At 47.3% G+C, this 243793-nt stretch overlaps 2 protein-coding genes across 5 annotated transcripts; one reads left to right on the top strand and one right to left on the bottom strand.

The window, feature by feature from the left end:
• The first annotated feature begins 21836 nt into the window (after nt 1-21836).
• IGFBP2 (insulin like growth factor binding protein 2) lies at nt 21837-122319 on the top strand. Of its 3 annotated transcripts, XM_005279732.5 has the most exons (5): nt 23911-23978; nt 103501-103715; nt 104113-104336; nt 111112-111252; nt 119419-122319. In XM_005279732.5, the coding sequence occupies exons 2-5, from the start codon at nt 103709-103711 to the stop codon at nt 119584-119586; spliced, it is 540 nt and encodes a 179-aa protein (XP_005279789.1). In that variant the 5' UTR covers nt 23911-23978; nt 103501-103708; the 3' UTR covers nt 119587-122319. The 3 variants fall into 3 exon arrangements, with proteins under 3 accessions (XP_065417473.1, XP_065417474.1, XP_005279789.1); XM_065561401.1 differs by lacking the exons at nt 23911-23978; nt 103501-103715 and adding an exon at nt 21837-22266; XM_065561402.1 differs by lacking the exon at nt 103501-103715 and having other exon boundaries at nt 23907-23978.
• A 9743-nt stretch (nt 122320-132062) lies between these two features.
• Nucleotides 132063-163928, bottom strand: IGFBP5 (insulin like growth factor binding protein 5). 2 transcript variants are annotated; one of them, XR_010591503.1, is made up of 5 exons: nt 162961-163928; nt 138910-139136; nt 138521-138640; nt 134257-137532; nt 132063-134200 (listed from the first exon to the last, which is right to left on the bottom strand). XR_010591503.1 is itself a non-coding variant. In XM_005279893.4 (4 exons), exons 1-4 carry the CDS (start codon nt 163289-163291, stop codon nt 137401-137403), a joined length of 810 nt encoding a protein of 269 aa, XP_005279950.1. In that variant the 5' UTR covers nt 163292-163928; the 3' UTR covers nt 132063-137400. The 2 variants fall into 2 exon arrangements, 1 of the variants encoding a protein (XP_005279950.1); XM_005279893.4 differs by having other exon boundaries at nt 132063-137532.
• Between the last annotated feature and the right edge of the window lie 79865 nt (nt 163929-243793).

Here is a 243793-nt window from a genome sequence, read left to right as displayed (position 1 = left end):
TGTTCACTGCCAGTCCTCATCTAGCCCCCGCACACTGGGGCGGACTGCAGTCCGTATCACTCATCATCGGCAAGGGGGTTTGAACCTGCTGCCTCCGCCTACCCCTGGGCTGCACCCCTGCAACCCCAGTACCTATTTGGCCTTAGACAAGGCCTGCAGCCTGGGAGTTTTCCAGGCAGGAGCTCCCCAGCTCCCTGGCCCTATTCCCCAGCACTGCTGTACTCCGGTACCTTTCAGTTCCCATGCAGCCAGGTCCTCCCCTCTCTACCGCTAGAGAGGGACTGCCTGAGCTCCTGGCTTGCAATCCTTTTATAGGGCCTGATGGGGGCGTGGCCCCAGCTGTGGCTGCTTCCCCAATCAGCTGAAGCTTGCTGCTTTGCCCCGCCACAGCCCTCTCCCAGGGCTGTTTTAAGCCCTTCAGGGCAGGAGCGGGTGTCCACCCCGCTACACAGACCCAAAGAGCTACTGTGACAGATTTCCCTGCTCTGTGTTACCTACAAGCTGATGGAGAGACTAATCCTGATGCAGACTAATGAGGTAGTCAATCCTCTGCTGCCTCCAACTGATGATGATGCACCCAAGATCAGGTACTTTGTCTCATTGCCGACATAGAAAACGCATCGGAGTCAGGAAAGAAAGTGGGTGAAGTCCTTATTGGTCTGACAGCAGCATACAACATTGTGGGGCATGTCAGGCTGATTGCCAAACTGCTGCAAGTCATTCCTTCTAGGCCAACGGTGCCGCTCATCCGAGAAATTATTAGTAACTGGAGCTTCATCTTGCAAGTTGGGGAGAAAATCAGTCACCTCAAACATCTCGGTAATAGCCTTCCTCAAGGGTCTGTTTTGGCTCCCCTTCTTGTTCAATACGTACACATACACAGCATCCACATACTTCCTGAAACGGAGGCTGAGAAGAAGGTGTATGCTGGTGACATCTATATTACTGACACTGGAAATCATAGAATCATAGAATATCAGGGTTGGAAGGGACCTCAGGAGGTCATCTAGTCCAACCCCCTGCTCAAAGCAGGACCAATCCCCAACTAAATCATCCCAGCCAGGGCTTTGTCAAGCCGGACCTTAAAAACCCGAAGGGAATCTCAGTCAAAGTATGGACATTTTGACCATTTTCTTCCAGAAATGGAGACTAATTCTTAGTGAAACAAGACAGTGGCAACTCTTTTCCAGCTAAACAATTGTCTTTCCAATTGACTCAGGACGATCCATGTACAAGGATTGTTACTGCCATTGGACAACCAGTGATCATGTATTTGGGAGTAAAACTTGGACTGTAGCCTGACATACTGGTCTCACATAGAACACCTGAAAATGAAGATATCTTCCTGCACCACCTGGATATGAAAACTATCGGGAACCTCTTAGGGAACAGAGCGTTGGTCCTTCAGAAATCTGTATTGTCCCTGGTGTTTGCTCTAGCGAAATACTGCTTTGTGGTCTGAGGGCACAATTGCCACACTCAGCTTGTTAACAAAGAGCTAAATTTGGCCACTTGTATTATTAGTGGCTGCTTGAATTATACACCAGCCCCCAGTCGGGATGTGCTAGTGGGCATAGCTTCACCAGACCGTCGATGAGATGCCATTCTGTGTTGTCTGCCCCGAGAGCTGTGACCGATGAAACCAATGTATTCCATCTCTGATTGACCGATGCCGCACTTTCAGACGGGAAACAATACATAGTGCCAACTCGAAGGTCTGCTTCTATTCAGGGGAGGAATCCCACTTCTGCAGACTAGGGCCTGATACTAAGGCTGACCTCTCGATATGCCTTTGCTACAGCAGCTCACATACTCCTGGACAAGAGCGTTACTGGCCCTTTACTATGCCCAGATGATCAGCGCCACCAGAGAGCTGAAAACTAGGTTCTTAAAGAGTGCAAGTAACGGTGGGAAACAGTCTAACACGCTAAGTACATTCAGAAGTCTTTCACTGCACCTGCCTCCTTGTCCACTTGATTGCAGATCCTGGACCCGGCTCAACAGAGTACTTGGTAGTTAGTCCAGAGGTGCCACAACTATGCATCGTCTTGGCCTGGTTCCTCTCCACAGTGACCGCGGAGCAGCATTGCAGACAATAACTCATGTGCAGGGCCGGATTTCCAATTAGCACGTGCCTATGGGCACCGGCATTCCAGGGGAGCCTAAAAAGGGAAAAGTGGATTAAAAGTTAAAAAGTTAATACATACACCTCCTCTGCAGGTGGGCAGGCTCCTGGCACGGGTTGGTGGCCGGCCAGCATGTGGGGCTGGAGCAGGGTGATCGAGTCAGCGCGCCTGGGGGCACTGTGAGCCACAGTCGGGCGGGGCAGCAGCTGAAGGTACTGGGAGCGTCCCAATCTTGGCCATGCCTCTGCCCCATGCCGGGCAGGGAGAGGGAGGGTTGTGGCCGACACCCCATTCACTTGCACCTGCTTGGGCAGAGCCGGAGCGCGGCTGCCGCGTGCCGGGCTGCGGGAGGGACGGACGACACCTGGGAACCCCTCACGCTGGGGAGAGGTACAGTCCCCTCCTTGCGTCTCGCCTGCGGGGGGTGGGCTGCGCCCCGGCTTGGGCTGGGAGCGCCATACGTGGCGAAGGGTCTTGTGCCTTCCCGGGGAGGCTGTGTTTATATTTCTTTTTGCTTCATTTTTTACGGAAAACACGAAAGTCAGCTGTAGGCAGAGGGGAGGCGCTGAAGCTGCTGGGCCTCGAGACGCGTAAGGTGTAAATCCGGCCCTGCTCATGTGGCGAGGGAGTGCCCAACTCAACATCTGGAGGGCAGTTAACAACGCCTTGATTTCCATCATACAGAAACCATGCTCTTGTTACAGAACCTGGAGATGGAGCTCAGCAGGGAGTAGCCAGGTCCCAGCGTTCTGTTGGTATTTGATTTCAAAATGTTATGGAAAGGAAAGGTGTATTTTCACTCAAGGAAATAAACGTATCCCTTTCCTCAAATTCATAGCAAGTGGCTTCTCTCTCCTCCCCCCACCCCCCGCCACCATGTGAGGCAATGCATTTATCAAGGGGGGGACAGATAGCTCAGTGGTTTGAGCATTGGCCTGTGTGAAAGTGAAATGAATTATATTAAAGAAATAGAATGAATTAAAGAATGCTGTATGTACCTTTTAGTAGAAATGAGAAATGCTGCAAGCCAGGGGGGCAGGAAAGCAGACATTAACTGCTTAACTTGCCACTTAAGGGCAATTGGTGAAGCATTAGTCTTAGATCGATAAGAGTTAACAAGGAAGCAGGATATGCATATTATGCTCCATGCATATTTTACAATTTTGCTCTCTCTGTCCCTTTGTTTAGTTCGCACCCTTTTATCTGTATAAATAAGACTGTTTGAATCTTGCATGGAGGCTCACATTATCAGAATGTATTAGCAGAGCGCTGTGCTAATAAAACAGAGTGGTCTGACAAACTATGAGTCCTGAGTCTAACTTTGACAATTTGGAGGTTCCACCGAGATGGCAACCGTCTTCACTGGGGCTGTGTGATTCCTGACCGTTTTTGTAGGACGACCGTGGTAGCCGGCACCTGGGCATTTGGCCCGAGCGGTCCTCCTCCTGAACGGAAGGGTGCACGACCACAGTGAGGTCTACGCCATCGAACCTGTTGGTTCCCACTCTGTTCTGGTAGGGATCCCGGGATCTGACATCAGGAATCTGGTCAGGTAATTATTTCTGTGTTTTGTCCGGACTGAGGACTGTTCTGTCTGTGTCTATCCGTCCTCCTGTGGAGTGTTTGAGTCTGGGTGCCATCTCCGTCCGGGGATCGGCCGACCAAGGGGTTCCTGTCCCCGCGGTCTGAGTGAGTGAAATCTGCACAATCGCAGCCGCACCGCACCTTGGGTAAAACCCTTGGTGTGAAAGCAAGGGCGACTGAGGCAGTAGCCTGTGGGCTCCTTTTGTGTGTTGCACCGGGCATCGCTCTGACGAACCCGAATTTCCTTCTTGTGTGATTGGTGTGTGTAAAGTCCTCCTGTATTGGTAACCAGACGTCTAAGTCGGGACAGTTCCCTAAAGGAACGCCGGCTCAGTTTTAGAAAGGGTCCGGACTCCTGTAAATGTCTGGAAAAATGGTCTAGGCTAACTCAGGGAGATCCCAAAACTCAGTGGCCACTGTTAAAACCTTGGAACAAGGACCGAGTGGACATCTTAAAAAAAAAACAAACTCGGTCAGCCTAAAACTAAATTGGCTAAAGGAGAGGTTAATTGTTTCATGCAGTGGTGGGAAGAGGCAAATCGTAGGTGGACAAAATCAAAACTCACCTCTCTCAAATATTCAAATAATAAATTAAAAGCTTTATTAAAAGCCTCCTCTCCCACCACCAGACTGAGCGCTCCCCTTCACCCTGTTCTCTGACAAAAAAAACAACAACCCCGGATCGATCCCAACTCCCTTCATACTCCCCTCTCATTGTAAAAAGGATAAAATGCCCCTTGTTCTGTTCCCCTTCGTTGTCTGCCTCAGAAACTGATTCTTTAGTGTTCCATTACCAATTCAGCAAGGAGGGCGGGCTCCTCAACTGGCCCCCACCCTTCCTGGGCCCTTTCCTTGAGCATTTCTTTCAAAATTGTGAAATGACCACAATATCACTCACAAAAGTGGTTCATTGGAAAAGGCAGGATTGGGCCCGGACAGGCAGGCAAGCAACAGATAAAGAAACTAAAAAAAACACAGGTTGGAAGCCCTAAGGGCATAGTGTCAGGAGTAAGTGCAAACATGAACCCCTGGAACAATACTTAAAATGGTGAAATCTGAGTTGATAAAGGTGTCATTTTGGGAAATAAACAAGTGATTTAAGGAAAGAGAGTGAAAAGTTAACTCTACAGAGACTGGAGAGAATTAAACAGTTAAACTTTGTGAAAATGTTTAAAAGGATCTTGTTAAAAGAATTCTTGGTTTCTTTGCAGCCATTCTAAAGGAAAAATGGGCCCTTTTCCAGAGGAATGTCTGTAAATAATCCAGGTAAAGAGACTATCTAATTAAAATCATTTGACTCTGGACAATTGAGTCAAATTTGCTAAAAGAACATAGGGGGGGTTCTATTGGAACTTAACTGCCCCAAATGTATAAAGGTAATGTAATCTATGTACAGCTATGTAAAAACAAAGCAGTGTAAGAGGGATGTTAAGGGAGAGAAAATGTGTATGTATCTGTCTGTCTGTGGGAATATGTGAGGTTTGTAAAACTCCTGTGTTGTAAGTTTAAGATAAATTGGTTTTGTTTTGTTTATAATGCCACTAAAAATCCATTTGACTCTTTAATTCAAAGCTGCAAAACTGACAGACCTTTTTGCCAGACACAGGTAATCAGTGTTGGTTGACTTTGAGATTTGGTATTTAACCCTTAAGGGGTAACTTGATTCTTTACAAAATTTAAATGTTCTCAAATAAAGACCAAGTCATGACTGCAGCAGGACAGTCAAAATCAGAAAAATAGGGAGAGATTCTGGATTCTGTTTTTGTAACAAAATAGCAAATGAAAGCTGTAGGAAAAGAATAAAATCAGTGGCCCTCTGAAGCAACAGCAGGGGTGAGGTGCACAAAACAAAAAGAAGAAATGTTAGAAACACTGAGCCTTAAAATGGCTCTGTGTAATCAGACTGTCACTTTGATAAGGGTAAATAAAACTCTGTAAGAACAAAAGAAACAGTTACACTTATGTAAAAATTAATATGGCTAATGTTTTAAAAGTTAAAGTATAGAAGGAATGTGCAGACATGTGCAGTGTATATTATAGAGGGGGTAAAAGAAATGCAAACGAAACATGCTACTTAATTAAAATCCTATTCGGGCTCCAAAGGAGCCACAATAGACTGTTCTTTTTCAGATCTATGTGTGTTTTGGAAGCAAGAGTTAAAAGTAATCAAAACTCTGGTAAAAGTTAATTGTGTTCCTTTTAAGACAGAGTCTCTGAGCTCTGCTAATGGTTTTGAATCCAAAAGCCAAGCCTGTGTGGATGCAAATTATCTAACTGATAAAGGAAGTGAGAGAACTGCCAGCACAAAGAAGTTGCAGATAAAGAACATACCTGGTCAGCAAACAAATTGTCTAAATAAAAGGCACGGTATAACAAGATACCTTTAATTAAAATAAATTTAATGTTACTACGTACCCCTGTAACAATGTATAGTGTGTATGATTTTTGAAGAAAAAAAAATCCTTTATGGTAATGATGCTTTTCAGCTGTTACCGGTGAACAAACTTAAAGCTTAACACAGCAGGAAAGATATTGTAACCTTGGTCTGCTGTAAAGGGAAAACTGAGGTACACCACCTCATGGATTTAATGACTGAACAGTGGGATAATTTCCCCATAACTCTTAAAAGATAGAAGCCATTAAAACCTGGCCTGCCTATAGAACAAAAACACAGGAAAATATGGAGGTAATTCCTCTTGTTTTGCCTGCAATCAGCAAGGGTATTTGTAAAAGAAAGGAATATTTTAAGCAATAATGAATGCCACCCCAAAAAGGGTAGAAAAAATATTATTTTTGTCTTTCAGGAAAAGCTAATATCAGCTACAGGACAACCTAATAAGAAACAAATAAAAGTGGGTATGCTTATCCATGCCTGTTGCTCCAAAGCCCTGTAGTAAAGACATCTCACTAGGATCCTGTATGTGGGATAAAATGAATAATGAGACCAAAGTACTGTATAATGGGCTATGTGTATGTGTTAATTCTTGGGGGGAAAAGTGTTTTAAAAGAATGGAAGTGTTAGCAACCTTCCAATAGACAAATGTAAATGTAATGTAAGTACTGTGTTTACAAAAGTTAAGGTAATATAGTTCCTAAAACAAACAAAAGGGCAATGTGGGAAACCAAACCATTCATATTATACATGCAAATGGCAGCATGTTAAGAATTGCCACTGCAGAAAGACATAACAGCTTACCATTGGTATAATGTATTTTCTGAATGGTCTCCCACAACTACTGGCGTACTAATGTTACTAACCCTAATTGGTTTTGATTTTAAATTGTATGTGTTTAATTGTAACGTTTAAAATGTGCTGTTGGATAAAACAAATGTATGCAAAGCTAGAGCCACAGGCCCAAATCACCTCCCAGTATTTTCTATTACATGGACTAAATAAGAAGTGACACTGGCGATTAATAATCTTGGTGTCAAAAGGGGGATATGTAGGAGCAGGATCTTATAATGTCCCATAGGAATTAATGTATGATTTGATTTCATCCCTGTCAGCCACCCTTTTTGAATAGCAGAAAGGAATGACAGACCAGAACAATCCTTATGACTGATTATGGTCACCCTTTTGTTTTAGAATAAGTTATAATGTCTACTATGGTTTCCTATTTGTATTACAAAGTAGGCCTCTAGTTAAATATACATATTGTGTCTATGTTAAGTAGATTAGAGGAACATTGAAGGCCTGGGTCTCAATGTAAATTGTCTTGGTTATTGATTGTAAAACTTAGCAAGGTTTAATTTGCAATGCCTTTTTGCTCCATATAAAATACTACTGTTTGTATTCTCAATCTGTGTGAATAAGGAATGTATGCATCAGGAAAAGATAAGGTGTGAAGGCCATTGTTATAGCCAGAGTCAAGGAAGAAGAAGTAAAGAGACTTAAAGGACATCAAAGAATCATCAGGTACTGCTTACTACCCAGATGGCTGTTAAACTGTCTGGCATCACAGCGTGCATACATGCTTCGCAGTGTAAGAAGGCACCCCCCAGCAAACCAATCACCTCAGGACCACGCAGAGTCAATTTTGACTCCAGAAAAAGACGTAGAGGAACAGCCTGCAATACCTTACCATCTACGCTCTCGTAAGGGTTGCCAGAAGCAGACGAGGACCTAAAGCAAGGCCCAAAAAGAAGCAGTAGTGAGCCTAGCGCCTGCTGCCTGGTGGATGTAAAACCGTGACTGCGGTTCCCTCAGTTGAGGTTGTCAGAACCAGAAGGGCCTTGCCTGCAACATGTGCCTCTGGTGGCGCCTGTTCCTCAGCTGCTGGTGTCTTAAGGTCTGGGGAGTCCACAATGACAATTCTTTTATCCAGCAGCAAGTGTGGATAGCTCAGACTCTTAATATTTCTAATTGCTGGGTCTGCAGCCACATCCCAGCCCACTCTCAAGCTGGTGTTCCTGTCCTGGCAATCCCACTCAATTCCCCAGACCTCACTGGAGGACCTCGTCCGTTTAACAGAACATGGAACAATAATGACACTTGGGAAGCAGTGGGAATAAATGTATCTAAATGGATAAGTGTGGTGGAGGGAAAAGGTCATTGGTGTTGGGTGTGTAATGGGACAGGGCTGGATCTGGGAAAAAGTCATTGCCTTCAGCATATTGTGGTCAATGGTGTATGGGATTATTCAAACAAAACTAAAGAGTGGTGGGCCGGGTATGGGGATATGAATTTTTTTCTCAACCTGGGATCAAACAGAAAAATCAAGCTCATGTTCCCCCTACAGTAACCTTAGTGAAAACAATACAATCTTTCAATGCCATGCAAATAACACCAGTCCTCGTAAGGAGAATTACCCTGTGCCCTTCGGAGGATATTACTCCTCCTTTGTAGGCACCTATGTGACAAATGGGTGCAACCGACCCTTCCCAGCCTTAATAGGCCATCATTGGGTTTGTGGAACCAAAGCTTATACTGTGTTACCAGCTAACTGGTCAGGTATCTGTTATCCCGCCTGACTCTTCCCACAATTCCGAGTGCTAGGGTCCTTCCCACGAGAACGCCTCCGTAATTTCAGGCGAAGAAGAAGGGACTTATCAGATGCCCAATGGTATGTAAATAACATAAGCCCCTTGACCTGGGAAGAGGCCATTGGCGGTTCCCTTATCCCACTTGGGGGAGTAATACACCATGCAAAAAGGCTCCTAAGGTTACAAACAGTAGTTGAAATAATGGCAAAAGAAACCGGAGAGAGTTTAAAGACCCTGGCCAAAGAAACAGGGGTGCTCCGACAGATGGCCCTCCAAAACCGTCAGGCATTGGACATAGTGCTGGCGGCCAAAGGAGGGACCTGTGCTCTCATTGGAAAGAATGTTGTGTGTTTATACCTGACGACACCAATGAGGTAATAGATCGTGCTAGTCACTTAGAACAAATTGCATATCTTCCCCATGAAGAGCCAAGTTCTTTATGGAAGTGGCTAAGTAACCTATTCAATTTCTCTGGCACAGGAAACTGGTTGTTTCAGGGAGCCCTGACTATCCTGTTTGGAATCCCAATGATTTTTGTATGTTTTCAGTTAATCTCCTGTTGTATCCAGAATTGTGTAAGGTATGCCACCCAGGTGACTACCCCAAAACAGAGTGCTAATATGATGATGTTAAATATCACTGATGAATGAAGAGATAAAGAACTATTAATATGTGGAACCCAGTAATTGTTGGTCTTTGCGTAAGCTTGACCAAAAGGAGGGATTGTGAAAGTGAAATGAATTATATTAAAGAAATAGAATGAATTAAAGAATGCTGTATGTACCTTTTAGTAGAAATGAGAAATGCTGCAAGCCAGGGGGGCAGGAAAGCAGACATTAACTGCTTAACTTGCCACTTAAGGGCAATTGGTGAAGCATTAGTCTTAGATCGATAAGAGTTAACAAGGAAGCAGGATATGCATATTATGCTCCATGCATATTTTACAATTTTGCTCTCTCTGTCCCTTTGTTTAGTTCGCACCCTTTTATCTGTATAAATAAGACTGTTTGAATCTTGCATGGAGGCTCACATTATCAGAATGTATTAGCAGAGCGCTGTGCTAATAAAACAGAGTGGTCTGACAAACTATGAGTCCTGAGTCTAACTTTGACACCTGCTAAACCCAGGGTTGTGAGTTCAATCCTTGAGAGGGCCACTTAGGGATCTAGGGCAAAAACAGTACTTGGTCCTGCTAGTGAAGGCTGGGGGCTGGACTTGATGACCTTTCAAGGTCCCTTCCAGTTCTAGGAGATAGGATATCTCCATTTATTTATTTATTTATTTTTAATGTTCAATTGCAACTTTATTTGAACCAGCCCCTTTGTGTCTTCATGGCGGGGCGGGGCAGGACTCTGTAATAGGATTTCAAGCCCATTTCTTTCCTTTTGTGAGAAAGCCTGGTCTAGTCAACTGAGCACGGACCTGGGAGCCTCCAATCATCTAATCCCAGCTCTGGCACTGATACTTTGTGACCTTGGGCAAGTCACTTCCAAGTAAGTCCGGAGGCAGAGAGGAGGGCAGGGGTAGAAAGCTTCCCAAAAGCAATGCGGTGCACGGATCCAAAATAACATTAGTACTTCTTTCAGTGCCTCCAGGAATTCATATTTGAGAGGCTTTCCTTGGGTTTCTACACGTCACCGTGTCCTGTGGAAGTGCCTGTCCCTCTTGATGTCATTTGAGTGCAGCATTAGTTATAAAGCCCTTTTCTCTCATGATTATAGCTTCTTTCTTTCTTTCTTTCTTTCGACAGCCTTGGGGTTAGGAGGTACTGAGCACTGTGTAGGATTGGGCCCCAAGTATATCCCACAACCTTTTTTCTTGTCACCTTTGTCCTTCCCATCCCTGCTACCCTTTGCATGTCATCCTTGATGTGCTTGTAAGCTCCACGTTGTCCGCAACATATCTTGTGCGCCTAGAATATGGATGTATAGAAATAACCCTTAATAAGAATTCCTCAAGTTCAGGAAAGATAAGAGGAATAAATACATTTCCTTTCCCGCAGCTGTGCAGAGTCCTTCTTATTCATTTTGACCAGGAGAACCTCAGTGTTTGGCCTCCACTTTTTGTCTGCTAGTTCATTTTTCTTAATTCATCATTGACAAACCACAGAGCCATAAAAGAATCAACTGACAACGTCTGTGGGAAAAAACGGCCTTGAAAAGGGTCCTAGAAATACTGTAGCATTCGCAAACAATTCCAGTGGCTAATGCCTCAGTGAGACGCAGTCTTAGTTATAAGTTTTCTTTCTAGGAACAAGCCTGCATCTGTTTGGCAATGCCATATTTTGTAGTGTAAAATAAACCCTTGAGAACAAACAGCCCAGCTTATATGGAGGGTAAACGCCTGGGAACAGAGCTCACTTGTTAATCCTAAAACTGTCAGCAAAGGCCCACTGGAGAAATTATAGCCAGCCACTGGCACTAATTCTGTCCCTCCCCGCTTCCTCTACCAAATCCGAACAGCTGTAAAATCTTCATTGTTCTTCTAGAGCCCAAGAGATTTAAAACGAGGTCTCCTATTTTAACTTTGCCTGACTGGATCAATGAACAGCAACATCAGCAGTACAAGAAACATCAGAATCTATTGTATTTGCACCATTATTCTTTGGCTGGAGCCAACGAAAACAACATAAATAAAAGAAGGACAGTGGCCCAAGCACCTACTAAAAGAGGCATATGAACAGGAAATTCTGGTTCATTCCCACATCTGATCTGTATACTGTTTTTTTTCCCTTTGGTATCATTATGTTTAATATCGTCCTGCAACACAAGCAGCTGTACCTACACTTTAGTTCCCCCCGCTCCTCCCAACAGATTTAAGAAGCACTCAGTGGAAAAATGATTTGTGCACTCTCTACCTAAACAATCGCTCTCCACAGGAATTTGTCACTGCCAGGGGTTATTAATGGCTTGCTCGTAAATACCCACGGCAAAATGAACTGTTGCAAAAATTAAGCGTGCGTTGAAAAATTGGTTTTAAATTGTCCCCTGGGTAATGACCTTTTGCCCACCAAAAAATGCAGGATTTGTTCGCTGTATAATTAAGTTCAGGCCATCTCTCTTACAGACACACAGAGACAGATGCTATCTAGTTACAAGTTAAAGGGCCATGCTGCCTCTAAAATACCTACCATATATCACCGCAGCATAACATTTGTAACTAAAGGGCTACCATCTTTGAAAACTTTGAAGCCTCAAAATACGGCTTCATTAGACAAGTGAAAATATTTCATTTGTCCCAAATGTCACTAATTAGTGAAACCAACTGTAGTTCATAAAAAATATACAAAAAGTCTCTTCCACCATTCCTGGGGAATTGTGTGTGTGCAGTTACATTGATTTGCTACATTTTCTATTGAACATCTGCTTAAATATGGACTTTAAATGGGGATTTTGAGTGGGTTGCATCTGAGTTTTCACCCCCCTCTATGATTTATGAGAGTCACAAAGCAAAATTTGTGATTTTTTTGTTTGTTTTTGTTTTTTCTTTTTTTCATTCTTAAATATCTTAGGCCCAGAATTTAGGTTTTGTAATTAAAAAGGGTTTCTGTAAAATGAAACTTAATAGAAATAATTTCATTATTTGTTTTTAATATCAGTGAAAACTTTTTTGTTGTTATTGTTGGCTTGGATTTTAGGAGAACCCGCAGCACTTTCTGCAAACCAGATGTTGCAATGCAGTGATAGTGCAAGAGAACTAGAAAATGAAATTGACTCTCCCAGGTGAAACTGAAAAGTCTGGATGAATTATCCATGTTGAGTGAAGTGGAAAAAGTAAATGAACTGCATAAATTTGGAAAAGCAAATTAGACCTTGAAAATTCTTTAATTTTTAATTATCCAAGGTGTTATTAGTAACAAGGGAATTTGATTTATATCACTATATACAATGCAACAAACACAGTTAAAATCACAGGAAGAATCATGAAAAACAAAAGTTAAGGTTCCAACAGGAATGCTCTCTTCATCGCTCTGCACACTGCATGTGTTTTATGGAATATGGCTAATGTCACAGGCCCAGATCTTGCAAACATTGCCCATGAGTAGTCCCATGTTTAATGTTGTGCAGGTGGGTAAGCATTTGGAGGACCAGACTCGTGAATAATAGAACACTGTATTAAGCTACCTATTTAATTTGAAAAAATAACAAATATTACATAAGTGCAACACAGCTCCTTAATGTTGCTGTTGGAACTAAAAATTCATTTCCTGACTTTAATTTTAACTGCATAACCTTAATATGAATGGGGGTAGGGGATGGGGGGTATTTGTTTACATTTAATTTCTTAGTGTTTTGTTAAGTAGAAAAAGTAAATCGCCTTTGCTTAATAATGTTGCTATTTAAAAGGTCCCATGTAAACCATGATGTTTATACATCACCGAGTGAGCGTAATGGGGATTTTTCTGCTGTTTTACATTTTTATGGCAGTATCTTCAAAATGGAAAAATTGTCCCAGCGGAAGCCCTGGTCCCTGCTTAAAGTCTTTCTGCCTGAGCCTGTTCCAACCTGTCATGTGAATATTTGTGACTCATGAGTAACACATGGCCAAACTGAAGAGCCATTTGTAATTCACACAAATGTTCATGAACACTGTTTTTTCAGCATCAAATCAGTTTTTATGACTGAAGTCCTGGACAAAATGTCTATGTTTGTCCTTCATATTTTAAACCAAGATGTACTGCTTTCTCTCTGTAAGGCCTGGAAAGCACGGCCTGCTTTGTTTGTTTGATTTGGGTTTTCAGACACTAGTGCAGACCGGCTGGATATGGAAAGGCCTTCGAGCAGGACAAGGAATTAACACCATGGGCACACTATACACCTCTACCCCGATATAACGCGACCGGATATAACACGAATTCGGATAGAACGCGGTAAAGCAGCGCTCCGGAGGGGAGGGGCAGGGCTGCGCACTCCAGTGGATCAAAGCAAGTTCGATATAACGCGGTTTCACCTATAACACGGTAAGATTTTTTGGCTCCCGAGGACAGCGTTATATCGGGGTAGAGGTGTACTTCATTTCTGACAGTTGGAGCACTGAGATCTCATTGACAGGAGCTTTGTTTTGTTTGTCCATGGGGAGCATGAGCTAATTAAAGATCTTGATTTAAACCCACCGGGGAAGCACCAGGGTCCTTAACTCAAAGGGGACAATGACACAGATGTCATCTTTGTTTTTGTCTTTTCCTCTGTTGTCAGAGAGACTCGAAAACACAAGACTCACTACGCTTTCATGCACCCGTGACAGTATCATACATGAAGAAAAGCAACAGCAGTGTCTGAATTTGCTAGAGCCGACTGAATTCTGTAGGAAGTCGGGTGACCAGATGTCAGGATTTTATGGGGACAGTCCCAATATTTGGGGCTTTTTCTTATATAGGCTTCTATTACCTGCCACCCCCTGTCCCGATTTTTCACACTTGCTGTCTGGTCACCCTAGTAGGAAGGGATCAGAGGTACAAGTGAAACTGTAACTCATTGGTCAGTGTAGGTTGTGTGTCCTTCTCTGTGCCTGGGCCACAGAAGACGTGAGTCTATTACAGCATTTAGCTTAAGACAAGGCTCTTTAGCTCAGGCTGCCGTGATTTATGCTTTCAGTTCCGGAGGTCCCTGATTTAGGTCTGGTCTACACGACAAAGTTAGGTCGACGTAAGCCACCTTGCACCGACCTACTTGTGCATGTATCTACACTTAGATTTGTCTCCCACTGATGTAAGTACACTGTTACTGTGACACGGTAACAACACCTCCCCAAACTGCATTGAGCCACAGTTGATGTACTGAGGTTGATACTGCATGAGTTAAGATGCTGCATTACTTATGTTAACCCTAACAGTCCTCCAGCAGCTGTCCCACAATGCCTGACACTGGCCACTCGGGTCACATCTGGGAACTCCACTGCCCAGAGGTCACGGAGACTGGAAGGGCCCCTACCCATGTAAAGCCTTGTGAATTTTTGAAATTCACAGCCTTTTTCTGATTGCCCAGTTTGGCTAGCACACCTGGCAGCTCTCCATTGTTGTGTGCAACTGCCCAGCTGACGACACCGACGACACATTTGAGACGCGTACTGGCTTGGAATAGTCAGAAGATAGTGGATCTCCTGGGCCTGTGGGAGAATAGGTTATGGACATAGAAATGTGGACACCTCTGAGCATTTTGCACAGGGGATGCAGGAGAAGGTGTATGGCAGGGATTAGTAGCAGAGTTGCAGGAAAGGGAAGGAACTGTGTCAGGCATATCAAAAGGACAGGGATCTGAACAGTTAATCCGGTGCTGAGCTGAAGACCAGCTGCTTTTACACAGAGCTACATGCCATACTTGGGGGAGACCCCACTACCACCCTATAGACTGCCATGGATACCTCCGAGAAGCCTGAGTCACAGGCCCCTAATGTGAACAGTCAGGAGGAGGACGGGGGACATGCAACGGAGGGGGAGGGGGGTCCAGCTATTCTGCAAGCCAGGATCTCATTGAGACTCCGCTGAAGTCCCGTCAGTCCCAGAATTCAAGTATGGAAGAGCCTGATGCAGGAGAAGGAACCTCGGGTAAGTGTGTAGTTGTATTTCCCATTACAATAATGTACTGATGGTACCTCCAACTTAACCAGACCCAGTATTGACTTTTCATGAATTTACTTGTGCTAGAAGAGGTAGCAGCACAACAAACAGAAGTAGCGTTGCTATCTGCTTTTTCTTCCTCTGTAAGTTGGGTGTGTGTGTGTGGGGGAGAGGGAACCATGCAGAGCAGTTTGTTTATGTTCACAGAGATGTTCCTTGAATCCTCCTGAGAGCTCACTGAAACTTTCATGGAGGTACTCTGCAATCTTCTCCCAAAGGTTTCTAGGGATGGCAGCCTTATTTCTTCCTCTGTGGTAGGCCACTTTCCCATGTCAGTCAGCAATAACTTTGGCAGGCACCATTGCAGTACACAGGCTAGACGCATACGGGCCTGGGTGGCTTCAGGACATGAGCAGCAATTGTGTTTTCTGTGCCTTTCTTACCCTCAGGAGTAAGATATCAGCTAAAATCACCACCGCCTATGGAAAATGGTGCCAGTATTTAGTTCCATTGCCAAATATTCATAGATTCATGCAACCAAGCAATTCTCTCCTCATTTTCCATACCCCTGGTGGGCAATATTCTCCATGGCTGGGGCTGTAAGTGGTACTATGCACAAGCTCCCCAAAGCAGAAGTGTCAATAAGCATGTCATGTTTAAAACTTTAGGGGACCAAGGGAAAGGAGTTCTGAATCTTAACTTTCACTTTCTGTTGTGCCTATACCAACAATGGTACCGCTGTGTGTTTTATCTGCAGCTGCCGCCATTGCAGCCTTGAGGGGTTCCCTGAATCCCTGAGTCAGACAAGGAGGAGAAAGAAGAGAACATGTTCAATGAAATCCTGCATGCCAGTGAGCAGATATTATGCAGGACACACCATAGGGATGTTTCCTTCACAGAGACCAGTCTTGTGGATAAACAACGTCAGCGTCCCTTCAGTCTACCAAAAGCTCATTCAACTGTAATTCTGCCCCTGCTGAGCCAGTAGTTGAATCATTCCTTAGTGCTGTCAAGCTGGCCAGGGTATAGGGTGACCAGATCACCCAAGTCAAATATCGGGACGCGGGGGGGGGGGGGGGGGGGGGGGGGGGAGTGGCGGGGGCAGGGCCAAAAAAAAAAAAAAAACTTCCTCCGCAAGCGCTGGAGGGAGGCCCGGGAGACTCAGGGGAAGCACGGGGCTGGGGTGAGTAAGAGTAACGCGGGATAGCACCAGCGGGGCAGCAGCCCAGACGCGACTGGCCAGGGGCTGGGCGCAGCGTGCGCGCTGCTGGGTCCCCGCAGCAGGCCCCGGCTCGGGGGGTTCGGAGGCGCCGCAGCCACGGAGCCCCATGGCCACTTCCTCCCCCACGGCAGTGGGAGCTGCAGCAGCGGCTGCTTCCGAGTCCCGCTGCCCGGGGGGGAGAACAGCCACCGCCTGGCCCCGCAGGCTGCCCCCCTCCTCTCCCTACCACCCAACTGAGTCCTGCCTGCTCGGGGCCAGGCCGGACTCTTACTCACCCCGGCCCCGTGCTTCCCCTGGGTCTCCCAGGCCTCCCTCCAGCGCTTGCGGAGGGAAGAGGAATGGTGAGCCCGGGGAAGAGGCGGGGATTCGGGGAGGGAGCCAATCGGGGGAGGAGGGGGTGGAGTCGGGGCGGGGGGGGGGGTGCGAGCACTTCCGGACTCCAGGCTCCGGCGCATTTCCTTGTTTTTCCAGTGTCCCGACCGCACGTCGGTCGGGACGCGGGACAAACAAGGAAATATCGGGACAGTCCCGATAAAATCGGGACGTCTGGTCACCCTACCAGGGTATGGCTTCATGAGCCAAGGGAGCAAGGGGTAGGCTGGGTCCCCAAGGATTGCGATTGGAATTTCAACATTGCCAGTGGTAATCCAGCAGTTGGGAAAGTGTAGCCTTTTATTTTATTTAAAGTGACTTTTGTAATGTGGTATTACACCCCTGTGGGTTCGGCTCTGGTGTCTACAGTTTCAAGATCAACAGAATGAAAGTCACCTCTGCTACTTGCTTCAGGTTGAGAGTCCCTACAAACAAATAAAGACCCAGGATAGTGGCCATACATACATTTCACAAGTACAAGGTCTAGTCTGTTTTACAAGTTTTATTAAAGTTACAGTTAAGTTATGATTACCCAAGCATGTAGAAATTCTATACAGACCTAGGCACAAGTTACAAATATCGTTATACTCACACCCTTAATGATATTCTTGAGGTCTGATGACTGCCTTGCCAATTGATCATCAGTAGAGGGATACTTCCTGCTGGAGTTTCACAAAGGGAGCTCACTTTTCCCAATCTGGGCACCCTCTTTTTAAAATGGGATTCTGACTATACCTCATTAGGATATATGCACATAATGCACCCTGCGGTTAGGGCATGTGTTAGAAAAATGTGACTACCACGTATCTTGTAATCAAAAAATTACTCTTACTGTTAATTTTTCGCACTATCACTTGTTGGCACATCTTTTCCCATAATCTTGTGGCATCAGGTCATTCTTTGGTCACTTACTTATGTCAAGCATTTCTTAAGCCTAAGGCCTAGTATGGCTTAGCCTGTAAGCCTTGCGTTTTAGCCCTAGTTTAGGGATTGGCAACCTTTGGCACGTGGCTCACCAGGGTAAGCACCCTGGCGGGCCGGGCCGGTTTGTTTACCTGCCATGTCCACAGATTCGGCCAATCGCGGCTCCCAATGGCCGCGGTTCACCTCTCCAGGCCAATGGGGGCTGCAGGAAGTAGTGTAGGCCGAGGGATGTGCTTCCCGCCGCCCCCATTGGCCTGGAACAGCAAACCGCGGCCAGTGGGAGCTGCGATCAGCCAAACCTGCAGATGCGGCAGGTAAACAAACCGGCCCGGCCCGCCGGTTTACCCTGGCGGGCCACATGCCAAAGGTTACCGATCCCTGCCCTAGTGACTTAGATACCTAATGCGTAATTATCCCTACTAACTACTGATCAATCTTATACTTCTGTAATCCTACGATTTAACTCTATTTAGCATACAATGATTATATGTGACTTAACATGTTAGTTAATCATAACATCTCACAATAAATGAACAATACACTGAAGTAACTGGCTACAAAAGAAAGTCCCTCTTGTAGCTTTCTGAACAATCCTGTGTTCTTAAAGATGTGAGCGTCAGGCACCTTATCTGACCAGCCAACAAGAATGAAGTGTCCCCAGTGATCCACCAGCTCTTCCATAGCCACAGAAAAGTAGCCCTTTTTGTTCTCTTTAGCAAGGTGGTGTGATGCCAAAATAGGGATGTGTGTGCCATCTATTGCTCCACCGCAGTTTGGGAATGCGCTGCTGCAATCCATCCACTATGTCCTGCACCTTGCAGAAGATCACAGTCCTGTGTAGCTGGAGACGATTAATGGCCCTGTACACTTGTATGACAGTGGCCCCCACAGTGGGTTTTCCAGTTCCAAGATGATTTCCCACTGACCAGTAGCAGTCCGGTGTTGCACGTTTCCTCAGTGTGTTGCAAGTTTCCCCAGCCTTCCCCATCTGAAAGTTCTGCAGCCTCTTCTCTTCATCCTAAACCTGCATTATGATGTAATCCCACCAATCAGTGGCCCAGAAATGGCGCTCACCATCTGCAGATGCTCCATGATTGCCACCAACAACCTTGAATTGGTTCTTGCTATGTCTCACAGCAATCTGTCCTTTCCTGCTGATTCGGTTCTTCTTATGACTCTGCAAATACAAGAGAATCATGCATCCTGTGCGCGCAATGCTCATCACAATAGCGCAGAGCTATGCAGGCTCCAATCTTCTGTAAGAAATGGCAGACAGCAAGGAGAGCCACGTGGGTTTGTGGGATTTTAAAAAAAGGTGTGAAAATTAGGGGATATAGATAACATTATGGGATGGAGACATAGGCGCCAACTTTTCCCGGCACTGGTGGGTGCTCGAGGCCCCTCCCCGGGCCCTGGCCTGACTCCACCTCTGCCCCGCCCCCATTCCAACCCCTTCCCCAAAGTCCCCACCCCAACTCTGCCCCTATTGGACTCCTTCCCCAAATCCGCACCCCGGCCCCACCTCTTTCCCGCCTCCTCCCCTGAACGCACCGCGTTCCTGCTCCTCCCCCCTCCCTCCCTCCCAGCGCTGTTTCTCAGCATCAAGCGCTGGGAGCTAGGGGGAGAAGCAGGACGTGGCGCGCTCAGGGGAGGCGGAGGTGAGCTGGGACAGGGAGGGGAGCTGCCGGTGGGTGCAGAGCACCCACCAATTTTTCCGCTTGGGTGCTCCACGGAGTTGGTGCCTATGGATGGAGGCTGTTGCATGCTGGCAAGTTGAACCCTTGCTGCCAGTCAACCCTGCACAACTCATTTCCGTCCTACTATGCGTTGTCAAAACTTCCCAAAAGACAGTGCCCTGGGCAGTGCGGGTTGCACACTGAGATACCTACCCATGGTGCACCGCACTGTGTATTGACACAAGTGCTCCTGGTGACTATGTGTAGTGCCGACGCAAGTATCCACCTGCATAAGTGATCTGCTAACTGCGGTGACTTTACGCCAATGTAACTTGCATCGACCAAAGTTTGTCGTGTAGTCATGGCCTTAGTCCCTGATATAGTGCCAGGATGGCATCCATCACACACCCACTCAGGCTATGTCTACAAGGCAACTAGACACCTGTGGCTGCCCTGTGCCAGCTGGAGTCCCAGGGTCCCAGCGCTCAGGCTCCAGCCCAAGCCTGGAAGTCCACACAGCAATGAAACAGCTCTGCATGGGCAAGGCGTAGGTTTTTCTTTATTGTGTAGACCTTAAGGGTACATCCCTAACGTAAGGTCCTGAGCTTGTTTGGAGCCTCTAGGTACAGTAACGCCTCACTTAAAGTCGTCCCGGTTAACGTTGTTTCGTTGCTGATCAATTCGAGAACATGCTCGTTTAAAGTTGCGCAATGCTCCCTTCTAATGTTGTTTGGCAGCCGCCTGCTTTGTCCACTGCTTGCAGAAAGAGCAGCCCGTTGGAGTGAGCTGGTGGGGGGTTTGGAACCAGGGTGAGCCGGCAGCCCCCCTATCAGCTCTACTAAGTTCCCTGTGCGGCAGCCGCCCATCAGGCTATCAATTGCCGGCAGTTCAGCTGTCCCTCCCCCCACTGCCATGTGCTGCTCCCGCCCTCTGCCTTGGAGCTGCTCCCGGGAGCCTCCTGCTTGCTGGGGGGTGGGGGGAAGAGGGGTGCTAATGTCAGGGTGTCCCCCTCCACACGCTCCTGTCCCCCGTACCTTATCTCCACAGAGAATGGGGGGCAGGGCTGGATTTAGGCCGATTCCCCCGATTCTCCAGAATCGGGTCCCACGCCTAAGAGGGCCCCACTCTGGGTCTTCTGCGGCAGGGGGTCCGCTCCGGGTCTTTGGCGGCACTTCGGCGGCGAGGGGTCCTTCAGTGCCACGGAAGACCTGGAGCCGAGTGAAGGACCCCCCACCGCTGAAGTGCCGCCGAAGACCGGGACCACCATCGGGTCTTCGAATCAGGCCCCGCAGTTCCTAAAGCCGGCCCTGGGGTGGGGGACAGGACAGGCTCAGGACCGAGGGAGCTTGCTGGCAGCAGCTGCTGTCTCAACTTGCTGATCTACTTAAAAAGGCAATGTACTTAGAGTGGTGTCAGCGTACTTAAAGGGGCAACGTGTGTCTCTGTCTCACACACACGGTGTGTGTGTCTGTCTCTCTCTGCCATGCTGTCTCCCCCCCCCTCCATTCCTGCTGCCTTGTAGAGTGTGAGGCTACATTAACAACAAGGTGTTAACCCTTGAGGGTCCAGCTAAGTGCTAGTTCATCATTTAGCAATATATATCCCACTCTCTTCCACCCTCTGACTTCACCACCTCAACTAAGCTTCACAATCATAGAATATCAGGGTTGGAAGGACCTCAGGAGGTCATCTAGTCCAACCCCCTGCTCAAAGCAGGACCAATTCCCAATGAAATCATCCTAGCCAGGGCTTTGTCAAGCTTGACCTTAAAAACCTCGAAGGAAGGAGATTCCACCACCTCCATAGGTAACCCATTCCAGTGCTTCACCACCCTCCTAGTGAAATAGTGTTTCCTAATATCCAACCTAGACCTCCCCCACTGCAACTTGAGACCATTACTCCTTGTTCTGTCATCTGCCACCACTGAGAACAGTCTAGATCCATCCTCTTTAGAACCCCCTTGCAGGTAGTTGAAAGCAGTTATCAAATCCCCCCTCATTCTTCTCTTCTGCAGACTAAACAATCCCAGTTCCCTCAGCCTTTCATCATTGCTGTGTACCGTATTAAATTGTTTAAAACTTATACTGTGTATACGTGTGTGTGTATGTATATATCTATATATATATAGCCTTTTGTCTGGGAAAAAAAAATTCCCTGGAACCTTACCCCCTCCTCCCCCCCCAGTTACATTAATTCTTATTGGGAAATTGGATTTGCTTAATATTGTTTTGCTTAAAGTAGCATTTTTCAGGAAATGGCTGGGCTGTAGGGGGGCAGCCCGCTCCCCGCGCTGAGGCAGAGGCGGGGGCGGGGGCGGGGGCCGGCCCGGCCGGGGGTGGGCGGAAGGGGCGGCTCTAGGACCCGGCGGCCGCCGGCTCCCCGGGGGGCCGGGAGGAGGCTTCCACCTGCCCGCCCGCCCGCCGCCCCGCACTCCCGCGACGATGCTGCCGCGGGTCGGTCGCTGCCGCCCGGCTCCGGCCGCCTGGCTCCGGCTGCTGCTGCTGGCGGCGGCGCTGGCCCGGCCGGCGCTGCCCGAGGTGCTGTTCCGCTGCCCGCCCTGCACCGCCGAGCGCCTGGCCGCCTGCGCCCCGGCCGCCGCCTGCCCCGAGCTGGTGCGGGAGCCCGGCTGCGGCTGCTGCCCGGTCTGCGCCCGCCTGGAGAACCAGTCGTGCGGGGTGTACACGCCGCGCTGCGCCGCCGGGCTCCGCTGCTACCCGCACCCCGGCGCCGAGCTGCCGCTGCAGGCGCTAGTGCAGGGCCAGGGCACCTGCGCCCGGAGACGGGACGCCGCCGAGTACGGGGCCAGCGCCGAGCCGGGCGCAGGTGAGGGGAGCCCGGGGGGGCGGGACAGCGGGGGGGTCCGCAGGTGAGGGGAGCCCGGGGGGGACAGCGGGGGGGGGGGTCCGCAGATGAGGGGAGTGTGGGGGGGTGGGACAGCGGGGGGGTCCGCAGGTGAGGGGAGCCCGGGGGGGACAGCGGGGGGGGGGGTCCGCAGGTGAGGGGAGTGTGGGGGGGTGGGACAGCGGGGGGGTCCGCAGGTGAGGGGAGTGTGGGGGGGTGGGACAACAGGGGGGACCCCAGTAGGTGAGGGGAGTTGGGCTGAGGAAGATATGGGGGGCTGGTGAGGGGAGCTGGGCTGCGGGAGGAGTGGGTGGGTGATGGGGATCTGGGTGGGGTGAGGTGAGGGGGGGGAATGTGAGCGGAGTTGAGGTGCGGGGGAATCTGGAGGGGCAGGTGAGGCGAGTGTGAGAGGACAGGGGCACCCCAGTGGGGGAGGGGAGACAGGCTGAGGGGCAACCTGGGGGGTGGGTGAGGAGAGCTGGGGGGGCGGGTGTTGAGGTGAGGGGGAGCTGGGGGGGTGAGCGAGGGGAGCTGGACTGTGGGAGAGCCAGGGGTGCAAGTGAGAGGGACCCCAGTGGGGAGAAGGGAGCTGAGGCAGGGGGATCCTGGGGAGGGGGCAGGTGAAGGACATCTCAGTGGGGTGAAGGGAGCTGGGCTGAGTGGGAGCTCAGGGGGTGGTGGCTGAGGGGAAGCCTGAGTGAGGGGAGCCGGGCTGATGGGGAGCGCGGGGGGGGGGAAGGGGGCTGATGGGAGCCAGAGGGATAGGCAGCTGAGGGGAGCAATGAAACAGCCCCGAGTTGGCTAGCATGGGCTAGCAGCGGGTTTTTCTTTGCTGTGTAGACATACCCTAAGGGTACATTGCTAACATAATGGCTGTGTCTACACTGCCACTTTCTGCGCTAAAACTTTAATTGTTCAGGGTGTGAAAAAACACTCCCCTGATTAAAAAAGTTTTAGCGCTGAAAAGCACCAGTATAGCCAGTGCTTAATTGCCAGGATAAAGCATCACCCCTTGTTGGGGGTGGTTATTTTTTATCGCTGGGAGAGCTCTCCCCTGGGGATTAAGCGTGTCTACACTGCCCACATCACAGTGCTGCCTGATTTTGTTTGGAGCTTCTAGGTAGCATAAAGTATGTAAAGATCTTTAGAGAGCCAAAACTCCTGAGAACAACTTGATGTGAAATTTTGCTCAGCTTACAGAAAACCAATGTTAAGGGTCTGATTTTACACTCTCCAGAAAATCGTGGACATTTAGGTTTGTCATCTCGAGTTGACTTTCCAGTTTTTACTTGTGCTGTTAGAAGGGGGCGGGGGGAAGCACAATAAATTTAAGTGTCAGCCTGGATTTCCTTACTGAATGCTGTTTTCTTGCATTTGTGGATTTATCTCAGAACTTTTGTTACTTCAGTGCGGTTTTTTGTCTGGTTTTAAGTTTCTTGTTTTCTTGCAGTTTGTGTAATTATATATATATATATATAACACACACACACAATAACAAATTTTAAAACACTTTAGTGCTCTGTATGTGTTACTCTGTAATGGCCATAGGGATGAATAATGAAAATAATGGCAAATCTTTAACCAGAGCAGTATAAAGCATGGTGTTTTAATACTCAGAGCTGAACATGTCTTTGCAAAAGGGGTTGGACATCTTCTCGCACCAAAGAGCGAAGGATTCAGTCATTTCGAGCTATGTAAGTTTTAACAGGTTGTTGCAACCATTGGGGGGAGGGGGAGGAAAGTTCCTAATAGCAGAAAATACTGTCAGCTTCCCCTGATGTTCTTTTGTTGAAATTCATATTGTACCTTCTAGCTCCAGCATGCACCCAAAATAAGGATGGGAGAGGTTTGTTTTTCCATTTCAAACAGGAACGGAGAACCATGAAATTCATTCTGTTCAGCTCTCACGTTTGAGGAGCAGGGGAAGAATCAAATTCACTTTCAGACGCTGGTGTCAAATAGTTTGAAACATGCTGTGCTGTAGGAGCGGTTTTCTCTTGCAAAAAGACAGGTGCTGATCCTTCCTTTTTATGCATTTCAAGGAATTCGCCCAGTTTTCACGCTTCCAGTTTGAAAAGTCTCCTTTTGCTGATCGGGGATTGGAATGGGAAACTCGTATGTTATTCTTTAAATTAGGGGGTTGGCAAGTTATTTTATCTCTGATGAGAGGCAGGAAGGTTGCCCAAGTGAAACAAGGAATAAGACTCTGAAAATTCTCCTGCTATGGGCTCCAGCATTGTTTAGTCTTCCACTTAGGTCTGCGATGCCAATCCAGAAACGGTTGTAGGCAGAAAGAAACATAAACCACCACGCAACTAGGAAACATGCAACACTGCTCATTGCACAAGGGGTTGGGGGTATTTTGAAGCTGTTGGGAATGTTGGAACAAAATAACAACAGTCTGTGAAAATCTGAGTGAGCATTTCTAGATGCACCCTTGGGGCCGGATGCCACAGGGTGCTGAGTGCTCTCAACTCCCACAGAAGTTGGAAGCTGAGATGCTCCACACCTCTCAGGATCTGGTCCTCAGCAATAGTTTTGATGCTATTGAAAATTGTACTCTTTTTTACAGTTTATTTTACATCATTTTATAGTAAATTTTACACTCTGCCCACAGAAACTGTATAAGCGCGGGACCAAATTTGTTGCCATCTATCTAAAGTGATTATATGGCTTCCACCATATCTGAGGACCTCAGAATCTTTAACACATATATCCTTATAACATCCCTGGGAGGTAGGAAAAATGCTGTTATCCCCATTTTACAGATGGGGAACCAAGGTACAGAGAGACGGAGTTGCCCAACGTCACTCAGGAAGACTATAGCAGAGAAGGAATTTGAACCAGGGTCTCCCAAAGGCCAATATAGCTGGACCATTCTTATTCTCTGATTGCTGTTCTAAAGACTATATGAAATGATTTTGTGTGTTGTTTTTATTGAAATGTCTTTAGCCTTCCAGATCTTTCAGAGTTTTCCAAAGGCTGTAGCAGCTAGTCTGATTCTTCTTATCATCTTCACAATTCTCATTCTTCAGTACTAGTCCTCCGAGGTACACCATTTTTTCCATTTGTTCTAGTTCTTTGTCTCCAAGTTTGACCTTTATCTCTTTCTTTTATCTTCCAATTGTCATAAGTTTTGTCTTCTCTGTGCTGATCTTCAAACCAGATTTTCTGATTCCCAGTCTACCTGGTCAGTTATTATCTGTAAATCTTCCTTGGTCAAAGCTGTGAGGTCAATATCATTTGTACAGGAGACAATTGTCATGCTGATACTGCTGCATGGGTTGGACTGTTGGAGTATGAGGAAAGCCGATGAACGAAAGATTTTGACTGCAGAAATAAGCTGACTTAGGGGCATACTGAGAGTTTCAAGACTGCAGGAAATAAAAATGAAGAGATAAGAAAACAGAGCAAGAAATAACACTGTTACAGGCGATTCAAGAAAGACGACTGCAGTGGTTTGGACACGTGTCAAGAATGGACCCAGAAAGGATACCATACATGGCGATACATTCCAGAGTGCAAAGAACTAGGAATAGAGGAAGACTGAGAAATAAAGGACGCCGTGAAGCCGGTACAAGATAGAAAATGGTGGAAAGACTTAATTTGGCCCCATTGTCACTGTTGAGCTGTTGAGTGAGAATCAAAGAGAAAGGAAAGAAGTGTTCAGAATACACACACAACCCCAGTCAAAATCATTGTCTTCCTCTTCTACAGTTTTAGAGAGGCCAAGAACTGAATGGGCTATGGAGATTCTGCTTTTGCCTTTTTGCCGTTAGAGGTGATCCCTCCAGGGCAAGGGTGAGGTTCACTGGTAGGAGGCCGTGTAAGAGACAGCTTGCTATAACAATTCAGTGCACAGGAATATGAGAATGAGAAATACTGGTTTTGCCATGTTGAATTTAAATTGTTACTGGGACATCTAGGCAGTGTCTTCACTAGGACAAAAGGTATGTTCCTAATTTGTGTTAGCTAACTCGAGGCAAAATCTTAGCTAGTTTGTATTTTTCACGTTAGCAGGTTGAAATAAAGACTGTAGGGGAGACTAATCTTTAACTTGACCAGCTATCTTGTGTGAAAACTACAAATTGCTTTGTCTTCTTCACAAGGATTTGATCTTGAGTTAGTTTGAGTTAGCTGACCCAAATCTTTTTTCCTTATTGCAGATTAGGCCATAGGGTTAAAACATGCTTCTAATTTTGAAAAGTGGCTTTAAAGATGGTACTGTGCATTGTGGGGTTCCTTGTTTGTGTCTCAATTATTCTAGCTCAAATTTAGCAAAAAGACTGTTTTTCTAACTGCCAGAGCAGCACAATCAGCTTGGGATCATGGGATGTAAAAGTCAACCTTTGTTTTTTCTGGCTCATGTATCATCACTAGTAATCAGGGCCTTGTGTACTTTGCAATTCCAAGTCCGTAGAAACTGTCACAGAATTCACCCTTTGCCACTGACTTATGCTCCAGAATATCAGCTTTCATTTAAAAAATAAGTTTCTAGGTCTTATGATTGCAAAGAAAACCTTCCAACATTAACTAAGCAGAGATCCTAAACAATAGCTCTCAGAGGTGGAAACTGGCCCATTTAGGGTGACCAGATGTCCCGATTTGATAGGGACAGTCCTGATTTTGGGGTCTTTTTCTTATATAAGGTCCTATTACCCCCCCCCCCCCCCCATCCCAATTTTTAACATTTGCTGTCTGGTCACCCTAGGCCCATTCACCGCAATAGGGTGTTAACTTTGAAAGCTACTAATACAAATGTCAGCATCAGAATAGTTAACTTTTTCACTGTGGATCATTGTAACATCCAGCTATAATGCTTATTTGACAAGCTCCAAATGCCTCACATCCTTCCTCAAGGGCCAAAGACCAAAAAGTAAAAAAATCTCCATCTTCAACCCAACAATTGCTTGAATACAGTTAAGCATTTTCAATCCAGATTTGTATCTCACATTAACACTTACAAATATTAGAGGCAACATAAAATAAATTGAATGCAATATCAATTCGAAAAACACTGGGGAATGTAGTGAGGGTGTTTTTCATTTCCATCTTTAATCCAGTGAAGACCTCTGTGTTTTAATTTCTCTCAAGATGCTGCAAAATCTCCAGTCTGTTGTGCTGAAGTACTGCAGAATGCAGGGCTCTTGCCACAGAAGTTAGGTTACACTTTGTGTGGACCACACATGAGTTTCCAGAAATTAAAATAACTTCAAATGGACTGTATTTAACAACTCTGATGATGCGTGAGCCAGAATAGAATACAGCTCATTCTCTCCTCATTGCTGTGTGGTGCTTGCAGTAGGTTGGTCGTCTTCTTTGTATGGCTGATGTAGAGCAACAACTATAATTTTACATTCAGATGGTTAAACCAGATAATTGTGTCAGGAGAAGCGGAGTGTATCACTGTATCCTTCATATTTGTGAATTGGGCATTGAGTAGTTATATGCTCCATGATCTGTTCAGGGTGACCATAGTTGCACACTGGAGCGTCTTTAATTTTCCATTTGTGCGGCAAGTATGCACATCGGCCATGATTTGTACTGATGCAGTTTAGGGTTGCCCATGAGCTTCGCAGGAGATCAAAGCCAGGGATCTACTGCATCGGGTCTTTCTCAAGGTATTTGTGACTTCTTGTGAAATCAATTCCGCTTCCCAAGCTTCATCAGAGGTGAAGTTGCATGGGCGAAGGTTAAATGCACGGGTCCAAAAAGGCTTACGTGACTTCAGGTGGTGGTGAGGGATGTTGTTAAGGTTCCGTTAGATTGGGAGAGGTTCAAGTTCCATGATCCCGAAGGGTTGTGGCATCGCGGCAAATGGATGGGGGAGCAATGGGCGACAGAAGCGGCAGCCAAGGTGTTGGAGTTGACTTGAGGGTTCCAGTGATTCACTGCCTCGCAATGTTCAGTTGGACATCAACAAGTAGAGTGTGGCTACTTCTGGTCCATACGGAGTATATAAGGACCGTCGCTGATCTCCATATCCCTGATGTCCCCAGCTTGTGCTTGCCAGTTTCTGGATCAGGTTGGTCCTTGTTTTCATCTCGGCGGCCACCTTCTTCAGATGGTCATGGAGGGTTAGTGTGCGATCCAGCTTCACTCGGAGACAGGAGTGGGTGGGTTAATCTATGTAAGTTCTTTTGGAGCAGGATGTGCCTGTACAGACGTAACACAATGGGACCCTAAACTGCCTGTGTAGTTGTAACAAATAATACATAATTACGAAGCAGCTCATTGACTATAACATAGCCATTCCTATCGCCACTTTCTCCTTACTGAGGTGACGGTGGTGGTTTGTAGGAAGGGGTGAAGATTTTGAAGACTTCAGGACACTTACTAAAGAAGTGTTTTATTTTTGTCCTGTCCGTTGGCAAATGTTCTGTTTCCTCCTTGTCCCGAGAGGCAATTGTTTCTTTTCCTCTTGGTTCCAGTTTGTTGCTAACTAAAAGCAGTATTTGCTGAGGGAATAGTTAGAAGTTCTGGCTGAGAGAAACTTCATGTAATTTGTTTTATCCACATCCAGGAATTGAGCTCAGATAAACAATGCAGAAAGGAGAACAGTGAAAAATGGAGCATAGGGGGTGTATTTATTTATGAAACTTTGCACTAGAACTTGTCAAATGACTATCTGTGCCTTATTTATCTGACTAGTTTAGCCATTGCATTTGCTCACATGTTATTCATGAACATAAGGTGATTTTTACAAATTTGTTTTTTATTCTAATTGTTTACAGACTCCTTTGTACAAACATTTTAGCTGATAGAACTTCTTGTTTATGAATATTCAGAGTATGTGCTGTTTGTGTCATATGCTAGCTCCTGTAAATCACATGATATTTTTTCTATTCTTGATTGGCTGATCTTAGCTTTATTAAGCAGAGGAAAGCTAAATAAACCATTGGCACTTTGCTTCTTTCAGAGAAATTATGTGAACACTTTAGGTAAAGAGAGAGACACACACAGATGGAAATAAAGTTTTAGGACATTGTAAAGCTTTTCTTTCATACTAGAAAGAGCATTGGATCCAGTTGTGTACCTAGATCCCAGATTTAAAAATACCTTGGTTTCTTTCTCTGACTGAGAAAGATATAAACTATATTTATAGGCTGTTTAGCAGACTTTACATGTGTGTGTTTGTTGTCCTAGTTGCACAAAGTAATTCTGTGTTTGTGTGTGGAGCTGTTTTCAAAGATGTTTTCACACACATTCACCTGTCCCATGCACAACAGTATTTAATGCATCTGCCAAGAGTATGAATTGAATCGGTTGGTCTCTTTCATTACACTTTATCACCAGCTGTTCACATCTGTTAATAGTTGTATATGTGTGCTCAGACTTGCAGTTGCCCATCGAGGCTTTAAATATATTGCTTTTTCTTGTTGGGTTAGCCGTATTAATGCCAGGTCTCTGGCCCAGGTCGTTTGGGAAAGCGCTCTATAAATTGTCCCACTCCTAAACAATAACATGCTGTTTCACATGTCTGCCAAATGCACTTCTTTGCTCTAGGACTCTCACACTCCTCTCAAAATTCACAACAATCATTTGTGTCAGGAAAACTTAATAGTTATTGTACGTGCATGGTCCAGTGTGAAAAGAGTGAAATCTCTGTCACAACTGGTGTGCAGCGGTTAGGGGGCAAACTCCTCCCCTTGTTGTATTGATAATATTAAGCAGTGTCTCATAGTAATTGCTTGAACTCAATAGCACACATAATGAGTAAACAGGGCAGTTCTAGCAAAACTGGAAGTAAAGTGAGGTCTGTTTGCTTTCAAAGATTAGTCCCTGAAAAGATACAAGGGGACAACCCTAAGGTGGTCAACTCCCGGGAAAGCTTCATCCTCGCACACTGTGATTTATGGTAGTGGCAGAGCACGGTGAACTGCTGCCCAGAAATACCAGTCTTATTTGCACAGGTTGATTGTGAAAAGCAGGAAGTCAGAGGCTAGGGGAGCCTTGTTTTGTGTATTTGTATACAGAGGATCTGGCAAATGTTCTTGTCTCAATACAGAAGGAGGCAGCAGAATGTATCTGCAGCTGAGTCTGGAGGGGGTTAAACTGCTGGGAGAGAAAAAGATAATGTTGTTACTACCACAGTGCCAGCTACTCCTAGCGACATGAGGGTCACCTGTAGAATGGCCCTGGGAATAAAAATTCTGGCACTTGACCCGCTCCCCTTTCCCCATGTGGAGGGTGAGAGCTTTGGGAAGTGGGTGACTGCTGCCTCTCCATTGCAACAGGTTATTTTGTTGTATTTATTATTTTATCAAATCCAGAGGCTAGCAAGTCCTTGTGTGGAGACCAGCAGAAAGCAAGGGCCTTCCTTTGTGAGACTGCAATGGAAGTTAGCTATTCTAAAAAGAAAAGAGTTAGCAATCAACGTACTTTCTTATGGAAAGAGATGGAATATTGGGCGAAATAACAATGATCCCAAATCGCTTTTGCAAATGGTGAAACAATGTTTCAGCATTTCAGCCATTATTCATAGCAAAGCTGAGTTGTGCCTCTTGGCTGGTAAAATTATATATTTACTGCCTAGTCTCCTGTCTAGTCAAAGATTCATGTGGCGTTCATTCTTTTCTGAGGAGCACTTCCTTTGTATTTGATTACAGAACCTATAACTGGAGTCTGGTCAGTAGTGACGCTTTTCGTAGATTGTGCATGTGGGACTTGGGCTATGTTGAAATTAGTACGGTTTAGTCTTGCATTTTCTGTTAATACAAAATCTCTGGAGAGATAACAGAAATATAATGTTTTTCCTAGAAATTAATAATGTGTCCACATCACATTTTTGTTCAAAGACAATTTTTCGAGACTTTGGTGTGAGATTTGTAGCGTATTCAGGTTGTCCAGTAGATATGGCACAGATAGCCCAGTTACATATTGTTGCAAATTGTTGGCCACCAGGTTTGTTAATATGTCGCAGATCTTGGCCACTCAGAAATTTCACAGTGGGATAGAACTCAGATCCTCCTGCTCCAAAGGCCTCTGCCACTTTAAATAAAGGAGAATCATCTTTAGCTACGAGAAGTATTGGATCTATGATGCACAGTTGAGCAGTTCTGGTTCCATCCATTAGAGAACAGTGGTCTCTCACAGACAGATTGAACCCTCCACACCCACAGGCTCTCTCCCAGACACACCAGTCCAACAGTATATTTACATATTTCTAAGTTCATCTTTGATTTAGGTAGCTGTAAAAACTGGCCATTATGAGCAGAATCACTGCAGTATTGGCAATGTTGGATGCAAAGTTTAACTTAATTCAGCTGGTAAGGAGTTAAACCATGGTGAGGTTTGTGGGGAGATTGCATGCCAGACATGTATATTATAGTCCTAGAGCTTAGCGAGAGAGAAATCTGCTAGGTCCTACCTAGTCCATCTCTCTGGGGTTAGTCTAGGATGTCCCTCTACAGTATAGTCTCAAGTGTTCTGTCCATTCTAGTTTTAATTGCCCCAGTGACAAAGCACCCCACTGCCCTTTTGCAACCAGACCATCCTAATAGATTCCTCTCACCTCAGTATTAGAAGAGTTTTCCTGATAACCATCCTAGGTTTTCCTTTGCCTTTTAATAGTAAGACAGGATGGGCACTTACGTTCCCAAAGCACAGACAATATGCTTGTCTCAACCTGGCGAGCACAATATGTAGTAGAGTGAACTATCAAACTAATTTTTGTTATTTTCTGGGTGTCCTTCAGACCCTTATCAGAACCTAAAAGGTGATGCGCACACCTCGACTCACCCGTTGTCTCTTCATCTTCAATCTAGTGACACTGCATCACAGCCACTCCGCCTGGAGGGGAGTTTCCAGATCCTGTCATTGCTGCTCCATGAAGTGTGATTATAACTCAGAATGTGACTCTAAAAATGGCATGGTGTGGCTCCATGTTTACTGGATCGATTTTTCCCAGTTTCCGAGTACAAATATTTCTTTTTTCTAATGGCCAGCCCTGCATCTTTCACCTAGGACATGAGTGTCAAGCTGGGGTTTTGCATGATCACCAGTAATAAAAGATTCAGAAATTGGAACTTGGACATTTCTGATGTAGAATCCAGCCCCTTCATGCAGAGCTCTGATTACCCTTTAGGGGCAACAGAGTAAAGGTAGTAGAAAATTATTTTTGTCAGTGAAATCAGCAGGTTTAACTCAGAATACACATAGGAAGAGTCTTACCGAGTAAGAAGATGCCATTCAGCATACTCACTTACCTGAAAATAACCACAGATTAATTATCTGAAGGGATCACGGCTGAGTAATGGGAGTTTCATAGATTCTAGGACTGGAAGGGACCTCGAGAGGTCACCGAGTCCAGTCCCCTGCCCTCATGGCAGGACCAAATACTGCCTAGAGCATCCCTGAGAGAAAGGGAGGCACTCCCTTTCTCTCCTTCCTCCTCTGCCCCATTAGTGAAGTTACTATAGATTTATGCCAATATAACTGAGATCAGGATCTGGTTCACTGGGCCTGATTCTCCTCTCACTGACTGAGTCACTGACTTCAGTGGAGATGCTCCTGATTTGCATTCGTGTCCGTGAGAGGAGAATCAAGCCCACTGTCTCTAAATAGGATTCCAGTTCAGTGTACCAGTTCCTTCAGAACACAGATATAGGGCTAGATTCTGATCTGAGTTATACTATAGAAACTGTAGAAGTCCTTGATTGTATCAGTGTAATAGAAAAACATTTGCTGCACAGTGTGCAGGGAATACCCTATATATTTTAAGACCTAAATGTAACTCCTGAGGCCAATGGAGCTACTATGGATTTACACCAGTGTAACAGACCAAAATTTGACCCTGTGCAGAGTTACTTAGGAGTTTCCCTCCATTTGAACTGAAGAAGGTGTCTTTTGAGTCCTATAGATACTGAGCTGGGAGGGCACAGAGCTGAATGGTGGTTCTGTGTGAAGTGTCTGAGGCAATGCATGCTAACTTAGGGAAAATGGAGATTGACAAATTTATCAGATGAATGTCAATTCTCCCACACATCCACTCCTCCATGGATGTGCCCACACCTCAATCCTTTTAGTTAGCTTTCCACTCTTCCTCTCCATCTGGTGCCTTTTACCTTAGACCTGGCACTGGACCATTTGAAAACAAACAAGTGAAAATTAAAAAGTATCTCCTAGTAACAAACAAGAAAAGTATGACAAATATCAACAGCTTATACTGTGGCCTTTCCTTGCAAAATAGGATGAAGCAACAGCGGAGTCCCTTCTTTTTGTTAGCTGCTCCTATTCCCTGTAGATTCTCCCCCAAATACTCCCTAGTGTATTCTTTCATTCTTTGCTAAATTATCTGTCCAGCTTTTACAGGGGTAGGCAACCTATGGCATGTGTGCCGAAGGCAGCACGCGAGCTGATTTTCAGTGGCACTCACACTGCCCGGGTCCTGGCCACCGGTCCGGGGGGGGGACGACTCTGCATTTTAATGTAATTTTAAGTGAAGCTTCTTAAACATTTAAAAAACCTTATTTACTTTACATACCACAATAGTTTAGTTATATATTATAGACTTATAGAAAGAGACCGTCTAAAAATGTTAAAATGTATTACTGGCACGCGAAACCTTAAACTAGAGTGAATAAATGAAGACTCGGCACACCACTTCTGAAAGGTTGCCGACGCCTGGATTAGAATTTCCTCGGAGAAGGGATAGTATGTTCTTACTTCTCTGTACAGTGCCATGAACTTTCATGGCACACTATATACATAAAGGAGTTGTTGGTCTCTGTTGAAACTGTTCGACTGCATGACTGGTCCCAGGCTTCCTCCAACCTAAATTTTAGCGGGTTAGACATGTTCAGCCAAGGCAATGTTATGCTTGTCTGAATATCCCTTTCTGCTTTTAATGAGATGTTCTGTGTCATCTCACTTGTAGGGACTAACCTGTCACCAAACTAGCCATTCATATGCCACTTTAGAGATACTTCGTTTCTTTGGATGTGCAATGAGAGCAGACAGGTGGAAATAAAAATAATACTGATCCTGTACTGAATAGTGTGAATTGATCACCATTGCCTTCTACTGGATGGAAACAGAATTACTTGTTTTTTGTCATTTGCCCTATACTGCTAATGGTGATTCCCCTTTTGCTCAAGTATCAGAGGGGTAGCCGTGTTAGTCTGAATCTGTAAAAAGCAACAGAGGGTCCTGTGGCACCTTTGAGACTAACAGAAGTATTGGGAGCATAAGCTTTCGTGGGTAAGAACCTCACTTCTTCAGATGCTCAAGTGTTATAGACCTCTTGCTTTGTAGAAGGAGGATCTTACTTCTCTCCCTACTATCACTGTTTTGTTCCAAGGGACGCATAGTGACAACTGTTGTTTCCTAGTTGGCCATGGGTTTGTTTCAATATTTGCCCCTTATATAGCACGTTCCATCTTCTAAGTGTCATATAAATGTTACAGAATTAACTAAATGGGGAGATCACTTCTCCCCACCTTGCTTTCAGGGATGGCATTAGTCCACCTTGTTGCCATAATGCTTTCATTGCAGTTTTAATTGGATAGTTATTAATCCACCATCCTCTGAGATCACACCTGCTGTGGGGCAAGGAGGGAGTAGCAAACGATGCTTAAAACAATTGACTAGCATTGTAGTTAAACACTTTTATTGACCTGAATGAACAATGTCTGCGTGGCTTGCACTGAGGTGTGTGGTTTTTGTTTTTTTTTTAGGAATTTAAGATAATACCTTTAATTCATTATACAGGGGTCTTCTCTGCAGTCTGTTGTCCTTAGAAAACCTACCTAGATTCCTTTTGCAGCTGGTTGTGTTAAGAAATACAATTATGTTTTCTTTGCGTTTATTTTTAGACTTCAAAATTGCAAGGGAAAGTAGTCACTGTTACAGGTGTCCATGTGGCTTTGTTGGTAGTACTCGCCTCTTTTGGGTCAAAAGGTCTTGGCTTCTAGTCCATACCAGGACAGGGTCATACCAACACTCGCAGAGGAGGATGGAGGTAGGTGCTTTAATGTTGGATCTTTAGGCTAACCCATTAAACTAACACTGTCCAAGTGGAAGTTAAAGTGCTGTTCATCTCAGAAAAGTGACAGTGTAAAATATTAGCAAGACAAGGTAGGTGAGGCAATATCTTTTATTGGACCAACTTCTGTTGGTGTGTGTGACAGAGAGAGAGAGAGAGACAAGATTTTGAGCTTACACAGAGCTCTTCTTCAAGTCCAATAAAATATATTACCTCACCCGCCTTGTCTCTCTAATATCCTGGGACCAACATGCTTACAAATACCCTGAATAGATCACGGGTAAAACATTACTTTCTTACTTAACAGACCTGCTCCCGGTGTGTGTTCAGAGCCATTTTTGCTGATTTTAGTAACTAAAATAAAGTGTTTACAGCATTTTACTCCTGTTAGTTCTGCAGAGTCTGCACAGCTAAGAGGGAGTAAGAGGGATTTTATTCCTTCTGGTGCACTATCAGGAGAATATGTCACATTCCAGCTCAAGGGCCAGTCATTTACACATGTTCAAATATATTGGTGGCAAGGAATTGTACAGGTGTCGTCGTCGTCATGATGTTCCCATTACACCTCTGGCGTTTAGGGCAGTGACAAAGTTCCTCCCCTCCTGTCTGTTTCTAGCAAGTCTTTCAATGGTTCCCCAGCTGTGCCCCAGGTTTTTCAGCTCATCTTCCACAGCTCTTCGCATTGTTGTTTTCGGGCGGCCTCGTTTTCGCTTGCCTTCAGGTGTCCATCTGATTGCTACTCTGGTCATGGAATCAGTTTCCATCTGAAGCACCTGGCCCATCCATCTCCCGCGTCTCCTGGCAATGATGGTGTCACTGAGAGGATAAACGGAAGACAATCAGATTGCACAGGCATTAGTGAAGGCACAATTTGGTCTGAAGAACCTTTAATGCCAGTGATGTTTTGTGCGGAAAAAAAAAAAAAAAAACCTCTGCTTGACTCCGGCTTAGTTGGTAGGACTGAGTCAGTGAAAAATATATTTTTTCTTTAAACTGAGCACATTTAATCTGGAATCAATGAGAGAACATGGATTAACATGGCGCTTCATGATGATATTTTCTAAAGAGTCATGATGGTGCCTCAGTGACACATTTGAAAACATGTAAGGCTTTGTTAATTGATGTTGAGCAAGTAATGGCACCTCTGATAGTCTGCACGGCCACTGCACATACAATCTATTTGGAGCCTGTTCTTGCACCACTGAAATCCGTGGGAAACTTGCTATTGACCCGAGCAAGATGAATGGTCAGTACTGGCAGTTTTTCACAGGTGGCGAAGCTTTAGCTACTTTGATAATACAGTTCTTATGAACTGCTTAATTTTTTTATGGTGAACATCCTTTCTGTTGCTCTAGTGTTGCCTGAAACAGTGAACAAATTACATAGAAAAATCCAAATGGTGTTAAAAATACTGATTGGTATCTAAATGGTTTGTAAAAGGAAATCCAGGGCACACAGACACATTAAACCAGAAGCTTTCCCTACTACTAACCTCGGATGTTAGTCAGGTTTTCAAATAAGACCTAAAACAAAAGTCCTGACCAGAAGGTGCTCTTAAAGATTCCATGGCATGTCCCACAGAGGTTTTAGTTCCCAGTGATCTGGCCAAATCCCAGGTCAAGCAATGCTGTCCTGCCTTCCTAAATTCCTCCTGCAGTTTCAGGTTGATATGGCATTCAGTTCCTTAGCTCCTTGTGCAGTATTGTTGTGTACTGTTAAAACATCTGCCACGTCCCAACCAGGAGATGGAGCATTTCTGTAACCCCTTGCCTATCTTCCAGGGGTGTTATGTGAGACCTCAGCAACGTTTGTAAAGTACTTTGAAATCCTCAGAAGAAAGGCTGGTAAGTGCTTAGTATATTAGTCTTAGTAAATTGAATGCAATAAAAACCGGAGCATGAGATTTTAGCCATTTGAAGTCCTAGCGTTAGGTTGAATAGTCATGGGCTACTAAGGCGATAATTTTACTATTATTCCATTGTAAGTCTGTGCACATCTAACCCTGTACGCTGTTGCTCAGCATTATGAACAGATGCTCTTTACATATTTAGTTTGATTAGATTTCAATCTCTTTTTAGAAATGGCAAAACTTTCTTTTATGCAGCGGAATTGTAGCCATGTCAGTCTCAGGACATTAGAAAGACAAGGGGGGGGGGTGAGGTAATATCCAGTAAAAGATATGATCTCACCTGCCTTGTCTCTCAAACACTTTCTTTTGGAATTTGCATTATATTAGGAGTATTATGCAAAATGCAGCTCGCTTGGCCCATCTATTTCAGTGTTTGCTATGCTAGTATTACTTCAGATACTTGTGTTTGAACAGGAGTTTTCTCCATTTGAGCCCAGCTTCCCCTTCTTTCTAATCCAGCAATGACGTTAAAACTTGTGTTTGTGATATGTCGGTTTGCTTTGGAAGTGAAGGTGATGCACCAAGGTCAGTATTATGGGCCTGAGCCAAGGAGGGGCGGAGCACTTGTAGCTCCTTTTGAGTTTAATGAATGTGGTGTGTTCTCAGCCCCTTTCAAAACTACGCTCCATGACCTCACTGTAAGATCTAGTAGGGAGACCTGCTGAGCTGAGGAAGGGGTGAAATGTAAATCTTCAATCATCAGCACAATGTGCCCAGAAAAATAATGAAAAATGAAAGTGAAATAATGGGTCTGTTCTAAGATGAATCCATTTGTAAATTTCTCCCAGAGTATGAAAGTCTCTTTTAGTCCCAATTAGTTTGATTTCCTTCACCTTCCTCTGGTTTTGTCTGCTCTGTCTCTCTTCAGGATGTTTAGAAGAATATATCACTTGCTCTCAGCTTTATCATTCCAGGGAATCTCCTTGGAAATACTTTACAAGGACTTTAGAACAACAAAAGAGACTGCCTTCCAGAGAATACATGACTTTACATGGAGCTCAGTGCATGCCGAGGCAGGATTTAGGGAATTTAGTCCATGTTGTGTGAATGCCCACACAGTGCAGATATGATCAATAAAAGACATAATTATGTATCTCACTATTGGGTCTCTGGGTTTCAATTCAGGGAGCTCCTACTAGCTGGAGACATAACAGAAGACTGTTCCTATAAGATTTCCAGTCGAGTTTTCCTGACCGCAGGGTGAGCACCCAAAAAGATTTGTGCGTAACCAAATCTCCTAACGCTTCTGAGGTGGCCCCACAGTAACCTAGCATACTAACTACCTTGACATTGGTCTCCTGGAAAGTCTGACCTTCTTCTTGTGCAGCAGCCTAGCTCTTTGTGTACGAGACAATCTCAACTCTTTCACCCCCACGACATGTGACTTTGTTCTAAGACTCCCAAACAAAACTGCGGTGCTCTCCTATCTTCCTGTTTGTGCTTTCGGTGCAGCAGGCGTGGCAAGAGAATGAGAATCTGATTAGCTGAGCTGTAACTGGAGCAAAATCGCACCAGTCCAGTCTGTTGTTCCCCGGTGTTATCAACTTGGATAGTTTTGAATTCTCAGCTCCAAGGTGTGTTTGTGTTGAACTATGGAATTCTTTCCTGTGAAACTAGTCTGTTCTAGCAGAGCTAAAATGTTCCAGCTGACCTCAAAAACAGCTCAGCGTTAAAATGCGAGGGAGCTCCTATAAATGTTTAACCAAGACTGTAATTTTTTTTATATCTTCACTTCTCTCTCTCTCTCTCTCTCATATCAGCTGTGCGTAACCCTTTTGTATTTTAATTATACACCTTCCTTGCTTCCTCTCAGCAAAATTATCCTTGTGTAGGACTGATACCATGCTAAGTGACCCCATTGTTCTGTGGTAGTGTTTGTGACCTATTGGTCCTTTCACTACTATCTAAATCACACCATAAGAGATGTGCAACACCAAACAGCTGGAATAAGCTATTGTAACGGTCTCGTTGAAATAGGCTCCTATTTTGGATTTAAAAACTCTTTAGATAAAGGATTCAGAAGTTTTGACAGTATCAAATGAGATTCAGTTGTGACTGCTCAATGCTGCTGTCTGCTGTTTGAGATGCAGAGTTCTGCATTATATTAACAGATGCAAGTGAGGTTTTTACTCACGAAAGCTTATGCCCAAATAAATCTGTTAGTCTTTAAGGTGCCACCAGACTCCTTGTTGTTTTTGTAGATACAGACTAACACGGCTACCCCCTGATACTTGACACCATGCATTATATTGTTTTTGTTGCACTGAAATAATGATTTTTTGTTATCAGTTATATTTTTCAATGTAGGTGCTGTTTTTAGTGCCCTCGCACAAGCCTGAGCCTATAGATCTGGGCTCTGAGACACACTGCTGTGGATTTTAAAATACAGTGTAAAGGTACCCTGTACAGTAGAACCTCAGAGTTATGAACACCAGAGTTACAAACTGACCCGTCAACCACACACCTCATTTGGAACCGGAAGTATGCAATCAAGCAGCAGTAGGAAGATATCTATATCTATATATACACACACCTCTACCCTGATATAACATGAATTTGGATATAACGCGGTTAAGCTCCGAGGGGGCGGGGCTGCGCACTCCGGCGGATCAAAGCAAGTTGGATATAATGCAGTAAGATTTTTTTGGCTCCCGAGGACAGCATTATATTGAGGTAGAAGGGTGTGTGTGTGTGTGTGTGTGTATATATATATATATATATCTATATCTTCCTATTGTATTTTCCACTGCATGCATCCGATGAAGTGGGTTTTAGCCCACAAAAGCTTTTGCTCAAATACATTTTAGTCTCTAAGGTGCCACAAGGACTCCTTGTTCTTTTTGCTGATACAGACTAACCCGGCTACCCCTCTGAAACACGCTGCCCTATGTACATGTTTCCAAACTGTGATGACCAAGTGGGGAGGAAGGGGACAGAACAGGTGTGGACGCGTGTTTCTCCTAAATCAGCTGATTTCCAGACACTTGCAGGGAGCAGGATTATTTGTGTGGAAGCTCAGTGCCTCTGTGTAGCTCATTGGGGTGCCTGGCCCCCATGGTGGCATGGCTCCCTGCTGTCAAGTACGTGTTTCTAGAACCCCCATTCAGACAGTGAGGGCAGAAGGTTTACAGACATGTAAGGAAGTTACTGGTGACCTGACCAACAGGAATCAAGCGGAGCATGCTGTCCAGAGCAGCTGCACCATTGTAGCCTCTCAGTTCCTCCCACCCGGAGAGTCTTTGCTGGGGGGCAGAGGGGCTTTCCCCCTCCTGCTGTGGGTTTGTCCAGGCTTGCCACAGTTTGCTCCCCTCCAAATTTGGTGGTAGTACAGGGTAGCCTTTGAACCCATGTCTTTATTTATGAATATCAGACACTACTAAACAAAGCCCTGCCATATAATTTTGCATGAGTTTGTCTGAACTTTTCCTGTGGTTTAGAGATGTAGGAGTTTGCACCCCTCAGAGATTGGGTTCAAACTCCCAAATTAATTCAGCACATTTAAGTTTCCCCCAGATTTCCAGGCAGTCCACACAGAAGCATGAATTTGGTGGTTCTGCATCAAAACCACATGGATCAGTTCAAGTTCTGAAACTTCTCCATGAACCGTCTGTTTGTACTGAAACCCAGAAGGCTTGACTAGTAATGGATTTTGAAGGGAAAGTTTCCAGAGCTGGCGAGTCAGCTAATTGCAAATGCACTTTGTATAGAGGGAAGAAGGAGGAGATGCTTTATCTTTAGGTTTGGAAGGATTAGATTTTTATTGGTATATGTCGGTAAACGTCAATTTCCATATGCACATACAAACAGCTGAAAAATATTTCCATTAATAATAAACAAAATTTACAGATGGGCCAAGTCAGAAAATGCTGCCCCCCAGTTTCTTACAACTGAAAATTTAAATAGATAAAAACGAAAAAATGCTTAAAACCCATAATTTCACGCAACTGCGAATATTTAAATCGATAAAAATCAAAACAATGTTTAAAAATAAACATCAGTATTATCAGTTGAAATGATAAAAATCCTCTTCTGCCAAGACTGTTTATCTTACACCCTCCTGGTAGTGTCTTTTCCTGCTACATTCTCCCCCCTTTCTATCTCCTCAGCATGTAAATTACACTTGTTTTGCATCTCAAAGAATTCAAGTTGGTGGAAATTAGGCTACAGCACTGCTCATGCTGGTTTCCTGACTTACCACTTATGCCACCACCGAGTTTGGCTCATGCACTTCCACGGGGCTGGCACCCACTTACACTGGCTCAGAATTTGGCCCTTTGTGTTCAAGCTATTTGCAGTAGCTTGTGAGTTTTTACTTCCTTGCTGTGAGTCTTTTTTGTTTCACTAATGTGAGCCTTTTTCTGGTGGCGAGAGATTTAGGGTTGAGGGGGAGGTGAGAACACTCCTTGTGCTTAGAGAAAAATGATGAATGACTCTCTTGTGCTCTGAACAAAACCAGGATATAGTTTACTGTTTCTCATTTCCCCCGCCAACCCCCTTTTTTTTAAAGAGGCCTCCCCACCTCCACATAAGCACTGGCTTTGCAACATCTGGAGCCCAGTTAAAGGGCTGTTCCCGAGAGAGCCCTCACTTGCCACTTATACAGATCCTCTTTCTTGAGAGCTATCAGGACTGCAAAGATACCCCACCCCCACCACCCTTAAGTGCTTTTCTGCCTGGGGAAATTGACAGGCATAGCTATAGCAGAATAGACTATTCCACTCTGTCTGTGGTGGATTAACTTCCTGGTGTGGACTCTCTATTCCAGAATTAAAGCCACCTTTATTCCAGAGGAATTATGCCACTTTTGAAGTAATTATCCCAGAATAAGAGCGTCTACGTGAGGAAATACAGACGCTCCCCGACTTATGCAAGCGTTCCGTTCTGGAATGCCTTGCGTAAGTCTCGAATGTATACCCGACAATTGCACGCCCTCTCCCTCGCCCCTCCCCCCCAAAGAAAAGCGTACGGAACTTTTTCCATAAATCCGGATTTGCATAAGTCGGGTCTGTGTAACCCGAGGAACATCTGTAGACTGGAATAGCTCCACAAATGGATGCTCTTATTCTGGAATAATTACTTCAAAAGTAACATAATTATTCTGGATAAAGTTATCTTTAATAAGAGCATCCACACAGGGAGCTACTCTGGTGGATTTCCCTGTGTAGACAAGTCCTATCAGCAGTTGAATCAATTCATAGATTCCAAGGTCAGAATGAACCATTGTGATCATGTATCTGATTTCTTGTATAACACAGGCCATAGGACTGCTCCAAAATATTTCCTAGAGCGTAACTTTTAGAATAACATCCAATGGTCAGTGATGGAGAATCCACCACAACCCTTGGTAAGTTATTCGAATGATTAATTACTGTCTGTTAAAAATTTAGTCCTTGTTTTCAGTCTGAATTTGTCAAGCCATTGGATCATGGTATGCTTTTCACTGCTAGGTTGAAGAGCCCATTTTCCTTTGAGTAGTGGCCCTGTGGGCGCTCCACTTCCAGTGCGCCTGTGCCTTTCATCGGGAATTTTTGGTAGCATTGCCCGTTCAGCCTGTGCATGTGACCGCACATCCTTGTGCCCAGTGCCAAGACTGCCCTCAGTTTTTTCTCAACCTCCTTGGGCCTGTTCTCTACAATTTAGCTTTTTCTCAGATAGTTAACATATAGGTGCTTACCTTATAATGCTATAGTTCTTGGAATAATTATTCCCTTTGTTTTTAATTTGTTTCTTAAAAAAAACCAAAACCTTTTTATTTGTAGAGAGAGTTATATAATTAACCCCTTCTAGGGTTAAAATTTCATTAGTTTTGCTTGGGAATGCTGGGTTCCCTAGGATTCAAAAGGTGCCTCTCCTGTCCTGAGGCTGTTCTCATGTTGAAGACCTCACCTTTGGCGGTCATAAGCTCTTTGCAGACTCGATGGATACATCTCTCCACACTTTAAAGGACTCAAGAGCCACGCTGTGATTCCTAGGATTTATACTTGTGTAAATGTGAGGAGATTTAGTAGGTCTCATATTGCACAAAGAGCATGCCCAGCCCCATATTTTACATATTGTAGATCCAAAAGACCAAGATACTCAAAAAAACAAACCTCCTTTAGCTACATTTTCTGAGCCATCCATGTCCTCCAAGTGACAGTTTTGATAGCTTGGTCAAGAGTCTCAACCATCCAACCAGCAAGGTCTTACAGCTGCAACATCTCACCTCTCTCCCTCCTTTCTGGTGCCGCCTCTGCCGTTTTCAGGATGCATGAGAGCATATAAAATTGGACAAAAGGGTTTTGGAAGCCATAACATCTGGTTATGCTATTCATTTCAAATCCAGCCCACCTACCTATTCCCCCTCCCTGTCCCTCCTCAGGAATCCCTCTAACAATTAATTGCTAAAGCAAGACAGTGATCTCTTTTCTACAACTTCTCTGCAACACAGGAGAAGGGGATTCTATTCAAATTGCTTCCTGATTCCCAAAGAGAATAGAGGTGGAGGCCAGTTTTAGACTTCAGATCTCTAAACAAATATGTAAAGCAACAAAAATTCATGATGGTGACCCTGGCAGCAATAATTCCTTCATTAGAAGTAGGAGATTAGCTTGTGACTCTTGACCTACAAGATGCGTATTTTTATGTCACTCTTCACACAAGAGGTTTCTTCATTTCCTGATAAACAACGAGCATTACCAATACAAGGTGCTCCCTTTTGGCCTATCTTTAGCACTGAGGGTATTTTCAAATACTCTGGCAGTAGTTTCCTCTCACCTATGTTGTTTGGATATAATTGTTTCCCCATAGCTAGACGATTGGTTGATCGGGGCCGATTGTATCAGGAAGTGCGGACATCCGTAAAGATCATATGTTCCCTGTTTCACAGCCTGGGCCATCAAATCAACCTCAGAAAGTTCATTTTGACTCCACTACAAAGTCTAGATTTCATAGGAATTTTCCTGGATACAGTGACTGACAGAGAATACCTCCCATCCAGCAGAATTCTCATACTAGTGAATCTCTTCTCAAAGATTCAGGACCGTCCTCAAGTTAACAGTAAGAGACTGTCATCAACTGCTGGGACACATGTCAGCTTGTGTCTTTGTAGTGCAGCATGCCAGATTGTACCTCCGAGGTTTACAAAGATGGCTTCGAACAATTTACAGATCAAGCAAACATAGTCTAAGCAGGTTACCGTCTGTTCACCAGTGGGTTTTCCAGTCTCTCAACTGGTGGAATCATAGAATATCAGGGTTGGAAGGGACCTCAGGAGGTCATCTAGTCCAACTCCCTGCTCAAAGCAGGACCAACCCCAACTAAATCATCCCAGCCAGGGCTTTGTCAAGCCTGACCTTAAAAACCTCTAAGGAAGGTGCTTCACCACCCTCCTAATGAAAAAGTTTTTCCTAATATCCAACCTAAACTTCCCCCACTGCAACTTGAGACCATTGCTCCTTGTTCTGTCATCTGGTACCACTGAGAACAGTCTAGATCCATCCTCTTTGGAACCACCTTTCAGATAGTAGAAAGCAGCTATCAAATCCCCCCTCATTCTTCTCTTCTGCAGACTAAACAATCCTAGTTCCCTCAGCTTCTCCTCATAAGTCATGTGCACCAGCCCCCTAATCATTTTTGTTGCCCTCCGCTGGACTCTTTCCAATTTTTCCACATCCTTCTTGTACTGTGGGGCCCAAAACTGGACACAGTACTCCAGATGAGGCCTCACCAATGTCAAATAGAGGGGAATGATCACGTCCCTCGATCTGCTGGCAATGCCCCTACTTATTCAGCCCAAAATGCCGTTAGCCTTCTTGGCGACAAGGGCACACTGTCGACTCATATCCATCTTCTCATCCACTGTGACCCCTAGGTCCTTTTCTGCAGGAAGGATCCAACCAAAACCTTCACAGCTGTTCTGTTCTTACAGATTCCCCCTATCATAGTGATAACATCAAATGCTTCACTTTGGGGTTGGGAGGCACATCTGTGACCTCGCAAGGTACAGGAAAACGCTCACTACAAGAGTAGCTTCTCCACATCAATCTTTTGGAATTGAGGACCATCAAAAATGCTTGCCTACACTCTTGACTGATAAACAAATTGAAGTCAGTTAAAATAATGACAGGCATGCATACATATATCAGTCGTCAGGGAGGCACACATTCCCCATCCGTCTGCGTCTAAGTGATAAAACTCTGAATTGGTGCACGGTCAATAGTCATCTCAGCTTTTTACCTCCCAGGTATTCAGAACACCATGGTGGATGACCTCAGCAGACATTTCTTTCTAAATTATGAATGGGAACTGAATTCCAGAGTCCTCTACAAGATATTCTTAGCCCGGGGGTGCCCAGTGGTTGATCCGTTTGCCATGGCAGCCAACGCAAATGCATCAGGCATATGCCTTTGATCAGAGATTTTTGGCACCAGTGCCCATTTGTCCCACGCATATGCCCCAGTATCCCTATGCCCTGCACCGAGGCTATATGGGGCTGCATGGGCAAACCACCCACAGTTCCTTCACCACCATAGAGACCCACAAGGGATATTCTGAAGCAGAGGAGAAGGGCATCAGGTATTGCTCCAGAGGGGTGCTTGATTCCCAATCTATAGGAGATGCATTCCTCATCTCACGGATGAAAAGAGTTCTCTATGTGTAGCCACTGACACCATTACTCTTAAAGGCTCCAAACAAGATATCCAGCCAGAATCATATTGATTGCACCAATGTGGCCCAGCACGTCTAGTGACTCACGCTTGCCCTTTGTGGAGGTTTCTGATTAGTCCTCATCTACTGACGCAGGATGCTGGTTGAACGCTTCATCCCAACCTGCAAATTCTGAGGCTTCAAGCATGGTTCTTTGATGGCTCTCAAAAGTAGAGAGATCCTGTTCGTCAGAGGTACAATGCGTTTTATTAAATAGTAGAAAAGAATCTATAAGAAATACTTACCTCCAGAAATGGAAATGGTATCTTTGGTGTAACAGTGGTCCAGTTTTGCTGACTCCTTTCCCCAGAGTATTGGATTACCTATCGGAACTAAGAACATTGGGTCTTTCTATGAATTCCATTAGGATTCACTTAGCAGCAATAGCAGTTTTTCACACACACATAGGTTTTTTTTTCATTCTTTGCTCACTCAAGTACGGCAAGATACTTAGGAGGTTTACAGAATATCTCTCTACAAATCAAAGATCCGTATCGGCGGGTAGCAAACGATTTATCCGGGATCGATATATCGTGTCTCGTTAAGACGCGATATATCGATCCCCGAACGCGCTCACCGTCGACTCCAGAACTCCACCAGAGCGAGCGGCGGTAGCGCAGTCGACGGGGGAGCCGCGGCCATCGATCCCGCGCGTGGACCCCAGGTAATTCGATCTAAGATACTTCGACTTCAGCTACTCTATTCGCGTAGCTGAAGTTGCGTAGCTTAGATTGATCCCCTCCCCCAGCGTAGACCAGCCCCTACTCTGAGCTGGGACTTGAACCTAGTACTTAATTGCCTTATGAAACACCTGTTTAAGCCACTAGCGACATGTTTTTTATTAGATATATCATTGAAGGCAGCCTTCCTGGTAGCAATCACTTCTGCCTGAAGGGTGGGAGAATTAGGGGCCTTAATGGCAGACCCTGCCCCCCCCCCCCAGATTAACGGTATTCACCAGAGGGCAAGTGTCGCTACAGGCATATCCAAGATTTTTACTTAAGGCGGCATCAGAATTTCATATTAAATCATCCATCTCCCAGCTTTTCCCCCAAAACTGCACCGGACTACTCAAGAAGCCCTATTACGTACCCTACATGTCAGGAAAGCATTATCCTTCTAATTAGATAGGACCGAACCATGGAGGACATCTCCTAGACTATGTGTATCCTTTGCAGACACAAACAAGAGTTTGGTAATTTCAAAACAGAGGTTCTCAAAATGGATCTCTGATTGTGTTAAGATTTGTTCGAGAACTCATGTTCTATCCCTTTTGCGAGCGATAACACATTTCACAAAAGCACTAGCTATGTCCATAGCCTTACTTAAGGATGTACCAATTGCAGACATCTGCAGATCGGCGACTTGCTCATCCGTTTATACCTTTTCTAAACATCATGCTTCGATACCTACAGCAAGATCAGATGCTGCTGTAGGAAATGCAGCTCAATCTTCTGTATTGGACTCTGCTCCAAACCTTCCACCTCCTTAATGGTGGTACTGCTAAGAAGTCACCTGAAGTAGAGCACCCTCAGGGACACTACTCAAAGAAGGAGAGGTTACTCACTTTGTTCAGTAACTGGAGTTCTTTAAGTGGGATAACCCTTGTGGGTCTCTGTGTTGGAGAAGGAACTGAGGGTTGTTTGCCCACGCAGCCCCATATAGCCTCGGTGCAGGGCATAGGGACGCTGGGGCATATGCGTGGGACACATGGGCCCTGGTGCCAAAAATCTCTGATCAAAGGCACATGTGTATCTGATGTGGAACACCCACAGGGAGGCACATCTCAGTGAACTCCAGTTACTACACAAGGTGAGTAACCTCTCCCTATTAAATATTTGTTCCCTATGTAGGTACTTACAGACTGTAATCAAGTCACCCTATAACCTTCTCTTTATTAAGCTAAATAGATTGAGCTCCTTGAGTCTATCAGTAGAAGGCAGATTTTCTAATCCTTTAATCATTCCCATGGCTCTTCTTTGAACCCTCTCCAATTTTTCAACCTTGTTGAATTGTGGACACCAGAACCGGACATATTATTCCAGCAGCGGTTGCACCAGTGCCAAATGCAGAAGTAAAATAACCTCTCTGCTCCTACTCAAGATTCCTGTTTATGCACTGAAGGAGCGTATTAGCCCTTTTGGCCACCGTGTTGCACTGGGAACTCTCATTCAGCTGATTGGTCACCAGGATCCCCAAATCTGTTTGAGTCACGTTTCCAGAATAGAGTCTCTTATTGTGTAAGTATGGCCTACATTCTTTGTTCCTAGATGTATAACATTGACCTTTAGGTTTCAGAGTGGCCTGTTAGTCTGTATCAGCAAAAAGAACAGGGAGTACTTGTGGCACCTTAGAGACTAACAAATGTATTTGGGCATAAGCATATGCCACGAAAGCTTATGCCCAAATACATTTGTTAGTCTCTAAGGTGCCACAAGTACTCCTCGTTCTTTTTATTGACATTTAGCTGTATTAAAATGTATTTTGTTTCCTTGAGCCCAGTTTATTTACCAAGTGATCCAGATGGCTGTATATCAGTGCCCTGTCATCTTCATTATTTAACACTCCCACAATTTTTGTGTCCCCTGCAAACTTTATCAGTGATGATTTTATGTTTTCTTCCAGGTCATTGATAAAAATGTTAAATAGCGAAGGGTCAACAACAGATCCGTGTAGGACCTCACTAGAAACATGCTCGCTCGATGATGAGATGTATATGTTAGCCAGTTTTTAAACCACGTAATGTGTGCCATGTTAATTTTATATAGTTCTAGTCTTTTAATTAAAATGTCATGTGGTACCAAGTCAAGTGCCTTAAAGAAGTCTCAGAGGGGTAGCCGTGTTAGTCTGAATCTGTAAAAAGCAACAGAGGGTCCTGTGGCACCTTTGAGACTAACAGAAGTACTGGGAGCATAAGCTTTCGTGGGTCAGAACCTCACTTCTTGCATCTGAAGAAGTGAGGTTCTGACCCACGAAAGCTTATGCTCCCAGTACTTCTGTTAGTCTCAAAGATGCCACAGGACCCTCTGTTGCTTTTTAAAGAAGTCTGTTATATCAACACTATTACCTTTATCAACCAAACTTGTAAAAAAGATCTATTTTCCATAAACCCAGCTTGATTGGCATTAATTATATTACCCTCCTTTATTTTTTTATTAATCAAGTCCTGTATCAGTTGATCCATTATCTTGCCCAGGGTCCTTGTTAGGCTGACAGGCCTTTAATTACCTGGGTCATAATGTGTACCCTTTTAAAATACTGACACAACATTAGCTTTCTTTTAGTCTTCTGGAATTTCCTGAGTGTTCCAAGACTTGATGAAAATCAGCATTAACAGTCCAGCAAGTTTCTCCACCAGATCTATTAAAACTTTTGGATGCAAGTTGTCTGGACCTGCTTGCTGATTGAAAAGTGTCTACCTTTAGTAGCTGCTGTTTAGTATCCTCCTGAGATACTAATGGAATGGAAAGAGTATTATCAGCATCATATGATGAGACATCATCTGTTTTTTTCCCCAAATACAAAATAGAAATATTTATTGAACACTTCTGCTTTTTCTGTGTTCTGTTTGATAATAATTGTGCACCCTCAAAACATGTACATTAAAGCAACCGCACAATCTTACTGTAACTCTTGTCCTCTCTCTCTCTCTCTCTCTCTCTCTCTCCAGTGTTTGTTACCATCTCCTATCAAGTCATGTCTTAATGTAGGTTGTGAACTCTCTGTGGCCAGGATGTTGGCTATATTTTGCTCTGTTATGCAGGTGTATCTCCAGAGTAATTTTATTGGCTTCATTGAATTACTCCGGATTTACACTGGCAACATGGAAAGCAGGGTTTGGCCTTTGGGCTTTTGTCTGTAAAGTGCTATGCCTGTTTATGGCACCGTAGAAAGAATTTCTAATAGTAAAATTTCAGGTTAGACAGGTATGAAGGACACTTCCTACCTTCCTAATGTTCTTCTGGCCATTTTAACTGGTTACACTATTCCCCTTCACTTTCTGTCCTGTAATTTTGTGTAGTTTTACTGTATGTTACTTACCAGCTGCCACCTGGGTTGTAAAGCTCGTTGGGATCATTCAGTATGAAAGGCACCATTGAAATGTAAGTTCTTATTATTAGGAATAGTCCAGGCATTGTGTACCCTTTGGGGGAAGGGGTATACTAGGTACCATTTTTATTATGTTCAGGGTTCATGCCTTTCTTCAAGTCATAAAATTCTACTCATAGTCCCTTATGTCCTGCTGGAATACTTGAATTTCCAGGGCTTTTGTTTTAACAAGCCCAGAGGGTTTTGTATGTGTATAAAATATATTGTCATTCACCTATAAGGAGATGGAGTTGTGAAAAAGGGATACAGTTTACATGGCTAACTCAGTTGTTTTCACTAATTATGCTTCGTAGCACCTTGTGAGGGATTGCTGAGTGAGACCTCCTCTAATTTGGTGACTGTTATGTTTTCATCATGTAGCTCTGCTTTCAATATTTCCATGCCGACTTTCACTAGAAGGCTTGTCGGGGTGTGTGTATTAATAGGTAGGGGAAGGAGGGCATGTTGAGGGTCGGCAGCATCTGCCTACTTGCTGAAGTTACACAAACTTCGCTATCTTGGGGAAAGATGGCAAACAGAATTATAGTAGATTGTTCCTTAGCAAAGCAGCATCTGTAGGCTTTTCTAACTGGTTAGTGACGGGGTCTTATAAAATCCTAGAAATTCAGACCTCTTGCCTGGTGTGTGTATTACACAAAAGCTTACTAGGTTCAAGGGCCATAGCAGTATTGCCTTTGGGTTTACAACAGTTCCTGGGATTGTGCAGTATTTAGATGAGGACACGATTGCACAATCTCAAGTTATTTTGTCTTTAACCCAGAAGACAATATTTTATTGCTATTTTTCTTGAGCCTGGTCAATATTTATTCAGTCAGCTCTTTGGATTTTTCTCAGAGCTGGCTGTGCACTTGAAAAATATTATGGGAAGCAAGGAAAATGCACACGGTCACCTCTAATGGATTGTTCTCTGAACGTGGACTAGTGACCCGTTGGGTCAGTTTGGGAGCAATCGGGTCAGTTGGTTTTGGTCAAGTAACAACTTTTGAGCCAATGATAACGCTTCAAACAGTCCAAAGAGTCTGTGGCTATGAGAGAAACCCAGCCCCCCTGTCTCTGAGGCCTGAACAGGCTAGACATGTGTTAATTAGTTATAAGGTAATGATTTGCATGTTGAATAACGGGTAACTATTTTTTCTTTTGTTTGTGCAAACTTGGGAAAGAGACATGAATACACAGGAGGGACAAATGATCCCTTCCTGTACCAATGATGCCCACTGCTGTCTGGTGAAGGGTGAGAGGCCTCTTTGGGAGAAGGCAGTGTTGTTTCATACCATATCCTCTCTTGGGTGTTCTACTGGGGAAAGTAATTCACTTTCCAAAAGGAAATCTGTAACTGGCCACTGAGGAGATGTGCTGAATTAGCAGCCATTGCTGCCCCCAAATCCGACATTAATGGGTGGGTGTGATGTTGCAGAATCCCAATACATCTCCCCTAATTGACTTTTCACTGTGGGAGACCTTACACCGTGATTACTGCTGTCAAAAGCTAGCCTAAACCGGGGTGATTTGAGCCCAATAGGCTTAATTTATAAAGTGGATTTATGTGGCAGTTCCTTAATCAGAAATCCAAGGATCATTGGTGAATGTTTGTACAGTTGGAGGTGGATTAAGGTCTCCTGGGCCAGAGCAAGAGGGGGGGGGGGGCATAGCCCCGCCCTCATTCCACCCCTTCTGCCCGTGGGCATGCTCACAACCCCATCCTGTTCCACCCGTTCCCCTGCGGCCCCACTCCCGTTCCCCCTGTGGCCCCATTCCACCTGCAGCCCCACCCTGTTCCGCCCCTTCCCCCCACAGCCCTGCCCCTCGCTTACTCCTTTCCTCTTCCCCCCGCTGCGGCACCGAGGCTGGAGAAGTTCTGAGCATGTGCCGGCTGCAGTGGGAAGTGAGAGTTCTTCCGGCTCCGTGGCCGTAGCACGAGGCCATGGTGAGGAGAGATTTTTCCAGGGGCCCCAAATTGGCCAGGGCCCATGTGGTAATCCACCACTGTGTACTGTGCTATGCAAATGTAAAAGGTGTATTAAGATAGTGATACAGAAATAGAAACATTAGCGCGCACCCTCCCTGGTGATAGTTTCTTACAGTAAATTTTACTAATCCTTTGCCATTTCCGTAGCAACAGATTGTTATGTATGTAAGTATCCTGGAGTTTTATTAACTTGGCGTTTGATGACTTTTGTGAGTTAGTTTTGTTAACGGCCAAATTGCATAATGATTAGGGCTATAAGAAAATTGTGCCTTTTTTTTTTTTGGTTGAAAAGTTGCAGCCCCGGTTGGTTAAAATCGCAGCTACAGTTTGTGAAAGTTGAGGTTCAAGGCATGCAACCTGTCTTCCAAAGCAGGGCAGAAGTGATGCCATGTGTCCTTCTTGGCTCCCGAAGGTAAGCATGACGCAGAGGTGGCTGGGCTATATTTGAGTGAGGGGCTTTGTGACTTGGCACAGGGGTTGCAATGCCACTCACATTTGTGGCAACTATGAAAGGTTGTGGTGGGTGTTAAAAGTTGTGGGTTTTGCAACAAAATTACAGCCCACGATTTTCTTACAGCCTTAATAACGATTAGGCCCTTTACTTAACTCCCTGAGAAGGGTAAGTTGATATGTTGTGAGGGGGCTGGGTGGCTCCAATAATGGAAGACTGAATTTGTCCCAGGTTGTATAGTGATCACATGTGACTACCTGCCTGGCCGTCTTGGGACAGTGAAATGAGTTGTTTTCTCCATTCCAGTTCCTTGCGGAAATGTGTCTGCATCTCTCACGTAAATCTACCATCACTGTTGCTCTCTTTGTAGACAGTCTCAGGAGGGAGGTAAAGGTTTAAATGAGTCATGGAGATAGAATTTCCCTGCCACCCCTAGGTTGATCCCGGTGGATGCAGAGGTGCATTTCAGGGAACACAGTGACACTTCAATAGTTTCATAGAGTTTAAGTCAGAAGGGACCATTAGCTCACCTCGTCGGACCTCCTGTATATCACTGGCCATTAAATTTCACTCAGTTACCCCTCTATTGAGCCTAAGGGAGCCTGAGAGTATGTTAGAACATAAGCAATGCCATACTGAAACAGGCCATGGTCCATTTTGCCTAGTATCCTGTCTCCGCGAGTGCCCTGTACCAGAGCCTCAGGGGGAGTGTACAGAACAGGGCAATTATGGAGTGATCCACCCCAGTCTTCCACTCCTGGCTTCTGGTAGTCAGAGATTTAGGGTCACCCCGAGCAGGGAATTGCATCTCTGACTGTCTTGGCTAATAGCTACTGATGGGCCTGTCCTCCATGAACTTATCCAGTTCTTTTTTGAACCCAGTTATACTTTTGGCTATCTCAGCATCCCATGGCCTTGAGTTCCACAGACTAGTTGTGTGTTGTGTGGAAAAAGTACTTCCTTTTGTTTATATTAAATCTGTTATCTATTGATTTCATAGGATGACCTCTGGTTTTTGTATTGTGTGAAAGGATAAATAACACTTCTGTATTCGCTTTCTCCACACCAGTCATGATTTTATAGACCTCTATCGTATCCCCCCTTCATTGTCTCTTTTCTAAGCTGAACAACCCTAACAACATAAGAATAGTCACACTGGGTCAGACCAAAGGTCCATCCAGTCCAGTATCCTCTCTACCAACAGTGGCCAATGCCAGGTGCCCCAGAGGGAGTGAACCTCACAGGTAATGATCAAGAGATCTCTCTCCTGCCATCCATCTCCACCCTCTGACAAACAGAGACTAGGGACACCATTCCTTTCACATCCTGGCTAATAGCCATTAATGGACTTAATCTCCATGAATTTATCTAGTTCTCTTTTAAACCCTGTTATAGTCCTAGCCTAATCTTTTTAGTGTTCCCTATATGGAAGCCATTCCATTTGCCTTTCTCCAAATCTTTTCCAGTTCCACGCCATTGAGATGGAGTGACCAGAACTGGACACGGTATTCAAGGTGTGGACGCACTGTGGATTCCATAGTGGCATTATGTTATTTTCTGTCTTATTTTCTCTGCTTTCCCTGCTAGTTCCTAACATACTGCAAGGTTTCACCCCTTACTGCATTTGTTGTGTGGATAAATAGAGCACTTTGGTCCTTTAGTTCTCAATCCGGGGCTTTTCACCAACACACACAATATTTTGCATTTCAGTAGTGCTTTTCACTTGATCTTAGAACTTATAATTGAGTCTACACCAGGACATAAGTAGGGGATATTGAAGGATTGGTTTAGCTACATCTGGGATGAAACTCAGCTATTGTTGAACAGCACACAGCAACAGTTGAGAGCTCATCACTCTGGAGCTCCATGTGTTAATTACAGACCATTGCCAATTTATTTTGTTTAGGGATTGGATCTCCCACAAAAGGTAAATGTTGCTGATCACCTAATTTCCTTTGCTGCAGCTGTAGTTGTTGTTTAGTTTAGTTGTTTAGCAGTTTAGGTACAGTATGTGTGCAACCATCGTCCAGGCTAATTTCAAGAGAAAAGTATCAAACTTCAGTGGCCAAGAAAAAAAATGCTGACCTATTTCAGCCACTTATTTATATTCAAGAAGCCTCTCTCTCTCTGTGTAAAAAGTTGTTGTTACTCTAATTTTTGATAGTTTGTTCTTCTATAGTTTAAATACTATACAGTACAATAAGTAGAAGGCTTGTATATCTATTTTACATTGCTCAGAATAAATCTAGGTTATTTTTTTATTTTATTTTTTGGTGAAATTTTTCTCAGAAGCTCATTTGCTATTAAAGTTGGCTTTTGGGTTATACTCCGAAATCTCTTTGGATGCACTGTGACAGAATTTTTATATATCCCTCCCTCTGTTTGTTTGTTTGTTTAAATGTCATTAGTACACAGTTTAGCTTGATAACCAAAATGCAAAAATGACTAAAAAGTGTCACCACTAACCTTGAGCCCTGTGCATTACAAAAAGGTCTTGCATTGTATTATCACAAAATGTATAAAGGAACTAGAGAGAGAGAGAGGAAAAGTACCGCTCCATGGTGTCATTTATTGACTATTTATCATAGTGCCAAGTACTGTGTGCTCTTGTAATGAAAGACAGGATTAATATGGTGCTTTCGTCCCATTTTACAACTGCCCATGCAGGCCTTTATATATACAGCCCTATAGATACTATGGTTATTTTATTATTTTTTTATTAAATGGAAACAATTTTGTGTTTAACGTTAAGATTGCACTGTTAAAATCCTAAAGCAAGAAAAGCAACGTTAAGGTATCTATGTCCAGTAACATTAACTAGCTACGTTCCCCATTCTGTATATTTTACGGCGGAGGTTTTCAAAGTGTGGGGTGTGCCCTTCTGGGAGTGTGTGATGAGGTTAGTAAGGGAGCGCGAGGACCTGATGGGGCCACAGTCAGTAGGGGGGGTCTGTCCTGCCGAAGAAACAGACAGGGCTGTGTGTGAGTAGTCTTGTCTGCCGGGACCAGGCTCCCTGCCCGTAATGTGGCCAGGTGTCCAGTTTTCGACCAGAAAGTCAGATTGAAAAGGGGACCTGACAGAATCCAGTCAGATCCCAAAGTCTGGTTACTGCAGGCGGGGAGGCACTGGGTCATCCCCTGTGCCAGGCGTTCCTCAGCCAGGGCCACTTCCTACCTGCATCGGGTGGCTGCAGCTCCGGGTCCGCAGGTGAGTCCCTCCAACCTGGGGAGGGTGCGGGGGAGAGGGGAAAAGCAGTGTGTAACGGGGGAAGACGAGAAAATGGGGGTGGGCCCTTGAGGGGAGGGGCAGGGCCTCGGGCATGGGGTCTGGGCGGGCCCTCTGGGGTAGAAGTGGGGCAAGGGTGGGGCCTTTGGAGGAAGGGCTGGAGACAGACCTCTGCAGGAAGGGGCAGGGTCTCTCGAGGAAGAGGAGGGGCAACGGCGGGGCCTCAGGGGGAAGAGGTGGGGCAGAGAAGGTCCGGCACTCCTGCTGGAGTGTCCAGTTTTTAAATATTACAAAGTTGGCCACTCTACCTGCCCGTTAGGGCGGTCACTGTCCCATCCCCAGAATACCAGCCATTCTGGGACTTCCGGGAACAGTGTGACCTCCGCCCTTGCTGGGGTGACCCCTCACTGACCAGCATGACCTCGCACACGCACTTTGTCCTCACTGGCGTGACTTTACACACACCATGCGTGTGAGGTCATGGGGGCAGGGCTCTCTTCAAAACGGAATCCCCTGTCTGATACTGGACAAGACACATCTGGTTTTGTCTCCGTACTGGGCAGGGAAGAAACCTTCCAAAGAGAAGAGTGTCCAGCTTAAAGCCGAACAAATGGCCTGACTACTGCCCATCTTGTTCCCTCACTGCTACTGGACAGAGCCCCCTTTTGACGCTGGTCGTTTAGCATGGCCTCAGGGCACAGAGCCCCATCCGCTTCCCCTGCCGGACAGAGCCTGCGCAGGGGAAGGGGATGGGGCTGTGCTGAAGGGCTGGGTTCAAGAGGGGGCTGTGTCTAGCCGGGTACTCACAAGGTGCAGCCTTCCTCTCACCTCTTCGCCCAAGTCCTTCATTGTGTCCCTGCTTGCTTCCTCTGTGCAGTGGAGGAGCGAGACAGGCAGGGAGCTGGGTCCCGGCAGCTGAGACACCCCCACCCCCACTCCTTGCTGCAGTGGAAGACTTCCGCATCTGCCACATGTACTGGGCACCCCTTCCCTCTGCAGCCCCTGTGAGGACAGGGCATATCTGGCCCCCATGAATGCAGGTCACCCCTTTCCCCATCCCCTGGCTCCCATGAATACAGGCCATCCTTCCCCCATGTTTCTTAAAAAGAGGGGGGTGGGATATGAATCTTCAAAGAGGGGCTCAGCCAAAAAAAGCCAGTGATGTTCTGATTTAGGGCATGCATTTTACAACATCATAATATCATAAGCTACACATTAAACTACAGAGGCTTGGCAAATATTGCACATGTGCAGGGCATCTGAATGAATCCTGTTATAACACTTAACTTTTGCATTTCCTGATTTTTTTAAATGTTACGTTATTGTAGAGGAGTTTTGTATTTCATTTCTTAGATTTTTTTTTTAAAAAGAACTAAGAGAGCAATGGAGAAAAAGAGGGAAAAAAAAGTCAGGAGCTACTTGATTTATGGGAATTACAAGCCCTCTGACCTCCTTAGCCACGCTTGCAAGTTCATTGAGCATACCAACATACCGCTAACATGCACCCACAGTGCATCTATAGTAGGGCCATATCCAACTCCCAGTGAAGTTAATGGGAGTCTTTCCATTGTCTTCAGTAGGAGTTGGATTACATTCAGAGGATTAGGGAAATTTTCTCCGTACATATGCTGGTATGCAATTTTCAAATATATCGTCTCTGTATTCTTATATGGCCCCCAATACTGTGGAAACTGAGTGTCTCCTCAAAGTAGAAAGAGGTGTCCCTGCAGTCATTATGTTGTATGGTTTTGATTTTGTTTAGTTGGGTTTAAGTGTGGTGCGATTGTGGTCAGGCTCGGTCAGAGAAGTGGGCTGTGTATTTGGCTCTGAAGACAGCTCTGTGCGTGCTTATCCTGTTCCCTTTGGGCAGTCAAGCTCCCTGTTGGGAGGCCAGTTTCCAAGACAGCCCAGTCTCCTGCACACTCTTGAGGCTGACAGCTCTGTTGTTCCAATAGAGTGTAGCTGTTCTGGGCGGTTGTATTCAAGGATAGAGAAAGACAGTCTAGTCTCTCTGTTAACTAGGGCCAGTCCCATGAAGGGCCTTGAAGATGACGACCGAAATCTTGAATTTGATCCGATACTCAATGTGGAGACGGGGGGATGAAGTGCTCTTAGCGACCTGTGTTGCTGAGCAGATGGGGGTGCTGTGTTCTGAGCAATCTATAGTTTTTCATAGTTGGTGGTTTTGTACCTTGGTACAGAGAATTGTGCCAACGAAGCCTGAAGGTCCTGAAAGCGTGAATTGCCATGGCTGAGTGTGGATCTGACAGGCTTTGGGGTACTCTTGACACACCTATGCACAAAAAAGGGCAATTTTCCGGGCTGCAGCTATTTGGGTTCCAGAAGCAGTGAGAAGTCCAGGGGACACTGAGGCTGCAGATTGTCCTAACGATTGGAGAGTAAAAGCTCCTAGGGGAGGGCACTGTGACAGAAGTGGCAAGTTCTTCTCCACACCAGCAACACCTCTGTTCTTCATTCAGCTGCTGATCTCAGCCACGCCATAGGAGAGCTCAGAGATGGTGCTGTTTGTCTGCCGTGAAGGTGATACAGAGCTGCGCATTGTCCGCATATAATATATAAAGCGAGTGGAATTTTTCAAATAGGAACAGTGCGCGAGATCGTTGTTTGGCTGCCCATATAGAGATTCTCGGTACTCTGACACATTGAGGAATGAGATCAAATCTGACACGGTGCTGCAAAGCCCAGGAAAATGACCTTTCTAGTGACATAGGACACAAGCTTGAGCTCCTTATATTGTAGATGTTCATTTCCTACCATTCAGATATTCAGAATCTCCAGTTATGAATGTTCATGTGTGTGTGCTGTTTTGTAACCTCCAATAGTGCGCTGGTAAATTGCAATTAGTTCTATGCACTCTGAAGTTGTAATTTCCAAACACAAGTGCTTAAATAATATGACAGACCCAGACCAGTGGGGTACAGGAGTCTGGTAGAGGGCAAATATACTGGTCACTGGATGAGTAGTTTTCTGATCCCTGAGTGACCAGAGAAGGGGCTGCACTAGAGTAATCAAGAACCTGCTAGAACCAGTTAAGGCAGGCAGGCTAATTAGGACACCTGGAGCCAATTAAGAAGAAGCTTCTAGAACCAATTAAGGCAGGCTAATCAGGGCACCTGGGTTTTAAAAAGGAGCTCACTTCAGTTTGTGGTGCGAGTGTGAGGAGCTGGGAGCAAGAGGTGAAAGGAGCTGAGAGTCAGAGGGTGTGCTGCTGGAGGACTGAGGAGCACAAGCGTTATCAGACACCAGGAGGAAGGTCCTGTGGTGAGAATAAGGAAGGTGTTTGGAGGAGGCCATGGGGAAGTAGCCCAGGGAGTTGTAGCTGTCATGCAGCTGTTACAGGAGGCACTATAGACAGCTGCAGTCCACAGGGCCCTGGGCTGGAACCCGGAGTAGAGGGCAGGCCTGGGTTCCCCCCAAACCTCCCAGTTGACCTGGACTGTGGGTTCTCCCAGAGGGGAAGGTCTCTGGGCTGTTCCCCAACCCACATGGTGAATCTCTGAGGCAAGAAAATCCGCCAATAAGCGCAGGACCCACCAAGATAGAGGAGGAACTTTGTCACAATAAGTTGTCTGATTTTTCAAAGAGTCATTGACTTAAGTGGGAGCTGTGGGTCCTTTACACCTTTGAAAATTAGGCTCTGTTAGAGTGTGTGTGTGTGTGTGTGTGTGTGTGTTTAATATGGAGTAGGTACTTAATTTTAAAAAACCAAGTTTCAAAATTTTGGGTTAACTTTTTGGTATTCTTGATTATGGGTCTTATTCAAAGGGTGGAGTCTGGAAGTTCAGAATGTGACTTGATGATTAGGGAGGCAGGATATTGGGAGTAGAAGAAACCTTTACTGGATTTGCTTTCTTCTTTGTGTGTATTGGACTTTTCATGACTTTTGGAAGAGGTGAAGTGGTTTCTATTACCTTGTGCCTCTGATCTGCCAGGCATAGGGGCTTCAGGAATCAATGGTGTATGAGTTTCAGTTTCCAGCGGTGGGAGTTGTGGCTTCTGAATGGCCTGATACTGGATTTTGTTCAGTGCTGTGTCTGTTCTTTCCCTGTGTCGCCACTTTGGTATCAAGGCAGCAGGGTTTTGCTTAAATTCCATTGCCACTTGATTAGTGCCTACATAAAGCAGCTCCATAAGCGTCTATTAGATTCTATTTTTCATATTTCATTTATTAGAGAGAGTTGTAATGATTATTTTTTGTAATTACAAGTAAATGACAATGATCTTCAGAGAGATGAAGAAGATGCATCTCTAGCCCCTGGATATCATCCTAAATAAGTACTGTATATCCTGTTCAAATTTTCCTCTGAAGGTTGTCTAATTTTCATTATATTTTAATGAATTGGCTAGTATGTATGTATGTCACTGCTCTCTATTGGACAGATTCAGAACTGCTTATGTGTTTCATAGATCCTGTATGACTATCAACTGATGGAGACACATGCTATACTGCAAAACAAAACTGCGTTTTATTTCTATGAGGCATTACTCATATGTTTTAATAAGAGATTTCCATTGTTTAGATGAGGCATTTGATTCCACACATTGCATGCAGGGGGATAAACTGGAAAGAAAATGCGAGGGACTAATTGGGAATACAGTTGCCTAGCTGAGAAATGACACGCCATAGATATTTAATATAACATTTCCTACATTGCGTTCCAAAGAACAATAAGTCGTGAGCAGACAGGGCACGTTAGAGTAGGTCACAAGGCACATGGCAACTGGTTACTAGGGGAGAGTTTTATTTTAACCAGTGATGAAACATTAATAAGGCTGGGATTTCGGCGAAAGACATGTATGATAATAGTTGTGTTTGCCACCTTGATATTTATCAGTTCAGTCTCCTTGGCCTTTTTTCCTCCCCCTCTCTGTTGGCCTGAGAGGACCCTCAGATGAATGGGTTTGTTTTGATTGCCTGTCTGATAGCTTATGGGTCAGTGCGAGAATTCCAGGAAGAGTGACATGTCTGCTAGGGAGCAGTGTACCAGAGAGTGCAGGGAGGGTGGCCACTTGCATGAGGATTTCTTTTTTTTTTAAATTAACCTTTGTTTTCTGTCAGGAAAGCTGTCCTGAGGCTTGACTTACTGAGGTAAACATGTCCAGACAATCAGAGCGCTGCTAAGCATGCGAACAGGGCAGATGGTTATACCTCTAATTAGTGTGTGTGTCTGTAATTTTCCCCCCTCTCTGCTGACTGACTGATGAGTCTTGAAAAGACTTGCGAGATGTGTTGTATGATTCATGGTGGCTGATCAGGTTCTCAGTGAAACCAGAGAGGAGAGGCATTTGGCTTGGATTTGGAGGCTGATGGTAGGGATTAGTCAGAAATATTTAGGTCCTGATTCAGCAAAGCACTTAAGTCAGTGGGGCTACTCATGTGCTTAACATTAAGCACTTGCTTAAGTTCTTTGCTTAATGGGGCAGGTGGGAGGGTAGAGGGAAGATGAGCAGTGCTTTTGTTATCATTTTACAGGGCCTTCTGCAGCAGCAGAAAACTGGTCGTGTGCCAGCTGCTGGGTTTTTGGAGTTTTCATGAGGAGGCTCCCAGATACCAAAGTGATGGGCAGAATATTGGCTCCTTACTCCTCTTTCCAGGCTCAGACTAGGCCACTAGGGATAGGAGGCTGCTGAAGGGCTGTGGGCTGGTTCTGGGGTCAGCCACCGGTCCCAGCACATGTGCCCCTGAATGTGCTGGCTTGGCTGGGAGCATATGGAGATAGGTTATGTGTAGTGGACTCGGCCTGCACCTAAGCAGAAAATGCACAACAGCACCACCTGGTGTATAGTGCTGCGTTGTACAGGCAGGACCCGTAGCCAGCTTCAGCTGCTGCCCGTGGGGTTCACTCGGATCCTTCCCAGTGTAGGGGAGATTCCAGTGCAAACAGGAAAAGAGGCCAGTCCGCTAATAGCTTTCTCTTGTCCCTCAACCCAGCAGCCAGGCGTGAGTTGGAGGATGGATGCTGGGCCCTCTCCCAACCCAACTGTAAGCATCCGCCCCAGCTTCCAAACTACCCACGCTACCATCCCACCCTTCCAGCTCTTCGTGACTCCTAGTCCCAGGAAGGGAAGCTTTGGGGTGAGCAACCAGAAGTGAAAAGGGTTTGGGGGTTTGCTGAGGGAGAGGGGGCTATATACATTAAATAAATGTGGGGAGTAAGCGATGAAAGAGTGGAGCGGGGTGCAGAGATGAAAATAGCGATCAGGGGGTTGTAGCAGTGGTGGGATTAAATTTTCGGGGTTGTGGCCAGACAGAAGAGAGCGGAGGGACGAGAGAAGGTATTGTCCAGCTGGAATGGGGTCAAGCGTTGACTTGGAACGGTTACTATGGCTTGGGCATGGAGGTGGTTTGAATGAGGGTGTAAGATGTGAGGCAGAATTTTGGAAGTGCTGAAATGCCTCGTGGGGGAAGCGATGGACATTGTGTGCGGGGAGAACCAGGGTCATAAAGATACTTCTGAAGAGAATATTTTTTTCCTTTGGGATGCACTGGATTAGCCCAAAATATTCTTCAGGGAGCGTTACCATGAGGTCTCCTATATGAATGCCCATGCAGTCCTTGTGCCCCCTTCTCCTTATGCTTACACATTATTCAGTGTAGAACCCGTTTGACCAACTGCTGAACACCCTCCGTTTGTTTAAAAAAAAGTGGTGGACATTGACCCTCCGTTGTCATTGATGTCAGTGTTGACTGAAAAAAGAACAGGAATACTTGTGGCACCTTAGAGACTAACGAATTTATTTGAGCATAAGCTTTCGTGAGCTACAGCCTACTTCATCGGATGCATAGAATGGAACACACAGAAAGAAGATATTTATACATACAGAGAACATGAAAAGGTGGGAGTAGCCATGCCAACTGTAAGAGGCCAGTCAATTGAGATGAGCTATCATCAGCAGGAGAGAGAAAAAAACCTTTGACGTGATAATCGAGATGATCCATAGAAGGTGTGAGGATATTTTAACATGAGGAAATAGATTCAATTAGTGTAATGACTCAACCATTCCCAGTCTCTGTTCAAACTTAAGTTTAATTGTATCTAATTTGCATATTAATTCAAGTTCAGCAGTCTCTCTTTGGAGTCTGTTTTTGAATTTTTTTTTGTTGCAAAATTCGTTAGTCTCTAAAGTGTCACAAGTCATCCTGTTCTTTTTGCGGATACAGACTAACACGGCTGCTACTCTGAAATCAGTGTTGACTGAGTGAAGGAGGCACTCAGCACCTCATAGGATTAGGTCATATTTAGTGGGCTGGTCAAATGATATTGTCTGGATGAGTTTGACCCGTTAGTTTGCACTGCTGCCACACGACCATATAAGCAGTGAGTGAGCAAGGCGTGCTGCATTAGCTTGGTGGAAGTGGGAGACCCCAATGCCTGAGTGTTCCGTGTCTTGTTAGGCAGCTAAAGATTTGTAGAAATATCTAGTGATCCACATTTAAACGTACCATCAGCAGCTGCCTGGCCCTGGTGAGATACTTAGCACTGGTCTTTCCTCTCACCTTCCCTGTCGCTCCCACTGCTGAGGGTTTCTCCAGGATGCTCTAGCAAGGTGATGGGCAGAATATTGGCTCCTCACTCCTCTTTCCAGGCTCAGACTAGGCCACTAGGGATAGGAGGCTGCTGAAGGGCTGTGGGCTGGTTCTGGGGTCAGCCATCGGTCCCCAGGATGCTACTTGCACCACATACTAGAGGCTGTCCCAGAACCATTCTCCCTTCCCTCCCATCTGCTTGGAAACTGCTGCACAACTCTGACTTCTTCCCCAAGCCGCCTTCTGCAACCCTGCCTCCCTAGGGGCGAGCCTTAGTCAAGTGGGCCAGCAGGAGTCCAGGATGTGCGTGAATTGGCCCTAGCTCCCAATAGAGGTTGTAGTCCTGAAGAGTCTTGGATGTCCTGGCTGGAAGGTGCTATATGAATATCCGGCCATTATTGCCTGGCAGCTCATTCTGTAAATTAAATTATTTTATAAATTAAAATAAATTGGTAAATGAAATGGTAGTATAGCATCGTCTAAATATGTATTTAATCCAGGTGTACTCGGCACAATAAGGTTTAGTACAAGGCAGATCAGAGAAAAGGGAATTGGAGAGCCTTCTGGAGATGCAAACTGTCCCCTTTCTGACAAGCCCAGGTGCTTCCCCAAGATTTCACAAAAGGATATGAGCAAGCTAACAAATTGGTCTCAATGGTCCCGCCAATACAGGCTAAAATTGGAAAGGTTTTACAAATAATCCTCAGAGAATTGTTTCTGGGTATCACTGGTGAGCATAAATATATGCCTGTGAGTTGGGGTCAGCACGCATGGAAAGGTACAAATCGAGATGTTCCTGACCCGTGGTTGTGGTGTTGTTATCCATAGGGTCACAATATGGAAATGACATGTACATCCCACCAAATGCAGAGTTCTTGCCTAGATTTCTAGAGCTTATCATATGTGCTTTTAAATGGCCTGAGAGGGAGACAGCTTCCATGACTTCCTTCTGGAAACTATTCCACAGCCTGCGTCTTACTGTTGGGACTTTTCTTTTCTTTTCTTTTTTTTTTTTTTTGCTATTCCACCTACATTTCCTATTGAGATTATCCCACATTCTTATAAATCTAATTTAACTATTTAAAGAAAATATTTATAATCCAATTTTCTCCCAGTGAATTTCTAATTTTTTTGTATTACAAAGAGGTAAAATTCACTTAAATAAAAGAAAATGGGCCTCTCAGCCATCTATAACTAATTCTTCCCTCTGCCTTGTTGAAGATATTTTTGTCTCTAGTGCCATTTGGTTGGCAGGGAAGCAGCAGTGGGAGGCAAATAATGGAACCTCAGTTGCATCTTGAAGGTTGCAACAGGGATAGAAGCAGTTTCTTTAAGAAAAAAATAATCTAGGAGCCCTTTCACTGACTAGCACTGAGGAATTGCAGCAAACCTCAGCTCTTTTGCAGGAATCCCTTTGGTTTGAAAAGAAGTATTCATGCAGTTACGCAATCCATGTTGAATTTTCAATTTGTCACAGGGTTCCCCCCCCCCTCCCCCTTTTGTTGACCAGCTCGACTAAGCGTCTAGTGAGTCACTTCATTGACTGACGTGGTTTAGAAACAGTAATAATCTTAAGAGCCTGCTCCTGCCGCCCTTCCTAGGACTACTCGTGTGAGTAATGGCTGCAATGCAGAAGCAGGCCTGAAGTCTTTCCGAAAGTTAATGTGAGACACACTAAGAGAGAGAAATAATTTTTCATGGTGAATTCTTTCCCTAAGGCAGGCAGTTGCCTGGTGTCTCGGTTTCTCTCTCTGGATCTGTGTGTGGAAGCCACTAGCATTTATAAGTGGGCCTTGCTCCTTTGAGAAGAAATTGCAGAAAATGAGAATCCTGCCATTCTCTAGGACCAAAATCAATCCTGCTCCAAGGAAAAAGGGCATTAGATAAAGCTTAGGAGTCTTCCCTTCCCTTCAGTAATAATGTTGGCTGTAACTGGCAATGCCTAGGTATGGTATTTTACTTTGCTCAGAGAACTTCATACCAGCTGTGGAGTTGCTCCCTAGTTACACCACTCTAAGTGAGGTCAGAATCTGGTCTAGTGGTTGGAAGTCCTCTGTCTATCTAGGCAAAGTGTTTACACTAGGAAACTTACCCACTGCTGGCAATGGGCGTTAGCAGTGGGTGCAGCTGAGTCAGTGAAGAAAATGGTTTCATTGCAAGTTTGGGCCAACTGGTTTTGGCATCGTTTTAGAAACCCCTGTTGAACCTTAAAGACCATGTCTGTGCAAGGAATCTTTATCAAAAGTTTCCTCGGGTGCTAACCTAATGGTTAGGAACCCTAGAGGGTTTCAGCATTGTTACCTAACACTACAGAGTGCTGAAAACCATGCTGGCACCTCAAATCTTGTCTACACTAGGGTTCCTAACACTGTCTGGTGATATCACTAAATTCTCTCCAGTGCTAAGATCCCCTAGTGTAGACAAGACTAACCTGTTTTCAGCAGTCAGCTGCCCCTTTGCCAGCAACATGTATATTTCCTACTGTAGGGAAGTCTCAGGGCATGCATCTGCCACATTAGATTCCAATATCAAGCCATTGCAGTGAATTTTAATCTGTCTATCTTGTGGCCTCCCTTCTCTGCTGGGCCCACAGAACAGAGGGCTCAGTATTTGGAAATGGAGGGCCTGATTAGTTGGAGTGCTGATATATATAATTTTTTTTTCTTAATTCCATTCAGCCTGTGTTGATCTGGGTTGGGAGTAGCATTTTCCTTGGCTCCTTTACTTTCTTTTTGACGTTAGAGGCTACATACTGTCCAAAAGCACAGATTCCTACCTAAGCTAAAGGATCTTTATTAGCTGTAATCGACATAAGATCTATGAGAAACAGTTCATAGAATATCAGGGTTGGAACGGACCTCAGGCGGTCATCTAGTCCCACCCCCTGCTCAAAGCAGGACCAATCCCCAACTAAATCATCCCAGACAGGGCTTTGTCAAGCCTGACCTTAAACACCTCTAAGGAAGGAGATTCCACCACCTCCCTAGGGAACCCATTCCAATGCTTCACCACCCTCCTAGTGAAAAAGTTTTTCCTAATATCCAACCTAGACCTCCCCCACTGCAACTTGAGACCATTACTCCTTGTTCTGTCATCTGGTACCACTGAGAACAGTCTAGATCCATCCTCTTTGGAAACCCCTTTCAGGTAGTAGAAAGCAGCTATCAAATCCCCCCTCATTCTTCTCTTCTGCAGACTAAACAATCCCAGTTCCCTCAGCATCTCCTCATAAGTCATGTGTTCCAGCCCCCTAATCATTTTTGTTGCCCTCCGCTGGACTCTTTCCAATTTTTCCACATCCTTCTTGTACTGTGGGGCCCAAAACTGGACACAGAACTCCAGATGAGGCCTCACCAGTGCCGAATAGAAGGGAATGATCACGTCCCTCGATCTGCTGGCAATGCCCCTACTTATACAATCAGTTGAGCTGATTCCGCCCCACAGACAGTAATGGTGATACATGCACACGAGCTAATTCATTGCAATATTAGACACACGTGATATGTAGGCTGAAGATTGAACATTCATGAGATAGTGTTTGTGCACATGCTCTTATTCATTCTAAACAATACAGTCAATGAAAAGCTTTGCAGCAGAAATGTGTTTTAGGGGGAGATTTGAATGCAGAGTCGGAGGTTAAATTGTTAAAAATATCAGTTGTCATTTGCTAAAGTGTTAGTTAAAAACACCCCAAAAATGTTCAACAGAGAAAAATCCACTTGCCCATTGCTGTTTCCAGGGTTCTCCTGCTTTGGTGATGCACAGAGGTTTTGTAACTTTAGGGTCTAATAACATGCAAGTGTTCATTCCTCCTATTCTATTGCAGTCAGGCTTTTGCAGCCAGGTGGAAAGAGCTGAATGTGAAATCATCTGGAAGGTGTAAAATCCAGCTCTGGTTTCATGTAATCTTGTGTAGCTTTCTGAATTAAAAAGAAAAATGCAACCTTTGTTGAGATCTCCTGGCATGGGAAGCAGCAGGCCCCAAATCTGACACCCCTCCCTCTACATAATGTTTTCTGTTCATAATTTTTTGGTGCCCCCCTAAACAGAAAGTTGAAATAAGTATTAAAATCCCAGCTGCTAGACAGCAGAGTTGGGCTGTGTTTCAATCCTGCTCCCCTTCACAGGGGCTGTAGACGTGCCTATGCTTGTCTTTTGTGCTTGCCCTCCATCCTGACACCGCTCTTTTCTTTTTTCTCTTTAAGGGTCAGGTTGGGGGCGTGACAAATTTTAGGCCCGTCAACCTTGACGGTGTCCCTTGGAAATTACCCTAGCACTAGAATGGAAAACTTGTTGGAGCGTTTGAATTGCCGACTGGTTTGATTGCCTCCTGGGTAAATGTGACAATGGCAAATACCGCTCCTTCCAGACAGGGCTTGATTGGAAACAGCAGGTCCTTTCACGTGGAAACTATCCCCAGAATACATGGTTTGCAATGCAGTGAACGAATGTGTCAGTCAGTCTGTGGGATCAGGCTGTATCTCGTTAGTGCTCCACTCACTCTGAATTAGATTTTACTTTTTTGTTAATAAAATCACTTAAAGTTTATTCAATCTTATTTCACTTCACATCATCTCCTTCCTTTCTCCCCCGTCTGGGTATGGATAGAGGTCTGGAAATGTGGACACCCCCTTGAGGGGGCAGGGGGTTCTGAGAGCAGTGGTTAGTGACACATACATTGGAGGATGTGTGGCGGAAGAGGGCTTCGATGGATGGTTCTGGTCTCAAGTGACTCTTTGGAGGAATCTGAGGGTTTTGGAGGCTGAACATCTTTCTTCTGGGGGTGGAAAAGGCAACCCCCCTGCCCCCAGGGGAGAATGTAGATCTCAGTGGAATTTCTTACCCCCTTGTGTAGGGTTTTCCCATGCAGCGGATGATCTGGACCAATGCTATTTCCTTTCCCTGACGCAGCTTTAAGGAGATATACATGCACAGACAATGCCTCCTTGTTTCACAGGCAAAGGCAACAGCTGGGGGCAGGTGGCAGACAGGCCTCCTGCTGTCGTTTTTGCACGACCTACCAGTCAGCTTTGATTCTAAACAGGCCTCTTCAGAATGCCCTAAACCTTCAGCTGCATATCTGCCTCTGCACATTCACATCCTGTGTGAGCTCTCGTGGCATTTATTCCCTTTGCTGCTCGAGGGCTTGACTCAGAATCACTGTGACGCTCTGGTGAGCACAGGCAAGTGTGTTTGCAGTATGTTTTGGGAGTCCAGCTTCACCAAGCCTATTTCACGCCCCCCCCCCCAATCCTCCCCACACCTTTAAAATCACTTAATTTCACATTTAGATCCTTTACTATGTGCCTCTTTCTCCCCCATCCCTCCCCCTCATACGCTTCATTTCTCAAAATGCTCTTGGCAGTGTTGGCCTGCAATTGAAGACAGAGTCCTTTACAAAAAGAACATTTTATTTTCCCAGAGGGGCTTGTTCATTCCACTGCCAGCATCTTGGGCACTTGCGCTCTTCAGTGTTTCCTTCTCCTCTAAAACCTCTACAATGGCCGCTAATCTCTGAGGCCTAGCGGTGCCATTAAAAAACAAACTTCCCCCAAAATATAAGGGGGAAGCAAATGCACACGGTAGAGGAGAAACAGAGATGTTATTATGGTGGCAGTCAGTAACGATTTGGATTTCAGGTGAAAAACGGAACAGGTGGTGGTTAAACTTTTTTTTTTTTTTAAGATTTAAAGTACATTTCAATATTCGCTGTATATCTGTACAAAACACTCATTAGCTACTTAGGTACTACGCTGAGAAGCACAGTCCAAAACCCTGGACAGAGGGAACCAGACCCAATTATTCACATATATTGGTGAACTATACCCCTTCCAAAGGCTCCACATTCTTCTGTAATTTAAAGGATGATTCTGAGGCTATAAGATTACTCAGTTAAGTTACCCATTTTACATGTGGGAGGGGAAGCGCTATGCGTTGTTGTTGTTAAAGCAGTAGTAGGTTTAAAGTAATGGCAGGTGTGCGTTGCCCCCAAACTTCAGTTAGCATGTTGGGTTTCAGCAGGATTTAGGAAGATACAGCAAATACTACTCCTTCGGCTTTCTCTAGCACCTTGTAGCTGAGGACTTTAAAGTGCTACATAAATAGTAATCGTTTCAGTCTCACAGCCCCTCTGTGAGACGTGCTCAGATTCCGTGGTGAGGAGTTCAGTGTAAATTCTTAGAGAGAGATCTATTGTAGGCACTTATACCCATTACTGTAGTATCTGAGTATTTGCCCTCACAACAACCCTGTGATGGAAGTCAGTGCGATTATCCCCTTTTTGTAGATGGGGACCTGGGGCACAGAGACACTAAGTGACTTGCCCAAGCTCAGGCAGGAAGTCTGTGGCAGAGCAGGGAACTGAACTACGGTCCAGGCTAGTGCCTTAACCGCTAGACGATCTTTTCTTTAGGTAGGTAGTATTATCCCCATTTCGCAGTTAGAGAAACTGAGGCAGAAAGTGGGGAAATGACTTGCTAAAGGGCACAGAGCAGATCAGTGAAAGAGACTGGAATAAGAACCCGCGTTTCTTGACTTCTGATTGGGTTACTTACCACAAGCCATCCCATGATAAGTTCCTATGGAAAGGATGACAGGCTTTATATCCGAGCAAAGTAGTATTAAGATTACCCAGTAAATTGTCCTTCTGCTCAGCGGCCGGATCTTCATTGAAAAACAGTGAGACTCGACCACTCCTTTTATAAGAACCAGCCGATCAGCTCCCTGAGCTGTCCAGCCTCTCTAGCCCACACTTACATTTCCTGTGGCGTCAGTGGGATGTAAACTGCTCTATTGTCACAGCATAACTGGGGGTATTTGTTAGTTTGAGGGGGGTGAATTTGGGGGATGGCAAATTGGGATAACTGACATAATAGTGAAAGGTTTCAGAGTAGCAGCCGCGTTAGTCTGTATCCGCAAAAAGAACAGGAGTACTTGTGGCACCTTAGACTAACACATTTATTTGAGCATAATAATGAAAGAAACAGCTGTAAGTGACGATATGGGCTGGTCTACATTGGGGGGGGGATTGATCTAAGATACCCAACTTCAGCTATGTGAATAGCGTAGCTGAAGTTGACGCATCTTAGATCGATTTACCTGGGGTCCACACGGCGCGGGATCGACGGCCGTGGCTCCCCCGTCGACTCCGCTACTGCTGCTCGCTCTGGTGGAGTTCCAGAGTAGACGGGGAGCGCGTTCGGGGATCGATATATCGCTTCTTAACGAGACGTGATATATCGATACCGGATAAATCGATTGCTACCCGCCGTATCGGCGGGTAGTCTGGACGTACCTTATCTCTCAGAAGAACATCAAGGCGAAAGCAGAGGGTTCTGTTCTTAGGCCTGGCAGTGCACATGGAATAGGGTTGCCACCTGCTACCTGTTGTCCTTTTACAGAATAGTCTGTGTTGAGAGGACTTCCCTGTGTCTTATAAATGTGTCTGCAGTTAGTTGGGGGTCAGCATGTCATCCTGTTGCCATGAGCTTGTCCTGCCAAACAGTCTGTTGAGAGTAGCCTCCTTAATGTTGGGGCCTCTTTGGCTGGTGACTTGGTGACTTTTCCCCTCTCAAGACCTGGATTCTATTAACTATGAATTTGTTGGTCTCTGCATGGGAGACTCCTGCAGTATTACACTGCATCTAGCCAGGATTTTTGGTTCCTCATTCACATGGACAAGAAATTTACAGAAAGTTTTTAATAATAATAATATATGGCGATATACCTATCTCAGAGAACTGGAAGGGACCTTGAAAGGTCATCGAGTCCAGTCCCCTGCCTTCACGAGCAGGACCAAGTACTGTACCTGACAGTTTTTTTGCCTCAGATCCCTAAATGGCCCCCTCAAGGATTGAACTCACAACCCTGGGTTTAGCAGATCAATGCTCAAACCACTGAGGAGCGCACTCATTTTGAAAATAAAATGATTGTTCTTTATGTAGGGGACAGGAAAGAGGTTTGTCCATCAGTGTCTTTACTGAAGAGTGGAGATGACCTGGTCTGATGTTCCTGCCGTAGCCCACTTCCACAGGTGGCAGGATCTCAGACTGGATGGTCTGATTTAGTAGGGCAGCTCCTAGAGTATAAGAACGGCCATACTGGGTCAGAGCAAAGGTCCATCTAGCCCAGGATTCTGTTCATTCCCACTGGGGCACCTGGCATTGGCCACAGTTGGAAGACAGAACAAGGAATCAAGTGATCCATCCCCTGTCACCCATTCCCAGTTTTTGGCAAACAGAGGCTAGGGACACCATCCCTGCCCATCCTGGCTAATAGCCATTGATGGACCTATCCCCCATGAACTTATCTAGTTCTTTTTTTAACCCTGTTATACTCCTGACCTTCACAACATCTTCTGGCAAGGAGTTCCACAGGTTGACTCTGCATTATTTGAAAAGATACTTCCTTTTGTTTGTTTTAAACCTGCTGCCTATTCTTTTAATTTGGTGACCCCTAGTTCTAATGAGAAGGAGTAAATAAGGAAGTGTTATTTACTTTCTGCACACCAGTCATGTTTTTATAGACCTCAATCGTATCCCTCCTTAGTCATCTCTTTTCCAATCTGAAAAGTCCCAATCTTATTAATCTCTCCTCCTATGGAGGCTGTTCCATACCCCTAATCATTTTTGTTGCCTTTACCTTTTCCAATTCCAATACATCTTTTCTGAGATGGGGTGACCATCTTCAAGATGTGGGTGTGCCATGGATTTATATAGAGGCATCATGATATTTTCTGTTTTATTTATCCTAATGAGTCCCAACATTCTGTTAGTTTTTTGTTTTTTTTTTGACTGCTGCTACACATTGAGTGGATGTTTTCAGAGAACTATCCACAGTGACTCCAAGATCTTTCTTGAGTGGTAACAGCTAATTTAGACCCCATCGTTTTATATGTATAGTTGGGATTATACATATAACATATAGTATGTTCTAGTCTAACTCCTACAATATACAGTTGTCCCTACTGAAGAATGTTTAAGGCCTGGGACTGGGAGGTCTGGAGTCCAGACCTGATTCTTCAACAGATTTCTCATGTAACCTTAGGCAAGTTGCTTCATCTGTAAACCTTAGCTCCCTTTCTGTGAAATGGGGATTCATAGATTCATAGATTATAGGACTGGAAGGGACCTCGAGAGGTCATCGAGTCCAGTCCCCTGCCCGCATGGCAGGACCAAATACTGTCTAGACCATCCCTGATAGACATTTATCTAACCTACTCTTAAATATCTCCAGAGACGGAGATTCCACAACCTCCCTAGGCAATTTGTTCCAGTGTTTAACCACCCTGACAGTTAGGAACTTTTTCCTAATGTCCAACCTAGACCTCCCTTGCTGCAGTTTAAACCCATTGTTTCTGGTTCTATCCTTAGAGGCTAAGGTGAACAAGTTCTCTCCCTCCTCCTTATGACACCCTTTTAGATATCTGAAAACTGCTATCATGTCCCCTCTCAGTCTTCTCTTTTCCAAACTAAACAAACCCAGTTCTTTCAGCCTTCCTTCATAGGTCATGTTCACTAGACCCTTAATCATTCTTGTTGCTCTTCTTTGGACCCTTTCCAATTTCTCCACATCTTTTTTAAAATGCGGCGCCCAGAACTGGACACAATACTCCAGCTGAGGCCTAACCAGAGCAGAGTAGAGCGGAAGAATGACTTCTCGTGTCTTGCTCACAACACACCTGTTAATGCATCCCAGAATCATGTTTGCTTTTTTTTGCAACAGCATCACACTGTTGACTCATATTTAGCTTGTGGGGGAAGGTGGGGCTAGTAAGAGAAGTGATGGAAAAGGAGGAGGAGCCTTGTGCCCAAAATGGGGGTTGTGGTTGCTTGTAGCTTGAGGTGACATAACACTAGATTTAACTGGTGGAGAGTGTCTATCTGCAGTAGATATGCATTGTCCTGGCTGAACCCAATAAGTGCAACTGGACTAGGAGCAACTCACCTAAATTTGAGATGCCCTTGAGCACATCTGGTCTTCATGCTCTGAGGAGGAACAGAGCTGCTCTCTGCTGTGGCTATTCAGTGAAGGAATGACAAGACCTTGAGACTGGTAACAACTGTCTGCTGTCCTTATAGAGGTGGGCTGTATTGTTAATTCTGCTTTGTCTCTTATATGTCTTTCAACCCTATTGTAGTCAAGGCCGGTAATCTGGACATAAGGTGAGAAAATTCCAGCTTCATGACAGGTGGAGTAACACACCAGATTGAGATCTGAGCTTGCATGAGACAAGTTGCCAAGGCCCAAAATCACACTTTTCATTATGGAAGAACACTCTTGTGGCTAAAGCTGGGAACAGGAGTAAGGAGCACTGGCTTCTAATCCCAATGCTGACACCAACTCCCTGCATGATGCTGGGCAAGTGAGTTCACCTTAATGCGCTTCAGTGTCTGCCCCATGGGGGCTCTGATATTTCTGTGATGACTGCAAAACACTTTGAGAACCTTGTTGGAAGGTGATATAATAAAAATTATTATTAATAATCCATTCTAGGAGTGTGTGGGGCTCTGTGTCTTTGGTGGCGCTAGAGGGCCACCCTGTGATACCGCCAGTCACTGCAAACGTTTAACGAGACACCGTTAGGGAGGTTCAGAAGGAAGAGTTGAAGTTGTGAGAGCTCAGCACTTTGAAAGTTTTGGCCTTCGGGCCTATACCTGCAAATTGCTATATCGAGTTGGATACCTAAAATTTGATATTTAAATCCATCCAATCAGAAGGCAGTGGGAGTTGGACATGTTCAACACCTCTGAAAATGAGGCCACTTTTTTTCTTTGTCTGCTCTTTGGTGCTGGGATCCTCTTCGAATATGTTTGCATAGCACCTAGTACATCCTGGTCAAGGCTTCTACAGCAAAGCTAAGTCCTAATGGCAACACTTTTATATAGCTGCCCAAATATGGATATAAGTACCGGAGTTGAGGCAGCAAAAGTTTAAAAATTAAAATTTTTGGTTCAAGTTCTCCGTTTCCTAAGTTATTTTTTCAGGGCCAAACCCTGGTCTTTCTCGAGTCCGTAGCAAAACTCTCACTAACTTAATTGGGACCAAGATTTATCCTTCTATGAATTAGCAACTCAATGCCCTGATCACTTTTTTTTTTTTTTTTTTTCCTTTTTGGGTATTCCAATTAGTGGGATGTTTGGTGACAGGCATCTTGTGTCATATTGATGCCTTTGACATGAAAAACGACAGTGTTAAAATGCAGATTGCTTGTGGTGAAATGTAGATTCTTGCCACTTAAATAAAATGGCCCCCAACATTCTGTTGACTCTCTTGAGCCAGGGAGCTTTTGCCCCACTTGTGTTCTGTAATTATGTGCCAGATGCTGAACAAACTGCAGAGCTTAGCGACACTTAACAAAGCGATCAGGTCTGTGGGATATGTGGCTCAGGTTACTGGCTGTAGCTGACTTTGCATTCTTCCAGTTATTGAAGGCTTATTGTCTTGAGTGAGGCAGGTGAGGTAATGACCACAATGCCTTTCCTGTCTAATTTGCTTATCAGCTCCAGTCATGGAAGGACCGAGATAAGAAACCTGCTCTTTTTGTCCATCTGTAGATTTCTTTGTCTTGCTGTCTTGGGGGGAATGCTCTGACCAGTTACCCTTTAGGCTTTACTGCAGGGATAGCAGCATGCATCACTGAAGTAAAATGGTATCATCTGTGTGTCACCAAAAGTGTGCTCAGTGCCTTAGGGGCAGATACAAAGACCAAGAGGGCTTGATCCTATCTATCTCTTTATATGGCCTCCATCACCATAGCAACCAACTGCCCTAAGTATTTATGGCTTTATTCTTACAATCACACTGTCAGGTAGGGAAATGTTCTTATCCTTGGTGGATTTACAGATGGGGGACTGAGGCATGGAGACATTAAATGATTGCCCAAGGACACAAGTGGCGTCTGGGGTAGAACTGGGAATTGAACTATCAACTCTCCTGAAGCCCTGTCCAGTGCCTCAGCTACAAGACTATTGTACTTCACCTTCTGATCTCAGTTTATACTACTATAAATCAGGAGTGATGTCCCTGAAGTTACACCAGTGTAAACCGGTTTAAGTAAGATCAATTTGAGGTCCAGGGTCCCTGCTTCGAAGATCTTACAATCTGAAATAGATAAACTACCCAGGAAAAGGGAGTGATAGCGTCGGATGAGGGAAAGGAAGCGACAAGAAGCAAAATATTTGAGCCATGAAGTTTGGCTCATGGTCTTAATAGTTCTTTGGGGTAGGGAGATTGGTACAGGTCATTCTTCAGGCTGCAAGGGCCCATCTTTCTCCTGGTGTAAATCTTGCCCATAGCCAGCTATTCCTCCACATTTTCCCATTTTTGATTATTAGGCTTTAATTTAAACGAAGGACTAAGGCATGTGTCTAACTTTAATTATGGGACTACAGTGAGACTGCTTAGATGTTTAAAGTTAGGCACATCCTTAAGTATCCTGCTGAATCCGAGGCTTCTTCCATTACCCTCTTTTTGTCTGCCCCCCACAGTAGCTGGGGCTGACGGTCACTGATTCATTTCAGTGGTTTCATTTCTAGACCTTTCCTTTGGGTCAATTCCTTTTTCAGTCTTGCCATTAAAGCTTCCCTTTCCCTTCAGTCTTGGAGTGATTTCACTGTGCTTTATTTTGTGATGCTACTTGTGAAGGGTATGTTTATTTCCCAAACCATAATAAAATGTTTCTGGAGTACCTTTTGTAGAAGTACATGGTTCTGTCAAGTAACAGAGACTCACTGACAGCAGAAGATCATTGTTGTTTCATTATTTTTAAAATATCTTGTTGAAAATAGCTTTTTGATATGGTTTTCCGTTAGCATTGTGATTATAGACATCAGCTCTGTACATAGTGCCGGCGAATCAGAAAACGAAATTCAGTAGTCTAGTATCCATATCATTAGGGTGTAATGCGGGAGAGTAATGAACAACACAAATGATGTTACCCATTAGTTATTAGCCACACAAATAAGGATTTTATAAATACTCTATCTATCTATATTAAATCTGTCTGTCTCTTTAAGATGTGTGTCTAACTCACTGGTGAATACATTGTGGGCCCTGTAATTCTTACATCATCTCGACTTTGCAATAATAAATTTTGGCTCATAAGATTGAAGTTCAGCGATTAATATTTGTCCATTGAATTAAACAAAAGATGTGCTCTGCGTTTGGAGACTAGTTCAAAGTGCAGTCTTCACATTTAAGCTGAAGCCATGTTTATGTTTTGCAATAGGTTACTGTACTGATTTTTAAAAAGAAAATACAGTTGCAGAAATATTCATTTGCTGCCTATATTGTTAATCCTTTTTTATAGTTATAGAATCCCATTCAACAATAGGATACTTCATCCCCCCCCATTTCTGATTGTTTAAAAGGCCTTTTTATTGCAACAAACCAAAGAATGACATACCTTTTCCTAAATCAATTTAAGATTTATTCTTGAGATTTGAGTACCCAGCTTTCAATGTTACACTGAAAAGCTCAATCAGTGTAATAGAAATGCCCTTCATTTTGTTGTTGTTGTTGTTGGAGCTAGAGTTTGCCCGAAAACAAAACCAAAGATTTGAACACTCTCATACTTCAGGGACATTTGAATTTTGAAATTTGAACTTTGTAGCCTTGAAGACTCTCTGGTGACAGGAGAACTAGTGAAATGGTGACGCCGCAAGAGCCAAGAGAGTGAAAGATGAGCTGTTGAACAAGGAAGTTGGTGTTTTTGTTTGGTGTTTTTTTTCTCAATCCCTGTGAAATTTCAGTGACTAACAGTTTGGAGAAAGGAAGTAATTGATAGATTCAGCACCCCGTCATTCAGCTTAGGTTTGGCAGCTATCCGTATACGTCTTATGTCCTCCCACGCAAAACCAAGGAAAGATTAGTGTTGACGTTCTTGATATTTCTAATTTAATCTAAAACAAAGCAGAAAAAACCCCACCTTTTAACAGAAAAAAAATCCTTTTCAGGCCGCCTCCTTACATCATCAAGGTTCACCCCAATTTTTAAAAAATTCTTTGCAGGCGACTTTAAAGTGACTTGATTATTATGACTTGGTAAGTCAGTGGCAGAGCTGGGATCAGATCTCCGGTATTGGTGTCTTCCACTCCCAAACTCAGTCTACAAGGGCATGTTGCCTTTGAGTTGAAGGAGTGAGGTGTGCTTCAAGTGGCATGTCTACGCTACAAATTTATGTCGACTTAAGTTAGGTTGCCATACAGCTGCTGCAGTTATTACATTGCTTGTGTGTGTGCATATTTGGCTCCTTGTGTCGGTGGTGCTTGTATTGATGCAGTGTGCAGTGCACCACAGGTAGGTATCCCACTGTGAAACTCTCCACCATCCAGCGAGGGGTATTTGGGGAAGTTTTCGCAATGCCTGATGGGGCTGAAATGAGTCACTCAGGGATGACTGGGAGCATGGAGTCAACTTCCCATAATGCAGCGTTCTACATCCTATAATTTCATATGCATCCCAGAATTTTCACGCCTTCTTTTCAAAATCCCACAAAACCACGCGTCCCTCCTCACTGTCTGTCTTCTCTGACAGAAGCATGAAGCCTGCACAGCTCTGCACTATTGTCACAAGTGTTGCAAGCCCAGGGCACGTGATCTTGCAGTATTTGCAGAGCCGCAGGAGGAGCTGTGGGGAACATGACCATTCCTTGGAGGCTAGGTTGCTGTGGGACATGGAAAGAAACAATTCAAGGTTGTTGGTGGCATTCATGGAGCAGCTGGAGATGGTGAAGCACTAGTTCTGGGTCCGAGAAACATGCACTGAGATCGCATTGTTATGCAGGTTTGGGATGATGAGGAGTGGTTGCAGAACTTTCGGATGGACAAGGCCACATTCCTGGGTCTGTGCTGAACTCACCCCAGACCTCCAGCACCGGAACACCAAAATGAGAACTGCTCTGACAGTTGAGAAGCAAGTCGCGATTGCATTGTGGAAACCTGCAAAGCCAGATTGCTATTGGTCAGTCGGGAATCAATTTGGAATCAGGAAATCCACTGTAGGGGCCGTTGTCATACAAGTGTGCAGGGCCACTGCTTGTCAATGTCCACATTTCTCCATCTGGGTCAGAGCTGCGCCTGCATAGCCTCTTCTCCCCACAGGCCCAGGAGATCCAATATCTCCTGTCCACTCCAGGCAGGAGCACGTCTGGAGCATGTAGCCGGCACGGTCAGCTGGGCAGTTACACTCAACAATGGAGAGCTGCTAGGTGTGCTCACCAAGCCGGGCAATCAGGAAAAGAAATTAAAAAAATGTGCAGGGCTTTAAAGGGGCGGGGAGGTTTCCTGTCTACCTGACCCCTGGGCAGCTGAGTTCAGAACTGTGACCAGAGCGATCAGTGTGGGGCATTCTGGGACAGCTGCAGGAGGCCAGTAACGGTTGACGTAAATAACGCAGTGTCTGCATTCTCACTGTGTGTACCGAACTGCATCGACTGTGACTCTACACCACTCGGGAAGGTGGTGTTATTGAGCGGGCATAGCGGGGCACTTGTGTCGGCAGGAGCCAAATTGAAATGAAGGAACATCCCACAGCTAGGTTGACATAAACTGCCTTGTGTTGACCTTACCGTGTCGTGTAGGCCATGCCAGACTGTTTACAGCTACAGCACATGCAAAAATTTCACTCTGGAAACATTTTTAGGGAGTTGATAGCGATTTTAGTATCATTTTTGGCCAAATATTCAGCAGCCTTCAATCATTTTCCAGCTAATTTGTCTGGGAGAGTTCTCAGATAATATGTTAAATCTTCCATAAGCTGGAATTTTGATAAGAGTTTATTTCACTGCCCTTTTCTTGGGATACTTCATAGTATCGGCACCGCAGGGTCTCTTGGCTCTTCTTTAAGAGTCTATATTGTCACCACGGCTTGAGACAGACACCTAACCAATCAGGCCACGTTTTGTATGAAATCGGCATCCTGAGGCTTCTGCCCCAGAGCTCGGAGCTCTGCGCTGGTAGGCCTGATTTGAATAAACTCTACCTATAATGTAGGTTTACTCAGTTTATAAATCAGTGCATGACATGTCAGCTCCTATCCTTTATGAACCTGCCTCAGACATTTTGAGGTTCATGTCTTTCTATTTATTGACTCCTCCAGTAAATCGTTCTCTTATTGAAAACAGTTATGCATTTACAAAGGTCATAAATTCCTTTGTCCAGTCTTACCAATTGGGCTATAGGAAAAGGAGAGTTTTTTTCCCTTGTTGCTTGTTTCCTTTTTATCGTATGTGACTTGTTTGTTGTAGTGCCTATCATAGTAGTATCTCAGCAATGAATAAGACGCACGTGGGAAACATGTCTGCATGCGGTAGGTGCTGCTTTTCATCACTGATCAACAGCTTACACTCTCCTCCATGTCATAGAATCCTAGAATATCAGGGTTGGAAGGGACCTCAGGAGATCATCTAGTCCAACCCCCTGCTCAAAGCAGGACCAATCTCCAGACAGATTTTTGCCCCAGATCCCTAAATGGGCCCTCTCAAGGATTGAACTCAAACCCTGGGTTTAGCAGGCCAATGCTCAAACCACTGAGCTATCCCTCCCCCCTCCTTTTCTTCTGCCCCCTTTATTAATAAACATTTATAAAGCACCCTCACTTTGCATGGTACTTTACGGGTATCCAAAGAGACGTCATGCCCCCAAGAATTTACAGTCTAAGTTTCCATCCCCCCAGGCCGTCATGGTGCCTTGGGAGGGAGCAGAAATGATAACTCCTTGCATTTCAGCCCAGTCCCATGAGGGGCTTGGCAGCCTTGGCTTCTGTAGACTTCAGCTGGTGTTGAGGGCACTCAGTACTTTGCAAGAGGCCCTCTGGCCAAGGTACGACAGGATCTGTTCCTGTGGCAACAAAGTGTTGACTTGCCAACTGTTGTTCCATACGGAAAGAGTAGAAATATTTTGATGATTCACTTGCTATTTGACATTTCAATAAGAAATGACCCATGCAATATATTATATCTGATTTTGTTTAATGCATGCGTTGAAACTAACACTTAAATTTAACACCATGCTAAGTTGTTCAATATATTTTATGCCGTTGCATGCAGAGAGACATCCAGTGAACTTTGTAAGGATAGTGTAGTTCATAATCCCACTGATTCTCTTCAACTGAAGGCAGGGTGGAGGACAGGACCTGTTTAGCATGGGGCATGAGCCCATCAGTTCTGCTCCTTCTCCTTGACCCATAGACTTTAAGGTCAGAAGGGACCATTGTGATCATCTAGTCTGACCTCCTGCAGATTGCAGGCCACAGAACCTCACCCACTCCCGAAATAGGCCCCTCACCTCTGGCTGAGTTACTGAAGTCCTCAAATCATGGTTTAAAGACTTCAAGTTACAGAGAATCCACCATTTACACTAGTTTAAAGGGGGGCATGGATCAGCATTCACATCGCACTCCCTGTCAGTACCTGGCTTGGGCCGGGGAAGCTAATGATCCAACCAGTGGACCACATTTGGTGATGAATCCTGGTCACATGCCACCTGAGGCATATTGCGCATACACTAAGAAGAAGACTAGTTTAAACCTGCAAGTGACCCATGCTACAGAGGAAGGCAAAAACCCCCAAGGGTCTCAGCCAATCTGATCTGGGGGAAAATTCCTTCCTGGCTCCAAATACGGCGATCAGTTAGACCCTGAGCATGTGGGCAAGACCCACCAGGCAGATACTTGGGAAAGAATTCTCTATGGTAACTCAAAGTCCTTCCTATCTAGTGTCCCGTCTCCGGCAGTTGTGGACTTTTGCTAGTGGCAGTTGCCAATCGGCCACATGCCATCATAGGCAGTCCCCTTGTACCATCCCTCCATAAACTTATCAAGCTCAGTCTTGAAGCCAGATGGGATTTTTGTCTGGATAGCCTATCTTTATATTTAAAACTCCCTGCGGCGTTTGTACTACAGCTACTGTAAGGTGCTAAATGTAATTAGCAGCCGTATATGTTGTTCACTATCTACAAGTGTGATGAGCCTTCAATGGCCACCAGTATGTGACTGCTGCAAGCATGCTCCCAGGCAGGAGTACATTCCCAAATTGGCCCATGGGAGGGTGTGAGGTTAGCAAAGAGATTCTTGTGTTCAGCTGCTGAACTATTTTTGCTGTGGACGACGTGTTGAATACATCGATGGCTTTAGCTGGTTGCAGACTCTCAGTGAAGTCAATGGAAGTGTTTTCTTATAAAAAAAAAAAAAATACGACCGTATTCTACAGCAGTTGTTCAAAACACAAGAAAGACTTACAACAATGCATTATTTGGGGCTATTCGTCTAGAACCTTGTAAATATTGTTTATAAAGATTCCAACTTGAAACCAATGGATATGGGCACCGTTTATTGGTATAAAGCAGTGGTCACCAACCGGTCTCTTGTGATCGACCAGTCGATCCTAGGGGATCTCCTAGTCGATCGCGACCTCTGGCGGTGTAGCGTGGCTGCCGCTAAGCCAGGCTCCCTGCCTACCCCAGCCCCACGCTGTGCCCGGAAGCAGCCAGTGCAGCCCCGGGAGCGGTGGGGCAGGGGTCTCCCTTGACGTGCTGCTTCTGCCTAGAAGCACCGCCCCCACTGCTCCCATTGGCTGCGGGGGCAGTGCTTGCAGAGAGGGACAGCATGCAGAGCCACATCCCGCCCCTCCCCAGGTGCCGCAGGGGCGCGTTGGCCCCTTCTGCGAGCGGTGTGGGGCTGGGGTAGGCAGAGAGCCTGCCTTCGCCTCAGCTTTGCTGCACCTGCCGCTGACCGGCAGCTGCCAGAGGTAAGTGCTGCCCGGCGGGAGGCCACACGCCAACCCTTATCCCTGAGCCCCCTCCCGGAGCCAGCACCCCTCACCCCCTCCACCCCAACACTCTCTTCACCAGCCCTGACCCCCCTCCTAGAGCCAGTACCCTGTATCTCCTCCTACACCCCAACACTCTGCCCCAGCCTGGAGCCCCCTCCTGCACCCTCTTATAGCTTGCACCCCTCACCTCCTCCTGCACCCACCCCCTACCCCAGGCTCAGCCCAGAGCCCCCTCCCACACTGTGAACCCCTCAGCGCCAGCCCAGAGCCCGAACCCCATCACCCTGCTCCAGCCCAGTGAAAGTGAGTGAGGGTGGGGGAGAGTGAGCAACGGATGGAGTGAGTGGGGCGGGGCTTTGGGGAAGGGGCGGAGTAGATCCTGGGTTGCCCTTAGATTCAAAAAAGTTGGAGACCACTGGTATAAAGTATTATCCCAGAAAAGGATATGCTAGAACAGGGCTTAGGCTGCAGGCAGGAGATGAGAGGTGGCATGGGGCGGGGGCGGGGGGGGAATAATTATGGAAAAGCAATAATTGTGCTGCTGGATTTCAGAGCAGGATTTGCAATGTTAACAGTAATAAATGGCCAATTAATAAATGCCAGATCATCTGTTGGGCGCCCTGTTAATTACTTCAGCCTGTGCCAGACAGTGGTATCATTGAAACCTGAAAAATCCCATTAGAATGTGCTTTCATTGGTGAGCCGCCAACAGGCTCTGTAGGCTTTTTAGAAACAACAGGCCATTAAAAGAAAGAGCCTGATAGGCTGGTGTTCGTAGAGCAATAAAGAGGGTTTTGGTGTCGGGGGAGTCTCAAGTCCCTTGTAGGGCATTTTGCATCGGTGGTTGGGCACTTCCATGTATCCCCTACAATATTTCTGATGGGTTTAAATTCCTAGCTTTTGAAGTAGGTGAGTAGTGATAAGGCTACACTTCTGCTGCGGCTGTTCTCCATGTGCTCTGGCATCTTTCCTGTGCCTGCTGATGGTTCCAAGGCCCTACCGTGTTTATGAAAGGTCTGGACACAGAAGAATTCCTTGCCTTAAAAGAAAAGGGGTCCTGGCTTAAAGCCCAGAAATAGGTTTGCAGTAATTTTCAGAGGTGTGATGGAGACGTGTGTAAAATGCATTTCACTGTAATCCTGAACTGCAGGTGCATACCACTCTCTAAACATTTGTTTCGGGTAATGCACGTACTGATCAAGGGAAAGGCCTTTAAACGTGTTTGAACAGAGTACCAAGATTTCACCTCTGGTATTCAGACCTCTACATGAACTTGTTCCAACCAGCTGCACATCCCAGCACTATGCTTTAGACCCCGCTCTCTTTCTCCCTCCCCCCGGGGGTGGGAGGGAATAAGAACAGCCATACAGGGTCAGACCAATGGTCCATCTAGCTCAGTATCCTGTCTTCTGACACTAGCCAATGCCAGGTGCCCCAGAGGGAATGAACAGACCAGGGAATCATCAAGTGATCCATCCCCTGTCGCCCATTCCCAGCTTCTGGCAAACAGAGGCTAGGGACATTTCAGAGCATGGTTTTACATCCCTGCCCATCTTGGCTAATACCCATTGATGGACCTGTCCTCCATGTGACACTACTGCACTGGTGATGCCCTTCTTTGCAGTGGAACGCCTTCCCTAAAAGTCATTGAAGCACTTTCTTCTCTTTAAACTGTATTTTAAAACCTTGTCGTTCACCTATGTTTGACACTAACAGTATTTTCATGAATCAGATGTGTGTATGAGTGTGTGTGTTATCAGTGCTCTCTACCGGGTTGAATCACAACTGTTCAACTGTGTGTCACAGGCCCTATACTGCTCACAGCTAATGGAGATTTCCCCATTCAAATATGTAAAAGGTTGTTATAAGGAGGAGGGAGAAAAATTGTTCTCCTTAACCTCTGAGGATAGGACAAGAAGCAATGGGCTTAAATTGCAGCAAGGGAGGTTTAGGTTGTACATTAGGAAAAACTTCCTAACTGTCAGGGAGGTTAAGCACTGGAAGAAATTGCCTAGGGAGGTTGTGGAATCTTTATCACTGGAGATTTTTAAGAGCAGGTTGGACAAACACCCGTCAGGGATGGTCTAGATAATACTTAGTCCTGCTATGAGTGCAGGGGACCGGACTATGTGACCTCTCGAGTTCCCTTCCAGTCCTATGATAAGTACTTGAGGCAGCAGGGTCTGGGTTCTGTTGCTGCAGTGGCGTTGTTGTGCACAGCCATGAAGTCCAATCGTAGGTGTCTGTGGTTTTGTTACAATCTGATATGGCTCTTCCTCTGCTGATGGCTTTGCACAAACCGAAATATACGGGAACCATGTCACCTACCCCTGGAATCCAGCCAATGTTTAACAGCATACAGCACAGGGCATGACCATTTAGCATAGGAAGGTAATGAGACGCCTGCGTCCAACTGAGACTTCAGGGGGATTTATATTCTAATAACCCTAACTAGAATCTGACCTGAGGATTAACACCCCTCCCCCTGGAAAAAGCCCTATGGGGTGTTATGAGTGTATGATCAGGGTCTCTATTTTATATTTATTCCAAAAGCAGCTTAAACCCGGTTTACTTTTTCCTTGGCCTCTCACCACTGCTCCCACTATCACAGCCATGGATAAATATCTGTTTGTACCTTTTGTCACTTTGTATTTCACTTTGACGACATATCTCCCTGCCCCCTCCTCATTTTGCCTTTAGGAGTCACTAGCCTTTTCTATACAGTGACTTTATCTCTCTCTCTGAAGCGACACTACAGGTAAATAAACTGAACTGAGTTCCCAGGGTCAGGACACTCATAGTTTGAGCAAAGGAGAGGAGACTGATTGCAGAGCTGTTGCTTTCACATTCTTGGTTTTGGCCTTTATTCAACAGAGTTTCTGAATTCTACTACGTGCAATGGAGCCCAACAAGACTCTGAAAGATACAATTGGATTTTACATGGTAAATGTGTCACCGATTAGTGTGAAAAAGCCAAGCTTGAAGGGCCAGGTAGTGAGAAGAGGTTTTGATATTGTTATTGCATGAATAAAACACTTGCATCCAAAAAGAACCCCAAATTGCTTTACACACTGTAGATCGAGGGCTTGCTTATCCACCGCTGAAATAAACACAGCACAGAAACACAGCGTGGCAGTTTAGAAGAGGAAGTGAAGGATCTTGAGTCCAGATGAGACCACGTGGAGAATATCAATATGTAGAATGTGATCACAGGAGTTCAAATTTGGCCACGTTTCAATCTGTCATTTAAATGTACCATTTACGCAATCTGAAAAACTTGTACTCTTTTGGAGTCAGGGCATCCACCCCAGTAAGTTTTTTGTTGTTGAGGTTATGAGTTGCTTTGGCTTTCCAGCTTGTGTGTCTGAGGGGGTGCTGCTGTGATGTTCAATGCACATATTTCAACAGCCACCTGAGAGAAGATGCTTGGCAGCAGGTGTAACAGATTGTCAAACCAAGCACCACCGCATGAAATCAAGTTGGAACATGGCACTGATCAAGCTGATGCCTTTTGAACATCTTGGTTTCCTGGCATAGGCTGTGGATGGAGCGATCTGCTTCAGCTTCCTAGTGGAAGAGTCAAAAGCCAGCAGCTTACGAGGGAGAACTCTCGCGTATGCCAGGCTAGCAGGATTCCCTTGTGTCCAGACAGTGTGCCCTCATGGGGAATGACTTATCGGGCTCAAAAATGCGCAGCCCAGAAAACGTCCATGCAGAAGAAGGTGTCTGAGAAGTGCGACCCCTTTCCCTGAGTGGCTCGGTCCCAAGTGTAGGGAATAGCTCTCTCTGCTGTGTAAGAGAAAGAACTGACCTACAGGTTACTGGCCGAGCCAGTGTTCTAGATAGGGTCTTCATAGGTGCTACTATTACTTGACTATTTGATGGTGAAAGGGGGTACGGATGAGCACTGTCATGGGCATAGCACGAGGTTTTCCAGCCTTCTCGGGCAGCAATCCTAGTTTACCAGACTAGAGCCTCAGCTGTAACTTCCAGGCCCAGCTTCCAGCAATGGGATTTGGGATGTTTGAAACCCCAGCCCCACAACTGAGAGTGGCCCAGGCTCCATGGCAAGTTAGCACACCTGGAGTTGAACAGGATGGGATGGTGGGCACACACCAAAGCCCAGCAGGCTGTTGTTGTAGGGTGGGGGAACCTAGATTGATCGCACTAGTATTCTCCATCCCAATGATGGGAACCCACTGGCATGGCTTGGGAATGGGAAGACAATACAGTTTCCTGCTGTTGGCTCTCCTCTCCACCCCGGGCTCACCCCTTCTTTGCCTGCTTGTGACCTTTAATATGAAGTGCACCAGCAGTTTCAGGTTTAAGGCAGTTGGGAACCTCATGTAAAGGCTTCTTAGGGCTGGAAATTGACAAAGAGATTTGCTGTTAACCCTTTCTCCGGCCACTGCATGAAGAACCTTTGCACTTACTGGAAGGGATTTAGAACGCCCCATGCAGCGGATGTAGACTTCCTGGGTTTTTGTTCTGACCACCTGGAAGGATGTGCCAGAGGAGACTCTCAATGTAATTGTTTGTGAGCAGTAGCTGGCATCAGCACAGAACTAAGTGGGCTGATGGCGGGGAGTGTGGGGGCTGTGTTTTGCTTTTGCTTTTCCTGTTTGTTGTAACTTGGCAAACTTGAAGTTTCAGACGCTGCAGGGGCAGCAAGTTTTTATTTTTTGTTTTTTTTTCCTGGCGTTGGCTGAGATGGCTTTAGCCAACAACTGATTTTTTTTCCAGGGGGATGGAGGGAGAGTGGGAGGCGGGGGAGTTAGCGTGTTAATGCTCTGCAGATTCAGAGCACGCACTGCCAGACCGCTTAGCCTCCCATCTCGTCTCTGAAGCCGATCCTTTCTTCATGGCCTGCTCAGCTCCCATGAGTGGGCTGTGGTGGGAGCTTTCATTCCTGGCGGGGGGTGGAGTCCCTGTGGAAAAAGAAAAAAACAAAACAAAACCCCCAGTCCAGGAGACGGAGATAAAGCAGCAGTAAAACCGAGAGTTCAATTGAACCAGACGTATCTGTTTTTAAAACACTAACAGATGTGATGGCGGCGGCAGCAGGAGCGTTAATGAAGTAGAGTTTTATTAACTGAGGGTAATGGAGGAATGTGCATGTGCTTTGTACCAGGGGTTGGAGCAAGGATTTATTTTTAGGAACTATGAAACTTAATATAGCAGGTGCTTGTCGTTCATCTTTTCTTCCATTCTCTGGAACAGTGTTTGCCAACCTTTTTGGTGGTGGGGGTCACAGTGGAGTTGAAGATAGGCTGTGTTTCAGCCCATGTGTCCATCTGTGGTCATGAAAGATCTCATGGTGCTGTTCAGAAGAATTAGGGGCATTAGTTACAATGCTCTAGTCCAGTTCCAATTTGGCTACTTACAGTCCGACATCCTAAATTCCCCCAGCAGGCTAAGCTGGATTCTTCTTCACTTCCTGTCCCAAACTATCGTACCGTGGTGTCATGTGCAGTTAAATAACTGCCCTGTTTCACCCTAGAAATGGCTGCACTTCAATGGTAGGTGAAATGACCTGCTGTATCTCTATCGTAAAGCGCTTTGAGATGCTTCAGGCTTGAAGGTACAGTATAAATGTCATGTAAGATCACATGTGCACCTGTACACAGTGCCAATCTGTTTATCTTCAGAATTTATAGACATTTAAGGCTAGCTTTCTTTCCTCTTATCTGTGGCAGCACATCCCCATCCAACAATCAGTCTGCCACGGTGGGTGGCTGTTTACCATGTGCATTGTACCTCGTGGCCCAATCTTTCTTTAAATAGCACCATAATCCTTCCATCTACAATTCTAGACCAATGGAGAATTGAGGGGACTCCCAGGGTAGGTCTACACTGCAAATGAAGGTGTGATTGTAGCACAGGTAGCCATACCCCCTGCTTGCTTTAATCTAACAATGTAGACATGGGGGCATGGGCTTTTGCATGGGCTAGCAACCCAAGTACATGCCATCCAAGAGATGCCTATACTGCAAGTAAAGGTATGATTGTAGCGTGGGCAGGCATACCCATGCGAGCTTCATTCTAGCTGTCATGGGTAACAGTAGCAGTATAGGCTTGGGGGCATGGGCTAGCAACCCAAGCACATGCCCAGGTTTCCTGAAGGGCTTGTGCTCTGGTTGCTAGCCTGTGATGCCTCCAAATCCACACTGCAGGTCTTGTTACCCATGCCAGCCAGATGAAAGCTAGAATGGGTATGCCTACCTGTGCTCCAATCACACCTTTCCCTCGAAGTGTAGATGTACTGGCTGTGTCATAATGCAAAGGAAAAGCTAGTTCTCGGGGTCTGTGTGAATACCAGGTATGTAAAGAGTGTGTCAGCTGGGAAAACTGGATGCCTGTGAAGTAGCTGCTCGTGTAGGATTTGTATATGACAGAGTGTTAGATAGTTGTGATAATAGCTGTGATGTGAATGCTGCTCACCTCAGGGGATTAAGCTGGAGCAGAGATCCCCAACTTCTTTCTTCTGGAGCCTTCTCTTATGTTGGCAGATGGACCATACACATCACGGCACCATCTTTTTTTTTTCTGTCCATTTTCTCAGTCTCTTTTTCTGCCTCTGTTTTTGCTCTCCCACTTTTCCCCTCATCTTTCCTTTTCCTTTCTGTTTTCCCTTTCCTCATCTTTCTGGTTTTGTGACTCTCCCTGCCTGTTCCCCACTCAGCAGGAGGATACATGCTACTTAACGTGGGGCCATTGGTGACGCCATGGGTGACCCAAAAAGCAGGAAAATTGCAAACAGTGTAACAAAGACATAGTGAAATCCAGCCTGTTTCTGTACAAATGCAAGAGACAAGTAAAAACACCTGTCTGAAATTGTAACTGCACACTGTCCTGAAGTCTGTCGTACACTGCTACCTGTTTGAGAAGAAATTTCCCTCCATGGAGGGTGAATGACGTTGACAATTCCAGGCTGCAGGACAGGTAGGATTTCAGAACTCCAGGACTGCAGCATGAAAGAAGCAACATGAAAGCTAATGTCTCAGGGAGAAGGCTCTCACGAAGGATATTAGCCACGATGGTCAGGAATGCAACCTCATGCTCCAGGTGTCACTACAGCCCCCGCTTCTGGCAGTTGGAGGTTGATGACAGGGGATGGATCACTCAAAATTGCCCTGTTTTGTTCATTCCCTCTGAAGCGTCGTCTCTGACAGCGGCCAGTGCCTAGGATGCTGAACTAGATGGACCATTGGTCTGACCCCGTATGGCTGTTCTTAAGGCTTTGAGGTGAATAACTTCTTCTGGCTGGTCAGTCTTTTCTTTCTAGCTGATACTTAATGAGTGCTTCCTCCTGTTAAATTACTTACACTTTGAACTGCTTGAGTGGGGATAAAGTAACCCTCAGATTTTAGCCAGATTGTCTGATAATATCTTCATTTATAGAGCACCTTTCATCTCAAAGGACTCCAAATAATTTTTCAGTCTTAGGCCTTGTCTGTAGGAGAGAATTGCACTAGCTTAATTTAAATAACTTAAACGGGTTAAAATTAGTGCAAACGGCATGTGGACACACTTATGTCAGTTTAAGAGTGGTTTATCTTAGTTCATCTTAAACCAATTCCTAACTGACTTAAGATAATTTGAAATAAACCTGGTTGTAACTAAAATAAGAGCCTTCACACAGGGGTTTGCATTGGTTTAATGAAACCAGTTGAAAATCAGTCCTTTAGTTAAACTAGTGAAACTCTGATGTAGACAAGCCCTTTAACTATGGGATGAATCTGGAAACCCTTACTCGGGCAAACTTCCTGTTTATTTCAGTGGCAGGTTAGCCTGAGTAAAGGGACCTTGGGCATCAGTCAGAATAGCCACCTCTAGGGTTGAACATGGCCATTGTTTAATAGCGCTAGTTGGAGAAGAAGTGAAGAAGAATGTCTGTAGCCATTTGAAACTGTCACAGGGTGTAGGTAGGTGGAATTAAGTTTCCAAAGTGAAATAAAACATTGATTACCTCCTTTCAGTAGTGCTGATAATGGAGATGTAAGTTAAGTTGTCAATTTGTTTTATTAAAAGAAACTGGTGGTGGGTCTGAGGGGGACGTGTGTTTCTGGGGAGAAAGCAGATAAGAGCTTAGTTTGAGGTCTGGTGCTCAGCCAGGAGAGACAAAGGATATTTTAGTTTCCAAGCTAATCCAGCCCTATAAATCACACAAGTGGTAATTGAAATTGGGGTCTGGAGTTGTTTCTGAGGAGAAGATAGAAAGGAATTAGAATAATATTGCATTTTTAAAAGGCAGACTTTGAGAAAATGCACAATGAGATTTGGGTGGGGACGGGGGGATAACCCTGGATTAAACCACTGTCTGGAAAGTTGACTGTGGAAAAGTGAGATGTTATTTTAAGACTAATAATACCAATGGCTGAAATCCATTCCATTTGCATGCAATAGTCATAACAACAATAGAAGCCAATATCGCTGAAAAGGGAAAATGGAGCAATCTGAAAGATGGATGACTAGACCGCTCTAAAAGGCAGGGTGAGGTGTTTCTCTGACCTTTTTTAAACTTTACTCATAGTATTTTCCTCCTATTTTTCAATCTTTATGCTTCTTTGCAGATCTTTGAGTGGAAGGTCAAACTTTTGGCAGGGCTACACAGCATCCTTTTCCAAATGCATGCAAAAATATTCGGTCATAGATTCTGAGGGTCAAATTCTGTCCTTAGGCACCTCTGTGCTCAGCCCTTGACTTCAGTGGGAGTTTGCTTGTTTGTCTAAGGGCAGAATCTGGCCTCTAGAAGCTAGAGATGGAGAAGACCTATTTGGTCAGCTACCCCATCCCTAATGAATCAGTGCAGGATTGATTAATGGACTCATGACCTTTAAGGCCAGAAGGGACCATTAGACCTTCATAACACAGGCCAGAAAATTTCACCCAGTTACCCCTGCAGTAAGCCCAATGACTGGATGTGACTAAAGCATCTCTTCCAGAAGGCATCCAGGCTTGATTTGAAGACCTCAAGAGATGGAGAGTCCACCACTTCCCTTTGTAGCTTGTTCCAGTGGTTCATCACCCTCACTGTTAAATATTTGTGCCGCCTTGCTCATTTAAATGTGTCTGGCTTTAGCTTCCAGCCATAGGTTCTTGTTTTGACCTTTTCTGCTAGATTAAAAAGCCCTTTAGTACCTGGTATTTTCTCCCCATGAAGGTACACAATCAAGTCATTTCTTAGTCTTTTTGATAAGCTAAACAGATTGAGCTCTTGAAGTCTCTCCCTGCAAGGCATTTTCTCCAGCCCTCAAATCATTTTTGTGCCTCTTCTCTGCACCCTCTTTTCTGTTTTTCAACATCTTTTTTAAAATGTGGACACCAGAACTGGAGGCAGTATTCCAGTATCAGTCTCACCAATGTCATATATAGAGGTAAAATCACTTCCCTACCTCATGCACAACTCCCCGCTGTATACATCCAAGGATTGCATTGGCCATTTTTGCCACAACATCACATTGGGACTTGCTTGTCCACTAGGACATCCTTTTCAGTGTCACTCCTTTCCAGGGTACAGTCACCCATTCTGTAGGTATGGCTTACATTAATGAACAGAAAATGGATGACCTTACCTTCTGTTTGGGCCCAACTTACCAAGTGACTGGTGATGGAGTCTCATCACATACTCATGGTGAAGCCTGTTAGACTCTGGAGTAGTCTCTCCACAGAAGATTTTTCTAATCTACAGCCTACATGGACTGAGGGCTGTTCGACTTTGCAGTTACAATATGGATTTCACATATGAGCCTGCAGATTCCTAGTCTTTGGGTGATGCTGGAAAACGGCACAAGTTTAAGAGTCACCAGAGAAAGTGATTCACCTGTCAAAGCATGAGAAAACATGTAACTCCTGTTTACAGGAATTAGGGGTTAGCTGTATGAGGCTCCGATTCATCAAGGCAGTTCACACGAGTAATCTCATTACCTTCAGTTGGATTACTCATGTGCATAAATATTTTGCTGAATTGGGCCCTTAATCCCTAGCAAGTTCACAAGGGAGAAGGAAAAATCAAGCCCCCTATTATGCAACTCTTCCCTTTGCACATGGTGTGCTACCAAGAAAAGGAAGCCTTCACCCGGGCCTTTCAAATCAGAGCTCTTCCTGTTATTAAGAAATACCTGAATTGTGTCTGAGCTGTCTGCTCTTCGTAAAGGTCTGGCTGCAAACAGCTTCAGATGCCACATAGAATTATACAAATGTAGGGCTGGAAGGGACCTTCAGAGATCATCAAGTCCATCCCCTGCACTGAGACAGGACCAAGTAAACCTAGACCATCCCTGACAGATGTGTGTCCAACCTGTTCTTAAAAACCTTCGATGACCGGGATTCCCCAACCTCCTTTGTAAGCCTATTCCAGAACTTACTACCCTTATAGTGAGAGAGTTTTTCCTAATATCTAACCTAAATCTACCTTGCCATAGATTAAGCCCATTACTTCTTGTCCTACCTTCAATGGACACAGGGCCGGCTCTGGCTTTTTTGCCGCCCCAAGCAAAAAAAAACGAACAACAAAAAAACCACAACCAGGTTGCAGGGAGGCCGGAGCGGTGAACCAAAAAAAAAATAGGGCAGCCATGCCACCCTACGATTGGACGGAATGCCGCCCCTTAGAATCTGCCGCCCCAAGCACCAGCTTGCTCGGCCGATGCCTGGAGCCGGCCCTGAGTGGACATGGAGAACAATTAATCACTGTTGTCTTTATAATAGCCCTTAGCATATTTGAAGACTGTTATGAGGTTCCCCCTCAGTCTTCTCTCAAGACTAAACATTCCCAGTTTTTTAACCTTTCCTCCCAGCCCAGGTTTTCTAAATCTTCTGTCATTTTTGTTGCTATCTTCTGAACTCTCTCCAATTTATCCACATCTTTCCTAAGTGTGGTGTCCAGTAGAGTGGGACAACTACCTCCCATGTCTTACATACAACACTCCTTGTAATGGGGTCAGCACCCACCTCTCGTGAGTGCCCCCTTTTCTCTGGCCGATAGTGCCTGCAAACACAGTTTTTTTATTCTTGGGGGGCACCCACCTCTCATGGATGGCCCCCTTTCTCTCGGATAGGTGTGAGCCTGCTTTTCTTTTTTGGTCTTACATCAGGGTGACACCTGCCTCTCACAAGCTCCTTTCCCGGCCGCTGTTTCTCTTCGCTGGTCTTTGGCAGCTCAGCCCTCCAGCCAAGCCGTGCACACTGTCCCCCATTCCGGGGTATACAGTCCAAGTTCTTTCTCGGCCCTGGTATGGGGCTGTAGCTCTAAGGCTTCTTCCCTGAGGCACTGCCTTCTTCAACCATCCAGCCGGGGCCCATCTCGGTACCCTCAGCTGGTCTGGCCAGGTCCTGGACTCGGTCCCCTGGGCTCAGCCTGCCCGCACTGACCTTTTCATGGTCCTGCTGCTACGCCAGCCAGCCAGCAGCTGGTTTTTGGCAGCCTTCCCTGGTATCAGTTCTGCCTGGTGAGCTCTCTTCAGTGAGCGGACCGTGGCTTGCTGTTTGTCTAGCCAGCCGGCACCCGGTCCTCCCTTGTCAAGCTCCACACAGCAACTGACCTCTCTTCTCTGCTGCTTGTCTTATATAGGGTCCTTCTGGCCATGGATTGGCCGCTCCTCTGCAGCCACTCCAGGCTGTCTGGAGGACTTCTCTCTGCGCTCTTCTGGGGCAGGGTGATGCAGGGTCACGAGGCCTACCGCAGGGGCCTCTGGACCTAGTCCACCCTGCCACACTCCTATTAATATATCCAGAGTGATATTAGCCTTTTTCGCAACTGCATCATATTATTGACTCTGATTCAATTTATGATCTACTATGAGGTCCCGCTGCGTTTCAGCAGTACTACCACCTACAGTCATTCCCCGTTTTGTAGTGGTGCCTTTGAGTTTTCATTCCTAAGTGCAGTACTCTGCACTTGTCTTTATTGAATTTCTTCTTGTTGATTTCAGACCAGTTCTCCAATTTTCCAACATCATTTTGAATTCTAATCCTGGCCTCCAAAGTGCCTGCAACCCCTCCCAGCTTCGTGTCTGTGACGTTGTGCAGTCTATATGGTTTTATAAAAACTTGATAATAAGTCAATATAATGTAACTGGGATAGTTTTAGAGAAAATACGGTAACAAGTGAACGTAACGTAACTGGGATATGCTTCATGCAAAAGGTCTCTTGTAAGGTATCATTACAAAGCTTATAATCTACTGAGTATGAGTGGTACATTTATACAAATCAGATGATCATACTCAGTAGATTATAAGCTTTGTAATGATACCTTACAAGAGACCTTTTGCATGAAGCATATCCCAGTTACGTTACGTTCACTTGTTACCGTATTTTCTCTAAAACTATCCCAGTTACATTATATTGACTTATTATCAAGTTTTTATAAAACCATATAGACTGCACAACATCACAGTGTCCTCGACAAATTTTATAAGCATACATTGTCCAAGTTATTAATGAAAATAGTGAGTAATACCAGACCCTCCCAGTTGGACTGTGAACCATTGATCACTCTTTGAGTGAGGTCTTTCAACGAGTTGTGTACCCACCTCATAGTAAATTTCACCTAGACCACATTTTCCTAGTTTGCTTATGAGAATGTCATGTGGGACTATGTCAACAGACTTAACATCAAGATATATCATGTCTATTGCTTCTCCCCATCCACTAGGCCAGTTAACCCTGTCACAAAAGGAATTTTGTGTTTTGACATGTTACTTTTCCATCAGTTATCTGAGTACTTCAAGTCCCCCATTACAACCAGGTCTTGTATGCTTTTCTGCAACCATCTAGCAGTCTTCTTATTACATATAATTTGCTTTAAGATGGGTTTCCCATTGGCAGATTCAGGCAACAGTGTTCCAGCATTGTGGCTTGCAGTTCAGGAGATCATTATACCAGAGGGTGCTTAAAGAATATTTTTCAGAACATCATTTAGCTGTACTGAATTGCCCAGAAGATTTTCTCAGTGAGGGGCATTGTTATTCCTTTGAAATAACAGCGTTCCCTTCAAGTACAGGACTGTATTGTGGTGGGTATTTTGTGATACGTTTATGTTAGAGATCATCTAGGAGGGAAGCATATAGTAGATAAAGGCTGTTCCTGGGTAGCCTCCCTAGATCAGAGGAGGCAAGAGAGCATTTTTATTATTTTTGCTCCTTTAGCCATCTGCATTTGGGATTTGTTGGCTTCAAAACTGAGAGTCTCCCTGTTGCCTGGCCAGACTTACGGACAATTGGCTCTTGGACTTTTGCAGACACTGGAGGACTCAGCATCTTCCTTGATAAGGAAGGACCGTCATTTGCTGCAGATTTTCTTTGGGACTCTGGCAGTTGTTAACACGGTGGGTTTATACTACTTAGGCTGAATAGCAGCTCTGCCATATCTTCAGGTTCAGAATGACGCATCTCCGAAACTCTAGTTCACACGACTTGTGCAGTTATTTGGTCGCTGGCAAAAAAACGAATGAGTCCAGCGGAATGGCAGGCGGCACTGGGGCCTGTGATACCAGGTTGCCCTTTTAGCTTCATGACAAAGAGCCTGGGGTGGGGAAGGTTGGGATGGTTTCAACACACACTAGTGAAACGCCGGGAATTCTAACAAGGCGGTAGAGGGGAAAAGAAATAAGTAAGGTTATTTTGTGGTCTTTGTGAATTGCCCAGTTTGATTTTGGAAACTCTTAGGAACTGAGGAATTAAGACGAGAATCACCATGGAAATTGTACAGGCCCGAACACCAAGGATCTCACACACCTGTGCGAATAATGATATTTATATGGAACATTTAACATATATAATATATAATATATAGTTATAACAGAGGAAGCAGGGACAAAAGGTTGACCTTGTAAAGTTAACGGCTTGTTTGATTCAGGTGAAGCCTCCCCGTGACTTACAAGTAGCTGCTTTATTGAGGATTTTAAATGTGGGGTCAAGGGTCAAATGGGGAAACTGCAGTCCAATTATTTTAAGCTGGGCTGTGGCAACGGCATTAAAAGTAATTAGTTTCTTTTGGGCTGGGGAGATTGCAGCTTCTTTAAGGCTATGCAGAACAGTGTCAAGGAAGCGCAGTATATGCTTCAACATTGAGGGAGAAATCTTTTATGGCATCACTGCCAGGGAGCACAGGGCGGGAGTTAGGCCCAATTCAGGAAAGCATTTAAGCACATGCTTAAAGAGACGCACATGCTTAAGTGCTTTGCTGAACTGGAGCCTTTGAGAGTTCACAGCATCAGGACTTGGCTTTTCGGTCGCCCTTCACATCTTCAGAGCACTCCTCCTCACAGTGTCCTGTAAAATAGGGAAGTAGTGAAACTGGAGGAGAGGAGCTTGTCCGCAGCCCCACACGAAGTGGCAGAGCTAGGAATGAAACCTGGGAGTTGCTGCTTCTCAGCTGCGAGCTCAGTGCGGTAGATTGTGCAGCCTTTACCAGAGATTTAGATTTGCAGAAAGTGTTTGGCAAAGGTTCACTTGAGGGTTAAGATCTTAGCTCTGCAGTTACATGCTAGGGTGGAAATTCAGCTGACTGGTTAGAAGAGAAGGGACAATGAAGAAGAAAAAGAGCAACTACAGTGGTAATGTTTTTAAATGAGATGTGAGAATAATTTGCTGGATGCTCCAGGGATTTGAATTGGGTCCTTACTTAGTCATTCGCTGTACAGAGTAAATGACGTGGATAATGAGGTACTGCAAGCAGGATTTTCAGGTTTGCAGATGGATATAAAAGGGTTAGGTCAGAAGTTCCCAAACGGTGGTCTGTGGACCACTTTTGGTCCATGGAGAGCTGGATGGTCACATGATACTGGCTCATCTTCCATATGTCCATCTGTACATCCCATTAAAAGAAAGCTAACAATACTAAAATCCTTCCCTAATGTTATTTTTCCATGTAAGCAATTGCTGTAGTTGCCATAGGGATGCTACATGGCCATGAATGGGAGGAGAAGTGTCCACGAGACAAATTCTGAATGACCTTGGGTTAAACAGTTCAAATAGCAATCGAGGCAACACACGCTGAGTTGCCCGTTTTGTTTTCTTTACTTCACTGAAGGTGCATATTGGGCTGATCAAACAACTGTTCTTTCAGATCCATTTCCTGGCTGGTATGAGGTTGCATCTTTCATCCAAGCCATTAATCTAGACCTGGCTCTAGAATATGCGATGTAGTCCATGCACAGAGTTCAGATTCATAAGGTGGCATCAATCATGCATCATCACACGTTGGCTCCTTCTTTGATATGGGGAGAGCACATATCTGATCTTGAAAGAGATCCAATAACTGGAGAGGGAAGATGAGGGCCTGGGGTGACCTCCCCTCTCCGTTGCCTTTGCTCCAAACGCTCATTATTTTACACTGAACTGCTAGTGCCTTTGCTGAACAGTAATTGTCAAGTCCGTGAGCTTTGAAGGATTTTAAACTGTTTCCTGTGGAAGGCTACAGTCAAAGGAGAGCACTGGGTACCCTTTGGATCACCCCTGTGCCAGCAGCCCGGGACAAGAAGAGGCACTTGCTAAGCAACAACCAGCCAGAACATACCGTTCTCCTGCTTAATCATTCACTCCCTGCTTGCATAGATAGGCTGTACAGAGCAGACAGTAGAAATAATGGGTTTTTATCTAGTGCCTTTCAACCAGAAGGATCTCAAAGCACTTACAAATGATGGGTTGTTCACCAGTTCTCACACAGGCAGCTTTTAAACACCTTTTGACTTAAATGGGAGTTTGATGGATGCCAGGACTGCAACATCAGGCTGTGTGAGTGAGTGTGCATGCATGTGTAACGGATGATTGTTTAATGAGTTCCATCAACTAAATCACACAAGAACTGTGCAATCCTAGAGAACATCATGGAATCTGCCCCAAGGACCTCACAAACTAAACTAGACAAACAGTACCGTTCAGATACATCAATGGTGGATTAAAACCCTTCTCTGAAAGCAGTGCAGGTTATGGATAATAGGGTTCCTTCTGTGGATCATCATGGGACAAGTGTGCTTTTAAGGAGGGATTTGAATGAAGAGAGAGTAGGTGTGTGGGGCACAAGACAAGGGAAGGAGTCCCAGGGAGTGCATGGAAGACTTGAATGGGAGAAGGATACAGGAGGGACATTTTAGAGTCCAGCTTGGGGGAACAGGTGGAAGTGAGAGCTGAGCAGTGGAGGGCACTGCATTTGGGATTTGTTGGAGTGGAGGGCACTGCCCAACCTTGATGGTAAGAATGAGGATCTTGAGTTTGATGGGGAGGACAAGAGGATTCAAGGAAGGGAGTAACACTGTCTGGGCAGTGGGCAAGGAAGACAGATTTACTAGCTGCATTTTGTATAGGCCACACAGGAGGAGGGCAGTGGTCAAGGCCAGAGTTTGTCAAGGTATGGGTCAGGGGGTTTGCAATGGAAACAGGGAGGAGATGTGGATTGTAGAGGAAAATGTGACAGTGTTTGATAAGAGCCAGAATATGGAGGGATACTTGAATCTGGAGCCTGCATGATAGGGAAGATAATGGGAAGGGAGGAAACAGGAAACTAATTTTTTGCCATATTAAATTTGAGAGTGCAGTAGGACATCCAGGGGGAGATGATGGAGACTGGACATAGGGGGTCCAAGATAGATAACACAATGGGGGGCACTAGATTTGAGTTATTGGCAGGAAAACGGTAACCAAAACCACAGGAGTTTGAGGCGGATCCAAAAGAGACTATAAAGGGAAAAGCGGCTCAGAGAATGGAGTCCGGAGGGATCTAGCTGGAGATTGGTGGTAGGAGCCCAAGGAGACTCTGAGGAGGCAGTCTGACCGGTACATGGAGAATCAAGAGAGGACAGCACTGTCGAAGCCAAGGCAGGAGAGCGAACGGAACAGGAGGTAGTAGTGACTGAAAATTAGCACATAGCTGAGGATGAGAGATTAAATTACTGCAGCAGCAGCCTCAGGTGGCACATGGCCCCATCACACAGCAACACTGCACGATACTTTAGAACAGGAGGGGAGGATACTGGATCCAATTAAGGGGAAAGGGGCCTTATCCCATTTCCCGCAGCAGATGAGACCGTGGTCCAGGTGACACAAGCTCTTCCCTGGGAAGGTGTGAACCAGGAATCCGTGATGGGAGCAGAACTCCTATTCGTTCTGTGTCGGTTATAAACCCAACGGACTGCTTGAAAATAGAGCATTTCAGATGACTTGTGGGCAAGCGGGTGAATCTGACATTATGGTTATACCGTGCCACTGAGTGAATGTTTGGGCACCACAGAGGCGGCATTTCGGGGCGGGACTTTCCGCCGCCTAGGGCGGCAGAAAAGCTGGCGGCACTCCTGACTTCAGAGGTACCGGAGTTGTAACAATTGTAACGGTTTTCCAGAGAAGACCGGGTGGAATATAAAAGGTGACACGCATCAAATCAAAGCCTGGTGTTTGGGAGCAATGTCCATGAGCAAACAAGTGGGGGCTTTTGTGTGGGTGCGTGTGTGTGCGTATGATTGCTGCTGCCAACTTCTTTCTCGGCTATCTGAATTCCACATGAGCAAAATCTGCTCTGGAGCCACCGACAGGAACCTTTCCCCAGGTTGCTCCTGAAAATGCTAAGATGGCTTCGGAAGAATCAAGGGGACAGCTGGACGGGTGGGTGTGATGTTTGTGCTCTTTCTCCCCCCCCCCCCCCTTTCCAGGTAATCTTTCTGCAGACATCCCTATGGCTTTCATTCAAAAACAGCGTCAAAGAGACAGCTTAGCTCTAAATACTGGCGCTTTGGGCATTTTGCTCTGCCTTGATTTCCTATTTATAATGCCTCCCTTTTTGTCTTTGTGGGTGGGAGTGTAGCTAATGATTAGAGCAGGGAATGAGGATTCAGGACTCCTGGGTTCTCTTCCTCAGTCACTGATTTGCTGTGTGTCCTGGTGCAATATGCTTAACGTCTCTGTGCGTTAGTTTACTGATGTGCAATATGGGGACAATAGCTCTCTTGGGGGGTGTTGTGAGGCCTAGTTAATTAATTGTAAAATGTTTTGATGTCCTCAGATGAAATGTGCGGTAGTAAGCAGAGTGCCGTTATTAAAGAGAGAAAATAATGGATAATTTTTGGCCTCTAAGGCCCTGATCCTCCAGTGAGTTCACCATAAGCAGCTCCCTGTGCAAGCGTAGAACCCCACTGAAGTTAAAGCGTCTCTGGGTGAGTGCTGGTGTCCATGTGAGTGGAGTTCATTGCAGGACTGGGGCCTACATCAGCACTTAGGCATTCTGTAAGCATGTGAGATAGGCAAGTTGTTGAATTTGTCACAGTGCATGTGAGCTCTTGCTAAAGAAAACAAATAGACACAGAATGGTGCTCCCAGGAAGGACAGTAACAAATTGCATGCTGCCCAGGCAGCTCATGGTTCAGGTTGGAGCTGTTGCCCTGAAGGAATGCTATTGGCACAAGTCCAGCCTGCAACTCAGATGTGTTTTGGAAACGGATAAACTTCGTAAACGGTGTCCTAATAATAACGCTTTTTGTTACAGTGAGACGGATTCTGAGTGCCTCCGTGTTCTAGAGGGGTTCTACCTGAGCCCTCTAGAGAGCTGGAATTGGCCTCCCAACGACTGAAGCAATGGAAATTGGTGCCTGGTTTTGGAAGTTTTGGTCAGACTGTGTAATGCGTTACAGACATTAGCTGATGGACATTTTAAATCTGCTTTAATTGCAGCCAAATCTTAATCTTATTGAAGCTAATGGGAATTTTCCATAGAGAAAGCTGTAAGAACTCCTTTTCTTGGCACACAGGCAGGTATTCCATGGACTCCACATCAATGCATAGTCGGTAGAACTTCTGCTATCTGCTTTGACTTCTGCCACAAGTGGCCCCGCCCAGTGTGAAACACTCTACCTTTTGATCCAAGAGAGAACAGGAGATGTTTTCCACACGCCATATGAAAAATGAAGAGCTATAAAACATAATTGTTTTGAATGTTAGCACTGCTTTTTTTTAGTAGATCTATTTAGTGTAAATTGAAATTGGTTGGCAGAAGGGTGTATGACAAATGGGTTCGAGATGTATCACAAAGGCAAACCAGTGCTTGCCCCACCCAATACTTCAGGGTCAATGGGTGGCATAATTGGTTCCTGGATAGATGCATAATGGTCTTCAAAATGAATCGCTTCTCTCCGGCAGCATTTAAAAAAATATTTGGCTGTAAAGAGTCACTATTTAGCTCAAAGTCTGTGTGCTCTTCCAGCCTTGAGCCCTTTTTCTCTCTCAGCTTTTGCTGTTGCATCCTGACTCCTGCACTGGGGATGTTTGCTTTCTCTTTGAAATGGAGGCTGTCAAATGTAATCCTAATCCAATCCAATCTGCCCCATGCGCGTGCGCACACAGCTTGAACACATTACAAGTATTAAAGGACTCCCGCTGCTTTCCAAACATGGGCCATCTTCTCTGCTTCTTCATTTAGCTCTTATTTCTTCGGTCATTGTAGAGCGAAAGTCCTTGTTGCTGACTTTTAACGCAGTGCAGCAGCTGGGAACAAGGAAAGCCAGCACCGTATGTCCAGCCAGCTCTTAAGAGGCCACCAGCAAATATTCCATGGACCATTGGGGTCTACCAAATAGAGTTTTAGAACCCCGATCTAGGGAATGGAAAAAAAACCAGGCTGGTCACTTTGTCGCTTCCTCTATTGAGGAACAACCTATGCAAAGAAGCATGTCCCCCATGATGCTCTGAAAGAATCAAGATCCGAACTTTGATTATGGTGATCCTTCCTCCCGCCCCCATTACCCAGCTGCAGGTCCCCACCTCACAAGAGTTTTACTCTGATGTCCGTCAGCTGCATTGTCAGGCCACAGCTTTGACAAGAACTGGAGCTGAACAGGGACGCAGTACAGAGTCTGCAGCCCTGCCCTAAGAAAAGTTGCAACCGCTTGCACATAGCCCCTGCAATCAGCCCCAGGTAGGGCATGTTCTAGGAGTCCAGTCCAAAGGTGATGAACGCAAGGATCACCATGGACAGATCTGCGTCGGAGAGGAAGGGATGCAGTCTCTACCAACTAGAGATTTCTGGCTCCTGCTGCAGTTAAACTCTTATGATCACATTGTTTCCAAAACCATTCTCTCCCATCTCCGGCGTGTGCGCTCACATCCAGTGTTTTCTTTGGTTTTATATCTGTTAGCTTTGGGAATAAAAATTGTATGAAAAGATCAGAAGCAGATTTTGTGAATGAACCAGCTGACAAGATGTTTACCATCTGGCCTTGTTTTACTAGAACAATGCTTACTTGGGCAAATTTATGTATATTTCAGCGAGAAGCAGGAAGCAACAGGAGTTGATCAGGAAAGGACTGGCTGGCCCTGCTTTAGATTTACTTGCTTTACATTAGCTCGTGCTCATGGTTTTTTCTGAATGAAACAGTGGAGAAGCTAGAGTGAAATAGCACCATTTCATTTTCTCTGTCTTAAATCCTGACAGGCACGCCACTCATTCTCAACTGTCATTTACCAACATCTAGAGTTAATTATGTCTAGGAAATGGGTAAAACTTGGTCGTGTTTTGAGTTCTGCTTTATAACACGAAAAGGCTAAAATCCTCGAAGGGCTTTCAGAAAGCTGGGGTTTGGCACAATATTTTTCCTTTAATTCTATTCATTTTAAAGGCAATTTAATTTGTCATTGTCCCCCCACACCATCATATGTTTCTAATTAAATTGGAGACCTTGATGTGTAAACAATTAAGATTATTATTAGAAAGTAATCCTTGGCCAGCTCCTAGGATGGCACGGAGAGCATTAAGTTATTATTTTCTCTCTGTGTCCTGACAGCACACTTGTGTCCTGAGGTAACATCATGTTGTGGAAATATGTAAATGTTTTACAAGCTTAGTCTTCTAGGAAGCAGGACAGAACCATAAAATTAGGACTGTTCTGTGAACTGTTATAGCCCATGCGCCTATATTCCATCACACACAGTTCTATCATTACTTCACTTTGTGTCCATTGCTGACATCCAAAATGCTGGATTGCTTAAAGTGAAATTGCATCCAGATGTAAACACGAATCCCAGATTAGTTCAGGCTTTAGTTACTGATGTTTGCTGACGTGCTGTAGGTTTTAAAGGCTGGAGTCCTACATTTGGTTCTTTACATGTTGAAAGATACTGTATGCATGTCTTTTTTGAGAGATGAATAAGGCCTGGCTTTTGTCACAGCAGTAACTAATGTGTGCTCCAGGCTCTGAAAGAATGGGGAAAAAATCTACCAAATATTAGACTGGTTCATGGGTGTGCATTCCACTACTCGCAGATGAACTGCTCCTCTGTGTCTCCACAGCACTGTACTGCCAACAGTTAGTGGAGGTTCTCTTTTTAGCACCGAGACTTGTCAGGGCTTGTGCCTTTGAAGCAAGCTGGAGAACATGAGTTCTAACCCCCACTGCTACGGCATAATGGCTGTGGTTTGTGGCAGAGTGACAACCATGACCTAGGTAGGAATAGATGGATCACAAAATGTTACACATTCTGTTGTAGGAGAGCCCAAAGGTGTGCAGAGTTTTGGAGTAAGCCCAACTGTAAACTTGAGTTTTCTTGCTGCTTGAGTCTGATATTGCTAAATTGTATTTTAGGTCTTGACGCTGAAAACAGTGGCATGTTTAGCCCAAAGCACCTGCACTTGTGTTGGAGTGGAGAGAAGTAGCCAAATGTAGCATATTTGGTTGAAGTTGGACCTGTCAAGAAGTATCATTGAAATGGCAGGTTCTACCAAAAAATTATGGCACTAGTAAAACAGTGGCGGCTATTTCTGAGAACAGTCTTGAACATTTACTTTAACACATGTGGAGTAAGTATTCCTGTAGATACACTGGGTGACGATAGATAGACCCAAAGTATCGTTACTAATCACTTCAGTTTTAAGCTTTGAAGCTGAAATATAATTGGCACCGTAAACCCAACTGGACTTCTGATGGGGAAAAGTACATGCCTAAGTAAGTAATTTAGAAGGGCAAAATAAAACCAGCAAGAGTATCAGAAATGATTTCCCCCTCTGCTCTAAACTATCTTTTAGAGAGGTAATTACACCCTAATGAAAGGAGCAATCCTTACTTTCCAGATTAAAGGGCTAATGTGATTTTAAATTTGGCATTTGTGGCTTGGTAATGTGCCAGCCTTGAAACAATCCAGGAAGGAATTGTGTGAATGATTGAGATTTTTCTTTACCTTCCTTCTGTCTTACGCAGACAATGGTGAGGACGAGCCTGAAGAAGTCTTTACGGGGAATTATGTGGATGGCACACCCGGGGTGGTGAGTGGAGGTGGCGGGAGAAAGCCCATGAAGCCTGGCATGAAGGAGCTTGCGGTCATGCGAGAGAAAGCGAATGAACAGCAGAGACAGATGGGCAAAGCCATCAAGCACCACCACAACCATGAAGAGTTGAAGAAATTACGGCCATCATCCATGAGGGTCAGTTGGCAAAAACTGTGTGTTAATGGGGGTGGGGGGGTGGAGGGCTGGGAGAGAATCATCATTAGCCTGGTTCCAGCTGCAGACTCCCAGGGGAAAATGTCAATCATTGCATTTGCAACAAGCATTTTTTAAAAAGGGCAAACACATGAAGCAAACATTTGTTTTGGCCTGAAACTGGGCTCAAACACACAAATAATGAACTTTGTGTGCTAGTGAGAAGGCCTTGCTTTCCTTAATTCTACAGCGTTATGCAGCAATGCACTAAAAGGGATGCAGAGTATCCCCCTTTGTAGGAACAGGACCTCTTCCTCCTAAACAGCAGTAGGTGACAGTGGTGTGAATTGGCTCCTTGTCCAAGGCTTGGTTTCTCCACACCCTTTTCTCTAGATGACTCCAATGAACATCCCTGTGGGAATCTTTGATTTATCCTTGTACCGTACAGGTTCACTTCAGTTCACTGAAGACCACTGCAGCCCACCACATGGTCATCTGCCCTCACGGCGCCCGACGTAGATACGTTTACTGGGTGAGGGATTTAGGGTAAAGGACACGTGGCGAGCTTCATGGTCTGCAGAGAAAGTGACCAATAATGATCTTGTCTCGGACCCCACTTAACGTCAACCCGGCTTTGATTGACCACAAAGGCAATGGAGCCTTCGGAACCGGTTTTGTACCGGGCATGGAATTTGTGCTGCAGCAGAATTTCGCTGGTGTTTTAGAGACCGTCCCCTATGTCAGTGTGGGCAGCCACACACCGTGACGCATACTGTTGAGGACTGCAAAATGACTCCGTTTCCTGGAGGCCTTCGTGCCTTGAACTTGGTTGATAAAAATGCTGTGGCTTGGCTTTCCCAGATTGCATACGCCAAATAATAAATAAATCCTACAGGCAATGATGGCGCTCTATAAATTGGCCAGTGGGCTGTCATCTTCCCTATAGATTCATGCCCCACAGATCCCAACAGGCCATGGTCCTCCTTTATGTCTGCAGGCTGCAATTTCTGAATTACAGAGGAAGAGCACTATAACCTGCTACATTTGGTAAAAGTCCTGTCCCCAGTGTTCATGGCCTTAGAAGAGCCAGTACAATGCTTCTGTGCAAGGCATTGCATCTGGGCTCGGGGAAGTCCTGTAGGGAGTGTAGACCTGCATGGTATGCGTGGGCCAGGGGAGGGAGGATGAGCCGATGAATCTCCAGCTGTATGGATCCATCAGTCTTCCGTCCCATATTGGGGGCTTGATTGGAGTGTGTAGGGTTGGCTGAAGTAGCCTCTGATTGGCAGCTCTGCCTATATTCTGCAGCCTGGCAGGAGAAGATTCCTCCCTCGTCCCCTTTCCCATGTTGTGAGGATGTGTCTCTTAAGGATCTCGATAAGTGGCCACTTCGTCCCTCTAGTGGACAATTTAGGTGTAGCTGTTGTATAGTATTGTCATGTTTCAGAGTAGCAGCCGTGTTAGTCTGTATCCGCAAAAAGAATAGGAGTCCTTGTGGCACCTTAGAGACTAACACATTTATTTGAACATAAGCTTTTGTGGGCTACAGCCCACTTCATCAGATGCATAGAATGAACATATAGTTAGTGTTTGTGTGTGTGTGTGTACACACACACACACACACACACACACACACACACACACACACACACACACACACACACACACAACATGAAAAGGTGGAAGTTGCCATACCAACTCTAAGAGGCTGTCATGAAAATCTTTTCTAATCCATCATGCATCTTGTTGGCTAGGTATGTAAATTGTGGGGAGCTTGAGGGAGCATCGGGAAAGCTCACCATTGGGTGAGCTGTCATCTTCTTAAAGGGAAATCAATGCAAAATAGGAGAAGCAGGGGAAAGGGATTGGGTCTGTCACCTGTCACTCATGGTTTATCAGCCCAACAGGCTTTGTTTCCGGAGACCCTGATTTAAAATCACCAAAACCTTTAGGCGGTGTCTACACCGGCACTTTTGTCTGTAAAACTTATGTCACTCGGGTGTGGGGAAAAAACCAGAAGCACCAGTGTGGACAGTGCTATGTCTCCAGGAGATGCTCTCCTGCCGCTCACTGGGGATGATATAATTATGCTAGTGGGAGAGCTGTCTCCTGTCGACATTGAGAGGCTACACGGGACATCTTACAGTGGTGCAGCTGCACTGGTACAGCTGTGTCGCTCTCAGGTCTCTCGTCTAGACATAGCCTTAGACTTGTGTATGGCAAGAAGAGGGGAAAACTTGTCCCTAGGGTGGAGGGCGGGTGGGGGAAGCCCAGAGAAATCCTGCTGTAATGTGCATGGCTTTGTTACTTGCCAGTGGTGCTTAGACACTACAGTGGTGGGTGTAATATAAACACACACAGAGAAGGGGTTTAAAATACACCTCTACCCCGATATAACACGACCCAATATAACACTAATTCGGATAGAACGCGGTAAAGCAGTGCTCCGGGAAGGCGGGGCTGAGCTCTCCAGCGGATCAAAGCAAGTTCGATATAATGCGGTTTCACCTAGAACATGGTAAGATTTTTTTGGCTCCCGAGGACAGCGTTATATCGGGGTAGAGGTGTACCTGCCAAGCAGGGGTTTAAACTGCTGATTCCTGCAGAATTGAAGCTTTCATTAAAAACATTGAACTGCCAGGGTAAATCTAACCGCTGCAGTGCTGGGTTTGGGCATCTAACACTACAGGAGAATGTTTGTTTAAATCCAGATCCGGGTGAGGTTGAGGGGGCAGCACAGAATACACAATTCCTGGAGCGGGGCAAAGGTGATTTAATGCTGCCTTTCCATCTCGGTGTCTGGTCAGATCTGGGAGCCAGCATGACCTAGAGTGTAAACTAGAACAGTTCCAAGGGCAGAGCACCAACCAGTCCCCCCTCACCCAGCCTAGGAGACTCCTTCAGCACACCTCTCTGAAGGGCTCCTTTTTTTGGACACCCTTTCCCTGGTGCTGGGGATGTTAGCCAGCTGCCAGTTATGCTAGCTTTGTGTCCTCTTTGTGGTGGCTCAGATGCCACAAAGGGGCTGCAGTGGAGCCTGGAATCGGGCCCTTCGTTTGGGGTGCAGGGGGAAGGATGACGAAAACATGTCCACTCCTAGTAGGGTCCTTGAATGCTCCCTCTCTTGCTAATCAAACACTAACTTGCAGTGCCTACGCTGTGCGAGTGTCCCTTTAGGGCGACACACGTTCTTTGTGTGGGGGTAAATCCTGCTCACCACTGGGGTGTTGGAGAGGCTCTGAGCCTGGTGGAACTGGGGCAGTTTTGCTACATAAACCCCCTGGGCACTGGGAAGCCCAGATCCCCTGGGACTCCTTCCACCGCCCTGTGCAGGGAGCTTGAGGAATAGGTGGGCTTAAGGAGGAGTGAAGACAAAGCCAGCAGGTCCATTGATATGCAGATCCTCTATTAATCTCCCACCCCCATGGCAGGGGTTTCCGCCATTTTTGTGTGTGCGTGCGCCACAGCCCTGAGGCTGGAGAGTGAAGAATCTTTCTACCCCCTGATCCTCAGCAAGTTCCCCTGCCCCAAACTGGGTATGCTGCCTGGACACAGGAAAGAGAATTTGCCCCTAAATGATCCTGGATATCCGTCAATTCACTGGTTTAGTTCCCGCAGCAGAAGTGAGAATCCCAGGCAGTCTCTGCTCCCTCCAGCGCTGACTTTCCTAATTCAGTTTTTGATATTATCCGGTGTGCTGAGTTGAGGTGATACAGGCCACTCCAGTGCTCACATCTTTTGGATCATCCTGGAGCAGCCATGTTACAAGGGGCTTTCCTCCCGTTCTGTATGTTTATAGTTGCTAGAAACACTGATCTAGTTGGCTCCTGCCCGCTCTGCGTGGCCTTGTGCCGAGCAGAGTTTGAGTCCCGGAAAGTTTTTGACACAGACTGGCAAAGTAGAGCATTAACATTGTTTTAAGACTCCAAAGCGTTTGTGCTCTGGGAGCGTGTGAGGGGCCTGGGGAGCTCGCTCCTCACGGGTGGCCTTGCATTTTCCAAATCGAAGGGGAGGTAGAAAAGGGAAAGGGTGGCAGCAAATTGCAGACTGTGCCAAGTAATGGAAAAATGTAGCTGATTAGCTGATTAGTAGGGGCTGTGAGAAATTGTGCAGTCAGACATTCCTTGTATAATGGGCCTTGGAACTACCCAAAACCCAAAGAGGGAGGCCACAGGGAAGAATCACTGGAGAAATACAGTCTGATGTGATTCTCCTCCAGTGCTATGTAACCTACATAGAGGGGAGGTAAATCGAGTTACTTACCCTTCTGTGCTACAGAACTCTGCTGGCTGACTTAAGGTGTCTGCACAGACCATGAATTCATATCCTTGTAAGATACAACAGCTGGACTTTCTATAGGAACACTCTAAATATGAAAAGTGGAAATTATAATAGGATTCACTTTCTTCACTCTTCTTAGGAATCAAGTACTAGTCTTCACCATAAGACAGCTACACACAGAGAATTAGCAATTAGTTTTCTTTTTACCGAGTAACATTCCATTACAGCAAATTCCCAGGCACCCTCGCTAAACTAACATCACTAATTAGAGATTTATTTTCCTTGAAAATGAACAATATAACACAGGGCCTAAATCCTAAAATATATATATTTAATAGGACTGTCAAGCAATAAAAAAAGATTAATTGCGATTAATTGAGCTGTTAAACAACAATAGAATACCATCTATTTTAAATATTTTTGGATGTTTACTACATTTTCAAATATTTTAATTTCAATTAAAACAGAATACAAAGTGTACAGTGCTCACTATATATTTTTGATTACAAATATTTGCACTGTAAAAAACAAAAAAAATGTATTTTTCAGTTCACCTCATACAAGTACTGCAGTGCAATCTCTTTATCATGAAAATTGAACTTACAAATGTAGAATTATGTACCAAAAAAACTGCATTCAAAAATAAAACCATGTAAAACTTTAGAACCTACAAGTCCACTCAGTCCTACTTCTTGGTCAGCCAATCACTCACACAAACAAGGTTGGTTACAATTTGCAGGAGATAATGTTGCCTGCTTCTTGTTTACAATGTCACCTGAAAGTGAGAACAGGTGTTCGCATGGCACTGTTGTAGCCGGCGTTGCAAGATATTTACGTGCCAGATGTGCTAAAGATTCATATGTCCCTTAATGCTTCAACCACCATTCCAGAGGACATGCTGATGATGGATTCTGCTTGATAACGATCCAAGTAGGGCAGACTGACGCATGTTCATTTTCATCATCTGAGTCAGATGCCACCAGCAGAAGGTTGATTTTCTTTTTTGGTGGTTCGGGTTCTGTAGTTTCTGCATCAGAGTGTTGCTCTTTTAAGACTTCTGAAAGCTCCAGACCGCGTCCCTCTCAGATTTTGGATGGCACTTCAGATTTTTAAACCTTGGGTCGAGTGCTGTAGCTATTTTTAGAAATCTCACATCGGTACCGTCTTCACATTTTGTCAAATCTGCTGTGGAAGTGTTCTTAAAACGAACATGTGCTGGGTCATCATCCGAGACTGCTATAACATGAATTATATGCAGAATGCGGGTAAAACAGAGCAGGAGACCTAATTCTCCCCCCAAGGAGTACAGTCGCAAATTTAATTGACGCATTATTTTTTTTTTAACGAGCATCATCAGTATGGAAGCATGTCCTCCGGAATGGTGGCCGAAGCATGAAGGGGCATACGAATGTTTAGCATATCTGGGTTTAGCATATTTGGGACTTTTAACGATCAAAAATCTTCTGCTTTCAGATAGGCTCACCTGGATATTATTTTAACAACTAGATAAAAAATGTAGTTGTACCATATAGCCAATTGTTTCAGCAGCCGCAATATTGAGTATATACACAACTTCAAAAAAAACCCAGTCAATTTCTGTAGCTGTTAGGTGCATGTAGTGTCTTTATTTCTATGATGTGATGCCACTCTCAGACATTTGGCCTCCAGTCTACGATTTCTCCGTTACGGTGTTTTCCCAGTTTTTATCCCACTGAGTTCTGTAAAATTGCAGGAGACTGCATTGAGATCCAACCCATAGATTCAGTCTGGATTACCTCTGGAAGTTCTGTCTTTTTAATTCTACCTAATAGAAGCCTAAGGCTGGAATTGTTAAAGGTGTCTAAGAGTGATAGGCCCCTGAATCCTATTGAAATTTAATAGGAGTTGGTCATTTAACTCCCTTAAATTCCACTGAAAATCCCAGCCTGCTGCAGTAATGTTTGTAAAGAGCTGTGACTTCTGTCAATGTGAAGCCCCTGCACCCTCAGTAAACTTGGCTTAAAGACAAAGCTGTTGCTGTGGGTATTTTATTGCTAGTGAATTCAATCCACAGGCAGTTTCTGTTAATCTATCCGGGGAAATACAAGCAAAGACTAACATTAAGATGATTGTGTATGAAGGCTTGATTGCTGTATGTAAGTACACATGCTAATATAGGGCCAGGGCAACTTGCCAATATGTCACAATGTTTGAGGGAACCTCTTTGAAGGTCGAGCGACCTTGACAGAAGGCCCTGATACGAAAAATCAGCAGTGCTGGTAAATGCTCCAAGTGCCTCTGAAGGGATTTTTTTTTTCTTTGATTGTTGAGAGCAACCTGAAGGCTGTGATGAGTGAGAACTGTGAAACAATACCTCTTCCTGCTAGGTGGCTGTCAGGGGCCTTGACCTTACCCTGCATACGTCAGAGAAAGGGGAAAGGATTTGTCCTCTCTTTTGTTTTGGCTGAAACCTGCTGTTTCCCTAATTTTTTTTTCCACTTTCTTGGCCTTTTTTCAGACCCCCTGCCAGCAGGAATTGGATCAGGTCTTGGAACGTATCTCAACCATGCGTCTGCCAGATGAGCGTGGCCCATTGGAGCACCTCTATTCCCTGCACATCCCCAACTGTGACAAGCAAGGCTTTTACAATCTCAAACAGGCAAGTGTGGAGAGCTGCTGGGCTATCCTGAGTGCATGCCACTGCAAGCCGTTCAATGTTGCTTTGAGGTCATTGTTCAGCTATTCCTGTGTTGGAGGACGTGGGCGAACAAAAGAGCAACTCACACCAGCCCTCAACTTGTGTACGTAGGTGCTGCCCTGGGAGAACATGGGTCCTAGCATGCAATGCTTCATCATAATCCTAGAATATTAGGGTTGGAAGAGACCTCAGGAGTCCATCTAGTCCAACCCCCTGCTCAAAGCAGGACCAATCCCCAACTAAATCATCCCAGCCAGGGCTTTGTCAAGCCGGGCCTTAAATCTCTAAGGATGGAGATTCCACCACCTCCCTAGATAACCCATTCCAGTGCTTCACCACCCTCCTAGTGAAATAGTGTTTCCTAATATCCAACCTAGACCTCCCCCATTGCAACTTGAGGCCATTGCTCCTTGTTCTGCCATCTGCCACCACTGAGAACAGCTGAGCTCCATCCTCTTTGGAACCCCCCTTCAGATAGTTGAAGGCTGCTGCAAATCCCCACTCACTCTTCTCTTCTGCAGACTAAATAATCCCAGTTCCCTCAGCCTCTCCTCGTAAATCATGTGCTCCAGCCCCCTAATCATTTTTGTTGCCCTCTGCTGGACTCTCTCCAATTTGTCCACATCCCTTCTGTAGTGGGGGGACCAAAACTGGACCATAGAAGCCAGGCCATACGTCTAGATAGGAGCTAGGGACATGGACTGTCGTTTTACTTAGCATTTATATGAGCCCGAAGAGCCCTAGCTGGTCACAGCTAATCTTTCCCCAGGGGCCGGTGCGGGATTATTCCCTAGTGCTGTGTGCAGGCTGCTCTTAAAAGTCCAGAGCAATTGGGCTTCCACCCCTTCCTGTAGGAGACCATCCCACAGCCTTCCAGATCTCACTGCCTGAACGTTTCTCTGGGTCTTGAGCCTTAACTTCCTCTTTCTTCTCATCCCAGTCCTTTGGGTTTATAACCTGGGCTGTGCAATCATTACTTTCTCTCACAAGCCCTTCCCATGCTTGTGTAAAGGTTATCAGACACCACCCATTAACTCCTTTTGCTGTCCCCCATAAACCAAGTCCTCCAGCTCCTTAATCATAGCAGCATTGTTTGATAATTACTTAAACATATGTTTGTGCTGCCCTTTTACTGCAGAGTTCCACACTTACATATTTGTGACTTGGCACAGGAAGGAGGAACGGTTTTAGTCTCCCATTCTCCCCAAAACGGGGGAGAAAAATGAAATGTTCAGACCTTTGGTCTGATTGGGCCCCACTAAATTGTGGGGGGAAAAAAGAGGGCAATTTTGTGGTGTGTTGTACAACCCTACAGACGCCCTAGCCAGTGGAAACCCTGAAGGGATGACGGTAAGTTTTGGGTATCAGGATTTATGCCAAACATCAATCGTTTTCTACCACAAGAGTGATGCCGATTCCAAGTTACCAGGATTCTGTGAAGGATGTTGAATTGGAGTCCTGGGGTACATCCTTCCACAGAAGCTCAGGGCTGAGATCTGTCACCCTTCTGAAGAAATCCACTGGGCCCAGAATCCCCTAAGTCAGTAGATGGGTTTGACCCCTTGGCTAGTGAGTTGTAGTAAGAAAAGGGGTTGGGCCATACAGGAAAAGGATGACTTTGGCCGGATATGCCCTCTGCTTTTAGCATTTATATTGCACCCTTCATCCCCTACATACATACAGCACCTTTGTTGGGGGCCCCAAGCACCCAGCGTTATCACACCGCTGCACAGGGAAGGAAAACATTGGCCAAGGACACCAGGGAAAACCTCAGCTTTTAGCTCTGGGATCTTTAATGTGCATGCAGAACAGACAGACATGGCCCGTTCCTGCACCCACCACCAGACTCGGGGAATAAGCCTCAGAAAGAGGAAGGACTGAGCTGGTCCTTCCATGTCTTGAACCTGTGGCTTTATGGTGTCTGGGTGTTTGAGACAGTGCTTTAACCACAAACACAGCCTCTTTGGCAATAATAATAGAAAGCTCCTTTACAAGACTTCTAGGCATGAGTAACATTGTGGTGTGCAGCTGTTAGCAAAGGTAGCGGCAGACACCGTGCAGTACTTCTCAACACCTGAAGGGGGAGTAGGACTTTTGACAATTCCCGTTGGCATTGCGACTGGAGAGCTAGACCAGACTCCAGCTGTGCCATGTAGCTGGGTTAGGAATCACTTTGCATGCCCTCCCTCTGTAGGGGAACTGGGGCAACTGGGAGGCCCATTATCTTTTTGCTCCTGGGTGCATGTACTGCATTGTGAATAAACACACACTGGGGCCCCAGCTGAAGAGGTGGGGCCTAAACATACAGTGTAATTCCATCAATGCCAGGACAGTGGGATACACAGAATCATTGTGCATGTTTGGCAGCCCAGTCTGCTTGGTGGTGCTTAAAAACAAACGATTAAGAAATTATTATGCTAGCTGAGTTGTGACTATTTCTGAATTGTTTATGAATCTTGACTTCTACCGTCATTACATGGTTAAAACATAATGAGTATTGCAGGGGATTTTTAAATTCCTGCTAGTGCAAAAATCTAAGTGTATACGCTTTAAAAAAACCCAAGAATGTGGAATTAAATGTTAATAACTATCAAGACTGATAAAGATGCAAAATTGTCCCTCCCACCCTGAATCCATAGTCACTCAGGAGTATCATGACTTACTGTGCAGTACACCATGGCCATGTGGAGCATCACAGAAGCCGCGGGGGCTAGAACTCACATCTACCCTGCTCCGGAAGGACAAGTCCCTAGCATATAAATTCAAGGAGCCTCTCCATTAGATTTTATCAGTATAGGGCTTCTGACACACAGCTGAGCAGTTCTGAGTCCATTCAATAGAGGGCAATGCAATACGTACACATACTAGCCATCTCCTTACAGTTCGGCATATTAGCCTCAGCAATGTTTAGTCTCTGGCTCCACAGAGAGCTGATTGGGGTGGGAATGTGTCGTCTTCTGTATTTGGAAACCACGTGCTACCATTTGGGTGCTAACATTTAAAGGAATATTTAAAAAATAATTTTCTAACTGCCTCTTTCCATGCAAACCCGTGCCATGCATACCTGTCAAAGTGAATGCAATTGACCATCGATCAGTGCAGTCAGTTAGAAGGTAAACCAATCTGGATATGGGAAACTGTTATAAAGGCCAATTTTCCATTCAGCCAAATTCTTACTACAGGCTTCAAAGAAGCATTGATCAACAGGGATCGAGAACAGGCTCTATCCACCAACATCGGGTGCTCTTGAGAGGAGGCATTAGGTACACTGGAGCAATCTATGTTCAATGCCCACATCTCCTCCTTTAATCTAAATTTACCTTGTCTCACTAATAACGTGGGACCATCACAGCTACACCAACACGGCATGCGTGTCTCTCCTTGTCCTTTGTAACAAGAATGGATTGGCCTGAACCCTCACTGCTACTCCACATCCCCGAGCCCATCAGATCCCCAAGGGCTATCTTTGTTCTGCCTTGTTAGTCACCTGCTAGTGCCCATTGAAAGCGTTTCAGGGGCTGGCCCCAGGAGGCATGATGTAATAGGCCCCGCAAGGGATAATGAACAAAGAGGAGATAGATAGTGGGAGGACCAGGGTTAGGACAGGAAGAGATTTAGAGATGTTTTATTACACGTGCATTTGATCAAGTGCTTGGATATTGCATGGTATTTATTTCGTGGGGCTGAGCAAGGAAAGCGGAATCTATATATACACTGATAATTATAAGAGGAAGGGAGAATCAGGGGACAGGAGTGCGGACGACTCGTAGTCAAGTAACATCCACTAGACAAAATAGCTGCATCTATTGTGTGGTGTAGCACAAATCGTTTCACCTGAATGTTGTCCTAGGATAAATGTCTGCTACTTTGAAAATCGGCCTCTTGACTTTGTGCCTGCCATTCATCTGTCAGCCGGAGACCAATGTGAACCTCGGGCCACCAGCCTGCCCCAGCCCCTCCCCGCTAACGGGATTTCTGTGATCTTGTAAGCTAGCAGGGTCCGGTGAAAGGCCTACACACGGAAGAACAGGTGCTGCGGTCCAGCACAGTGTTAGGGGATTATGTGCTATGGTGATGGGTGGGAGTAGAAAACCCTAAGCTAGGGAAAAGCAGTGTTGGTGACTCACTCATTGGCACTCTTGCTCTGAATCAGGTTTGAAATTGGGAGTGGCACTAGCATGCAGTCTAGTTTTAAAATTCCCAAAGAGGCTTCCATCACTTTCCTTAGACCTCCGTGATGGGAACCATATCCTGTCATTCAGTTTAATTTTTTCCTTTCATTATTTTGTTCTATTATACATGTGTATCACCCCAAATAATTCCTCCTCCTCCTCCTCCTCAGTGTCTCACCCTTCAAAGATAGCTGGGCAGAGATTCTTTTAATCTCTCTATAATACCTAGCTCTTTTATAACACTTTTTATCAGCAGATCTCAAAGCACTTTACAAACAAGATCAATCCCCATTTTACAGGTGGGAAAACTGAGGCACAGAGCAGTTAAGTGAGTTGCCAGAGGTCACTCAGCAGGCCAGTGGCATAGCTAGGAATAGAACCCTAGTCTCTTAAATGCCAGTCTACTCTTCTAGCCACTAGGCCATACTGCCACTCATCAATCAATCCCTCCACCTCCTCCTCATATCTGTTGTTTTTCTCTCTCCTCCCTCCTATCTGTGCAGTATCTTCTTTGTAACTAGAATAACATGACAATCTTCCCTCCAATCCCTGCCAAAAACTGAAGTGAACAAATGAGCTTTACTCCCTCGCCTGTAGGGTCAATAAACTGTCAGCACTGCCATACCAACAGGCAAAGCAAATTCCATAGCCAGGCACCCTCTGTAGAGAATGCTTTGTCCCCAAAAGGTCAAATCTAGCCACTGTTTGGGAGAGCATCCAACGTGCCAAACCTGCAAAAAAAACCAACCAAACAAAAAAACCACTGAAATTGGGCTTGTTTTTGGCTCAATTGGCTTGTGAGTTGCTTGTTGGCTTGTTTTTGACTTGTAGATTGTTGCTTCTCTTTTTTTGATCAGCTCCCGGCAAGCAGGGGCAAGGGGGGAGAGAGTCAGGGGTGCACAGCGGGCCCACCATAGTCCCAGACTGCACGCCGGGGGGATCTAGTCACATAGAGTGTTGGGGTTCTTAGGGATTGGCTTGTTTTAGCCTTGTTTTGAAATGGGATTCGCTTGATTTATGGCTTATTGTGAAAGTCGGGGGGCTTATTTACCTTGTGAAAGTTGGCACCTGAGAGAACATCCCATCTAATCTCAACTGCTCTGATGGCGCATTGGGAGAGAGGTGTCTCTCATGCAACCGGGACCCACATCATGTAGGACTGGTCTGTAGGAGCACTTTGGATTGCACCTGGCCATTCCCTCAGTGGTCTCTGTATTATTAATACCTAGGCCAGGGGTTGGCAACCTTTCAGAAGTGGTGTGCCGAGTCTTCATTTATTCACTCTGATTTAAGGTTTTGCGTGCCAGTCATACATTTTAACGTTTTTAGAAGGTCTCTTTCTATAAGTCTATAATATATAACTAAACTATTGTTGTATGTAAAGTAAATAAGGTTTTTAAAATGTTTAAGAAGCTTCATTTCTTCATTGGTCCTGCTTTGAGCAGGGGGTTGGACTAGATGACCTCCTGAGGTCCCCTCCAACCCTGATATTCTATGATTTAAAATTAAATTTAAAATGCAGAGCTCCCCGGACCGGTGGCCAGGACCCGGGCAGTATGAGGGGCACTGAAAATCAACTCGCGTGCCGCCTTCGGCACACGTGCCATAGAGTGCCTACCCCTGACCTACGAGATGCCTTAAGAAGACATGTCCCAGTGCTCCATCATTCATTTTCCCTTAGCCACTCCCTTGCTGAGCTGGGGTCTGGACTGGCCACTGTGGATGTGAGATGACAGAAGGGTGTGGTGGCTCTGAGGTAATCTCAACTCCTTGCCCTTGGGGTTATGAAGCGGCACAAGGCCCAGCTGGATTTCCAGGGCTGTAATTATCTTGGAATGACCACACCCCATCGAGCTGGCTAATTCCCCTGAAAGGGATTATCTGTCTAAAGGAATCTAGGCTGTTGAATAAGCCCCATGCAGTCCAGGTTTCACTTGCATTGCGAAGAAAAAGCCTCTCTAAAGTGGATTTCTGAGAGGAGATCATGCCCGAGAAATGGGTGGGGCTTTGCACTAAAGGACAAATGGCTAGATACCGGAAATAGCAGCGAATCCTTCCCCCGAACGCCCTAGTGAAGAGAGAACTGAGACAGGCCAGCTGCTCCATTCTGGCCTCCCCTGTGCTTGGGGAAGGTTTCACTTCTGGTCCAATCTGGGCTGATCCTGCTGTCATTGATTTTAATGGGAGTTGAGAGCACCCAGCCCTTGCAGGAGACTCTCAGCTCCTTGCAGGACAGAGCCCTCATTCGGTCTGATCCTGCCTCAGGAAAGTCAATGGGGGGGCTTTGCTCTTGGTTTCAGTGGGTGCAGGGGCAGCCTGTAGAAAGGTCCTGCAGCTGAGCTGTGGGCCCCCGAGCCTGCTTCTGGAGGCAAAAGGGGATGATGCCCCAGGCTCATGGCCCCTGGGCCTGCTTGGCATTTTCCCATAATGTGAACAAAATACTGGCCCAAGTAACCTGTTGTTGATATTTCCTGAGTGAGTGCATCTCCCACTGACAGCTGGGTGCACACACCTGGGGACTGGCTGGAGAAGGGGAGGGTGGGGGCAGCGTGAGATGGGGAATACAGACCTAGATAGAAGAGGATAATTAATGAAGCTGCTGTCCAGTAACGGGGGCATTTCAACAAGGCCTAAGGGTGCGATTTTTCATCTGCACTCAGCATTGGCCTAACATGGCTCCTAGTGCAGTCCCACTGACATCCATGAAAGCAGAGTTAGGATAACCTGGAGTACATTTGAAAATCGCACTCCAACCAAACACCTAGCTGGGCAGCCCTGTGGACCCTAGCGTGAGTGTAAGGGCTGCTGGATTGGACCCGGAGTGCCTGCAGGATGTTCATTGTAAATGCCCACAAGCCCTCTTGCTGCTGTGCGGCGAGGAGGGAATGCTCAGTGCCACCCAAAGAGGAGGCACAAAACCACAGCCCATGCCCTTTCAATGGGGAAGGGTTAGTCTTGTAGTTAATGCATAGGCCTGGTCTCAGGTTCTATTCCTGGATCTGCCACAGACAAGCTTTCCGAATGAACTTCTGCCGTACGTATTGACAGTGCCAGTCACCATGGGCACCTGGTGCTGCCACACAGGGCTCTCTCCAGGCAGGGGCGGGGAGCCAGAGAGTTGCAGGAGCAGAGAAACATTCCTTCCTCCTCTGCACAAAGACGTTGGGGCAGTACGCTCCCCGTGAGGCCTAGTGCAGCTGCTAAGGAGGCCGGGCCCCATAGGGTGCTACTCCCTCCTGCCGCAGCATTGGCACTAAGCTGCTGCAGGCAGGAGAGGGAGTATTCCTTTGCAGGGGGTCACCCTACTGCTTGGCCCTCCAGAAGTGGCGCTTCTCAGAAGCCTCAGGGGGATGTGGGTGGCAGTGGCTCCCTTAGAAAAAGGAGCGCAGGCCCTTTAGCGTCTACACAAAGCAGACAGGGCAAAACATCCCTGTCTGGATCCTTTCTCAAAGAGCAGGGTTTGCTTGGTGCCCTTGGCCAGTGCTTATTCACCAGTGTGCCGGCTGCCATTCCCCACCCCAGAGGTGGCTGCGTTGCAGTATGTATGTGTGTGTACAGCCCCAAAGCATCTTGGGCTCTCTCCGGAGGAAAAAGATAATCTAGTAAAGCCAGAAGATGTTCAGTAGAGATGGGTCTGAACAAAACACTCCCATCTCCAAGCATGCCCCTGGCCCGTAGTAGCTCTGTCATGGGTCAATGTGACAGACTGGTTCCAAGCTTCTCCTCCCTGGGAGGAGTCAGGAACTGTCTGTGGGGATGGATCCAGGCTGTAAACGTCAGTGTTAATTATTATTAGTGTAAGAAGCGAAGGAGTCTGTATCTGTTTCTTACCAGGCTTCTGATTTCATTCTTCAGCTGGAGGCCAGTTCTCCAACATGTGGGCTCTGAAGCAATTTGCTGTCCAGTGTCTTTTCCACCCAATAACCATTTCCATCCCACCCTCTTCCCCCCCCAGTGCAAGATGTCTGTGAATGGGCAGCGAGGAGAGTGCTGGTGTGTGAACCCCATCACTGGGAAAGTGATCCAAGGAGCGCCCACCATTCGCGGAGACCCTGAGTGCCACCTCTTCTACACGGCACATGAACAGGAGGAGCGGGGAGCACACGCCCTGCGCACGCAATAGATGGACGCGTTCCTGCTCACTGGAGACAGCTCAGCCTGGCCCCGGTGCTGGATTTTACATGGGTTTCAGCATGTCTATTTATATTCTGAAAAAGACTGGCTTTGTGCATTGCCTGTGGCCCTCTTCTCTTGCCTTCAGCCCGCTGGGGAAGGACTGGGGTGCAGGGTGGGTTGCAAGAGGGGAAGGGGCAGAAATTGCTTTTCTTTGGTCTTTCGTGTAAAGTCAATGAGAGACAAAGCTTTGTCTTCTGTCGGCTCTGCCCCCACTGCAGCGTACTAGGTATTCGCGTGCTTCCAGAGTCACCCGCGGCCCACTAGCCCCACCACCGCAACGTGATAGCGTAGTGCAAGGGAAACAGGGCATACGCGGGAGGCCCAGGTGAAAGCCAAGCAGCCCTGTTGAATGTAGAGTCCTGAGCTCCCCGGATGTCTCCAAAGAGCCTAGGTGATAATGCTCAAAACAAGATGGATGAAAATCTCTCTTCCCTCCCCCCCAAGACCAAAGAATGTAAATAATACACATCACCTCCTGCTCGAGTCCTGTCAACCTGTCCCGATTGCCAACCTGCTGTTTCATGAAGTGGGCTGTGGTGGTGGGGTAGGAAAGGAGGGGAATTCCTGAATGTCCCAGATGGATCACGCCAGTACACAGCTCCAATAACCCTCCTCGGGCAAGGCAATGGAGAGAGAAAGGAAGTGAGACTGTACAGCCAGCCCCATGCATTGCACCTGGGGCCCTATCCCCGGAGAGGCGGAGCACTTTCAGTTGTCAGAGACTTCACTGAGAGTGGATAGTTCTCGGGATCTCTCAGGACCTGGCCCTGAATTATAACCCAAATCTTAAAGATCCAGCCCCGGGATCTGCTGGGCAATCTCACTTCTTGGGGATAGGAGCCTTACTGGTAAGGTGGGAATTAAGGGCCTGATCCTGAGAGATGCTGACCACCTGCAATTTAATTTAATTGCAAGTGCTCCGTATTTCCCAGGATCAGGCCCTACATTTTTTTAATTGAAGAAGCAAGAATTAAATTGCAGAGAGAGGAGGGCTCTTGCAGATTTAGGGTAACAATCCAGGGAGAGTCTCTCTCTCTCTCTTTCTAAATAGCAAAAACCCATCTAAAACCCGCACTTCCAAGCGGCTGCCAACGTCCCTCATATGTTGCAGGGAGCATCAGCCATTCAGCACACACCTTTTGTAAGTAAAGTGCAGTATATATATAGTGCTTTGGAAAGCGCCCCCACGCCCCCCATGTGCGCGCGCGTGCACACACACATACACACACACTCTCTCTTTCATTCATAGATTTAATAAACACAATTCCAGGAACTGTCGGTGATGTTGCACTGGAAGATCAGTTCCCACACTTTACTTTACACATTGATTTGTTTCTGTATGAAACACACAGAAGCCATGAGATTTTCTTTCATACCTATGACATTTGCAGGACAGTTACTAGGTCCTTACACGTAGAGTAATCCTTGGAATTTTTTAAAAATATATTCAACCAGGAAGATAAGGCATCTCCAGCACTCGCGTGTGGAAGTTGGTTCATTTCTAAGGTGGTGATTAGTTGAAAGGAAAGGAATGGGATTTAAAAGACAGGGCAAAGCATGTGAACTGCCCAGGGGGAGTTTGACTAGACTGTTGGAGCCAACTATGGCTCTGCCGGACAGGCACGCTGAAGATGGACAAGTGCTTTGGAAGAGCTTTCAGGGGGCAGAATGTCTGCTCGTGGGGAAATGTGCGGCAGCTCAGTGACTCACTGGGGAAGCAGCCACCATCCACTGAAGCATGAGAGTCATTTTGAGGGGCTGCTGTGTTATCTCGTATGCATCATGTGCTGCCCATAGAACTGGGAGAGGGGTTAAAGCTGCACAAAACTGTTATCAGCTGAAATGAAAGGAGGGCGTGTGACCTGAACTTCACTCTGCCTAACACTGTAACACACCTCTGGGCTTAGACTTTCCGTTCACTTCCTTGCTGTATAGTAGTTGAACTGAAACCGTGGTTGGCAAATCCTAGAACACCACTTGGGGTAGGAAATGAGACCAGGCTTAACAGTTCTTCTTTTGCTCTGTGAATATTTGCTGGCCAATTTAATGTACTTTTTGTGATCAGTTTGCAGTTAGTTACCAGTGCCTTCAATGGGTAAATATCACCTGCACTTGAACACACACACAAAGATGATCTTAGTACCAATAACAACGGCAGACTCTTCTTAAATGCAGATGCAGCACTGTAATGGACAAAAGCATCGGGGGGCGGAGGGGGGGAATCACACCCAGGTTTAGCGTTGTTAATATGAACAGAAAAAAAAATTCTGGAAAGGATCAAAATGTCACATGGAAACCGCAGTGTCACAAATGTCTCAGAGAACCCCCAGCATGGGAGCTGCTCTCTGAAATTAACCCCCCAACTCATCCATCCATGAGATGAAATACGAAGGAGATTACAAAGGGAGGGGCAGGAGTCATCTCTTTGGTCTAGTGTGTGTGTGTGTGTGTGTGTGTGTGTGTGCACGCGCGCAAAATCTAGTCGTAAAAATTGGTGCTACCTGTTTTCTGTTAACATCAAAGGGGGGTTGTTCTGCTTTTCACATAAACCTAGTGAGCATCTGATCTTGTCTGCAGTTTGTACCTTTTGTTTTGTTTAGAAATCATGATGCTTTTTTCTTTCTCTTTTGGAAAAGCTGAACTGCATAAAGTTGGAATAAATTAAAGGGGATGCCAAAAAGTGTCATCTTTTTTCCCCATCCGTTAATAGAACATGTGTTTTTGTCTGGTGCATCACACACAAATACTGGCCCATTCCCTGCTTTGTCCTACAGGTATTGTAAATATGACGCAACAGGCAGCAAGGAGACGGTGGCCATTGATTATTATTATGGGTCCCAGTTGTATATGGCGAGAACAGAGGTAGAAGTTAGCCAGCCTGCCCGATGCATTTATTCAGTGCTCCTGGCTTATACCGTTTTGAATAAAGATACGGTAAGTCTTTGGCCCTCCTAGCTGCAAAGAAGATCTTCCATGTACGAACCAAGTGTAACCCAAGGCAGTGAGCCTGTTGACAGCCTGAAACAATAGCTCTGAGAAGTGTGAACCTCTCTGCCACCCCGGCTTTCATTGAGAGGTTAACTCCAAAGTGTACGGGTGGAATTTTAAATGGCAGCATTTATTAAGTGATCATTGTGGCAGACAGACTGGGGAAGAAAGGAGGAGTGAAGCCTAGGAGGGATGGCAGTTGGGAGCTGCTGCAGGAAGGAAATACAGACCCAAAGGAGGGGAGAAAGAAATACAGGGAAAATAGAGAGAGGAGGCTGGGGAAGGAAGAGAAACAGGGCAGAAGCAGAGATTGTCTGGGTCACAACTAAGGACAACCACCTGTATTTCCCCTCAGTGGCCCAGCAATAGGGTGATCAGATAGCAAGTGTGAAAAATCAGGACCAGGGGTGGGGGGTAATAGGTGCCTAATATAAGAAAAAGCCCTGAATCTTGGGACTGTTCCTATAAAATTGGGACATCTGGTCCCCCTACCCAGCAAGAACACCCACTCATGCTTCCTGTTCCCCACCATTGCCTCTGCACAGTTCCCTGCCTTCATTGTGTTATTCCCAGCAAAGGCCAACTGCCCAAGGCTGCCTGCTTGTTTTCTCTTCAGAGATGGTTAACAAGAGTGATTGCTAGGGTTATTCATTCCCACACTGCACTTCCTATGCAAGCCTACTTTATTCTTATGGGAAAAGCATTAGAGAGGAAACATCTTAAAACAATAAAAGAACCTACACACATGCTAATGAGCTAACCAGAGTTAACCCGGACCCTGGCATGGATTCTGGAAGGAGCAGTCCTTCAGACCCCTACCCCGGGGGGATTCCTTGTTGTTACATGTTCAGCAGGGGACAGGACTAGAAGACCTCTCAAGGTCCCTTCCTGTCCTGCACTTCTATGATTCTATCACCGCTTCAGCTCAAACAAGCCCAATCTTATGGGGGTCCAGTCCTTCCAACTCTACCCTAACCACATCAGCCACACCATCAAGGGCTCATTCACCTGCACGTCTACTAATGTGATATATGCCATCATGTGCCAGCAATGCCCCTCTGCCATGTACATTGGCCAAACCGGACAGTCTCTACAAAAAGAATAAATGGACACAAATTGGACATCAGGAATGGTAACATACATAAGCCAGTAAGTGAACACTTCAATCTCCCTGGTCATTCTATTACAGATTTGAAAGTCACTATCATTGAACAAAAAAACTTCAGAAACAAGCTTCAAAGAGAAACAGCAGAACTAAAATTCATTTGCAAATGTAACACCATTACTTTGGGTTTGAATAGGGAGTTTGGGGTGTTCAGCCCCTCAGGATCAGGGCCACTACATATTATTTGCAGAGCACCCCAGTTCTGCTTACATAAGACACCATGACCATCCAGGCCCACACCAGAGTCATCAGCAGGGACCAAACTTTGGCCCTTTAGAACAAGCCTGTATCTTATGAGTACAGTGTCAGTAGCTCTGGTACAGCTAAGTAAGGAGCGGGTTGGTAGCCTCATTGTGGGTGGCCAATTGCAGGGTCTGTGATGCAGACCCGAAACCAGTGGTTCTCAACCTATTTACCATTGTGGGCCACATCTAATTCTACATGCATGGCCCTGAGGATGTCACGTGGGCCGCAGCTGTGTGCTGATTGGGCTGCAAGTGGCCCATGGGCCACAGGTTGAGAACCACTGCCCTAAACCAATGCATTGTACTGGAGAGTTTAGGGAACAAAGCAGACACTGACAATCTGAAATAACAAACAGTCCCGGGTTACCAGGGATTTGCCTGATAGGATTGTAATAACTAGATGGTTCCTGGTGCTTAGTCCTGCCTTGTGTGCAGGGGACTCGACTAGATGACTTAGTGAGATCCCTTCCAGTCCTATGATTTTGTGGGCTGACTGAGTTTTCACATGTGTTCCAGGCAAGGCGGGGGCTATGCGCTAGAAGAGGGCCAGAGACAGTTTATTCCCTGCCCAACTCTACGCTGGTTGGCAAAGCAGGTGCGTATAGGTGACCCACTCGTTTCCAGCTCAGGCAGCGTTTGACAATGTGGGGCAGGCAGGATGTGGTCAGTAACAGGTGACACTTAAAAGCCGATTCTGGGAACTGTCCCATTGACTTCAGAGGGAGCGGGCGCAGACCCAAATAAAGGGCGCTGCAACAGGACTCTGCTTTATGCTGCATCTGAAGAAGGGTTTTTTTTTTACCCCCGAAAGCTTATGCCCAAATGAATCTGTTAGTCTTTAAGGTGCCACTGGACTCCTCGTTATTTTTGTGGCTACCGACTAACACGGCTATTCCTCTGACGCTTTATTCTTGTGTCAGGGCTACCCTCTGAACGCTGGCGGAGTGAGACCACATTAGTACACTCACCAGCGCTACTGTTACTTATTCAGTGATGCCCAAGTACAGATTTTTGCAAACCAACCCCAGAGCTGCCAGTGTGTGGCTGGTGCCTTCGCAGGGCTGTCAGCCACTGATCATTTCCTGTTCCCTTTGGTGGGATCACTCACTACATAGACGGGGCTTAACCTATCGTTTTGTTCCTCATTGTGCTCTGGACGTCAGCAGAGAGGGTCAGTGGCTAGGGCGCTAGGCTAGAGTTCAATCCCTGCTCTGTCGCACACGTCCTGGCAAGTCATTGTCTCTCTGTGCCTCAGTGTGCCATCTGTAAAATGGGGCTACTAGCCAGCCCGCCGCTCACCGGGGTGTTGGGAAGCTAAATGCATAAAGATGGTGAGTGCTCAGCTACTACGGTAATAGGGCCCAGATATTAAGTACCTACACTCTATAGAAACCCCTACTAGGCTGCTATGACGCGGGGCTGGAGGGTGAAGACAAGGCTGAGTTTAGCTCTACTATGTTAAAGCAGCTTGATGAGTGACTGGGGAAGAAGGAGGAGCCCCAGACAGCTACTACAGGAGGTGCTTTCTGTTCAAATGCCAACCAGCCTGCAGGTGGATGGGAGTCGGGGCCACCCACCCACATTGCACCGGGCATTATGGGACAGGCTTTCCCCCAAGTAGCAAGTTCCTGGAATTGTGTCAGCAGTGCTGCCGTAGCCATGTTGGTCCCAGGATATTAGAGAGCCAAAGTGGGTGAGGGCATATCTTTTATTGGGTTGGTGAAAGAGACACGCTTTCGAGCTTATCCAAAACTCTATTTCTGGCCTGGAATCAAGGCAGGCCTGAGCTGTCTGGAAAGATCAACAGAAGGGTCAGTAACGCGGAGATCTAGGCAGGTGTCAGTCAACGTCAGGTCGAAATGCCGAGGTAACGTTCGCTCTCCCTGCAGCGTTACATGGATACAAGTCGCTAGCACTTCCTGTCCCAAGTTGTGTGTAGCACGGGCCGTGCGCGCTTAAACAGCTGCTGTGTTCCACATCAGAGCTGGGTGCAGTGATTGGTGACGGTTGTAGGAGTGGGGTGTGGGATGTGTGTGTTTGTGTGTGTGTGTGTGTGCTATTAAACAGCTGCTGTGTTCCACATCAGAGCTGGGTTCAGTGATGAGTGACGGCTGTAGGGGTGGGGTGTGTGTGTTTGTGTGTGTGTGTGCTATTAAACAGCTGCTGTGTTCCACATCAGAGCTGGGTGCAGCTCAGTGATGGGTGACGGTTGTAGGGGTGGGGGTGTGTGTGTGTTAATACAAATATATTATCTCCTTGTATTGTTGTGAAACTGGCAAATAAACAGCCAGGACCCCACCTGCTGAGACTGTAGCGTCAGAGCCAGAGAAGACACATCTTCGCAACTGACATGGTTTCTTTTTAATTAATTTGCACTTATTAGCAGCACAGCCTTAACTCTTCTAGAAAGTGCCCTGGGATTTGTAATACCTGCCGTTGGCCAGGAGCTTACTTGGATGTTTCATCCAAAAGATGGCACCTCCTGCAGCATACTGGCTGGGTTGGTGGATCGGTACTAACTCCAGGGGAAGTTAGTACCTGCCAACCACCACCACCACGTGCAGCTGCAAAGGAAACCCCAACTCAGTGGAAGGGGCAACAGCAAAGAAAACCATTGACCTAATAGTCAAAGGGACCCCACTGCCTCTCCAGCCCAACCCACCATGCGGCAAACATAGTCTTACCCTCTATAAGTCCTGCTTAGAGCCAGAGGGGAGCGACCGGGCCCCTAGGACCTGGGAGTCAGGGAGCTGATGCTAGGTAAGATGGTTGTGAATCGTGATGATGCCTTGGGGGAGTGAGGAGCTGTGAAGGATGTGTGTGTGTGTGTGTGTGTGTGTGAGTGTGTGTGTGTGTGTGTGTGAGAGAGAGAGAGAGAGAGAGAGAGAGACATAACACAGTGATGGGAGGGAAATAGGAACCCACATTGCTAGAGGGCGGCAGAGGCCCATGGCCACGTCCACCTAGCTCATTGATCCAAAGAGCACAGCTCAGGGCACACCCGGCCTGGCCAGCTCTTGTGACTTTATCACCTGTCTCGTGCTATTTGGCTGCTCAGGCGTTTCTGAGTCTGAGAATGGGGTGACCAGAGTCCCGATATCTGGGGCATTTTCTTCTATAGGCTCCTATTACCCCCCACCCCGTCCCGATTTTTCACACTTGCTGTCTGGTCACCCTATGCCGGAATGGGGGGCCTGCTGACTTTTCGCCATGGGGCCCCGCCCCTCCTCTCCACCCCAAGGCCCTGCCCCCGCAGCCAGGCTGGCAGCTGGAGACTGGCCAGGGAGCCCAGACATCTCTGGGGCACCGCTGACCCTCCTGCCCTGGGCTGCTCCCAGCTCCCCACCCCAGGCAGGTGGCGGGTCCATGGCTCCAGCTCTTGGCTTGGCCGGGGGCAAGGCAGGAGAGGAAGAGGCGGGTCGGGGCCTCGGGTGGAAGAGGTGGGGTGGGGGTTGCCAAGACTCTAATCGCACAAAACCGAACACGCTTGCCCCGCCCCCTACCCCGCCCCTTCTCGGAGGCCCCGCCCCTGCTCACTCCATCCCCCCTCCCTGCGTCGCTCGCTCTCCCCCACCCTCACTCACGCGCTCATTTTCACCGGGCTGGGGAGGGTCCCTTTTTGACCGAGTGTTCCCGTTGAAAACCGGACACCTGGCAACCCTGGGGGGGCCCCCAGCCCCCCCCCACTTTTGGGAAGGCTCCGCCGCCCCTGTTCTGAGTTCGGTCCCGTTTGGCCCGTATTCAAAATGGCTGCCCTCTCCCATGACCACCCAAGCCTCTGGCTACCCTCAGCAAAATGGCTGCCATTTCCCTACAGCCTTTGCAAGTGACAGCCAGCCTGCCTTCAGCAAAGATAGCCACCGACTCCCCTTGTTTCCGAGGGGTCTGAAGCCGGCCTGCCCTCAAGGCAAATAGTGGCTCCCTGTGAAGGGCAGGCAGAGGCCAGGGGAATATAAAGAGGCAGAGAGTGAGTCTGTCGGCCAGCAGGTTCGGGAGGCTGGGGGGTGGGAGCAGGACAGGAAGGTGTCAGGGAATGAGGGGGGCAGGAGGCAGGCCGATTGAGGGCATGCAGGGGATGGTGTGTGTGTATGTGTGTGTGTCGGGGGGGGGGCAAAGATGGAGCCAGTGGCACCAGTTAGTGGGGTGGGGGATGATTGCCCCCCCAAGACTTTCACCCTTGTGCGGGCAAAGTCCCATAGGCCACAAAGCCAGGCAGGTGGCTGTGGCCTGACCACATTTAAGGAGGGGGTCCTGCACTAAATCAGTATAGCTGCTACCGGCGTGGTCCCGAGCATCGCGCCGGCTGGCTGGTGCCAATGCCTCTGAAATGTGCGGCCAGGCCAAACGAAGCTGGGACCTGGCGCCCGGAGAGCCGGGGAGTCCAGCCAGAATCGACTCCTGGCACGGATCCGAGGAGGGGCCAGGAGCAGGGACCAGAACAGGGTCCCTACCATGAGGGGGGGTAGGAACTGGAAACTCCCCTCCCACCAAAATATCTTGAAATGGTGCCATTGAGGGAGAATGTGATGGGTAGAAGGCTGGGAAGGAAAAGGGAGGGTTATACGGGGGGGGGGGGGGGGGGGGGGCGGGGAGGGGAAAGTGAAGGCAGGGGACTGTAGGAAAGATGGAGAGAGAGGGCCAGTGAGGCAGTTGCTAGGGATGGGTATAGCAATGGATGGCAGGGCAGCCTCCCCTCACCCCCACCACGGGGCTAGGGGGCAGTGGCTGCCCCGCAAGGTGAAGGAATGAGAAGGTATCAAAGAACCGCGCGAGTGAAAAATCTCATGATTTGGTGGAGTCCTCACGCTTGAGTTTTGAATGCTCAGGGCTGGTGACACAGCAGACATAAACGCATACATACACACACCAGCACATGTGTGCACCCATACACGTGCGTATACACACACACCCCCACACCCCCGTGCATGCGTGTATCAGCTCTCTGTAGTGCATTTACAAATGAAAATACAGCCTGGCCCAATAACCGGGGGCGGAGGGCATGGAAAACACGCGCCCGCCCAGACCTGAGGAAAAAGGATCGAAGCTAGCGCTGAGCCTTTCTTTGCCCTCTGCGGCTGCATCAGTCCCTGACCCCAATGTGCCAGGGGCCGTGGTGGGGAGATGCTGGGCACAGCCGCCCCTGCTCCCTGTATGAGACATTGCACATTGGCGCCTCTGGGCTGCCTGCCTTATGGAGTCTCCTAAACAAAGGAGGGATGTGTGTGACGGGACGGGGGTGAGGGGGTGTCATCAGGCAGGCAGCTAGGGGTGGCGGGATGGGCTGGAGATATCTGCAGGGTCAGTGGTGGGGAGAGACCCGGGTGGGTCCCTGACAGACCCCAAAAGCCAGAGCCGGCTAGTCGGGTCTGTACGAAGTGTAGCCGTAAGGGTCATTGTCACCCTTCAGCACCTAGAAACCTTACCGTCCCGCCTTTGATTTGTGCAGGGGGGTGCAGCACCCCTCTGCCCTCGTGTGATGGGGCTGCAAATCGGGTCGTTACATGATGTCTTTTAAGGAGAAAAGTCATACTGGAGACAGGCGCCAGGCTCACCGCACGGGCGGGATGGCTCGGCGTGTCTGGTTAGTCACAGACCAGGGCCAGCAGCAGGCCCAGTGCCACACGTGTGAGTGAGCGAGCGAGAGGAACTGCTGGAGGTCTGATGAGGCCTGGGCCAGAGCAAGCCAAAGGGAATGTGCTTCACGGGTCAACCCTGAGAGATGTCCTCCTCCCTGCAGCCCAAAGGAGCAGGAGGGACAAAGCCAGCTGCAGCTCCCCTCCACCCTGCTGCACCAAGGGGCACCACCCTGCCCCAGCGCGGGACGGGGACGGACATGCATCCTGCTGGATGGTGGTGGTGGTGGGGGCGCGTGGGCTTCAGGGGAGCCAGCGGGGCCTGGTCACTGCTCAATGCCACCTTGGAACTAGTGTCCATGGGTCTGGACATGCAGCTGGGTTACAACGACACACCACCCCCACCCGGTGGCAGAGAGTCAGAACTGCAGCCTCCCACTCGCATCCTGGGGAAACTTAAAAACTCGGGCTGCTGTTTGGTCTTTGTGTCTGGCGATGTCTTGGTCTTGTCTGTTCAGGCGTGGCTGCCGGAAGGGCGGCGTCCTGCGGCCCAAACAAGGTGACTCCCATACAGCGATCACACAGCATGAACAGGTGGTGCGGTTTGACGCCCACCCACGGGCGGTAGAGCTGGAGGGATAAGTCTGGTTTGCAGCCCACGCTCCCCCGCCCAAAAGCTGTGTAAAGACCAGACCTCCTTCACAGCAACTGGGTCCTTGGAAAGGCGAGATTATTCCCTGGATGTGTGCAGTGTGACTTAGTCTGTTTTTAACGGCACTTTCAATGAGGACTCACCCTTTTGGATCTAGAATATGCTCTTGCTTGGGCGTCCTCCCTGAGCTGGGCTGCATCTGCAAACCATGGCAGGACGTGCTGCTCCTGTAGCCCATAAGGCAGCGTTCCCATGGCTGCACGTGTGCAGTTAGTGGCTTGCCTCAGTGTCGCATGCTCCGTATAGTCAGGGCGTTGGGCTGGGGCTGTGGGTGGGCATGTGACCCCACAAAACTCTGCCTAACTCACTTAGATAAGGCACAGTCTTGCCTCACTCTCTGTGCTGCTCTAATGGACGCCATGTGTTGCAGCTGCTTCATTAGCGTGTGCGACACCCCTGGCGCAAGAGTCCACGAGTTCTATTCCCCGTGCTGTGCGGACCGCCAGCGCACCTCTGTGCATCCGGCCTGGGATTGTTTGTTAGTGCCTGGCAGCATTTCCTGTGTGGGAAACACAAGGCCTTTAGTCCCTTCCGTGTGTGGCCAGACCCATTGACCTTTGGTGACACTGGCCTGATACGCTGCCCTGTTTTTCATCCCGTTCGGATAAGGCGTCTCTCCTCAGCCTCCTCACTGGAGTAATTTAAAACTAGCCTGACCCAAGCACTGGAGAACATTCCTGCACTCCCACCAGTTCCCTTGGCCTCAGCCACAGGCACAGAACCCCTGGGCTCTGCTCTAAGCCCTGCCACAGACTTAGGCACAGCGTGGCTAACGGAGCTAGCCAGAGTTTCTCCTTTGGGAAACGGGGGCGCGTGATTCTGCCCGTCCTTACCAGAGGATTTGGTCGTTGCAGTTTGTGGAGGGCTGTGGAGATATAACGACTCAGGGGGCCTTATCAGGATGTGCGGAGATTGTTATGAAGCGCTGCCTAAGGGCCCGACGTGGCACAGCCATGAATGAAAAGCCCCTCCCCGCCCGCCCACCTTTGGTGGGAGGTCAATATTTCCTGCCTACTTTACAAATGGGGAAAGTAGGGCACAGAGCCATCAAAGGTCAAACTTGACTGCTTCAAGTTAGGCATCCAAGTGGAAAGCCGGCCACTGCGTTAAGTGCCTAACGTGAGGACCCTAAGTTGGAACATTTTGGCCTGTGGGAGGCGCCCAGCAAGCCGGCGGGAGAGTCAGGCATCATGCCCTGGTCACATGTGGGGTATGAGGGAGCGGTGCTGCCCTCTCGTGAAAGGCTATTGCCTCTGCTAAAACACGGCCACAGACTGCAAGGGCTATCGTCCAGGGAGAGAGGCATGTGGGTTTGGGATGTGTGCTCACTCTAGTAAGCAGCCAACCCATTCTCCCCAGCAGGACGGCCTTCCGCTCATCGGGAAATGGACCGGTTACCAAACTAACCAGGAATCAGCCTCGTGAGAGCGTTTAGCAACGTCCAGCGGTGTCATAGGAACTGCCAGCATGGAGCAGACCCGAGGTGCTCCGCATCCTGTCTTTGACAGCAGCCACTAAGGAAAGCTTCAGAGGAAGACGTGGGAACCCCGGCAACTACGGGAGGAATGGCCTGGCCTACCCCCTTAAATAGTTAGACTGGCTAAAGCCTGAAGCGTGGAGCTTTATCAGCTCCTCTCATCCTTTACCGCAGTGACGCTGCTTCCAAGCCATTGTAGCACGCTCTGTTCATGCTCAGCCCCCCCTCCCCGCTGCAGACATCCACCAGGGCGTAGACCCACGCTAACTGAATGCATAACTTTATTAAATAAATGCTTTGCCATGAGAAAAGACAAAGATCAAAGAGTAACATAAATTATACGTGGAATAAATAGTATACAGCAATCTTCACTTTTTAATAAAACGTGAGATTTGTTTTTAAAAGTACAAAACAGAGCATTAAGCTCCTCATCTGTCGTCCGTTTTTCACAAACTGCTTTTTTTTTTTTTTTCCCCACCAGTACGATTATCTATATGTCTCTTTACTGGAAAAACAATAACAAAACAAAACAAAAAAAAACAGAGCTACTGTATGTATGTAAAGCTATAAAAAGCTACCGTAAAATGTGTAGTGAGTATTGCTTAAAGATTAAAAACCAGGCAGGAATCTCGGAATCTGGTGTGTTAACAACTGTACTATAATGGTAGATAACTGCATTGTGGACGGGCTGTACCAAGGCCAGCGGGGCGGGGGGGGGCAAGAGGCAGTGCAGTGCACTGCACTGAACGACGAGCCAAGGTGCTGGTATGGGGAGGGCTGGAATCAAGGGGAATTGTCGCTTGTTTAAATAGACACACTCCATTAGGGAAAAAAACAACCGAAAGAGAGAGTGGAAAATAGTGCAAAAATGCTCTTGTACTAGTGGTTTTAAAGTAAGACTGCCTGCTGCAGCCCGGCCGTGGAGGAGAGGAATTGTTTGAAAGCAAGGCAAGGGCATGGTGGTGAGGAATCTGAACCCTATTAGATCCCCTTTTGCTTCCCCCGCCCGCTTGTTTCATTGGCACAGAGTCAGGCTAGAACAACACCGAAAGGTGAAATGTGCCTCAGAGCTCCCCGGGGATTAAGCCGTTACTGGCGGGAGTCTTCCCGTCTGGGTTTGCTTGACCCACTATTAAAAAAACCCAAACCGCTCCCCCAAAGCAAGCTCCTTTCCTGGGGCAGGGTGGGAGGGTCACCATTTCCCGGGACGTGGCACGATCCCGCTTAGCAAATCTTAGTGCAGTTTTCAAACAGTCACGGCCCCTGGGGAGTACTGACAGCCCTTCTGTGCAGCCGGGCGTCCTCCTCTCTCCGGACTCAGCCCCGGGCCCCTCCAAAGGGGACCACGCAGCTGTGAGCAATGATGGCAGAGACCCACAGTTCTGTGGGGGCGAAGCACCTGAGGGGCTGTGTCTCCACTGGGTTCCCAGTCCCTGGGCTGGCCCACTCAGGCTCTCGTTGTGGGGGAAGGGATCCCTATGCTGATCCCTAGTGGGGGGGGGATTGAACCCCCCTCCCAGTCACTGTGTGCTTGCTGGGGAACCCGGGAGCAGAAGGCCTTGGGACAGCCTGAATCCGCACCAGCCTCAATCCCCTTTCCAGGCCCTCAATGAGTGACGGCAGGCTGCAGAATGCGGGCCGATGGGCAGCTTTAATGCTTCGGGGGCGGGGTGGGGGCGCTGGGATCCCACTGGCAGCCGTAACACGGGGCAATGGCTGGCTGTGCCTCCCCCCAGGGCTGAGCTCACAGACACACAGGGGATCACTTCAGCGGGGGGGGGGGGGGGGAGGAAACTGAGGCAGAAGAGTATTAGCTTTCGGCTAGGCTGCTGCCCCAGGCCCAGGCCCAGGCTTTCTCTAGTCCGCCCCCCTTCCCCCACGTTGTGTACACTGGGGGGATCCCAATGGAGCCACAGAGACAGTCCTTTTCTCTCCCCCCCCCCACTGTAAACGCCACTGAGAGCACAGAAGTGAGGACCAAGTTCTCCCCCCGGTAAAAGCAATGGGAGCCGTGCTACTGACTGCAATGGCTTGGGCCTTGACCCTGGGGTCAAATGTAGACTCACCTTTGCCCCATCAACTTTTCAATAAAAGGTCTCAGGGTGCGAGCTATAAGAAACAGGAGGTGACACCTCCCTACCCCGCCCCCCCCCCCCCCCCCTCAGCCAGTAGCTGCCATCCGTAGCTGAGTGCAGACACGGCAAGACCGCAGCCTGGCCCGGCTTTCGCAGCTTTCAAGTTTCGGGGACTAAACCCACAGCAAGACAAACAAACAAGCAAGGGCGAGAGCGCGCAAGAAGGGAGGCAGGTGGGTACTGGCCTAAAAGAGTCAGGACTCGGGGTCACTTGGGGAGGGCGCGTGGCAGAGGGACTGGCCAAGCCAGGCTGATGGGGGCACTGCCTCCCCGTGCGAGAGCTTTGCTAGCGCCGTACGTCCTCCTTTGGGGTGTACATGGCCCCTGTGCTCTCTTCTCTGCCAGCTACCCCATTCTCCAAGGCTGTGGCTCGCCTCTAATGCACACAGTGACCTCCGGAGCAAGGTGGGATCACCCCGGCTCTGCTCCTGGGAGCGGGGAGCAGAGCCGGACCAGGATATAGGGGTGACTTTGGCAAACATCTTTCCATTTCCAATGGACTGACCCAGCCCACCAACGCCAAACGCCGTTGAACGTTGACCTGTTTGGGCTCCCCAGCCGGACTCGGCCGCAGCAGTGTGTGCTCATCAGTCCCTTCAAGTAGCCCAAAGCTTCCAGGACAAGCTGGAGAGATGCCCAGGGCTGCTGGGTGGCCGGGTTTTGATGCTTCCTGGGGTGGGAGTGGGGGGTGGGTCCCAATGGATGTGCTATCCGTGGCCATGCGTGGAATAAATCCAGGCCTCCTGTAACTCCACTGAGTACCCTGGGGGTGGCCCTGCATTCCCCGCACGCATTTTGCTGGCAGGGCAAGGGAAAAGTGTCGTGAGCTTTCTGCACCTCCCTGCGCTAGAGCTAGGGCTGGTGTGTGTGTGTGTGTGGAGGGGAGTCCATGGACTGTCCTGAGAACCAGGCCGTAGGTGGGCAGAGAGGGGACACATCTCACATGGCGAGACCCACGGACCTGCGCAGCCAGCCTTGCCCTGGGAAATGGCGCCACCTGGTGATAGGAGAAAGGCGTTTGAGGCGGTTTCCGCTCTCAAATCACTGCTAGTTTCTCAGCCTGAGTCTCCGCTTCCCTCGCTAGGGCCTGTTCTGTGGGCCTGGTTCCCGGTTACACCGCGGCCCCTCTGCACAATGCTAGGCGCTGTGTCTCCGGCTGGCCGCGGGAGGAAGGGTGGCCAGAGCACACTGCACTAGGGCCAGAGCATAAGCCAGAGCAGCCCTGAGGCTGCCCTACCTGACCCTGGGGGCTGCCAGCCCCAGAATACAAGGCGCCCTCTGCCCTGAGCACGTGCCTGGGGAACTGAGAATCAGGCTCTGTGAGCACGGCCTGCTCTGGTGTTGGGAGCCCGGCGGCACAGCACAGACAGGGGACGCTGGCACACACAGACTCCCTGCCAGTCTCCCGTGGGGCAAAACCCTCTGCTCCGCTCAGCAAAACCAGTGGGGTAACCCCTCCCCCCACCACTGCCCGAAGCCGGGCGGGGGCGGGAGGCACTGCCCAGCCCCCGCAGCGCCAGGCTCATGCTCCTCTGGGAAGGTCGAGGAAGAAACCCCACAAGTCCCGGTCACGCAGTGGCCAGTCTAGCTCGGGAAGATTCCTTGGTTCCCTTCGATCTGCGCTAGCATGTTGTGGGCGTCGCTCTGGCTTTTCTGAGGATCAGCCTGCAGCAGGGCCCGTCCCGGCTGGCACAGGGAAGAAACCGGCGCGCTCTTCGTATCTCTAATTAGCACGCTGCCTGGGCCAGTCGTAGCCTCTGCCAGGATGGGGTGGGGGCTAGTTCTTTCGGGGGGCGCGTCCGCACACTCAGCGACGTAGCAATGGGTAGCAATAGCTTGAGCACCGGTAGTTCGCCAAAGCAGGGAGTCAGCCAAACGCCCCGTCCTCTTTGCTGCGGAGTCTCGTTGGGAGCGACCTTAACAAAGACCCTTGTCGTGGGGAAAGTGGGGGGGGGGGGGGGGAAACGGTCCCAAGAGTTAAAAAATACACAAGTCCAAAGGCTGCAGCGATCTGACCATGCCTGAAGATGCCGCTTGAGTTGGTCAGATCAGTGGCTTCCATGGTGTGAGTAACAACAGCCGAGGAGCTGGCCAAACAGTCCTGGCCAAGTTACGGCACCAATCCCGCAATAAACTCTGCCGGGGCCTAGGCGTCTATGGAGCTCATCGCAGGGGGAGAGACTTGACATTGGTATTTTACCATTGCAACAGAAGAAGAGAGAGGTTTGCATTTGGGCAAATGATTCTTTTGATGGGCAAGGACAATATCATTCATTTTTCCCATCATGGCAGAGGGTGGTGAAGATTTTTGAGCCCGATCCCACAGCCATTTAAGCACAGCTGTCTGTGGGACTGCACCGGTGAGTAAAGTTAGACACATGCTAAATTGTTTGCAGGATTGTGTGTGTGTGGGGGGGGCCTTCTGCCTGAATTTGGACGCTGATTTTCCAAACCCTTGACCTCGTGCAGGATTTTAAGCATGGGAAAAGGCCCATTCATGTCTACAGGGCATAAGAACGGCCAGACTGGGTCAGACCAAAGGTCCATCTAGCCCAGTATCCTGTCTGCCGACAGCGACCAATGCCAGGACTTCTCATGTGCGTAAAGTTAAGCACATGTGACTGCAGGATTGGAGCCAGTTTTGCAAGGCGGAAATAGAGCCGCAGGTACACACACAACATAAATTGCCACACACCGATGGCCAACAACATTTCAACTGATTTCACTTGACAGGAAATAAGATTCCTGACACTGCTCAGGGACAACGACCCCGACGGAGCTGAAAGGTGATTGGTTATCTTTTGGCTGTTGCTTTTTTTTTTTTTTTTAAAGGAGCCACCACTATCTTTTGCCAGCAGGAGCTGTTATCCCCTGACTCGTTTCCTAAAGAAATGCAAACCCGTTTACCACAATGTTCCAGACCCCGAACGCCCAGAAAGCTGTGCATCTATCTCTACGGAGATATCAATCCAAGGGCGTTGGGCGCCAGTGGAGGATCAATATTAGCTCTGGCAGTGCCGAACAAGCCACTCCAACGCAAGGGCTGAGCGGTGGACGTGGGCCTCATCGTGGGGCTTTGTCTGGTTTCGCTGGAGACCGTTTAGAAAGTTGCTGGCTAGTCTAAAAACCAAAACAAACAAAAAAAAGACACCCCCACCCCCCCGTATCAACAAACCAAACCAAACCCACAATAGAAAAGCCCCCAAGTCGATGCCTACTTTGCCGCTGGCCGTGTCCCTGCATGGGGAGTCGAGAGCATTTGGGGGAGTCTGTACTGGGAAGGCGGCGCCGGTTTGACTTCTGCTTTCCTCTTCTCCTTTAGCCGCCGCCGCCACGCAGGCGAGGACGGGCTGCAGATTCCGAGGTCCTCAGTTTCTTCCGTTTTTCGAAATGAGATGAAAGGGTTCGGAGTCCCGGGGCGTGGGGAGGCGTGGGGGGCAGGGGGCGGGGGGACGGCGCAGGCCCTTCACTCGGTGACGCCGCTGTCGAAGCTGTGACACTGCAGGTCGCCCGCCACGTAATTGGTCCCCGGCAGCTTCAGTCCATACTTGTCCACGCACCAGCACAGCCCGCGCTTCCGCCCCCGGGACGGTTTGCACTGGGGAGGCGAGGAGAGACACAAAGGGAGGTCAGTGGCGGGCGCGTCACGGGGAAGTAACGGCGCAGGGGGCAGAGCCCAGGGCTCAGTGCCGGGAACGAGACGCAGCCGCCACTTCTAATGGGGGCGCGACCTGGCACCAGCCCGCGACCTCGCCAAAGGCTAGCCCCATGGCTCAGGCGCTGTGCAGGACTCAGGAGAGAGCAGGGTTCGGTTCCTGGCTCTGTGCGACCTTGGGCAAGTCAGCTCAACTCTCTGGGCCTCAGTTCCCACTCTGTGAAATGGGATCAGGAATCCGTCCTTTCTCCTACCCTTTGCCTGGCTTCTCCGGGTGGACCATGCGCTCTGTCTCGTGTTCTCGGTGTGCAGTATGCTAGCAGAATGGACCCTCAGCCCCCCTGATTCCCAAAGCCAGGGCCTCCGGGTGCTACTGCTAACAAATGGTTCAGGGAAGATGCAGCTTCCTGCTAGCTGCTGCATGGCGTGCCTCATGACACTTGACTTGATATTACCCACCCTCCTGGGAGGTCTAAGACAGCCCACCACTAACACGACCAGAGGAACCCTGCAGGGCGCATCTAAGGCACAGCCCTGTGGGAGAGATCCGACGAATGGACGGCCCAGTTTGTGCACACGCCTGGTGAGCCCCGGAACCCACGCCCTGGTCGCCGTTTTACATCTCAGCTGAAACAGGGCAGCCCGAGTGGCCTGACAGCAGTGTTGCCTAGTGGCTAGACTGCCAGGCTGGGGCTCTAGGTCAGGTTCTGTTCCTGGTAGTCACGTCACCATTCTACCCTCATTTTACAGATGGGGAAACCGAGGCACGACGCTACCGCTCTGCTTGGTGAAGTGCTTTGGCTAAGGTCGGGAAGTGCTGTGTAAGAGCATTAATGTCCCCGCGCACTATATTGGTTCGACATGGAGCTGGGGGGGGAAGAGCGGCCTTGTCGTGGGGAGGGCCATGTCGGTTTCCCCTGGGGGAGCTCACCTGTTTCCTCTTGTAGAATCCCTTCCGGTCGCAGTTGGGAAGGTGAACGGCTCGGGGGATCATCCGTTCGCTGGTTTTGATCTCCTGCAGCGAGGCCTCCATCTGCCTGCGGCAAGGGCCCTGCCAGAGGAGCGAGAGGATCAGCGAGAGCCCAGCAAGCCCTGGCCTGATCACCAACCGAGAGCCAGGAATCCCGCACACCCCACGAGTCAGTGACCCGCTGGGCTCCTGGAAGGGATGGATTTCCCCAGCACGGGGGTAGGAGAGAGCAGGGCAAAGCCCCATCTCCTGCGTGGCAATACGGCCCCCCACTGGGCAACCGTGCCCGTCTCTCTCAGCACCTGCTGCTGGGCGCGCTAGGGGGCGGGCGAGGGGAAGCCAGCACTCACCAGCTCGAACTCTTGCCTCAGCTCGGGGACGGCGACCCGGGGATGCGCCGTGTTCTCCGCCCCGCCGACGAACTTCGACAAGGTCAGCTTCTTCCTGCGGTCCTTCTTCAGGGCCTCGGCCTTGAGCTCGGAGAGGCGCCCGTGCTTGGTCCGGATCACCTTGGGCGAGTAGGTCTCCTCCGCCATCTCCGAGGTGGTCGGCTCCTCGTGCTCGCGGGATTCCCGCTCTGGAGGGGAAAGGGACAAAGCAGAGCGACTTCTCCGTGAGCTGCCCATGGAACCTGAGTGCCCGGCGCCTTCCCAGCATGCACAGGGGGAGGGCCGACTAACCCAATGAAAGCCATGCCAAGTACTGCAGCGCCTTGGGCACCATCTCCCCATAAAGGAGAGACCCTTCCTTCCGGCGCGATTCCCCATGAGGGCACCCCCCTGTGACTCTCACAAGACTCAGTCACATTGGGTCCGGGAGTGGTCCCTATAGACACACACCACCAGGCCGCGGTGTATCGTTACATTGAACCAAGAGAGGCACAGGCACGTTACCGAATGCACACACTCTGCCTGTCACATACATGCACAGACAGACGCTGGGACGCGCAGGAGACGGGGACAACGTCTGTAGGTTTCTGCAAAGTGCCTGATTCGGCTTCAGGCTGGGCGGAAAAGCCATCGTCTCTTTGGGGCGTGGGGCTCAGAGGGCCAACCCCACTGTGGAGGAGATGGTGGTAGGGATGGCCTGCTTCTCTCCTGCTGGCTTTCATTTGCCCCCGGGGGCAAAATCACCACAGGGTTTGGCAGGCTTCGCTCGAGACAGCAGGTCAGGTCAGGTCTGGGGGCAGCTGCCAGGGAGATATAGGGCTCGGGAGGGGAGTTTTAGCAGAGCTGGAAGGTTCCTTTTAGGTAGCTGAACGCAGGGTCCACCCTAAAACCTCGTGTGTAGCATTGCTGGTGCAGAATGGGTGTCACGGTCCAACCCAAGGGGACTGCATGTTTGCGGTGGCTAAGTCATCCCCGTAGAGTGTATATCTAGTCTCTGCAGTGCTGGGGGATCCTTCTGGATGAGTTATTATTGGTATGATCAGTCTCAAGCTCTCTCTCTCTCTCTCTCTCTCTGTGTGTGTCTAAGTCATCTGCCTAAGTCATCTGCCGTTTCATCCATTGTAGTTACCCCCATATAGGCTGGGAGCCCTTCTGAACACTTTGCTCCCAGGCAATATGATTTTAACAGCTGGGATGTCAGCAGGGCTCCCGAGTGCTTATATATAGGAGTGAGCCGGTGACAGCCTATACTTAGCTGACTTGTGACCTTTAATACAGCCACTGGAGTGAAAGAGGGTTATTTCTGGGTCTAGCTGTGAATATAGCTCTCCCCTCCAGAGACAGTGGAACCCTGGGCCATATTCCCACCAGGCCTGTTCTATTGTAGGGGCCCCTCTGGCAGAGGCAACAGAAAGAGACGGCAAATGCACAACACTGGGGCAGGGGACAACAGGGGGAAGCATGGAACAGAATTGTTCTGCCTCACACAGCCAGGAATACAAATATCAACCTACTTAGATGCTCTCGTGATGGTGTGTGGGGGGGATATGACTCGAATTTGGTCACAATGAACCCAACATGTGCAAAGGATGATCCTCGTGCAAGGAATAAGCCTGCAGATGATCTTGGGGCAGACGGGACGCCAGCCCCACAGCAGACTATTCTGTGACAAGCAGAGACACTCATCGACGTAAAGAAAATTATTTTCTGACCTAGCCCAGGTGCAGGCTAGGAAAAAGCCAACAAGGGATTTTCACCAGGACCTAATGCAGCCACCTCTGGGGTGGAACATTGTGTTTAACAGCACACGGCAACACCATATAGGATAGGAGGGGAAGTTTCAAGGGAGGCAGAATGTAATGGGAGTTATGTTATATTTCAGAGTGTCATTCACAGGCCCTCGGGAGTCTGTCAAGCCAGACAGCAATAAATAACGGTCCAGCAATCGCTGACCTGGGTACTTGCACTTACAGAAAGGAAGCATTTCTCCTGCTGATCAGCAGGTGGCAGCCCATGCCTTTAGTCCGCACTTTAACGCAAGGCAAAACCCTGCGAAATCATCACAGGGGGTTTCGTAAGGGCGGGAGGGTCTCAGTATTGGTGTGCTGGAGGGTGGCAGCTCAGCCCCTGTGCTCCCTACAGCTGTCAGTCCAGGCCCCCCGCACCCACACCACAATTTCAATCAACGCCAAGTCGAACTTCTCCTCTCCCAGCTCTGAGAAAACCCAAATACACTACTTGGCAAAGTCAAGCGTCCCAGCCTAGCAGCTACTCACATGAGTTATCCAAAGCCGTGCAATGAACCTGATCACTGCTGGGCAAATCCTATTACAGCCTCTCAGGATCATACTCAAACCCGCTGGGTTCAGCAGAGCCTGATGTACCTTAGAATCATAGAATATCAGGGTTGGAAGGACCTCAGGAGGTATCTAGTCCAACCCCCTGCTCAAAGCAGGACCAATCCCCAACTAAATCATCCCAGCCAGGGCTTTGTCAAGCCAGGCCTTCAAAACCTTTAAGGAAGGAGACTCCACCACCTCCCTAGGTAACCCATTCCAGTGCTTCACCACCCTTCTAGTGAAAAAGTTTTTCCTAATATCCAACCTAGACCTCCCTCACTGCAACTTGAGACCATTACTCCTTCTTCAGTACTGAAAGGGTTCCCATCATCCCTGCATCTAACACCTCACAACACCTGCGAGGCAGGGCAGTGTTGTTATGTCCATTGTACAGATGGGGGAACCGAGGCACAGAACTCTGCCCACGCTCACACAGGAAGTCTCTGGCAGAACAGGGAATTGACGCAAAGCCTTCCAAGTCCCAGATTTGCACCCTAACCACCAAGCCATCCTCCCTTTCTCTCATCTTGTGAGGCCCAAGGCTTATCTGTGCACTCAGGTTTTCCCAGGTGCAGACGGTGTGTGTTTTAGGGCTCACTTTGTTTGTTGGAGGAAACAAATGTATTGATTAAATAAAACATGAGAAGATCAGGCCTGGAAGAATGGCAATCAGGAGCCGGTCAGTTGCATGGTCTGTGTCTTGTCAGTCACAATGACCAGCCAGCAGCCACTAGTGCAAGGTGTTGGGGCAGTTTTACACTGAAGTCTTCTCATTCACCAGATCATTGAAATTAATACCCTCTGCTGCCACGCTGTATTAACCATACCTACACTCTGGGCCTAAATGAGTGACGTCCCTTTATATAAAGTGACTCCCCTCACCAGGCCAACTGAAAAGCCGGGCAGAAAAGCAGCATGTACCATAGCATAACACTCCCGTCTTCAACCTCCAGCCACCCCCACTGACTGCACTAGGCATTGGATCGGGCCCACAGACCACAGACCATCAGCCTGGGAAGGCAGGTAAGAAGCGAGGCGGTACAGCGCCAGATCCACTTGGTGCAGCATCCTACCTCTGGCAGTGCCCAAGCCCTGATACTCCAGAGGAAGGAAGAAACCCCCCCACAATGCCCCTGGCCAATGGTGCTGTACTACTCCACGGAAGGAAACATTCTTTCTGAAAACCCAGCTGGTGTTTGGATTACGCCCTGAAGAATGGGGCTTGACGGCCCTGGTCGTTTTTAGCCCAGCTCGCGTCAGTGCAGAAGCTAGTCTCATTCACCTGGGTCAGGCCACCGGACGAGGCAGAGCCGGCAGCAGAACATAGGGCAGCAGCTGGGAGTCAGGCGTGAGCACCGCAGCTCTCATTACATCTCCCAGGAATGCTTTTGAAGAGCATTACTGCCCTCACCGTTCTCGGTCTTCCAGTCACCAGCTGCATCAGCATCGTCGGCTTTAAAAACTTCTTTTGGACATTGGGCCCAGGCACTGGTGCTCTGCTCCTGCTGGAATAATGTGTGAGCGCCAAGATCCCACGCCCACTGAATACTCAGCTAGAATAGTGGGGTATAAGCTCGGGGGGGTGGGGGGGGGAGCCAGCTGAAAACTAACATCTCTCTCCTGGTAGGCAGCCACTTTTAGAATGAATAGTTCAGATGGAATTTTTCCTTTAAAAACATGTAACCCTAATAAATAACCCTACAATAACAAAGCAGGGTGTACAGCCTGACATTCCTGTGCAACCCTACAATAACAAACCAGGGTATGCAGCCTGACATTCCTGTGCAACCCTACAATAACAAACCAGGGTATGCAGCCTGACATTCCTGTGTAACCCTACAATAACAAACCAGGGTGTGCAGCCTGGCATTCCTGTGCAACCCTACAATAACAAACCAGGGTATGCAGCCTGGCATTCTGTGCAACCCTACAATAACAAACCAGGGTATGCAGCCTGACATTCCTGTGCAACCCTACAATAACAAACCAGGGTATGCAGCCTGGCATTCTGTGCAACCCTACAATAACAAACCAGGGTATGCAGCCTGACATTCCTGTGCAACCCTACAATAACAAACCAGGGTATGCAGCCTGACATTCCTGTGCAACCCTACAATAACAAACCAGGGTATGCAGCCTGACATTCCTGTGCAACCCTACAATAACAAACCCGGGTATGCAGCCTGGCATTCTGTGCAACCCTACAATAACAAACCCGGGTATGCAGCCTGACATTCCTGTGCAACCCTACAATAACAAACCAGGGTATGCAGCCTGGCATTCTGTGCAACCCTACAATAACAAACCAGGGTATGCAGCCTGGCATTCTGTGCAACCCTACAATAACAAACCAGGGTATGCAGCCTGGCATTCTGTGCCACCCTACAATAACAAACCCGGGTATGCAGCCTGACATTCCTGTGCAACCCTACAATAACAAACCAGGGTATGCAGCCTGACATTCCTGTGCAACCCTACAATAACAAACCCGGATGTGCAGCCCAGCACTCAGGTCAGCCTCCCCTACTGTCTGTACAGTGTCGGCTACAGAGATAATCATGAACTGGAAGCCTGGGTCCTGGATCTTCCCAAACTCTGCCCTGTGGATTTTGGTTTTGGCGGGATCTGGTGGCCACTCAAGAAAATGTCCTGGTCCAGCTTGAATGCAGCATTCCTCTCTTTTCTGCAGGGGCGGCTAGTGGCACAGGTATGACCAGAGAGAAGCCATATAATAAGGACGCCAACAGAGCACTTTGTTTCTGCTTGCCGTAATTTTGCAAACCTGGAATTTATCTGCAAGCCAGAATCATGAGTAGTGAGTGGATGGCCCAGTTCTGATCCCTTTTGGGAGGTCGGAGGGAGATGGAAGATGTGTGAGCAGACACCCTGTAAAGGGAATGGATTTGAGGGGTGCGTGGCTGGGGGGCTGGTATATCCCAAACTGATTTACACTTGTCTAGCTCCCGATACCCCTAGAGTTGTTTTTCCGTATTCGCCAGAGCATTATCTTGCTCCGATCAACACCCTGGCGTCCTCTGATCCCCACTGCACCCGAAGCTGGGTCTCAAACAGTCACTGTGATGATAAGCCTACTCCTCGGTTAACCTCGCCTTCCTATTGCCCCACGGACATGGTTTAGTTTGTGCAAAACCACAGCCCAGCTGACGAAGTTTTTACAAAAGACACCAGGTCTCACTTCAGCGGAGTCCTTGCCTGCCAGAGGGAGAGGGTGGGAGCCTATAAATCCGGGAGAGCTGGTTGTGTTTTCAATCCAGCTCTCGGGGCCTACGGCAGGGGGCTCCCCAGCTCCAGAAATCCAACGACGGTTCCCTTGCTCCTGCTTTGCTCGAGTTACTCATGAGGCTGGTGTCCCAGTTGGGAAGGGAGGGCCAAGCGGTGCCCGGGGTTGGGGGAGGGTGGCGAGGATCGCTGCCAGACCCCCCTCTCCTCTCCTCCCCAAACAGGAGCTTGGTGGGATCCTGCCAGGGATCATGTATTCCTTGGCTGGAACATTAGGGAGCGACTTGTATCCGGCGGCGTGCACACTCCCGGCCCAGGCCGCGTTACCGATACAGCCTCTCGCTGTCACCCAATCCCCCTCCTCGCTCCGGCCGAGAGAACCTGAGCCGGGCTTTGCAATCGGGATAAGACGCCTACGTCAGCGACACATTAACGCCTGCCGAAAGCCTCCGCCCCCCGAAACCTGCTCCGTTAACCCCCAGACAGGCCAGGTCGTGGCTGCTGGGGTTGAACAAGACCCAGGGGTGCCGCAGTTCTGCTCCCAAAAGAATACAGACGGAGAGGAAAACACCTCCCAGGGCAGCGTCCCCGGATGGGCATGCAGGGCCCTACAGGGTCCTACTGGCTCAGGAAGGAGATTGAAGTTTGCCTCCTACTCCAGCATGATCCACCCCACCCCCAGCGCAACATCCCAGGCCAACCTCTAAGCAGCTTGCCAGCCCCAACGATTCAGTTACAGTCCGATTGCCTTTTGCAGAGGCAGGAACTGCTAACCTTTCCCACAGTTTTACCCTTGGCGAGAGCCGTCGGGACCCAGGGGAGGAAGACGCTGCTGGGGGCAAGAACTGGCCTATTCGTTCCTAGTTGGGGCTCCTTGCGAGGTTGCCCAGTGCAAGGTGGCAGATTAATTAAACACAAACATTGTGGACGACTGCGGAGGGAGACCAACTCTTCTGAAATGTGGGCGGAGCTTGGGACGGTGGGTGGAGTTTGAGCATCACCTACTATGCCCCATCTCCACTGGGACCCCAATGCACTCAGTGGGCCCCATTCTTAGTTACCCCTTGGGGCAGGAAAGGCAGGGGGCAAAAGTTGCTTTAAGCAACCTTTGTGCTCCTTGAATTCTGGAACTGCCTGGTGACTGACACACGTTAGAACAGCCTCAGGGCTGTTCTAAACTGTGCTCTGCTTCCCTTAACCTCCCATGGGTCCTGGTAAGCAAGGAACAGCCACAGTGCCATGCGCCAGCCTGCCCCCTATGCAGCGGGCTGAGAGCAGGACCAGTTTAACAACAGTAATCATTAACAACAGCTACACGTCACAGCTGACAAACTTCTGTTGCTTCTAACCCAGCCTGGACTTGAACCCGTGCTCGTGATGCGGGGAAGGCTCGGGAGCCCATCACCACGGCCCTGAGCCATTTGGTCTAACCCAGCTGCAAGGACTGACCCTGTGTTTGAGGTACAGGGGCATGAGGCCTTATCTCAGTGTAACACTGACAGACTCCGGTCATCGGCGGGCGGGATCAAACCTGGGACCTCTGGAGCTAAATGCATGAACCTCTACTGCATGAGCTGAAAGCCACATGGCCCACATGTAGAGCAGAGGCTGTAGCAGACTCATTCATCTCTAAGTGGTCTCGGTGCCACAGATCACCACACCCAGGAGGTGTGCAGGTTTCAAACTGATCCAATCACCTGGCAGGGTTTTTCCTTTTGCTGTGAAAGCGAAGGGCAGGAGGGACTGCACAGAGGCTGCTGGGATCAGATGGGAGAGAGGGAACTTTTACAGCCAGATGATAACGCCTTTAACCGGAACGGGCTGCTTAGGAAAACCCTGGCAGGCGGGATGGGCCCCGTAATGACAGCAGTTGTATGAACAAATGACCCCGTTCATCAGGGAGCTGGAGGGGAGAGGAGGGTAGGTGGCAGACAGGGAGGCTGGTCAGCATGAGGCCTTGTGCCTTAGGGTTCTCACTCGGGTCCAATGCCCCGATGAGGTCAGCTGGTGATCTCAGGTCCTCAGCACCCCCCTCCCCACACACACACAGATCGGGGGCCCCAGCCTCCAGCCAGGCACACTGAGCTCAGCTTCGGCATCCTTTGGCACAAGCAGGAGTGAGAGCGGCCAGGGCCTGAGCCAGCTTTCGGGGACCTCGTCCTTCTAAGCAAGCAGGACAGCTCGAGTCGGATGTGATCAGCTGCCAAGGGCTCTGGGCTTGGTAAGAGTTAGTGGCAGAGTTCTGGTCTGTAGGGGGCTCTCGGAGGGACTGCCAAGGGGCAGGATCTATTGCACTGGGTGTAGAGCACATCAGGGATGTTTGTTCGCAGATCAGAATAAATTGGGAGGAGTCGCACGCAGCAGTGTGGACAGAAACCCCCCCCCCAAAGGGGGGAGCGGATTAGAAACATGGGCAGATTCAGCTGGAATGACTGACGCAAAGCCACCTAGGGAATACAATCTGAAACGTAAGTCCCCGCTGGGAGGGAGCAAGCTGAGAAACAGCGATGCTGACTGTGTCCCAGGGTGCGAGTGGAGCACACATCCGATGCAAGTTTGCAACGTGATATATGGCTGCAGAAAAGAGCAATTTTAGAATCATAGAATAACAGGGTTGGAAGAGACCTCAGGAGGTATCTAGTCCAACCCCCTGCTCCAAGCAGGACCAATCCCCAACTAAATCATCCCAGCCAGGGCTTTGTCAAGCTGGGCCATAAATATCTCTAAGGATGGAGATTCCACCACCTCCCTAGGTAACCCATTCCAGTGCTTCACCACACTCCTAGTGAAATAGTGTTTCCTAATATCCAACCTAGACCTCCCCCACTGCAACTTGAGACCATTACTCCTTGTTCTGTCATCTGCCACCACTGAGAACTGCTGATCTCCATCCTCTTTGGAACCCCACAACAACATCACAACAGCATCACATCATGGAGCAGGAAGATGACTGTCCCTTCCTTTGGCAATGTTTTGCTTTGTTTGACGCACCCCCTTAAGAGAAGGGTATCGCTCAACAGGAGGACACTCAGAGAAGAGCGGCAAACGTGGTCAGGGGACTGGAAGGACTGAACTATGGGGCAACGTTTGGCTTACTTTAGCCAAGTGGTGAATCAACAGGACACATCGTAGCAGCCTACAAATATCCGCAGTGTAAACAGCCAGAGGATGATTTCAGGTGGCTCTCCGGTGTGAGAGAAGGTGTGATGGAAGAGGTAATATTTAGGCTAGAGATCACAGATACAATGTGATGTGTGACCTTGTCTCCCAAGTCATCATTTCGGACGATTAGAACTAGACTAGAATAACGCACTGGAGCAGGTACTGTAAGGAATGACCCTGCGATGGTTTGGAGAATGGCTGGAGGATCTACGGGCTCTTCTCATCTCTTAGTTGGATCCGGCACCAACATTCGAGCACATTGGACCCAGCTGGGGAAAACCAGGCTGAGCCATCTGTCAATCCTGGCTGGATGAAGCGGTGACACAAAAGGCTTGTCCTTCCCCTTCCAGGGGAGCTACTTGGGCCAGTGGTGCATTGGGGCCTTCTCAACCCATCGGCGTCTCCTCTGCCCCAACACGCAGGAGAAGACTATGCTGCTCGCCTCTAGGGAGTGACTGTGTGCGACAAGGGACAGGAAGGTGTTTTACACCAGTGCTACTACCTGGGCTGTTCTAAAACAAATGGGATTGATTGGAAATGCAGGCCCGGGAGCGCATTAACCCAATGACCGTGAGGCACCTGGGCTGAGCTGGAGAAGAAAGAAGCTTAGTTTAGTGCCTAGGAAAGGCGCACCCAGGGGAACGACTTCATTTAGAAGTCTGCATTTTTCATCTGCATTACAAGTACAGGCCCGATCAGTGTAGGCAAAGGGTCCAATCACTAGCTTAGCATGATCTGTCTGTGATGCTCATGTGTTTTTGTCACTGGGAGAGATAAAATAGTCCCTGCGATATACTTTTGTTATTGGCGGCGTAGGGATGCAGTGGTAGAGAGTGCTGTAACTCCCTGTATTCAATCACACAAGTATTTTAACTGCCTGTAATAACTTAGGAGTCCCACAAAGGCTTATGCAGGTGAAAAATCCATGCACTCACTCAAACAGTCCCACTGACTTCATGAGTAAGTGTTTGCAGTATTGGCCACCAAATGCTCCTAAAGCCATCGCAGGTGCTAGTCCTCAGTGAGGCCAACAAAATAAAACCCATGTGGCGTTCCTAGCGCAAGCCATTTTTGAGCTAGGATGAGCCACAAATATCAAACAAATAAAACACTTAGGAAACTTTCCAAAGAATGAAAACACTGAGGGCAAGAATTCCCTCAGCTGTAATTCGATGAAGGTCCATTGACTTCAGTCACGCACTGTGGATTTACACCAGCTGAGGATCTGGCCTCTAATGTAAATACTCCTCTCTCTGAAGTGCCTTGGTTCCTTGGCCTTGTGCTTTCTAAAAGCAATTTGACTCAGGCACCAGACCACACAAGGGAACGGCAGGTGGACTGGATTGGATTTGGTGAGGCTACAGTGGGCTGTGGGGGAGGAGCTGTTCCAAAATCAGGCGTACAATGGGAAGCTGCAGTAGCTTCAGTCTTGAGGATGGAGAGATTAGCATTTCTCCATACGGTGGGGATTTCTCCATGACCTCGGGAACTACAGAAGATGCAGAGGGATGAACAGAGGGAGAGTACAGAGGCAGCTAAATTCAATATTGTCAGGACCCCTATTTTTGTTTCCATGATCAGAGGTTAAAATGGTTAACTCTCTCTGCACCCCCTTCCACCAGACACAGACCACAGGTGGAGAAATTAACAAGTCCTTCCCTTACCCATGCCCCAAGGAATTCCAAGCAGCAAGGAGGGAGATGGGGAAAAGAGAGAGAAACACCCTTCTAGAAAATGATTTGTAAACAGCCCCATGAATTGCTTGGTGGTAACGGGGCGCCAGAAGGTCAGAATCAGAGGTGCCAACGTCTCGTCATGGCCGTGTTTATTGGTAATGAAAAAGTTGCAAAACTTTATGTGAAAAATGGGAACGCGAGACTCTTCCCTGAGGATGTCCTGGCACTCCAGGCCCTGAGCTGCCAGGGGCCTGGCCGCAGGAGACAACCCCAAAGCGGGAATGAGCTCCCCTAAAAAAATCTCAGCTGCATTGCTATGAAGGGGATACAGCAGATTGGAACAGGACCCTAACAAACATCACCCAGCAAGGGTCAGAAATCATTCCTTAGGCCCTGGTGCCAGATGACAACAGGAGAGGCGTGGGGAGGACCTGTGAGTTTGGGACTGTCAGTAACTTTGCTCTCTCTGGCTAGCCGGAGCCTGGCTCAGTTTGCTGCAGCCTGCACGAAACGTGCATGTACGTTCTGCAGAAACGACTGCACTGTTAGAACATAAATCAGAGTTACCGAAACAAAACGGAGCCAGGCCCGACGAAGCATAACAAGGACAGGCCTAGAAGCTAAGGGGAGGAAGAGACCTTTACCAAAAAATACAACAGTATTCAGGAGTGAGGATCCCAGACACTAGATATTCCAGGGGTAAGACTGCAGAAGTTTTGGCTATTGCTGTAGAATAGGGGAGAGGTTTTGCCCAAGGGCAATGTTCAGATAAAGGGGAGATCTTTGTTATTTTCCGAGTGGTTAGAGTCGGGGACTCTAGAGTAGGGGATCTGCCCCATTACAGATGCTGAGCTCCCTTTTAAAGACAGCTGCATGCGAGGTAGCCACAAAAGTCTAGAACAGTGGTTCTCAAACTGTTTTAATGGGGTCACCAGGGGTGGCGTTAGACTTGCTGAGGCCCGGGGCCGAAGCTCGAGCCGTGGGCAGCAGGTCAGGCTTTGGCTTCAGTCCTGGGCGGTGGGGCTCAGATTACAGCCCCCCCCGCCCGGGGCTGAAGCCCTTGGGCTTCGGCTTTGGTCCCCCCACCCGGGGTGGCAGGGCTCGGACGGGCTCAGGCTTCGGTCCCCCCCTCCTGAGGTCGCGTAGTAATTTTTGTTGTTGGAAGGGGGTCGTGGAGCAATGAAGTTTGAGAACCCCTGGTCTAGAAAAAACTCTGGGGATTGGTAACGGGATAGGGGGCCTTTCACCTCCAGGATACTGGTTTGATTCCAAGGCAGGCAAGTAGTGAGTGAAAGCTGTTATCATCTGACAGCTGTTCCGTGGCCTAGTAGAAATGAGCAGGGGAGATAGAGGAGGGGGTGGGTGGGGAATCACAGGCCTGTTCCTGGTGGACAGGTCTCTACATCACAAAATCCAGCATTTCTAATACATTGGGGCCCTTGTCGCCAGCCTGAGCAGAGAAGCCAAGCACTCAGCGGGCCACATGGAGACTGAACTTTTGTGCCATCCCTAAAGGGGTGAGGTGCATTGGAAGGGGACTGCGTGGAGGAATCTTGTGCTGGTTTGGGGACAAATAGAGGGAGGATTTCAGTCTTTCGCGCTGTCACCTTTCGCCAGCACTATCAAGAAGGAGGGCAAACAGAAGAGCGAGCACAGTCGTTACCAACCCGCAGAAGGAACGGGCGGGTGCATGCGCTGGAAGAGACGAAGTAAAACTCAACGAGAAACTTAACCTAGTGACTTGTGCCTTCAGCATCTGAACCACACAGAACTCCACTCTAGGACTCCAGCCTGATTCTCAAGGACATCGCTGGAGTCAGGGGGAAAAGATTGGTTGGACCATCCGCTCCCATCTCTGCACTAGCGTGAGATTGTGCCGCTCGGTATTAAACGCTGCAAGCAATCGGCTTTCCGCCTCTTCCTTTGGGAAACTAGTCTACTCTCTAATAGATCTCATCAGCAGGAAATCGCTCAGCCAATTTAATCCTTTCACTACTCACTCTGCTCCTGGCTGCCACCCTAGGCAATTCCTCTCTCAGCTTGATGCTTACCCCCTTCCTGTATGGCAGACTGAAACCCCTCCTTCCCAAGCCAGATTTGAACCAGCACCCCCCAATCCTTCCTAGCACTTTCCTTGTCTGTGCTACAACCCCCCGAAACATAAGAGACATGGATTCAATCCTTTCCTCTGACACAGACTCCCTGTGTGACCTTGGCATGTCACTTACCCTCTCCATCCTTCCGTTCCCCAGTGAACGGGGGATGAATACAGAGGATGAATACAGAAACAGAGTCTAAAGCTCGATGGGACCACTGTGAGGATCTAGTCTGACCTCCTGCGTAGCACAGGGCATAGGACTTCCCCGAAATACCTCCTGTTTGAACTAGAACAGGCCTTCTAGAAAAACATCCAACCTTGATTAAAAAACTGCCAGGGATGGAGACTTCCCCGTGAGATCAAAGATTGTGAGTGGCTCCCATGCTGTGGTGATAGGGGCCCATGTACGTACCTGTGCTAGATAACCCCAGTACACAGACCACGTTCCAGGGCCGACATCCCAGCTCTTCTAAAAAATGCCTTTGGATGTTTCACGGCCGCAGCTGGATGGAACCGTGGGAGAGAGAGCACTGCATGCAACACAGCGTCCCTAACACGGTATCGACTCCGGGCCGCATCACCAGCGCCATTTCTCGCAGCACAGCGCCCCCTAGCACCGTGCTGGGGAACTGGTACAGTACTAACTCCCTGCTACTTCCAACCTGGCACTGGATTCAGTACTGGCTCTCAAGGAGGGGGTGTCAGTCACTGCGCCCCACCACCACTTCTTCTAGCACCACGGGGGGGGGGTCTCTCATCCCCACACTGGCCCAATCCAGCTCATGAGGGCTGGTGGGAATGACACAACCCACTGTCTGGCTGTACGACTGCAGAGGTCATGTGGATACAGACAGGTGGCCAGTTCGCTGGAGACCCAAAGGAGTTGAAGGGGAAGGGGAAAAATATCCATTGTATTGATTCATCCTTTACCGACCTCAGGATATTTTTAATCACCGTTTGGCAAAATGCATTCCCCTTACTATGCTGGGCGCTGGCCAATCCATAAAGTACCGCTGTGGGCTCCTGGCTAGTGAACCCACACAAGGGTGTGGGGGCCATAATTTGCCCTTAAGCACACGTAGTCGTCTGTTACACCAGGTAGGAAGATGTCTCACTAGGCTACCGCTGTATAACATGACACATTGTTTGGCCAATTAGAACAAAGGAGAAGTAATACTAGCTGAGATTTTGGGTCCTCCGGTAATGACTCATATCTGATACTTCACAGCAAGGCAAACCCTGTCCCCCGAAAACCCCAGCACCCCAACAATCCATAATGCACTCAGCTGTCCGTACCAAGCCGTACAGTGAGGAACAGAACTCTTTCTTGGTATCCGGAGGAGAACATCTTATACTCTGAAGCCTGAGAACAGAACACCCAGATATTACCACCAGGCCCTCATTGGTCATAAAATTATCCAATAGAATGATTGGAAAGGACACTTTTTTTCTATACTGCTCCTCCAGAAAAATCTGCAAAAACACTTTGCTAATTCCAAGAAATTTATGTTCAAACTGTGCCTCTTTCTATGACCTTAGAGGCCATGAAGCAGTTTGTATGATTGCATCTGTGCTACACAATTGTATACAAAGAGTCTATCCACGTGCATTGTTTCTAAATGAGATCAAAAAATCATATTACAATAACAGATTTTACCAGCAATACCTACATTTGTTAAAACCATTTTTAGAAATTTTAAAACAAAACTTATTTTCCCCTAAGATTCTTGTTTCCTTTTTGCATTTCGTGGGGCTTAAAAAATGAAAACCAACTAGTCAGTTTCACTTTTGCTTCTAGACATTTGCAGTTTCACTTTCTGGTTCTCATGTCCTAAGGCAAGGCGGTGGTGTTTGGGTTATTAAGAGGGAGCAGAATGATTGTTTAAAAAAACAGATTCCACTTGAATTAAACAAACAAATAATCAAAACCGAAACAAATCCAATGGAAACATTTGTGCTGGTTTTATAAAATCAATTTTTTGGACCAAATTTGACCAAAAAGTGCCCCTTTAAGCTCAATCTATGATGCTAGCTCAGTAATTACTGCATTACATACCTATCAGACTGACCGTAAATAACACCCAGACTGGTTATCCCCATCAGCAAAGCTAAAACCATCACACCATGCACAGTTCTCTTGGGATAGAACTTTCACCGCTCACCCGGTGTTGTGAGCCTTAATTAATGTTTGAACAGCCAGTTGAAATCCTTGGAAGAACAAAAGTGTTAGGGAAAAGCTCAGTATCATTATTAGAGTATTGTTTGCAAGTAGGCTTGATCCTTTAAACCCTCTGCATGTGGAATTCCCATTGACTTCCCCAGGAGTCACCTATAGGGGGAATTAAGTTGTGAGCGTTATCTACTCGAAGAGGGCCCTACCTTTAAAAATGTTATGGCTGTGCCCGTTTGCGTATAGATTCCTCTATTCCAAGCATTGGTGCTGGAATTAGGGGTGTTGCCGCACCCTCTGCCTTGAAGTAGTTTCCATTATATACAGGGTTTACAGTTTGGTTCGATGGCTCTCAGCACCCCCACGATACAAATTGTTCCAGCGCCCCTGATTCCAAGCTCAGAACTGATCTGTTGTATAACACAGACCAGAGCACTTTCTCAGACTAATTCCTAGAGCAGCTCTTTCAGGAAAACACCCAGTCTCGATTTAATACCTTGCAGACCTCTGTGCCTGTGTGCACGGACCGGGGCTTTGCATGAACAAACAGGTAGGCCTGCAAATTCTACCCATGCAAATTTTGGAGGCCTAGCATGAACTTAACCCGTCACTGGCATCTGTCACCGGATGGCCGGATTCTTGTGCAGCTGAGGTTCAAACCTCCCTATTTGCTGCAGCTTGAGTCTGTAGCGCTGTCTCAGCAGGAAGCTGGTGACTGTGTAACAGGCAGAACTAGTCTGTAGCAGGCACTGAAGAAAACATAAAGCGACAAGGAACTCAGAGCCATTTTCTGAAAGATCAGTCTCCCTGCGGGTGAATTTGACCATACAGCACTCTAGAGGGCCGTGGATTTCAGCGAGCATATTATCCTGCCACCTGCAGGAACAAATTACAAGCAGCTGAACTGAAAGAAACACCAGCGCCCCCTTAGGTCATCAGCATCAAAGAGCCACTTAAAAAGTAACATCTGACGGAGATTTGCCCTGGCCACTGACACCTGCTGAAGATCTACGGCCCTGGATGGTTCCAGGCATCGGTGCATTTCACCGCCATGTCGCTGGAGGGAAGGAAGGCCATGACCACAGAGACTGAAAATCCTTTCCACCTCATGGCCGATGTTCAATGAGCTTGGCGGTCTCAAAGGACAGGTATTGACATCAGCTGCCCCCCTTGCTGGCATTCGAGCACCGAGGTCTGGGATTAGACCCTCCCATACAGGATCTGACCTGAGGTTAAAGAGACAATTTCAGTCTCTAGGTGACATCTTTCACCTGCATTATGTACACCTGCAGATTATTACTGCAGATCCAGCCACATATTATTCTGGCTGGAAAATGTATAATTGATTCCTCCAGGTCATCTTCGCTTCTTCCTCCCCAGCATCTCTAAGTTCTCTGTTCTCACTGGCCCTCTTCTCTCCTCTCCCCAGCACCCACATCACTGCCCTCGGGCCCGTATGAAAATGCATCTGCTGCGGTCATGAAATCCCTCTGCTGGCTTTCCCATGCTCCGTGGCTTCACTTCCTAGGCTCTTGACAGCCTTCCCTTCCTTCCCCGCACTTGTCTCTTGCTGCAGCACCCGGCCTCCTCAGCTCCACCACTGAGGTCAAGATTCCCTCACCACAGCTGTCTCCCTGTTTTTTGCCTGCCACCCCTTTGGGTGGAACAACTTCCCCGGACAGACACCTGCACCCATTCCCACTAATCCCTCTCCTTAACCCACCCCCTTACTGTCAGACCTCCAAACTCTCAGCGGCTAGAGAGAGAGGCCAACAGGGGATCAGTGCTCTTTATTTAGTTTAGAAAAAATCTGATATGATTTCAGCTCCATCCAGTTGTGCACACAGCTGGACGACGTAACCACAAGGTCTTGCTGCCGCTGCTGCCTTTAGCAGCTCTCCCCCTTCCCTTCTGTTGTTTGTTGCGCTCACTTGTGTCTTGTCTTGAACTAGACTGTGAGCACTTTGGGCTGGGGGCTCTTCTTCCTATGCATTTGGACAGCACTGGGCGCCTAGCACCATGGGGCCCCAATTCAACAGGGGCTTCCCTAAATTCAGATATTACATATTAATAGCAATGCACACAGTGCTTCTCTATTTATGTCTTATTGCATATATGAGTGAGCGTATATGTGCGTATTTCTATAGAATACTATATCGTCCCATACACATCTGAGTAGCCATACATAGGTGTGGGCAAGTAAACACACATTTTATATATGTAATAATATAATAAGATCTAGGTATACACGTAGGTAATGTGTGCATTCGGGGTGAATTCTGGCGTCCTTTACACCTCTGTAGCTGCCTGTGGACTTCAACAGGGTTGGAAGGTGTTTGGTGAGTGAGGGCCGAATATGGCATTTTTATCGGCTGTGCTGTGCAGGTTGGTGCGATTCTTATGACCCCTTCCTTCCTCTTTACTCCCTAACAGAACAGGGAGCTCCGGAAATCCTACTTAAGAACCTAGGAACTGCAGCCCCGGAATGGGCCTCTTCACCGGCTCTCCTGCGTCTGACAGAGACTCTCGAGGAAAATGGGAAGCCCCATAAATACACCCCGTCGCTGCCGGCAGGTAAAACGTTCAGTGGACATAAGGAGAAACCAGAATGCTGAGTATTGTGAGACCGGTGCCTGGCTTTCGTGGAGCAGATTAGGCCATCTTGGGGCTTCTTTTCTCTTTATCAATGCAGATAGGCTATCGATATACATCCCCGAACTATATCTACAATATACTTAGGAACAGTTCAGAGGTGAGCCTAAGCTAAGTCAGCAAAGAACCTACAACAGTGTCTATCCCCCCTTCTTCCGGTCCCCATGTATGTTTTCCTACGCCCTGATCCTACAAACACTTAAAGCATATGACTGACTTTATTCACGTGATTGACATGACAGTAAGACTACTCATGTGGTTAAAGTATGCCTGTGCTTAAGTCTTTGCATGACCAGGGTCCTTGACTTTCCTCTAGATTCCCTCAAACTTGCTTAGGCTCACTTATATAGGGTCAGATTCTGCTCTCAGTTACAGTCGTATAAATCTGGAGTAACTCCATTGCCGGCAGTGGAGTTACACCAGCTTAACGGCAGTGCAAGACAGATCAGAATTTAGTCTATATAATACTCACACAGCCATGCATCTTTTCTCTGGTGGGATTAGGCAGAATTTTTGTTTGGATCAACTCCTCAATAAACTAGTTCCTGCTCTAAAAACTAGGCTGCTGCAGAATCTGTCTGTCAAGAGGCCCCCATCCCTTCCCGTTTGATCCACCCCCCACACCACAAAAACCAACTTTCTTGCTTGCACCTGATGGATTTCACAATTTTTTTTAAACTTTAGATCAAAAAGAAAAATGGAGTTTTTCCTGTTTCTGCTCTGAGAGCTCCAGGCCTGTTGCTACTAGCTTTAGCTTTCAGATCTCAAGGGTTTTAATGGTCTCAGCTTCACACAAAGAATACACCACTCAGCACAGATCACTATGGACAGCACATGTTCGTAACTGTAGTGTGTACATAGTTCCCTGCTCCCATGACCCTTGCCCTAACCCTGACCCTTAGATCTAACCCCAGTTCACCCCAGCTCTCCAGCCCATAGCTGCACACCTGCCCCTTTTATATCCGTCATTCATTTACAGCTGTTGTGTGTCTGTTAAACCCAGCCGCACGTTAAAGCGCATTTAAACTGAGAGCATGAAAGAGGGAGAGGAAAATCTGTCAAGGGAATGATAAAGAATTAAACCTGGTACCGGCTGCAGAGAATGTAGGTGCACCCACTGCTTCTCCTGGCTCGTTTCAGCTGACACAGCAAAATGCATTTTCTTAACGCTAGCTCTGGATTTCTTCCTCGCAGCTACAATTATCATTGGCTCCGAGTTTCCTAAGGAAACTTGCCAGAGATTATTTTTTCTTTCTTGAAAGAAAGAAGGAATGAGAGAGAGACATTTTTGGCCACATGTGTTTTTCCATGAACTTTTTCAAGTCAGTAGACTTGTATTTGGCCAGTAAACTCCACTCTGGTGCTTGTCTCTGACCTCTCTGTCTCGGAGGTCAACAGGCGGGGGTGTGATGTGGCAAACCGTGAAACAAAAACGGAAAGAGCAGGCACATTTTAAAAACCGAGCTACATAAATGATGCTGCTGCTTGTGTTTTTACAGTCCTGTAAATTTCACTGGGGTAAGTTACAGTTTTGAAGGTAAGGACGCTATCCCTCTGATAATAGAATATTTTTACAGGGTACTCATCACACTGGTATCTAAGCACCAGTAATAATAATAATAATGAACAACATAATATTCCTTTGCAACTCTGTCACGGCTTTCATTCAAGACACTTAGAACTCTCTACAAACATTAATGAATGTAGCCTGTACAAAGGTAGATTAATTTCCCAAGTATCATTATTCCCAATTTACAGATGGAGAAACTGAGGCACGGTGAGAGCCAGTGACCCTGCCCCCTGGTAAAACAGCTAGTCTATAGCAGACCTGCCAAGTCCCCTGCCTTCCAGTCCTATGCTGTAATCTCCACCGCATTAGCTGTCTATCCCCCATAACAACGAGGAGGAAAAAAATATTTCTGAGAAGTGGATTTAAACAGACCTGCTGCAAGAGCATGAATAAATAAATATGCAGCTGAATCCATCCCTCTTGACTGTCACTTAGTTATACACGGTTGAGTCTTTTGCAGCAGTTCTCAGCTCAGGGCCAAGTTTGGACATCCATAGACATCCAGGCCAGCTTCCCTGACACATTGTCCCTGGATTTCTGGCCAAACTGGCAGAGGCCAGCAAGTTCAAGTCAAACTTCATTTTCTTTCCTCCCCAGTTGCCTAGTAACATGCCTATGAAAATATACTTCTCTGTTCTCACACTCTACCACTCAAAAGCCACGAGGGGTTTTTTGTTTTGTTTTGTTTCTCCTTGTCCTCAGAAATGTTTACAACCTCGCAAGTCTAAAGCTAACTCTGATGCTCCCTTCCAATACAATCCTGGCATTTCTTGGCTCGAGAAGGTTGTTTTATTCTAAATTTCAGTTCAGACTCTCAGAATTATTCACTTAATCTGAGAAACCAACAGAGCTCCCAATGGGACCGCCGGCAAGATTTGGGTGGAAGGCCACTAGGGGACCAGTAAAACAACTCAATCCAATCTCTCTGACTCTCTCACCACGTTCATCCGCTGGATTCCTGACTGAGCCAGAGCCAGAAAGTGCCTTACAGGACAAAAAAAGCAGGTTGATTAAAGGAAGCCCAGCCAAGTGGTTCATATCGATGCACCTGCTATAGGGACTGGATTCCTTGGGAAGGGTGGAGAGAGAGAATAATCAGTCTTGCTGAGAAATAAGTGGAAAGTCAAAGTGTTACTGGTGCCATCTGTCTGCAAGGGGCACTGTTGTTACACTGAACTGCAGATAGCAGCACGCAGATCGCTGAGCTGGGCTCCCTATCGGTTGCATTTTAGCCACATTACTTGTTGCCCTGACCACACCGCCTGCCTCTTGCGCTGGGCGTACACTCACATGTACACACAAAGAGTAAATAATGCTATGCGTGACACGCGTGGCGCATGGGGATATTTCACCTCGTTTCAGCGTTACCGGATTATTACTCAGTTTATTGCGTTCCAAGACAGGAAATCAGCCCCTTTTTTTACCATCTTCCTCTTAACAGACCCAATCCACATTTCTGCATGATCCAGGCAAGTGGCCTGCCTGTGCCTTTAAACTGCTCCAAAGACAGCCTGACTGGCTTTTTGTGTGTGTGTGCAATACATATATTTGGCTTTGCTATGAAGGAAGACAAATAAAAAGCAGCGAACGCCTGCAGCAGCAGAAGGGGGGAAAAATAAAAGTGGCAAGATTTATTGGGTGTTAGAAGGCATCAGCTGCAAATCGCTGATGTACGGATGCAACGAGCGGCTTGGCAAAAGGAAAAAAAATGATTTTTTTTTCTTTTGCATAAGCAGTTTGGGGTTTTTATAAGTGTTTCCTCCCCCCCCCTCCCCTCCGCTTTGGTGGTTGAAGGTGCCCAAATGGGCTATAGAAAGACAGGATCCTACTGGATCTTAGACAGGGATAATGGAAATAAGGGAAAAGCCTATGAACAATAAGGGCTAATGCTTTATTTAAAGGGAGGTTTTAGGGAAATAGTGTTTCCCTTCGCATATCATGGATTTTTTCTCTCAGGTGTACGTGGTGACTGCCCTCAGGTATACAGTGCAATTATCATAAGCTCCAGTTGCAAGTTTAAAATGGTTCTTAGGATCAGTTTTGATCCATTTCAATACATCTGAAAACGAGGGATGGGTCGTCACCCTACAGGAGAAATCAATGAACTCAGGGCCAGGTGGTCACCCTAAAGAGGATCCCAAAGATGGAGATAATCAAAGGAAATGTAGCTTCCTTTTTGCCTTTGCAATCTCCAGTGTACAAATCCACCTTGGCTTTCTTTTAATTATTTTTTTTTGCATTAATTTTGCATCTGGGTTTTCCTTTCCCTGATGCACCTGCTCCTGCTCCTCGCCCAGCAAAGACCTCCAGCAGCCAAGCTGGAAAAGCTGGTCTTGACGGGGTGGGGGTGGAGGGGTACGTGTTGCGGGCGTTGGGGGCTGAACTGAAGGGTTGGATGGGTGGGGATTTGGCATGGAAGGCTCGGGCTTGTATTGCTTCACTTCCAAAGCACAAGTTAGCCGCCAAGCCAAGGGAGAGGGGGTGGGGAGGCAGATCCGAAAAGGGAAGAAGGGTGCAGGAGCCGAGGGCTCAGGGAGGATGGACGGAGGGGCCAGGGAACCAGCGGCTTTCAGGGGATGGGTTGAGGGTGGAAGACCAGGGGAGAGGGGCCGGTGGCAGAGGATGCCCTGGGAGAGAAGCCAAGCTGGGTAGGGGAAGGGGGTACCATAGGACGGGAAGAGGGTGCAGCAAGATGAACAGGAGGAGAGGAACAGAGAGGGGGTAGGGGAGGATCCCTGGGGGGGGGGGGGATGTTGCAGGGGGCTGGGCAGCAGACACCCTGCAGTAGGGGAGCACGGGGGAGAGGGGGCTGAGTGCAGCTGGAGCCGGGGTGGGAGGCCAGGGGAGCACAGGAGGGTGTGAACGCGGCTGGAGTGTATGTGGGGGAAGCAAAGGGGGAAAGGTGCAATGCACACAGCAGGGGTGCAGCAGGAGGGGTGTGAGTGTGGCTGGAGCGGGAGGGGGGGGGAGGCCAGGGGGGAAAGGTGCAATGCCCTAAGGGGGGGGGCACAGCAGGGGAACACGGGGGGGGGGAGCGTGGCTGGAGTGGGGGGGGAGAGGTGCAATGCCATGGGGGAGGGACACAGCTGAAAAGCACGGGGGGGAGCGCCGCTGGAGCCAGGGAAAGGTGCAACCCCCACAGCAGGGGCTGCAGTGGGGGGGAGGCGGAGGCCAGGGGAAAGGTGCAATGCCAGGGGGGGGGGGGGCGCAGCTGGGGAGAACTGGATGTGTGTGTGAGCTTGGCTGGAGCCGGGGCGGGGAGGAGGCCAGGGGAAAGGTGCAATGCCATGGGGGGGGGGCACAGCTGGGGAGCACAGGGGGTGTGTGAGCGCGGCTGGAGGCGGGGGCGGGAAGGTGCAATCCCCACAGCAGGGGCTGCAGCCGGAAGGGAGGTCGGGAAGGTGCAATGCCATGGGGAGGGGGGTACAGCTGGGGAGCACGGGGGGGGGGGGAGCACGGCTGGAGCCGGGGCGGGAAGGGGGGTGAGGCAGGGAAGGTGCAATCCCCACCGCAGGGGCTGCACCGGAGGACCGGGGGGGAGGCCGGGGGAAGGTGCAATTCCAGGGGGGGGCACAGCTGGGGAGCACGGGGGGGGGCGGTGAGCGCGGCTGGAGCCGGGGAAAGGTGCACTCTGCACCGGAGGGGAGGCCGGGAGAGGGTGCAATGCCATGGGGGGGGGGAGGGGACACAGCTGGGGAGCACGGGGGGGGGGGGTGAGCGCGGCTGGAGCCGGGGGAAGGTGCAATGCCATGGGTGGGGGGGCACAGCTGGGAAGCATGGGGGGGTGAGCGCGGCTGGAGCTGGGGAAAGGTGCACTCTGCACCGGAGGGGAGGCCGGAGGAAAGTGCAATGCCATGGGGGGGGAGACACAGCTGGGGAGCACGGGGGGGTGGTGAGCGCGGCTGGAGCCGGGGGAAGGTGCAATGCCATGGGGGGGGGGAGACACAGCTGGGGAGCACGGGGGGGGGGGTGAGCGCGGCTGGAGCCGGGGGAAGGTGCAATGCCATGGGGGGGGGGACACAGCTGGGGAGCATGGGGGGCGGTGAGCGCGGCTGGAGCCGTGGGGGAGGCCGGGGGAAGGTGCAATGCCATGGGGGGGGGGGGGGGAGACACAGCTGGGGAGCACGGGGGGGGGTGAGCGCGGCTAGAGCCGGGGGGAGGCCGGGGGAAGGTGCAATGCCAGGGGGGGGGACACAGCTGGGGAGCACGGGGGGGGGTGAGCGCGGCTGGAGCCGGGGGAAGGTGCAATGCCATGGGGGGGGGGGGACACAGCTGGGGAGTACGGGGGAGGGTGAGCGCGGCTGGAGCCGGGGGAAGGTGCAATGTCATGGGGGGGCACAGCTGGGGAGCACGGGGGGGGGGCGGTGAGCGCGGCTGGAGCCGGGGAAAGGTGCACTCTGCACCGGGGGGGAGGCCGGGGGAGGGTGCAATGCCATGGGGGGGGGGACACAGCTGGGGAGCACGGGGCGGGGGTGAGCGCGGCTGGAGCCGGGGGAAGGTGCAATGCCATGGGGGGGGGGGGGACACAGCTGGGGAGCACGGGGGGGCGGGTGAGCGCGGCTGGAGCCGGGGAAAGGTGCACTCTGCACCGGAGGGGAGGCCGGGGGAAGGTGCAATGCCATGGGGGGGGGGACACAGCTGGGGAGCACGGGGGGGGGGCGGCGGTGAGCGCGGCTGGAGCCGGGGGGGAGGGTGCAATGCCATGGGGGGGGGACACAGCTGGGGAGCACGGGGGGCGGTGAGCGCGGCTGGAGCCGGGGAAAGGTGCAATGCCATGGGGGGGGGCACAGCTGGGAAGCATGGGGGGGGTGAGCGCGGCTGGAGCGGGGAAAGGTGCAATGCCATGGGGGGGGCACAGCTGGGAAGCACGGGGGAGGGTGAGCGCGGCTGGAGCCGGGGGAAGGTGCAATGCCATGGGGGGGGGGACACAGTTGGGGAGCAGGGGGGGGGGGGTGAGCGCGGCTGGAGCCGGGGAAAGGTGCAATGCCATGGGGGGGGGACACAGCTGGGGAGCGCAGGGGGGGGGGGTGAGCGCGGCTGGAGCCGGGGAAAGGTGCACTCCCCACCGCAGGGCCGGGTGGGGGGGACCCGGCGCGGCCACTCACCCAGCTTGGCTTGCTCCCGGTAGCTCTTCTCGTTGAGGCAGAGGCCCCGGCCGTGGAGCAGGGCGTGCAGCGGCTTCTCCTCGCCCTGGCGGGGCAGGCAGCGCAGCCCCTGGGCGCAGCGCTCGGTGTACACCCCGCAGGACTGCCCCTCGGCCAGGGCGCAGGTCATGCAGCAGCCGCAGCCCGGCTCCTTCACCAGCTCGCAGCCCGCCGGGCTGGGCGGGCACATGGACAGGGCTTTCTCGTCGCACGGCTCGCAGTGCACGAAGGAGCCCAGGCCCTGGGAGGAGCCCAGGCACATGCCCACCAGCAGGCAGAGGGTCAGGAGCATCTTCCAGGCGCGGGCGGGAGCGAGGAGGCGAAGTTGGGTTTTTAAGGGCGGGGTGGGGAAAAAATCCCCCTCTCAACTCCACAAAAACGAAGCACCGAAAAAGTCCCGGGAAGGATTATTGTTTTGGCTTCCAAAGAACCAGTTTGCACAGCCTGGGTGCAAGGCTGAGAGCTGCTGCAACAGGTTGGGGGAAGGGGCAAATCATAAGCCAGCAAAGAGCTGGGGGTGACTGCTACCCAAACCGGCAGCAACTATCCCCAAGCCTCCCTCCCCCGCCGGCCCCCCAACAGGTTTCCACAGCTTGGCGAGGAGGGCAGGTGGGGAGCAAAGTTATTTTGCGGAAGGGGCTCCTGGCAGGAGTGCAGCAAATAATAAGGAAATAGAGCAGAGCAGGTAGCGCTAGGCGGCTGGAGAGGTTGGTTGAAAGCACATTTTTGTGTTTTGATTGGGTCTCTTTGCCTCCCCCTCCTCTTCCAGGTCTGTCAAGAAAAGTTTGCTGCAAAAGTTTGGATGATGATTATGATTATTATTATTTGCAGAGGCTGCAGAAGAAGAGTTAAAAAAAAAAAGAAAAAGAAATTGGAAAAAAAAAAAAAAAAGGAGGAAAAAATTCCACTTTGTAGATCTCTCAACACTTTCCCCCCGGAGAAGTTTCTAAAGAGACTGAATACTGCCGAGCAGGCTGTCTTTTAAATAGACTGCCCTGGCTGCCTGCCAGCCCTGAGCTGCAATTTGAGATCCCAGTGACACCTCAGCTTGGACGGGTGCCAGCACTAGGGCACGATCAGTGCACACTCAGAGTGAGTGGGGGTGGGGGCTGCAGCTTTTGACTTCTAGGTTTCAAACCCCGGGCAACGATCAACGATAATATCATGGGGAGTGGGGGAGAAGGGAGGGTCAGGAAAAGAAATTGTTCCGATTTCCCCGGTTAGGAGTGCAGCTTGAGAGAGACCCCGAGAGAGGATTTGTCTGGGAATCTCTGTGAGCACAGTGGCCAACTTTCACGCGGTAAATAAGCCCCCCCGGCTTTCACAATAAGCCAAAAATCAAACTAGTCCCGTTTCAAAACAAGAACCCCAACACTCTATGTGACTAGATCCCCCCGGCGGGCAGTCTGGGACTGTGGTGGGCCCGCTGTGCACCCCTGACTCTCTCCTCCCCTTACCCCCGATTGCCTCCCCTCCCTTGCCCCTGCTTGCTGGGAGCCGATCACAAAAAAGAAGCAACAAGCTACAACAATCAACAAGCCAAAAACTAGCCAACAAGCAACTCACAAGCCAATGAAGCCAAAACCAAGCCCAATTTCTGCGTTTTGTTCCGCGGGTTTGGCATGTCTGTCTGTGAGATATTGCAGAGTGCTCTGTTGTTTTGATTTCCCACCGAACTTCTAATGACTTTTTAAATCACGCAGGGCCCAATCCTGCAAACATTGGCTATCAGGCATAGCACTTATCACCAAGACATCATGACCGCTCCCCCCACCCCCCCGGATTGGGCCCTAAATAAGGGAGATAATGTCCATCCGTTGTAAGTATGACATGTATGTACCACGTGTTAACACAGTCACTTATTCAAGACTGTAGCTACAGAATGAGCAGAGAACATTCCTAACTGTGCATTGGTGTGATTACACAGCCCTACACCTGATACAAATATATTCTCCTTTGCATGCACACCTGTGCCGCTGACACAAGTCCCTTGCATGGAAAACACACAGAGTTAATAAAACTGAAGGATGAACATGACATAAGGCAGGGATAGGCCGACTGCAAGAACCGTGTTAGATTCCTCTCTGGAAAAGTGAGCTGTGCTTTGCAGGATGCCAGAAAGCCAGGGGAATTTTGCCACGCGAAGCACAATTTGTACATTTTATCTCAATCCTGTTCTGCCCCATAAATTCCCCTGCCCACCCCCTCATGTGAAAAGAGCCAGACTTCTGGTAGGGACACAGCATTCCTAAACACAAATGGGCAGGCCACATCCCTTCACACTAGCACACAACAAAGTCCTTCAGCGCTTATTAATTATTTGTAAAGATTAACTTTTGTAGCACTAAATCTCCGCTAATAAATACATCACCCGATCCCCTGACACTCCAGAACCACTGTTAACAGACACGATACACCTTGAGCAACAATGACAACAAAAAACAGGTTTTGGGGGCTTGGTTCTGTGTTCTTTAAGTCAACTAAGTGATGCTGCCTTCAGACAGAGGGAGAAATTGAAAGGGATCGCCCATCTCTTCATGAGATTTAAATGAAATATCAGAGCCCCCCCTTGGCCCCTCTTGTTCCATATTCCTTAGGTTGCTTCTCAGCTCCCGCATGAATGTGACTGCCTGCATTGCATGGATTTTGCCACTAGAATGCACCCTTATCTATGATAAGACATTGGGTCTGCTGCTTAAAAAGGTTAACTCTTTTTCTGCCAACATTGTCTAGCCTTAAGCCTGCCTTAGCCTTAGTCATCTCTGGGGATTCATTGTTTTAATGCATTGCTCATGTTTTCACCATATACATGGATTTTGTATTAAATGTGAGATTCCCTTTTTTTTCTGAATTGTTTTTCTACGAGGAAGGTCTTCATAGGTTTTCTTGTAAACTATCTGTTTAGATCACACTTAGTTATTTCCAAGTGGCTGATTAGATAGATAGATGGATAGAGTTAAGAAGACATATTTAAATATAAATTCTACACTAGACCCAAAACCGATCATTTGTATGGAATATTAGTCATATCCTGCTTTTAGAGGGACAAGGTGAGGGAGGTAATTTCTTTTATTGGACCAACTTCTGTTGGTGAAAGAGACAAGCTTCTGGGCTCCACAGAGCTCTCCGTCAGGTCAGCTCACCCACCTTGTCTCTGTAATGTCCTAGGACCAACACGGCCACACCAACACTGCAAATATTCTGCCTTTGATTTTCGTGAGGCTCTCCCATTGATTTTAAGGGGCCTTTTGCATGTCGCAACAGCAAGGCTGTGCACTTATATAGCACTTGTCACCTGAAGATCTTCAAGTACTTTGCGGGAGTGATTAAGGTGGGTGATCATTCCTCCCCCCCTCATGGTTAAAGCCAGGGAAACTGAGGCATAGAGAAATGAAATGGTCCACAGCATGACAGCCAGACGTGGGCAGAGACAGCAATACAATACAGGGGTGAGATTTCACCCCTCTCTGGCCCCTGCACAATGTATAAAAATGGCCAGGCATAAAGCCCCAGTTCCACTCATGGGAGGACTCCCTTGGTGCGAGCATTGTGGAAGACAGGTGCAAGGCCTGCCTTCCGAGGATTTCTCTGCAAGCCCAGCCATGGGGCCGGAGCCGGACTGGGAGTGGCTGATGTGTATGAGGATGGAGGTTCCTGACAGTACTGTGGAGAGTCTGGGGAGGCTGCCCTCATTTAGACAGGTCCTTAGAGCTAAGTTACACCGGGGGACCATGTGAGAGCAAAGCTGTCTTAAAGATACCCTAAATTCCTTCCTACTGGGCTGCAAGTTCTATGCTGGGCCCTCTTCTCCGAGGCCTAGCACACTCTCCTTATTCTCAGCCGTGTCCTCTAACCACGAGACCATGGCAAGAGGCAGACTGAAGTCTGAAGCCTGTAGGCCTTAAACCTTTAGCCATAAGCTGATTCTGTCTGTACCCTCTTGACTGAGGACTCTACAAAATGATAAGAGCAGCCTCTGTACTGTATGTTGCAGTGCAACAGTGGGCATTAAACAGCCCCCTTGTCTGTAGTCTGGACAGAGTTGCCAGTGTGTGACTGGGGCAGGGAGTCTGACTCCTCTCCAAGGCTGTCAATCTGGCATCTTTCACCAGCCAGAAAGAAACTATTTCACTTTAAAAAAAATGGAAAAAAAGAAACCAGCCAGTTAGCAGCATATGGCTGGTCTTCAGCTGTAAGAGAACCTGTAACCAGCAACGATCATATTTCTCCATTCCTGTACATTGCAAGGGGGTTAGCAGGATAATATCTGAAATTTCTATAAACCTCTTTCTTATTTGGGGAGTGAACAGAAAGCATTCGGATGAAATCCATGTTTCTGTTAGCCTCTTCTAATATTCTTTAAGTCTATATACTGCATATTTTATACATGGATTTTTGTTACAAAAGATCTCTTTGGAAAATGGTCACTGTTCTTTACTTCTCAGCGATGTTACACTTCATTATAATCCTCTCTGTAATGTGTAAAAGCCCTGGCTTTCAAGGATGTGATAAAAGAGATGGAGCGTATGCTTTAGTCTGGCCTCATCAGTGTATTTTGGTGCCACTTGGAATATCCAACAAGTTCAGAGGTGACTCACAAATTTGGATTTTTTTTTCCCCTCAGGGAACACTGTCAAATTAGTTTCAGCCCAAAATGTAGGCTTTGTGAAGGAGAATAAAGTTTTATAAACATGAAAAGAAGTGTTCTCATGCAACTAAAGAAAAGCCAGTGACAACAGCTATTTTGGAATCCGAACATCTCTTCGCAGGGTTCGAGAGCTCAACATTGCTACGGCATAAGAACCAGAGACAGAAAACTGACCAATAACAAGTGAAATCAGAGAGACATGCAAAAAATTAAACAGGCAACAAAATGGGATTTTGATTTCCAAGTTATTTTCCTATTTACTATACGGTATTTTTTTGTATCTTGTGTAAAACATTCTTTTTCTTTTTTTTCTTTCCAAATACGTCATTTTTCTCTTGACAGTGTCCCTTTAAACAGCATTCTGATTTGTAATCATAACAATCATTTAAGAAACCATTGCAGTTTTGTGCATGGAGCAACCCTAAGAACAGCCATATACCAATACACAAAACACAATGGCAGAGCATTCTTGGAGTGATGGGTGTAATAGCGGTTGTGAGGGCTAGGTGGCATAGTGGATACATAGCATGTTTACCTCCAGGGACATCCTTTCACACATGATCTGGGCAATGATGAACAAAATTATCTCCTTGCAAGCAGTTTTCTGTATCACTAAAAAACCCTAAACACTTCAGTGCTTTAAGTGAAGACAGCATCGGTGTTTTGGTTCCTAACATGATTCTTGAGAGTATTAATTTTAAACGACATCAACTCAAGTCATTGGTCACTGGAGTTGCTCCCCTGCTGGAGTTTTGCATTTTGTAAGATCTTTGGCCCAGATTTTCAAGTGACTAGCAGTTATGGGGGCCTTGGTTTTAGTAAAGAGGAATGATTTTCAGAAAATGCCAAGCACCCAGCCTCTGAAAATCAGGAGGTCTCTAATGGGGCACCCCGAAAACAGAGGCATCCAAAATCACTAGTCACTTGAAAATCTTGCCCACATTTAAGTCTAACAAGGGTGCTTAAATTCCATTGACAGAAACCGCTAAGGGGCAACATTCCACAATCTAAATTGATCGGTGACCAGAGAACTTGGCCCAAGTTTCTTGGACTGACAGACAGTTATTTCATAATTAAAGGGCTATCGAGATTTTTCTTTCCTTTGCTTAGCGCATGGGACTGGGAAGCAGGAGTCAATTCTTCCCTTGGTAGGACACCCTATCAGACCTGAATGGGAGTCACGTGGTGGAGAACAAGACCCCTGGGTTACCTGCTCTTCCCTGAACTCGCTGTACGACTTTGTCCATGTCACCTCACTGCTCTGCGCACCAGTTTCCTGATCCGTAAAACAGGGCTAATGAAACTGACCTACATCAGAGGGAGTCATGAGGCTTAACTAATGAACACCTTTGAAAGTGCTCCGAGCGCCTCAAGCAGCGTGCGGTGAGTATATATATTTATTCTCTCTCTTCTCTCTCTCCCTCCCGCCCTGCAGCCCGGCTTTTCACTGCAATTCGTTTTAGATTCAGACAATGCCTCTTTGGCCCCAGACTGAATCTCTCCAACAGTTTAATGGTGAAAAGGGGGGGCTGCAAGCATCTGCCGAGGCAGCAAAAAAAAAAAAAACAAAAAAAAACCAGTTGCTCTCTCAGTATCACATTCAAAAGGTGACCAAGACACAAACTTAAGACTGGAGTTGGCTGCAAAGTGAAAGTGCTCCCAGCTGAAGTGTAGAAAACACCTGCGTCTAATAAAAACAAAGAGAAACATCATCAATATCCAGCAAAGAGTATAAATAAAAAGAGGAGTATAAATTCAAGCTGTCTCCGGGACACTTGAACAGATGCCCCAGCCTGCTGCATTCTATAGGTGTTATGCAATTATTTACCTTGCGGTGCAATAAAATATAGGGTGTGTGTGTGTGTGTGTGGGGGGGGGGTGTCGTGCCAACTGTTGCAAAGCATAGTGCTTTTGCAGCTTAGCTCCGTAGCTTGATACCATGGTGATGGGTGCACCAGAAATACGCCGGATAGTTACAGTAGATGGAATCAGAGAGCAGCTTCTGGAGAAGCAAGCTTCCTTAAAGGATCTTGGCAACTTCTGGGTTTTCCTTACCATTCCTATACATTTTGACAGCTACTGAGATGTGTCGTAGTAATGTGAGCAAGAGAGGGCACATTAGGAGTCAAGAGAGAAAAACTCGGGGGTGGTTCCGTTAGACTGGAGAATAGCTAATGTGGTTCCTATTTTCAAGAAAGGGAAAAAAAGTGATCCGGGTAACTATAGGCCTGTTAGTTTAACATCTGTAGTGTGCAAGGTGCTGGAGAAAATTCTGAAAGAGAAAGTAGTTGAGGACCTTGAGGTTAATGGCAATTGCGATAAATTACAACATGGTTTTACGAAGGGCAGATCGTGCCAAACGAATCTGATCTCCTTCTTCGAGAAAGTAACGGATTTATTAGATAAGGGAAATGCGGTGGACCTAATATACCTGGATTTCAGTAAAGCGTTTGATACTGTACCCCAGGAGGAATTATTGGTTAAACTGGAAAAGATGGGGATCGATATGAAAATCCAGAGGTGGATAAGGAATTGGTTAATGGGGAGAATGCAGCGGGTCGTATTGAAGGGTGAACTGTCAGGTTGGAGGGAGGTTACCAGTGGAGTTCCTCAAGGTTCGGTTTTGGGACCCATTTTATTTAATTTATTTATAACTGACCTTGGAACCAATTGCAGGAGTGGACTGATAAAGTTTGCGGATGATACGAAGGTGGGAGGCGTTGCCAATTCGGAGGAGGATAGGGATATTCTGCAGGGAGACTTGAACAAGCTTATGAATTGGAGTATCAGAAATAGGATGAAATTTAATAGTGAAAAGTGTAAGGTGATGCATTTAGGGATGACTAATAACAATTTTAGTTACAAGCTGGGGACGCATTGGTTAGAAGTAATGGAAGAGGAGAAGGACCTAGGGGTCCTTGTAGACCGCAGGATGACTATGAGTCGACAATGTGACATGGCGGTGAAAAAAGCCAATGCGGTCTTGGGATGCATTAGGCGAGGTATATCTAGTAGGGATAAGGAGGTGCTGCTTCCGTTGTATAAGGCGCTGGTGAGACCTCATTTAGAGTACTGTGTGCAGTTCTGGTCTCCCATGTTTAAAAAAGATGAACTCAAACTGGAACGGGTGCGGAGAAGGGCCACTAGGATGATCAGAGGAATGGAAAACCTGTCGTATGAAAGGAGACTAGAGGAACTCGGGTTGTTTAGTCTGACAAAACGAAGGCTGAGGGGGGATATGATTGCTATCTTTAAATATATCAGAGGGATAAATACAAGGGAGGGAGAGGAATTATTCCAGCTTAGTACTAATGTGGACACGAGAACGAATGGATATAAACTGGCCGTGGGGAAGTTTAGGCTTGAAATCAGACGACGGTTTCTGACCGTCAGAGGGGTGAAATATTGGAACGGCCTTCCGAGGGAAACGGTGGGGGTGAGGGACCTGTCTGGTTTCAAGATTAAGTTAGATAAGTTTATGGAGGGAATGGTTTAATGGAAAAACATATTAGCCAAGGAATACCGAGCAATGGCAGGTAAATAGTATAATGGCTAACAAGGGTCAGGCTGGAGACTCTTGCCTATATGCTCGGGGATTTACTGATCGCCATATTTGGGGTCGGGAAGGAATTTTCCTCCAGGGTAGATTGGCTGAGGCCCTGGAGGTTTTTCGCCTTCCTCCGCAGCATGGGGCAGGGATCGCTAGCAGGAGGGTTCTCTGCCAATTGAAGTCACTAAAACACAGGATTTGGGGACTTCAACAGCAGAGTCAAGGGAAGGGGTAGGGACGGTTTTGTGGCCTGCAGCATGCAGGGGGTCAGACCAGATGATCAAAATGGTCCCTTCTGACCTTAATGTCTATGAGTCTATGAGTCTATGAGAAGAAGAATGCTGATCTGAACCCAGGGAATACACCTGCACCGTTCTGTGGCTCTTTTGTCCCACTGAAAACCATCAAGCTCCTTCTAAGTGATGGCTGCCTTTTATGTCCATTGCTGATTTTGGCCATGAATTTCATATACCATCCCATATGCCAGACTTGTTGTGCAATGTCATAGAGTTCATAGACTTTAAGGTCAGAAGGGACCAATATGATCATCTAGTCTGACCTCCTGCACAACGCAGGGCACAGAACCTCACCCACCAAAACCTGTGTCTGAAAGTCCTCAAATCATGGTTTAAAGACTTCAAGGTGCAGAGAACCTTCCAGCAAGTGACCCGTGCCCCACGCTGCAGAGGAAAGGCCAAAACCCCCCAGGGCTTCTGCCAATCTGCCCAGGAGGAAAATTCCTTCCCGACCCCAAATATGGCGATCAGCTAAACCCTGAGCGTGTGGGCAAGACTCACCAGCCACATACCCAGGAAAGAATTCTCTGTAGTAACTCAGATCCCACCCCATCTAACATCCCATCACAAGCCATTGGGCATATTTACCGCTAGTAGTCAAAGACGAATTAATTGCCAAAATTAGGCTATCCCATCATACCATTCCCTCCATAAACTTATCAAGCTTAGTTCTGAAGCCAGATATGTCATTTCGTAACCCCTGAGAAGTTTGAAAATAACTTCTCTTCCCTTACCGATTTGGTCTTTTACCATTTAGCAAACATGGATCCTTCCTCTCCCACCTTGGGTTATCATGGCGCATCAGCTGACATGGCTTTGCCTGTTTACTTCCTTGTTGTAGCATGATTGGGGTGGATTGGCTTTGTGTGGGTGGAGTGCTGAGAGCATTCCAACTGGCCATGTCAAAGACCTGGCTGGGCACAACTTTGAAGTATCAACTCCACCACTAGCTTCCACTCCCCGGACCAGAGAGGAGCAGCACTTCAGGTCACTGAGAGTAGAGATCTCCCTACAGAAGAAAGATGAGGGCGTTTCTGTGTGCACTGAGGAGAAGTGTGAGTAAGTAGGTTGGAGAACAACCTGCATTGAGGAGGAGACATGTCCATTGAAGTACGTGATGGCAGAAGAGCAACCTTGCTTGAAATCCAGCCAGTCAATTCTTCAGCATGGCTGCTGAAGTTCTCAGAGATGTCCACATAGTTCTGGGGCCAGGTTTTGCTAGTTAATTTGTGCTTCCTTTGATAGCCCCCTGCCTGGCTGTGTAGCACCAGTGCCTAAATACTGTGGGTCCATGGTAATCAGTGGTCAATCTGCTTTGAAACATTCTGCAACAGCGTGACGGTGGATTTGACTTTTTAAAATAAAAATATCCATTACGGGAAACATTAAGTTAGGTTATAATTTTGTCCTGCAAGGAAACATGCTTATTTCCTTTCTTTCTTATCTATTGCTTGATTTAATCGCTTTCTCTTAGAGTTTTGTATAGGATCTAAGTGCTGCTTCACAGCATCTCTTAATCCTTCCTTTATTAAGTGTTAAAGGGGAGGAGTGCTGTCTAGTGGTTAAAGCACATGAGTGGAAATCAGGAAACCAGTGTTCTGTTCCAGCCTGTGTTATGGACCCACTTTGCGACCCTCAGTTTCCCTGTCTCTAAAGTGGGAATAATATTTCCCCATCTCAAAAGGCAGCTGTGAGGCTTAATTATTTGTAGAGCACTTTGCAATTTGAAATCAATGTTGCCATGGTGAATGACATGGCTTGAAAGCCCCAAAGGGAAACATCCTTTGTACAAGTACAGAATGCCTTCACTGTGTTGGTCTCAGGATATTAGCGAGACAACGTAGTTGTGGTAATATCTTTCATTGGACCAACGTCTGTTGTTGAAAGAGACAAGGGTTTTGAGCTACACAGAGCTTCATGTCCTGAAGAAAAGCTCTGTGTAATTTCAAAAGCTCGTTTCTTTTACCAACAGAAGTTGGTCCAATAAAAAATACACCTCTACCCCGATATAACGCTGTCCTCAGGAGCCAAAAAATCTTACCGCGTTATAGGTGAAACCACGTTATATTGAACTTGCTTTGATCCACCGGAGTGCACAGCCCCCCCCCCCCCCAGAGCGCTGCTTTACCGTGTTATATCCGAATTCATGTTATATCGGGTCGCGTTATATTGGGGCAGAGGTGTATTACCTCACTCATCTTGTCTCTCAAGTACAACATTGGCAGTGAGCATGGAATCTCCCCCTATGGTTACCAACAGGAAGAAAGAATGGTCTTTAGTCCTCATGGCCCATTCAAATCCTGGCCAGTCTGCTGAGACTGTCACCTTGGGTCCAGTTAGCACCAACCTTAATGCTGGCTTCTGTGATGTGGACACATGCCCACTTGGAACTAGATTGAGACCTACCAGCTCATTCCAAATGGGACATGGAGCAACTGTCAGATACCAACTCTTTTCAGTCCCTACTAACACAGGCTGGGTGTGGGCCCTTTAACTAATTCCCAGAAACCTCCATGCCCCACATCTCTAACATTCATCACAATTATTTTCTAACGACAATCCTGCCACTTATTTTCTTTCTTGTTTCCTTCCTCCCCCGAGTAATGAAAATATGACTATGGTATTTTTCCAAGAGCAGTTGTTAAGCAATTACCCCACACCCCTTCTTTCCCCCTCCTCATTTGAAGCATTTCAAGCTCTGTTGGATTTCTGGCCAGCGTTTTCACTGAGTTACCTTTTTTGATTGCCAAAAAAGCTAAACCAAAAAAAAAAAAAGTTATAATTTCCCAAGATTACTATGAATTAAATGTATAATAGTCACAGTTTTCCAGCCAGCTGGGACGCTGACAATTTGGAGGGTTCACCCATGCCTAGAAATCTGCCCTTGTAGCTCTGCTTTCCTTTGTTTCAAAGATGAAAATCTCAGAACGCACAGTTGACACTAAACTTGGGAGGGGTCGCTACCCATTTCTCCATCTGCTTCTGCGGCCTCGCTGGAATCAATAATGCAGATGTCCTGGGGCGGGAGAAAGTTATCACCTAATATGCATCATGACTAGGAAGCACAAATAGGGCCTAGCCATATACTCTAAACTGTGCCTTTTCTTTTCCCTGGCCGCTACACGTGCTGCCACATTTCATTAACCAGTTCATCACACCCTCACCTCACTACAAACGCTATTTAGATGCATCCATGCAGCACTTGGGTGTGTCTGCATCTTCCACGCTGCTGGACTGTATTTGTAACACTGCATTCTGGGCTGCTTTCCTATAGTGCCTCAGCAAGGGAATACAGTGCCTGGAGAATATGCACAAAGAGCACCAGCAATGTATTCTGGGATGTCCAGGGAGCTGGATGGAAGGAGGACAGGCCAAAAAAGTTCCACGGGTAGGGGTAGAAGGATTTCCCACACTCAATGGGTGACAGGAAAACACTCTGTCATAGTTACTGGACTAGCTTTCCCTTTGACCCCTCTCAGATCTCTCTCAAGTGCATCGTTTCAGGTGACAGGTCCCATGCCTTCACTTCTATCGTGGTGGAATCCCACAATTCATCTACTGTTAAACTGGGCCTGCAGCACCCCTATGTGATTGCTCCTCATGTCCGATGGTGTTTGGCCAGCTGCACGGATTCTGTGTGGAAGCAGTGACCAGCACATGATACAGTGACTCTGAATGGCTTCCTCAAAACAAGGTAGTGTTTATTTATCCATAGGAACATGTCATTCAGAGAAGAGACGTAAAACAACAAATGGCCTACACGCATACATCCTCCCGAAAATTTAGCATTTCCCTCAAAGTCTAAGCAGGGACAGCTATTTAAGACCTAGTGTTCAGAGTCTGTCCCTGTGTGTTAGTCTTCTCTCCTCCTTGAGCAGCTCCATGACAACCCACTCTCTCTGTGCAGGCCCAGGACCCAGGTTTTTATTTCCTTTAGGGTTCTTTGTTTCATGTTTCCCGCCAGAAAGCCTCCTCCCCTGTCCCAAGCCAGGGGCTTTCGGCCCAGCATGGTCAGAGGCAACATTTCGAAGACGTTGACACGTGCGTTGTCAGTTCTGAACTGGTGACTGGGATATCTAAATCCATCATCTGCCTTCCTGTGGTTGTGAGGTGAGTTCCTGCAGGAGTTAACCCTTTGCAACCAGGTAGCTAACATCATAACAACAAATAAACAGAGGCACACATAATATTAACGAAAATAATGCAGACAGCTCTCAGGTTCTTCACACGCCTAGGCTGGTGGTAGGTGTGACATAGCTGGCTGCCCTGGTGAGTATTAACTGCATTGTATGTAGGCACAAGCCAAATTTAGAGCCTATCAACTTGTTACTAACTGGTTACAAACCCAGTTAAAAGTTGCAACCCAGTCAGGGTCTTAGTGAGGGAGGATTTGTGTGACCGTATGGCAGGTTCAGCATTTGATTTTTATGCTGTGCTTGCTCGGTTTGACTCTGTGTTGCATTGTGGGTTCATATGGGCCTCGGGAAGATTAAATAAGGAGCCAGACACTTGTCATATCAACCTGTTGCAAAACCTTTTACAGCCACAGTTTTTCTTTACTGTAAGTCTACCACGAGGACACTGCCATCCAGCCATGACTTCTGCCGCAGCTGAATCCTTTTGCGAGTTAATACATATGTATGTCCGAGATCTTGCACTTCTCAAGGAGTCTGTGGATTTGACATTCAGGTGGGCAAAGGGACAGGATTGGAAGGACGGGAATGATGCCTGGAAGGGTGGGCAGGGTTCAGGGGAAACCATGATCTCCAGGCTGGGTAAGCTCAGGGGACTCAGCCATGGGGATGAGATGAGGTAGGTGTGTGGGGGGGAGGGTATGAGTAGGGTCAGAGGAGTGACCTGCATCACACCCCTGTTTTACACCCTCTACAATCCCACTGACTTCAATGGCAATTTCATGGGGTGTTAAGTCAGGACAGAATCTGGCCCTTTCTCCAGGTACAGTAAGTGTGCGTAAGGGGCGGGGAGCAGGAGGCAGGACTCATTCATGGAGCTGGACGAGTCATTGTTACAAGAATTCTCTGCTTCCTCCCCAGGCACTTGCCTGCTCTCACGGTGAAGTCTTCCTTCTCTCCTTAGCTTGCAGCCGGGTCCCTCTGTGAAGCCATGTACGGTAGTGTGTACGAAGAGCGCTATAACAGCACACTGTTGTGGCTTGTATTGTTCATCTGTGCACCAGCTAATGCCTTGCAGCCTCGGCTGCACGGAGAATATAGACACCCTGATCCAAGTCTCAGAGGGGGAGCCGTGTTAGTCTGGATCTGTAAAAGCAGCAAAGAGTCCTGTGGCCCCTTATAGACTAACGAACGTATTGGAGCATGAGCTTTCGTGGGTGAATACCCACTTCGTCGGATGCACGATCCTGATCCAAGCAACCCCCGGAGTGCACCAGTCCGGAAAAAAAATGGAGATTGGCCCCTAAAATATCTCATTGCTTCATTCAACAAAATAAAATAAAATTATCCCCCCTCCCCCCGCCCCCAGAGAAGTAATGAACTGAAAGGCAATCCAAGAGGCAGGGAGGGAAGAAGGAGCTTGTGCCAAGCACAGAAACAGTGGGGCATTAAACATACAATCGTCTCTAAGCTTCCAAGACTCAGAGCGCACATCAAAGGCCTGAACTGGGTCCAAGTCATGTTTTTTTTTCTTTCCCCCCCCCCAGGCCCATGAGAAAAGAGTTTCACAACCTGGGGGCAGGCGCATTGCTCTCTCTCAACTTTTCTCCTTTGCTTTCAGAGCCATGATGGGCCCTGAGAGAGAAACTCATGGTGAGGGAGGGGGACAAGTCGATGCCTGGTGTTAACAGTACTGACTTTGCTGAAGCCGCAGGTGGGATGAAGGGAGCACATGATGCTTCCCGTCATGGCTGTCAGCTTTGTGCATTTGTATCAAGAGACCGCTGCAATTCTTGCGATGTTGCGTCCCTGAGCTGGGTCAGTGCAGGGCAGCTTTGCATCCTCATGGCACTGGGCATGTAGGGATGCAATATACCAACAGCTGAAATTAATTCAGCGTTCTTTACCTTCCCACAAGCTAGTCCTCCAGGATGCCAGACAGACTGAGAGCACTTCAGTACAGGCAGTGACGGTATTTTCAGGCGACGATTCACAAAGTGTGCATTTCCCAAGGAGGTAGTGTTGCCTAGAGGCTAGCGCACTGGACTGGAACTCAGGAGCCCTGAGTTCTTTCACATGCTACCCCATGCGCCTGCTGGGTGACCTTGGGCAAGTCACGTCCCCACTCCGTGCCTCAGTTTCCCCATCTGAAAAACAGGGATAATGATATTGACTTCCTTTGTAAAGCACTTTAACATCTACTCAAGAAAACTGCTATGCAAGAGGTATTATTATATTGTTATTACTAAGGGACCCCAAAAGGTCGGACAAAAATGGAGTTCTCACTTCTGCTGACAAAAACCATTTATGAGGCCAGCTGCTGTGGAGATTTCTCCCGCAGCACATAACAAAAGTGATGCCACATCACAAAGATGTTGCATGAGCATCACAGAACGATGCAACATTACAATGCTGGGAAGAAAGCAGAGGTGTTTTCCTCCCTAGATGAACTAAATTCAAGATGTATTTGTTTTTATGCCCAGCAAAACAGCCTTGCAGAATTCACAGTCTACCCATGAAAAGTGAGTCCCGTCCCAAGAAGATCAGGCCAGGTGGCCATCCCAGATTTATGATTCGCAGCATTTTCGGAAAAATTAACTGTTAGTTTGCTTAACTAGTAAGGGAGGTCTGTGTCTCTGGAGGTCTCTCTTTGACTGATTTGGTTGGATAAGAGGAAGAATGACTAGGGTTTATAACATTGAACCCTTCTCCAGGAAAGGAATTTTAAGAGGGCTTCTCTAGAGCAATGGTTCTCATACATTGACCCATGGGTCACCAGGAATCCTTAGAATGAAATACACTGAGAACCAGGCAGTGCAAGATTTCAGTGTGGGGAGGGGAAGTATGTTCATGAGATAATCTTTTTCTTTCAAAATGGTCTGGGGAAGAAGAAAGCTGGGGACTGAGCCAGTACCCCAGGAGATCTTCAGGATTATGCTACTTTCCTGTAATTTATATAATTGAGAATAAAGCTTTCTTGCTGATCATAAGGCCGTAGACAATTTTAAGCAAAGAGCACGTTCATACACCCCAATCTGTCTTCATTTCTATGGCTCATTTTAATTCCCCCTTCTTGATTATTCACCAGCCTCCCTTCACTCCTCCTTCTACAGAAGTCCCTCAAGCCATCCTGATCTAATTTATATTCTGTTTCAACTGGCTTCCAAGGTAACTGGTTCCTGTCAATACTCTCTATGATATAGGTCTGCCCGCACTTTCCATTTACTGCTAGCATCTCAGTTTTTAAATGATGCCCCTTAGTTTGTGACCCCTTCAATGATAACAACACTTCTGTTCACTTATTCCATTTCTTGCCTTAATCTGAAAAGTCTCGACAAGCCTCATCTTTTCAAACAATAAGCAAAGCCTTCTGGACATCACAGAACGTAGATTCTTCAGACCTGGTATTGTGTATTTTGCTCTCCAGGGAACCTTTTACAAATCAGTAACTTCCTTTTTGTGGGACGGTGCCCTCCACTGCACACAGAAGTCCAGACAGGGCCCAACAAGTGCCTTGTACTGTAAAGTCACAACATCTCATCTTTTGTTCTGAATTCAGCCCCTCTTTCAACACAACCTGTTACCTTGTTTATCTTATTTTTACTGAGCTATGGTTTCAGTGATTTCTTCACTATCGCATCCATTTTCTTTCCTTGGGCAGTATCGATGGATGGCGATCATTTCTTTCATCACATGCTCCCATGCTAGGATCCTTCCTCTCAGATTAATTAAATCACATACCAATATGTCTATATTGATCTATATTTTTCATCTGCTCGTCCAGTCATCTAGATCAGTGGTTCTCAAACTAGGGCCGCCGCTTGTTCAGGGAAAACCCCTGGTGGGCTGGGACGGTTTGTTTACCTGCCGCATTCGCAGGTTCGGCTGATCGTGGCTCCCACTGGCCGCGGTTTGCCGCTCCAGGCCAATGGGGGCTGCAGGAAGGGCGGCCAGCATGTCCCTCGGCCAGCGCCGCTTCCTGCAGCCCCCATTGGCCTGGGACGGCGAACCGCAGCCAGTGGGAGCCGCGATCGGCCAAACCTGCGAATGTGGCAGGTAAACAAACCGGCCCGGACCAGCAGGGGCTTTCCCTGAACAAGCGGCGGCCCTAGTTTGCAAACCACTGATCTAGATCCCTGATCCCTGAGTTGCTCCAGTGCTTCAGGGGAATGCGTGCCTCTACTGAATGAAATGTTTTAGACTTGCTCATGCATATATTAGTTCCCTCTAGTAGGAGATTCAGAAACAAAGCAGGCAGGGAAATGCTTTTTCTGTCTTGGGAAAATTTTCAAGATTTCAAATTTTTTTCCAGTCCTGAAGAATTGGAACAAAACGTCAAAAATCTCAAAATATTTTGCAAATCAAAAATCCTAAAAAAAAATGCAGCTGGGGTCAATCAAAACATTTTGTTTAGATAATTTTGAAATGTTTTGTTTGTGACCTCTTAAAATACTATCAATTAAACGTTGAAACCTAAAGTCACTTTGAACGGAGAAATGGAACTTTTTGTTTCAACAATTCTGCCTTTTCCAAATTTTCCAAAACTTTTTCAAAATGGGAAAGTCGCCCAAACGACCCTTTCCTGTAAAAAGATTCAGTTTTGACAAATCAGCTTTTTTGACGGAATAACGTTTAGTTGAAAAATCCCCGACCGGCTGTCGTAAGAAAGATTTCTTCGTTAGCTCCGGGGTAACTGGGCTGTGGTTTTGGGGACTCATGACTCAGGAGCTGTATTCCCAAGGCTGCCGGCATGTGGTTTAGAGACACAAGGTGGGGGAGGTAATATCTTTTATTGGACCAGCTTCTGTGGGTGACAGAGACAAAACTTTCTGTGGTTTAAGATGATCACCGCACACCCGTCTGCAGAGTTAAAATTCATGGCTTCTTTCTCCTCCAGCACGAGCCGTTTCCATGAGCACATTGAGGCCAACTGAGAACCTCATTTAAGGAAATAGACGAGTTAAGAGAATACATTTCCTTTTGCATCAAACAGCTCACACATACTGATTCCCCACAGGCCTGACCCCCTTCTAAAGAAACTCTACATAAAGGCACAAACTGTTAAAAGAATAAAATGTCATGTGCACCACAAAGTGAAATACAATAGAAGTGGGACCAGATGTAAGAGGAAGGGGGTCAGAGTCTACTCTTAGTTCTGTGACTGCAGTTCTACTGGAGTCAATGGGATTGTATCAGTGGAACTGAGAGCGGGCCTTAGATCTGTTTAACGAAGACATTTCCAGAGTCCTGGTGTAACACCGACAGATCCCAGTTGTCGTTGGGTGGGATTGAACCTGGGACCTCAGTGCATGAACCTCTACTGCATGAACTAAAAGCCAACTGGCTGTAGAGCAGTCTCTCTCGCTCTATCTCTCTCTCCCCTGCCCACTAGATGGGCCAGAACACCACACCCAGGAGGTGTGTGGGTTACATGCTTCCCCTAGCTGAGGAAGAACGTCCCGAGCTTCAGAGACATCAGAACGGCCCTACTGGGTCAGACCAAGGGTACATCTAGCCCAGTATCCTGTCTTCCGACAATGGCCAATTGCAGGTTCCCCAGAGGGAATGAACAGTACAGGGAATCATGAAGTGATCCATCCCCTGTTGCTCATTCCCAGCTTCTGGCAAACAGAGGCTAGACTTCCCAGTTGAAATCCCGGACGAGCCCCTACTTGTAACACTGGCAGACCCCGGTTGTCGGCCTCTCAGACTCTCCCCACACACACACTCAGGAAGTGTGTGGGTTACAGCGGGTCATACGGCAGAGTTCTCCAAAACAACTCCCGTGAAAGGATACGAGGTCAGGACACTCAGATTATGTCTTTAACAGGCTTCTGCTGCATTACAGAACGTGGCTCCTTGGACACTGGCGAGAGCAGCCCTGCCAAGCATTTTGCTTCCTTTGGTTTATTATTTAAAAGGTTGGTGAGAACCCAAATGGGACCTCCTTCTCATTTGCTCTGACAGAAGCATTTGCAGGGTTGGTTTCTTTCTTTTGTGTGTGATATTTTGCCCCGCAAACCAAATGCTTCAATTTCTTTTTTTCTGAATAAACTAAATCCACCCACACAAACACACACATAAATATTAGCAGCCCAGCAACCTCAAGCCCGACAACAAACCATTATGTATGGAGCCCAGTCCCCATGAATATCCTGTACGAGCCAGCACACAAAACCCACCATTTACAAACAATGCTACAGTGTCTAACTTGTAAGAGCTACTTAGTGCTAACAAGCAACCCTACAATAATAATTCATTCTGTTCAGACCTGCATTCATGAGCAACCTTATAATAAATGACTGCAAAGACCCCACCATCCATGAGCAACTCTGCAACAACCAACCAGTGCATGCAGCCAAGTGCTTATGAGTGACCCTACCAAAATAAACCAGGGTATAGACCTGGGTAGTGTGGATGTTTTTCTGAAAGATATGGTTTAGGACAAGCATAGCTATTGGACCTGAAGCAGGAATTAGTGTAGAGAAAGCCTATGGTCTGTGTTATGCAGGAGGTCAGACTAGGTGATCACAGTGGTACCTTGTGGCCTTAAAAATCTATGTCTCTAGATAGTGAGAAAAAATATTTTGCAAACATGTGAAGCAGTTTCTAAGCAGAATCTTGCTTTGATCGTGTTCACAGCCATTTGTATTTCCTTCTCCTGAAAGACGGTGTGAGTGGGGGTTTTGTTTGCGGAAGGAGGGTCTCAGGCCCAGAACTGAGATGAATATAATCACTAAATGATTATTCCCCTCTATTCGGCACTGGTGAGGCCACACCTGGAGTATTGTGTCCAGTTTTGTTCCCCCCCACTACAGAAAGGATGTGGACAAATTGGAGAGAGCCCAGCGGAGGGCAACAAAATGATTAGGGGGCTGGGACACGTGACTTATGAGGAGAGGCTGAGGGAACTGGGCTTGTTTAGTCTGCAGAAGAGAAGAGTGAGGAGGGATTTGATAGCAGCCTTCAACTACCTGAAGGGGGGTTCCAAAGAGGATGGAGCTCGGCTATTCTCAGTGATGGCAGATGACAGAACAAGGAGTAATGGTCTCAAGTTGCAGTGCAGGAGGTCTAGGTTGGATATAAGGAAACACTATTTCACTAGGAGGGTGGTGAAGCACTGGAATGCGTTACCTAGGGAGGTGGTGGAATCTCCATCCTTAGAGGTTTTTAAGGCCCGGCTTGACAAAGCCCTGGCTGGGATGATTTAGTTGGGGTTGGTCCTTGAGCAGGGGATCGGACTAGATGAGCTCCTGAGGTCTCTTCCCACCCTAATATTCTATGATTCTATAAAATTCTATAAATGGAATTAATTTAGAGGGGAGGTGGAGATCATTCTAAAAAGGCTTCGTCAACCAATTGGGGGCAGAAGCAGGCACCTGTAACTCAGGTGAGTGATGACGGCTCACATATCAAAGATTAAATAGTGAATACTCAAGGACGACTCAGCAGAAACAACACCTGAGCATCACATAGGCTGAGATGTGGGTATATGAAACAGCCATCGAACCATTTTGAAGGATGAACAAATTAGTAAGAATGGCAGGCTGTTCACAGACAGGGAAAGGGCCGCCTCTTCCGATTAAACTGATCACTCCAGTCTTTGAAAAATCCCTACTGCACTCGAGCCACCCTGCAGGAGCCAAGGAGCGAGGATGATTTAGTTGGGGATTGGTCCTGCTTTGAGCAGGGGGTTGGACTAGATGACCTCCTGAGGTCCCTTCCAACCCTGATCTTCTATGATTCTATGAACTCAGCACCCATGAGCATCCCCGCTGAAAGAGAATGGCACACAGAGCACCCCCCCCCAAGCAACCGTACAATAACAAATCAACGTGAACCCCAGCAAAAACCCTGCAACACAAGCCAGGGCAGAGCCCACCACTCAAGTGCAACCTTGTCATGATCAGACAGCAGGTGTAAATGCAAGAGTTGACTCACTGCAGGTGCACTCCTTGTGGCGGGGTGTGGCATAGCAGCTCCTTCGGTTCCAGTGCTCCTGCCAACAGTTAGTTGGGTTCTGCAGTGGTCTCTCTTCTCATGACTCGGCCCTCTGGCCAGGTCACATTTTGGTCCCCTGCCTCTCCCTTCGGGGGTAAGGGAATGCCCAGCAAATAATAGTCTTAATCCTCACACCTGGTCTTTAGCTCCATCTGGGCCCCGTGGTCCTCATACCCTTCCTTCAGGGTTTTCGGTTGCCTTTACTGCCTTGTCAGAGGCCTCATGCCACCTTCCCCAGTGGTCAGTAGAGGAACCCACTACAGTGGGTTCCAGACCAGAGACGCTATAACCAACAGCCAAGCTCTGCTCCTTCAGACCCCTTGCTGCTGCCTTTCTGGACTTCTTCCTACCCTAGCCCACCAGCAGGCCCCTCCCACAGCCTGTCTACATCCACCCTTCTCTCAGGGCCTGCCCTGGAACCCTCCCAGAAATCCTAAACCAAATCTATAGACGTCAACCAACTTCTGCTTTCCTTGGGTTTGACCTTCCAGCACTCTAATGGTCCTCCACTGAACACCTCCCAGAGTTCTCTCCCTGTACAGCCAGATCCTGCCCCTCTATCAGGGCTCACCGCCAGCACCTGCTCCACCCCCAGTGGTTGCGCTGTTTCCCCTGGCCTCCTGCCAGACTTCTCCGCCCACAAGGGCCAACTCTCTGCCTAGGCTTCCTCCTGGGGTCTCCACTCTCTGTTCCCAGCAGCCTTCTAATGTGCGCTCCCTTTCTCTAGAGTCACCACCCAGTGCCTTCCCCTTCTGGGCTTCATTTTTAATTAAGCCTGGCCCACCCTCCAGGTAACAGTAGCCAAGTAACATAACTGACTTCTCAGGCCTTAACCCTTTCATTGCCTGCGTGGGGTAACTCCCCCCCAGCCATGAGCACCCCTAAAATGACAACAAGTACACAGGACCTATTTTTCACAAGCATCCCTGTAATAACAACAAACTAGCTGTGTACACACAACGGAGACGACAACTTCGGTAATTAAATCGATTTCAGTCTCGTGAGTCCCAGGTGGCTGTCATAAACAACAGTGAGAAGAAATTAAAGAGAAAATCCAATCAGATCTATTGTAAGTGGCATTTTGACCACGTCCATCTTAAAGCTCCATCAAAGTTTTAGCCTGGAAACTTTTCTGTTCCAGCTGGGTCTTGAGCTGTGGGTTGAAATGTATGTTAAAATCAGAGGACACTGTGCAGTTTAGCTGGGGTGAGTACAAAGGGTGAGCAGACAAGAGAATCCTGGTTCTAATCTCTCCAGAGCTAGTGACTCATTCTAGGATCTTGGACAAGTCACTTGACTCTCCTGAGCTCTGCACAGCTGGAGATTTGGGGAAATAAATAGGGTCCTAACCAAAAACTCAGAAGCTGAGTTTTCCTGGGTAAGCAAATTTCCAAAAAGAGGGAACGCCCTTCCCCGCTCCCAAAGCTCTCTCTCTCTCCTTGGCGTCTCATCGTTGAAGTGAGGGCTAGTTTAAACAGTGAAAATGTTCAAAGTAAAAAGCTTGACCTGGCAGCTGTCTCCGAAGGACCTTGCTTTGGCTGTGAAATCTGCCTGCGCTTTGCAGGAGCAGGTTTTTATGGCCTTTTCGGGTCGGAGAACAAAGATATATTGTGCCGTTACACTCCATATGCTTTATGAAAATATGCTTCTGAATGTGAATATGATGTCACTGGAATATGCTTTAAGCAAACGGTCTCTTGTAAGGTATCATTACAAAGCTTATAATCTGAGTGTGTTCATCCGATTTGTTTGCATGTATTATTTCTATGTCTGGAGTTAGGAGAATAAGATAGAAACTTGTATTACTGATGTAAACAGGTTAAGTGGAAGCCATTAAGGGTGCTTAGAATCAATGAACCGTAAATGGCTCTGTTTACTTGCAAACCTTCGTGTGTTTATGTGGGTCAGCCCAGGAAGAATGGAGGCTGGGGTCTCACAGGACATGTGATCATGTCACCTGATACTGGAATCCATCTTAAATCTGGTACTTTTCCATTTAGAAGGAGTGGTGGGGACCCAGAGAAACAAAAGTTTCCTGCCTTGTGCCAAAGCTGTAAAAGAGGGTGGAGCAGGACAAAGGGGTCCCAGTCATGAGAAAGCCCCTGCTTACCACCTAAGATGTTTGCTGGAACTATCAAGGACTGTACCACGGGAAAGGATTGGGCCCAGACTAGGAAGGAGTCTAATCTGTGAAAGAGGCTTATTGGAACATCTCTGAGGGTGAGATATTACCTGTAATCCGTTTCTTAATGCATTAGGCTTAGACCTGCGTGTTTTGTTTTATTTTACTTGGCGACTTACTTTGTTCTGTCTAGTATCAGGGGGTAGCCGTGTTACTCTGGATTTGTAAAAAGCAACAGAGAGTCCTGTGGCACCTTTAAGACTAACAGATGTATTGGAGCATAAGCTTTCATGGGTGAATGCCCACTTCATCGGATGCATGTCTGTCTGTTCTGTCTGTTATTACTTGAAACCACTTAAACCCTACTTTTTATACTTAGTAAAATCACTTTTGTTTATTAATAAACACAGGTAAGTGATTAAAGCTGGGGGAGCAAACAGCTGTGCATATCTCTCTAACGGTGTTATAGAGGGCGGACAATTCATGAATTTACCCTGTATAAGCTTTATACAGAGTAAAACGGACTTATTTGGGGTTTGGATCCCATTGGGGGCTGGGTGTCTGGGTGCTGGAGGAAGCTAACCTGCTGAGCTGTTTTCACTTAAAGCCTGTAGCTTTGGGGGCATGGTCCAGACCCGGGGTCTGTGTTGCAGCAGGCTAGCGTGTCTGGCTCAACAAGGCAGGGTTCTGGAAGTCCCAAGCTGGCAGGGAAAATGGGCTCAGAGGTAATTTGAGCACATCAGGTAACAGTCCCAAGAGGGTCTCTGTGACCAAACCCGTCACATATATATTTATTTTAAAAGGAAATTTTATATACACTTTGCATTACACTTTCTTCTGAGGCCGGATATCAAGCCAGTAGCCCTTTCCTCTCCCTCTACCACTCACTTTATATCAAGCAAAAAAATAACATCCCAACCTCTCTTCCTCTCTCTGAGCAGTTGAGTGTTTGTAAGCCCTGTTTTCTGTGCAATTTAGGGCCAAAGCTACAGCTGCACAGAGAGACAACGCAACAAATCTGTGGCTACAGATGGACACAAGCAGCGGAGTCCTACCCTCCATGGGAGGAATTAGTTAGGATTAGCAACCCAAAACATATGAGCTGAAGTAGCATCACTACTAGCTGCCGCAAGTGCTAAGGCTTTTATCATTTTGTCTTTGGCTAGAGGGCCACACAATCACAAATGGTTGTGCTATGCTGGGAAAACACATGGCAAATACACCCATTAGCTGGTAGATTACACCACGCAGGGGGCAGGCCTCTAGCTTTTCACTGAAAGACAGTGGGAATGGCAGAACATCAGGTCTGACAGGAGACATCTGCCAAGCTTTCTGCCAGTGCAGTTCTGTAGCTTTGACAGCTTTCCCAAGGGTCACAAGCCCCAGCAAGGCAGCAACCCACTGTTGGACATGCTTGGGGAGGGGTCTGGTATTAGTGCACTAGGACTCATTTTTAAGGTAAAGAACCAGCAGCTTGGATTGAACACGTTGAGCTTAGTGAACGGACTCCTCCCCAGCGTGCTATTGCTGGAGGATTTTGTGGGGGAATTGTGATGAATCGGTCTGTGACGGTTGCTCCAAAGTGCCAGAGAGGATATTCGGTGGGTCTTCCTGAAGAAAAGTGCATTGGAAATCTCATTAGGAGTCTTCACTCTAGATTAGGGTGACCACCTGTCAAGGAAATAAATATCCACTGTCTAAAAAATCTACGGCAAAGCTTGCTTTTAACAGACGCCAACCCACTGGGTTTTCTTCATGATATAAAATCAGTGTCTGGTCATTTGCATGTTTATTGCTTGAACGCAGCCTCTTTATCCCATCAGTAGGGAACATTAGGCACCAAATAAGGGACACTCCTTACATGCAGCACAGTTGCCTGTCCCCTGGAAAGAGAGCTGTGGTTTAGACCCAGGCCTGGGAAATGCAGGAGTTCTAATCTACATAAGAACAACCGTACTGGGTCAGACCAAAGGTCCATCTAGCCCAGTATCCTGTCTACCGACAGTGGCCAATGCCAGGTGCCCCAGAGGGAGTGAACCTAACAGGTAATGATCAAGTGATCTCTCTCCTGCCATCCATCTCCACCCTCTGACAAACAGAGGCTAGGGACACCATTCCTTACCCATCCTGGCTAATAGCCATTAATGGACTTAACTGGATAAATTCATGGAGGTTCTCTTTTAAACTCCGTTATAGTCCTAGCCTTCACAACTTCCTCAGGCAAGGAGTTCCACAAGTTGACTGTGCGCTGCGTGAAGAAGAACTTCCTTTTATTTGTTTTAAACCTGCTGACTATTCATTTCATTTGGTGTCCCCTAGTTCTTGTATTATGGGAATAAGTAAATAACTTTTCCTTATCCACTTTCTCCACATCACTCATGATTTTATAGACCTCTATCGTATCCCCCCTTAGTCTCCTCTTTTCCAAGCTGAAAAGTCCTAGCCTCTTTCATCTCATCTCTGTTCTTGGGCAAGTCACTTGATCCTCTTGACCTTGGTGACCCCATCCGTAAAATGGGGATAATTAACTCTCCCCCTACTGCACTGGGGGGTTGTGAGCATTAATGAGCTAACAAATATAATGCCAAGGACCAGCTTCCCAGCTGCGGCTAACAGGCATAACTCCACTGTAGTCAACAGTGCTATTTCAGTTTACATCAACTAAGGGTCTTGGCCTCGGCGTTATTTACTATTCTCCTTTTTCACTCCCCCCCCCCAAGAAAACCTTTGCAGACCTCTTACAGACAACATTAGACACCTCTAGCTGTGAACGCATATAGCGGGAAAGAGGCAAGAGGCCAGGAGAAGCAATTTAGAAGCTTGCGTCTGATCAGCTGGGTTGCTCTGTGTTTGAATAAGAGGACTCATCAGACCTCAATCTACACTGGGTTACCATCATTTTTCCCCCCCATTATGTTGCTCCTTGATAATGACCAAAAAAAAAAATCTATGGAGAAAATGTGCAGGATGCCCTCCAGCTGAGATATTTACAGAATCAGCGGAAGAGATGAACTGCACTCGCTCCTGATTGGCATGAGTTTTCTCCCTGCCGAGGTCAGAAATGCTAGTGCAGTCTATTGCAATTAGACAATTCATTTCCCTCACCACTGGGCCACATGCACCGAGTCCGCGGCACCAGAGGTCTTTGTTCCGACGCGTAGCCGTAAGGGGATGTCCCAGCGAGAACTGATGGCAGTCTTTGTAAAGCAGTGACTTCTCCATGGTTACGGGGTGGTGGCTGCCTCAGGCCAGGGTGTGGTTTTCTGTGAGTGGCCCGGGAGGATGAGGAAAGCGGCACCACAGTATCTTAGACTTCCCAGGAGCCAGACTCTTAATCCAGCCATGGAGATGACTTTCAGTGTGATGATCCGTACTCTGTTAAAGGATATCCCCAGCAACTTCTTTCCTGCCGTGCTGAGTTTTTGAGATGTAGTTATTTGATTAAGTGGAGGCTCTACGTGCATGGTAAAACATGGCAAAACCTGAGCTCGTCATTTTCCCTCTGAGGTCCTCCTCCCTTTCTCCCTTCTCTACTGTGTTAGACAGTAGCCCACTCATCCCACTCAGCCAGGCTTGTAGCCTCCGTGGCAATTTGGACTCTTCTCTCTCTCTCTCTCTCTTCATCCTAAATATACAGGCCCATCGCTAAACTCTGCCAAGTCTTCCTCCATAACAACTCAAGAATCCATCCTGTCTTTCGTTAGGTACTGCCACAACTACCTTCCACTCTCATCTCACTCTGCTCCAGTCTATCCTGACCAGTGCTTAATTTGTAATGAAAGAGGTGCTGGGGTGCAAACTGCCATCTTTTTACTTTCATAACTGATGCAGCAAACCCAGAGGTGCCAGGGCTACAAACTGCCAAGCCCAAAGGTGCCGGGACTATGAACTGCCAAGCCTAGAGGTGCCGGGGCTACGAACTGCCAGGCCTAGAGGTGCCGGGGGGCTACGAACTGCCAAGCTTAGAGGTGTCAGGGCTGAGACCTGGCACAAATTAAGCACTGACCTTGACTGAAGTGGCTAAAATCCTCCTCCTCATCTGCTGCTTGGGCCATATCACTCTCCATTTTGACTAGCTCCACTGGTTTCTTCTCGCCACTTCTCGTTCACTTCTCCAGGGCCCTACACAGCTCCATTCCTGCCTATATCTCTGCTCTATCATCCCTTCTAACCCATACCTCTCCAGCAACCTGATTTGCTTCACTGCTTCCTTCATATCTTTCTTTTCCCACCCTCATCTCCGTTCCTTCTTCCATGCTGTCCTCTGTGGCCTGGATTAACTTCCCAATCACCGTGTCCTCACCCTCTCCTCATTTAAATCCCTCCCATCAACCTACTTCTTCTGCAGAGCTCACAGACCTTAACCCCCGCCAACAATGCAGATTGTCACTAACACCACGTGTGCATTTGATCCTGTTCTTCTTGGTGTAACTCCAATGAGTTCAGTGGAGTGACTCCCGATTTACACTGGTGTGTGCAGTAGGACCGAGACCATCGTCTCTCCACCTCCAGTTCTGATTCTTGTTGTCTGCCCGTTGAGATGGGAGGTACCTTTGGAGAGGGACCGTTCGTTCTGCACATTCTGTGCATCAAGTACATGATCGGTGCTCAACCAATAATACACAATAAATAATATAATGTGCATTGGTGGAACACCATAGGCTCTTTAGTACCTGCACTGCTGCAGAACTTGTTCTAGATCACACCTTACTTAGTAATTCAATACATTTATAAGGCATTGTGAAAAAGTAGCCTTTGTCCAGGGTGTCCCTCGGCGGCAGGATGCGGCATGACAGGGACACCTGCCTCAGTTTCCCCTTTTGTCTGCCCATGAAAGGAAGATAGTCTCTTAATGTCCCATCTCTAAACATAATTTATTCACATCCACCACTGCAGTAATTTCCTCAAAACCTTGTAATAAAACCATTTTCCAGTATCCACAATAAATGTAACGAGACAACAGCATTTCTATTCTCCACTTTAGGGACAACACCCCCAGGACCCCGCGTAGCACTGGCTTTCCAGTTCCATTTCCCCCTACTCCTGGGCCTCACTCTCCACATCTTCCACCTGAGAATGGCCAGGATCCTCCTGACTTTTACCTCAGTCCCCAAGTCAGGTCTCCCGCATGAGAGCTCCCCACAGTGGTCCACTCCCCGGCCTCCCTGCCTGTGAGTCTACCGCTGCTCAGGACAGGTCCCTCCAGGATCCAATCTCTTGCTTCCGGGCTTGGCTTCCCCTGACCAAGCAGAATCTTCCACTTTTCCTAGAGGTCCCTGCCCAAGCCTTCCGTTCATCTGACCAGTCTCCCCAACCGCTGTTTATTCACAGATTCCAAGGCCGGAAGGGCTCATTTCCATCATCTAGTCTGACCTGCTGTTTAACACAGGTCAGAGAACTTCCCCCATAACTTTCCTCCTTGCTCCTCACTGGCAACTCACATTTACTGCTCTCCTTCCAAATTCAGCTGATGCCCAAGCAACGCCTGCCAGCTCCCCCCTGCCGCTTCCTCTCTGTCTCTCTCTCGGAGTCCTCTCCGGGTCTGACTCTCTAGGTCTCTGCCTCTCCTGGTTTCAGACAGCACCTGCCAAGCTCCTCCCACTAGGGCCCTCTTTTAAGCCCAAGTGGAAGTCAGCTGACCAGTCACAGGAACTCTGGCCTGTGCCTTCATAAAGGGCCAGTGCTGCCCTGTGACAGGCATTGATTGCCCGATACCTAAGGGCCACGCAATAACAATGCAAAATACCCAAATAAAAAAATAAAGATCAAGCAGCCAAGCCCTCACCAAACACATGGGAGCAATCCCCAATTAATGCAAGTAACGAGGACACCTGTGTTCGTGTGACAACTCTGCTGGGTATGGAGCAAGTGAGTGAAAGGAAGGTCTGTTAATGTGAATCTCTTTTGAAATATAGAGCAATTACTGTGCCCAGTGCAACAGGAAGGACCGAGCCAGCCTGCCCCAAAACCACAATGCAGATAGCCCTGTATAGACACAACTTGGGTTTCCTACTACACCAATAGCTACAAGTGGATGAAGGCAGCAGTTGATTAATCAGGTTTAACGGGCAGGCAGCAACAGGCAGAGCAGAAACAGTGGGAGTATGAATGCTACCACGATCCTGGAAGAGATTGTGGGAATGCTTGCCAGACTCAAATGGTAGCGATCAGAGCTGAAAAAGCAGCCAGGCTTGTTTAGGAAGCAGGGAAATCGTCTGTTGGTTGGTATAATGGAAAAGTGGGAATGGGAAAGTCCTTCAGAACTACGGAAGACAGAAAACATTTGTACATGCCTGAGAGAACGGGCTTGAAAAATCTCCATCTTGAGCTTAACTTGTTTAGGGCTTTCAGAGAGAGCCCTGCTCTGTTTGTCCCCAATTCTCTGAGGCTAGAAACGATCATTATTATGTATTAATTATATTATAGTTGTGTGTCAAGGCTCCATCCAACACTGGGGCCACATTATGCCAGCCGCTGTACAGGCATAGAGCAAGAGACAGCGCCTGCCCCAACGAACTTATCGTTTAACAGACAACATGGACTAAGGGAGGAGTAAAAGAAAACAATCTACATTGCAAATGTCATGTTAGTGCCATGATTTTTGTGTGCGGTTGCCTTTTCCATTTATTATAATTTTTGTAGGTGCTTTTGGTTATGTTTTACTTTATATAATACATTACACACAAAAACGACATTAAAAGAAAAGGATGAAGGTTGCAAAGTCAATTCATGACAATTATTAAAATAATAATAATAATGAACTGTTAGTGAAATTAAAACCATTAAAAGACCCAGTTTGCTCTCCCAGAATTCATTGCCCTGGACATACTAAAACAAACTTTTTAAACATTCAGGGAAGAGCAGGAGCGGCGCCAGGGTTTTTGGCGCCCTAGGCGGGGGTCCTTCCGCGCTCCCGGTCATTGGCGGCAATTCTGCGGCGGGGGGTCCGTCCGCGCTCCCGGTCTTTGGGGCACTTCAGCAGCGGGTCCCGGAGCAAGTGAAGGACCCGCCGCAGAATTGCCGCCGAAGACCCGGAGCACGGAAGGACCCCCCGCCGCCGAATTGCCACCCCCCCCGCAAATCCTGGCGCCCTAGGCAACCGCCTAGGTCACCTAAATGGAAGCGCTGGCCCTGGGGAAGAGTCTTGCTTAGTAGGTTATAAATCCTTATATTTATTCATTTCTAGTAGGCAAGTGCCAAAATATGCAAACCAGAATCAGTGCTCTATTGTGCTAGGTACGGTACAAATAGATAGGAAGATATATTGACTGCCCCAACAAGCTAACAGTTTAATTTTGAAATAGATGCAACAAGGGGGTATGAGGCCATGCCTACACCACGGGCACTACAGCGGACCAGCTTCAGCACTGCAGAGATGCCAATGTAGCACTGTAGTGTAAACGCTTCCTACAGCGACAGAGGGGTTTCTCTGTCCTTGTAGGTGATCCACCTCCCTGATCAGCAGTACCTAGGTCAACAGAAGCATTATTCCATTGTGTCTAGCCGCGTCTATACCAGGGCTTAGGTTGGAATAGCTACAGTACTCAGGGGTGTGAATTTTTCACATCCCCGGGAGACATAACTATGACATGTTTGGGGCACCTGGCATTGGCCACTGCGGAAGACAGGACATAGACCTTTGGTCTGACCCAGTATGGCCATTCGTACGTTCTTAGGATAATCTAAATGTTAAGTGTAGACCAGGTCCACAGAAATAACGTGAAGGAATAGAGAAGGGAGAAGGAAAGTAACAGTCATGAGATCATAGGTTATTATGTCGCTGGATAGCTTTGAATTATTTGAAAAGAGGTTTTATTAGACCGGGTCAGAAATTTTTCAATGAAACATTTTCTTCACCAGAAATTGCGGATGTGTCAAAACCAAAGCTATTTGCGGGAAAGAGTTGGTTTTGACAAATTTCCCAACTCAAAAATTAAAAAAAGTTCAAACTATTTAAAATGATTGATTCTGATATTTTCTAAAAGAAAAGTTTCTCTTTGTTTGGTTCAAACCAACTATTCATTTCAAACTCTAACTTATTTTATACTAAGATAGGTTAATAAAAAAAGAAAAAAGTCAATGCTGAAATGAAACATTTTGAAATGATCAAATGGAAAGGTTTCTATGAGTTTCTCCAAAGTCTACAAATCTCTATTGACCAATACCAAAAGGTTTTTGGTTTGTTGGTTCATGAACATTTTTGAGATTTTGACTTTTCCAACCATTTGGGGGTGGGATATTTTTCTTTTTTAAATATCAAAAATTCTTGCAGGATGGAAAAAATGTTTCCTGCCCTGCCCTAGTTTTTATAATGGTTTTTGGTAACCTATCACTAAATGAACAATAGCTCTCTCCACAACTAGCCATCATCGATTGGCTGGTTTCTTGTAGATGCCATTGTGACGCTGGCAGACCAGGTGCCAACTCATGCCAAGGCCCCTATGTCTCAACTGAACGCTGACATATACGTGGCTGGATCCCGTCTGGCTAACCTGTGCGTTAGTATTGTTAAAATGGATATTAGAACAATCAGAATGTGTTTAGCGTTTAGACTCTATGACGTGCTTGTCAGTTGCTGCATGCATTGATCTCAGGGACTGTCTGCACTTGAATGCTGCAGGGGCACAGCTGTACCACATGCACTAGTGACAATTACTGTTGCCCGTTCTCCCAAATTTACTGGGCAAGGGGTTTGTGGCCTCTGCTTCAGGAGCTCTTTCCCCCACATCTGTCCATCCCCCGGGCTGCAATTCATTCTACCCCTACCCACCCTATCAGTTCTGACCTCCCATCAGTTCAACCCCCTCTCAGCTCCCTCCCCACATCAGTTCAGCCTCCAACATCCTCCTGGGCTTCTTCACCCCCTTCTCCCAAGTCTGGGTTGGGGGCAGCTCCAGGGGCTCCTCACCCCTCTCTGCTCCTTCCCGGGCAGGTGTGGGGAAGTGCAGAGGCACTGACCTGTCCCCATTGCTCATAGGAGGCGATGGGAAAACAGGGAGAGGAGCCAGCCTGAGCTGCTGGGCATTTTTGCTCCCTCCTTCAGGATGCTATGGGGAGGGGAGAGAGCGGCACCTGCGCCAGTTCTGATTGGTTATTCTGCCCCAGGAGGAGGCAAAAAGGGTGGGCAGCCAATCAGAGGGCTCAAATGTACTAGAGGGCTGGGGCTTCTTGGTCATGGCCCAACTGGCTCCAGTCCCAGGCAAGATGGCATCACTTGCGGGGAAAAAATCATGAGAGTTGGCAAAGCTGTGAGTGTCAAATGCTCCCAGTCGCATCCGCTAGTGATTCACACCCACTTGGCACAGGAGAGATGACTACAGAAGGTGCAAGGCAGCGATGAAGAATCAGACCCAGAACACCCAGTACAAATTTTCCATTCAAACCCTGATCCTTTCCCCTTTACTCAATGAATGTGCTCTTCCCAAGGAGCTGTTGGTTGAAGGGCCTCAGGATTTTCTAGGCCTCTAAGCCAGCTTGGGCTGAAGGCAAGGGCAGTGGTCTTTCATTGCAGAGTTAGTCTGTGGTTGGCTCCGGGCAGTGCAATATGGCTACATTTCCATTTCTCTTTGATGGCGTCCTGAGTGTGTATCCCCAGTCATATGGAGTCGGCAGAGTTTTGGGTCATTCAGTTTCGCTATCAAGGACATGTACTGAATGATTGATTGTCAGTCAGGGGCCAGAAGGGGACCCTACCTTAGTGTGTGATGTGCCTTTCTCAAGCCGGGCAATGGGAAGAAGTAGCAGATGAATACATAACAATTGTACTATAGGTATTTGAGGGTAGTTCGCTGGCCTGTGTTATATAGAACTAAATCAGGGGTCAGCAACCTTCGGCACGTGGCCCATCAGGGTAATCTGTTGGCGGCTGCGAGGTATTTTGTTTATGTTGATCGTCCACAGGCGCGGCCCCTCTCAGTGGCTCCGGTTTGCCGTTCCCGGCCAATGGGAGCTGTAGGGGGATGTGCTTGCAGATGGTCAACGTAAACAAAATGTTTCGCGGCCCGCCAGTGGATTACCCTGATGGGCTGGGTGCCAAAGCTTGCCGACCCCTGAACTAAATGATCAGAGTGCTACCTTCTGGCCTTGGAATCTATGAATTTTCATATGAGACACAGCATCATATGCTTTATTATAATCAGAACCTGCTACAACTACTTTCCCTTCAGCCACTCATTTTGATACGATGTCATAATTAATAATAACATCTCCATCCAGCTGAGGGTCTCAGTGCAGTTTACAGGCATTAATCAATGGCATTGTAACAATGCAACACAGGAGAATTTTGCTCTATGGGACGCTAGTCAAATAACTAGACTACTAACACTCCCAAATTCTGGAAATACTAGGAGATTGTAAATGGCATTGTTATATGTGAAATGGGGAAATCTGAGTCAGTATTGTACCAAAGACCCAGCATTGTAACAAGCAACATGATAGCTGGAGATACTGAATTTCAGAGATTCCAAATGGAGGTCCTAACCATTCATGGTCATCAAGATGCCTTGATTAGAGGTTTGGGCTAATGGTCATTTTGCCAGAGCAGGGGTATGAATCTTAGTCCTCTAGCCAGATTCCAATTAAGGTATCACCATCCTGCCTACCGTAAATGTATTCCAATTGGATGTTGGATGTATTTTTTGCATTTCCCTTCCTGTGAGGTACTGTGTGATGTTTACCAGCTATAGATGTCACCTCAGAGGTGGCCGCATTTAAATTGACCTCTAGGTATAATTTGTATACCACTTTGCAAAGTGCTTCAGGCGGAAAGACACTATTTGAAGAGAAGATATTCATTAGTACTACCAGATGCCTAAGCACTTTGGAGGGCTTAGGAATTGTGAGACAGGTTATTAGGAGCAGCACCATTTTGCTGGCTAGCCATTGTCCATTCTAGTCATATTTAACCCCCACCCAATACTTTTGTTTTGTTTTGCCAGATGGTAAATAAATGCAGCAATGGAATCAGATTCCTCGTATATGTCCCAAAAACTCCTCCCTCTTGTTGCCATTTGCAGGGTGGGCCATGTGTTAATGGTATCTGCTCTGGCTGGATCAGTGGGCACACCCTTCTGAAGAAATGATGTGGCCAAAGTACCGCACCTGGGACCTCAACAAGTCCCAGTTGGATGGCTTTAAGTGTTCAAGCCAGCCTGCTGCAGCCAGTTAAACACATCCTCCGGGCAATTTCAGTGTTCCTGGAAAGTCCTCTCCAAAACAATCACATCATCCAGATAAACCAAACATGTGGCCTACGGAATATCTGCCAAAATCAAATCCATTTGTCTTTTAAAGGAGCTGGGGGAATTGCAGAGACCAAAAGGCATCACGCTAAATTCAAAGAGGGAGACGTACAGTCCAGGGGACAGCCCTCTGGGTGTGTTTCCATTTGCCAGAAGCCACTGGCTAAATCCAATGTTCAGCAAAGACTGGGGCACCCAGATTGTCCTCTGCGCAGGGGAATGGCTCTGCAGTTTGCTTGTTTGTTTTTTGAGTGCTTATGAAAGGTGCTGGACTGAGAAGCCCTGGAGACTGAAGTCCTCTGTCCCTCAAAGAGGTGCACTGCACACTTTGGCAAGTCAGACGTCCTTCAGACTACCCAGCTAGCATGCCTGAGCTCTGTGCTGGAGTGGTAGAAGGGGACTTTTGGTTTCCGTTGCTTACTTAGTTCTAGTTCTTTCTGTTGTGTTTGTCTAGCACAATGGGGCCGTGAGCCCAGTTGGGGCCTTTGGGTAGTGCCATACAATAATCTGCCGAGCCTGGCGATGTATATTTTGGGATGTGCACACTCGTCCAACTCATTCCTAACTAGCAACCTAGAAAGCCTTGCTATGAGAATCACCTGACCCATTCAGTTCCCTCTGATCCGTCTCTTGTAGTATGTTCATTAAGCTACCAATAACTCAGAGGCCACTTTTTTTAACTAAACAAGGATACCAGAGTTGCTGAAGGATATTTCGAAATGTGTAATTTTTGCATCACGCTTTGTATAACAGGGAACCACACGCTAAAACCCCTGAATTGCTCAAACAGACTGTTTTCTTAGTGACTCTTTGGAAACTTTCATTTTGTTTTTTTAAAAACACCTGACTGATCCTTCCAGCTACACAGTGGATAAAAATCTCCTTCCGCTGCCAATCTGTCAAACTTGCAACCCAAAGGAATGCTGGCAAAAGCAAAAATGGACAAGATGTCACCCACCCGCCCTCCACCCCTTTGCTAACATCTGCCAGCGCGAGGCTGAACTCAGAGAAAAAAAAAAAAGCGATGCCTGCCAGCCAGTTGATGGATAGTGGCGCCATGATCAAAAATGGCCCAGGTAGATCTTACAGGAGCCTTGGCACCAGTTCCAATGCAGTTCCAGGACAGGAGCTTCCGTGGTTGTCTCTGGTTTCAGGATGCAAAGTGGAATATTCTTTCCAGCAGCCAAAGGGACTGAACCTGGAAGGTGCTGAGTTCCCTCTACGCTGAAGATTTAAATGGCAATTGAAGGCGCTGAGCAGCCCAGAGGAACAAGCCCTACACCCTGAAGGGTTTGTTGTTGGTGTGATATGAATGTTTAGCGCTTATGATGCAGCAGTTATGTAAAAAGGTCCACGAGCTCCTTTCTGGAGACCTTTGTCAACATTGTCAATGTGACACACTCCCTCTGCCGGTCTGTACTCTGTGGATCCCAGTCAGGGAGGAAGACATTAGGTTTCTGTATCGGGGCGAAGACTCACCAGGGTGGCGCCTCCTGCTGGTCATCCTGGGAATTAGCTCTTCAAGCCTGGAGCGCCCTCTGCAGGCCGGTGTCTCGCCTGCCGCAGGCTGTGTCCCTCCCGGACCCCGGTGCCCCTTTACATCAGGGTTCTGCCCCCTGGCAGTGCCCCACACTCTGGGTCTCCCTGCCCAGGGGAACCCCCAATGCCCTATCCCCACCTTGCCTCAGTGTAGGGTTACCATATTTCCACAATCAAAAAAGAGGACACTGGGGGGGGGGGGAAGCCCCGCTCTAGCCCTGCCCCCACCCTGCCCTGCCTCCATCCACTCCCTCCCACTTCCCACCCCCTGACTGCCCCCCTCAGAACCCCCAACCCCCCCCTCGCTCCTTGTCCCCTGACTGCCCCTTCCTGGGACCCCGGCCACTAACTGCCCCCTAGGACCCCACCCCCTATCTAAGCCTCCCTACTTCTTGTCCCCTGACTGGCCCCTCCTGAGAACCCCCCACCCTAACTGCCCCCCTAGGACCCTACCTGTCCCCTGACTGCCCTAACCCTTATCCACACCCCCACCCCATATTCACACCCCCACCCCCAGACAGACCCCTGGGACTCCCATGCCCTATCCAACTGCTCCCCGCCCCCTGACAGGACCCCCAGAACTCCCGACCCATCCAACTCCCTCTGCTCCCTGCCTGCCTCGACCCCTTTCCACACCCTGCCCCCCTGACAGCCCCCCCAACCCATCCAACCCCCCCGCCCCCGTCCCCTGACTGCCCCCCTTCTCCAACTCCCCGGGCCCCTTACCGTGCTGCTCGGCTCGGCTTAGAGCAGGTGTCTGGCTCCGCCCTGGCCCGCCCGAGTGGCGTGGTAAGGCTGTGGAGAGGGGGGAAGCAGGGCAGGGGCTCTGACCGCTGTTGCCAGCCCCGCCACTGCATTCCCTCACAGGCGCACAGCTTCGCCCCCCAGCGCTGCCGGGCGGCGTGCTAAGGCTGCAGGGGATGGGGGGAGCCGGGAAGGGGCTTTGGTGGCCGAGGCCCCAATGTGAGCGGCGCTCGGCCGCCTTGTCAGCCGCTTTTCGCTCTTTAAATAGCCGACCGGGGGGAAATCCCGGACATTTTTAGATTTTTAGAAATCCCCCCCCGGACGGCTATTTAAAGAGCGAAAAGCCGGACATGTCCGGGGAAACCCAGACGCATGGTAACCCTACCTCAGTGGCTACTGCCAGTCACCATCTAGTCCTCTCTCCCTGGGGCGGACGGCAGTCTGTAAACCACTCATCATCCGCAAGGGGGTTAGGACCTGCTGCCTTGGCCTACCCTGCGCTGCACCTCTGCAACCCCAGTACGCTTCCCGGCCTTCAGCAAGGCCTGCAGCCTGGGGGTTTTCCAGGCTGGAGCTCCCCCGCTCCTCTGGCCTTCCCCCAGCCCTGCTCCACTCTAGGTACCCTGCTCAGCTCCCAGGCAGTCAGGTCTGTCTCTCACCACAGCTAGAGAGAGACTGTGTGTTTCCTTTTGGCCCACCGCCCTCTTATAAAGGCCAGCGGATTGCACTGGCTACAGCTGTGGCTGCCTTCCCATTCAGCCCAGCTTTTCCCCTGCCACAGCCCTCTCCCTGTTTTAAGCCCTTCAAGGCAGGAGCAGGGTAACCACCCCACTGCAATTTCCTACTGGTTTTAATTCATTTCTCTGTCTGTTGCACAGAGAGATACTGCAAAAAAAACCGACCCCTTTCAAGTATCTAAGCTATTCACACCCTTTCTTTTTAAAAAGCCAAAAGAACATACCCGCTAATGCACAACAGGAGAAGAATCACAACCCAGGCCTCATGTTCTTACACGTTCAGCTGTCTACATCCTTGATATACGGCAGCTTCCCTCCTAAGGCTGCTTGTGGGGAATTATTAAGGACAATCACTCCCCGTTCCTTTGCAACTTTGGTGAAGAACGTCAGTTGATCACTATCACGTCTCACATACCTGTCTAGTAAAGATCGCGGGTGGAGTATTAATCCCGTGAAGAGGGATGATACTACCGGGGGATATTGTAGAGGCACCGGGCTTTAACTCTTTCACTGCTCTGCTGTGCTGCCGGTCTTCCTTAATGCCGTATTGAAATCGGAACTTTGAGACAAAGCTGGAATGTTTGGCAACTCAGAGGTTGCAATATATTCGGGCACAACTGGGCCATTCTGCAGCCCGTTATACCTCGGCTGTACGTTGAATGTTCAGAAAGTAAACATAAAGCCAGTTAATTAACACAAAAATAGCATTATAGAAAAGCGTGGTCTGACTGGGAGTCAAGACTTAAGAACATAAGAATGGCCATACTGGGTCAGACCAAAGGTCCATCCAGCCCAGTATCCTGTCTGCTGACAGTGGCCAATGCCAGGTGCCCCAGAGGGAGTGAACCTAACAGGCAATGATCAAGTGATCTCTCTCCTGCCATCCATCTCCATCCTCTGACAGACAGAAGCTAGGGACACCATTCCTTACCCATCCTGGCTAATAGCCATTAATGGATTTAACCTCCATGAATTTATCCAGTTCTCTTTTAAACTCTCTTATAGTCCTAGCCTTCACAACCTCCTCAGGTAAGGAGTTCCACAAGCTGACTGTGCGCTGTGTGAAGAAGAACTTCCTTTTATTTGTTTTAAACCTGCTGCCTATTAATTTCATTTGGTGGTCCCTAGTTCTTGTATTATGGGAATAAGTAAATAACTTTTCCTTATCCACTTTCTCCGCATCACTCATGATTTTATAGACCTCTATCATATCCCCCCTTAGTCTCCTCTTTTCCAAGCTGAAGAGTCCTAGCCTCTTTAATCTCTCCTCATATGGGACCCGTTCCAAACCCTTAATCATTTTAGTTGCCCTTTCCTGAACCTTTTCTAGTGCCAGTATATCTTTTTTGAGATGAGGAGACCACATCTGTACGCAGTATTCGAGATGAGGGCGTACCATGGATTTATATAATGGCAATAATATATTCTCAGTCTTATTCTCTATCCCCTTTTTAATGATCCCTAACATCCGGTTTGCTTTTTTGACCGCCTCTGCTCTGCACATTGCGTGGACATTTTCAGAGAACTATCCACGATGACTCCAAGATCTTTTTCCTGACTTGTTGTAGCTAAATTAGCCCCCATCATATTGTATGTATAGTTGGGGTTATTTTTTCCAATGTGCATTACTTTACATTTATCCACATTAAATTTCATTTGCCATTTTGTTGCCCAATTGTGAGATCTTTTTGAAGTTCTTCACAGTCTGCTTTGGACTTAACTATCTTGAACAGTTTAGTATCATCTGCAAATGAGACCTGGTGACCAAAACTTCAAGTGACAGAATTACCAGCTCCGAAAGCAGGGCATTCCCCCGCACCCGCTGCTATTTTTAGCAGGGGGGGCATTGTACATGGCAAATATCAGAAGGAGAAACTGATTTTCAGGAATTCGGTGTTAGTAGTATTTAAGTCGACGCCTACACTCTTTTATGGATTTGAGATCTTACAGTTGACTTTCATCTGTAAAATACTCACAACTAACAGCTAGAGCATTGCATATGGGGCTGCCCCAATGAACTCAGGGGACAAGCCAAGGAAAAGATTAGTTAATATCCCAGTTTGTGCTAGATTCACCATGGGGAGCGTGGTGGAGTCTGGAGCTGGCTTATGGGAGGTGTCAAGTGAGTGCCATTGTTTGGCACAGTAGCATATTCTTAATAATAACACTTAGCACTTACATACAGCACTTTCCATCCATCATCCTCCAAGCGCTTTTCAGTGAAGGGTGGATACGATTGTCTCCATCTTATACATCCGGGGGCTAATCTTGATCTCATTTATGCTGATCAAACTCCAGTGAAGTAAGATTAGAATCTGGCATAAGGAAACGAAAGCTCAATGAATTAAGGTAGCATATGAGTCATCAACCAATCTGGAAACAGAATCCACTCTATGTCTCAGGCCCTTCCCACTGAACCATATTGAATGGGGCATCCCAGGGTATAGACTATCAGCCCGTTTGAGTCTGATTCAGTAAGGTTCTGAAGCAAGTGCCTAATTTAAAAGCACCCGGATAGTCCCATGAGACGCTGATGGAACTAAGCATATGGCTAAAGTTAGGCATGTGCTTAAACATCTGGCTGAAAAGGGGGCAGACAACAATCCCCAAGATTCCTTAGATTATGTGAAAGCGTATAGGAAGCTCCCAAATCACCTTTCCTAAACTGTTCATTGTTTTATATTCTTCTGTTGGTATCTTATTTGTCAACTGTCTAAATTATAGTCCTCATCTTTTCAATCTCTCCTACATGGAAATCTTTCCATGTCTCCTTTCTGGATCTTTTCTATTTCTGCACTGTTCTTTGAGAACTGGTGACCAAAACTGCGCACAGTATTCCAGGAAAGGGAGTAACACCAGTTTACACAAAGGCTTTATACTGTTTTCAGTCCAGTTCTCTACTGTTTTTTTAATACAGTTATGAAGCCATTATTGGCCACAAAGACCTCGAGGCTACAAACGAGTTTGGTATAAGACTTAAGAAATGGTGCAAGACAGCACCTCTGACTTCCCCTGTAATGGTTTCCCATTCCCAGCAAGCCTCACATCTGTCTTAATCAGGTCAGCTTTCACTTAGTTCAAGACTTTTCGCAATTTCCTCTACTGCTTTACATACACATTGAACAACAATTGTCGCCACCTTGGCAGCAGAATGTGGACCAGCGCAACGCTACACAACAGTTTAGGGCGGGAAAAGAAGAATACCATATCTGCAAATGTAGCATGGGCTCTTCCATGATCTCAAGTGGACATGACTTCAGTTTAATTATCTCACCTTAAAATGGCACCTGCAGTAGCGTAGCACTCCCTATCGCTACACCAGGGCATTGATGGAACAGTACAGAAGAGAGAAAAGTCTATTCTATCAACTGCATCATTTCTTGGTCTTCCTTTAGTGGTTGCCTGTCTAATCCTGGTTGGTTTGTGAGATCAGACCCTACAGAGGTGAAGTCTGATGAAGTAATCTCTTTGGGGTTTTTGCCTCTGTCAGAAAAGGATGTCTTGGGCTCACAGTTGAGATCCCAGTGTGAAGAGGAATCTTGCTGCAAATTTGCTTCTACCCCCAGAACAGAGAGGCAGAAGATGTCCATCACTTGGTGTTTTTCCCTTCCCAGATCTTTTGCAATCCTGCCTGGGGTAGGAGTGAGCCTGGTGGGGAGGGGCAGTTTTTTTCATTGCTCGGATTTTATAGGGATATATACAAGTCTTTCAGGAACACTGCGCTCTGACTCAGGCAGATTAAGTTATGGTGTCTCCGAGGAGCTGGGATGAGGTATTGTCCGTGACAGAAGATATTGACGCAGGACGTTTTAAATACAATCAAACTATATGACTTAAGACAACAAGCATTATTCAGAACTCATGCACGTCCAACTGGCAAAGCCTGTTAATACCCAAAGAGCATCCCAATGCAGCCTGAACGGTTTTTCAACCATCCAAAACATGAGCAAGAGAGAGAGAAAAAAAATGGCCTTTTTATTTTTTATTGTGTCTGCAAACATATGCATTTTTATAAGGACCATAAGCGTCCCTTAGTATATGGAAACTCATCATGTTGCCTACGGAAGATGTCAGCTTTCCAGCAGGGAAACAGCTACACCAGCAATGGGGCTGGGTATATCTGTGTTTATGAATCCCCCATATGTAGTCCCAGAAGAGATCCCTCCACAGCCTCTGAAGGAACATCTCACAATGACTCATACTTCTGCTTCCCGAACTTAGGGGAAGGTTGATCCCAGGTACGCAACTGACTTGGCTGGAAGCAAGAAGAAACAGGGATGGGCAGGGGAAAAAAGCGACAAGGGTGGAAGGGAAAACACTGCAAAAATGGGGAATGTAAATAAACCTGTCCGAACCTCACAGATGTGACATCATTAAATTCCTTCACCCGAGTCTTTTGCTCCCAAACTGATAACTAATTAAAAAGACACATTTTTACTACTCCCTCAGCCTTATTTTAATTTAATTAAAAGCAGTTTTCAGCTGGCCCGGCCAAACACCGAGAACTTCTCCAAAAGTTTGTACGCAAGGGAAACTCTTAATGCACGGTGCGGTCAGCTTTGTCATCGGACGAGCAGATTTTTACTGGCAAAGGGGGAGAGAGAAAAACAAAGTGAACGTTGTTCTTTTCACAGTGGGTTTCAACACTGGTTCGGGCTAGTGTTGAAGCCCCTCTCCCCAGTCTGGAATATCGTCAGCACTTACTCTGCACCATCCGGACAATCTGGTGTGTAATGGACGCACAACTCAGCCAAATTGCATCTTTCATTTTTAGTCTTTTTTTTCTCTCTTCTTTCCGTTCTTGGCTGGAAGGTTCTTTTTTTTAAATTTTTATTTCTCTTCGTTGCTGTCTGCGGCACCTGTCTTTGTAATAAATAAAGCATCCAGCCGCCTTTGATGCACCCCAGAGGGAAAGCGTTGGAAGGTTACAGCATGATGACATGTCCTTTTGCCAACAACTATGCTCATAAAGCAAGTGCTCATTAAACTCTATCGGTTTTTATGATGGAAACTGATCCATGACTCCCAGCCATGGGCTTTTACAGACATTTTCATTTTCCATCAAAAAACACTGACCCTGTCAGTATAGGGTCGATCGGCTGAATATGTTTAATGATCTTTAAGTGGCAGGAGTGTTTACAACAGCTCATGAAATTGCAAGCAGCCGTAAACACCCTGCTGCAGTCCTCCCTCTGCTCTGCTCAGTTATATTACGTACTTCTCAGGGTTTTTTTTGTTATCGATAGTGATGTTTAGATGTTTTAAACCTAGGCAAAACTGGCCTGAACTGATACAACATGAGGATGCCTGTGAAATATTATCAACGTTCCCCTCTTAGATTTCACCCCTACATGCTTTACTGGTGTGATTTTAGTACCAGTGGCACACTGGCACTTGAAGGCAGACCTCCTCTCTTTATCTGCAAACCAGCACAGGCAGTAGCAGGCAGTTTGCACGTCTCCTCTCGGACCCTGCTCCGCAAGCATGGGTTTTAGGAGTGAAAGTGTTGCTCAGAAGCCATGTCCATTCTGTCCTTGGCTCATGGAAACTCATCGTGTTGCTTAGGGAATGCTTCAGCCCAATGTTTAAGATGGCAGAGGCAACATCATTTATTATTGTTATCTATTATTTGTATTACCGTAATGCCTAGGTGTCCCAGTTATGGACCAGGACCCCACTGTGCTGTGTCCTGTGCAAACACAGAACAAAAAGACAGTCCCTTTCCCCAAAGAGTTCACAGTCTGAGTAGTATAAGACACAAGACAACAGATGGAGAGCTTGGCGAGGTTGAGGAGTTGTTTGAAGGCCAGAAGAGGAAGTGATCATCGTCAGAAGCAAGCTCCCCACAGACCAGGACACACCAACTCAAACGGCACCAGACCCTGCCAGAACAACAGATGCAAAACCTGCAGATGTATCTCCACCTACTACGATGATCAACCCCCGCCCCCCAACACACCTGGGTCCTACACATGTCTATCACAACATGTGGTGTACCTCATCCAGTGCACTGAATGCCCCGATAGCAGCGATGTGGGTGAAACCAGACAATCACTACGCTCTCGACTGAACTCACACAGGAAAATGATAAAACATTAAAACACCAATGGGTGAACACTTTTCACAAAGTGATCACTCAACGTCTGACCTCCTCAGTCCTCACCCTCAAAGGAAACCTGCACAACACCTTCAAAGGACGAGTCCGGGAGCTTACATTCATAATTTTGCTAAAAATCATGGAATTAGGAAAGACACTGGATTTATGGCTTATTGCAACACTCCGTAAACCATTAACCCCTCCTTTTTTTGTCCTATGACTGCAGAGGCATTAACTACAAGATGTGTTAACTGCTTATGCTAATCAATCTGTTCTGCCTTCTAGTTAGCTGTGACACTCCGAGTATCTGAAGAAGAAGAGCTCTGTGTAAGCTTGGAAGCTTATCTTTCTCACCAACAGAAGTTGGTCCAATCAAAGATATCACCTCCCCCATCGTGTCTTTCTAATATCCTGGGAACAACACAGCTACCACCACACTGCAAACAACAATGGAAGTTTTTTGTAGGCATCACGACAAAGGAGTTTTAAAGAGGATAATGAGGTAGCTTTGCAGATGTTTATGGGTAGCTCCTCCCAAGCATGAGGGGCAGGATGGGAGAAAGTGTGAAGGTTCTTGTTTGAAGTGGGCGATGAAGGCTAGTCTCCAGTTGAAATCCATAAAGACTTCACTGCTTTCTAAATATATTTGCAGGCTCATCTGGTTCATCCCAGATGTGACTGCCCACAAGAATGCCAGTTATGTGAAAGCATAGTTTGCCAGACAGCACTCTAGGACTTTCAGTGTGCTGTAGCAATGCCCACACAGGACGTTACTGAACAACAAGCTGGTGTGATGTAGATTCACACCCTAGCTTGCTGCGTAGTAACTTGCCCTGTAGACACACCCTGAGACACTCAAGGGAAAGGCCAGAGGCCCTGAGATGGCAACCTTGCAAAGTCAGTAATAGACTGCAATCCTGGGGTTCTACAAAGGCACTACTCCTTGAGTGGGGTTCATGATTACAAACGACAGATTGTCACATGACAGATCCCAGCCTAGACGGATGTGGTTGGCATAGGACACACAAGTCAGCCGTGTGTGTCTAACCCCAAGTACCATGGACACATTGCTTAGGGGAACACAGAGATCTGGGTTTCTGCTGCTCCCTAAGAGTACAACACCCAGAACAAAGTAGGGCTTATAGCATAAAATCTGTGAGGGGGAACATAAAAGACATGCCAAGAAACAGGAGCTTTTGTGGAGCTGAGTAGGTCGTTCTGGACATTGAGTCAGTAGCTGGGCTTGGGCGGGATCATCCTGGCTTCCAGACCTGTGCTCTAGCCACGAGTAACTCTGCCTGCAGGCGATTGTGGAGTCCCCGCAGGTGACAGCACAGCATTGCTTGTTTAGTACTTAGCTTTCGCTTTGGACTGTGAAGGTTTTGCAGATGGCAGCAGTCACCCAACAGATCCCTTCCCAATCTCTGGCACGGAGAGGTGGCTCCGACCTGTCCGAAGGTGACAGCAGCGACACAGAGGACAGGTGGACAGGAAGGGCTGGAAAGAGTAGGGCTGCGAAGGGGGAAGACGGAGGTTGCTCTTGCAAGAAATGAACATAGTACATATTGGAAAACAAATTGACCCAGAAGCCCATGATTTCAGCAATTTGGTGCTGATGAAAGACGCTGTTTTGGCATCCCTGGAATGGATACTGCACAGGCAGCAGCGGGGCCAGCTTCCCTCCTCTTCCTTCTGCTAGCAGGACTCAGGTGGGACCTGGAGAACCAACCACCACGAGGGCTGAGAGCAGAGGTTAGTGTCCATGGCCTCTCTCTGCCAAGAGGCCAGTCAGCAGCAATTGTTGGTTTTTGCCCTCCAATTCTTGTCCTCCCGGAGACCCACTGCTTCATGTCAGGTCAGACCATTTTAACAGGGTAACCACTTTCATTCCCTGCTGACCTGGGCCTGGGGAACTGGAGGAGACATGCCAATCCACTGAGCCAGCTTTCAACCCGTGTACTCTAGGGAACAATCCTGCACCAGCAGGGAACGGGATGGAGGATATTATATGCCTTTCCCATGTCCAACATCCATGATTCCATGAACTCCCAGTCTCCTAACCTACAGCCCAGACAGGAACTATAGACTACTAATGATAAGAGTTATGTATCTAAGCATTAAGACTGTCTTCTGAACACACTGACGGGAGCATGTGGCCTATTAAAATTGCCCGGAATTAAAGTTATCTAAATATGGCTTCAGGCAGAACTACCGAGGGGGCTTTTTAAAAATTGCTTTATTTCACTGGATTCCTAAGCCTGACATGGGCTTTGCACTTGCCTCCTGTGGTTTTTTTGGTGTTTGCATGAACTTAGTGAACCCGGTCACGTGTGCCAGTGTTTATATTTGCACAAGCCGTTCTGCCCATCTCTATTTGTGTTGCCACTACATCAATAGGACTTGGCGGAGGGGGAGGGGAGAGTCCTGAAGCTTCATTTCAGCTGCGAGTAAATCGGCTTTGCCTCCATCTCTCAGGGTTTCCACCTGTCTGTCTTTCCTGACCTTTCTGAAATGCCACAGTGCACCACTGTTAGCCTGCTGTTGAACGCCTCACATACCAGGGTGACACAGAATAAAGCTAAACGCTCTCCCCACAACTGTAACTTCTGCAGGGTGGGGGGTGGGAAAGGTGCTTGTGTTTTCAAGGTGCGGGGAGGCAGAGGGATAAAGTCTGGGGCCATGTCTTGCTTGCACATTTTCCAGAGTTGGTGGGTTTCCAAAGTTTCAGAGTCCCTTCCGGAGCTGTGAGGTCACCTTTGGTATGTGGGGCCAGTCTTATCATAACCCTCCCCCTTCCCACTGGAGACCTCCCAGTTTGCTTTTCTGTCCTTTATTTACTTGTTGTTCTAAAGCAGATGTTTCTTACATATGTCAAATGATTGGCAGCGATGGGAGGGAGACAAACGGGGCCGTCAAGTGGGAGGGCTGTAGTGGGGAGGCTCCTGCCAAGCATGGGGACGCAAGCTATAACCATGCCGAGATGCAGCATCACCACGCAATAATAGTTTGTGGTGCTGCCAATATTAAATGCATAACTGAAAACTACACCAATGTGAAGGAAAGACAGAGAGAAGAGTAAGAGGCCAATAGGGCTCCATCAGGAGCTCTTTAATGACTTGAAAGAACTAGCTGAAGCAATCTTGGAACCATTAGCAATTATCTTTGAGAACTCCCAGAGGACTGGTGAGGTCCAGAGGACTGGAGAAGTACAAATATAGTTCCTATTTTTAAAAAGGGGAACAAAGAGGATTCAGGGAATTATAGACCAGTCAGACGAACTTTGATACATGGAAAGACACTGGAACAAATTATTAAGCAATTCGTTTGTAAGCACTTGGAGAATAATAGTGATAATGAGCAGCCAGCATAGATTTATCAAGAACAAATCATGCCAAACCAACCTAATGTCCTTCTTTGAAAGGGTTACTGGCCTAGTGGATTGGGGCAAAGCAGTAAATGTGATATATCTTCATTTTAGTAAGACTTTTGACACAACCTCACATGACATTCTCATAAGCAAATCAGGGAAATGTGGCCTAGATGAAATTATTGCAAGGTGGGTGCACAACTGGTTGAAAGACTGTACTCAGAGTAGTTATTACTAGTTTGCTGACAAACTGGGAAGGTGTATTTAGTAGGGTCCTGCGCTGGGCGGGGTGGGGAGGGGTTGTAAGCACTTTGGAGGATTGGACTAGAATTCAAAATGATTTTGACAAATTGGAGAATTGGTCTGAAATCAACAAGCTCAAATTCAATAAAAAGAAGTGCAAAGTACTTCTCTTAGTAAAGAAAAATGAAATGCACGACTACAAAAAGGGGAATAGCTGGCTAGGTGTTAGTACCGTTGAAAAAAATCTGGAGGTTATAGGGGATCACAAATTGAATATGAGTCACCAATGTGATGCAGTTGCAAAAAAGGCTAATATCATTTTGGGGTGTATTAACAGGGGTGTTGTATGCAAGACAGGGGAGGTCATTGTCTCATTCTAGTTGGCCTTGCTGAGGCCTCAGCTGTAGTACAGTGACCAATTCTGAGCACCACACTTTAGGAAAAGATGTGGACAACTTGGAGAAAGTCAAGAGGAGAGCAGCAAAGATGATAAATGGGGTAGTAAAACTGACCAATGAGGAAAGGTTAAAAAACCCTGATGCGTTTAGTCTTGAGAAATAAACACCGAGAGAGACCTGATAACAATCTTCAACCATGTTAAGGGCTGTTATAAAGAGCACTCTGATCAGTTGTTCTCCATGTCCACTGAAGGTAGGACAAGAAGCAATGGGCTTAATCTGCAGCAGAGGAAAGTTAGGTTAGATATTGGGAAATACTTTCTAACTATAAGGGTAGTGAAGGTCTGGAATAGATTTCAAGGGAGGATGTGGAATCCCCAGTCATTGGAGGTTTTTAAGAACAGATTGGACAAACACCTGTCAGGGATGGTCGAAGTTTACTTGGTCCTGCCTTGGTGTAGGGGACTGGACTTGATGACTTCTTAAGGTCCCTTCCAGCCTTACATTTCTATTATTCTATGAACGATGAGCATTTTTGTTGGCACCAATTTCTGTTAAAGTGAATTTTGTGTGCGTGAAAAGTAGAGGACTGCAGGCCCCAGAGACCTAAGTTCTCTAGGACTGGTATAGCACCGGCAGTTAATGCCAACTTTGCTGGGTCAAAGTTCCAGTAATAACCTTATAAATGTCCTTTTGTTACATCTCCCAGTGCTTACAACATGGGTATTTTCTTGGTTCCTTGAAGAATGAACACCAGCTGCAAACATCTTGTGTGGATTATTTGGCCTGACTTCAGCAATTTTGGTGACTTTGATATTTTTGGTGCGTAGAGATGTCCCAATTGTTTTCCAGAGCTTTCACCTCAGAAATGATCCACAACTGGAGCTGTCAGTCTTAGTATGTGTTTGGTTGGTGGAGAGGGACACAAATCCTGGAAATAAATGCCAAGTCCCTGCACATCCCCTAGTCCTTGGGGACTGACTCTTCAGTTGTTTCTCTTGCGCTCCATGGGAAAATGTCATGGGTAATAGATATCAGGGGACCAAGAACAGAAAATGCAGACTTTCACCTTTAGGTCAATGGTGTGAGTCAAGCCCATGTCTAGTAGCATCTGAAAGCAGGAATGAGCAGGTCTTTGTGAAATCAGGCGGTGGGCCTGGCTTTAGAGGGCTGCCTCCACAATTGGCACTAACTGGCCAGCTGAGTAGAGCAGACAAGGATTAAATGAATCATGGAAAGTCAACTTCCCTCTCACCCACAGACTTGGTCCTTCCAGAAAAAGACTGAGCAACATTGGAGGATGATGGGGGGGGTGGGAGAAGGAAAAGAATACCTTTCGGTTTTGGTTGTAGGTATAAAGAGAGGACTTTTGTCTCCAGTCCCATCTGGCCCATTTGATCGGCATAAAATTCAGAACGAACCTTTCCACGGATCACCATGGTTACATATTGGGAGGACTTCGCATGAAGATCCTGGATCACGAAGGGAGAAATTACCGTCAAACCATATCAATGACTGGGAGCCCCGTTGTGGAATAAAGAACTTGGGAAATTAGCGGGTAAATGAACAAATGCTCTGAAACAATCAATAGATCCTACATCACCAAAGGCATGACTTGCACTTATGTAGACAAGTAGACTTTAGGTGTAATGGAACAGACTGCTTGGTGAAGTAGTGGAAGCTCTTTCACGAGAGGTTTTCCAGAGGAGGCTGGATAGCATCTGTCTTGGATGGTTTAGACACAACAAGTCCTGCATCGTGGCAGGGGGTTAGACTAGATGAACCTTGCGGTCCCTTCTAGCCCAACGATTCTATAATTAGGGATGTGCCAGAGTCAGTTGGGTAGGACCCGGCTTCAAATCTGAACTCAAGTGTTCCCAAAGTTGATGTCCTAGCTCTGCTTCTCATAGCCCACAGGATCCAGATTTGAACTCTCCCTAAATCGATGTAGAGTTGGATCTGATGTTTCACTCTGGCCCCATTGTTAGTTTTCATGATGATCGTACTCCAGTGAATAGTGGTGAGTGCATATTTGTCAAACTAATGAAGTCTTGGTAATATTAGCCTTCATTCCAGTGCTGTCTCTGCTATTAAACGTTTGCTGAGATGTGAGCCGAGACTGCTGGGTCTTTGGTGGGAGAATGACTGGGTTTGGGAATTAGGGATGTGCTAATATTTCTGTGATTTTAAAGCCATTCTCTGTTTCATTTCCAGATGAGGAGACAGAATCCCTGAGCTATTTCTCAACATTGTCTGTGTCCCAGCTGCCTCTCCCAAGTTTCTCTCAGGACTAGAGCGGTTTTAACATTCACCAGAGCATTCTCTTCGGGATGCCTGCTATGCCAATGAAACAATTGACTGACCACAGCAACAAAGAGATAAAAGACAAATAAATAATAATAAACAACAATTTTTTTTAAATAAAAGAAAATTAATTTGGGATCAAAATGAGATACACATGCAGAGAAATCCATGAAGACTGGTGGGAACTTTTAAGAACCTATTCGTCTCCGGTCCCATAAAACAATCCTGGAACAGGACATGGTTGACATGACAGCCGTGAAATCATCTGGCGTAGGTGCACAGCCCAGACTAGAAAGGAAGCAATGGAAGAGACCTGAGCTCGGACAGCCTACTTGGGGTGGTTTCCTGGCTACTGCAGACAGGTGCTACCTATCTAGGAGTCTCCTCTGAGCTGCTTGTTTTACAATTTCCCTTGAAGTTGGGGGCTATGTAAAGAAATTTGGTACAGTGCCCCTCCCTCCACTCCCTCACATCCCATCTATCCACAGAAACCTCTCTCAGAGCAGCGCCATGTCGGCTGGGGACACGTTTATGGCTTTTGACTCGTTCATGTTCAGACACTTTGTAAAGCAGCTATCGTATTTTATGAGAGTATTTTGACAAGGCCTCTCGCGTCTAGCAAAAATCCAGGTTAGTGAGAGAGACCGAGGCAGAGAGAGAAATACACAGGCAGCGACACAGAGAGAGAGCTAGAGAGACTAACTGAGGCACAGACAAAGACAGGAGAGACTGAGGCGGAAGTAGAGAGAGAGAAATGCAGAAAACTCTGCTTTGCCAACAGCTGAGAGCAGACAAGCAGTAGCCAAACTTTCTAAACTGCAGCAATGTGATGCCCTGGCTTGGATCATTTGAAGTTATTGTTCAGGAGAAGAAAGGATGGCCCACAGCCGCCTCCACCAGGCTCATCCTTACAGCAGGCTGACAATGGCCCTGGCACCTACGAGCAAGAGTTTCCACAGAAGGAGAGAAACAACAGGCAGAACTATAACACAGGTCTCTAAAATAACTAACGGTCCAATGAAGGCACATCCTCCATCACGGGAATGAGGGGGGGATACAGTACAATTAAAAGGCAACAGGAAAGGAAATAGGTTTTCTTCCCATTTATAATCAACCTGGGGAACTCACCTCTGCAGGTTAATATTGAAAAAAAAACGTCAGAAAAGGGATTAGATATGTGTCGGACTATGGATATAATCTACAGTGACACTAGTTAGTAACCATAATTACAGGGACTCTCAATCCTCATGGTCGAGGGGCGTGGGCTAATCATTACCATGGTGGGGGAGGAATTCCATTTTCCATGCATGGATAGCATTGTACAGCTAGGCAGTTGTATTGGGAGGGTTTGTTGCCTTCCTCTGAAACATCACATATAGGGTACTTCTGGAGGCAGGATACTAGAGTGGATGATCAGTGGTGGGCTTGCAATAGAAACTCATTTTCTAGTGCATCTAGGCCACTCCTAGTTTGGATGCCTTACTCTGCTCTCTCGCAGATTCCCTCTTCCACTTTTAACCTGGAGTATCTTCCAATTTGCTATTCTGAAGGTCGATCTGTTCTCTGGGGTAGCTGTGTAGGGGCAGGGTACATATAGGATATCACGACGTTCTTAGGTGCTTGGCAGGGTCATTACTTCCCAAAAACGATCACTAGGGCTATGTGTGTCGATGACATGTAATGCAGGGGTGTAGCGAGAGTGCAGGACACTTGGGTCAGGTACCCAGTTCTGATCTTTCACTCCACCGGCCTAGGACAGCATGGGGGACTGTGGAAAAGCCTTTTGCTACTTTCCCTGGCTGGCTAGGGAGCAGTGTTGACATGTTCTGAATGGATTCCTATCCAGCCCTCTAAAGCCAGACGCTAGATACAGTAGGTGCATGCAATGCACTGCCTGGAGGGTGACGGGGTTAAAGAAGGAGAAAATAAGGGATTCTAAGAGCTCTAGATGAACCAGGAAAGGAAAAAGAAATAACCAGCCCACGTACTGCAGCTTGGTTGCTCCCACTCTCCGATCTCTGCGGGAGCAGCAGCTTTTCTCAGTCTGAGTGAAACTGTGTGAGCCTGGCGGCTGCAATGAAGAAACAAGAAGGATGTGGAGAATTATTAGATTTTAATGGAATTGTCTCTTTCTTTGCTTCCTAATCTCTTGATCTCAAAGCAAGAAAAACATGATTTCAGAAAGGCTTCCTGGGGGTGGGAACCACTCAGAATGTGACCTGGCCCGTCAGAGCCAGGAGTTTGGGCATGGAAATATGCATGTGCTTAGGCAGGCAGGGAGGAGAGGAGAGGAAAGGAAGTGTCTTCAGGGGCATTCCGATCCAGCTCTGACTCTGAACGCTGCAGCTCATGCCAATCTTTCATCACTGGTGACTGACTGGACTTTTGGTTTGGTTCAAACAGCTTTTTCCACCATGTGCATCCGCCTGACAGCTCTGCACGCCCCAGCGTCTGTCATCGACCCCTCCTTTAGTCCCCCTTCCTCTCCTCACCCTCTCTTGTTGGCACCTTGGTGCCAGCAGTGGGCCGATGGGATGGGAGGTCTCTCCTAGTTTGAGTCAGATGCAGTATGACCTCAATCCACTGAACTATAAATCCTCCAGGATTTGAGCCTAGCAAGAGAATAAAGGTGGTCGTGCCCTCCAGCTGGGATCAAAAGGAAGGGAAAGGCGAGACCCAACATAGACAACAGCCCTACCCGAGCTGGTGCAGGATAAGCGGAAAAAGGGGAAATCACAGCCACCCTGCTCAGGACCATCAAAATGGGCTTTGGTTTCGTGCTGATCTATCACAGCGACAGACACATTCGATTGTTAGATTCGATCAGACAGAGCAGGCCAAACCCCACCTCTCCTCCCGGCAAGATTTAAACTCCAGTGCTGGGAAAGCTTTTTTAAGCAACCTGGGGGGGGGGTAGGGAAGGATCATATTATGAAACCATTCAAAGGCCTTTGCCTCTGCTCCAGCAGTGACAGCAGCTCATTGGCTACATTTCCCAAACAAGCCCCTCCAGGCTTTCTCCCGTGCTGCCCCTGCCGCCACACTTGGGAGGAGATCCCCATAAGCTCCCCATCGCTATCCTCCTTGGAAACCCCCCTCAATGCTCTCCTTTGCTGTGAGGCCTACAAAAAACCCCAACACCTGACGATGGTTGGACAGCTAGTGTGTGAAGACTACTGCCTCTCATGCTGACCAATATTGTCTCATGGTTTCCCTGTGCTTCCCCACCTGTTGTCTCTGGGCTGGCTGTCAGCTCCTTGGGGCAGGCACTGTCTTTTTGTTCTGGGTTCAGGGCCGGCTCTATTGTTTTTGCCGCCCCCTTCTGTTGCACTGCCCTGTGCAGGGCCCAGCACTCGCCTCGTCCTTGTGCAAGTCTGGCTGTGCGAGGACCGGGGCAGTCTAACCTGGCAGCTCTGCTACACTCCTAACCACTGCCCCTGTCTGCGCACTAACAGCAGAACGGGGTCCTCTCTGAGGGCATAGTTGTGCTCCCGATTATCCTAGAGACACTGAGCCAGAGTCATCCTTGCCTTGCTCACAAAGCAGCTGCAAGAGGTGGCCCAAGGGAGGGAGGAGACATAGTCAGTGCGTTTCCAGCTGTTGTCCGGTAGCGCAATATTGCGCCATGGCCTATACCAGCCATGGTGGGAGAAAGGGTACGAATTAGGGCAGCCCTCTGGCACATCCATCCTGTGGCAGTGCCCCGGTGCATTCCTCAAGCACAAAAGTTTGGTTGCCCATGCAAAGCAGGCGGTGGCTTTAAGCCACCCTCTTGCTGGACCGTTTACCAGTTTGCAGTTGCTGGAAGCACCCCTGCTGTGTCACCAGCAGAGAGGGGAAAGTGTCACTGATGCAGAAGGATCTCTTCCTGCTTCCAGGGTGGAAATGAAGGTGGCAGTAGCCCTGTTTGGGGAGGGTCTTCTCGTGAGGGGCTCAGGCCAAGAACAAACTCCAGAAAAGCCAGGAGTTTGCCCTTCCAAAAGGAAAAGCCATAAACTCAGCCCTTGGGGAGTGGAGGGGGAGGGGGAAGTAACAAGAAAGAAAGAAGCAGGCGGATGAAAAAAGGCAGGTGCTATTTGAGCAGAAAACCCGACTCAGCAACTTTCTTTCAAACTTCTCCAACAGGGCTGTTTGCTTAGCTCCTCCGGCCTCAGCTGCGAGGCAGGGCCGGCGAGTGTGCACACAGGACATGATTTTTTATGCTGGCTGCGAGCGGGCTCTGAACGCACTTGGCTGCTGTGGCATTTTCCGGCCCTCCCGGCGGGCTCCCAAGGGGACCTCTGTTTGCGGTGCCACATCTGTTTGAAATTTTGGCACAGCTCAGCCAAAGAAACATGGTTTCTGGTGTCATGGCAACCAGTTTTTACTGATCCTATAGACATTTTTACTGTAAGGCCTTTAACTCCTTGGCTTTCAAACAGAAAATCCCAACTTATCATAATTAGTCGTGGTTCCTGTAATGTCCCCTTGCAACAGAGAAGACATAAGTCTCAGCTGTGATGAATATCAAGGGAACAGACACTGATAGCCAGACTGACCCTGTGGTTTTCTCGCAGGCCCAAACTAGAACCTTAGAACTCTCTGAACTGTGAGGGAGTCCAATGTGACGCCGTGAGAAGCCGGTTTCTCTGTAAAGGGCCAACTCAAACCAAACACCCCACATGAAAACACTCCAGAACTTTGGCCGGTTCAGACCTGGATCTAGGGCTGAACTTCGCAGCTTACGCCCATCTGTGTTCAAAATTGTGTTTCACAGCCAAATGACAACGTGACTCAATGTGACTGAGTGTCTGTAGCTCAGTATGCAGCAAGGAAGAAGGTATGAAAGTCCTCCCCAAGAGGGACTGGATGGCTTGACTGATTGTTAGTAAGCTCCAGAGAATTTCCTCTCTAGGCTGCTTGTTTGAATACAGTCCAGGCTGGTGGAAATAAAAGTTGTCATGATAGGTTCCATTTAGTAGCGGATATGAAATGAGTTTGGTGTGTCACTTTACAGAAGAGGGTGAAATCCGCAACGTGGATACATGGTGTAGGCTTCGAGGCATTAGAGATCTGCAATACATTCTGGTGGGAGCATGAAGGGCCCTGCAAAGCGCTAGTCAAAGTCATTCCAAAATTTCAATAATACTGGGATCTATGGAAGAATGTCTCTAGGGAAAGCACATTTTCTTTACAAGAAATCAGATGCCACGTGTGACATAAGAATGGCCATATTGAGTGAGACCAATAGTCCATCCAGCCCAGCGTCCTGTCTGACAGTGCCTAAAGCCAGGTGCTTCAGAGGGAAAGAACAGAACAGGTAGTCATCAAGTGATCCATCCCCTGTTGTCCACCCTCAGCTTCTGGCAAACAGAGGCTAGGGACACCATCCCTGCCCATCCTGGCTAATAGCCAGGGCCATCCCTAGCTATTTTGGTGCCCTACGCAGCCCCCCTGCAGGGGTGGGGGGGACGGGGGGGCTGGGGCTGGGCCCAGGCCTCCGTGGGGGGTGGGGGGGAGAGGGGCTGGCCACTTCCTGCAGGAAGTGGAGTGACCCGGCCCCAGCCTGCTCTGGTCCCCTGGCTCCCAGGCTTGGGGGAGGGCGGAACCGCCCCCCAGCACTCGCTGGCGGTGCAGCTGGGAGCCAGGGGAGCAGAGCAGGCTTACCAGTGAGTGCAGGCCCGACCGCTTCTGGAGTCCTCAGGGGAGTGGGGGTGGGAAGAGGCAGGCTGGGGTGGAGCAGGGGCTGGGGCCCTGGGGAAGAGCCGGAGCAGGGGCTGGAGCAGCACGCAGCTGCGCAGGGCACCAGGAAATTTGCTGGTGCCCTACGCAGCTGCGTACTTTACGTATGGATAAGGTCTGCCCTGCTAATAGCCATGAATGGACGTATCCTCTACACCATTGACAGCTACGTTACAATTGTATGAAATAAGGCTAACTGATGTGAACTGTTAGTGGAGACCAAATTATTTTTGTTAGTGACCAATTAGAGATCAAATTATACATCATATGTCTGATAAGGAGGTCAAAGCAAGGTTATCCCAAGCAACAGACTTGGCTTTGCATAGAACGGAGATCAGTTGCTGGCTTGTTAAAAACCATGGTTCCCAAATGAAAGCATTAGCATGCCATGAAAGAACGGAAGTACATTCAATTAAAATACATACCACAGCAGAAAACAGGAATAAAAAACTCAAGAACCCCAGTTTGTTTGCAATAAATGCGGAGGTAATCACAACACAAAGGTGTCCAGCACCAGAGTGTCATGCAATAAAAGTAATCCTTACAAACTCTACTGGATGGAGTCTATTCAGAGACAACATGTCCTTATAGAGTGGCCTGGCCACTGGGATTCAGTCCATGCCCTCGTGATGAAAAAAGCACAGTTTGCAATGTAAAATTTGGACAGTCACCAGGAAGGGGTCCAGCTGTCATGGGCACCAGCCTTTCCTCATGCAATTCCTTCCTCAGGGACCAACTCCCTGCTGTAATCTCTACAAGAAATCAGCTAACCAATGATGGGTAGGTGACGATCCACTCAGGGAGAGCTAATTTTATGTATTTATGTAATACAATGACATATGGAGCGGAAAGCTGGTCAGCAACGAAAGCGGAGGAAGAAAAATTCGCTGTCACCCAGAGAGCAATGGAAAGGTGAATGTGCAAGATATCGCTCTGTGATGGCATACCGAATAAGGAAATCAGAAGGCGTACAGGGGTGACCGATGTAGTGCAGGCGATGTATGACACAAAGGGGAGATGGGCGGGTCATGTTGTCCACAGGCAAGACAATAGGTGGACAACCCACATCGGTGACTAGATCCCCAGAGACCACAAGTGACTTCTGGGAAGACTGGAAATGCTCTGAGCTGATCCCATGACAAAACTCTTTGGCCAGAAATGGAAAGAACGTGCTCGCCACAAAACAGAATCGTGTGGCGTCGACTTGGTTCGTGGAGGGACGGACGAGGACAAGCTGGACAAAGGTGATTTAAAATCCCCCAACAAAACAACAACCTTGCTGATGGTTTGGTGCCATTAGTTTGCACCCCCGTTCCCTACCTGCTGGTGTGACCTTATTAGTTTCCTTTGTTCTCTCTCCTATCATTTACTTCTGTCACTTTCTGTATTGCTGTTTCTAATTAGACGGTAGGCTCTCTGGGGGCGGAGAGAGTGTCTACTGATGTGTTTGTACACCTAGCATACTGGAGTCCTGATCAGCACACACGTGATCAGGCTGTTGAGTGTCACCATGAAACAAATAATCAATAGCAGTTGTCAGATGAAATTTGATAACAGATGGAGCTGCCCCAGATGACAAGAGCTGCAGAGAAGAGATCTGTTAGGCCAACTGTGGTGGGACCTGAAGGCTGCAGGAGAGCAGAGTATTTTGAATGAGAAGCACATTTATTGCCACAGAACAATAAACATAACGACATCTCTCAATCCAGCTGGGGTCATGCTATGCTAATGCACAACTAGTTGTTTACTGCGTGGATCTAAAGGGTGGTATGGCGTGATAGAGCTATGCCTTCTTCTGAGGCATCTGGCATCAGCCACTTGCCAGAGGCGTGCAAGATACCAGGCTCAGGGGACCACTGCGCTGCTCCATTACAGCTAGTCCCATGCTGCTTTCTAGAAGTTGGAAAATTTCATTATCCATTGCCAAGCAAGAAAACCACACCTTCCATTCAGAGAGGAAAAGATTCATGCAACTAAGGCAAGGCTTGACTTACGGGGAGTCACGTGGTCTTGTTGGACAAGGACCCGGCCGGATGGTGAGTTCTCGGAACACCTGACTCTGCAAGTGACCTTCAACAAGTCACTTGACCTCAGCCAGCACAGCTGGAAAGTTAAGTAAAACACAGTTTGGCAGGAAAAATAAAGATGCTACATCAGAGCTGAGCTTTCCTCCTTCTGTATTTGGGTAAACTTTGGTTTGAAGGGACACACTCTAAATTGATAGGCAGAAAGTTGGATGGGTTTGGATAAGCACCCATAAACTTTAAATTTAAGAAGGATTTAATAGGCATGGAAAGCAGGTTCTATGGAAATTACACTCAAAACAAGTAGAATTTAACAGAGCATAGTTTTTTTTTAAATCAAACTATAAAATTCTATAACAGGGAAATAACCATTAAATTCCATAGGAATATCCAAAAAGTCTATAGAAAAGTTATTATTTATTATTAAAATCTATAGAGGACTATTCCATAAGGGACAAAAGATGGGGGGGGGGGGTGAAATGGGGCGAGGAAAGCGGAAAACAGAACCAGGGCTCTTTGATTCCACTTCTGGCTTTGTCACCAATTCTTTATGTGAACTTGGGCAAACTACTTACCTTCTCCGTGATTCAAAATTCTCCTTCTGTAAAACTGGGACAATACTATTTGCCATTTAAGGGTGAGGCTGTGAGACTCCAATTCAATAATGTTTGGAGCTCAGCTGTTATAGCAGTGAACATAAGAACGGCCATACTGGGTCAGACCAAAGGTCCATCTAGCCCAGTATCCTGTCTTCCGACAGTGGCCAATGCCAGGTGCCCCAGAGGGAATGAACAGAACAGGGAATCATCAAGTGATCCATCCCCTGTCGCCCATTCCCAGCTTCTGGCAAACAGAGGCTTGGGACACCATCCCTGCCCATCTTGGCTAATAGCCATTGATGCACCTATTCTCCATTAATTTATCTAGTTCTTTTTTGAACCCTGTTATAGTTTTGGCCTTCACAACATCCTCTGGCAAGGAGTTCCACAGGTTGACTGTGTGTTGTGTGAAAAAATACTTCCTTTTGTTTGTTTTAAACCTGCTGTCTGGTAATTTCATTTGGTGACCCCTAGTTCATTGGGGGTCATATGACTCAGACAGAAGATTGTAAAGTGCCTTGGGATCCCAGAAAGTGCTCAAGGAAGGCAAAATATCATTATATTAAGTATCCTCTCCCACTTCTCCCTCCATGAGGACTTGCAGAGCTGAAAATGAGAACCTCTGCCCCTGCCAAATATTCAGTTCTGGTTTTAAGTGAAGGTTTGGATCCGTTTTTATTTGAGCCAAACCCATTTGCGTGCCCTTGTTCAGAAACGACCCTCCACACACAGAGTGATTTCTGTGTATGTCACTAAGAGATCTTGTCTTGAATGCTGCACAGTTTTCATTGCTGCTCGACTTCATCCCAGGTACTATGGTCTGAGCAGGGAATAAGAATCTAGATGGACAGACAGATCTCACAAGGCTTTTTCAGTGTCATCAGGATCAATGTCCATATGGCACTTGTTTGGCCCATCCAACTTGAAAGTGTCTCTCTTTTCAGAAGTCTCTTTTGACCTTTTAAACAGTTAACAATGCTCCATATCTTCCCTCCGGCAGAACTAATTCCCAGACGTTGAAGCATTTTCATTGCAAAACACAGCTTGGACTTCTGGACTAAGTTATTTGTTTGGAAGATGTAGACACAAATGAAAGTGTAGCAAACTCATACCAGATTGGATCCACTTCTGAAGCTGCCAAACAGCTGCCAACTCTGTGGAGTTTGGGGATCGAGCCAGGCTGGTCTCTAGGGGAGAAGGCTTAGGGGGAACCTGGGCTCTAGTGTCAATCTCGATAGCAGTCCTGGCATAAAAATATGTGCCACCCACTGCATTTTCCCACCCGCAAGTATATACACAGGGCCCACCACCTTCCTAGGCTGAAATGCTGTTGACCTGCAGTAGGACCACAACAAAAGCAGCACTAACAATTAGCAGTTGTTGTAGCATTGTGCAGACAACCGATTTTTTTGCCAGCAGAAGAGTTAGAGACGGTAGGGCTGATCAGACCGGTGGGGTAGGCTCCTAGGGCAGACTGTGGAAGCACTCTCACCGCAGTGAGTGAGGACCAGGTGGCATTATTTCTTGTCGAGCACCGTCCGTGTGCCTGAGCTGTAAGAAGCAGAGATGCCACAAGGAGCTACATGAGACTAATTACTACATTCATGTTAAATGGGAGGAGAGTGGGCAGAGGAAGGGAGGGGGAGAGAATGTGGCTGGCATGGGTTGGACGGGGAGAGGAATTGATTTGTACAGCTCTTGAGATGCTCCCGCAGGCTTGGAGAACACTCAACGCAGAGCTCCCAGCACCCTACGAACCAGCTACCCCTAAGTTGCTGATTGTTCACGGTTAATCTTGCAAACCGTCACCGAGCCTCTCTCCAGCCAGGGGCGATACAGAGAGAGGGAAGGACACGGCTTTTGTCTCTGTAAGTGGCAAGGAGATACAATTCCCAGCCTGGGCTTACGCTCAGTTTCAGGTTTCCATTGAACAACATCTGATATGTCCCATTTTCCATAGACGAATTAGCCAACCAGCAGACAAACAAAAGAGGCTAGTCTGCCACGTCAGCTAACGTGCTCAAAGGGGTGAAGAAGGGAGGGCTGACTAGTAAGCGATCTCTTCTCGGCTTGCTTATCTCTGTTCCAAGTATGCCTGGGAACCAGTGAAGAACACAGCAGCTTCAGAGCTTGCAAAGCCGGAAAATGTTCACAACAGATTCTATTTTCTAAAACCGTTTACAATGACACCTGCATGGTTTCATTTCATTCTGCCCGGGCTGGCGTCTATTGTATCGGACTTGCCTTCAGCCCAAATACATAGTGCTTGCCTTGCCTTTCCTTCAAGGTGAGAGAGATGAAACAAGCAAGCAGGTCTAGTTGTAATTAGCGTCGTCATTGTTACAGAAGGGCCTATACCAACACCCTTGTCCTGAGCAACCCAAAGCTTTGGGGAAGCTTGGATCAGCCTCAGGCCTATTTGTAATGATTAGTATTTTGGACAAGTGGTGACATAAAGGGCCCATTTATCCCCCAAAGAAGATAAATGTAGCCAAATATACCTTTAATTATTATTATACCCCTATCCTACAATCATCCCATGCACAGAACTCCAACTGAAGTCAATTGCTTGTGGAATGATTGCAGGACTGGTGCTTGAATGAAAGCACCTACCCAGGCAGCGCCCAGATACAACAGTGATATGCACCCTAGAAACACCAGAGAGTGAAGACATTTGCTTATTCTGAGCAGATGGCCACATGGCGCTGAGTCACCACTGGTATAATGCCACCAAAGACAATGGAGTTACACCAAGGATGAATGTGGCTCCCCAGGAACAAGTAACCTACCGTGACAGTTAGAACTTATCCAGCTTGTATATCGATAGAGCTCAGAGCACATCTCAACTTTAGGAAGGCTTTTGATACTGTCTCACATGCCATTCTCGTGAGCAAACTAGAGAAATATCGCCTAGATGAACCTACTATAAGGTGGGTGCACAACTGGTTGGAAAAGCGTAGTCAGAGAGTACTGAAAGTGCATCTCGTGTTGGGTCCCCAAGGGATCTGTCCTGAGTCCAGTTCTATTCAATATCTGGTTTGGATAATGGTATGGAGAACACAATTTCAAAGTTTGTGGATGATACCAAGATGGGAGGGGTTGCAAGCACTTTGGACGACAGAATTAGAATGCAAGATGATCTTGACATAGTGGAGAAATGACATGAAATAAATAAGATGAGTTCAATAAAGACCAGTGCAAAGTACTACACTTCAGAAGGAACAAACAATTGCACAAATACAAAATGGGAAATGACTGCCTAGGAAATAGTACTGCAGAAAATGATCTAGAAGTTAGAGTGGATCACAATCTAAAGATGAGTAAACAATTTAATCCTGTTGCACAAAAAAAGCAAACATAATTCTGGGATGTATTAGTAGTAGTATTGTAAGCAGGACATGAGAAGTAATTCTTCTACTCTACTTAGCATGGATAATACTGGAGTATTGTGTTCAGTTCTGGGCACCACACTTTAGGGAAAGGTGTGGACAAGTTGGAGAAAGTTCAGAGGAGAGCAACAAAAAGGATTAAAGGTCTAGAAAACATGACCTACAAGGAAAGATTGAAAACTGGTTTTGTTTACTCTGAAGAAGAAAGTATTGAGGGGAGACATGATAACAGTCTGCAAGTACATAAAAGGTTGTTATAAAGAGGAGGGTGATAAATTGTTCTCTTTATCCACTGAGGACAGGACAAGAAATAATGGTCTTAAATTGCAGGAAATGAGATTTAGGTTATACATTAGGGAAAACTTCCTAACTGTAAGGGTAGATAAGCAATGGAGTAAATTACTTAGGGAGGTTGTGGAATCTCCATCATTGTAGGTTTTTAAGAACACATTAAACAAACACCAGTCAGGGATGGTCTAGATAATACTTAGTCCTGCCTCAGTGCAGGGGGCTGGATTAGAGGACCTATCAAGGTCTCTTCCAGTCTTCCATTCTAGGATTCTACGATCTTGCTTGGCTGGAGCTCGCTCAGTGAAGGGCCCTCAGCTGTGGAATTTGTTTCTGCCAGAGATCTGGCTTGCAACCATCTAAACATGATGTAAGATCCATTTTTTCAGGCAGAGTCACCTTAACAACCAGGAAGGGTCGCCCTGCAGCTGCTTGGAGCTAGAATCATCGAGGTCAAGGCTCTTCGTGGGGATATTCCTCCAGTGTCAGAAGGGTTTGTAAAGACTGACCAGATTCTATAGCAATGGGTGCTTTGCAGAGGGACGCACTAATCATCGTCATGGGAATAAGAAACGGACCACCTGCTAGGCCACAACCAGTCTGTTCCCAGAGGCCAACGGAGGACTGTTGCATATAGTAGCTGTTCTTGCGCTTTGTCCAATACACTTTGAAAGTGCAGAAGTGAAGGAGCGTCCATCGCTTCCTACGGGAGATTATTTCCACAACTGAATGGATCTCGGCATAAGGCAGATTTTCCTCATAGCCAGCTGAAACTTCCCAATGCTCCAAGTTCTACACCTTGCATCACCCTATACAACTCTTCTCCCTCCTTTGGGTTCACACCCTTCAAACTTTTGTGGGAGGTGTCTCATCCACAACGGATATCGTTTAGCCACCCTGGGGTCTCCGCTGTCTTAGAGGTGCTAAACACAAATTGGGGGAACTGGCACTGGCTCAAGGACTTTCAGCTAATCTACTGGGTTGGCCTCTGGCCCTGTCCCACCACCTCCACCTGAGCAGCCCATACAAGACTTACTGGCCCCAGCAGAAGTGTGAGGCTTCCACCCCTTTGCCTCTTCTGAACTTAGTTGCGAATGGCAGACAGGTGGCCATCATACGGCAGCAACAGTTCAGGCTCCTACCCACACTGCTGGTGTAAGAAAGCAACACACCATGGCCTGTAGGGGGCGCTGAGTAGGAAGAAACTATTGCCAGAAGCCGCTTCTCCATTCAAAATTAGCTTGCAATTCAAGTTCTTCTCTCTCATAAACAAACAGCCCCCCCCAAATCTCCCCACAAACAAATCAAGACATCAGTAGGGTGTCTGGTAACTGCTTGTTCCTCAGCGGAAGGACCTGTTCTCATGCCCAGTGAGGGCTCATGTCCCAGACTCACGTTGCCTCACGGGCTGAAATACTGGTTCCTTATTCGGAAGATCAAGTCTCTCGGGCTCTGGTAATATTTTCCGGCCTTTCTAAAGTGCCTGCCTGAATGAATAAGGAAACACGACGACAGACTGGCTCCATGCGCTGGGCGATTGGTTACCACTTACATCACCGAGACAACCCAGACAGAGCGAGGAGAAAACCAAGCAGGGATTAAATCATCCCAGATTGCATTTGTAAACAAAGGTGGATGGGATCAGGTAACGGTTTCCCAAGGAGGAAACAAACAGGCAGACTGTTAAAATAACAAACACTGGAGCTCTTATACTTTCCTTAAACCATTGCTGCTGATTTCTTTCCCCCCCTCTCCCACACTTGATAACTGCTGTGCGATTTAATTAAATACGCTGAGGAGGACCGGGCTTTCTCTCTTTGGACGGCGCCTGTCACCCAGAATGCAGTGCTCCAAGGATGACAGAAGTCTAGTCCCCACCACGCTTTGCTGCCTCTGAATCCTACCAAGAACCTCTCTTGCACAAAACTTATTTTTCTGCATTGTTCAGTTCTGTTACTTCCTCATTCTCTGGTTCTTTTCTTTTTAATGTTCTCCCTCTCCAATAGTATGTCCGCCTCATCACTTCTCCTCTTAGGCCTGATCGACATGAAACATTTAGATAGATCAACAGGGGTGTGACAAATGCATAGCCCAGAGCGCCAAAGTTCAGCAGACCTAGCCCTCAGTGTAGACGCGGCTAAGCGGATGGAAGAATTCCCTTCCATTGATGGAGGAAGCATCTAACATTACAGGGACCCAGCTGCAGTTGTGCTTCTGTAGTGCCCATAGTGTAGACATAGCCCAGAGGCTGGATAGCAGCCCTCTGTGCAAACATCTTTCTGGCAACCGACCTTATAGGGGAGAGAGGCTCTTGAAAGCAGCACGTTCCATCCTAGAAGGTCTTAATCCTTCCAGATGCTTTGTCACAAACTGTGCTTTGACACTGCTGGACTATTGAAGGCAGCCAGACCGTTAGGCGAGGGCAGAGCTCGGCGCACGGAGCTCAGAAGGAAAATTCTAAAGGCCGGTGGCCTTTGTTACTGGGGCTTTAAACCTGCTCTCCAGTTTGAGTAAATGGATTAAGAAATGGATTAAAGAACAGGCTGCTTAACGCGGCTGCTTAATTCTATAGCCTGGAGCAATACCACTTCGTGCTGCGAACCTGTCAGATCTCACAGGCTCCACGCGTGTCAGGACTTGAGCCTTTTAAAGAAAACCAAAGTAGTAGGTGGTTCTCTTCCTTCTGAGTTGGCTCTAATTCAGTGCTCCAGTGAGGTGGTAGGGCCCACGGAGCGGCTGGAGGAGCCGACGTTCAGAAAAGACATAAAAAGCACCATGAGCTTGACTACCTACGGTTTTCATTAAAACTCCTGTGTCACTTTTTGCACGGATAAGGTGTTATATTGTGTCCAGCTAGGGTAATCATAGTCTGATTAGCTAAATTCCTTCAGTAGTCTCAGCTGCATTTAGAGTGCCTGCCTGCATCCTGTTGTTTATTATTGCAGTATGGCTATAAAACACTTCAGAGGTGGCTGCCTTTCAGTGGTGGGCAAAGGGATCTTTGTGAATGGCAGAAGTGTGTGAGCTATTTCGGTATCCTTCAGGCTGAACAGTGAATAATAATAATAGCGTTCCCCAGGGAAGGATGGCAAAGAATTGTACAGACATTCCCAAATGATGCTTCACAACCCCCAGGGATAAATATGATTATAACACCCATTTCACAGCGGGGAAACTGAGCCACAGTGAGAGAATAGGTAACATGCTCAAGGTCACAGAGGGAGTCCACTTACTGTTTATTTATAGGCTTTTCTATGGTTCTCAGCATTGCCTCACGAACATTAACGGATTTATCTTTACAATGCCCTGTGAGGGAGGCTGGTTTTCTTATCCCCAACTTATAGATGTGGAACTGAGCCTTGCCCCAGGAAGCCTCTGGCACAGCTGGGGTGAGACGACAGAACGTTTAATTCCCAGGATACATCTCACTAAATATAAATGAGCCACCCAAGTGCTGAAGGAGCGAAGTGAGACTCAGCTGGGCTCTGAGGAGCGGAGTGGAGGTATCCACAGCATGCGAGGGCAATAAATTATCCAGCATTGAGAATGACTTTCTACAACCTTGGCTTTAAAGCTTTAATTTAGGTCTTCCGCACTCCCATCGTATTGTGCTGGGGAGCGGGGGGATGTGTGTGTGTGTGCCCACCATCTGGTCTTTTCTATAAAGATACATTCCCACCCACCCCAAACATCCTCCCACCCTTCCTTGAAAGCAGCAACACCGGCCGTTTGGAAACCTGATCGGCTTTCTATTTATAGACGCAGCCTCAAAAATGGAGAGGAAGTGGATGGTCAGGCTCCAAGGGAAAAAGCGCGCAAATCCCCTCAAATCCCTCTGCTCATAGAACTCCCATCGAGCTCAGTGGTGCACCTGAGGCTTGCATGATAAAGTTCCACATCTCTTAGCAATATTTAGCACTCAAGGAGTACAAGTGACAGTGAACGCTGGGTTCCACGCAGTCCACCTAGATGGAGGCGACACTGGTGTACGGGGAAAATATCTGAAGAACATAATGGCTGTTGTGTCTGCTCCCTGCTGTTGGGGCTGCCTACGATCACCGTTTTCCTCAGCTGTTCAAAATATCGGGGACTTACTGGATCCCCATCGCTGCTCCTGGATTCCCAGAGAGGGCAATATCTGTCCCTCAGATTATGACCTTTCTCGTCTGACATCTCACCTCCAAGATGGACTATTACAATGTCCTCCACTTCAGTCTACCGTTGAGGATCACTTAAAAGCTTCAACTAGTGCAGACTGCCTCTATCTCTGCCTCTGAAGCAGAAAGGGAAGACCTGAGCATGTAATGGTTGTACTTGGCAATGGCTTCCTGTTTTGCTTCAAGTGCCATCGACTGTGGGCATTATCACTGTGAATGTTCTTGGGGTGCCCAGGACTGAGAGTCCCCTTGTTACCCCCAGCCTCCAGCTCACATTTAACTGTGTAAGCTCCCTAACACCACCAGCCTGTTCGTGCTCTCCTCTGGGGTATGCTAGTTCTTATTTTGCCCCAGTGCCTGAGTCCCTTTGAAGTGTTCCCCCAGTAGGGTCCAGCCCCTTATCCACTCAACTCTCTCAGAAATACCTGGTTTGCTGTCTCCAAAGAAACAGAATGCACACCAGCATGTATGATTCAACTCAGAATCAGCACCATGCTTAATATCACAGCACTGAGATATATTTATAGTGAAAACCAGAATACGTTTATCTTCAAAGATTCAAGAGATCACGAGTAAGAACAATGGAAACAAATGGTTACATATAAAATAATAACACACTTTCTAGAGACTACACTTTACTACCTAGTTAACCTGTCTAAAGGTGTTCTTTCTCACCCAAAGTCTTCTGCAGGTTTTCAGTCAATCCTGGCTGAGATCCCTTTTTCATGAATGTAAACACACTGCCTTTTCAATGCGTAGGTGCAGGATGAAGGGGTGTGTTCTTTCCTTTATACTTCCCATCCCCCGCAAAAGCTCATAGTCTGTACTCACAGACAGGCAAGACACCAGGGCTTATTTTTCCTGTGTGCTGCTTCCTGTCTCTCCATTGAATTTGCATGTAAATGGCCTTCCATTGTGTTAGTTTACAATGCATAATTCATACCCTGAGAGAGGTGAAAAAACGTCTCTTCTTTGACAGAAGACCTGTTTTTTCTCCTCTGCTGGTGACTCATACCGTAATACGGACTCTAAGAACATAGTTTCAGTATCTACACATAACTCCTTACATAGTATCTGTGTGTACATTTCACAACAACATTACTGACCAGTGTGGTTTTCATTTGAGTCCTTGAATGACATTCTTTGGTGCACCAGAATGTACATACCAGAATCAGGACATTCCTGTAAACCCCTGGTCAAGTGGCTTTAAGGGGTTCTTGGGCCACAAACATTCACACAGCTGTGAATATCCTAGGACCTGGCTAACTCTCACACTGCTTCTCTCCTTAAGCAAAAGGCGTGATCCTCCAGAATGCTTTTCCTCTCCACTTCATGTACTGCGAACTGGGTAAAACACTTCCCTCCTGCAAGCTGTGGCCCTCCATCCAAGTTCCATGCAGGTGGCTATGCTCTGTCCCCTGTTGGGATCTTGGAGGTGGGTGACAGGGCATTTTCAGTGGATGGCCCTTGATCCAAAAAACGTTGCTCATGCCTGCGCCCCTTCTCTCTCTTGTGTGACCCATTAGAACCCGAGTATCAGAGGGGTAGCTGTGTTAGTCTGGATCTGTAAAAAGCAACAGAGAGTCCTGTGGCACCTTTAAGACTAACAGATGTATTGGAGCATAAGCTTTCGTGGGTGAATACCCACTTCGTCAGATGCACGTGACCCATGAGAACCCAAGTTTGCCAATTTTTGGGGTGCTGAGCAGCCACTGTTTGTTCACTCAGATAGCACAGCAACAAGGGTGGGATAGAAACCAGAGACAAAAGAGATTGTCTCAGTTGGGGCAGGTGCTTAGCAACGGGATGATGTTAGTGGGATTTGCACCAAAAGCGAGCAGCAGTTCTTCACTTTAATTTCAGTAATGTGCCTGCACAAGTCCAGTCAGAGGTGGAATGGAAATACATCTTTATCAGGCAACGGGGCCAACGCCTGCAACATTCCCATCCCAGTGACCTGCAGAATAAAGGTGGCACCTGGGAACGGAGTGCAACTTTTCTACAGCAGGGTGCAAACACTGGAGTCAGAGTCTGAAGATTTACACACACAGCAGAAGAGAGCACATGCAAAGAGAATTCTGCCTGGACCTGTACAAATTTTCACAGGGGGCCTGAATTCCCCGTCTGGTACAGGATGTGATAACAGAGAACGGCCCTGCTTTTTACCTAGTCCTCCCAGAAAGATGGCAATTCACACCCTGTGTGTGTGTCTGTACGGGGGAGGGGGAAAGAGGTTTGGCAAGTCACGCCATTGCCCCGTGACTCAGTTTCCCCATTTGTAAAATGTGGATAATCATACTGACCTCCCTTGTAAAGCGCGTTGAGATCTACTGATAACTATGTAAGAGCTAGGGAAAAAATTCTGGAGCAAGACTTCGGTTTTGCGACAGCTTTTGAGGTTTCGAAATTTGTTTCAATCCACAAGGGAATGGAAATCACCCTGCTGAACATTTCTGTGAAATGGACTTGTGACCAAACGTCCGTTTTCTGCTTGGAAAGGTCAGGATTTCAATTCTACTGTCTGTCTGTCTCTGTCATCAGATGTGTCCAGAGAGCGCTGAATCTCAGAAGGCGCCTAGGCGAAAACATCTTTGAAATCGATGTGTCGCCGCAAAAATCTTTCAGCTTCAATTAAACAGAATTTCAAGAAAAATACATGTGGTCAAAAATGTTGCAACCAGCAGTACTCTGTGCTCATTGGCATTGGGCATTGTAGGCAAGAGCCAGGCATCTTGGCAAAAATATGCCATTGAAATCCTGGGCAGATGAGCTCCGTTTAACACCCACTAATTGTTGCACAATAGTTACAGAAATAAATGGAATTTGTTCATTAGAGGCACTCCAATGAGTAATCCAAGTCAGGTTTAAATAATTATTTCTATCTTCCCAAGATGCTGCGCTGATGATCTCGCTGGCTGCTTCTCTTCGCTTTTCTGCTTAGATACAGGGAAGATGTTGGACACCCACGCTCTGGAACGTCACCAGTTGCTGAAACCACATGACTGTGATGTTGTGAGACTTTCCGGACATGGGTTACTCTTGATTCTTAAAGCTGATCACAAAAACATAAGAACGGCCATACTGGGTCAGACCAAAGGTCCATCCAGCCCAGTATCCTGTCTGCTGACAGTGGCCAATGCCAGGAGCCCCAGAGGGAGTGATCCTAACAGATAATTAATTATGGAGATATCCCATCTCCTAGAACTGGAAGGGACCTTGAAAGGTCATCGAGTCCAGCCCCTTGCCTTCACTAGCAGGACCAAGTACTGATTTGCCCCAGATCCCCAAGTGGCCCCCACAAGGGCTGAACTCACAACCCTGGGTTTAGCAGGCCAACGCTCAAACCACTGATCTCTCTCCTGCCATCCAGCTCCACTCTCTAACAAACAGAGGCTAGGGACACCATTCCTTACCCATCCTGGCTAATAGCCATTAATGGATTTAATCTCCATGAATTTATCTAGTTCTCTTTTAAATCCTGTTATAGTCCTAGCCTTCACAACCTCCTCAGGCAAAGAGTTCCACAGGTTGACTGTGCACTGTGTGAAGAAGAACTTCCTTTTATTTGTTTTAAACCTGCTGCCCATTAATTTCATTTGGTGGCCCCTAGTTCTTATATTATGGGAACAAGTAAATAACTTTTCCTTATTCACTTTCTCCACACCACTCATGATTTTATATACCTCTATCATATCCCCCCTTAGTCTTCTCTTTTCCAAGCTGAAAAGTCCTAGCTTCTTTAATCTCTCCTCATATGGGATCCGTTCCAAACCCCTAATCATTTTAGTTGCCCTTCTCTGAACCTTTTCTAATGCCAGTATATCTTTTTTGAGATGACGAGACCACATCTGTACGCAGTATTCAAGATGTGGGCGTACCATGGATTTATATAAGGCCAATAAGATATTCTCTGTCTTATTCTCTATCCCTTTTTGAATGATTCTTAACATCCTGTTTTCTTTTTTGACTGCTGCTGCAAACTGTGTGGACGTCTTCAGAGAACTATCCACGATGACTCCAAGATCTCTTTCCTGATTAGATGTAGCTAAATTAGCCCCCATCATATTGTATGTATAGTTGGGGTTATTTTTTTCCAATGTGCATTACTTTACATTTATCCACATTAAATTTCATTTGCCATTTTGTTGCCCAATCACTTAGTTTTGTGAGATCTTTTTGAAGTTCTTCACAGTCTGCTTTGGTTTTAACTATCTTGAGCAGTTTAGTATCATCTGCAAACTTTGCCACCTCACTGTTTACCCCTTTCTCTAGATCATTTATGAATAAGTTGAATAGGATTGGTTCTAGGACTGACCCTTGGCGAACACCACTAGTTACCCCTCTCCATTCTGAAAATTTACCACTTATTCCTATCCTTTGTTCCCTGTCTTTTAACCAGTTCTCAGTCCATAAAAGGATCTTCCCTCTTATCCCATGACAACTTAATTTACGTAAGAGCCTTTGGTGAGGGACCTTGTCAAAGGCTTTCTGGAAATCTAAGTACACTATGTCTACTGGATTCCCCCTTGTCCACATGTTTGTTGACCCCTTCCAAGAACTCTAATAGATTAGTAAGACATGATTTTCCTTTACAGAAACCATGTTGACTTTTGCCCAACAATTTATGTTCTTCTATGTGTCTGACAATTTTATTCTTTACTATTGTTTCAACTAATTTGCCTGGTACTGACGTTAGACTTACCGGTCTGTAATTGCCGGGATCACCTCTAGAGCCCTTTTTAAATATTGGCGTTACATTAGCTATCTTCCAGTCATTGGTTACAGAAGCTGATTTAAAGGACAGGTTACAAATCATAGTTAATAGTTCCGCAATTTCACATTTGAGTTCTTTCAGAACTCTTGTGTGAATGCTATCTGGTTCCGGTGACTTATTACTCTTAAGTTTATCAATTAACATCTGGGAAAGTTAGATGGTTTGCTTGGGAAAGTTGGATCAACTCTTTGCCAATGAAGTTAGTGAAGTTGGGGAGGGAGGGATAGCTCAGTGGTTTGAGCATTGGCCTGCTAAACCCAGGGTTGTGAATTTAATCCTTGAGGGGTCATTTAGGGAACTGGGGTAAAAATCTGTCTGGGGATTGGTCCTGCTTTAAGCAGCGGGTTGGACTAGATGACCTCCTGAGGTCCCTTCCAACCCTAATATTCTAAGTTAACATTTCTTTTGAGGGTATTTAATTCCTGGTGGAAGACGCACACTTGAGAACCACCCCACAGATGGAAACCTGCATTTAATGGCAGAACAGGCACAGCCCAGGTAGAAGCACAAAATTCCCCTATTCTCACAAAAAATAGGCCATAGAACCATAGAAATGTAGGCTGAAAGGGAGCTCAACAGGTCATGTAGTCAAGTCCCCCTGAAGCAGGTTTACATATACCTAAATTCCTGTGAGGGATCGTCTCTGTAACCCCTTCTTGAAAACCTTCAGTGACGGGGATTCCATAGCCTCCTAGGTAACCTGTTCCAGAGCTTAACTAATTTTACAGTTCGCAAGTTTTTCCTCATATCTAACCTAAGTCTCCCTTGCTGCAGACTAACTCGATTACTTCTTGCCCTTCCGTTGGTGGACATAGAAAACAACAGACACCGTCCTCTTTATATCAATCTTTTACATATTTGAAGACTTATGTCTTCCCTCAACCATCTCTAGACTAAACACGCCGAGTTCTTTTAACTGCTACTCATAGGTCGTGTTTTCTAAATCTCTTATCATTTTTGTTGCTCTCCTCGGGACTTCTCCAAGTCTTTTTTAAGGTGTGGTGCCCAACACTGGACACAATGCTCCATCTGAGGCCTCAGCCATGCCAACTAGAGTGGGATAACTACCTACTGTGTCTTACTTACAACATTAGCCTTTTTTGCAACTGTATCATATTACTGACTCATATTCAGTTTGTGATCCACTATAACCCCCAGATCATTTTCAGCAGTACTCGCACCTAGCCAGTTATTCCCCAGTTTGCAGTTGTGCATTTCATTTTTCCTTCTAAGTGAAGTCCTTTGCACTTGTCTTTATTGAATTTCATCTTGTTGAACTCAGACCAATTCTCCAGTTTGTCAAGGTCATTTTAAATTCTAATCCTGTCCTGCAAAGTCTGTGTAACTCCTCCCAGCTTGATGTCATCTGCAAATATTATGACCATACTCTCCACTCTATTATCCAAGTCACTAATGAAAATATTGATCAATACTAGACCCAGGTCTAACTCCTGCAGGGCCCCACCAGATATGCCCTCCCAGTTTGACAGCACTGATAACTACTCTTGGAGTACAGACTTTCAATCAGTTGTGCATCCATCTTATAGTAATGTAATTTAGACCACATTTCCCTGGTTTGCTTATGAGAATGCCATGCGGGACTGTGTCAAAAACCTACTAATATTCAGATATATCACATCGGCTACTTTCTTCCTATCCACTAGGCCAGTAACCCTGTCAAAGAAGGACATTAGATGGTTTGCATGTTTTGTCCTTGATATATCCATGCGGCTACTCTCTATAACACTATTATCAACCAGGTGCTTATAAATTGATTGTTTTATGATTTGTTCCAGTACCTTTCCAGATACCAAAGTTTGGCTGACAGGTCTATAATTCTCTGGGTTCTCTTTGTTGCCCTTTTAAAGGATAGCTAATATGATTGAGTGAGGTCCAGAGGATTGCAAAGAGGCATTCTGCAGGAGTTCTTGAAGATAATTGCTAATGGTTCCAAGATTGCTTCAGCTAGATCCTTAAATGTATAAATAAATTAAAGGAGATCTCCCATCTCCTAGAACTGGAAGGGACCTTGAAAGGTCATCGAGTCCAGCCCCCTGCCTTCACTAGCAGGACCAAGTACTGATTTTTGCCCCAGATCCCTAAGTGGCCCCCTCAAGGATTGAACTCACAACCCTGGGTTTAGCAGGCCAGTGCTCAAACCACTGAGCTATCCCTCCCCCCTCCTTAAGTACCCTAAGATGAATTTCATCAGGCCCTGCCTGCTTGAATACATCTAACTTACCTAACTATTCTTTAACCTGTTGTTTCCCTGTTTGGGCGTGTATTCCTCCCCCTCGTCGTTAATATTAATTGCGTTGAATATCTGGACACCATTAATCTTTTTAGTGATGACTGAAACAACATAGGTATTGAGCACTTCCGTCTTCTGGATGTATGCCATCCGTTATTAGCTCTCCTTCCCCGTTAAGTAGAGGGCCTACACTTTCCTTAATCTTTCTCTTGTATATATATTTAAAGAACCTCTTCGGATTGCCTTTTGTGTCTATTGCTATGTGTCACTCATTTTGTGCCTTAGCCTTTCTGATTTTGTCCCTACATGCTTGACCTAGTCTTTTGTACTCCTCCATAGCAATTTGTCCATGTTTCCACTTTTTGTAGGATTCGTTTTTGATTTTCAGGCCATTAAAGAGCTCCTGATGGAGCCACATTGGCCTCTTACTAGGCTTTCCATCTTTTCTTTGCGTCGGGACAGTTTGCAGTTGTGCCTTTAATACGGTTTCCTCGACAAACTGCCAGCTCTTCTGACCTCCTTTTTTCCCTTAGATTTCCTTCCAGCTTTTTTCCTGCTCCGTGCAATCGTCTGGCCTCTCTGTCTCCAGTATAAGTGCAATGCACTAGCCCAGCTGCACGATCTTCAGCAATTGCAACGAGTGCAGTAGTGGCATTTTGCTGATTGTTTTAGGCTTGCTGTGGAGGGGAACTCAACTCCGCATGGGGATCTTCCACCTGAGGCTCTCCCCCACCCCCAGGAATTGTTTTGGATGAAAAGAATCAATAAAATGCAGTGTCAATATAAAGCACATTTTGGCTCACAGCTGAAATACACTCAGAAATAGTCTAATGCTACACACATCCCAAATAAAGCTAGAAACAAAGCTTGGAGGACAGAGGATTAATTTGAGGTCAGCAGGGCTCAGCTTTCTGTCATAACATTGCCATGATGTAGGAGCAAAGTCATTACTCACCATGACATGAAGCTAAGAGGCGAAGGAACAGTTTGGAGCATTTCAGCACACAATCCCCTTCAACAACAATCTCTTCTCTTGAGGATGGCAGCAGACAATCTAAACAAGATCCTGTGTGTACAGAACAATTTAGCCCCTATGCAAACATTACAGGGACATCATGGCTTTCAGTTCAATGTTATTTTTAGTGGTATCCAAAACACGATCAGATTTCTGAGCATACTTTTACATCCAAAAGGTGTAGTGTCATGTCTTAGGAGGCACTGGTCATGGCTCTATAATTAAAGTTGAGTTGATTGTCCTGAGTATTAGATCAGGAGAAATAATTCATAATTTGACCACTTTTGCCACCTTGCTGTTGTGTCATTTGCTGCGAGCAGATTCTGAATTTGACAGAATGATTCACTATTCAATTGCTCACCAAGAATTACAGTAAGCTTCGTTTGGGAGCAGTTCATATGTGTATTCAACATTCAAATTTGAGCTCTTTTGATTGGACACAAAAGGCCCTCTGCTACCATCTTGCTTGTTGATTGTCGGCAGGGGCCTTCGTGTTATCTCTTGGACTCAGTTTTCCCATCTGTTTGGTAGGGTTTTACTTCTTGGCTGGTGAGTGTAATTCTTAGAAACAAAAACAATGAGGAGTCCTTGTGGCACCTTAGAGACTAACACATTTATTTGGGCATAAGCTTTCGTGGGCTAGAACCCACTTCATCAGATGCATGGAGTGAAAAACTCAGTAAGCAGTATATATATTACAGCACATGAAAAGATGGGAGTTGCCTTACCAAGTATGTGTGTGGGGGGGGTCAGTGCTGACCAGGGCCGGCTCCAGCTTTTTTGCCGCCCCAAGCGTCGAAGAAAAAAAAAGAAAAAAGAAAAACCCAATTGAGCTGCTGCCGAAGTGCCGTTGAAGAGGAAGAGAGGGAATGAAGGACCCGCCACCGAATAGTCACCAAAGACTGGGACGTGTCTCCCCAATAATGGACGGAGTGCCGCCCCTTTCTATTGGCCGTCCCAGGCACCTGCTTCCTTTGCTGGTGCTTGGAGCCGGCCCTGGTGCTAACGAGGCCAATTCAATCAAGGTGGATGTTGCCCATTCCCAACAGTTGACAAGAAGGTGTGAGTATCAACAGAGGGAAAATTACTTTTTGTAGTGATCCAGCCACTCCCAGGCTTTATTCAGGTCAAAAAAACTTCAAAAACAGACTTCAACAAGAAACTGCAGAACTGGAATTAATCTGCAAACTGGACACCATCAAATCAGGCCTGAATAAAGACTGGGAGTGCTTTTTTCAGACATCATTCAATAAGCACTGAACAGTTGCACTTTCTGCAAATATTCCTGCCAGGAGACTTGCTTGGTAAAACGTTTTAGGAAAGCAAAAAGGGCACAAAGGTAGCAGAAGCTATTTTACTTAAAAAGAAACAAACAACTATGTGTGCACGAACGGAACCTCTCCGAGGCTCTGACCGTGCGCTCAGTGCTGTCCACAATATCAATTCACCGACAATCCCGCCCTTAAAGGCAGACATGGAACAGACAAGAGGCCTTGAGAATCAGGGGATGGTGACAGCTGAAAAAGATTGGTTTATTGAAAAATGGGGGTGATGATGGCGCTACACTGAGGTGGAGGAGTCCGGGTTTGAAGGACACTAAGAAAAAAGGGGTTTTCCAGGAGGTCTGGAAGTGAAGAGAGGGTGTAGTTTGGTGCATTGTGTTCGGGAGGGGAATGTGTGGGCATTGAAGATGGCACTAAGACAAGAGCAGGAGAAGGAAACAACGGAAGCAACCTGGCAGAAAGGGAGCCGAAATGACATTTGATAAGAAATAAGAGCAGAGATGTAGGTTGGCAAGGGGCCAGGAAGTCATGAAGGTGAGGTCAAGTGTAGTAGGAGGAACTGTCTTCAGATCCCACAATGCAATGACAAAGATGTCTGCCCCTTTAAGGCCTCAAATGCAGTCTGAGGACCTAATGCAGCTAGTGAAGTCCTAACATGTGGCCTGCAATTCATTTCCACCCAGGGAAGGACAAAACTGATCAACTGGTTACATTTACTACTGGGAAACAAACACCAAAGATGTGGTGTGGTCCCAGACACAGGGCACAAATGAGGGACTTAGGCAGCCTGAGTTCTAGTCTCCCCTCTGCTCTTGAATTGAATTGAATGTGTGGCCACAGGCTCACAATGAAACCCCCATGGAATTTTATAATGGGGCAGCACTCACCTCTTGAGTACCTCCTAGCGGCTGTATGTGGTACTGCAATCTTTTTCCCTGCTCCTGGCACCCCCCGTAGGTTGCCATCCTTGCTAGGGGGTTGTCAGTGGCTCAGCCTTCCGGCCAAATCACACATTCAAAATGGACCCATTCCAGGGGTAGCAAAGAGGTCACCAAACTGTCTGCCCTCACCAGGGTCTTCAGCCCCATCTCTTGGCCATTTTAATTCAGCCCTTTGTTTGAGTTTGTAAAGGAGCCTTTAAAAGCAACAAAAAGTCCTGTGGCACCTTATAGACTAACAGACATATTGGAGCATGAGCTTTCGTGGTTGAATACCCACTTTGTTGGATGCATGATGTGGGTGAATACCCACTTCGTTGGATGCATGACGTGGGTGAATACCCACTTCGTTGGAGCCTTGTCATAGAATCATAGAAGATTAGGGTTGGAAGAGACCTCAAGAGGTCATCTAGTCCAACCCCCTGCTCAAAGCAGGACCAACCCCAACTAAATCATCCCAGCCAGGGCTTTGTCAAACCGGGCCTTAAAAATCTCTAAGGATGGAGATTCCACCACTTCCCTAGGTAACCCCTTCCAGTTCTTCACCACCCTCCTAGTGAAATAGTTTTTCCTAATATCCAACCTAGACCTCCCCCACTGCAACTTGAGACCATTGCTCCTTGTTCTGTCATCTGCCACCACTGAGAACAGCCTAGATCCATCCTCTTTGGAACCCCCCTTCAGGTAGGTGAAGGCTGCTATCAAGTCCCCGTTCACTCATCTCTTCTGCAGACTAAATAACCCCAGTTCCCTCAGCCTCTCCTCATTTTTGTTGCCCTCCGCTGGACTCTCTCCAATTTATCCACATCCCTTCTGTAGTGGAGGGTCCAAACTGGACGCAATACTCCAGATTTGGCCTCACCAGTACCGAATAGAGGGGAATAATCACTTCCCTCCATCTTCTGGAAATGCTTAGCCAGTTGGTCCCCAGTCTGTAGCAGTGCATGGGATTCTTCTGTCCTAAGTGCAGGACTCTGCACTTGTCCTTGTTGAACCTCATCAGATTTCTTTTGGCCCAATCCTCCAATTTGTCTAGGTCACTCTGGACCCTATCCCTACCTTCCAGCGTATCTACCTCTCCCCCCAGACTAGTGTCATTCGCAAACTTGCTGAGGGTGTATCCATCCCACCATCCAGATCATTAATGAAGATGTGGAACCAAACCAGCCCCAGGACTGACCCTTGGGGCGCTCCGCTTGGTACTGGCTGCCAACTAGACATGGAGCCATTGATCACTACCTGTTGAGCCCGACGATCTAGCCAGTTTTCTATCCACCTTATAGTCCATTCATCCAGCCCATACTTCTTTAACTTGCTGGCAAGAATACTGTGGGAGACCATATCAAAAGCTTTGCTAAATTTAAGATATATCATGTCCACCGCTTTCCCCATATCCACAGAGCCGGTTATCTCATCATAGAAGGCAATCAGGTTGGTCGGGCACGACTTGCCCTTGGTGAATCCATGTTGACTGTTCCTGATCACCTTCCTCTCTTCCAAGTGCTTCAAAATGGATTCCCTCCATTTGGGTCTTAGGCCATTTTGACAGTGGAGGGAACCTGCCCACTACTCCGGGTTTCAGCCATGGGAGGGACCCTATAAACAGCAGCCACACGCTGCTCCCTTTACATTGTTACTGCTGCATTCCCTGGGCCTCTTCCCATCTGGTCCCTTTACCTCAGGGTTATACTTCTCAGGGCCTCTTGCTCCCAGGTTTAGCAAATGCAGCCCATTAAGCTCCTCTGGCCAAAGAGAAACCCCCCAGCCCCAGCCAGGAACTGACTTGCTCAGCCTCTGCAACTCTTTTTATCTGAGCCTGCTGGACTCTGATGGGCTGTTTCCACAAGGCCTCTCTGGGCACCACCTTCACTGTTTCTTTCTGGGGCTGCGTGTGGTAGGACCACTGGGTCTCCAGCAGAGGACCATGCAGGGCCAGGTATACCCTGTCACCAACCTGAACTGCAGTGGCACCGGGACTCTGGGTCCCAGCTTGTCTAGCAGTGAGATTATGTAATATGCTGGCACAGGGCCTGATCCAATGCCTACTGAAGTAAATAAAAAGTCTTTCTGTTGATTTCCATGGACTTTGGGATGAGGGTCCTCAGGTATATGCATGAGAGAGAGAGATCATGTCTCCCCCTAGTGGCTAGCTCCTGTGGGAATAATAGCCTGCTATTGGGGTCACAAAGTTTAGGCCCCCAGCTATTGCGCTGGTATGTTTGATACACACCCTGCTCTTCTCCCCTTCAACTATCCCTGATCCAACAGTTTTTAGGAGCTGATTTCCAGATAAAGGGAGATTTTATTTTAGGCTTTTCCACACGCTGTTGAATTGCAGTTTGATTACATCAGTAAAGGCAAAATATCAGCACTTAGCACAGATAAAGAGTGAGGGTTTTTTTAAGCTGGGAGATCTATCTTTGTCACTTCCTCATGTTGGGCAGGTTATCAAGATGACCTACCAAAGGCAACAACTCACCCTTCAGCTAGGGAATGCCATCCGGCTGGTGTTTATGGCGTCACATACAGTGAAGGGCACCTTGGACTATCCCCTTTGCATCTAAGGGTACGTCTACATTACAGTCCAAGCTGTGGTGGCAGCTCGGGATACCTGCTCTAGCCCTTTTTTAAATGACAGTGTAGATGTGGTGACACGGGCTGGAGCGCAGGCTGTACAACGTCTGCAGACGGGTCTCCTCTAAACGGCTGTTTTTTTAGAACTGCTAGCGTGGGTAAATATCATCACTTGGATCACAGTATAGACACACCCTAATAGGAGTTACCAACCTAGCATCATTCTGTGCCATAGCTAGACATTCTTTTCCCCATGGTTTGGGATTTATTTACTAGGTTCCATTCATCATTTCAAAGGCAAGGTGTTAATTCACGAGGTGTTGACTCTCAGACGTGTGGCTGAAGGCATGCTGCACAATTCTGCCCTCAGAGCCCACATCTGTGATGCCGTCTGAAGTCAATGGAAGATGCATGCACAGCTCTGAGAGCAAAATCTGGCCATACATGCAGATGGGCCCACGCTACAAAGTCTGGATCCAGGTTTCCCTCTGATCAGGAGAGGTTTGGATCATTTCGGGCCAGGGGCACTAGGTGGAGCAGAGAGCAAGAGAGGATTTGAAGTACAATCCGCAACCATTGCGACAAGACCAGGTTTTTTTCTCACTGGAAGATGAGCTGGTAAGCATGGGCTGCAGACTGTCTGGCCCTTAGACTGCAAGCCAGCACTCTACTGAGACCACCAACATACGCGCATCAGCCTGGAACAGCTCCTGTGATTAAGGATGAAAAGCTGGGCATGTGGGGCAAATGTTTCCTTTTCTTCAGGGTTGGGGGGCTTCAAGGATCTCCCTTGTTTATCTCCTTCATTGACTCCTCTATGGGCACTTGTAGCCGAGCGGACTTACCCCTGCAGCGCCTCCTGCTGGTAGTCTCCGGGAATTAGCTCTTCCAGCGTCCTAGAGCGCCCTCTGTAGGCCGGTGGTCCGCCGCCTGTCCTCTGGCCCCCGTGTTCCTACCTGGACCCTGGTGACCTTTTACCTGGGGTGCTGCCCCCTGGCAGTCCCCCCACAGTTCTGGGTCCCCCCTCCCAGGGGAACCCCCACCCACTATCCCCACTTTGCCTCAGTCTTGGCTACTGCCCAGTCTCCATCTAGCCCCCGTTCCCTGGGGCAGACTGCAGTATCAGCCACTCATCACAGGCAAAGGGTTCGGCCTGCTGCCTCTGCCTACCCAGGGGCTGCCCCCTGCAACCCAGTACCTAATAGGCCTTACCAGGCCTGCAGCCTGGGGCTTTCCTAGGCCGGAGCTCCCCGGCTCCCTTGGCCTTTCCCCAGCCTTGCTCCGCTCTAGGCACTTAGTTAAGCTCCCTGCAGCCAGGCCCTTCTCCCTCTGAACGCAGAGAAAGACTGTCGAGCTTCTGGCTCCCAGCCTCTATATATAGGGCCAGCTGAGGCCTGATTGGGGCGTGGCCCAGCTGCAGCCAATCAGCCCAGCTTAGCAGCTCCCAGCCACAACCTTCCACCAGGGCTGTTTTAAGCCCTTCAGGGCAGGAGCGGGGTAACCCTGTTTTGGATCAATCCACCTGCTACAACCCTGTTTTGGATCAATCCACCCTACTGGCTGAGACAGACTGCACCTTGCTGCCTTCAAAATCCATCCGGGTTATTTCAGTCTCAGGTGGCGTGGAGGCATCCTTCCAGCTCAGGGAGGGAGGGTCTGAGACTGGTCTCCAGCGTGGATGTTCTCTTGGCAGTGCTTCGATCTGCAGTGAGACCCTGGATCAGCCAGCAGTTGTTGCCTGATTCGTGAAGAAGCAGAGGGTGGGCTGGAGGGAGGAATCGCACCTCGTGTTTTCGCCACGAGTGGAGACAGGCTGCGTTCATCAGCAGTGACTGGAAAACCCTTTGGAATGTTGATGGGATTGTTATGGCCGGAGGTGAACATTATTTTGAAATTCATAAAATGGCTGCAAATTAATCTCGTGACCAACAGGCTAATGAATGGCACGTCACAGATTGACAGCTTCCATCCATGAGCACTGCCCATCCTGTGTATACCGGCAGTGGTTCACCTACAGCGGAAGTGCTGCTGCTTTTGCAGACGAACACGGTACCCAATGCGCACCGGCAATACCATGCAACGCTTGTTAGGAGAGAAGGTGAAAAATAACTCTGTCGGGGGGAGGGAGGAGAGATGGGGGAAGGTAGAGTGTGATTATGCAAACAGGAGATTGTCCGGGACATGAGGAGTAACAGCCCTACTTTGAACTGCTTGTGGAAAGCCCATTGGGATCCTTCATTGACTACCTGTAGTTTGTGGCACCTAGGAGCCCAGGTTGTATATCTCATCCACAGGATAGCACCTCTAGCATTAAGTGGGGCATTCACACAGTAGTGATTCAGATGGAAGCGCTCCCCACATG

Source organism: Chrysemys picta, chromosome 11 (assembly GCF_011386835.1).
Source record: "Chrysemys picta bellii isolate R12L10 chromosome 11, ASM1138683v2, whole genome shotgun sequence".
Classification (NCBI taxonomy): Eukaryota; Metazoa; Chordata; order Testudines; family Emydidae; genus Chrysemys; species Chrysemys picta.
This window is presented reverse-complemented; position numbering and strand designations above follow the sequence as displayed.

What these genes read in the sequence shown, in the direction of transcription:
- IGFBP2 (XM_065561401.1), top strand. Translation starts at nt 21,885, where the DNA reads ATGCTGCCGCGGGTCGGTCGCTGCCGCCCGGCTCCGGCCGCCTGGCTC. An exon ending in TACGGCCATCATCCATGAGG is followed by an intron (nt 104,337 to 111,111) that starts GTCAGTTGGCAA and finishes GCCTTTTTTCAG; the next exon opens with ACCCCCTGCCAGCAGGAATT. An exon ending in GCTTTTACAATCTCAAACAG is followed by an intron (nt 111,253 to 119,418) that starts GCAAGTGTGGAG and finishes TTCCCCCCCCAG; the next exon opens with TGCAAGATGTCTGTGAATGG.
- IGFBP5 (XM_005279893.4), bottom strand. Translation starts at nt 163,291, where the DNA reads ATGCTCCTGACCCTCTGCCTGCTGGTGGGCATGTGCCTGGGCTCCTCC. An exon ending in TGAGGCAAGAGTTCGAGCTG is followed by an intron (nt 138,641 to 138,909) that starts GTGAGTGCTGGC and finishes CTCCTCTGGCAG; the next exon opens with GGCCCTTGCCGCAGGCAGAT. An exon ending in GATTCTACAAGAGGAAACAG is followed by an intron (nt 137,533 to 138,520) that starts GTGAGCTCCCCC and finishes TCGCCTCCCCAG; the next exon opens with TGCAAACCGTCCCGGGGGCG.